The sequence below is a fragment of the Podarcis tiliguerta genome, assembly GCF_965153285.1.
Source record: "Podarcis tiliguerta genome assembly, chromosome: 6".
NCBI classification, from domain to species: domain Eukaryota; kingdom Metazoa; phylum Chordata; class Lepidosauria; order Squamata; family Lacertidae; genus Podarcis; species Podarcis tiliguerta.
Genome location: NC_139539.1, coordinates 17,906,392 through 18,194,749, shown reverse-complemented (window position 1 = coordinate 18,194,749; position 288,358 = coordinate 17,906,392). Strand labels below are relative to the sequence as shown.

General features: G+C 44.3%; 1 protein-coding gene across 7 annotated transcripts; it reads right to left on the bottom strand.

The window, feature by feature from the left end:
• Positions 1 to 111,925: 111,925 nt before the first annotated feature.
• On the bottom strand, positions 111,926 to 251,538 carry NFATC2 (nuclear factor of activated T cells 2; the record flags this gene model as incomplete). Of its 7 annotated transcripts, XM_083446828.1 has the most annotated exons (11): positions 233,869 to 234,349; positions 221,648 to 222,683; positions 219,946 to 220,114; positions 204,252 to 204,454; positions 202,845 to 203,017; positions 185,767 to 185,907; positions 167,161 to 167,216; positions 166,109 to 166,235; positions 163,852 to 164,535; positions 132,119 to 132,207; positions 111,926 to 119,740 (listed from the first exon to the last, which is right to left on the bottom strand). In XM_083446828.1, exons 1-10 carry the CDS (start codon positions 233,999 to 234,001, stop codon positions 132,164 to 132,166), a joined length of 2,766 nt encoding a protein of 921 aa, XP_083302954.1. In that variant the 5' UTR covers positions 234,002 to 234,349. The 7 variants fall into 7 exon arrangements, with proteins under 7 accessions (XP_083302954.1, XP_083302955.1, XP_083302956.1 ...); XM_083446829.1 differs by lacking the exons at positions 132,119 to 132,207; positions 233,869 to 234,349 and adding an exon at positions 251,240 to 251,538; XM_083446830.1 differs by lacking the exons at positions 132,119 to 132,207; positions 233,869 to 234,349 and adding an exon at positions 251,240 to 251,536 and having other exon boundaries at positions 221,648 to 222,680.
• Between the last annotated feature and the right edge of the window lie 36,820 nt (positions 251,539 to 288,358).

Below are 288,358 nucleotides of genomic sequence, written 5' to 3'. Positions count from 1 at the left end.
GTTCACCAGAAGTGGCTTAGTCATGCTGGCCACATGACCCGGAAGCTGTACGCCGGCTCCCTCGGCCAATAAAGCGAGATGAGCGCCGCAACCCCAGAGTCGTCCACGACTGGACCTAATGGTCAGGGTTCCCTTTAGCTTTACCTTTAAGAACACTTGTTGCTGTTTTAAGTACTTTAGTTCAGGATTCCAGCTAGTCAGGAATTCTGGCTTGAGTATAATATATTGTTCTGTTCTAATGGTACAAAGGCAGCTGGTGAAAAGGAGCAAGACAAATTCATAAAACTGGAACACCTCTGTTTGGCCAACTCAACATTTATGTTGGGCAACATAATAATAATAATAATAATAATAATAATAATAATAATAATCTAGACGAACATCCTTCCAGGAGAAAACTGAAGAACACCAGCAGGACAATTATCTACCTTCCATTTCCCCCTAAGAACTTCTACCTCCGCCCTTGGAATGCCCCCAAAGGAAAGCATTTACTCCCATTCATCTTCCTTGCCATAAAACTATAGAGAGCAGCGCCATCCTAGGGGGGGTATGTTCTACATTCATATTACAGAATGATTTATGCAGACCAATTAAAATGCTTCGGTGCCACCGCTGTTGGGAAGTGTGTTTGTACTGGTATCTGGAGGAGGCCACTATAAGTGAGCATCTTATTCCTTTTGATAATCTGCTTGATAGTTCAGTTAGCTACTTGGTGAACTGTGGATAGCTTTATTGCTGTGATTCATGCTGCTCTTCAATGCCGCTTAATCTGTTTTCAGCCACTTATGATTGAGCGTCTATCTGCAGGAGTGTATAAATCAGCCGTACAAATTTCCAGCAATTTAAAACTGCCAAAAGGCCTTCTTGTTCTTCACGCTGGGCCTCACCACAGTCCTGGCATTTGTTTCCCAGCCAGGTTTTTCTGTTCTCTTTTTCATTGTCTAACTGTGCCCCTGCTTTTTTTTTTTTGGGGGGGGGAGGGATGGTCTGGCCAGGACCAGACCATTTTTGGACCTATACAAAGACGTAAGCCCTGTTCAGAGCTAATAGGAAAGTACAGTTTGGTGCTATGTGAATGAGTCTGGAATGAGCCTTGGGCTGACACATTCCTTCTTCCGATTCCCTCTGTCCCTTCCAGGTTTGTGACAAACTCATCTGCCATTACTGCCAACCCAGAAAACTGACTTGTTCTTGCTCAGGAAATTAGGACCCCCCCACTTTGCCTAAGGGAGTGGCTGTAGTTCATTGACAGAGCCATGTCTTTCATGCAGAGAGTCCACGGTATCCCTTGATAAAGGTAAAGGTACCCCTGCCCGTACGGGCCAGTCTTGACAGACTCTAGGGTTGTGCGCCCATCTCACTCAAGAGGCCGGGGGCCAGCGCTGTCCGGAGACACTTCCGGGTCACGTGGCCAGTGTGACATTGCTGCTCTGGGGAGCCAGAGCCGCACACGGAAATGCCGTTTACCTTCCCGCTAGTAAGCGGTCCCTATTTATCTACTTGCACCCGGGAGTGCTTTCGAACTGCTAGGTTGGCAGGCGCTGGGACCGAGCAACGGGAGCGCACCCCGCCGCGGGGATTCGAACCGCCGACCTTTCGATCGGCAAGCCCTAGGCGCTGAGGCTCTTACCCACAGCGCCACCCGCGTCCCATCCCTTGGTATCTCCAGATAAAAAGGACCCAATAGGAACTTGGCAAGTTGCCTTATACTGGACCATTGGTCCATCTAGCTCAGTATTGTTTACACTGAGTCAGGAGTTCCCAACTCTGTCTGGATATGCTGTGTATTTCTTGCATGCAAGAAAGTTGCTTTACCACTAAACCATCCCATAAACGGCTCAGGACCACAATACCTCAAGGACTGCCTCTTTCCATATGAACCTACCCGGATCCTGAGATCATCCTCTGAGGCCCTCCTTCGTGTGCCTCCTCCTCGAGAGGTCAGGAGGGTGGCAAAACGAGAACAGGCTTTCTGTGCAGTGACTCCCAGTCAATGGAATGCTCTCTCCAGGGAAGTTTGCCTGGCGCCTTCCTTGTACAGTTGTACCTCGGGTTACAGACGCTTCAGGTTACAGATACTTCAGGTTACAGACTCCGCTAACCCAGAAATAGTACCTTGGGTTAAGAACTTTGCTTCAGGATGAGAACAGAAATTGTGCGGGGGCGGCAGCAGTGGGAGGCCCCATTAGCTAAAGTGGTATCTCAGGTTAAGAACAGTTTCAGGTTAAGAACAGACCTCCAGAACGAATTAAGTTCTTAACCCGAGGTACCACTGTACACCTTTAGGCGCCAGGCAAAAATGTTCTTTTTTTAACCAGACCTTTGGTTGACTTGATTGACAACCTATACCCTTTTAAAATGTGGCTCTTTTTGTGGGGTGTTATTAGCTTATTATTCTTATTTTGATTTTATATATTGTGATCTTTTCTGTGAACCACCCTGAGACCTCTGGGTATAGGGCGGTATATAAATTCAATTAATAATAATAATAATAACCCTGCAAATAACAGCCCTATGAGTTTAATTAGGCCCAGAATCACCTCCATGGCTGAGCCGCTGGTTGGACCCAAGTTTCCTGAGCCTGATTACAGTGCTTTAGTCCCTACACCACACTGGTTGAACTCATTTGCCGAGCTCAATGCTCCATTCAGTTTGGGTCAGAATGCTTTCATCTCACCTTGGTTTCTCATTGCTGGTGTTTAAAGCACTTGTGGTCCCAATGATTGATTCCACGGTCAGTGTTGTGGTTTAAATTAGAAGTAAGCTGCAGGCAGCTGTATGCTTTGCATTTAATATAATTTCCATAGTGTTTGCTTGTCTGTAATTCCATAGTGTTTGCTTGTCTGTAGTGGGTGTTGGTTCAAAATGGGAAGAAATTCTATACCTGCTTGATATTGCTTATTCAGTTTCTGTTGACTGGAAGTGGCCGGTCTTTAGGATGCTTTTGTGGTATCCATGAATAAACACTTGCAAACCAGTTGCCATACCATTATTCAGATGCAGATAACCGAGGCAAAGTACGTGGAGGCAAGTTTGCAAAGCAATGGAATGATTTTTTAATAATGTAAAATCCCTTCCAGCCATTGTTCAACCCCAGACAGGGACCCAGGATGAAGAGCAGGATAGTCACTGTTTATTTTACCTGAGACGCACTGTTAAAGGGAGTAGGCCTGCAGGGGCCAGCAAACTTTTTCAGCAGGGGGCCGGTCCACTGTCCCTCAGACATTGTGGGGGGCCGGACTATATTTTGAAAAATAATAATAATGAACGAATTCCTATGCCCCACAGATAACCCAGAGATGCATTTTAAATAAAAACACACATTCTACTCATGTAAAAACACGCTGATTCCTGGAACATCCGTGGGCTGGATTAAGAAGGCGATTGGGCCGGATCCAGCCCCCGGGCTTTGGTTTGCCTACCCATGGAGTAAGGAGACTTTCCTGATTCACCCACTCCCGAAGCCCCTGAACTCTGGTTGGGTGAGGTAGGTTAGCCTCAAAGATGCATTGTGTCTAACTCACAGGTCCCACAGCCTTGAGCAGCTGGCCTCTGGAGACACAGCTCACTCGCAAACATGGCATGGGCACTTAATCACACTCTGCCCATTCACTTCCCCGCACCTTCCTGAGGTTTCCCACTCAAAATCCCCCCATGCCACTTTTCTCTTGCAGAATCTATTTATTTACATATGCTCTACATTTATTCAGTGCCCAGTTACAGTCACTCTCTGGGTGTCACACAGAACAGGAGAACGTTAAAAGAAAGCAAAATAAAATGTCAACTAACAGACATTAAAACATGAAAGTAGCATCAGACCATTATAAAAGGGGGCGAAGAGAATTGTATCGGGCAACAAACCGCAAGTTAAAAATGCTGAAGAGTGAGGCCCCCTCCTATCTTTTTTTGTAGATTCAATCAACAAAATTGATGTTAGAGCAACAGTGGCAGAGTAATACTTGGCTCGCTTGCTTTGAGAATTGTGGTGCAAAATTGAGAGAAGTCAAAGTTTTGAAGGATGGCTGTGGCTTGGTTCAGATATTGTTTGGGAAAGTGAGGTGGAGTAGGTTCACCTTTAAAGGCAGATTGAACCAGATTTCTCCCTGACCCCTACCCAGGATACATTGCTCCTTATAATACCATGTTCCCCTCGCAGTATCCCAGGCCTTGCTCCACTGTTTGAGAATCTCTGTTGAATGATGTCTGATATTCCATTGGAATTGGGCGAGACAGGAAATAAGTGAGTTGTATTAGCCCTTCTGGTATGAAAACCCTCCTGCCTTTCACAACTGCATCGGGCACATTGTGACAAACTGTATTGTAAACTTGCTCTATTTATGGGTCACCCTTTTGGTTGTTATAGCAACAAGATGCCATTCACCCAGGGTTGGGGTTTTTTGGGGGGAGGGCCTTTGAAATGAACAGCAGGTTTAAGTGCTCCACCTGGTGACTTTTCGTGCCGCTGACGACGTCAAGTCCTCAAGTCTATGACAGTGGCAGGAAGGACATTTGAACACGATGTTCCAACATATCAGTGCGCTGAGTGGAGAGAAGGAATTGCCAAGGCTCTTTCTGAACACTTGGCATCTTCCATATTGAATGGCATGTCCTTCATTTTCTCTCCCCACCCCCGTTTTTTAAAAAATTAAAATGCAAAATCAGACCTAGAACAAAATAACCACAGAAAACAGGTATGAAATACTGAAGCAGAGACTAAAAGGAGTAGGCAGAAGGGACATCAGTAGGACTTTTGATAGAATATTAGAAATTATTACAAATCTATAAAAATAAAAACACTATTAATATGGATATCCCTTATTTTCCAGGGGGTGAGCTGCATTTCTAGTGAACTTTAGTTTGTAAAGCTTTTCATGTATTTCTATTTTATTGTATTATCCACAGTCATTTCTAGTTATGTTCCACATTATTAACATAAACAATAAATTCATACTAAACAGAAACGATTTGTCCTTATTTTCTGACCTCTAGTGGTTCTCAGTTTATAAGAAAATGTTTCTAGTAGGGCTGGTTCCCAATTAGCAAGGAAAAGTTGGGAAAATGGAATGAGCTGATGTGTGAATGTATAAAAGACAACAAAACTATGAAACATTTTCTAAGCCGTGTAAGACAAGTACAGCGGTTGGTGTACATGATTTGTGTTTTCTGACACAGCAAGAAATAAGTTTGTTCGTACTATTCCTTCTTCTTTTTCTTTTTTGGTCATGCACTTATTATAACTGTGTTCCACTTCATTTTTCTTGCTAATAGCTATCACATTATGGCTAGTCAGAAACCTAGGCTTCTAGCAGACTTGGATTTTAATATTAGCTGACTGCAGAGTCGGCCCTAGCCATTTTTCTTGCATGACTTTGAAAAAGTAACATTTGATTCCTGTGATAATGAGGAAGAAAATTCTCTGGATTTAAGCGATCCAAACTTCTTCCTCCGAATACACTCCTTGGATTTTCCGTGTCATTTCCCAGAGCTCTGTTGCTTCTCATTGCACCCAATTGCTGCTACATAGGAACCACCTTTCTTTTCTTTTTTTATAGAGGTTGTGGAGGAAATGCTACTTGTGTTTCTTTGGTCAAAGCGGACATGCTCAGTTTTTCGTTTCTGTTTATCTTGACAGAATGAAAAATGAAGAAATATCAGTTCTCATTGGGTCCATCTTTCGTTAGCAAGCAGGTTAAAGCATCATGAAGCAGCTCAATTTATTACCAAGAAGGATGTATTGGGACCAGTGTGGAAAACTTACCTTGCCTGTTTTCCAGCGCAATGTGGAAATCTCTGAATTCTAAGAATGTTTTATTTAGCTTTTACCAGGGCTGGTGCCAGACTTCAGGTTGTACTTGGCACATGTTCAGAGGAGCCACAACCACAAAGCATTTTTTCTACTATTGCTGTTTTGTAGTTGTCAGGGAACTGCCATCGGAGCCAGAAGGAGAGGGAGGACTCCAGAGGGATTCCTGAGAGCGTCCCGGGAGGGAGAGAAGCAGCACATCTTCTGGGGAAGGAAATCAGCGTAGCACCAGTGGAGAAGGGGGGCAGATGGGGGAATCGGCGAGGTGGCTCCAAGACTCCTCGCCGGGGACCAGCAGGGAGAGCATGGGTCCTCAGATGCCCGCACCCTCCCTGCACAGAAGGCTTCCGCGCAGGGAGAGTAGGCGGAGACTAGGCGTCAAAGAACTTTTATGCTGGAAGAAGTTCAAGAAATGCCCACTGACGGATTCTGCCAGCGATTGAGACAGCCACGGGCGAGTGGCTGTCCAGACAGAAAGGGTTCACTCAGGCAACCCACCCAGGTGTGGCACCGATTTACGCACGAGCAACCCCTAGAACCATTACAGCAGTAAATCAGCATGTTATATTGCATGAATTGGTGGTATATGCATATATTATGAACAAACCAACAATGTCTATTTTCCCCATCCAGTAGTCAGCTAATAAACTTCAGGCTTCTCTTACAATAGTGCTATCTAGCACTGCACTTTTTGTAGCTCAAGATTTTCAGCACCTAGTGTTAGAACAGCCTTCAGGTCAGCAGAGGTTCAGACAATGTTGGCTCCAGGTTTTGGAGGCGCCTTGGAAATACCCACTCCATGGCCCTCCCTCCATCAGTGGAAGTCTGCCTCCGCCCCGTCATTAGCTTTTTCATTGCTGCCACATGTTACTTTCCAGGCAGGGCAAACAGGAAGTGAGCAAACAGGAAGTGGCATTTGTTGCTCCTCTTCTCAGCATCACTGTTGTCTGGGCCACAGCAAGAGGCAGGTGACCAAGTAGGATGCAATCACCAACAGCAGGACCAGGTCCAGGGGGCTCTTATGTCAGTGGGACCCTTGCTTAGGTAGTAGATAAGGATGGTCAAAGCTTTCAGTTTCTATTTTTTTCCAGTCTTAAGTCCAGTTCTCTACATTGCCACATCAGCTTACTTTTTTAATAATAAAAAAATCCTCAAGAAAATTCATCAGTGTTTTTGTGCGAATTTCTCCCAATAGACACATTTTTGCAAGCAATTTCCCACAATTTAACATATGTTTGTATGTTAGTTTTCTCAAATATGTGGATTTTTATGCACGATTTTTATCCCTGTATATGGAATTTTTGTACACATCACTTGGCTGGAAAACTGAATTACAAAATTCAACGAAGTGCAATTTTCAAACGATGGCTGTGTTTTGGTTCGTGTATTGTGTAAATTAGGGAGCTCTGCCTTTAAATGGAAACTGATTGACATTCTCCCCCATCCCTAGTTGTTGTCCCTTGACAGACGTGTGACCATGCTGATTCTCGATGCCAGCTCCAATTCCAAAAACTTTACAGGCAGAATCTTGGGCCAACTCATATGCCAGAAGCATTGAGGTAATGCAATGGCCTCTACACATTGAAGTTACTGACCCTCCCTTCCCATCACCAGATAATATATACATATTTTTCTGTCAGCTGCCCAAGACTGAACTACAGTGGTACCTTGGGTTACATTCGCTTCGGTTACAGACTCTGCTAACCCAGAAATAGTGCTTCAGGTTAAGAACTTTGCTTCAGGATGAGAACAGAAATTGTGCTCCGGCAGCGCGGCAGCAGCAGGAGGCCCCATTAGCTAAAGTGGTGCTTCAAGTTAAGAACAGTTTCAGGTTAAGTACGGACCTCCGGAACAAATTAAATACTTAACCCGAGGTACCACTGTATCATGAAATCAGTGGTATACCACACCGTACAATTTCGTGTATGACTTAAAGGAAGGCTGGCCCAAAGCATTTTGCTGCCTGAGGTTAAAGTCAAGATGTCCCCTTTTATTCCATGTAGAAAAACACTTCAACACCGAGGATGATGAGGATGATTTTTTATTTATACCCCACCCTCCTCAGCCAGAGCAGGGCTCAGGGCGGCTAACACCAGTAAAATTGCAATAAAAACATAATGGGGGGGGGGGAACCAATTTATTAAAATATGGGTTAAAATACAATTTAAAATGCAGCCTCATTTTAATAGTAGCCCATAGATCAAAACTATAAGGTGAGGGAAGCATAAAGGTCAGGCTGAGTCCACCAAAGGCCAGACAGAACAGCTCTGTCTTGCAGGCCCTGCGGAAAGATGTCAAGTCCCGCAGGGTCCTAGTCTCTTGTGACAGAGCATTCCACCAAGTCGGTGCCAGCACTGAAAAGGCCCTGGCCCTAGTTGAGACCAATCTAACCACCTTGCAACTTGGGACCTTCTTGCACCAGAGGGCTCCAAGCTAGCTTGGGGGGGGGGGGGTAGAGACTAAGCCATACGTCACAGACAGTTCTCTAATGTCTTGCAGCTCTTCACCCACTCACAACATCTGTGGCCTAAGATGGACACCGCACTCTCCCTAACAGTAGAGCTGGGTCTGCCTTAAAGTTTAGAACTTCCCCTTGGGCCTTACCCCTATAATATAAACACCTGTCCTAAACTTCTTCCCACAGTGCTCCACTAATAGAATCCCCCGCAGACAGTAGGGAGAGGGAAATTACAGAGGAGGAGGACATAGCCAGGAAGCCGGGGAGTGGGGCAGAAGTGGAAAAGCAGCAAGGAACATACTCAACATATGTTATGTAAACAAACTGGCTTCAGATGAGCTTGCTAAGTGAAATCCAACTTTCAAATGTTACGGCCTTGCATTTTCACCTTCAAGGTTGATTTTTTTTGCTATGCTTCACTTCCCATGCTGCTTCGCTCCCTTATCTCTCTTCCCCTGAGAACCAGCACACTGAAGAGAACACTGTTAAATGCTAGGATGATATCAGTGAGGTGATGGCCAGCCCTGATAGGCTGTTCGAAAGCAGCCAAGCCACGTGGTCTTATAACCCCGCTCCTTTCTTTTCGCACCCAGTAGAGATGTGCTTTGTGTAACTAAGTGTTTGGCTTGTCATCTTCCATTCGGCTGGTGCGGAGAAACATCAATAGCCAGTCAGAGCATACACCCACCGTACACTTCTGAAGAGGCCAAGAGACAAGAGAAGAAATCAAACGAAGGCTCTGGAATTTTATTCAAACAGCATTCTTCTGCATAGGCTCCATGTTGTATAGGCTTTGTCCACTTCATATTTAACCTCCAGTCCTGTGAATCACAGAACTGGCACCTTCCATCTGCCTTTCTTCATATCATGATTTTTCTCCCATTGACCTTGGACTTTGCCAGCGATGTTCGAACAGGTGGAAGCGTTTGTCTTATGCAACTATGGTGATGAAGTGCACTGTTGGCAGGGCTAGCATCAGCACCCAGCATGGCTGCCAAGGTCCTGAGTGCCAGTGCTCTGGCAGAACACACTGCTGATAGCAGCCCTTGGACATCTGTGTGATGGCAGGGGTCTTGACCGCCTACATTTTTAATTGCCTACAAGACTGTTTTAATTAGATGTTTTAGTTGTTATGTCTTGTTTTTAGCTAGTTTTAATAGTGGTTTTAAAAGTTTTTTTAATGGTTAGTGGAGCAGAATGATCTGCCTGTTTATCTCTGAAACAGCAGTGCTGCCTAAGGTTAAAATGAACTTTAACACACTCTCTGCCTGCAATTCCATGCACATTTATTCGGGAGTAAGCTCCATTGCGTACAGTCTGATATACTTCTGAATAGGGAAGGAAGGATCTGTCAATGTTGGCTTTCTCAGTTTTCCCAATCTTCAGTTTTCCACATTTTTCAGAACTATGAATTTTTTAAACCCTCATGGAAATCCACCAGCATCTCAGTGAGAATTCCTCCTAACACATCTTATATGCAGTTTTGTCTAATGTACATTTTTTTGTAAGCAATTTTCTCTGGTATAATGTATTTGCATTCCTCCCCGCTAATATGTTATTTTTTCTGCACCCCCCCAAATAATATGCATTTTTGTAAACACTGGAGAACTGTATTGAAAAATTCAGATAACTGTGAATTTTGAAGGACAGCTGTTTTAGTTTGCATATTGGTTTTGAAAGTATGAATTTTATAGATTTGGCTTTAAATGCATATGGAATTGAATTTCTTCTATGTCTCTAGTCAGGGGTTAATGGGAGCTGTCGTTCAACAACATCTGGAGGGCCAATGGTTCCCCACATCTGAAGTAGACCAGGAATTGCCAGACTTTTTGAGCTCATGGGCTCATTTGCACACCAGAGAAACTGTGATGGACATGGCGACCAAGCACAGCCCAGCCAGTTCTATCAGCTACACTAGAATGTGTCTTTGAGCCTAATTTCAGTGTGGGGAGGCAGCCCTATGCATGCCAGAAAAGACCTCTGTGCGCAGATATGTTTCTGCAGGTGCCAACATTGGCTACCCCAGTTAGAGTTGCCATATTTTGAAGAGCAAAAAAGACAAAACATTCGCTGAATTCTATTTTTAACTAGGGACCGCTATAATGACTCTCATTTTACATAGCCATGAAAAAGAGGACGTGACCTTGAAAAAGAGGACTTACGCAACATTACCTGATGTAAACAAACATATAACATCAATCTTTCCCTTCCTCGTGCTGCTGCCCAACTAAAATCAAAGCAATAAGTGTTGCCAGATAATAATTTTCACAACAGAGTTCATTGCCTTTTAATAGCACTACAGACTTCTAAAACACAAATGTAGCAGCTTTTTTAAAAATGACATGAACTCATTGTTAATTAAAATCATCATTAGAAGCCATTTGTACATTGAAAAAGCTTGGTGTTCTGTTTTGCGGTGTCATTGCTGATCATGAAAACACTGCAGATCATTCATCTGCTTAAAAAGTGATAGGAATGCACCCCATTATCCATATGGAGCTGTGCAAACAGTACTCCAGTGGTATAAACTCACTTCTTTGAATTCGTGGAGGCAGTCAGGTTCCTTTTGCCCTTTAAGACAATTTTGCAGCCACCATCCACTTGAGAGCCCTTTTGTTGTTGATGGGATGTGTCAGAGACGTATGAGAAATCATTTGCAGCACTGCCTTGTGTTCTTTTCCTGTTGTAATCACTGCTTACTGTTAAAGCCTCAAGATGGTTCCTATTCATCAAGCATAGAAATAATTAACAAACAAACAAACCTGGCATTTGCTTATCTTTGTCAACTCCACCAACAAAAAGGCAGCTTGTGTGGGTGTACCATGGACTGCCGTTTCAGACAGTGCTCTCTGACATAGAAGCTAAGCTTAGCTGTTCCTTCTGCTGCAGGGTGGTTGTGGAGAAACTAAGCTACAAGCCACCTGGGAAAATATGTGCCATCTGTCCCATATGGAGCCTCTGATCCTACATCTAAAGGGACAGAGTCTCTTAGTACTTAGGTTTCCAAGGTCTTTTGCAAACTGGGCATCAGATGAATAGATCTTCTTTAAAAGATTCATAGCTGATATATTGGATGCTGAATCCAAAGGAATGAGAAAAGTAGATTTAAATGGCAGCCAATGAAATTGGATTGGTTATGGAAACTGTTCAGGGCAAAAATTGAACCAGCAATCAGTTTTTGAGTCCAATCAGTTTTTATTAATACCAATAATAGTAAGAAGAGTTTGGATTTGATATTCCGCTTTATCACTACCCGAAGGAGTCTCAAAGCGGCTAACATTCTCCTTTCCCTTCCTCCCCCACAACAAACACTCTGTGAGGTGAGTGGGGCTGAGAGACTTCAGAGAAGTGTGACTACCCAAGGTCTGCTGCATGTGGAGGAACGGGGATGCAAACCCGGGTCCCCAGATTACGAATCTACCGCTCTTAACCACTACACCACACTGGCTCCCCCTACTGAATCAATAAAGATTTAAGGCACTGGCACTGAGACCATTCATCCACCTACCACAGGATTGGTTGCCGATGTCCAAGTTATCAAGCAAGGGTCTTTGCCAGCAGTGCTTTTTGGGATCCTTTGGATCTTTACGCAACCAAAGAATATGCTCTTCCACAGAGCTGCGGTCTTTCTATAGAAAGACACAGGCAGTATTGGTTTCTCCTGCCCAGTACAGCAGCAACAACAGGCCTATTTGTTTTACTGGAGTAGAAAATCCAGATCTACTCTGAAAGCAACTCTAGTCACCATCCCAGAGGCAGACAGTGCAAGACATGCTGGAGAGAGTGCCTCTAGGGATGGGCAAAATGCTTGACGTCAAGCTGTGAAGAGCAAGGGCTTTGCCACAGCTGTAGATAGTTTCCAGGGAGGGAGCCTATTTATTTGGAGGCTGCCACTGGTAGTGGGTTGCTATTGATGGGCCAGAAACAGAGGAGTGACACCAAAGGGAAGTTACCCTTTTGGATCACTCCTTTGGGGGTGTGACAAGAGAGTTGTGGAGAGTTGTTTATGGAGCAGCTGGGGAGGCTGCATGAGTTAATCTTACTTGGATTGGAGCAGCTGGGGAGGCTGTGTGTGTTAATCTGACTTCTAAGTCAGAGTGGTAATGCTGGGCAGTTGTGTCAAGTAAGCCAAAGGAATGGAGAAGGCAGAAGTACTCCATCATGCATGGGGTGAGTTTGTAGATAAAAAGGATTCCTTCATACTGTGGATTGGAATATTTCCCCTTACACACACAAATAAAAGTATCTTGGAATGTGGGTGTCCCTCATGCGACATTCCCAAGAAATAATCCCTCTTCTGCAAGCTGAGTTGCACCAAAATGTCCAAAAATTATCAAAACCCTCACCATGGATTGGCTTTCTTAATTTGTTCTCAACCTTTTATCATTTATATTTAATTGATACCTGTGTGCGTGTCTTCCTATGTTCCTTTTCTTCTGGTTGAATCACACATGACTGAACATTTCCACCTTCCTTCTCCACCCCTTCGATGGTGGTCTAACACAACTAAGGCCCCTTAGACTGCAGTGGTTTGCTCTGCCCCACTGTACAAATGCAATCTCATCTAAAGGCATTCAAAGCACCCATGCAAGCTTTCAGAAAGAACTCTATTTTAGTCTAAAACAAGAAACAAACTAAGGCTTTAGGACGCCTCTCTCTGTGAAGTCATGGCAAACTTTTCTTTCAGCCTTAGTGAGGTCAGGAATCTAATAAAAAAAATAATGAAATCTTCCAGGAGCCTCGTTCGCTGTTGCTTTTGAGGCGTGCCCTTCTTGCTTAGCCTTTCCAAGCTGGCATATTTACAGCAAATATCACTGCACAGGCGTGATTACAGCAAACCATTTGTATTCCCTTTGTGCCCAAGGCTGGCTCTTTTCATTTCAGACCTTGCTTCTGACTTGCTGCAGCATTTCTGCAGCACAGTGGCAGAGCAAACACACCCAATCACTTCGAGAGAGAAGAAAGGGAAAGCTTTAGATGTTTCAATTTCGGATGCTAGGTACATGTCCTTGCTTTTCCTCACGAAAGCTCCGCCGCCTGCCAAGTAATTTTCCTGTCTCTTCTTCCATCCTGAACCAAAGCGGGCATTGTTGTTTTTCCTGTGACTTGAAGTTTTATTTTGAGATTACCTGGCACATCATTCCATTTATTGTACTTGAGGGGAATGGATGAGAGTGTGGGGTTGCAGATTCCTAGGCACATCTCGTGCCTACGAATTAAGTCTGGTACCTGGGCTGCTGAAGTGCGGCAGCCACTCACTAGCGAAAAAGCTCCAAGGTTCCACGGTGTCTCTGTGATGGACAGAACATTGGACCAACCTCCTGGAGACTCTTAACCAATCATGGCTGGGATGGGAAACAAGAAGGCGGGAGTATGGAAAACTACTCCATTTCGAGAGTTGAACTGCCAGATAGGACCTGGCTGGGGAAGTAGCTAGGAGGCTTAGGGGTTTGTCTGGTAGGATAAACCTGGACAATTCCTCAGGTATAGAGAAAGACCCTAGAAAATGACTAGCTCAGCAGGGTAAAATGGATGGCCATTCTAGAGAGCAATAAACAGGATGTGAATTAAAGCCAATAATCTGCCTGAGCCCAGAGTTGAGGGTAGATGGGATTTTAAAGTTACGCACAGGTCTAGAAAATGAGACCTGTTTTACTGTGTAAAGAGAAGAGTGGAAAAAAGAAGTTCATACAGACGGACTAATTTCCATGCCACTTAATATATTTAAAAATGTCCATAAGCAGTGAACAAAAAGCTAAAGCAACAACAGGCAAAATATTACAAAAATACACAGTTACGTATAAAAACGTTGCATTATTACAAAGTGACTAATATATATATCTAAATCAAGATGGATTCGTTTTCCTTCTGACACACCCTCTGGGTTCTCGCGCAGGGTGCAAACAAACTCTTAGCTCACCCACAAAAGTCTCACAACAAGAAGAGTTGCTGGAAACAGCAGGCATCACTCCCAAGGGGGATGGTACTTCCTAACAGTGGCGTAGCGTGGGGGGTGCAGGGGGGGCCGGCCGCATTGGGCACAACATCTGGGGGGGGGCGCACGCACTCGCAGCTCTCTGCCCCTACCTGGCTCACTCACTCTCTCTCACTCCAGTGCTGGCTGTGCGAATCCGATCCGAGCCGCCGGGTCACCGCCCACTGTGGAGGGGAGGGTGCCAGGTGTGCGGTGCGGTGCGGAGAGAGAGCGAGGGACTACCTGGGGGAGGGACAGTGCAGCGGGGGGGGCGCAAATTACTTGCCTTGCCCCGAGTTAGGGGGCACAAATTACTTGCCTTGCCCCGGGTGCTGACAACCCACGCTACACCACTGCTTCCTCAGACTGCGCAGTTCCAGGTACAGCAGGTTTGTTGGGTTTCCCAGGGGGTGAGAGGATGGGGAAAGCACCCCCTCCACTCACAGCTATTCTTCACCCTCTGTCCTCTCCTCCTTCTCCAGCTGCTTACGTAATACTTCACCCATCAACAAACCTAGCCTTGACATTTGATTCTGTTCTCTCGTGAATAAAATCTGTTAAATTGTTAATCCTGTTCTGGAGGATTTGAACACCTACTTTCAAGCAAGGAATCCACAATTAGACCATGACAACAGGCCCACAAGTGTGTGGACAACAGTTAAGGCTGCAATGCTACATAGCTGGGTGTTTGAGAGTATGCCCCACTGATCTCAACAGGACTTACTTTTTGACAGCATCACTCAGGTGTTCAAAGTGCTTCACACAGATTATTGCAGTAATAATTATCAGTAATCTCGGAATAAGTGTTAAAAATGGCTCCTGAACTCTGGCAAATGTGTTGCATAATTAGTGGTGCTTCATTATGCTTTAATGAAGCCCCTCCAAAAAGCTGATTTGTGATGCCCGAAAGTTTCCCCCCCTTTTCTTCCCAGAGGCTTTTGCATCAGTGAGATAACCTACTTTGCAAGGAGCACCATAACATGAATAGCAATTTGTCATGAGAAGCAAATTCAGTTTGCCATTCAGACTTTTGCTCTTTTAAAGCATTGGTATCTAAAAACTTGAACTTGACACTACACATTCACACTCATTTAATTATCATTAATTGCAGGCTTGATGTCAGCAGACAACCAAAATGGGCACTGGGGAAGGGCCCCAGGAGCTCAGAAGGACCCCCACAGTCCTGACCAGCCACATTGCTGCCCACCAGACCCCTGGTCAGCTGTTTTAGCAGTGCCCTGGTGGCAATTTAGTAGTGGGACAACTCACTACCTTGCAGGACATCTTTGGGAGAAGATAAGGCTAAGGGACGTGGGTGGCGCTTGTCAGCATCGCCCTTGAGCCAGTGTCACCAACTGGACTCATCCACTTCAGCCCCGACTGGGCTAGGCGAGCGGGGTAGCACTTCCAGAAGACCACCTTTCTCTCAGGAACAGGTCTAAGTGCTGTGGACTCACAACTCAGAGCTGTGAGCACCGCAAATCACTCCAGCAAGAAGACAGTCGTTGTACAGCAGAGTACAGCAGAGCATAAATCACTCGGACGACAGCGCTGAAGAATATCTTCTTTTATTCACTAACAGCTACTGTACTATACAAACTATATACAAATGGAGATGCTGGAGTGCACTGAGTGTTTCAGCTGCTTTCTGCAGTGACCTTATCTACACAGAGATAACACTCAGTCTTTTCGACACACTGACTGACTCACTCCCTGATTCTCTCACTGACCGACTCTCTCTTTCACTGACTGACTCACTCACTGAGTGTGGTGCTGGAGCAGAATATGTAGATATCAGAAAACGCCTCCTCCTCTCTGCAGAATCAGCAGACTGCTCAGGAGATTCTTAGATATGGGAGGGGTGAAATCTCCTCAGCGCTATGGGTTAAAGCCTCAGCGCCTAGGACTTGCCGATCGAAAGGTCAGTGGTTCGAATCCCTGTGGCGGGGTGCGCTCCCGTCGTTCCGTCCCAGTGCCTGCCAACCTAGCAGTTCGAAAGCACCTTCGGGTGCAAGTAGATAAATAGGGACCGCTTACCAGCGGGAAGGTAAACAGCGTTCCGTGTGCTGTGCTGGCTCGCCAGATGCAGCTTGTCACGCTGGCCACGTGACCTGGAAGTGTCTGCGGACAGCGCTGGCTCCCGGCCTATAGAGTGAGATGAGCGCACAACCCTAGAGTCTGGCAAGACTGGCCCGTACGGGCAGGGGTACCTTTACCTTTACCTTTAAGGCTAAGGAACAAACCCCACACAAATCCAGGGTGGAGTTCCTAAGATGGTTGGATGGCATCTTGTATGCCTTCTTCCAGCAACTCCTGCCGCCAAGCTGGTGCCAAACATTTTGCTCTGCTTTCCTTTGGACCACATCAACACAGCTGAGAAGGGGGTGGGTCTTGTCATCTGGGCAGCCCAGAACCTCCCACACACTGCACAGACTTACGCCCCAAGTAAGTCACTTTGGTGCTGCTAACGCAGGAAAAACAACATGGGAGGCAGCAGTGAGGAGTTACCAGTCTTTGCAGCTGCTGCTATGCTCCTGTGATTTGACTTCACCCCTGGAGACAGACTCCCTTTTCTCCCAAGACAGACTGATGCCAATAACAACGGTGTCAATGCCCAGCTCCCATTTCCGTTTACCCAAAATGCTCGGCTCCCATTTGTGGAAGCTACCTGCCATCTTAATTTACCCAAGAGACAACATTGTGTGCTCTAGATCTATAGGTTGGGTAGGACTGCAGGCTATTGTAATTATCAACCTGCCAACGCCATTTATCTTCTTGCATGCACCCAATGCCATCATTACCATGTTGCATGCACTCTAAGTGGAAGGAGAAGAAGAAGAAGAAGAGGAAGAAGAAGAAGAAGAAGAAGAAGAAGAAGAAGAGGAAGAAGAGTTTGGATTTGATATCCCGCTTTAGCACTACCCTAAGGAGTCTCAAGGGATGCGGGTGGCGCTGTGGGTTAAACTACAGAGCCTAGGACTTGCTGATCAGAAGGTCGGCGGTTCGAATCCCCGTGATGGGGTGAGCTCCTGTTGCTCAGTCCCAGCTCCTGCCAACCTAGCAGTTTGAAAGCACGTCAAAGTGCAAGTAGATAAATAGGTACCGCTCGGGTGGGAAGGTAAACGGCTTTTCTGTGCGATGCTCTGGTTCGCCAGAAGCGGCTTAGTCATGCTGGCCACATGACCCGGAAGCTGTACGCCAGCTACCTCGGCCAGTAATGCGAGATGAGTGCCGCAACCCCAGAGTCGGCAACTACTGGACCTAATGGTCAGGGGTCCCTTTACCTTTACCTTTAAGGAGTCTCAAAGCGGCTAACTCCTTTCCCTTCCTGCCCCACAACAAACACTCTGTGAGGTGAGTAGGGCTGAGAGACTTCAGAGAAGTGTGAGTAGCCCAAGGTCACCTAGCAGCTGCATGTGGAGGAGCGGGGAATCGAACCCGGTTCACCAGATTACGAGTCTACTGCTCTTAACCACTACACCACACTGGCTCTCCCTAGCTCCATGGATCCATAGCTCCAGTGGTAGAGGGTTTGCTTGCATGTCCCAGGTTCAATCCCTGACATCTCCAGGTTTCTTTGTAAAAACACACACAACAGAAACACTTGTATTCCCCCCCGCCCCGCTCCTTCTCTGCCTGCCTTAACTTGCATCATAAACTCCTCTCCTCTGGTCTTGCTTCCTGCTGCTTTTCTCTACACAATGCCTTTGCTAAAATTATCTTTCTCAGCTCTTGTTTCTGCAAGGGCTTGTCCAGATGGGAGCTTCCCTCACAGCGGGATCAGTGCTGCAGCTCTTACATTGGAAAGGAATGAGCAATATGGAAATATATACAATTAATGGGTCTTTTGTTTCTGTCTTTGCCTAAGCGTACATGTGCGAAGCTTGCATGCTAATTATGAGTCTGGTATGCACCTGGAGAAAGATTTCTTTCACCCCTCATGGAACCCAAAAGCATTGGTTCTCATTCTCCTTACCTCAAGTCTTCCATAGCACTAGCAAGGTGGATGACTCTCCTAGCTTGAAACAGGGGTGGGAGGGAAATTTGCTTGATTTGCTTTTAATAATAATAATAATAATAATAATAATAATAATAATAATAATAATAAATTTATTTATCCCCTGCCCTCCCCAGCCATGGCCGGACTCAGGGCGGCTAACAAGCAAAAATAAAAACACGTTGAATGAATACAACTTAAAAACAAGATTAAAATACAACATTAAAATACTGAAGCATTAAAATGCATTGAAGCATTTAAATGCAAACACACCTACTTTGCACTTTCTGAACCAAGATGTGAAATGAATTGTGAACTGTCCTTGGAAATTCATGCTTCTCTGTTCTGCAGTGCAAAAAATAATAATAATGCATTCATAGAATCATAGCATTTTACAGTTGGAAGGGACCTCAAAAGTAATCTAGTCCAACCCCCTGCAATGAAGGAATCTCAGCTAAAGCATCCATGACAGATGGCCATCCAACCTCTGCTTAAAAACCTCCAAGGAAGGAGAGTCCGCAGCCGTCTGTGAATTAGGGGGAAAGGGGACATAAAAATGAATATATTGGTGAAAGATAATATACAAGATAACATACGTTTGGGGAAACTGCCTGCAAAAATATTCAGCAAAATGCCATACGAGAAGTAGTGGATTAGGAGAAATGCAGGTGAAAATGTATATGAATTTCAAAAATAAACCAATGACAAACTGAAGTAGAAATTAGACAAACTGGATTTAAGATTGGAGTCTTAAAGGTACCGCTAAAGGACATTAAATAAACTATTTATTTATTTTGTGTCTGAGTCGCTGCCTATAAAACAACCTGAACAGATTCAACAGTATAAATACCAACTATAAAAACATATGCCTGTTCTCTTTGTCCATGGAGTTTTCTTGGCAGGGATACTGGAGTGGCTTGCCGGTTCCTCCTCCAGGTGGATCACGTTTGGTCAAAACTCTCCACTATGACCTGTCCATCTTGGGTGGCCCTGCATGGCATAGTTCATAGCTTCTCTGAGTTATTCAAGCCCCTTCGCCACGGCAAGGCAGTGATCCATGAAGGGGAGAAAGAAAATAAAAAAATGCTTCAGTAACACCTCAGAGACCAACTAAGTTTGTTATTGATATGAGCTTTCGTGTGTCTGCACACTTCTTCAGATACGAAGAAGTGTGTAGCTGAAGAAGTGTACATGCACACGAAAGCTCATATCAATAACAAACTTAGTTGGTCTCTGAGGTGCTACTGGAAGGATTTTTTTTATTTTGTTTCGACTACGGCAGACCAACAAGGCTACCTACCTGTAATATTAAAATGTCATCTATCATCTATCTATCATCTATCTATCTATCTATCATCTATCTATCTATCTATCTATCTATCTATCTATCTATCTATCTATCTAATCTATCTATCTATCTATCTATCTATCTATCTATCTATCTATCTAATCTATCTGTCTGTCTGTCTGTCTATCTATCTATCATCTATCTATCTATCTATCTATCATCTATCTATCTATCTATCTATCTATCTATTTATCTATCTATCATCTATCTATAAAACATCTTCAGCAATTTTGCATATAAAACCAGTTTCAAACCTAGTACAAATACAGGTCAGGATTAAAAAAAAATCTCCACTTGAATGGCTTGTGGAACAAGGAGGGTTTTCAGCAGGTGTTTAAAAGGCAATGTAATGGGATTAATGGGAGTTTCAAATGCACATTAAAAGACGTGGTTATTTTTTGTAAGCAATGAACTGGATTAAAGATAGTAACTGTATGATGTTAGTTAGAAAATTGCTGTCTATTTTTATGCAACCTCCTCCTGCTCTTACTTGCTTTTCTTGACTCCTTTGATCAAAGGCTGACATTAGAACTCTGGAGTTGACAGAATATCACACTAATTCAGGATCTGTTTTGCCAACTGACCTAACGGTTCATCCCTGCATCAAGCTTTTAAGGAGAAATAAGAGGAAGGGATGAATTGGGTTCTTACCTGGCCAGACGTGAGGGCTGCTAAATGGACTATCTTTTGATCAATTTCTCAAGCCCTAAAGTGCTTCCTGGCTTGGGAACAAAAATGGGAGGTGATGGCAGCTGGTTAAGGAATTTAAGTCTGTCAGCTTTTTAAAACTCGTAATGGAGATATGGAAGTAAATGTTCCTTTGCCTTTAGGGATGGATGGACCTGTTAGTTTCATTTTCTCTCTGTTTCTCACTCTTACAGACTAAAGTTCAGGTCTCCAATTTCCACATCTGTTTGTGATTTTTAAAAAATCCTCCTAAAAATCCATCAATATTTTAGTGCAAATATACACATTTTTGCCTAATGTACACATTTTTTCCAAGCAATTCCCCCCCCCCCATATATAATGCTTTTTTGTATTCTATTTTCACAAATATATGCATTTATATGCACACTTTACCCTATTGTTTGGGGAGTCAGTCTGGATGATTCCTGCGGGTCCATTCGTGGAGTTTTTGTTGATGTCGGAAGCCGAAGAACAGAAACATGCCTGCTTTGTGCTGGATCCAAAGCTGTGACTTGGAGATCTCTTTTGGAACCTAACAGGGAAGCAGGATCTGCTGGAGCATTGATGCTGTGAGCCCTCCATCTTATGCTCAGGTTGTAGATATGTGTAAATATAAAATCATATATCCTAAAGATACCACAATCTACATTGGCCTTCATTCAAAGGAAATTAAACCCTGGGAAAGCACAGGCATCCCTGGAGTCTCTAGTGGTTTGGAGATTAGGGTGCATGCAACAGTATATTTTTGACCAAACTGCGGGAGGCAGTGGAAGACAGGAGTGCCTGGCGTGCTCTGGTCCATGGGGTCACGAAGAGTTGGACACGACTAAACGACTAAACAACAACAACAGTATATTTGTCCATATCTGAAGAACTGCATTGCAAAATTTGAAATACCTCAAGGACTGCCTCTTTCCATTTAAACCTACCCAGACCCTCCTTTGTGTGCCTCCTCCTCGAGAGGTCCGGAGGGCAATAACACAAGAACAGGGCCTTCTCTGCAGTGGCTCCCTGTCTGTGGAATGCTCTCCCCAGCGAAGTTCGCCTGGCACCTTCATTATACACCTTTAGGCGCCAGGCAAAAACGTTCCTTTTTAAGCAGGCCTTTGATTCACCTCCTATACCCTCCTATCGATATCCTATACCCTTTAAAAATGTGACTCTTTTTTGGAGGATGTTATTGGGCTATTGTTTTTATTTTAATTTTAAATATTGTGATCTTTTCTGTGAACCACCCTCCTGGTATAGGACGGTATATAAATTCAGTGAATGAATGAATGTGTTTTGAAGACTGCTGCATTTCATTTCACACAGTGTCTTGGGGTGGGCATATTAGATACAGTGGTGCCCCGCAAGACGAATACCTTGCAAGACGGAAAACCCGCTAGACGAAAGGGTTTTCCGTTTTGGAGGTGCTTTGCAAAACAAATTTCCTATGGGCTTGCTTCGCAAGACGAAAATGTCTTGCGAGTTCCTGTGGGTTTTTTTCCCTCCCCCCCTTTTTCCCAAGCCGCTAAGCCGCTTAACAGCTGATCCGCTAAGCCGCTTATCAGCTGATCTGCTAAGCCCGCTAAGCCGCTAATAGCGCTAAGCCGCTAAGCCGCTAATGGGCTTGCTTCGCAAGACGAAAAAAACCGCAAGACGAAGAGACTCGCGAAACTGATTCTTTTCGTCTTGCGAGGTACCACTGTATGTTTAAATGTGAATGGAATCAAATTTATCCCCCCATCCCTTGTTACAAACTGTGTTTTGGGGTTGTTATTTTCAAATCCAACTTCTCCAAATGATCCTCACTCAAATGTTTTCCCTGTTCATTTGATGGGGGAATGTGTTTAGGCAGCCTGCGCATCGAAGGAACAGAGAGAGAAAGCCAAGCAGCAGGTGGAAATCTTCAAACATCAAGTAGATAATGGACTTCTGGACAGAAGTGTGGCACAGTCTTGGGCGAGCCATTTCTCTTCCACAAAATGCTTCCCTGTGCCTGAATTTTATGTCTCGGTGATCAACGGAGTCAAAAAGTGCCGTGTGCTTCAAGCCAGCGGAGCAATAGAACAATGCCTTCTTCCTTCTAGCAAAGAAGGGAACAAAGCATGTAATCAAGCTAGGCCCAATACAAATGCAAATCTGGAGCATTAATTAACAGGAACCTGCACAGCAGTTTGTTAAGCACAGCAAGAACATGTACAAGATCCGTTAGGGTCCCCCGCAGCTCTGTCTTTTGATAATTAGAATTTCTCAAGAGAAAAGGGGAAAGGGGATTTCACGGTGGAAGCAAAAAACCGCTATGGATTGTGGTTGGGGGTGGGGAGGCCCTGGCACGCTCATCTAAGGTTGTAATACCCTGGCTGTAATCACTATGCAAAGCTGCCGCTGTCCTTTCTGACGTCTCTTGCCAGCCTCTCGCCATTATCAAGCTCTTTCGGCCCTGCAGGAACACAGCCTCTAAAATAACATGTGCTACACACAACAGTGGAAAGGCAGAGGTGTTATTAAAGTACATATAGATTTTTTTGTAAGAAAGGGTCTCCCACAGCTGTGTAATTGCAAGCTTTGGTGTAGGGGAGAGTAGTTCCATTCCTTTCTTGGTACCATTTTTTTAAAAGGGAGGGGCGGAAAGCTCGCTTAACAAGACAAGATCAACAACATCCAGACATGTAATTTTGGCAGTAGCAAAATCCCACCCCTCAAAATGGCCTGTCTATGCTTGCAGTTGTTTGATCTGCTTCTGCTGTTTAATAAGCGGGAGGAAGGGAGGGGAACGGCGGCAGCCTTGGTGGAGAGATCCTGTAAAACATGCTCCATCTACGGCAAAGCTTTCCGTACAAGTTCTTGGTGGTATCACCAAATGCTAATGGAGCATGAGAGACCAAATGGCAATTGGGGATTGATTTGATGGGTGGTTTCACTCCCAAAGAGAAAGAGACAGACAGAGGTGCTAAAGCAAGATGAATGCTGGATTTATGTTTCTGCTATTATAGATTTGGGAGACCTCCCTAAACCCTAGAAATTAATAAATGGTAGGATTTTGATTAATTGGGATATGGATGAAAATACAAGCTGCAGAGGGACGCGGGTGGCGCTGTGGGTTAAACCACAGAGCTTAGGACTTGCCAATCGGAAGGTCGGCGGTTCGAATCCTCGTGATGGGGTGAGCTCCCATTGCTAGGTCCCTGCTCCTGCCAACCTAGCAGTTTGAAAGCATGTCAAAGTGCAAGTAGATAAATAGGTACCACTCCAGCGGGAAGGTAAACGGCGTTTCTGTGTGCTGCTCTGGTTCACCTGAAGTGGCTTAGTCATGCTGGCCACATGACCCGGAAGCTATACGCTGGCTCCCTCGGCCAATAAAGCAAGATGAGCACTGCAACCCCAGAGTTGGCCACAACTGGACCATTAGGTCAGGGGTCACTTTACCTTTACTTTGCAAGCTGCAGAGCTGTGCCAGACAAGGAATCCCTGGGCTGACTTAATGCAAATCAGCCTGGCTGGCCTATCAAAGAGCAAATCTCTTAACAGGACAAAAGGTGTTGATGGGCCATCCAAAAGGAATCCTTTGGCCTTGGGAGCCATATGTTGCCAAAGTGATGGGGTGTGTGTTTGAGGTGACAGGAAAAGAGAGGTTTTGAGCAAGGGGTGCCGGGAAGAAGAAGGGAGAGAAAAGACTGGGATCCATCTTGGGCAGGCTGGCTGAAGGCTTGCTGGGAGAGATGCCTTGGACTCCATGGTAGCACTGCTGTGGGGAACAAGCCCCTCTCGAAATGAGCATGCTGTACGATCTGGACTCTTTCCATGCAGACTGAAGGTATAAACAGGTGAATAAAGCACATTTCTTAAAGCTACAACAGTCTCCACCATGCTTCAATTCTCCAAAGGAACACAGACCCTGGGCTCGGCTTTTGTCACACTATCATTAGTGTACAAGTGATGATGAGCTGCAAAAGATCTGCAGATGTGCTTTTTGTGTGTGATATCTTGTGAGCACCCATTATTCATTATTAGAAGCTCATCAAGGGCAACTGCTGCCAGCACCCCAAAACCTGATGCCATCTCTGGAAGTAGGTATGTAGGCAGCACATGGAGGTTCAGAAGCTGTCTTCTCTACTAGTTCGGACCAAAGACCAAACATTCTTAGGGTTTGGGAGTATTTAAGGTACCCTGTAAGCCCACATGGTCCTTCTTTCTTCCTTCATTTGATCTGCCTCCCCAAAAGTTGTGGAGATGTATATTCAGTGCATCCTTTCTATCTCTGCAAGCTACAAGGTGCCCTGGGCTAAGCTTATAGAGGTCCCTTCCTATGCAAGACAAATAGGGATGATAATAGGGTTAGTATGGATCAAGCTCACGTAGTGTTGCTACTCCATATACATTTAAAAGACATCATTTTTACTACTACTTCAGATTTGTGCATTTGGGTGTTTTTATACTGTAAACTGCCCTGTGATCCTCAGATGAAGGGCAGTACACGAATTTAATAAATAGGAATAAATAATTTTTCCCACATGCTCGTATAGGCACTATTGACACACCCACATGCCATTCTGTTGGTGCCCAATCCAACTGGTGTCACTCTGACAACAAAAGCCTATGGGAATATGAGGCTGAAAGGTTTTGAACAAGAACTGGTTAAAAATGGTGTTTGCTTGTTTTGTAGGGCGAGATCTTATTAGAGCTTGAGGACAGGTTTTTGCACTAAGGCTTGGGTATATGGGATTTTTGGGGGTTTGGTATCGCATTTTCAGGAGGGCAGGAATGCTGTTGTTGCAGATATCTTTTCTGACCATGGGTTGCATTCAATGATGTATGAGCCGTGTTCAGATTGTGCAGTGAGAATTCTGCTTCCCTCACCTCTCCACCCCACCCTACCCCCCGCAGTTTCAGTTTTGATTTTAGTTTTCATTGCCTGTTCAGGTCCTGGTCCTACTTCGTATGTTTCCTCTGTGTAGATCATGGTTAGGCAACCTTCTCAATCCGGCCCGCGGACAGTCCGGGAATCAGAGTGTTTTTACATGAGTAGAATGTGTCCTTTTATTTAAAATGCATCTCTGGGTTATATGTGGGGCATAGGAATTCGTTCTCCCCCCTCCCAATATAGTCCGCCCCCCCCCACAGGGTCTGAGGGACAGTGGACCGGCCCCCTGCTGAAAAAGTTTGCTGACCCCTGTTGTAGATGCTTCCTCTTCTTGGGACTAAAAACAAACAAAAAGGTTTATTTTTCCCAACTAGAATTTTGTGGAAGGACTCTTAATCTCAGGGTCCTAGGTTTGAGCCCCACATTGGGCAAATGATCCCTGCATTGCAGGGAGTTGGACTAGATGACTCTTGTGCCTATCCATACCCTCCAACATTTCTCCGATGAAAATAGGGACGTTCTATCGCATAATCATATTTTTACTACTTATACCCCACCCATCTGACTGGGCTGCCACTCTGGGCGGATTCTAACATATATAAAAACACAATAAAACATAAAAAAAACTTCGCTATACAGGCCTGCTCAGATGGCTCAGGCATTGGATAACTTCATACCCTCCAACACTTCTCCAATGAAAATGTTGTTGTTTAGTCATTCAGTCGTGTCCGACTCTTCGTGACCCCATGGACCAGAGCACGCCAGGCACTCCTGTCTTCCCAATGAAAATAGGGATGTCCTAAAGAAAAGTGGGACATTCGGGGATCAAATCAGAAACCTGGGTGTGGTGTAGTGGTTAAGAATGATAGACTCGTAATCTGGGGAACTGGGTTCGTGTCTTTGCTCCTTCACATGCAGCTGCTGGGTGACCTTGGGCCAGTCACACTTCTCTGAAGTCTCTCAGCCCCACTCACCTCACAGAGGGTTTGTTGTGGGGGAGGAAGGGAAAGGAGAGCGTTAGCCGCTTTGAGACTCCTTCGGGTAGTGATAAAGCGGGATATCAAATCAAAACTCCTCCTCCTCCTCTTCTTCTTCTGTAAATCCAGGACATCGCTGGAAAATAGGGACACTTGTAGGGTCTTCCTAGCCAACTCTACAGTTCTCTGATTATGCTCATGGTGGTATCAGGACTCATCTATGCAGCCCAGGGCAGCAGATTCTTGCCATAAATCTGGAGTCCCAGGATATGCAGAACCCAGGGCCATACAACCATGAGTAGGAGGAATTTGGGGCGTAAGTAGGTACTTTGAGGGCTCTGCGCCAGCACAGCCAATGATCTCCTGACTTACGATTTCCCTGCTGACTGCTTTGCAAAGCGGGGAGTCAGAAAACATTTTGCAAAAGTTATTGGGAACATTGCCCAGCTGGCAAGCTAGAAAAGGGTTGGAGAAGGAGGGTAGAAATGAGCTCCATATGCAAACCCAGAACCGGAACTTAAAATGACATTGTGGAGGCTGAGTTGGATCCTTTAGCAGCCATTATTCATCATAGCAGGGAATAATAGCACTGATTAATTAGGAAGATCTGCCCACCATCTCCCTATGTGTGCCTTTTGCAAGGCCTATGCAAATTTCTTGACGGAAGTTTCGTTTGCTCAGTATTAACAACGTTCTCAAAATGTTTTTGTGCCAAAATGACTCCATCCTCGGGCTAAGGAGTTAAACACTCACAGATGGAGTTTTCTTAAGAGAGCGTGCGCACGCTTAGAGGGCAGAAAGCGGAGCCAGAGTCTCATACTAATTGGACACATCCAGTTTTGGAAAGGAAAAAAATATTGGTGAGTAGCACTAATTTTTTGACGAGACGATCTGGCACACCACCTTCAGAAGCATTCTGTTCCATGTGAAGATTTTTGCCTAGCAGGATATTAAGAGATATGCAGAGTGCACTGGGGCTTTCTGATCCCCTGTGTGATTGCTTGAAGGATTGCTTGAAATTGCTTGAAGGAGAGCAGGAACAAGCTGTACTTGCTACCCATTCACTATCACTGCCAGTTAGGAACGTGGTTCCCCAGAGCGCAGGGGAAGAGTTAGACTCAGAAATCGAACTAAGTGAATGAGGGAACTACTCTGCAGATGAGACCTGGCTGACAGAGTTGAGAAAGAGTAGTTTGATACCCCCTTTCCTGGGGAAGACTCTGTTAGCTCTCAAGAATGAATGATTTTAAAGTGTTGTTTGTACTGTTTTATTGTTGTTAGCCGCCCTGAGCCCGGCTTCGGCTGGGGAGGGCGGGACATAAATAAAATTTATTATTATTATTATTATTAAGAAGAGGAAGAGTTGGAAGACAGCCAGAGCATTGCTAGGCCATCAGCAGATAAACAGAGGTCTGAGTCTGTGTCAGGTGGCAGTGGGGAGGGGGCAGGCCAACCTCTCAGTCCCTGTTCTAGGCATCTGGATAAAATCAGAGGGCAATGGAAGGGCAAGAGGGGAAAGGCAGGAGTTTGACGTCCTTCCTGCTGTGGGAGGGGTGAAAATTCAGACTGACCAACTATCGTAAATGCAAGCAGGCGAGAAGCTGTGCTCTGGATGTGTCTTTTTGCAAATAAACATACATAAAACTGCCGGAGAGTCATTACTTCTTATTGGGGCTTGCTTGCCTGCCAGAGATCATTACACTGCCTTCATAACCATTCACAAGCCGGAGGTAAAACATCTGCAGTGGGGTGGTCTATTCTACTCAAGATTTAGAACCTGGGAAGATCAGCAATCTCGATCCCATGGGGAGACTCCATGGGAAGAAAAGGCTCCCTACCAAAGTCTACCCTTCCAACTTGGGGAGGGCAAAGGTGGCAGTAAAGGGAGAAAATGTAGCACAATTATTCCCACAGTGTTTCAGCATGAGAAGGATTCCAACCCTGAAGAGTTCCAAAAAGAAAGAATGTATTAGATCTCAGGCTGGTATATTCTAACATTCATATACAGGCGGTGATCATTTTGTGTGGGGGTTCTGTTCCTGGCCCTCATTTGCGCCAGTGGAGTGTCCTGTTCTGCCTCCTTCCAAAAGGACCAGTGTGTCTGTGATCATACATCAATTGGACACGCATAAAATGTCCGCTGCCTGTATACTAAGGCCCCATCTGCCCTACACATTTTGAGCAGTATCATACCACTTTAAGCTGTCATGGTTTCTGAAATTTAGGTGGGTTTCCATGAAGCAAGACACAGTGACAGCAGCAAGAACCTTTATTGAACCAACAGAACTGGGCAACGGGGCAAAGCGGCTGCTTATATACATTTCTGGTGGCCTGGGCCACTCGAACCCCCAACGTGATTGGCTGTCTAGACTTCCAAGCTGTGAATCGTAGCTCAGAGTTTGAGGGCCAATGACAGTGGCCCAAATCCTGAAATGTTCTGTGATTGGATATCATGTATCGAATCAGAACACAGAGGCTCAGAATCCTTAGTCCAGACTCAAGCTCAGGCAAACACAGACCACTGAATACATAACATTTCCCCAGAAAGTATCCTGGGAACTACAGTTTGTTAAGAGGGCTGAGAGTTATTAAGAGACATCTATTCCCCCCACAGAGCTCCAGGGTTCATTGAGAAGCAAGGTTGATCTTTAACTTACTCTTATATAATAAGCTGGACCCTTGGTCAATCTAGCAGTGTCTATGCTGCTACAACAGCTCTTCAGACTTCCACACAGGGGACTCTTCCAGACCACCTGGAGAATGTCTGGAATTGAACCGGGGACCTTTGCTGTGCCACTGAGCTACAACCCTTATTATAAAATGAAAAGGCATTTTATGCCTTTTATAGTGGGCAGAGCTGTCATTCCAGCTGCAAGGGCAAGAGGAAACTTGCACCTCCTTAATGCTGAGAGGCAAGCTGTGAGCTCTCTTTTTCTGCTACATCTGCCATCACCCTAGGATTCTTCGGTCGATGCATGAACTCCTTTATCAGGTGTTGGCGTTGTTTAGCTGTATTGGAGAGTAAAGTGGCAAAGACCCTGAGAGAGCTGGGTCTCTTGGTGAGAAGCATTTCCAGTCGGAATCCCCGTGCCATGTGCCTCTCTCGCAGCACAAGCCTATGCATCTCTATTCGGAAGTCAGTATGTAGCTGTCAACCTTCCCTTTTTTTGCGGGAAATGCCCTTCTTCCAGCGCCGTTTCCCGCTGCTTCCCGCTGCTATCCCAGATTGTTAGATATCCCGTAGACTGTCCCTGGGACAGGTGAGGCTGCTGGCCCCTTATTTTCGAGGCTGCTGATCCCTTATTTTCAAATCTGAAAGTTGACAGCTATGAGTCAGTACTGTTGACTTCAGCAAGACTTCCTCCCTGGTAATTGTGTGCAAGGTTGTAGCCTCAATCATTACCTTCTGGGCTTCATCCCTTGTTTTAAAAACTCTCCTGGGTAGGATAAATCACATTCCCATTCCTGAACTATATACACTTTTGTTTCTTGCTAGGAATGAAATATTTGGTTTCAGCTTCTCCTCTGCAGAGGATAAATGAACCTGGAGAGTAATTCTGGGGTTTCGCTTGTTATTGATTAGCTGCATTGTTTCTTCTGGTCTTTCTGTTATGGCTGTCAGAAAATTGCTACTGCTTTTCAGTGAGGGAACCTGTGGCTGTTGCAATGCTGTTGGACTCCAGTTCTGATCAGTCTCAGCCACATAGTCAATGGCCAGGGATGATGGGAGTTGCAGTTCAATGACATCTGGACAAGTGAAGCATTTGGTCAAACAGACACGTAAGTAGGAGGGGGACCTTTGTAAGCAACAGACAAACTACCTCCTCCCATTGCTGCATTGTTCTGCAATTTACTGTTTTAAAGATATTCTAGACAGCGCAAGCTCTTTTCAAAGTTGGACTGCGGATGCACTCTTAAAACAAAAAAGGAAGAGAAATGAAGAGAGTTCTCTCTGTCTGTTTGTTTGTTTGTTTGTCTGTCTGTCTGTCTGTCTGTCTGTCTGTCTGTCTGTCTGTCTCTCTCTCTCTCACACACACACACCTGTCTATTTTTCCTTACAGCAAGTCTCCCATCAATCCATCATGGAGCAAACTCTTAGGGCAACTCCGTCTAACCTTTGGGCTGTGAGATCTCTGTATGTGTGGTCTGCAGAGGTCCTTAATTAGAATGACTAGGGGCTGCTATCACACCTGCATGAAGATGTTCAGCAGCACACATTTACACATTGGAAAACTGCACTGACCTTAGCCCGTCACAGCTGCTTTACGTTACTTGGCTGATCCTGAATGCTGGGGCAAGATTGCGGATAGCTGCCTCTGTTGCACAAATCCTCTGACTAATATGTTCCTTGAATCAATAGCTTTATACTGGCTCCAGAAGCTCCTCTGACTAGGCTAATCTGGAGCTGCCTTTACTACAAGGTGTGCTAAGAATGTATTAGTAGGAAAAATACTTGCAAGAAGTCTGTTGCACTATATTATACAGGGGAAATAGTTACATCTAATGGAACTGATGGATCTTTTTCTCATTTTAGATTGCAAAGAAAGATCTGTTGTTGAGTTTTGATTTATGAAACCAATAAAACGCTACACCAGGGACACTTTATCACTCTGCATCTCAGATCTAATGCATCAGTGCCAGGACAGAATCAATGTGTCATAACACTGCATGGTGTATGGAATCGGAAGGCATATGAGCTGCTTCCAGATGTTACATATGAAGATCCAGATAGGGGAAGGATAAAGCGTAAAGGACGAGGAGAGGTCATGCATTCTTCTGCATATCATTTCCCCTCTTGTGTTTGAAAAGGCACTGGCTCATGCTGAACCACTGTTTGATGCAGTATGAACAGGCAGTCAAGAAGCTTTGCTCCATACCCCCTGCTCCCATCTCTCTTCCTTCCTGCATCTAAGGCCTGCTTGCCTGAACCAGTACGTTTCCGAGCACAATTCAAAGTGTTGGTGCTGACCTTTAAAGCCCTAAACAGCCTTGGTCCTGTATACCTGAAGGAGCGTCTCCACCCCCATCATTTAGCCCGGACACTGAAGTCCAGCGCTGAGGGCCTTCTGGCAGTTCCCTCATTGCAAGAAGTGAGGTTACAAGGAACCAGACAGAGAGCCTTCTCAGTAGTGGCGCCCACCCTGTGGAACGCCCTTCCTTCAGATGTGAAGGAAATAAGCAGCTATCTTATTTTCAAAAGACATCTGAAAGCAGCCCTGTTTAGGGAAGTTTTTAAAATTTAATGCTGTGTTGTTTTTAACACTCGATTGGGAGCCGGCCAGAGTGGCTGGGGAAACTCAGCCAGATGGGCGGGGTATAAATAAATTATTATTATTATTATTACTAGCAAACAATGTTTTTTCGCTAACTAGAAAAGGAGGGAGGGAATGGATGTATGCTGGGGTGTGCATGTGACAGAATGAAGAGGAAAAGCACCAATCTGAGTCTTGTTGCTTGTTTATGTACCACTGAACCATGGTTTGGCCTTGCATCTGAACTGCTCCACAGTCTATGGGTTGGGAATCTGGTGCCCTCTAGATATTGTTGAATTGCTGGAGAGGGCTGGAGTCCAACAACATCTGAAAGGCCACAGGTTCCCAGGTTCTTTTCTGTATTAAACCCATTAAGTGTTTTTAATTCATATTAAATATACCCAACACACTCATTCCTTGGGAACCCTAAATATGATGCCTTGCCGCAGTGCTGGTGCATGCAATCTTTCTGCTCATGCATTGCCCAGGTAACATGTCTTGCTTGGACTAGAGATCTATTCCCAGTGAGCATCAGTCTTGTCCAATCAGAAGCCACACACACAATGAGCCATGCTTCTAACGCCTCTCTTGGGGATGTTGGAGATTCTGCCAAAATGGGAAATGGTACCAGAAATTGTGTCAAGTTTGCACGTTCATCTACAAGCAGGAACAGGAACCAGGCAGGCAAATACTACTTTCATTATTTCTCTCCCTGCTCCTCCGTTCCACAGTTTGCTGCTGTTATTTTTGTCAGAATGATGATGTGCTCCCCCCTCCCTCCCCGGCCCAACTGAAAAGAATGGTGAGGAAACATGTAACAATAACACAATCAATTACCAGTATGTTATTAGATTTGGTCACAATGAACAATGAGCGAGCCAATTAACTTTGTTTTTGTGGAACCCACTCTGCAGAAAAACAGAAACAGTGCTGCGTGCGGCATATGGGATGGAAAGAAAAACGATGCCTTTTTACATCTCTAGCCTCATGGGCTTTTGCTACTCAACCATGAATTGGGAGAATGCCTGGAGCTCATGTAGCACTCTGGTTTCATCCTGATCACCAAACTAGTCTTGAACCCTACAAACCATTTTTCAAAAACATACATCCAGGTGCAGTGATTTAGAAGCCTCAGGATCCCCAAGCCCTATTCATGCTCAGGATCCTGCCACCACCATGATGGTACCCTGAACGTGAAACAGAACAAACGAGGACATGGAAAATTGATATATATATATATAATATAATTCGTTTGCTGTAATGGAGATACTACAATTCTACCACCTTATGTCTATTTGTCTGCCCGACTCTAGTCTAGACAAGCTTTTTAAAAATATGCATTCTCTTGGTGGAACTTGATGTCTTATGTAGCATTGCTTTCCATTTTGACAGCCTTAAAAAATGCTTCAACCTCACAGTCAAAATGAATAAAATCATTAGATGGAGAGAGGTGACGTGATTTACAGCTCTTGGTGTAATTAGAATGAAGCCAGGAATTACCCATTGCTCTCCATAATGCATCACCACTTAATGCTCTTGAGGTCCTTTTTCAAGGATCTGTTCATGAAAGATTTTTTTCCCCAAGACTGATGAAGGATTGCGCCTGACAAGAGCAAGAGCTCTTTGAGATAGTATATCAGGGTGGTACAAAAGGAAACGAGCCCCTGTGCAGACCTACACACTCCATGACATCGTTTTCCCGCAGGCACCTGGTGGGCCACTGTGGAAACAGGATGCTAGACCAGATGGGCCTCTGCATGATCCAGAGGGGCTCTTCTTCTGTTCTGAAGCCACATTCCAAGCCTATCACACGATTATAATAGGTAGGTAGTATCATAGGTGGGACGCTGGTGGCACTGTGGGTTAAACCACAGAGCCTAGGGCTTGCTGATCAGAAGGTCGGCGGTTCGAATCCCCGCAATGGGGTGAGCTCCCGTTGCTTGGTCCCTGCTCCTGCCAACCTAGCAGTTCAAAAGCACATCAAAAGTTCCGGTGGGAAGGTAAACGGCGTTTCCGTGCGCTGCTCTGGCTCGCCAGAAGCGGCTTAGTCATGCTGGCCACATGACCCAGAAGCTGTACACCGGCTCCCTCGGTCAATAAAGCGAGATGAGCACTGCAACCCCAGAGTCGGTCATGACTGGACCTAATGGTCAGGGGTCCCTTTACCTTTAGTATCATAGGTTAAAACCCATATTTTATATATTGTAAAACATGTGTGTGTAGATAGGTAGATATGTCAGTTTGCATTTTTTAGTGCAGAAAGTTTTGATCTGATGTGTAGAGATTTTTCCTATTCTACTTAATTCAAGAGGGTTCTGGAAGCTTCTCTGTGTGAAAGAAGCAAGCAGAAGGTTCATGATGTTTGGGTTATTCCTTCAGAGAAGCTGAGTACAGCTGGATTAAACTGGTTCTGTTATTTCTTTCAGTCAAGCTCATGCTGACTATAATAATAAGGCCAGAAGAAGCCTGAGTTTAGCACTTTCTGTCTTTCTTCTTTCTGGGGTGGTGTTTTGTACGTAGTACGCTTAGTGTTAAGGTTTAGACTTATTATAAGTTATTGTAAGTTTAAGTTAAGTCTGTTGCAACTGGATTTCTCATGGACAGTGCCAATCCTGAATGTATTGGATTTGTGGCCATTATGCTCATTTGCCTTCAGTAGCAGTAAAGCTCTGCTGGATGAAATATAATTGCCTCTGGTCTATTTTGGGGGAAATCCTGCAACGTGCTTAAGTTTTCACTCTGCTAACTATACATTGGAATCTACTCTGGATCAATATTGCGTAGAATTTCATCAACAAGATACACACACACACACACACACACACACGAGAGAGAGAGAGAGAGACAGACAGACAGAGAGAGAGAGAATATTTAAAAACCTGCCATTTAAAGAGGATATAGAGGATATAGAGGGACTTCCACTGCATGTGAAGACAGGTTCCAGTGGATTGAGTGGACTAGACCATTAGTGGGTCGAACAATCAAGAAGGAGATTTCTGTATGTGCAGTAGAGGGAATCAAGGGGTGGATGGGGCTCATCAACCCAAGAAGGTAATCCATCTAGGAGAAGGGTAATAATGATAATAATGATAATGATAATAATAATAATAATAATAATAATAATAATAATAATAATAATAATTTATTTATACCCCGCCCATCTGGCTGAGTTTCCCCAGACACTCTGTGCGGCTCCCCATCGAGGGTTAAAAGCAATACAGCATTAAATATTAAAAACTCCTCTAAACAGGGCTGCCTTCAAATGTCTTTTAAAAATAAGATAGCTGCTTATTTCATTGACATCTGATGGGAGGGTGTTCCACAGGGCGGGCACCACTACCGAGAAGGCCCTCTGCCTGGTTCCCTGTAACCTCACTTCTCGCAGTGAAGGGAACTGCCAGAAGGCCCTTGGCGCTGGATCTCAGTGTCCGGGCTGAACAATGGGGGTGGAAACCTTCCTTCAGGTATACTGGGCCGAGGCCATTTAGGACTTTAAAGGTCAGCACCAACACTTTGAATTGTGCTCAGAAATGTACTGGGAGCCAATGCAGATCTCTCAGGACCGGGAAAACTCTCTGACCGCACTGCCTTTGGGAAAAGAAATGGTTATGGAGTAAACCCTGTACAAATCCAGAGTAAATCCCTATACGAATCCATAAGATGGTGCCTTGTACGCCTCCTTCTGGCAACTCCTGCAGCCAAGTATATTGCTCTGCTTTCCTTTGGACCACATCAGCGAGACTGAACCAGGGACAGAGGAAGGTCTAGGTAACCCAGGCCCTCCACACATATTGCCAAGGCTTGTGCCCTGGAGAGGTCATGTCAGTGCTGCTAATACAGCTGCTTACTTCACCCCCTGGAGACACACTCCATTTTCTCTTGAGACAGAAGGATGTCTACAATAGAAGATCAAATTCAAGATGGGCCAGAGCACTCTACAGATGGCATTGAGAGAATATGGAAGCAGCCATCTCTTTGTTTTGTTGGAGGCTGGCATAATTGCTAGACATAAATCTAAGGTAAGAACAGCCCATCTGTTTCCACCGCTTTCGTGATCATAGGGGAGAAGAGAGTATCTTAGGCAACACATGTTATATTATAAAGAGAGCTCACTGTCTCATCAGTGAATCAAATGCTGATATGTGATTTTTTGTTGTTGTTCTCTTACTCACTTGGCTGACTAATGGGCACTTTCCCTTTTCTGGCTAGGAAACAGAGCTTCCTGCTGCCAGTCCATCTTAGACACCTTGTAGGCGGGCACTTTCATCTTCCAGGTGATGGAAGGAGGAAGCAGCAGAAGTGACCAGATAGTGAACGAGCTGCTGGGAGTTCTGGCATGATGCCACTGCCCTTAAAAATGGGCAGAAACGTGGAACGAAGGGAACACTTTGCATTGCCTTCACAATAAACCAGCAGTCGTGATGACTGAACAATATTAACAATGTGTGAAGTGCTAATGGGTGACGCTTTACGCCAATTGTTATAAAATGTAATGGGAGCCTTGCTCAGCGGCTGATTAACAGCTATAAGGGACTCTGAACATGCTGTTCTGGAATAATAATGATTCCGTCTCAATTTACAAGGGGATGGGGAGAAAGAGCACAAGTTATGGCAGAAACTCATCATCCAACTTCCACAGAAGCAATTATTTTGGTCCTTTTCAGGTTCCCCATCTGTAGAATGAATATTCATACATTTATGGAAGAGCCATAGCTCAGTGGTTGACTTTCTGCTTTGGATGAAGAAGGTTCAATCCCCAGGATCGCCGGGTTGGGCTGGGAGAGACCCCTATCTCAAGATCTGGAGAGCTGCTCCTAGGCAGTAGACAATGCTGTTAGAGGGACCAAAGGCTTGGCTCAGAATAAGGCAGCTTTCCATGGTGGGCGGGGGACAAGAAGTGGCGGGCTGCACCTGCACCCAGCCTTACATGAGTGGACACCTGAAGAGGGTGTGTATGTCCCTCTGCGGTAAACAAAAGTTATTATACTGAACGCAACACTACAGATAAGAGCAAAGGCAGTGAAGAGCCTGGTGGTACTGAATCTTGCAGACAGGTGTGTTCACATTACTACTTGCTCTGCATCCAGCACACTCCCACAGGCAATTTTTGAAACTGCATGCATGCAATGTTTGCCTCAGTCCATATTGATCCTGTAGCCAAATACTGCTGTTTGACGCATTTTCCCTTCAAATCAGCTTCAGACATCTGAAGGCAGCTCTGTTTAGGGAAGCTTTAAATGTTTGATTCTATTTTTAATACTCTGTTGGAAGCTGCCCAGAGTGGCTGGGGAAACCTAGCCAGATGGGCGGGGTATTATTATTGTTATTATTAAATTATTAAATTATTATTATTATTATTATTATTATTAGTTGGACTAGAAATCTGGATGCAGAGTAAGCAGTAATGTGAACATACCCTAACATATATTATGCAGGTGCAGATGAAAGTGTAAGCACAGGTGACAGCTGAATGAACAGGTGTTGAGTGCGGGGCGGTGTTGTAGAGGCCAGGAAACCAGGAAAGTCATGTGTACTGAGTGGAGACATCCACACACCCTCTCCGATGCAAACAACTCGATGCAAATTAGGCTTGAAGGGCCGGGGATGATTTTGCTGCGATTCAAGCCACTGGTGTGAACATGCACTGAGTCCAGAGAGGGAGAGAAGGAGGGAGGGAAGGAAAGAGAGAGAGAAACTGGCACGGCTGCCAACTAAGGTTGTCAACTCTTGAAATAAATTTTGGTATTGGGTCTGGGAACAGACGCTTCTGGGTCAAGTGGCAGAATCCAGAGCATGTTCAACAGGAGAGCCAAGGCAGAGGCCAATTTATTTTAGTGGGCCTCAGGATGGAGCCAAGTCCTCTTTTTTTGAGTACGAAGATAGAGCCCTGCACTGTACAGTACAATGTTCTTTACTTTAATATGCTAAAGAATGTTTACCATGTTTCTGTTTTTATGCAATGTGGTTTGGATTTTTTTTGGTATTTACTGATGTTATGAAAATAGGGATGTCTGCTGAGCCTCGGGCTTGCCGATCAGAAGGTCGGTGGTTTGAATCCCTGCAACAGGGTGAGCTCCGGTTGTTCAGTCCCAGCTCCTGCCCAACTAGCAGTTCAAAAGCACGTCAGGAAGGGAAATGGTGTTTCCGTGTGCTGCTCTGGTTCGCCAGAAGTGGCTTAGTCATGCTGGCCACATGACCCGGAAGCTGTCTGCGGACAAACGCCAGCTCCATCAGCCTATAGAGAGAGATGAGCGCTGCAACCCCAGAGTCGTCCGCGAATGTACCTAACGGTCAGGGGTACCTTTACCTTTAAGGAAAAGCAGGACCTTCTGGGGTCAAATCAGAAACCTGGATGGCTTCTCTAAATCAGGGACATCCCTGGAAAATAGGGACACTTGGAGAGTCTGTAGTAATGACTTCTGGCAAAGAATCATGGGAACTGTAGTTTTTTAGGGATGCTGAAAGTTGTTCAGAGATTCCTTTTGCGGGATTGTTTTTTTTTTGTCTCTTCCTTTTTTTTTTTTAAAAAAATGTAAGTTTGTTGCTGTGAAATGCATTCTGCACAGTTAGTAGTGGGAAAGTCAATGCCAAAGTGTTTGGGGGACTTGTGGATCTGTACTGTGTTGCAATTGAAATGCAGAATGAGGACATAAGATAAGCTGCACAAGCCAAATAATCGCCTGAGGGAGTGGAGGGGGGAAACCTGCATTGTGTGACAATACTCCACAAATGTCGTTATTTTTCCTGAAACTTTCCCAACATAATAAAAGCCAGAGGGGACTTTAAATCCTGTGTGCGTGTGTCTGGGAAACATAAATTTTGCTTTCTTTCTTTTTTGCAGAACCCCCAAAAGGTGGCTTCGTTGTAAAGAATGACTGAGCAGTTGAAATCTGTTACTTGTTTAAGATTATCAGGCCCAATGTTACCACATGGCAAATGCTGGGGCCTTTGGGGAAGGGAGAGTAGGATTTGCGGGCTCCTTGGTTTGCTGAGCTGCAGCTTGCTGCCCTGTGCCATTGCAAAACTCGTGTATGAATAGGGTCTGGGACCAGAACTCATCTGTGTGCCTCCTGGGCACATGGGATGGAGCACATGGGAGACCTCTGTACCTTGAACATTGCAAGACCTCACTACAGGGCATAGCTGTCAACGTTCCCCCCTTTTTAAGGGAAATTCCCTTATTCCAAATAGGATTCCTCACAAGAAAAGCGAAAAATTGACAGCTATGCTACAGGGCTGGACAGATGACTAGCGGGTTAGGTCTGTTACCCTTAGCAGGGGCGGAGGAAGGGGGGCGGTGGGGGCGGGCAGCTCCAGGTGTCACCACTGAGGTGGGTGACAAAAATGCCGGGCGGCACTCACCGTGGAGCCTGCAGTGCGCCCGAGCCATGCGTCTCTCCTGGGAGTGACGTGGTGGCTTGGGCGTCCGCAGGCTTCCCTCTGCCCCAGACCGTCTGCCTGCCACCTCCCCCTCAGCTATAGGGTGGCTGAGTGGGAGGAGGAAGGTGGACTCCTCGGAGGCCCAGCAGAGCCCTGCCCCTGGGCACAGGGCACACGCGCCACCCCAGGCACCCGATCAGCTTGCTGACCCTTAGAACAATGAGACGAGAGTAGACAACAAATTGACAATAAATTAGATTACTTTGGCCCCACTGTAATGTGGAAAGAGGCAGAGACTCCTAGCAAACATTCATATTATGCAGGTGAGATTCCTCAAACTGGCAGCCCTGCTTATCAAGGATTTAATATTCCCTGACTGCGTATTCTCATTAGCAGTCTATAGCAGCAAGCATTGGAAAGTACACTTTGGATTGTGGTTGTGCTCCTCATTATTAAACTCGGCCTGCAGTTGATTGGTGGCTGCACTGCAATCAGCTGACACCCAATTACCACTGCAGTGTTTGAAGCTCATGGTGGGAGCTCCCTGAATGCCAGGAAGAAATACTGCTGCATTCCTCGGCTGTTACACTCCCTCCAGTGACTAACGTTACTTGGCATTTGTTTGCAGAGGTTTTGCGTTTGCAAAACTTTTTCTCCCCAGCTAAAATACATCATTGACATTCAAGCAGGTCCTGCATTAGCCTTTGCAGCTGAGCTGTCAAACACAACGTCAGCAGCTGCTCCACATCATTAGTTTGTCATTGATCAGTGCAGCTGGAAGTTTGAGGCATGTCGATAGAGCTAATAAAATGCTTGCATTCTTCTAGTCTGCATTATCTCTCTATGCTTACCTGGGGAAATGTCCCATTGAACTCAGGTAAGCCTTAGTTCTGAATTGACATGCATAGGATTGCACGGTAACATACTCGAGATAAATATTAACCCCTCATGATGTTCTCAAGCATTAATATGGACTGCAGTTGCCATTCTGCAGTACAAAGCACTTGACTAGCGGGGCTTAGTCTCTGCTTGAGAGCCAATGTTGGGCTAGGACCCAGGAGACCAAATCTCTACTCAGTCATGAAGCATACTGGGTGCCTCTCAGCCTAACCTACTTCCCAGGGTTGCTGTATGAATTAAATCAGCATTTCTCAACCTGTGGATCCCCGGATGTTGAACTACAACTCCCATCACCCCTAGCTAGCAAGGCCAGTGCTCAGGGATGATGGGAGATGTAGTCCAACAACATCTGGGGACCCACAGGTTGAGAACCGCTGAATTAAATGATGAGAGGAAGAACCATAAGCTCCTTGGGGGGAAAAGGGACACAAATGCAATTAATAATAACAATAATACTAATCAGTATTTTCACTATGGTTTGTAAACAAAAAATCCCCAAAACAAAACATGATTTAAATCCCAGAATCAGGTTTATCAGTGTTTCCCAAACTTGGGCCTCCAGCTGCTTTTGGACTACAACTCCCATCATCCCTAGCTACCAAGACCAGTGGCCAGGGATAATGGGAACTGTAGTCCGAAAACAGATTGGAGACCCAGGTTTGGGAAACACTTAGGTCATTTTATTCTTCTGTATTTCTACACCTCATTACTGTGGTCTCAAATTAGTCGTGTGCCAAATATCGTAAGTAGGGAAGCGCTGCTGTGTTCAGGGCCTGCTTGTGGGCTTCCTATAGGCATGTGGTTGGCCACTGTGAGAAGAGGGTGCTTTGTTAGACGGTCCTGTGGCCTGATCCAGTGGGCTCATATGATGTTCTGCTTTCAGTTTTCAGAATTGTGCGTGTGTGGTGGTTGACTGTGCCTGGGTTCCCTTCCCACAACCATCACCAGTGTACACATATTCACATTTCAATCCTGTACAGAACCACTAGCTAGAAGCTCTTATTTCTTTGCTATTTCCCCCACCTCCTGTTACTGCTCCTTTTTTTCTGGATTTGTTTACACTGATGGTCCCAGGCAATCAGGGATCACGTAGTGTATGGTATGTCAACACTATGCTGTGTAGCAAATCAGTCTCACTATGCAGATCAGACAATCAAAGAAGCAGATGGAGATCACGGCAATACAGGATTGCATTAATCTCTCTCTCTCTCCTCTCTCTCTCTCTCTCTCTCTCTCTCTCTCACACACACACACACACACTTCTCACTTCCTGTGCCAGTCATCCCATCCCTTTTCTCTATGCCATCCATCTCCCTGATCTCGCCTTCTCTTTCAGTTGCCTCCTCTCCATTAATACAGGTCAGAAATAATTACTTGCAGGGGGCTTCCCATAACATCATCTGCTTCAGCTGTATCCAGTTGTGTTTCTTTCTCTCTTTCAATTCCACTTCTTTCCCTTTGGGCTCCTTGCACCCCACAGCTCATGGCAAGGCTTTCCCCACTCCAAACCTTACTGTGTCTTCATCTCTCCCTCTCTTCCCTCCCCTTTCTCAAAAGCTGTGTGGAAGACGAACAAACTCTTAAGAGGGTCAGTCAGGAGAGCAAGAGTGGACCTGCTGTGTCTGTCCAGAGGGGCACATATGCCCCCTAGACTGCCAATTCCACACCACTGTGCTAATTCATTCATTCATTGAATTTATATACCTCCCTATACCCAGAGGTCTCAGGGCAGTTCTAATTAAACATAGTAATTAATTATATAATTAATTAATAATTAAACATTATTTCCAAGATATTTCAGAGCATCTCAAGGATTAAGATACATCAAAGCTAACATTCACTACAAATTATGGCCATACCCAGTTTGAGTTTTACATACGCAGATAGTGTGTTAGAAACTGAGATATCAAAGCTAGGAGACAAATAGCACCTTAAACCTAGTTATGGGCACAACAACAGAATGTCTAGGTGCGCTTTTTTATAACAAGAATACAAAGATGAGAATGAATGAACTGCAGCTAAAATATTATGTTCCTTTTTCACATGGTCTAGTCCTTCCCCTGCCCACCCCCCTAATATTCTTAAAAGGGTCTCTTCTTCAGAGAGTAGCTGAAAGTGGGGAGGCTGAAAAAGGTCCGCCTTTCCTTCCACTCTGCAATTTAATCTGAAATCTTAGGCGCAGTACTGTGCCCAGAGCTCAGAAACTGCTCGTGCTAATGAAATTCCCTGTCGCAAAATGCAGAGTTTCAAACACTGCCCGGATATCTTCATTTTTTCAGGCTGTTTCTCAAGGCAGTTGGAATATACTTATATTTTGTTAAAAAAGCAATACAGTGTTCATAATGACATCTATAAAACTTAGAGCAGCTTACAGCAAAAATCATAAAGGTGCCAACAAAAAATACGGATTGAAGTTGTCTTGATGTTTGTCATTCCAATGCATAATAAAAATACTCATTTCCTCCCTAATAATGTCTCATTGCCTTATCTTATTTCCTGAACACAAACTGGATTTGTAAGCTTTATCATGACATCAATATCCTAGATTCTAAGAATCTCTTCATTCGATAAAGCTCTTGCATCACTGCTATTATTTCTCCCATTTATAAATGTACAATTAACTCCAACTACCAATTTAGGTAACCAGGTGAAACTACCAAAGAGTTTAATGGTATGTTTCCTGTCAATTGTTCTATCTTACCTAGAATAAATTATCAATTTGTGGATGTAAGGACAGGGCAAAATATGCACCTTCAACAATGTTCCCAATCTAGTTCATATCTTGTAATTTATAGAGAGTCTGATACTACTGATTTTGCTTCTTGAAGAAAATTCTCCTTGCAGTGTTCACATATAGTTGTTCTTGTACAGTGGTCTGAGACCTGTGATCCTCCAGATGTTGGTGAATTACAACACCTGACCACTGGCCATTCTGGCTGGGGCTGATGGGAATTTCAATCCAGCAACATTTGGAGGGCCACAGACTCCCTACCACTGCCCTAGGATTTTTTAAATCCATACCCATTATCCATTTCCATTTGCTGTAACAAAATCCTCCTCCTATTTCACTTGTAACAAATCACTATCAGTGTTTAAGTTCCAGAGCACTGATAGAGCTTTCCAAGAATTCTTTATAAGAAGTTGAAGGTTTCATTTTTTTCTCATGAATGGTTATTATTCCTTCAGCATACAGTATTTCCTTAACAATGTGAGACGAGGATGTCTAATCCGAAAAAAAGCACTCTGGTACCAAGAAGGTCTGTAATTATCTATTTTCATTACAACAGTTTGATAAGTTTATGCAATGCTATACAAGATACTTTAATTCAACAAGATTACTTTGCAGCTACTGTCTGGTATTCCTCCAGTATATTTTTTGAACTACTTGTTCATTCATTATGATAGAATACAGGAAAAGGAGATAATTCTGAAATCAATTTGCTTTTCACATATTTTCCTGTGAAAATGGCTCAGGCACACAGATTTGTGTCAGATACAATCATGTTCTTTTTTAAAAAAAGTGATTGCGCTTGAAATTTAATGGTATGTCATGTTTGGGGGGAGACAACACTCCAAGCATCCCTATCAGCTAGTCTAGTTCCTTGATGATATGTTGTAAGATCGGGGAGCCCCACACAACTCTTGCACCTAGGTTTTGTACAGTGTTGTAGCTGCCTTTCTGTTATACTGGCAGAGCAATCCAGAGTTGTTCCTTAGTCAGCTGACCTCCCTCTGACTGCTAAATGTATGGGTGGTTAGGAGACCCACTGGCAGGGGCCAGTGGAAACCCCCAAAATGGGGTATTCTGAGAGTGGGAAGAGGTGGAACCAGTCTCACAGCTCTCATGTGACAACTACATATCGAATTCAGGCCCAGTCACCTTCACTCCTTGATTTTCCACTGTGGCTGACGTGAGCAACAGGGCTGTGTATGCGGCAATAGCTCTGCCACTTCACAAAGCCCTGCTGCCGGAAGCGGTAGGAGTTAGGATTGCACTATTAGGGGTGTTAGGAGAGAGGTAACACCTCTGGTAAGCGACACATCATGCTTCTTCTGGCATACTTCGTCCACCTTTGATCCCCACCCTGCACTCAGCTCTCACCTGTGGCTCCTAGAAGCTGTCAGCATGCGACAGCGGCCGCAACCCAGGAAACGGCTTTGACTGACCGGCAAAACCAGGGGAGGGTAGCTGATGGATCTGAAACCTTCGGTGAGTTAGGGGCTTCCCCTGCGTGTGAAGACAGGCTTTGGTGGATTGAGCGGACAAGACCAATATTGGGTCCAACAGTCAAGAAGGAGGTTACTTCACATACTGCAAAGGAAAGTGAGGGGCAGATGGAGCACATCAACCTAGGAAGGTAGCCCCTCTAGGAGAAGATCCTAAACCTCCACTGCCTTGTGGGACATCTTTGGGAGAAGAAAAGTCCAAGGAGGAAATCCTACACAAATCCAGAGTGGAGTCCCTAAGATGGTTGGGAGGTGTCTTGTAAGCCGCCTCCTGGCAACTCCTGGTTCCAAATGTATTGCTCTTCTTTCTTTTGGACCACATCAGCAAGGCCAAGAGGGTTTTGTCTTGTTGTTGGGGCAGCTCAGGACCTCCATACACTCTGCTCAGGCTTGCGCCCTTGGGAGAACATTTGACTTCACCCCCCAGAGGCGTACTCCATTGCCCCTTGAGGCAGACAGATGCCAACAACAAATTAGGTTGCACTCCTAACCCCACATACCCGAGAGTAAGCCCCGTTGATGTCAATGAAACTTCCTTCTGAGTAGACCTAGTTAGGACAGCAATCTTATCCATAAATCTAACCCTCACTAGCTTAGGGACAGAGTGAGAGCAGGCCAAACTATATAATTTATTGGCTCACATGCAATGGGAAAGGCGAAGACGAAAACAACAGTTTTGGAATAGCATTCCTTTTTTACTGAGCTAATTCTACCTCTCCACAGGAAAGGAAAAAAAGGCTTCCTCCTCATGCTCTGCAAGTTCAGTATCTGCTCATCCCCAAAGGCCACTCTATAACAGTAACTAAATAAATTATGTAGTTGTCTTTCTATACTGGGGTGGAACCTTTTTCAGGAGCAACACTGCCAGACAGGGTGTTGATTCACCTTGGATGAAAAGCTAGCAAGCTGCGAGAAATAAATAATGGGTACATCTCCTACATCACGCAGGAGGGAGCTGTCTACTCTTTCTCTTGTTAATTCCACATTAGGAAATAAAATTAGAGTCTACACCAGGGGGTCCCAAACTGGTGGTCCATGGATTTTTAATTGATTTTTATTGCTTCTTCTATTTCTTACATTGTATTTTATTTCATCGCAGTCTGAATTATATGGAATGCAAATTGTAATATGATAAAATACAATGCAGGAAATAGAGGAAGCCATAAAATACAATTAAAAATCATGCAGTATCTAGCCTACTCATTACAATTGCTACAAAAGACAGAAAAATCATTAAGCGGTCTGCCAAGACCAGCAACAAGTGGGATGTGGGGTGGGGTGGGGTGGGGGAGTTTGGCAGCCACTGGTCTATACTTTAGTACTGCTTCTGAGGCATTTCTGCAAACAGTTTAAATGATAGTTCTATGTTGTTGTTGTTGTTGTTGTTGTTGTTGTTGTTAAGTTGTTTAGTCATATCCGACTCTTCGTGACCCCATGGACCAGAGCACACCAGGCACTCCTGCCTTCCACTGCCTCCCGCAGTTTGGTCAGACTCATGTTTGTAGCTTCGAGGACACTGTCCAACCATCTCGCCCTCTGTTGTCCCCTTCTCCTTGTGTCCTCCATCTTTCCCAACATCAGGGTTTTCTCTTCTCATGAGGTGGCCAAAGTATTAGAGCCTCAGCTTCACGATTTGTCCTTGTCCAGAAACACCTGTTCCTATAGCCAAGATCCTTAAATAATACTTACTCAACAGGAAGTCTCATTCACCTAAGATCCTCTGCCATGTTAATTAACAACTTCCTCCTTGGAGCTTCTGCCCATGTTTTTGGCCAGAATTACTGGTGATGGTGAATTAATTACTGGCGATGGTGATTAATTGTCCCTTAATTGCCCTGTTTTCAGTCAGGGAGGGGATCTTTAATTACTAGTTTCCCCTATTTGTTTTATTTCTTATGTTTCTTTTTTTTACTCAAATAGCATGGCAATTAACAGGTAACCAGTTATTCACAAAGCGTGGTACTTGCACCAAACAGAAACCAGTAGAAACTGCAAAGAGGAACCCATGAAAGGCACATCAGTCTTGAAAACTTCCATTGGCATTTTGCTAATTCATCTGGCTGGCACTGCAACTGTGCTTCATATGAGGGAAAAACACCACAGATTTGATGGTGGTGGTGGTGGAGATAGAGGACAACGCAGAAAGCACCGGGATGCAACCGGGTGGCAGGAACCATCTGGATTCTCCAAAAAATGATTGACTGAAGAACAGTGATCACAGATGAAAGAACTAGTTCAGAAGAAACCTCTGTGTGATTCATTTCACTGGCCTTGTTTCCCCGGTGGTAGGTAATCTGTCAAGTCATTTAATCATCTGTCATTGGACGGCTCAATCAGTCTTGATGCAGAGATGCAGCAGAACCACTTACTTTTTGTCTGTGTTCTGTCTCTGACTGATTTGCAGCTGTACTCTTGATTCCTTCCATTCCAGACGTATGCTATGAACAGTCATTAGTTCATGAAGAAATATGGAGTGGGCTCCTCTGAGGCAGGTAATTCGTGTTCTTTCAAACTTTAAAAATAATTTTGTGGGTTGTGTGAAAGAGGAAAATTGTGGTTCCAACCTTACTTTATGGGAAAAGGTGTGCACAGATAGCAATAGTTATCAGAGCCGGTGTAGTATGGTGGTCAGAGTGTTTGATCCGGAGCAGGAGGACAAGTGCAAATCCTTACAAAACTCACTGGGTGACTTTGAGTCTCTACCTTAGAATGGGTATATGTCCTAAATTAGAGGCCCATCCTTTTTTGTGCAGTCTTCTCTTTGATGGTATCTGTTAAGTTGTGGGAGAACATATCAGACTACACAGCGATTCTTCAAACAGCTCTTGTTTATTCAAAGGCCAGAACTGAACTGAAGAGTTCAGCCAGCCTGCTTATATAGAGCTCCAGTACAACGCAACTATAACAACTTTCTGTAACTATCTGATCACTTTCACTTTCCCTTATTTGCATATGTGGACCTGAGTGAAAACTATCTACAGTATCCCCCTGCTGGCCCAGGGTGAGAACTTCAGTACATAACAGTATCCTCTATTTGAATGGCTGTCGGGGCCAAGTATGAGTTAAAGATAATAACCCTAAGAAGAGAGAGTAGGAGGGACCTTGAAGTTGCCCATCAACAGTGAGCACCTAGATAGCAGACCGACCAGGTATACAGCACATCTGGTCACAGTCTTCCTCACTATGGTGAGATGTAATCTTTTACATTTTTAAAATTCTAGAAATTATCTCTAAACCTCTACATATACAGACCTTCCAAGTGTCCCTATTTTCCAGGGACGTCCCAGATTTACAGAAGCTGTCCCAGTTTCTGATTTGATCCCAGAACGTTCCGCTTTTCCTTAGGACGTCCCTATTTTCATTGGAGAAATGTTAGAGGATATGGAGTTATGTGACCCCTGAGCCAAGATAAGTAATTCTACAACCTTTAGAAGACATCTGAAGGCAGCCCTGTATAGGGAAGTTTGGGTTTTTTTAAAAAATTGTTTAATGCTTTATTAGGTTTTTATATATGTTGCAAGCAGCCCAGAGTGGCTGGGGCAACCCAGTCCGATGGGTGGGGTATAAATAACACTATTATTATTATTATTATTATTATTATTATTATTATTATTATTATTTATTAAATAGGAAAATTCCATCAAAAAAATGTTGGAGGGTATGCATATAAATTCACAATGCACATCTTATGCCAATCTGTATCCTCTTTTTTTGTGGGGCATGCATAAATGACCACTTTATCTCTCAGTCTCAGCCTATGCAACCTCACAGGACTGTTGTAAGGATAAAAGGGAGGGTGTACACTGCACAGATAAAAATAAAGTTTTGGGACTGCTGGTGGGAGAGAGTTGGTTTTTTTTAACTAAGAGCTACAGCAAAAAAAGAGAGAAGAAAAGGAGGAGGCTGCAGCCTCACAAAACTTTGTTCCTTACCATATCACTTGTGGCAGCCTGGCAATATATTTTTGACAGAAATCTGTTATCTAAGTGTCCACCTACTGCATTTTTTTCCTGGAGGCAGCTCATAATCATGACCCTGTTTTGTGAGATACCAATATTCAGGCCTTCCTTGAGGAGGAAGGAAGGGATATTTATGGACTCAACCCAGCTCTGCACGCTGCATTTGGAAGCTTGAAGAAGGTGTGGAAAGAGACACGCAGAAGCACAACTGGGTACGTTCTGTTCTTTGGAGGCTTTCTCGAAGACCCAGTCTCCATTGGCAATACATCATCAAAACATTCTCCCTGCAGCAATAAACAGCAACAGTGATGCTGTTTTTAAATAGGTAGGAGGAATATGCCATTGTTGTGTTTATAGGGGATCTAGGATGTGCAACCCCCGTCCCCAATAACCCCAAAAGAATGCATTTTAAATGAATTAGAATGAAAACTACACAAGGAATCTACCAACCTGAAACCGAGTGAATATTTTGTTTTATAGCTCAGTGTTAGATGTGAGGCCAGGAAGTGAAAAATAACCAGGCTACAAATGTGAAGAACACAGATACCTGGCTTGCTCTCCCTTGCATTGTTTTTGGGAACTATTATTATTGGCTGTGGCTGATTTTTCAGGTCCAGGCATATAACATAAAATTGAGACACCTTGTGCAAGAACAGGGATTTTTTTTTTTTTACTAAAACCCTTAAATTGCAGGATTTAGTTTTGCAGTGCATACTGAGATGATGCACTAAATAATGTTAATAGCAACAGTAGAAATCTCTGTTTTGGATTTATCAGAACCTAGAGGATAATCCTGTGTTACGGATATACATAATGTTATTTGTATGCCAGCTTTCTGTAGTTCAAACCATGCTCAAGGCAGCTTAGAATATGAAAAAAAAATCATAGTTACAACTTAACAAAAGTAGTCATAAACAATAAATAATAAATGTTCCCTACCAGGACAGACTTTGCTCGTGTGCTCAAGACATCGATTCCATAAAACATATTTTGTTGCACTGTGCAAAATATGAGCAAGCCAGGGCTGAACTGATACTACCCTTGCTGGTACTTTTCCCGGGAAAATCAGAGGCTCACTATGTCAGATTCCTATTGAAAGACTGGACAAATGCTAGAACATTAGCAGCGGCAAAGTTTTTGTCGGTGGTTGCAAGAACCAATTATCCCTATATTCTGAACAAAATGCTTGTTTAACCTGGAGGTGGGCTGTGTGAATTGTGTATTGCTTTGCAATGATTTGTTGGGTCTCTGGACCGTAATAAAGATTGTTGTTGTTGTAAATAAAACATTAAAAACCCCACAATCAAATTGAACAATTTCCACATAAATGATAAGAAGTTGTTTTTTTTTAAGATACTGTACATAAAAAATATCAACAGATGGCTGTGTTCCAGTTTGCATATTGTTTCAGAAAATGTGTCTTTGGTAAGGTTGCCTTTGTATGCCAAATGAGTAAATTTCTCTCCCATCATTAGTGGTGACAGTGGAGTAGAATGGCCTCTGGGTAGCAAAGCATTCTGCAAGATACTTTGGAAAGTAAGACGGACTTTGGATAGTGAGACACCGCAGAATGTACATAGCATTCCTGCATTAAGCTCTGGCTGCAATCCTCATATCTCATTCTGCAAATTACATCCAAATATATGCAAACTTGCTGCTGCCTAAAGCAGAATGACAAAGCTGTGATTAAAATTTAGAGTGGGGAAATTGTAGCACTGTAAATATACGTAATGAGTGTTATAAATTTCGTTGCTGTTATTTTGCTCATGCTACATGCTGCATACGTTTTAAGATTGCTAGTCATGCCAAATTGGCTTGGGATTTATGCAGAAGAGAAGGTAATGAGGGTTGTCATGTGGCAGGGTAATAAAATCTATCGGTTAGGGAAGGAAGAAATATTACACATGGGAAAGGAAGGTTCTTCCTTCTATAGTTCAAAAAAGGGGTATTTACTCTCACCAGCAAGTACGCGCAACTTTTTTTTGCAAATTCCAAAACGAAAAGTACCTTCTCAATACTAGGATGAGTGTCTGTATCTAATGAATTTATCCAAGGTGGATATTCTCCTGTTAGTAAAACAGATAGCATATGAACAGATATTCTATAAAAGGATATTATTTGGTGGAAAGGTGGGGTACAAATTTAACAAAAATACCAAATATATTGTGTGCTCCTATTTGAATTTCTGCTGTTGTAAAAGTCAGGGGATCCATTTAGAAATCGTGGAAGTGGCCAATGGTAGGCTACATTATCTGCTAGTGTTAAGTTGTGGGTGAACATATCAGGCGACACAGCGATTCTTCAAACAGCTCTTGTTTATTCACAAGCAAGAACAGAATTGAGCTGAAGGGTTCAGCCAGCCTGCTTATATAAAGCTCCGCTAGAACGCAACAGTAACCATTTTCTGTAACTATCCAATCACTGAACGTCACTTTCATTCCCTTATTTGCATATGTGGACCTGAGTGAAAACTATCTACAGTATCCCCCTGCTGGCCCAGGGTGAGAACTTCAGTACATAACAGCTAGAGACATTTTCGTTTCATTGCAATATGTGATTGGTATGCACTCTTCAGTGTGCTAAAACGGGCTTTTGAATGAGCTGCTGCACATTGCTAGTGAGCTGTGATTTATTAATATAATATAATAGTACTGTGCATAGTGTCTTATCGCAAAATTCCCTTTGAATTGGAGATTGCAGGACTGTGTTGCAGAGGGGCAAAAAAGCCAGGGGCATGGTGCATAAACTGATGGTCAGGCTAAACTTTAAATGACATAGGAACACAAAGCCTGCAAGTGCAGATGGATTGATGGGTTTGTAAGTCTGCACATTTGGCAGTACATATTTCTGATTAGTGCTGCTAGCAAATAGTTGCATAGGTCTTAATGGGCCCGGAGTCAACTGCAACTGGGTATGAAATGATCCTTTCAGAAACATAACACAGAAATTTCAAGTATCAAACCAATGCATTGATGAAAACCAGTGCTTTTTTCAGGGGGTACTCAAGGATACGTAATACTGGCACCTCTTTCTCCCCTCTTTTGATTGAAAAGTTTGGTACTTACTGTAACAACTTCATGGCAAGTGCTGGCACCTATTTTTCTAGGGGGGGGGAGAAGCACTGATGAAAACCATAATTTAAAAATAAAGTTTATATTCTATGCTTTGGTGACCTCATACATGACAGTAGCTATAAAAGAAATTTAAAGTTCTGGGAAATCAGGGACATAAATAGAAATGTTGAGCTTAAGCAGACATGAAGTTTGGCTTATACTTTACACCAGGCAACCAGGACTTGTCTAATGTGCCTTTGCACAGTCTCTTTGTCATGTATATTTGCTTCTGGAATTACAAACTGTGCCACTTGATTTATCTTTGTTATGACTGATTATATAAACTTCCCAGGCAGTCCCTCTCGCACCTCTGCATTGCACCGAGAATATGAGAGAACACACAAGCCCCGGTTATTCTCATCAGAGAGACAGTATTAAGTGTAGCGGTGGCAGTTAGCCTTCAACACTAATGATATTTCACTCTGAGATGTGCAAGGCATTCCACCTCTATCAATCACATCTGAATCCTGCCCTTCCTCCGAGCAGCTCAGGGTGACACACAGAGCCAACTTCCTACAGCATTGGGAAGAAGTTCTCCAGGATTTCTTCTACTCCACCATCAGAGAGAATTGGGTGACACAATTTCAGCTCACAGAAGTAGGCAGCAACTCTGGAAATGGCATGAGAACTGGTGCACCTTAAATATTGCTTTCAATGGTCAGGATCAGCCTGAATTGTGCTATCCCAGGCATATGCCTGGTTTTCATCCTCAGCTCTCAACAGTGTGAAGGAAGAAGGTATCCTGGGTCCAAACCACATAGGTTTTCAGAGGTGAACACACACACAATTTTAATTTTGTCCGGAAATAAATCAATACTCAATAAAGCTCATGAAGAACCTTTTCCCCATGTGAAAATGATGCTCTGTGTGATCAGCCAACCAATCTGAGGGAAATCTGGGTTGGTTACACTTAGCATAGGGAAGGAGAATTATAGTCTATTTTAGGGGGGGTGCTAAAAGTTAGTGACAAAACACAAGTTTTGCACACAAAAGGTCCCAGGTTCAGTCTTCAGGTGTCATAGAATCATAGAGCTGGAAGGCACCTCCAAAAGTAATCTAGTCTAACTCCCTGCAATGCAAGTGAGATTTACTTGGAGTTGTGTAGTGATTCCATGCTCTTTATTGCAGCTCATAAAACAGTGGAATGAATTTCCCCCCAAAGCTCAGGCTTTATAGACGTTATTTACACAATGAGTCCCGTCTGATTGGCTGATTATGCTTACCTCCTGGAGCCTGATTGGGCTGCTCCTGCAGGCCAATCAGTTGTTGCATTCCAAGGTCCTACTGGCCTAATAGGTTGATTAACTTCCTCCTGGGGTCTGATTGGGCTGCTCCTGCATTCTAGGATCCTACCTGCCTATTGTTCTAGGATCCAAGTTTAGTACATAACAGCAGGAATCTCAGCTAAAGCACCCATGACAGATGGCCATCCAACCTCTTCTTAAAAACCTCCAATGAAGGAGAGTCCACAACCTCCCGTGGGAGATAGTTCCACTGTTATACAGCTCTTATTGTCAGAAAGTGATTCCTGATGTTTAGTTGGAATCTACTTTCTTGTGACTTGAATCCATCAGTTCGTGTCCTAACCTCCAGAGCCTGCTCCCTCCTCCATGTGACAGCTCTTCAGATATTTGAAGATGGCTATCACATCTCCTCTCAGTTTCTTCTTTTCCAGGCTAAACATATCCAACTCCCTCAACCATTCCTCATAAGGTTTGGTTTCCAGACCCTGGAAAATCTAGGTTGCCCTCCTCTGCACACGTTCCAGCTTGTCAACATCATTCTTAAATTGTGGTACCTGGAACTGGACATAGTACTCCAGCTGTGGCACTGGGGAAAAAACAGTACTGGAAACCTGGAAGACCCAATCAGTGCAGACAATAATGAACTAGAAGGGCTAGTGTTTGGGCATAGTATAAGGCAGCTTCCTAAGACCAAACACAAATGTTCTTTTCAGGAGTCGACCATTCTCCAATATAATTTCTGGATTAGACTGCTTGCCATTCAATTCACAGTCTAATTGTGCACGCCACACTGCTCTTTGTTCTGGGCACCATGAAGAGCCTTGTGGCATCTCAAAGACTTACAGATTTATTGTGGCCTTAGCTTCCATGGACTAGCAGCTGCTTGATTCGACAGTTCTGTGTAACTTGGAACCTTGTGAGCATGAGTTGAACCAAGGAAAGTTCTGCTCCGTGATACCTGCTTTAAATCTGAAGACTCACAACAACTTGCATGTTAAAAAGAGGATGAAAAATTGCCCTACTTCCTATGGGAACATCAACAAGTAATAGTTTCGCACTGCCTCCAGGAAAGAGATAATAATTTTAAGCTTTCATGAACTGCAAAGGCTTCGCTTTTGATGGAAGTGCCTGTTAATTGTCTAGGTGTTTGGCAGTGATTAAGTGGAGATCACATCTTTGACATCACTCAGGTAGGAGCGACTGAGCAGAACCTTACAGGTTGCAGTTGGGTGGATGGTAAATAGGATGAGTAGGGCCCTGCAGAAGGAGGAGAGCAGAAAGGTTAATTTATTAAAAGAGGGATTACGATACATTGATTTATCAGGGAGGTTCAGTCACCTGGTTGAAGAGATTAACTGGATTAGCTACTTTTCAATTAGGTTCTCTTCATACTTTGCTGCCTTTTCAAAGAACTCGCTCGCTGTTCAATCAGTCGCTGCAGACTTGATTAAAATGAGAGGGAAAGATGGGAGCAGATGGTTTAAGTAGTAAAGAGCAATACAAGGAGGGTTTATAAGGATAGGCAGTATTTGTTGCAAAGGCAGAAACAGCCATGTCAGTCCATGGGTGGGGGAGGAATCCAAACAGCAACAGTAGCATAATAATTTTCATTCATAGAGTTGTTGAGTTGGAAGGGACCCTGAGGATCATCTAGTCTAACCCCGTGCAATGCAGCAAAATTGCAACCTTGGTGTTATTAGCACCATGCTGTAACCAACTGAGCTATCCAGGCCCAACAAAAAATACCCACCAAATAGTGAGCAAGCTAGACCCAACTCCCAACTTTATTTATTTAAGGAATGCAGATACAGTCATACCTTGTGTTACGTTTGCTTGATGTTGCAGCTTTTCAGTTACGAACGCTGTTCAGGTTCACTTCCGGGTTCAGCACACAGGCAAAAGCGATCTGCGCGCTTCGTGCAAGCACAGTAGTGACACTCTACTTGCAGAATTTTCAGGGTGCGAACAGCACCCCAAAACGGATCGCGTTCGTAAGTAGAGGTACCACTGTAAATGGCAGCGTGCTTATCTGCCACTCTTCCTGGTCTATTGCCTTTTCTAATGAGAGGGCCAGCCCTGCTCTCTGCCTTTTAAAAGGTCCATGTGTTCTTATTAGTGTTAGAAGCGGAGTAAATATTTGGGGAAATGGCCTTTGCTTAGTACCCAGCATACCTTGCTGCAGTCAGAGTTCAGTTGTACCCAGCGTGAAGGTCCAACCTACTTTAACAGGCAAATGCTATGTGCATGTTCATAGGTAAGGCCCGCTATGTTTAATGAGCTAACTCCCAAGTAACTCCATTGTACTCTATGGCCACATCCACACCAATCACTTTAAAGAGCCATGGCTTCCCCTAAAGAATTATGGGAGCTGCAGTTTGTTATGGGTGCTAAGAGTTGTTAGAGGAGCCCAATCTCCTTCTTTCCAGAGAACTCTGGGAATTGTAGCTTTGACAGCTCCCAGAATTCTTTGGGCGGGGGGAAGCCATGACTGTTTAACGTGATACCGTAGGGTATGAATGTGGCCTAAGTTTGCACAACACCTGCACCAATCAATTTTAAAACTATAACAATCTGCAAAACTCTCTCTCTCTCTCTGTGTAGATGATAGATAGATAGATGATAGATAGATAGATAGATAGATAGATAGATAGATAGATAGCTTAACATCCTGTCTGAAGAAGCAGTTTCTTTGTTCCTTTCTCTTTTTGTTGGTCTTACTGTTGCTGTGGATATTTGTGGGAGAGGATGAGCTCGGAAGCAGAGGTGTATCCCAACTGACTTGAAATACCTACAAGCAATGCCTCAAAAATGCTCTTTGTGTGTGCATTCCTCGCTCCCATTCTCTCTATTGATTCAGCAAATAACTGCTTTTCTCGAGGAGAGATAACTGTGAGGGTGAGGGCTGTATCTCATCCCATCCATTCATACAGCAGTTTGAGAAGAGGTGTGTCAGCTTTGTACACTAGGCTACATTTTAGCCATACAGAAGTCAGAAGTTTCTGTGCACATATGCACACACACCTGTCCTCCATTCAGACAAGCAAGAGGCAATCTCAAGAGTTCAAGGGCACATACCAACCAGGAAAAAACCACTCAAGCAAGGTGCACAGCAGGGGCAGTGAGGGTTTGGCCTGGGGAGAGAGGGAGTGGCCTGATGAGCATTGGGAGAGTTTGAAGGGCTAGGTAGAGAAGTTTTGGGTGCCACATCTGGTACCACCATCTGGGTTTGATGTTCTCCACCTTTGAAATAGGGATTCAATCCCGCGTATTTTGTACAGCAGGGATGCGGGTGGCGCTGTGGGTTAAACCACAGAGCCTAGGACTTGCCGATCAGAAGGTCGGCGGTTCGAATCCCAGTGACGGCATGAGCTCCCGTTGCTCGGTCCCTGCTCCTGCCAACCTAGCAGTTTGAAAGCATGTCAAAGTGCAAGTAGATAAATAGGAACCGCTCCAGCGGGAAGGTAAACGGCGTTCCTGTGTGATGCTCTGGTTTGCCAGAAGCGGCTTAGTCATGCTGGCCACATGACCCGGAAGCTGTACACCGGCTCCCTCGGCCAATAAAGCGAGATGAGCGCAGCAACCCCAGAGTCGGTCACGACTGGACCTAATGGTCAGGGGTCCCTTTATCTTTACCTATTTTGTACAGCAGAGGTACACTGTACCCCCGTACAAAACCTGCTTAACAAAGCTAACATTTGCAAAGCTAACCCACATCCTATTTACAATAAAGCTCACCCACATCCTCCTCTAGTGCTTCTCACATAGTTTTCCAACTGTGTGCCTGAAAAGCGAGATGTGTGTTGCACCCCATAGTCACCTTTGACTGGACTTAACCATCCAGGGGTCCCTTACCTTCCCCCCCAAAAAAACCTTTTTATAAAGCATGCATGCAGAGGAAACTGCAGTTGGTGGTCCCACTTCTGGCATCGATGCATTGACTCTGCCTATAAGACACACATGTTAAAGGGGGCTTCTGCCTTCCTTCCCTTGAGCTTCCTTGATCCTCAACTTGATCTCTCAACTCAGCTTCTCAGCCATCAGCCTCTTGTGCTGTTTGCCCGGCGTTCCTGACACGAGTGTCAGAGCCTATTGCAATGAGGCTCTGATTCAGTTTCTCCATCCACCACTTTGGCTCCTCCTTCCTTTTTCTTCTGCATCTCCCCATCTCTTCTGACCTTTTCTTCAAGCCTTCATCTCCATCTGTCCTTCCCTACTGACAGCTTCAGAAGTGCAGCCAGCCTGATGGGCAGCCACTTAAGTCTTTATAAAATCCTCGCTGTGTACTCTTGCCATGTTTTTCTGGCAGGTGTTAACAACTACTCAAGTAGCAGATATTCAATACTTTCTCCATCACAGGTTCTTTGCAATAATTGGCTGTTGAAGATGCAAGAACAATAGGTGGGATTTTTTTTTTTGTCCTTTGGTGGATAGCCCAGTTCTGCTGCTTTCACACCAGCAGTTTAGCATGAAATTACCACCTATTCTTTACTTGACTTTTTGTGGAAAAACTAATGGTGATGTTGCTAAATCATTTCTGTGCTTTCCTTCGATTTTATTTCCTCAGGTCTGATTTTTGATGGCTTAAAAAAGTTTAAGCACAATTGCATGTCCGGAATGGATAAGCTAGGTTTTATTGAGGCTCCTCAAGACCACTGTATCTTGAATTAGAAGCTTTCTCCTTTTCTGCAGGTTTTTCTATTTCACTATACAGTGGAACCTCGGGTTGCGGACGTAATCTGTGACAGAGGCATGCCTGCAACCTGCAGCGTTTGTAACCTGCAGCGTGCACGCAGCACACACGCCTGTGACGTGATTTGGTGCTTTTGCACATGCGCAAGCAGCGTAACCTGGAAGTAACCCTTTCCTGTACTTCCGGGTTTCCCGTGGTCCGTAACCTGAAAATGCATAACCTGAAACGTCTGTAACCCAAGGTACTACTGTGAAGGAGCAAATGAAGGGAGAGGCTATTCAAGGAGCAATTAACATGTCATTTATAAGCAGTCCTGATGCTCAACACAAAGCAATAACAATGGTGGAGCCGTCAAGAACTTTTTAATTCATGTTGTAAGGGACACCAAGCAACCAAAAGTGTGGAACTTCCCAGCAGGGAGCTTAATGTGGAAAGGAAAAGGGAAGGTCATAATTTAGTATCCCCATGAAGTGTTGTGTGGAACCTTTTTTTAAATGTCATTTGCAGCTGATTACAGAAATATGTTCTAGTGTGGTTCTTCTGCCAGACTGATTGAGTTTAACCTACTTCCTTGTACAGGTTCTGAGAACATTCACCCAGTCTAAGAAAGAAAGAAAAGGATAGGGATTGTTTCCAAAACCTCTTAACTAAGGCAAGGATTCAGTTAATATGCCCTGCCAGCAGAAGATGGCATAATTGAAATTTTCCCTCTACTCCCCCACCATGCCCCGAACTTTTTTTCTGTGGTGGGTGGATTGGGCGAACCCCTGAAAATCACACAGGGCGGGGGGAGAGGGCAAATCATTCCATCAGGCTAACAGAAATCCATTGATGGAGTGATCTGCTTAGCATTATGTTGAATTCCCCCCATGAAATTTAAAACTGAGCCAGAAAATTCAAATGCTTCACCAATTAGATCTATACTATGAAGAGTTTTACTCCCTATTTAAAATGCTTCTACCCCTCTCAATCTTTGCTTCTATTTTAACCTTAAAATATTTTCAGTAATGCACACTGCCTGTTTTATTATAAGCACCAAACACTGCTGAAAATGCCTTTAGATTTTTGCCTCTTTGCATGCTGACATTAACAATTTTAATCCTTTAACATTTTGCTCTGCTAATTTTTGGCTACACTTGCTATTGTGGGCGGAAATTAAAAATCACAGTTCTTCTCTTCCCCCATCAGTGGCTGATACAGCAAGTTGCACTTATTTGTCACACAGTATGTGATTGCCATATGGTTACATCTGACCCCCTCAGTGCTAAACCTCAGGAGACTGAACTTGGAATAAGTGTAGAGTTTTAAGGAGAGAAACACATCAGGCTTGATTTTTTTTTTACCAGACTTGTTTTCTTAGCATGAATGTGCTTGTGTGTGCTTCAATATATAGGTTAACCTACCTAACTAATTTGCACATTAAAAAGTAAACTGAAACACAGCTATCCTTAAAAATTCGTACTTCTCTGAATTTTTCAATGCAATTGTCTAGCCAAGTAAGTTGCAACTTAACACACATTTAACTTACACGAATGATGCTTCGTGCCGGTGGGTGGGGAAATAAACAAACAGAGAGTGGAGGAATCCCACTTTCCATTTAATGCCCCACCCTATTGCAGGCTTACCCAGTAGCGTGAGGCCTGTGGCAGCATCCTAGAGATCTTCTACCTCCTTCCCAAAGTGAAGCAAGCACTTGCAGCACTCTGAGAAGGAGGCAGGAGGACTCCAGGGCCCTGTCAGAGCCTTGTGCCTCTTTCCCAAAGCTGGGCAATCGCTTACTGGGCTTTGGGAAGGTGGCTGGCATGCTCTGAGACACTGCCAGGGCCCTTGCGCTGCTCAATTTCCACACCGTCCATCTTTCAGGAGGGATGCAGGGAAAGACGGCTGATTCTAGGCTGATTGAGTCCTACAGCACTTACGTGCCAATATTAGTGAATAGGGCAGGTTTAGAACGTTGGAGCAACCATTCATTGCTGGTTTAAACTGACTGCAATCCCACATTCTGTACATTTTGTTAATTAGTTTTGTTTAAAGAGCAGTTGGGATGGTTTGATCCAATGGGATTCTGAGTAACCTCTTGCCTTGGGCCTTTTAGCCAAGCTATGGTAGGGTCCTACTGCTCTACATGTCATGGAGGTGTCAGTTAACAATCTATTGAGCTATTAAAACCAGTTTCAATCTCATTATCAAAGGTGGGGCATTTAGATGCCCAGGGAAATTCATCTTACTAGACTTCCATGGGGTGCCAGGGTACAGAGAGGAGTAAGGATTGGTGGTGACCCAGAGATGCAATCCTAAACACACTTTTAAAGGCATAAGCTCCATTGAACAAAATTGGACTTACTTCCGAGTAAACACACATAGCATTGTGCTGTAAGAATATGTACATGTAATTATATCGTTATGTTTCATAGACCACGCACATTTTGTTAAATGGTATGCATCTAGTTGCATACTAAGGCTGCAGTCCTACACAATCTTACTTTGGAATAAATTCAATTTAAGTGGAACTTTTAAATAATTGTGGATAGGATGAGGCAATTAACTGGCTAAATTGTGCCCAATGGCTCAGACATTCATCCATTTCTCTACCATCTAACTATATTTCATTGAACTAAGCCTCAGTAAAATAAAATAGCCCTATTCTAAGATTTTATGTCAGCGATGTATGTCCATTTATTTCCATTCTTCTCTCGTTGACATTTAAAATGATTGTACATTTCGTTTGTCATTTGTTTGATGCATAGCTTATCTTGGTTCAGTCTTTTCCATGAATCATTTTAGGAGACGGGGCCAGGTTTTCTTATTCCTTTATTTAGGCATGCTACTCACCGCTTTCAAAGTTTTCAGGATGGGTTTCTGTTCCAGATATATTTCTTTGTGAATTAGAAGAAGCATACATTTTCACCTGGTTTTTACAGTATGTCACCGCTTCTAGCAAAAAATGGGAATTAGGATGCAGTGCTAATTTACAGGCAAGTACAAATTATTCTGATATATTTTTGCTGTCTGTATTTGAGGGCAGAAATTTTGGCTCCTTAAGTGTGTAGTCCAATGTCCTGATTTTGAATTTGGTCACATGTGTTCAGATCCAGGAGTTCAAGGGCTGTGCTTTTGGGTTTAGATGAAAGACGAGCAAGAGGTGGGGGACATGACAGAGGCATATAAAATTATACAATGTGTTGAAAAAGTGGATAGGGATGTGCTTTTTTCTCCTCTCGCAGTATTAGAACCTGGGACTATCTAGTGCAGCTGAATGATGAGAAATTCAGGCCAGACAAAAGGATACCGTTGTCAGGTGGCAGAGGATCCAACCCTGACAGCAGGTTGCCAAGTACAGATAAAACAAGGAAAAGTTCTTACCGGCTGCTTTTTATTCAATATTCACAGAGAGAGGCTTAGAAATGCAGCCTCTGTTAGAATATTCCGTTCCACCTTAAGAGGAACAGGCATGACTGTTGTGTGTCACATGCCTGTTTACACTCCAGCACAGCACAGCTTGCTGGGAACTTCCGTTTTGTATATACCGTATTTTTCGCTCTATAGGACGCACTTTTTCCCCTTCAAAAATGAAGGGGAAATGTGTGTGCGTCCTATGGAGTGAAGACGCTATAGTCCCGCGACCCTCTCCCGGCTGGAGAGGTGACGCACGGCTATGGCAGGAGTCTCTATAGCCGCGCGCCACCTCTCCAGCCGGGAGAGCGCGCGCGGGGCTAAAGCAGCCCCCCGCGACCCTCTCCCGGCTGGAGAGGTGACGCGCGCCTATAGCATGAGCCTCTATAGGCGCGCGTCACCTCTCCAGCCGGGAGAGCGCGCGCGGGGCTAAAGCAGCCCCCCACGACCCTCTCCCGGCTGGAGAGGTGACGCGCGCCTATAGCATGAGCCTCTATAGGCGCGCGTCACCTCTCCAGCCGGGAGAGCGCGCGCGGGGCTAAAGCAGCCCCCCGCGACCCTCTCCCGGCTGGAGAGGTGACGCGCGCCTATAGCAGGAGTCTCTATAGCCGCGCGTCACCTCTCCAGCCGGGAGAGCGCGCGCGGGGCTAAAGCAGCCCCCCGCGACCCTCTCCCAGCTGGAGAGGTGATGCGCGCCTATAGCATGAGCCTCTATAGGCGCGCGTCACCTCTCCAGCCGGGAGAGCGCGCGCGGGGCTAAAGCAGCCCCCCGCGACCCTCTTCCGGCTGGAGAGGGGACGCGCGCCTATAGCAGGAGTCTCTATAGCCGCGCGTCACCTCTCCAGCCGGGAGAGCGTGCGCGGGGCTAAAGCAGCCCCCCGCGACCCTCTCCCGGCTGGAGAGGTGACGCGCGCCTATAGCATGAGCCTCTATAGGCGCGCGTCACCTCTCCAGCCGGGAGAGCGCGCGCGGGGCTAAAGCAGCCCCCCGCGACCCTCTCCCGGCTGGAGAGGTGACGCGCGCCTATAGCAGGAGTCTCTATAGCCGCGCGTCACCTCTCCAGCAGGGAGAGCGCGCGCGGGGCTAAAGCGGGCTTTGCGAGAGGTGAGGGAATTCCCCCACCTCCCAGGAAAGCCAAGAGAAGCCGTGCAGCCCTTTTAAAGTGCGCTCGGCTTCTGCCGGTTTTGCGGGAGGTGGGGGAATTCCCCCACCTCCCAGGAAAGCCAAGAGAAGCCGTGCAGCCCTTTTAAAGTGCTCACGGCTTCTGCCGGTTTTGCGGGAGGTGGGGGAATTCCCCCACTTCCCAGGAAAGCCAGGAGAAGCCACGATCTCTTTAAGGGGGTTGCGTGGCTTCTGCGGGCATTTGGGAGAGGTGAGGGAATCCCCCCACCTCCCAGTAAAGCCAGGAAAGCCCTGCGCAGCGTCTCCCGGCAAGGAGAGGCTGCACGGGGCTAAAGGGGAAGCCATCCCGCTCTCTGCCTTGGCTTCCTCCATAGCTGCGCGCAACCCCTCCGGCAAGCAGAGGCTGCACGGGGCTATGGATTCTTTAGCCCCACGCAGCCTCTCCCGGGAGGGAGAAGCTGCACAGGGCTAAATGGGAAGGCAAAACAGCCTTGGCTTCCTCCATAGCTGCGCGCAACCCCTCCGGCAAGGAGAGGCTGCACGGGGCTATGGATTCTTTAGCCCTGCGCAGCGTCTCCTGGCAAGGAGAGGTTGCGCTGGGCTAAAGAGGAAGCCAAAACACCGAGCGGTATCCATCCTGCTCTCTGCCTTGGCTTCCTCCATAGCCGCGCGCAACGCCTCCGGCAGGGAGAGGTTGTGCGCAGCCTGTACGCTGCTCTTTGGTGCTGGGGGGGGGGAATAATTTTTTTCTTGATTTCCCCCCCTAAAAACTGGGTGCGCCCTATGGTCCGGTGCGCCCTATGGTGCGAAAAATACGGTAGCTTTTGCTTATGCTTTCTTGCTTGGACACGAAGGGGAGAAGACATGTTTCCCCTTTGTCCTGATGCTGAATAAACTGCCTGCAAATATGCTTTACACAGCCTCTATCTGCCCTTCTGTTGCGAAGAGTTTTTTGCTGGCTTGCGTGCTCAGCTTCTGAAGGCTTCTGAAGCTTGAATCACTGTTACATGCTGATCCAAGGACCGGAGTTTGCCTGGCTACTGGCCGGTGGGCTGGAGCCAACTGGGGGCCTGCCAATTGCCCCCATTTCCTTGGACACATCCCAACAGCCTCTTGGAATAATGGCATTGATCTGAGTGAGTCTCCACCCCTCCCTCTCTCCCGTCATGTGTCATTACTATGGGTGCTAAGAAGTGTCCTCTGCCTTTTAGCTCTTTGCTCTCCTACTTTCAATGCTCGCTGGTTTCTGGGAGGCGGGGTCTGGAATGCATTCTAAAAACTCTGTGTCCATCAGCAATCGCCCCTCGGGTGCTTCTTCTTCCTCCTCTCCCATTATTTCCCAGCTTTCCCCCTCATCCGCCTGTGAGCTGTGATCTCCCTCAAAACCTTGTTGTAATTCTGAACTGTCTTCTTCTTCTCAGGCTGGGGAGACGGTCTCCACCATTCCTCTTCTGCCCAGTCCCTGACAACCATTGATTTCTGGGATGCACTTCTACAAGATGTGGTGACAGCCACTTAAACTTCCCTAAACAGAATTGCCTTCAGATGTCTTCTAAAAGTCAGATAGTTATTTCATTTCATTGACCTCTGATGGGAGGGCGTTCCACAGGGTGAGCGCCGCTGCCGAGAAGGCCCTGTGCCTGGTTCCCTGCAACCTCGCTTCTCACAGTGAGGAAACTGCCAGAAGGCCCTCAGAGCTGGACCTCAGTGGTGGTGGGGTAGACAATGGGGGTGGAGACGCTCCTTCAGGTATACTAGGCCGAGGCCATTGTGGGCTTTAAAGGTCAGCACCAACACTTTGAATTGTGCTTGGAAACATACTGGGAACCAATGTAGGTCTTTCAGGACCAGTGTTATATGGTCTCGGCGGCCACTCCCAGTCACCAGTCAATGTGCCTGACCTGAATCGTCCAACATTCAGCTTCTTTGGATGGCTCTAGGTTCTAGTATGATGAGAGAGATCCCTGTCATCTTTCTTCACATCCTCCAAAAGTTATACACCTCTGTTATGTCACCACTGTGCTGATCTACAGTGTGATATGTATATTCATAAGGAAATTGCAACAACCCACTTCTTGTTACTGAATGAATCTGTATCTCTGTTTTCCTACTCAACGAAGTGCATAGAGAAAAACTGTGTTGCCACTAATAAAAACCTTTGGGTCCCTCCTGGTTCCTGGTTTGGGTACTTCTGACTCACCCAAGCAGAAAGCAATCTTGATACCGGATCCCCCTCTCTCTTTCACAGCAACATGATTCAGTCGGCAGCTACAATGACTGACATTTTCAAACCATTGAGGAAACCTTGTCTCTTATTTCTACAGGGCTAGTATTTAGAAAGTGCTGGCGGGGCTGGGAAATGGCATTTGCATTGCAAATCACTTGATTTGTTAAGCTTTTGTAGCAAATTAATTTGAGCGCCATGTGGTGTTTGTTTTAATTGTGCAGCAGAATAATGAATTTCCTTTGGGGGCCTTTCGGGGAATGGGAATGCATTCATAAACAAGGCCTGATGACTTAAAACTTTCAGAGACCAAGCAGTTCACTGAACGACCTTTCTGGCATTTATCTTGATTTTGTAGCAATTTTCAAAACACACTCAGACTTTTCCTGAAACATTTAAGGAACTGAAATGCAGTTGTTGTCAATGTCCCCACGTAAATAATCTATGCAAAGTGATACATGACCACTATTTGAATATTTTACCTTCAAATGGAATATTTAATCTATCAGCTGCAGACCCATGAATCTGACGAAGTAGGTTCTTGCCTATGAAAGCTTACAGCACAAAAAATAGTCACAAGACCATTGAGATCAGCCTGCGTGCTGTCAATTTCAGTGGGTTAAGTGCAGGAACTAGGGATTGTGTGAATCTTATCAACTTTGGTTTCTCTCAGTTTCTCAGTTTTTCTAAATTCAGCTTATGAATATGTTGTTGTTTTTAAAAGTCCTCATGAAAATTCATCAGCATTTTAGTTCTGTTTTCTATTAATATACACATTTTAATATAATTTTGCCTAATATACCCAATTTTTCAAAACAATTGCCCCTAACACAAGCAATTTCTGTATACAGTGGTACCTCGGGTTAAGTACTTAATTCGTTCCGGAGGTCCGTACTTAAAGTGAAACAGTTCTTAACCTGAAGCACCACTTTAGCTAATGGGGCTTCCTGCTGCCGCAGCGCCGCTGGAGCACGATTTCTGTTCTCATCCTGAAGCAAATTTCTTAACCTGAAGCACTATTTCTGGGTTAGCGGAGTGTAACCTGAAGTGTATGTAACCTGAAGCGTATGTAACCCGAGGTACCACTGTACTATTTTCATGATATATATGCATTTTTATGCATACTTAGAATAAGAGAATCATAGACTTGTGGAGTTGGAAGGGACCATGAGGGTCATCTAGTCCAACCCCCTGCAATGCAAAAATCCTTTTGCTCAACGTGGGGCTCAAACCCACAACCCCATGATTAAGAGTCTCATGCTCAACCAACTAAGCTATCCCAGAGCTTTACGTTAATGTATGCATTTTTGTACAGATCACTTAGCTGAAGGCCTGCATTCAAGGAAGTGAGAATTTTGAAAGATGGCTATGCTTTGGTTCTCATATTGTTTTGGAATGTGCAAATTAGGTAGGTTCATCTTTAAATGTTATCTGAATTTCTCACTCATCCCCGGCAGGCAAAGCTCCAGTACCACCAAGTTCAATGGAATTTATCAATGCAATCTGCACCATGTCTACTGAAAATCTATGGAATCCTATGGGTCTTACTCCGACATAAATGGGATTAGGATTGCAGCCTTGGTGTGCATAGGATTGCATGCTAAGGCTGCAGCACTAGCTAATTTTAAATTATTGTAACCCACCCTAAGGCCTGCTGAAATAAAGAAACTTAATAATGATTATAATTGATTGACTGATTGATTGATTGATTGATTGTTTAAAAGATGCAGAGAAGAAAACAATTTTAAGCATCATAAAACCAAACCCAAATATAAGATCAAGAACACTTTGGAAACAGATCTAAGTAGCTAAATTATATGTCTGGGTTATCAATCCAGAAAAGACCCAAATGCAAATCCAACGGGTTAGCCTGGAGTCAGATGGGCTGGCTGGTCTCCTCAGCTGCAGTTCCAAAATATGTCTGGCTGCTCCTCTACAACATGGACTACAGCCTAAGCAAATACTATGAATTCTCAGCCATTTTAGCAAAGACAACTATTTTAGCCATTTCTTTCTCCCGCCCTAGTTCTCTTAGGAAAGAAATGTCTTCAGAAATCATTTTGCAGTTGGACATTTCTATATAAGGAAAACCGAGAATGCTTTCTTCCTCTGGACGCTGCTTTTTGATCTAATCACAAAGCCGAGAAATATATTCTCTTATGGAATTGCTGTGAGCCGGAATAATGTGCAAATGACTGTTCTGGACGTCCCGCTTAGCTTCAGAATTGCATTCTCCTGCCTGTGTGGACACGGCAAGGGGCTTTGGAATTGGGAAATGTACAATCATAGGCACATACTCCATCTTGCGATCGGGCAACCCTTGCCAAAAAAGAACAGTGCACTCTTTAGTAAATAACCACAAGACGTTTCATTGCAAAGAAACCCTGCATATATATGCCTCAGGTTTTCTAATCTGGTGAAGCGTGTGTGGGCAGATAAAATGCAAAGAAAGTTACACAAATAAGGACACGGGCAGAAAGCTTGTGCGGTTTCATCCCGAAAAGTTTCTAATGGGGTATGCGTCTTGCTATGGGTGTCAGTCAAACGGCAATAGTTTATGGGTGAACTGAATTTCAAGGAAGTGCTATGGCAGAAAATAAATGACAAAGGAGAGGTGTTCTGCTGCCTGAGGCTGAAGGCAAATCCACAAGTTCAGCAACAGAGGAAATGAACTCAGCACCTGAAAACTCAGCATGCAATAATGTCAAGTCAAATTTTTGTCTGAATTGCCATTACACGACAGGTCCAATGCCAGCAGCTGATCAGGCCAGGTACTGGTCAAGGGCCCAGGGGCTTGGAAGGGCCATTTATTGTCCACACCCGGTCGCATCACCCTTCATTGCCATCTTCTCCAGTTCCTTCAGTGGCAGTTGGAGATGTTGCTTTTGAACATCATCACTACCATCCTCTGCCTATTTGTATGCCACTTTCCCTCACAAATTGTGCCCAAAGTGGCTCACAACATATCAAGTAAACAAGTATGATAATACAATATATGTATATTGCAAACAATTAGAAATAATATAACCAATAAAAATATATTAAAAATCAATACATGCAAGTTTGTAATAGCAATAAAGCACAAACACAAACACAAGAAAAACAAAAACAAACAAACTTAATTCAACAGCTTAAAACTAAACAGGAGAGAGAATAATGCCTAACACAGAAACAAAAGTAGCATACAAAATTGCTTTTCTCCAACAACTTGTTACGAGTAATATGACAGACTGCTGTTTTAGAAAGCACCCCCATGTCATCCATAATGCTTAGATCTGCCCAGTTATCTTTCATGGTGGGGGGGGGGAAATTGTGGCATAAATTTAAGAAAATTATAATACAAATGAACACACAGGGTTTATTATGTGTGTTTATTAAAGAAGGAAATTAAAGATGTTGAAAGAGGGTGCATTTGAATAAAATATGCATATGGTAATTTATATGTATAGATGCATAATGCCTAGACTTTAAATAAAAACACAGTACATTTCATGATAATGGGGAAGAGTCCTCAGTCTCTTCTTCAGATACTAATCCTTGATGGACCACTTATGGGCACTTCCGGCCCTCCCTTCAACTAGTTCATTATCTTTAATCTGGATGTGGACCAGACAATCCTTCAAATAGAGTGTTCAAATATTTAAATACTACCTGAAGTTTGAAGTAACAGGAGCCCATAATACTATATATTATTGGTCCTCTGCATTTGGCACACTGGGTCACAAGCTGCCCAGGCCTGGCCTAAAGACAGAGAGACAAAATGTCATCAAAAACGTTCCTCACTGGTTTCAGAGGTCCCCAAGTGCTGCTTGGGAATGTCAGGCTGGGTGATGACGACCTTTGCTCTCAAAGAGAGAATAATTATCCATTATTATTATTATTATTTACCTGCCCAAAGCATCTCAAGGCACTGAGCTATTGAAAACCAGTTCCATGGTCTAACTGTATGACAAATCTCATTCTTATTCTACAACAGGCTCCTTGTGAGGGGGAAAAGCAAGAAATTCTCTTCCTGACATGAAAAGCACCAAGTTCTGTTTCAACGTCAATTCCCCACTGGTAGCTGTTGGCACTCAATAGTTCTCAAGCCTTCGGAAGAGTGAACCTTACAATCTAACCAGGAGTGAGAACAAAGCACCCGGGCTCCATCTATCTCATTAAGCAGACTTGACAACACGTTTGGTGGAATTCTAACCAGGCATAGGTTCCTGATACTGCTCTCTGCTTCTGCTGCCTTTGGCTTGTATTTCTGCCACTCAGCTTAGCCTGGAGCAGTGGGGAGAATGAAGGTGGCACCATGCTGTCAGCTTGCGCCACAAGAGGTGCAGAGTGGATTCCACTGGCTTAACAGAAGCCTTAGGCAGTGCCGGATTTATGTATAAGCTAAACAAGCTATAGCTTAGGGCCCCACTCTCTTGGAGAAATGTTGGAGGTTATGAGACCCATGTTGGGCAAAAGATTCCTGCATTGCAGGGGGCTTGACCTTCGTGGTCCCTTCTAACTCTATGATTCTACGTCCCTGCATGCATCCTGAGAAATGCCATATTTCTCAATGGTAGAATTGAATGCAAAAGATCCCAGGTTCAGTCCCCAGCGCCTCTAGGGCCTGAAACCCTGGAAATCCACTGCCAATCAGTGTGGCCAATACTGAGTTCGGTATCCTGACTTGATTCAGTGTGGCTTTCTATATTTCTAAGAGGAGAAAGATGATTGACAGAATAGGGCTGCTGATTAGCTCACCTGCCTGGGTGCAGGCCCAGAAGCCGACGAGATCAGCAAGATTTACACATGACATCTGTGGAGTATTGAAACAGATGAGGAAGGCACTGTCATATGGAAGACAGGGGTTACCGAATCATGATTTGAAGAGGGGAGGTGATTTGAAAGACAATATGAAATTAAGATGTGGGACGACAGGAAAAGAGGATCTCATCTTAGCTCCACAAATCAAAATGTGGCTACAGAATCTGGAATCTGCGGTGAAAGATTGGTGGGAAAGCCTTCTTCACTTTCTTGTCTCTGGTGGTTTTTCTGCCAAAATGTGTGTTATGGGGAGCAGCTTGGGGGAGACCTTGAAACAGAGGGGAGAAATGACTGAAGGATTAAAACAAGCTTCCTTCTTCCAATCTTTCCCTGCTGATTCCAGCCTCTGCAGCTGCATTTCTGTAGAGAGATATTTGGTCCTTAAATGCATAGAGTATACAGTATTTTAAGTGCAGGAGCGGGCTGGAGATAGAAAGTGGGCATGCAGATTGGTTGCGCAGAATTAGCAAGCGATTGCTGGACTGTTTCGGAACATTGCCTTCCACCATGGCAATCTCGCAGCAAGCTGGGAAATATTAATAGGAGTTGCGTGCTTCAAATTACAAATGCAAATGGGCTTTGTGCGGTATCAGATGTAGGTGGCTGTTTTTAAGCAAGAGTAATAAATTAGTTGTTGTAAAGGGAGGAACATTTTTACCAAGGCAGCAGGCATAGTTTTCAATTAAATTATGCCTGCTTCTTTAACAGCTCCTCCTCCAGCCATGGTCTCCTGCCCATCCAACCAGTCCCAGTGAAACTTTTACCTACCTTGAGACAGAAGTTATATGGGGGGTGGCAGGGAACAGCTTCATCATATTTGCGTGTTGAGGTCCCCAATCCACCCCCCAAATAACTCACAACAGACACGTAATTTTTGTTTAAGATTTTTGGCATGATTTTAGCCACAACTTTATTCAAATACAAACCGTGAGTGGTTGTTTAGGCATTGGTTAAGACTATCTGTCCCCCCGCCTGGGGACAGAACTGACTTCCGGGCACCACCGAAAGACAGTGCGGGGGAAAGCAAGTCGGGGAGGAATTGGAGCCGAGACACAGACCTTCAACTCTCACCTGCCTGCTCCCCGAAGGCTTGCCGGCCCTAGTCCCATTCCAGGGATTGGACGAAAAGATGGCAAGCCCCAGGATTCCTTTAACGGAATTCCCTTTCCGCAGCAACCATGGAGGGGCAGGCACAGCCTATCCTAACCCCTCCTCCACCAATTTATAACCAATGCCTAACCACAACCTTACAAGTTGTGATGATTTGCTACGCAGTAGGCAAAAACCACCCAGCCAGCCAATTTGCCAGGTGGAAAAATTCCTACCAGGCCCCTGCTCAAAGGCAGACGACCCCATGACAGGCAATAGCAAGGTCAACGCAACAACCCCTTACTCTAGGGCGGGTGGGCGGGTGATCCGTTGCACGCAGCAAAAGAGAAAGTACAAGGCTGCGTGCAGAGTATTTAAACCTTTTACCCCTCCCACCAAAATTGCAACACAACTTTTACCCCAGCAACCCAGTGAACCAATCACTGCCCCAGGCCATCTTTAGAGACCCTGCCTGGTAACAGAGGGGTGGCTCAGTAGACCCCACCGCAACACGTGCTCTCCCTGAAGGAGAACACGCTTTCCCTGATAACTGATTCTCCTTCACTGGAGGTTTTTAAGCAGCGGTTGGATGGCCATTTGTAATGGATGCAGTAGCTGAGATTCCTGCATTGCAGGGGGTGAGACTAGACAGCCCCCAGGGGTGCCTTCCAACTCTGCAGCTTTGTGGTTCTATGAATCGCCACTTGGTTTCAATAGGACTCGTGTTGGGAACAATAAATCAATAAACAACCACTAGAGGAGTATGATCATGCCAAAAACACCGCAATGTTTCTATGGCTATGGACACATTAGCAGCTTAAAATGCAAGGTTGTCCCCCCCCCAATGCATTTCAAATCTCATTTGTACATTGCTGCACATACCAGATGTCTTTGCCCAGTGCTCATTACCTGTTTGGTTTCCCCACATGTGCAACCCCTCAAACTCCTATTCACCAAGCTGTCGTATGCCCAAGCTTGGTGAATGTCGTCTGCACATGTGCAAAAGCTGTCTCAGATGCACACACCTCGGCATAACTGAAGTGAATGCACCTTGTGTTTTCAAGCAGACAGAAGGTGGTTTGAGGGAAAACGCATCAGACAGGAGGATTTCTTGAGAAACGACAGGCTACATAGGGCTCATGGCTAATGTCATGTGTACACAGCTTTGAGCACCAGCAATGGGAGCTCACGGGAGCCAGACTAAATGGGAATGTGTACACAGCCTATATCGCATTTGTTCAGTTTTCATGAGTCAAAACAAGACTTTCAGGGAGATTTACGACTTCTGCCTCCTCTTGTGGCCTGCAAATCCAGCTGCTTGCACTTTGCATCTTTATCTTCATTGTTTTGGTTCATGTGCAAATTAGGCAGCCTATCCTATAAATGTGAAGTGCATCGTCAAATCAGTATATAGATGGCAATAGTTGTGGCATACCAGTCAAGCTGCAGCTTCAGGAGTCAGGTTCATTCATTGCTGATGGAGTTCCTGTTAATCCCTGAGATGTAAGCATGATTGTGATGCTTTGCAATTATCCTTTAGTTGTTTAATAAAACCTTTCTCCTTCACCCCATCTGTGTGTTCATTTGTGTTCCAAATCCCAAAATAACCTCTGACCCTTGGCAGAACACAAACTGAATCATTTTTCCTTCCCCATCCGTAGTTATAGCACACAGACATTTCTCTAGCAACTTCACTTTGGTCCATCTCTTCTCTCTAGGAATCAACCCAGCCATGCAAACCCAAATAGCACTGCCTTGATGCCAGTTTCCTTTCTATCTCCCCTCCCCTCAAATTGCACTGGGGGGGGGTACGATCTGAAGTTTGTAATGGCGTATTTATTTCTCTTTCCTTACATACCATGGTCTCAATGAAACTCTCCCTGCATCAACATTTGGGGCTGGGGAAAGGGGGTTTGCCCCACTTGGCTACAGAATAGGGTTGCTGTCCCACTTCTCTCTTAAAGCAGAACAGCAATGATTGGGTGGTGCTAATCACCCACATCTGACAGCATCCAGTGTATCTGTGGATTTGTGGATGAAGGCAGGAGGCAACACAGCCATGGTATTCAATATTTGTTTTGATTTTTAATCGTAGTTTTACTGCTTCGTTTATTTCTTTTATATTGTGTTCTGTGGAAATCAAGCTGCAATACAATATGTAAGAAATGAAAGAAGCAGCAAAACTACAATCCAAAACCATGCAGCACTTACAATTGCTGGGATAGGCAAAAAGATAATTAAGTGAGCCACAATTTTCCAGTGGTCTATTGTGGAAAAAGTTGAGGAGCAACACTTTTCTATACTTTGCAAACCACTTAGAAGTTTATTTTGGCATTAAGGGGGTATCATTGTCACGGTTGCCATAATCACAAAGCCCTCCCAAAACCTGGAGCTAGTCCAGAAACGACATCCAATCTATGCAATGGAGGGAATATCTGAAATGAGCCATCGATATATTGATAAGAAGGAAAGTGTTATTTCAATTGCTACATTTATATGCTATCATTCTTCTGGAACTCGAGCCAGAGGAGATAAGGTTCCCAAGGGCTCTCCAGCACCTATACACTGAGTAGACCCTGACTGTCTTAACTTCAAGAAGGCTTCAGTGAGTGCCATGGGGCGTAGAATCTGCTGCCTGAAGGAATCTGCTGCAGTCAACAGCAGAGGAAGTCACCCAGGTGCCTGGGGCAGTGCTCCCAGGGGCGGGGCGGGCCGCCCATAGGGGTGGGGTACACCGTGGGGCCTCTGGAGTCTGTGTGCCTCCTCCCACTCGGATGCCCTACAGCGGGGGGGGGGGAGGCAGTGGGTGGACCATTTGGGCAGCACGGAGCCTGCGTGCACCCAAGCCACAGCATCTCTCCCACTGGTGACACCCAGGGCTGCCCACCCCCACCACACCCCCTTCCTCTGCCCCTATCAGTAGGAGTGGGAATGCTGTATTTCCCACAAAGTGCTTTTTTTTTAAAAAAAAAAATTTGCCATCATTGATCTTCTTGAGGAACATCTGATAGGCTTTGAAGACACTTGAGGAACAAAACATTCCATTTGGAAACTTCTGTGGCTCAGGCTTACTGGCTGGAACTAAGGCAGTTTGCAACAAAATTAGTACAAGCTATTGATTTCTTCAGGAGTTCAAAACAAACCCTTTGATCTTATGAAACACAGGGTTTGCAAAAATGCACAATGTGGCCTTTTTTCATGCTGCTGAAGACCCTGTGAGAACCAATTCCCACACTAGAGGCTTGTCCAGAAATCCCATAGCATGCAGTGTCTGTATGGGCCCATTTCTTCACATACAAGAGGCTGGAGAAGATCTGGAGGCAAACAGAATTCTAGTCTTCCTTCTCAGCCTCTGTTGTCTATGAAAACTCCTTCACATTGCACTTCAAGCAATTAATTACTCGGAAGCTGTCTTATTTCACAGATTTCCTTTCTGTTTGATATAGAAGATCAGGGCACGTACATATCCATATGGAATGCTGAAATAAAGCTACAGTATTTTTAGAAGTCCTTAACTTCTGAACAGAGATCTCTGTACAAAAAAAAGAAGTAACACTAAGAAAATGTGAAACACTCTGCACTGTATTAGAAGCTTTATCACTAGCTAACAACAGGCTCCCCTTTGGGAATGTGCTTTCTTCATAGAGGGTTGGGGCTGGCATTCAAAATAGTTCAGATGTGATGAGATGGATTGCGAAGAAAAGCAAATGTTCAAATTTCTTTCTTTCTTTCTTTCTTTCTTTCTTTCTTTCTTTCTTTCTTTCTTTCTTTCTTTCTTTCTTTCTTTCTCTCCCCCCCCCCCCCCCGATTTCATACCCCACAAGGAACTGCACATTCAAATGCCCAATTCACAATCTCACTGAAGACAGCTGGACCTACCTAGATTCTTAGATCATGTTTGGAGAACCAATGTCCCTCCAGATGGATTGCAAATCTCTTTACCTGTGACCACTGGCCATGTTGGCTGGAGCTGATGGGAGTTGGAGTTCAACAACATCTAGAGGGTCAGGAGTTCCCTACCCTTCCTTAGATAATCTTTGGAGTGTCTTATTCAGGTCCTCCTACCATCGAGGGTAGTGGCCACAATTGGAGTTTCCTCTGAGGTGCTGCCTCATCTTTCGATTTCTCTCTCCAGAGAGACTTCACTTCCCACTGACTTTTCTATCTTTTCAGGGCCAGGTGAGGATATTTCAATCTGCCCAAGTTTTTATTCACGATGATGATGATGTATTTTTTACTCCTCTGATAGTCCCGGGTTTATGGCTTTAAAAAAAGTACCTCTATTTTTAATGTTCTGCTATTTATACGTTAATATTAGTGACTGTTGTTCTAGTCAGTTGTTTGACTTGTTAGCCACCTAGAGAAGCCCATATGGTGGAAGGGCAAGATATAAATCTATTCAACAAACAAACAAAAGAAACCATAGAAGCATGGGCATTCATGGTGATGAGCAATGGGGACCCTCCAATTAAAAATCTCCACATCAGCAGCTTTCATTATACAAAAGACTAAGTTTCTAGCATTTGTAGAATCTGAGATATGAAGCAAAATGTACAGGAACATTCTTAATTTTGTGTGTGGGGAACTGGACTGCTTCCACTTTCAGTGTTTCACAAACACACACACACACACACGGAAATTCCTGAAGATGCCCATGCGTGTAGGTCCAGATGTTTGGACTTCAACTTCCTTTAGCCAGGAAGCTGGCTAAAGAAGATGGGAGTTGTCATCTACAGCTTCTGGAAGACACCAGGTTGGTGAAGGTGATAATGAATGAGCCATGCTCATGTGCTCCTGTTCTCTCCTCCCTTCTCCATCTGTTTGTATAAGAGAAGGCAACTGAAAGCTTCCTATTCCATTTCAGAAAGAAGTGCAGTTCTGCTTTACATACAGACACAGGGGACTGTGGCTTATACTAACCAAACCAGCAGAACATCAAATGATGGTTTGACCCTGATTTGTTTAAATTAACTTTGGTTAGAGAAAACCACAGAACTGCTGTTCATTTTCACACATGAGGAGGAGGAAAGAGAGGGAAGAAGAAGAAGAAGAAGAAGAAGAAGAAGAAGAAGAAGAAGAAGAAGAGGAGGAGGAGGAGGAGGAGGAGGAGGAGTTTGGATTTGATATCCCGTTTGATCACTGCCCGAAGGAGTCTCAAAGCTGCAAACATTCTCCTTTCCCTTCCTCCCCCACAAGAAACACTCTGTGAGGTGAGTGGGGCTGAGAGACTTCAGAGAAGTGTGACTGGCCCAAGGTCACCCAGCAGCTGCATGTGGAGGAGCGAGGAAGCGAACCCGGTTCACCAGATTATGAGTCTACCGCTCCGTACGCCACACTGGCTCTCAGAGATTAGAAGCCAAAGGCTTGTCATAGTTTATTGGTTGTTACCTAAAATATAATTTAGTACAGTGTGTTGAACATCTGAACTTGGCCATAGTTTGAATTTCTATCAAGCCCTCTGTTGGCAGCCAAAATGTGTATGTACTGAGCAGCAATTCAAATTCAGGTACTCTCACTCTAACCCAGTGTTTCCCAAACTTGGGTTTCCAGCTGTTTTTGGACTACAGTTCCCATCATCCCTGACCACTGATCCTGCTAGCTAGGGCTGGTAGGAGTTGTAGTCCAAAACAAGTTTGGGAAACACTGCTCTACTCTAAGCAAGCCAGCCACAAGTACACTATATGCAGCTGGCCAGGAGATGATAATTGCTATAAAAGTGAGACAATATATCATGTGTCCCTTGATTTGTATTTATATCTGGCGTCTAAGTTACCTTCAGATTTGTGTTTTCAAATCCTTCTCTTCTTCTTTTTGGCACAATATAATATATTGATTTGTTTCAGTACACATGATCGATTTCTTTCCTTTCCAGTTCTCTTTAACAGCCATATGGATTCCATCAAATTAAATAAATCCTTTACTTAATGACTTGATTTAGAATGGTGTACAAGTGAGCACATCCAGCCAATTCAATTATATCAAGAACTGGAGAAGATCAATAGCCCCAAACTCCACATCCTACTACAGCAGCCCAAATGACTTCTTTCCTCCTGCAAAGCACCGTCAGGAGGGGATGAACTGCACCAGGAAGGGACAAAAATGCTTATCTAATCCTTTGCCACCCCCATTAGGTTTCCAGACAAATATTTCCATGGTACACACAAGTCTGAACCTTAGGCAAGCAGATAATTAAGCCTTGTCAGTCTACCATGAAGTTCATCCCTGTCTCTTGCTGCTATCATCCCCAAGTTTCCTTTTGCTTTGGCATTGGAATAAACCAACAAGCCACAGCAAGCCAGCTGTAATTAGATACAGGCAACTCCCTGTTCACATGGGGGTTGCATTCTGGGTCATTGTGCACTTGCGTGAAACTGGAAACCCATTAAAGAAGCCTGCAAATACCCCATTTCCCCCTACCCCTCTCTACCCTTTTAGTGATGTTTCAGTGTATTCTTTATAACGTTTCCAGGTCGCTTCCAGGTTCGGCACTGTGCGTGATTGCGCACATATTGGCCACGCCTAAAACAGGAGTTGCCTGTACTGGCTGTGGTTTTTATTTCATGCTCCTGAGCTGCCTTGCAGGATGCTACAGTAGGAAAAGAATCCTTAAGATGGTGTTGAGGCCCTAATACAGCTATCCTCAAGCTTCACGTCTGATGATGCCGTCAGTGGAAACCTTTGCCCAGGGTGGATCTCAGCACATAGTGGGTGCAAGTTTTCCAGGTTCCGCTATTCACTCTCAAGGCTAAACTAAACAATCAAGTTCTTGCAAATGCAGAATGGCACCTGTAGCAGTGCCAATTCTGCCGATCGAAGCGGTCAAGTGGGCACGTGTGGTATAAAGTGATATTGCAGGTAAACTGGTCCCGAGTTCTCAAGGGCTTTATATGCTAATAGTAACACCTTGAAATTGGCCTGGTAGCAAATTTTTAAAAGTAAGCACCATTTTAAACTCCTGTTGCAAATGTTTGTGTTTGTGTGCAGCGGGGAGAAGACAGTTCACTCCAAAGTCCTCAGGTTTTGCCTCTGCAAGTTAGACTGTGAGTTTGCCCCCTAATCTCTCGGCTCTGGGCTGCACAGAATTCCCATTGACACTGTCTTGGGTTTTGTTTCTCAGTATTTACAGGAAACACGGCAAGTTAAGCAACCAGCAACAGAAAACGGCTCAGGGAAGATAATAGTTATGCCTGATCCCTGCTATGCTAGCAAAACATTACAATCTGTAGGGCAGCCGAGGCACTATTTTCCTCTCTTCACAGTTGTAAAGTACATCTCAGATGCTTTTCTTCCACGGCCCTCGCAGCAAGCAAGCAGCTACTCCCGTCTGTGTCTCGCCCACCTTCCCACCAAGCCAAAAATTCAGATGTCACTGCTCCCAGTATTTTCACATAGGGGGACAGAATGCGATTTCATACTCTATGAATATTGTACCACGAATTTACCTAGTGTTTTACAACGTTAAATAAAGTGGCTGCCTTGATGATTTTAGAAATCCATCGTTATTGTTCTTAAGGAAGAAGGTGAAATGGACGGTTTGGCCTTACCTCAAAGCAAACTGCAGCCGGGGGTGGAGAAAGGGGGGTGCGGTCTGCCTTGGGTGTCACCATTGAGGGGGTGACAAAATGGTGGGCGGCACTCAGTGCAGGTCCTGCAGCGTGGTGGAGCCACACGTCTCTCCTGGGAGAGACACAATGGCTTGAGCACGTGCAGCCTCTGTGATGCCCAAACAGTCCGCCCGCTGCCTCCCCCTCAGCTGTAGGGTGGCTGAGTGGGAGGAGGCAGGCAGACTCCTTAGAGGTTCCACCCCCTGTGGGCAGCTGGCCCCACTCTTGGGTGCAGGGCACGCGTGCCACCCAGGCACCCAATCGGCTTGCTCCGCCGCTGACCCCACTACCGGTCTGCTTCCTGGGGGGGAAGCCTCCCCTGACCTGTCAAAAAGAAGAGGGAAGAAGAAGAAGAAGAAGAAGAAGAAGAAGAAGAAGAAGAAGAAGAAGAAGAGGAAGAGGAGGAGGAGGATTTGATATCCCTCTTTATCACTACCCGAAGGAGTCTCAAAGTGGCAAACAATCTCCTTTCCCTTCCTCCCCCACAACAAACACTCTGTGAGGTGAGTGAGGCTGAGAGACTTCAAGAAAGTGTGACTGGCCCAAGGTCACCCAGCAGCTGCATGTGGAGGAGCGGAGATGCGAACCCGGTTCCCCAGATTACGAGTCTACCGCTCTTAACCACTACACGACCTCATTGGAAGAGAGGAAGGCTGCTGGCAAAGCAGTGCAGCTGCCCCCTGCCCAGGAAGCAGCCCGCCATGGGCAGCTTGCTCCACCCCCCCATGGACGGCTCGCTTTGTCCCCATGGGTGTCTTGCCCTCTGGGATACTCACCACGACACCCCCTTGGGATGCTCGCCACGGGCGGCGCCCCTCTTGGATGCTCGCTTCGCCCCCATGGCCTCGCCCACGGGTGCACAGCATATGCGCCACTCCGGGTGCCAGAGCAACTAACTCTGCCTCTGCCTCCTGATCATCTCCTGCAATACACAACCAGAGGGAGCTGTTGGGTGTGTTCCTGTCAGGTCCAGGCTGAATGTGGCCTTCTAATCCTCTGTATCTGGCTTTGAGACTCTCCATGGGCCACCGTGACCCTAACCTCTGCACGCTCCTTGAATGGTGAGAAGGTGTCCTTGCACTGTTGGTGCCCCTTGCTTGCTGGGATGGGAAAAGAGAAGAGAGAAAGTGGAAGCCTCTGAACTTCACGTGGCTGAAATGTGAGAGTGGGTATCCCTCGATTCACTCATCTTCTGCCCATCATGAGGGAATGTGGCCCCTCGGCTGAACAAATGTCCCCACCCATCTATCTAGGGAGCGTTCTTTCTGCTCACACAGGGCAACACAAGCCCAAGAAAGCTGGCAGTGCCCAGTATAAACTGTGTGCACCCACAAATATTCCCCAGAACCCTCTGAAATGCACAGGTTTCCTTAAAAAAGGTAAAGGACCCCTGACAGTTAAGTCCAGTCGCTGACGACTCTGGGGTTGCAGCACTCATCTCGCTTTACAGGCTGAGAGAGCTGACGTTTGTCTGCAGACAATTTTTCCGGGTCATGTGGCCAGCATGACTAAGCTGCTTCTGGTGAAACCAGAGCAGCTCACGGGAATGCTGTTTACCTTCCCGCCGGAGTGGTACCTATTTACCTACTTGCACTGGCGTGCTTTCGAACTGCTAGGTTGGCAGGAGCTGGGACTGAGCAACGGGAGCTCACCCCATCGCGGGGATTCGAACCGCTGACCTTCTGATCGGCAAGCCCAAGAGGCTCAGTGGTTTAGACCACAGCGCCACCCATGTCCTACAGGTGTCCTAGGCATCTTCAAAAGAATGGGGTTTTCTAAATGTAATTTAAAGACAAAACAAGCCTACTGCCTAGACCAATGTGTTCCAAGCTTTTAAACAGCTGAGACGTTTTGGCTGTCATAATTTTATCGAGCGGAACCTTTTGCCCTTTGTGGGTAAAACACTAATTGTCCCATGTAACAGCTGGACATTACAATGCTTTTGCAATTTTTCCTGACTTCTTAACTCAATCAAAGGGTCATAGAGCTTCTGCGACGAGCCACCATTTGAGGCCTCCTTCTCGCTGCAGGAACAGAGAGGCTTCTGAAGAGAGATCAAAACCATTTACTGTGAAGCTGAAAGTGAGACAAGAGAGGGGTGAGTGGATCCATTTAATTAAAAGCTCAAATGTCACACCTGCTATTAAAGTGGTCTAAGCAGCTAACTGTGTGCCTCACTCTTGCACTGAATTAAGCAAGTTAATAATTCAGAAAGCTAGACTTTCTCTTTATTGATGGAGAGCACTGGGTTCATGGGAGCTGTTGTGGCTGGAATATTAATGATGAGCATAGGCTAGACCTGAAATCCAACTAGGAATCAAAAGGCGGTGGGGGGGGGGGAACCAGCATTGGGACTTGAATGGTACATAGACAACATATGTTTTATGTAATTAATACCAGGAGAACTATTTTTGTGACATTAGGAGAAAGTCCATAAAAACATAAGAAGAACCTTCTGAATCAGGCCAATGGCCCATCTAGTCCAGCATCCTGTTCTCACATTGGCCAACCAGATGATTGTGGGGAACCCAAAAGCCAGACCCAAGCACAAGAGCACTATCCCCTCCTGCACTTTCCAGCAGGTAAAAAAAGGTAAAGGTAAAGGTCCCCTGGATGGTTCAATCAAAGGCGACTATGGGGTGTGACACTCATCTCGCTTTTCAGGCTGAGGGCGCCGGCGTTTGTCCACAGACAGCTTTCCGGGTCATGTGGCCAGCAGGACTAAAGCACTTCTGGCTCACAGAGGACCATGATGGAAGCCAGAGAGCACGGAAACGCCATTTACCTTCCCACCGCAGTGGTACCAATTTATCTACTTGCACTGGCGTGCTTTAGAACTACTGGGCTGGCAGGAGCTGGGAGAGGGCAACAGGAGCTCACCCTGTCGAGCAGATTCGAACCGCTGACCTTCTGATCAGCAAGCCCAAGAGGCTCAGTGGTTTGTTTATTTTTATTTTTTGTCTTCTCTCCCTCGATAATTTTTATTAAATTTTACAATTTAAAATACTCATTTAAACATCCTAAAATATCAATGACTTGCCTTATTCTCTTTCCATGGTTCGTTTTGCATTTTCTGTTGTGCTGGTACTATTGGCTCTCCCATCTAATACCCAGTTTCACACTACCGTAATCAGCTTCTGATTAGCTCAACACAAAGCTATCCCTAGGAAGTGTTTCAGACTTCATTTGGCAGTTCTGCTTGTTAGTTTGGAGACATTACTGTGCTCCCCAAAGCACTTGGAAGTCTTGGAAATCCAGGGACATGCCAGCAGACATGGCAATGACCATAGAACCCCCATGATACATTTTTAAGCATAACACACGTCTTATCATCATTGGTTTCAAACCCTGTTTCTCATTTCCTTTCTTCCTGGTGAATGCAAATAATTTCCCAGAAGCACAGATAAGGTCACACTAAATTTTGCAGTGCATTATGGGAAGAAAAAGCCAGGAGCTAATGCATGTCCTGATTTACCAGACTGAAAACAGCCTGATCAGTTACCTTATACAGGGGTCATTGTCGCACGATGGTTGCTCATCTGTTTTCTGCAACACTTTCCCTTTTATATGAAATCCCCTTCCTCTAGTAGCTGCAAGGTAACACTCAAGTCTGGCAGCCAGCTTAAGATTCCTGGTGGTATCTCAAAGGAGGCTGAGTTTTCATAGCTGCAGGGTTATTACTGCTGATCTATGCTAGAAAGAAATAAGACTAAGTAATAAGTAGAAATAAGATTCCTGCCCAGGATAAAAAGCAGCTTAGAGCAATTTCACTGACAGAGAGAGACAAAGCTTTTGGTTTAGAAATCTGAGTGGGTCCAATGGACATGAGCAGTTTCCAAAGTGCAGGAAAAGTCACAAATGGTTCTGAGCTGTAATTCACTAGACAGTTTTCAATAATTCATTCGAGAGACAATAACATTGCTGTAAGAGGCCTTCAAGCAATATCAGGCAAAGATGGATTTACAGACCTGTTTCCCCATTGTACAGGGATTTTTAGCTGTCTCACAGCGAGGAACCGCACGGGTTGTGAGAAAGGGCCATGGGCACTTTGGAATCAAAGGACTGAAGCTCGATTGGACACCCGCCCACCCCAGTTGTTCATGATCCCAGAACATCTATTGATCAGTTCTCATGATTCCTCTCCACATGAAAATGTGCAGGAAGAGTTCTGAAAAGTGACAGCTTATGGCCCTCCACATGCTGCTGGACTACAGCTCCCACTGTCTCCAATCATTGGCCATGCTGGCTGGGGATGATGGGAGTTGAGTCCAACAACATCTGGAGGACCATAAAGTCTCCATGCCTGTTGTAGATCAGTCTTCCCCAGCCTGGTCCCCTCCAGATGTTGTAGACCAGGGTTTCCCAAAATTGGGTCTCCAGCTGTTTTTTGACTACAGTTCCCATCATTCCTGACCCCTGGTCCTGATAGCTAGGGATGATGGTAGTCCAAAAGCAGCAGGTGCCCCAAGAAGAAGAAGAGGAGGAGGAGGAGGAGGAGGAGGAGGAGGAGGAGGAAGAAGAAGAAGAAAAGGAAGAAGAAGAAGAAGAAGAAGAAGAAGAAGAAGAAGAGGAGGAGGAGTAGTAGTTTGGATTTGATATCCCGCCTTTCACTCCCCTTCAGGAGTCTCAAAGTGGCTAACATTCTCCTTTCCCTTCCTTCCTCACAACAAACACTCTGTGAGGTGAGTGGGGCTGAGAGACTTCAGAGAAGTGTGACTAGCCGAAGGTCACCCAGCAGCTGCATGTGGAGGAGCGGAGACGTGAACCCGGTTCCCCAGATTATGAGTCTACCGCTCTTAACCACTACACCACACTGGCTCTCTGTGTGAGCCACAGGAAACCCTGTTTTAGTCTAAAACTCCCATCAGCCCCAGCCAGCATGGCCAGTAGACATTAATGACGGAATTTGAAGTTGTATGAAACTAGGCTGGGGAAGACAAACCAGACAAACCTTACTGCAAGACTATTGTCCTCTAGCAAAATTTGCAGGTGACAACATGCCCAACGTCTCATGCCCAAGTGTCTCAGCTCTTCCCAACTGCTAGACTGCTCCATACATTTAAAGCACATGATTTCCTCCAAAGAAGTATAATTTACCCTTAGCTGTGATTCTCAGCACCCTTAGTTCCCAGGATTTTTTTAAGGGGAAGTCATGTGCTTTTAAATATATGGTGTGGATCTGCATCAGAACATAAGAATATAAGGTGTTGCCCATAACTTGCCTTCTCGCTAAGGTAAAGGTAAAGGGACCCCTGACCATTAGGTCCAGTTGTGGCCGACTCTGGGGTTGCGGCGCTCATCTCGCTTTATTGGCCGAGGGAGCCAGGGTACAGCTTCCGGGTCATGTGGCCAGCATGACTAAGCCACTTCTGGTGAACCAGAGCAGCACACGGAAACGCTGTTTACCTACCCGCCAGAGCGGTACCTATTTATCTACTTGCACTTTGACGTGCTTTCAAACTGCTAGGTTGGCAGGAGCAGGGACCAAGCAACGGGAGCTCACCCCATCACGGGGATTCGAACTGCTGACCTTCTGATCGGCAAGTCCTAGGCTCTGTGGTTTAACCGACAGCGCCACCCGTGTCCCTAAACTGAGCCCCAAATGCTGCATTCCTCCTCCTCATCTAATGCGATGGGGCATATTGTGAGTGTTTGCTGAAGGAGCCTGTGCAGACGTTTGACGTGCACTGAAAGAATCATGTGATTGCTGTTTCACATGCCCAGTTTGGAACTTAACTTGCAATTACCGTAAGTAATAACATAATTACTCCCTTAGCGCCAGAGGAGCATGTTCCATGCAGAGATGAGAGCAAAGAGCTGGGCAACCTCTCCCCCTTGTGGCTGAAACTAAACTAGATGCCACTGTGCATCAGTTGCATCATGATGTTCTTAAGCCACTTTTGACTTCAACTTTGCTTATGGGAAAGTAGCATCCAAATATTAAATGAAATCAAATCATTCTCATTCTCCATCAGGGACAAAAGGATAACTTCTCCCCACTCCAGCAAAGGTCTCATTTCAAATAGCTCCCCCATACATACAGTTATGAATTGCATAAATAAGGCATCTTAAAAAGCAGAGACATCACCTTGCCAACAAAGGTCTGTATAGTTAAAGCTATGGTTTTCCCAGTAGAGATGTATGGAAGTGAGAGCTGGACCATAAAGAAGGCTGATTGCCTAAGAATTGATGCTTTTGAATTTGGTGCTGGAGGAGACTCTTGAGAGTCCCATGGACTGCAAGAAGAACAAACCTATCCATTCTGAAGCAAATCAGCCCTGAGTGCTCACTGGAAGGACAGATCGTGAAGCTGAGGCTCCGATACTTTCGCCACCTCATGAGAAGAGAAGACTCCCTGGAAAAGACTCTGATGTTGGGAAAGATTGAGGGTACAAGGAGAAGGGGACGACAGAGAACAAGATGATTGGACAGTGTTCTCAAAGCTACCAGCATGAGTTTGACCAAGCTGCTGGAGGCAGTGGAAGACAGGAATGCCTGGCATGCTCTGGTCCATGGGTCACAAAGAGTCAGACACGACTGAATGACTAAACAACAACAACAGCAATGAATGGGGGAGACATAGACTGGGGAATGTTGCAATGTGAATATTATTGTTATTGTTATTTTTTATTAAATTTATATACCACCCTATACCCGGTGGGGTCTCAGGGTAGTTCACAGAATAAAATCAAGATATAAAACCAGATGCTAGGAGAGGATATATTTATTAGATATTATCCTTCATTCCTAGCCATTGTACACCTTAATATGGAATCTTAGATAGGCTAGTTTTGACCTTTTAATTTAAGTAATCCAGGATGCTTTAAGGCAGACTGGATTTTCCTGCCATTTCCCCCTTTTCTCCTCCTTAAAATCACACAGTCTTGTAAAAGGTAAAAATATCATTTATTCAGTATACTGGTGCCCTTTTAAAATGTGTTGTAGAAGGGGGCGAGGTTATTGCATTGTCTTTGTTTTTATTATGTATTTTCTGGATTTTTTTTTAATATTGTGATTTTATATTGTGACCCGCCCTGAGACCTATGGGTATAGGGTAGTGTACAAATTTAATTAATTCAAGTAAATAAAATAAACAAAAATTGTTGAAGAGTAAGAAAATACAGCAGCTTTGTTCAGGCAGGCTTAAAATGGTGATTCACCATTCACAAAGACATACCTAAGCCTAGCTTAAAATGGTGTCTGAACACTGGAGCTCAGACACAACAGATGTTCTTCACATTGCTGGTTTGGTGATGATAGAAGAGGAGAGGGGGCAAGGCAAGTAGGGGAATATATAGCCATGCCCTCCCCCTGCCAGGGCACCGTGGGAGTGTCTCTCACAGAGTTCTCTCTAGCACGTTTACAGGAAAACTCTGTGAGCATCAGCTCCTGTCATGTGCCTATCTAGCAAAACATTAATTTTTGGTTTGACTACATTTTAAATATTCCACGGGGAAAGTGGTAGTGCAGCTTCCTTCCATGTGAAAGGCGCCCAGTTGAATCTCTGGCATCTCCAGGTAGGACTGGGAGAGACCAGTCTGAAACTCTAGATAGGTGCTGCCAGTCAGTGGAGTTTATATTGAGTTAGATGGACCCATGGTCTGACTCTGTACAAGACAGCTTCCTACGCCATGCTCAAGTTTTGCCCTACGTTCCTTTAAGGCTTAAGATTGCACTGTTACCTTATTTCCTTCCAGATTACGTGCCCATTCTCATGTTTTTAATCTTTGCTTTTCCTGGCAGGAAAGGATCCCTTGGCATGGAGAAGAAGTCATTGCAGGGGACAGCCTCACCTGTTGAAATGTTGCCTGTCATCATGCAACACCTAGAGACTGTTGTATCTTGCCAACAAAAGTGGCAATTCTAATTAGCAGTTGGAGTGCAGAGAAACAGATACTGTACAAGAGAGTAATTTCAGATTGAAAACATGGGGCACACTCATTTGCTTCAGCTTGTAGTTCTGCTCCAAAAGTAGCTTTTCTTCAGCTAGGAGTTCACCCCCGGGGGCAAGAATATAAAAGGAAATATCAGAAAATAGCAGCATTTCTTTTACATACGGTGTGGGCAGCTGTTTTCCCATTATGTTACAAAACGACCTCAAGTTTTGCTTCCTGGCTTGGGGTGTTTTTTTGCTTAGCGTTTTTTGTGTGATGATCTTCGCTCCTCGGATACTATTTTTCTCTCACCTAACACGCTGTCCTACTTTCTCGTTATCAATCGCAGTTGCTTTCTATGTGTTTGAAAACAATGCCTTGCTCAGAATGTAGTCGCACATTGTTTTGTTCAAAAAATAATAATCCTGAGTTGGGTTTCTGCAGGATTTATCAACTACTCTACAGAGCTGCGAAAGTTTTTGCTTTACAGCAATGGTGGAAATAGTGAGAAGCGAGAAAATTTACCCGAGCATTTGTTGGGAATATTTTTAGCAGTGTTGAAAAATGTAGCAATTGTTTGGTGGTCTTTGGCGCTGCTTGTGAAAATCCACTTCATTTAAATTGCCCTCCCAGCTGCATCTGATTGATTACTGTGATGTCTACACACAACCGTATATTGACAATGTTGCATAATTGCATTGTCTTGTTCTGATCCCTGGTCTGCTGAGATCTCCCATGCAACTAATCCAGGTATTGCCCTAATTTTCAATTTATTTGAAATGCCATTGATTCCATCTTGCCCAAAGTTGTTTCTGGCACATAGCCAAATCCGATTGCCTTTGTGGCATCATGACATTCTCCTGTTTACTTCATGGTTAACGATATTGCTGCAGATCTAGAGTTAGTGAATGTTAGAAATCAGAAACATTGTAGGATTTAGATAATATTTGGGTCACTGAAGAGAAAACGTAGGCTGCAGAAATTCGCCTGAATTGTGCCAAACACAAAAATTCCTGGATTTAGCCTGGGCAGACTAGCCTAGCCCGGCTAGTTGAGTGCAAGCCATTATGGAACAATGGTCAGTCATCAACACGTCAAAGAAACATCATTGAGCCTGATTAGAACAGAGTCACCATAGTTACTATGGCTGGATAAAGGTTTAAGATTGAAAACATGGGAGTGTGCCCACAGGGGGGAAAGTGTCATTTTACACAGAGGCTTGGAGCAAGGTGTTCTGGGAACAAGAAGGAAGAGATAAGTAGAACTCCATGTGGAAGCTGAGGACCAGAATCATATTGATGGGCTGACTGAGGACAGGCAGGGACAGAGGCATGGAGATGTCTTGGAACCAGTGCCGGATTTATGTATAAGCTAAACAAGCTATAGCTTAGGGCCCCACTCTCTTGGGGGCCCCCAAAAAAATCTAAAGGAAAATAACCTGGATGTACATTTACAAAATATAAGATAAAAAACAAGTAAAATAAAACCTACATACAGCAACAGTGTTTTGTGTTGTGTAGGCTCCTATGATGTAAGTAGTGGGCCCCACCTGATAGCCTGCTCCCTAAAATATCACTGTTTTGCTCATTTCTATATATAGGGTGCCTACATTCTTCATGGACTGGTTGCATGGCAACATGTGCAAATGGCTTTAGGTCCATAAATTACCATATAGCATATATTCAGCACAAAAACAGTGACAATTTGTTGCTGACAAAGGACAGCTGGACCCCATTACCTTCAGTAGCTTAGGATCTCATAAAACCTAAATCCAGCCCTGCTTGGAACCCAATGCTGAATTGCTGTGGGGAAGAAGCCCCTCTTGAGATCTGTATGCTGTAAACTCCGTCCTACACCAGGCTTCCTCAAACTCGGCCCTCCAGATGTTTTGAGACTACAATTCCCATCATCCCTGACCACTGCTCCTGCTAGCTAGGGATCATGGGAGTTGTAGGCCCAAAACATCTGGAGGGCTGAGTCTGAGGAAGCCTGGTCTACACCCAGGTGTAAACATGGGTAAAAAAAAAACCATATTTCTTGAAGACATGGCAGTCTCTGCCATGTCTTGACTCCCAACAGTGAGCACCTAGAACCCCCTGGACTTTTGTTACTGCTTGGCAGAGATTGGGGGTGGTGCACAACCTTCGTAACACTATCGTATGCATGCAGCTAATTCAGGAAATAAAAATAAACCGTAACTGGGTGGGTGAGGATGACACTGAATGAGGATTGAGAAAAGATGACTGTTTGCACAAACGTTTCCCAGGAAATATTTCTATTTCCCATCACTATTTTCAGCTGAACAATTGAGGGACTTTTTGGTGCATCCTGATGTCAGTTTGACCAAATAATCTGCTTGCATAACTAACCATACTCCCTACACCCCCTCCTTTCTTGTTATTCCATCATTAGGTGCTGTTCCTGTGCTAACCCTAACAGCTTATATATCAGAAAGCAGCAAATCAGGAACTCTCCATGCTGATACTTTAAGAAATAATCTCACGGTATATTTCTGTGCACTGTCTCATTAACTATAATGGGCACTGAATGAATTCTAGGCACTACCAGGAAATATATTAAGGATAATAATTCTGGAAAGGGGGTGAATGGCTACTAAAGGAGGCATAATAGGAATGATTTCAAAGTGAACCTACCCTAAATCTCCCGAGCAGAATGATCCTTATAACACAATTCTGTAATTCCGCCTTCGCCAAACTGGCAAGATGTTTTGGACTTCAACTTCCACCAGCCCCAGCCAGCCCAACTGTCTGGGGGATGCAGAATGGCGAAGATTGCTGTCATTCAACATCTAATGAGCCCCACCATCAGTCCTAACTGAGGACTTTCTGCAGTTAAACTGCCGCTGCGTGTGAGTTATAAAGATGGTTAGAGGTCAGCTGAAAGCTATTTTGAGGTTTTTCTTGGATTGGAAAAGTGGGGAGGGGGAGAATCCACCAAACTCAGCTCCACCAACCCCTATTTTTCCTCAGATGCTGTTGCCTATTTGTGTGGCACCATCATGAAGGAAAACTCAAGGGAGGGGCAGGACCAGGAAGTTAGGCTTTCTGCCCGCACTCTGCGTAGGAAACATGGAGGAAATGGTTCTGCTGCACCAGACAACAGAAAGGGGTGTGCACACTGCGGGCAGAGATGTAAATTTTGCCCCTGTTCACACCCCCAGTCAGAAGCAACTGCTCAGGTAGGGTGAAGCTGTCTGTCTCAGGAGACAATGAAGGAGTGCACCTTTGGGGGTGAAGCCAAACTGTTGGGGAATTACAGCGCCTGCTGTGGCTGTAGAGGCTAAGAGGCCACATGGGTGGGTCTTGGGCTATTTACTGCCTCTCAGCCTAACTTACCTCACAGGGTTGTTGTGGAGATTACATGAGGAGGAGGGAAGGGAACCATGCACGCCACCTTGAGCTCTTTGGAGAGGGAAAGAAAGGTGGGATTATAATAAATAAACATACCTATTTGAAGATGGACTCTGAAAGTACTTCTTGAGGACTAAAGATTTGCAAGCAACGCCTTGAGGCAATGGTGTGACCGTCTGCCTGCACTCATGAATGTACATATGGTGCAAAACCTCTTGAGACCTCCGTCCCCATTTCTCCCTGTTTGGCCAACTTTCTCATTCTGCAGCCCAGCCAATTCCCACTCCCTGTGTGTAATACGAACACTGGTGGTGATATTAATATCAGCGCAATTACTAAGACTATTTATACCTCCATGAGACAGCCTAATTAAGGCAGAGAACTGATGTCCAACTACAGATTAACTTCATCTCAGGAGGCAACCACTTGGGTACTTGTTCGCACCCCAGGAATACACTGAAAGCTATGCAGAGACATATTGCTGTGGCTGGTTTGTGTGTTTGTGCAGAGGAGAGGCACACACACAGAGAGATACAAATAAGCTTTTATTATATCTTGATTTATTTGATTTGTATCCTGCCCTTTCTCCCAAAGAAGCCCAGGGCAGCAGACTGGTACTTTACCAAGTACCCACGTGGGCACAGCTGGCAAGGTCCCCCCCCCATTGCCTGTCACCATCTAATCCATGAGATCAAATCATGGGTGAGTTGTTTTATTGTGGGATGACTTAGCATTAATTAGCAGCAGCACCAGATGGGAGGTCAGGTCAGCAGGGATGCCCAAGTCACTACTGGGGGTGGCTGAGCAGGGGTGACAGATGTCTATTGCCAACTCTCCTTTGATAATATTGCCTACATCTCCATTCCATACTTCCCTCTGTCCAGGATCCTGGTAATAGCAGCTCCCTGAACCTTTCCAGATCTCCCCTCTTTTTTTGGGTTGTGTGTGTATGAGATATAAAATAGCAGTTATCCCACTTGGCATGATTATGCTGTGTTCAGAGTACAACTCCCCTGTGCAGCAGGCAAAGGATTTTAACCCACTCCAAACCAGACTTGGCCTGCAAAGCCCTTCACACAGGGGCCCCTTTCAGGGCTGCAAAGCAAACATGTGGCCTCTGCAACCTTCTCCATGCAAGTTCTTCCTAGGTGAGGCACAAATGACCTCATCCATTCAGGTTTTTCAACGGGCTTTGAAAACCTGCTTATTTCAGATAGCTGTTTTTCCCCCCTTGACAGTTCTATGGTAAAGCTTTTTTTCAGCTGACTTTTACATAGTTCTGGCTGAGTTCTAATGACATGTTGCAATCTGCTGTGGATTTATTGTTTTAAGTAGGTGTTCCTGGTACTCAGACCATACCCTGGGACTAAATGAAGTCATGTTACAGTGTTACCATGTTTGAATTACCATTTTTTCTTCTGACAGTTCCTAGAGTGGAACTATAGTAATTGTAGCTCTGTGAGGGGCAGTGCCCTCACAGAACTACAATGTTTAGGGGTACTCTCATTTTCCTCCTCATATTGAAATACTGCCCCTCAGTGAGGCCAAACTTAGATTCACAAAATGTTTAGGGTTATGTGTATCCCTGTGTTCCCCCAGGAAAAAAAGCACTGGTGAGGGGAATAGGGGTTCTCAGGACCCTTAACAACAGCCCTCAGGACCCTTAACAAGCGACAGTACCCAGAATTCTCTGGGGGAAGCCATGACTGTTTAAAGTGGTATCCTAGCACCTTATTTAAATGTATGTGCCCTCTTTCTCAATATGAATTTTGCACACTAGTTTGGATTAGTTTCTGTTTGGTGCATCAGATCTCAGTTTAGAAGTCACAGCAGCATATCCCATTTCACTGCTGGAAGCAAAGGGGAAGGTGCCACCCCCCCCCCGCTGCCATGGCCCTGCCCTGCTCCCTCCAAAGCTTCCGTTCCCTTAGTTGTGTGGAAGTGCCTGCAAAGCGGTAGCTGATCCGATTTTTGGAAATGCAGGCTGTGCACACAGAATATCTTTAAAGCACATTTGGAACAAATCATTTCCCTCAAAGAACTCTGGGCACCGAATTTGACACCTCACCTAGTTCCAGCTCCAGCAACCCTGAACCAACTACAGTGCCCGGAATTCTTTGAGGGAAACATGTCCAGTAGTAGCCTTTCTTCAGCAGATGCTTTGGGCTTACAGTTTGACTGGCAATGAGGCGAAGAAAGGAAAATGCTTCCCTCTTGTGGTCATAGAATTAAATTCACCTGCAAAGCGTAAGAGCCCGTGAAAGAAGGGTGGGATACCTGTACGAAATTTGAGTGTGATTATATTTTGAGACTATTTTGTAAGCTGCTTTGAGAGTCTCTTGGGGCTATGAAGCAGCATACAAATCAGTCATGGAGAACCTCTGGCTTGCAGACCTAATTTGGCCTAGCTCGTTCCTTTTTGAGTAGTCCATTTGCAGGTGCAGTTTGGATTCAATTGAAGCGGTCCATTTGAAGGTGCTGACATTTCGCCTTTGCAGACAGCTTTACAAGTCAGTTGCTGTAGCATTTTGCATTTTTCTTTTCTTTTAAAAAATCATCATTTATTGCAAATTTACCCCGATAAACACATTTTCTATGCAGTTTTGACTTATGTACACATTTTTGCAAGCGATTGCTCCTAACTGAATGCGTATTTGTATGATATTTTCGGTAATACTTTTATTTCTATAAAATATTCGGCTTTAAATACAAACTGAATCATATTTCCCTCCCCAGTCCCTAGAGGAGATGAAGGAGAAGCCCCATTCTGCCAATTTTTGCCAAGTTGAAACTCACCCAAATATAGTTTGCTCCTTAATATTAATAATACTCTGATTACAAAGACCAATTGCAATGTCTTTAAGATTTGTTTTGCTTCAAATACTTGAGCTTATGAACAGCACATTTGTAATTGAGTGACTTTTAGTGAGTTAAGTTCTCAGTTTTATTTGCATTTCAAATCACTCTGTTGATGCTATACACTGGGGAGTGCATTTGCTAAAGGTTAATTTAAATGCATGCCATCACCACAACAAGCCGTGATTTGCAGCTATTTGAGTAAGATTGATATTGTCACATATCTGCCCTTTGGGGGGGCGGGTCCTATTCTGGATTGGAAGAAAAATGAAGGAGACCTCCAGATGCACAGGAAAAGGTTTATTAGGTCCAACTCATTTTGAAATAAATCCTTCTTTAGGGGCACTGTAGATATATGATGTAAAATAAGAATGTGAATTTAACAGTAAATCTTTACACTGTCTCATAATATCGACAACAATCAGGAACAGGACAATCTCGTTGTTGTTGTTATTATTATTTGTTAAATTTGTATACCACCCATCATCCAAAGTTCACAGGGCAGTTCACAACACAAAAATAGAAAATGGGAACACAAAAATAAATTAAAAAATAAGAAAGAAATAAAAATTTATACACCAACACTAGATTCCTACATAAAGAGACGTAGAGATGACCACCAACTTGCATGACTTTAAAAGAGAATTAGACAAATTCATGGAGGATAATGCTATCGGTGCCTACAAGCAGGGGCATACGAAGGGGGGGATAGTCTGCCCCGGTTGCCACCTTGACAGGGGGTGACAAAATGGCGGGTGGCACTCGTCACCGCGGGGCCTGCAGCATGCACGAGCCAGGTGCCTTGGTGTCTGCAGGCTCCGCGCTGTCCACCCGCCTCCCCCCCAGCTGTAGGGTGGCTGAGGCCCCACTGCATGCCGCGTCCCATATGGGTGCCGCGCCCCCTGTCCCTATGGGTGCCATGCACCCCGTATCGTCCCTAGGGGCACGGTCTTGTCCCTATGGGAGCCGCTTGCCCTGTGGCGTGCAGCACCCATAGGGATGACTCAGGGCGAGCTGCGGTGCCCATAGGGATGCGGCACGCGGCACCGCCCATAGGGACGGCATGGGATGCCGAGCGCCCCGTTCCGTCCCTACGAGCGCCGACAGCCCCACCCCATGGGCGGTTCACTCCATTCCAGGTGCCTGAAAGGCTTCCTCCAATGCTGCCTACAAGCCATGATGGCTAGGATTTACCTCCACGATTACACACTCTCCAATATTTTTCCGATGAAAATAGGGAACTCCCATTCCATAATGATAATTTTACTATTTATACCCCACACATCTTACTGGGTTGCCCAGCCACTCTGGGCAGCTTCCAACATTTAATAATAATTAAACATTAAAGAAAACGCTTCCCTGTACAGGATTGTCTTCAGACGGCTCAGGGATTGGATAACTCCATACCTCCAATGTTTCTCCAATGAAAATAGGGACATCCTAAGGAAAAGTGGGACATTCCAGGATCAAATCAGAAGCTGGGACAGTTTCTCTAAATCAGAACGTCCCTGGAAAATAGGGACACTTGGAGGGTCTGCTATCGGAGGCAGTGCTGGGAACTGCCGGTGGGAAAACTACTGTTGTGCTAGAAGACTTTCCACAGGCATCTGGTTGGCCACTATGAGAACAGGATTGCTGGACTCGATAATCCACAGGCTATTCCTAAGTTCTTATGCTTTCTAGGACCAGCTCCTTTAGCTCCAGTACAATGAACACTATTCATCACCTGAATAAATGGAACAAGATGTGATATCTTGCCATTAATGGTAGTTGGCTTTTCTTTGGCAGAAACACACAGACATTGTACCTGAATGCTTAAAAGAGCTTAAAGGAGGCAGTTTTGCCATTGATGGATGTAGCTGAACCAGGATCACAAAGCGACCACAATTTATGAATGGTTTTCTTGGTCTTCTACCAAGCATTTTCTCTTTATTATACAACCACCTGGAGATTCACCAAGTCCATAATATGCAAGCCAGCCTTTATAAGTATGCTGAGAAATTATAGTCAGTTTAACTTTTGGTGGGTTGTTTACTTCAAACTCACCTTTGCCATAATCCTCAACATTTTTGAGGGCCAGTTGCTCCATTTCCCCCCTGCTCTTTTCTCCTCAGCTGTAATTCCATAAAACCAAAATTTTGTCCTGAGAGAGAATTTTTTACCACAGAATCACAAAATTCTCGGAAGGTGGAATTCCTAATTGAACCACGGATGAGCCTTTTAAAACAAAAAAACATGCACACAAGATCAGTATTACAAGAAAATTACTGCTGTGATAGGAAATGGCTCACTGGGCAGACAATGGTAACCAAATACTGTGAAATGTTCTTAGAACGTTCCAGAAACATCAGCCTGAGGTTGTAATAAGGAAATATTTACGTAATAACAGATAATTCGTAGACCCTTACGCTAACTGCATTTTATTACTCTTTTGTGGGTTTTATTTTTACATTGTTTGATTTTGTATTATCAATCAATCTAAAACAGGCTTCCTCAACCTCAGCCCTCCAGATGTTTTTGGCCTACAACTCCCATGATCTCTAGGGCCAATGTTGAGGAAGCCTGATCTAAAACATACTAAGGGTGCATTCTGATGGCCCTTAGGAGAATATCACAGGGGTCACATGATATTAAGGACCACCCTTTCTGCAAGTGGTCCACCTACCTACAGAGAATGAGGTCTGCTGTTAGTCCATGGAGATTTCAGCTTCCGTGGCTGCCATGCCGGGCTGCTCCATGGGTGTTGGGTCTGAAAACAGGGAGGTTTGCTGATGTCCAAGGGAGTTTTGTGGGTAAAGGAACTTAAGACTCCCTCATTCACCCAACATGCACCCAGACACTACAGCACCCCAGCCTGCCTGGAAATAGTGACAGTCTAGAAGCATCTGGAGTTAATCCCCTCCCACTGAAAGGGAGGGATCCAAAGCAAATAATGCAAGGGAATGAAAAAAGAAAAAATGGAGGAGCAAGACTCTTTCTCACCACCAAGGCTGGCTTAGAAAAGGTGGTAGCTGCACCACAGATCTCCCCCTGCCTGGTAACCTAGCAGGTTGAAAGCACGCCAGCGCAAGTGGATAAATAGGTCCTGCTGCGGCGGGAAGGTAAACAGCGTTTCCGTATGCTCTGGTTTCCATCACAGTGTCCCGTTGTGCCAGAAGTGGGTTAGTCATGCTGGCCACATGACCCAGAAAGCAGTCTGAGGACATACACCGGCTCCCTTGGTCTGAAAGTGAGATGTGCGCCGCAACCCCACAGTCGCCTTTGACTGGACCTAGGGGTCCTTGACCTTTTTTTTACCTTTTTACTCTGGAAGAGTTAGAGCTGGGTGATTTTTAACCCATAGAAAATGATGCGAGCTTGGGTGGAATATGAGCCTGATCAATACTACATTCTCTCCAAATAGACAGAAAGTTTTCTGCTCGGTATATTTGTTAAAACGTAAGTAGCGACTAATCTGTTGCGAGAAAATCATTTTGCTTCTGTACTGCCATGGAGGTCTCCAGCCACAGGCTAATTTGGCTGCTCGAGAAATGAACATGCTGCGTATTTCCTGAAAAACCCAGCCATCAAGTAAAACATAAACCAATGAAAAATGTGGTACTTGCAACTGAGAAAGCCTCAGCTCTCAATTGCCTGGGCTCATTTGCATCAATCCACCGAGCTCATTGTTGGTTTTCCACAGGAGGTTTTCGACTGATGAGCGTGTATGTCTTTGGAAATACTGTGCATGAGCAATTAGTGGCAACGACATCTATAGCTGGACAGACCTGGCATTGTAAAAAATATATATATATTACAGATGCTTTTAGGTTTCTGCTGACCGTGGACAATAATTTGGAGCAATCAGCTATGGTGACGTCAGTGTAGGTTGGGTTGCTCCATGAGGGCTGTTGTGCCTCCCTTCTGCTTCCTGGAGCTGAAGTTTGCATTCATTTGAATGAGAATAAAGAACAGATGCACGTTTACTCAACTCAGTAAGGGAAGCCTTGGAGGGGGCCGGTCAGGGCGACAGGACTGCACCTTCCCCCTTTTGCTTCCTTGGCAAACTGCATGCTTGCAGTATTCAACTGATTGCATTATGCCTGATTAGAGTGTATGATGGGCTTCCAAAATGTGTTTTCACCAGGCTTTGTAGGCCTCAGAGGAAGCAAACGTTTGTACCGAGGGCGAGACCTCTATGAATATAGATGAAGGCAAACTTCAGATCAAAGGAGAAGTCTCTGCGGGTTCTACTGAACCCTTGAATCAGAGAATGGTTTGGCCAAGGGGTCCCGTTATCAATGCAAATCGTACGGCTGTATGCACAACTTATTTAGTGATCAAATGCATGGGAAGAGAGCAAAAAACGTGCCCTTTGGTCACACCCCTGAATGCTATTGCATCTGCTGGCCACACTACCCATTGACCACACGTTCAGTCGATCAGAAAGGTCAGCATGAACCTAGGGCTCTCCTTTGTTATAGGACACCTTGATTGGCCCAGAATTCCTGGCTGAGAGAGTCCTATATACAGTGGTACCTCTGGTTACAGACGCTTCAGGTTATAGACGCTTCAGGTTACAGACTCCGCTAACCCAGAAATAGTACCTCAGGTTAAGAACTTTGCTTCAGGATGAGAACAGAAATTGTGCCACGGTGGCACGGCGACAGCGGGAGGCCCCATTAGCTAAAGTGGTACCTCAGGTTAAGAACAGTTTTAGGTTAAGAACGGACCTCCGGAACGAATTAAGTTCTTAACCCAAGGTACCACTGTACATACAAAGGGCTCTTTTTCATCAGTGCTATATGCATGGCTGCCAGGTGGTGTCGCCTTCTTCTTTGGCGATCACTTGTAGCCGAGTACAGTGGTACCTCTGGATGTGAATGGGATCCGTTCCGGAGCCCCGTTCGCATCCTGAAGAGAACGCAACCTGCGTGTGCGTGGGTCGTGATTCGCCACTTCTGCGCATGCGCGTGATGTCATTTTTGAGCATCTGCGTATGCGCGAGCGGTGAAACCCGGAAGTAATGTGTTCCATTACTTCTGGGTCGCCGCAGAGCGCAACCCGAAAACGCTCAGCCTGAAGCAACTTTAACCCGAGGTGTGACTGTAAGATTGTCTTCCATAAACACGGTTTTGACAATGGGTCCGTAAGTGACTGTGGAGGCCAATTCTGGATCCGCACGTCCTTCCACTGAGGGATGGGTTTTTGGAAGACCCCTGTGTGTGAATTTGTTTCATGTGTGTAGATCAGTGCATGCTGACCAATGCACAGTCTTTGCAGTAAGGCTCTCTTCCAATGGCATGAGTATCACGACAACCGGTAGATTCTTATCTGCTGCAGCCTTCACAGCCGTTGCAACATACCGCTTGTTATCTTCTGCCTGTTCTGTCGTTGAGGACTTTTTGGATCATTCTATGTAACTTCAAATATAACATTTTAAGTGTGTTTTAAGTGCATCATACAAATGTGACACTAGGTGGCGATGGTGAGTTTAATGGCAAATTCAATATATATTTAAAACGTGTTGTTTTTTTAAAAAAACATTTTTTTATAAGTGTCTAGATTCCACCCTGCTCTCAGATGCCATGCCAAATGTGCAGACGTTGACAGTGGGATGTGCAATATTGGAGAAGGTGAGGGCTGACAGGAATGTTTTTCCTCCACGCAGACACATGAAAACAAACTTCTGTGTGGCTCCTACTCCATAGGAATTAAATCCCATTGAATGGTGTGGGATTTATTTCTGAGTAAACTTTCCTAGAGTGACTCTGTAAAAGAAGGTCTACTTCTGTAAGTGTCAGTGTGGTGGCTGCAGAACATTAAAAATAAGCAAGTATGGCATACACAGAACCACATTTGTGATGTGGGGTCAAGAGCCAGGTTTCATTACCTCCCAAAGCCACCAATCTCTTGAAACAGGTGCTTGCTGAGGGGACATGTGGCCAGTTGGAGCTCTCTAAAATGTACACACCTCTCAAAAATGTGTGGTACACAGAAGGAAACTTTCAAAAATATGTTGATTCATTCATTCAAGCATTTGTTTTTCTGCTAATGACCCCATGAATGACTTTCACATATTAAATACCCCTTTATCCTGCCTCCCAGCAAGGAACTCTCTGCAGACTTTTCTTTAAATACATGAGCATAATTAAGCCCTCAGTGCTTGTAAAAAGTTCATGACTAATCTGAAAATGGGATCAAACAGAATTGAAAGCATTCTTTCTTCTTTTTAAAATCCAGTCTACTGTTGTTGTTGTTTTGGAAAGCTGTTTGTTTGCTATTCATTTGAGCACCTCTTAAAACTATAACCAAATTTTCTGAGATCAAGGATGTCTGCATACAGTTGGGTGCCATTTTGAATCAAGATGATTGACTGAACCTTTCAAAACTGTACTGATATTTCCTGCTGGTTTCAAAACTGCACGGATTCCCCCCCCCCGCGCGCCCGAATTTCCAAGTAACACTGGGTATGAGGCTGCTAATAAGATGTATTTGACAATCGTTTAATGCACAAGAAAATAGTTAGATGATTGACTGGCTTATTAGGGCACATGCTGTGTAGGATGGGCATTTGAGCTATGCCAAGAGCACTGCATCCCCTTAATCTGCACTGTAAGATTGGGGGAAACCCAAAACAAGTTTAGTAGGTACATAGGAGATGCGTGCAGAGGAGGAAGCCAGGGGGGCAAGTTCACCTACTGAGCTCTAACAAAAACCAAATAATAATAATAATAATAATAATAATAATAATAATAATTTTATTTATATCCCGCCCTCCCCAGCCGAAGCCGGGCTCAGGGCGGCTAACAACACTAAAATAGTGCAACATTATAAAAACATTATAAAAATTAATTAAAATCAAAATTGATGGCAACCATAAACTAAAGTTTTGTAAAGATTGCCAAAGGAGGGAGTCAGACTGCACCCTGACCAAAGGCCTGGTGGAACAGCTCTGTCTTGCAGGCCCTGCGGAAAGATGTCAAGTCCTGCAGGGCCCTTGTCTCTTGTGACAGAGCGTTCCACCAGGTTGGAGCCGCAGCCGAGAAAGCCCTGGCTCTAGTTGAGGCCAGCCTAACCTCTCTGTGGCCTGGGACCTTCAAGATGTTTTAATTAGAAGCAACGTTTTAATTAGAAATGCAAAACAACATAGAAATGTTACCATTCAAATTGCTAGCATGAAGCGGGGACCCTACTAAAGGAAAGGAAAGGAGTACCTAGTCCTTGCTTGATAATTTCCCCTAATTTTTGGACTCTCTTTATGCTGATCTGACACAAACAGACTGGAGACCTTTGTTATCACCTCATTCGCTTGCCAGATCAAGGAGGGAACATCAATTGCCCCCATGCTCCAGCTGTTATCATTTCTGCTCTGAAAAAGTCCCAAATATTTTTTACCCCAGCATTCCTCTGTCCACTGCTTCTCAGTGTTCACAGCTGTTGGGATAACAGATTGCATTCTTTCTCCTTTCTTTTTGAAGATTCTTGGCTCTGAAGAGCTGAAGATGGTTTAAGTGAATGTTCACCACACTATTTCTGGTTTTTATTGTCAAAAGCCACTTTTCATTAAGAGAGCCAAGCCAGTGTTACATTGTGTGTGTGTGTATCCATCATGAATTAGGTTTCATTTGGAAGCTCAAGCATTCTGTGGCCCTTGCTAGTTTGGAAACTTTAGTTCTTGTTCTGAAAATGTCTAAAAATGTGTGCTTGGAAATATTCTAATAAAGTTGCCAAGTGACTGGGAAAAACATACACACGCTTCTGACTTGTACAAAAAAAATCAGCAGGTGACACTTTTAACTATGCTGTGGTTCAAAGCATAGTTACAGCGGCTAGCACACAAGTTGCTAAGCCTTTCAACAGTGAGATTCGGTTTAAGAGGGGACAACAACTCAGTGGGAGCCCAGCGGTAACATCCAAATCAACTCCACTCTGAGATTTCCCACTGTATATTTTGAACCATCTCCAAGACTTTAAATGACATTTTGCATCCAGCCATTTTAGTCAGTCTTGTAATTCTAATCCCTGGGAAGATGTTTTGCAAACAGCAACATCTGAAAGGGTTTGCAGAAAGCCCATTATGGGCATCTTGATTTTAGCTTACTCCACAAAAGCACATGCTTCCAACCCACTGGCAGACATGGCACCAGGCCTGGTACCAGAAATCAGTAGCATTGGGCAGCTGCCAAGACCCACAGACACTGGAAAGAGACCCACCACTAACCCAAGAGCCTAGAACTGACCAAAAATGTTTGGCTTGCCAAGGTGAAAGAATGAGCTTTAACATGAGTTGGTTATGCCAGGAGCAGCAAGCAGGTGCCGCTGCTGAACAGGCTCAGATGAACAGTTGCTCCTTGATCTTCCTTTTTGACTGTCTCGGGCCACCAGAGACCTCAGACCTGGACAAGGTTCTTCAAACCAGCATGATAAAGTTCTCAGGCTGCTGTAAAACAGATCCCAACCACATTAGCATGCAGCTAGTACAGTGGTACCTCGGGTTAAATATTTAATTCGTTCCGGAGGTCCGTTCTTAACCTGAAAATGTTCTTAACCTGAAGCACCACCTTAGCTAATGGGGCCTCCCACTGCTGCCGCACCGCCAGAGCATGATTTCTGTTCTCATCCTGAAGCAAAGTTCTTAACCCGAGGTACTATTTCTGGGTTAGCGGAGTCTGTAAGCTGAAGCGTATGTAACCTGAGGTATAACTGTATTTTCATTGCAGGGGTGGGAATCTGGTGGTCCTTCAGATGTACTTTGACTCCAATTCCCACTGTCCCTGATCATTGACTCGGCTGGCTGCAGCTGTTCTTGGAGTCCAAGAATGTCTGGAGACAGTTGTGGATGGTGGGGTGAAGTGGAGCCACTCAGATGATTTTGGTTTTATTGCTTTTAGAGCCAGTGTGGTATAGTGGTTAAGAGCAGTAGTCTTGTAATCTGGGGAACCGGGTTCGCGTCTCCGCTCCTCCACATGCAGCTGCTAGGTGACCTTTGAAGTCTCTCAGCCCCACTCACCTCACAGAGTGCTTGTTGTGGGGGAGGAAGGGAAAGGAGAATGTTAGCTGCTTTGAGACTACAGTGGTGCCTCGCAAGACGAAAAGAATCCGTTCCGCGGGTCTTTTCGTCTTGCGGTTTTTTCGTCTTGCGAAGCAAGCCCATTGACGGAGTAGCGCTATTAGCGCTATTGGCTAAAAAAGGGCTAAAAACGGCTTTTTAACACTTGGGAGATTAGCGGTTTTGCTGCTAAAATGCTTTTAGCAGCTTAGCGATTCAAAATAAGGGGTTTTGGAGTGAAAAAAAAATTCAAATTTTTTCGTCAATTTTCGTCTTGCGAAGCAAGCCCATAGGGAAATTCATCTTGCGAAGCGCCTCTGCAGATGGAAAACCCTTTCGTCTTGCGGGTTTTCCGTCTTGTGAGGCATTCGTCTTGCGGGGCACCACTGTACTTAGGGCAGTGATAAAGTGGGTTATCAAATCCAAACTTTTCTTCTTCTTTTGCTTTCAGGTGTAAAGGTTCAGCGAATCCTATCCCTCCCCCGGTGGCAGCTAAAAAAAGCAGGTAAACAAGAAGAGTTCTTACCATTGTAATTTATTCATTATTCACACAGAGAGACAAAGGAATGTAGTCCCTATTAAATAATGGTGTTGCTCTGAGTAATTTCCTCCCCCCCCCTTTTACTCTCAGTCGTCAGCAGCTCCACCCCTTATACGGTGGCTGCGTTAGGCCCTTTGTCTGTTCACTTTCTGCTCTCCCACTTTCACAGCCCTCCTGGTTCTAGGAGAAGGGGGGTCAGGAATGCTTTCTAATGATAACATGTCAGCCACCTGTTCTGGGTCTGCTGCTCCCCCTTCCTCCCCTTCCATTATCTCTCAGCCCTGTCCTTCTTCTGTCTCAGAGTCATGATCTTCTACAATCCGCCGTTGTGAATCTATACTGTCCTCTTCTTCTTGGGAAGGTTCAGGAGGAGGAGGGGCAGCCCCACCATCCCTCTTCAGTCCAGTCCCTGACATCAGGGTGTCAGAATTCCTGAGCTATGATTGCAGTCATAGGATTTTTGTCTAGCACATGACGATATATGTTTTGACTCCACAGAGTGGGATGTGACAGAGACAGGATGTTTGTGTTACTGTGTTCCGTGAAGTGGGACTATTGTCCTTTGTTCTTTCTCTTTGCTGTCTGATGCTAGAGAGAGAGGGAGCCATATTGCAGTGCTCCATATGTGTCTATATGTAAATAAAGTAGATTATGTTGGGATACTGCCAGGGAGACAAAGTCCATCATGACTCCACGTCGTCTCCGTTGCGATCCATCGATCTCCCGTAGATACAGTATCAGCAATTAGCGACACAAGCTCCAGAAATAGCTTGCCACATTCCAGAGCTGATGCATGCTCCATCAGCAGAATTCACACAGCGAAAGATGCACGCAGGAGAGCATTATTTACAAGTTTATTCAGCGTTGGTCAGAACAAAGAAAACATGACTGCCTGCTTCAGTGTCTCAGGCACAGAGAGAGAAACGAAAGCAATAGACACAACAGAAACATCCCGTGAACAGGAAATACGCAGACTCTGTGACTCACAAAGCCTGCTCCCTTTTAAGGTGGAATGGAAATATCCTAACAGATTAGCCAAAATGCTGAGTTGCTGAGGTCTGTCACGCAAAATGCGCAAACTCTGCGGATCTCTAAGTGTGCTGGTGTCGGTTGGCACCGGTCGCTGCGATGTTCAGGCAGAAGAAAGCTTTTGAAGCTCCCGAACAATCAACCAGGAGGGAGAGAACATGCCAGAGAGGCATGTTTCTCTGCCAGGGTCCTACTCGAGTGTAGGCTCAACTCCTGACACAGGGATGGTATAGGGAGCAGGGAGCGGGGAGGTGGCCGGGAAATTGGTGCAGCGCAAACATACTGGGAGGAGCACCTGATTGGCTCCTCTGATGTGTTCACCCCACACCAACCTCCCCACTCATTCGTCCCTCCCCCCTTCTACCTCCTGGTAAGCAACAGCAATGTCCAGAGGTCAGGCGAGTGGTGGTGTCCCCCTTTCCCCATGCTATCCTCTGCTGTCTGGAAGGCCAGAGCTTCCCCACTCTTGTATTAATGGAAAAGGAAAAGTTAGGAGATTAGAAATATCATTAAATTGCACATTTTCCACCTTAATTAAAATACTGAAGTTAAGGGAATGGTGGGTATTACATCAGTTCTCCTTTGGTGTCTGTACAATGTACATGCAAAGTCTTTGAAACCCTAAATCTGGAACCCTGATTGTTTAAGGCACAACTGTAAACACACAGGTCCCCTCTGTTCAGATGTTTGTTTATAAGAACACATGAAAAGCCTTTGCTGGATCTGACCAAAGATCCATCTATTCTAGCATCATGTTCTTACAGGGTTCTCCTGACATTTATATGGGATGCTCGCAAGCAGGAACTGAATGTAGCAGCAGCAGCTCCCTATTTCTGATTCCCAGCAAGTGGTATTCAGAAGAATCTTCCAACAGTGGAGGCAGAGTATAGTCATCATGGCTGGTAGCCAGCGAGAGCCCTCTCCCCTGTGAATTTGACTAATCCTCTTTGAAAGCCGTCCAAGTGGGTGGCCTTCGTGCAGGAATGGATTCCGTAATTTAACTATGCGCTGTATGAAGGACTTCCTTCCAGTCTGCCGTTAATCAGCTCCATTGGATGGTCCCAGGTTCTAATATTATAAGAGAGGGAGATGTTGTTAGAGGAAGCCTCCTCAGCACAACTCTGGTCCTTGGCCCTGTGCACATAACACCCACATAAGAATTGGGATGAGTCAACGTGGGAGACCTGGGATTTTCAAAAGAGGTCCCCTACGTAAATGTGCAGCAGACTTTTAAAGGAAGAGTTTAATAAAAATAATTATAAAAATCACCAAAGGCAGTTGCCCCCGGAAGAGACAACACTCCTTTCCCCTCACAGTCAAGAATGATTGTTTTATTCATATGGAAAGACAGGCAGATGTAATTAATGAATCAATTAAAATCCATACCATTAATCAACTCAGGCTGCAGTCCTTAGAGTTTGCACATTTGCTCAGAAGTCCATGGGGCTTACTGAAGACAGTGGGGCTTGCTTCTGCATAAGCGTGCATAGGATTGCACTGTAAGGCCACAATACCCAGGAATACAAGTGGTTGGATTAGATTGCCCTTGGAGTTCCTTCCAACGCAATGATTCTATGATTCTATGGTCATCCTTTGATCATATGAATCATATATATATATATATATATATATATATATATATATGGCATATATATATATATATATATATATGCCATGTAAAAATTCAAAATCATAGATAATCAGCTAACCATTACCAAAGATGTTTTCATACCCATCTGCATAGACCTGGTGGCAAAGAAAAGTTTTCAGTTACTTTTTCAAGGTTAAAGCAGAAGGTGCCATTCCACAGGACTGGGAAGATAGACTCGGTATTGTGTAGATGTCCAATGAACCTTCTCAACTTGAGGGATGACCAACGACATCCCTGCAGATGTTCTCAGTGCTTGACCTCGAATATAGGGATATAAGGATACACTGAACCTAAGTTGTTCAAGGCTTCATAAATTAATTCACAGACCTTCAACCCGGCTTAGTAGTAAATGGGCAGCCAGTGTAGATGTTTGAACAATGGTCTTGCATGTTGTGAACCATGTTCCACAGTCAGCAGCTAGGCCACTGCATTCACAAAAGGGAGCCCCCAAAGGAGCAAAAATTTCATGAGGAAAGAGAAAGTTGCTCCGTTGCTCCCCCTCTAATTACTGAAACTTATGGAGGAACACCTAGCGTAGGTTGTTCAGCTGAAGATTTGAGGTGGGTGGTATGTGAGTCAGCAAGTCATTTCCACACTCAATACGGCCACACACAAAAATGTGTGTGTGGATTGTCTCTAATATCTTGTCCATCCCATATGGAGAACTATGAGGCTTGATGGAAGAAACCTGACAAAGCACTCATGAAACATATAGCATCTGGAAGAAATTGTTGGATACTCATTGTTTTATTAAAGAAGGGTATTCATTTCATGGTCCAGAGACATACAGAATTTCTGGAATGTAACCCATCAGAGAGTCAATTAATAGGAAGAATCTCTGTGGCCTTTGTTCATATTATGATCATTCAATAGTGTTTTCTACTTTTCATGGGTGGCTTGTTCCTCAATGTGCCATTCGAACCATATGTCCCATCTGAAAGTGCTATAGATGGTTGGAGCTCTGTGGTACTGAAGTGAAATGTTAGGTATTGGGATCTGTTCTGCATTTTGCTTATTGTTCAACATTATTTTTTTCCATTGTGACTTGGATCCTGTTATCTCAGGCTAGGAAGGCCTAACTACACATTTCACACCAATGCAAGGTCTAGTTTCTGTAGATAGGGCAGGTGAAGCTGCCACAGTCTGGGAGAAAATCAAATCACTTCTGGCCACTGAGACCACCTTTGCTGATATGTTTTTGTGGAGGCTGCCCCCCCCCCGTTAGTTTTGATGCTAAATTTTGGTGGCCTTTGTTTTGTCCTCGAAGACTGTCTGGAGCTGAGAAGACACCACTTGCTCTGAGAACTTGACATTGTGCAAAAATTTCTTTAATGTGGCTTTCTCAGCAGTGGTTTTTACCACCTGTTCCTTCAGGGTGGCAAGAAGAAGAAGAGTTTGAATTTGATATCCTGCTTTATCACTACGCTAAGGAGTCTCAAAGCAGCTAACATTCTCCTTTCCCTTCCTCCCCTCTGTGAGGTGAGTGGGGCTGAGAGACTTCAGAGAAGTGTGACTAGCCCAAGGTCACCCAGCAGCTGCATGTGGAGGAGCAGGAACGCGAACCCAGTTCACCAAATTACAAGTCTACTGCTCTTAACCACTACACCACACTGGCAAGAGCTGCTCCATTTCTTAGTGCAGCATAAATGACCTCTGAGGTCCATATACAAATCCCATCCCTGGCAGATGTCACTAGCTAGGAAAAGAAAGGTTCCAAAGAGCAAGTGGTAGGTCTCAACTCTCCAAATAACTTGTTAATGTCATTGGGCACAATAGGACCAGATGTCATTCTGAACTTCATTCTTCCACATCCCTTGTAAGTGCAGAGGAACCTCTACAATCAAAGGAACTTTACTCAGTGTTGTGACCTAGACTACTGGCAGTGATTTGGACATTGATTCAAATGGGATGGCATTAGTAGCATCACCCACAGAAGTACTAGATTTGGATGCTGAGTCCAGGGAGCACCAGTACCTAAAATCTTGAAACCTGAGACCTCTGAGCTAGGACCTTCAAAGACTACAGTCTATGAGCTGAACCTCACCAGGAGCTTCAGGTGGTGAATCTGCTCAGTGTCACAGGTACTGTGTGCAGGAAGAGATGATGGAAAGATGATGGAGTGCTTGGCTTCAAGCCAGGAGGCTGACCCTTTAAGGATAGCCATTCTACACCAAAGGGACAGAACCTAAGAGAGGTCATCAGGCTTGTCAAAACAAGTTGACAGTTACCTGGAGCCTCTCCAGTCCTTGCCTTCCACGTCTGATACCAGGACTTTGTGTGGATACACACTCACTGCCTTTTACAGTGGTACCTCGGATTACGAACTTAATTTGTTCCGGAGGTCCATTCTTAACACGAAACTGTTCTTAACCTGAGGCACACTTTTGCTAATGGGGCCTCCCGCTGCTGCTGGGCCACCGGCACTCAATTTCCGTTCTCATCCTGGGGCAATGTTTGCAACCCGGAGCAACTACTTTTGGGTTAGAGGAGTTTGTAACCTGAAGCGTTTGTAACCCGAGGTACCACTATAGTCTCCTTGCTCTGCCCATTTGCTCCAGATCACTGTCTAAAGGGCTTCCTTACTCCAGACTCAACTGTGGGCTCATCCTTCCCAGGACTGGGCATTCAGAACCACAGGGCCTTCTTTAACTGGTTCAAGAAGCACTTTGGTGTTTTTCACATCTGTGTTAAATACAAAGACAGTGGTTTCTTGGTAAGAAGCCAATGAATCTGCAGAGCGGAGATATGTTTTTAATTCCGAAGGCATAATCTGCTCCAAATTTAGCACCATAGAATTTAATATTGAGTATGTTGCTGTTTAAAGACTGAGGACTGTTGAACACCATACTTGGCAGATTTATGATCAATTACCAGTGAAAATACAGCTTTTGTAAGTAGGGCTGGCACAGGGTTCCAATACTTTCCTCTGACACCAGTGCACACTCCTGTAGGGGAAATGTCACGCATCTGTATTAGTGGATCTGTATTACTTTAGGGACTGTTGTTCTGTGCGTCTATGCTCTACTTCCATACATATATTTATTAATTACCCTGTACAAAGTGACATCATTTGCTGCAGTGACCAGAAAGATTTGGAGTAAACGTTTTCAGATTATAGCTATAGATTGCAAAATCACGAATTAATGTAAGAGCATAAATGAATACCCTCGGTTTCCCTGGAGGGACTTTTTATTGGCTTTTATGCATTGCTACGCAAGATGGTTTACATATTGTCTGTGTGCTTTGTGTCTAGTTAAAACTACATTGTGGTGTCCAGTAAGAATTAAGGGGCGGAAAGATTAAGTAAAAATAAACTAAACATCTAATCAAAGGGGTGGTTGATTGTGTAGTCTTGGAAAAAATGCATTAACTCCAGAGGCTTCATCTAATACATGGGTAGGCAAACTAAGGCCCGGGGGCCGGATCTGGCCCAATCGCCTTGTAAATCCAGCCAGCGAATGGTCTGGGAACCAGCGTGTTTTTACATGAGTAGAATGTGTCCTTTTATTTAAAATGCATCTCTGGGTTATTTGTGGGGCATAGGAATTTGTTCATTACCCCCCCCCCAAATATAGTCCGCCCCCCCCCCCAAGGTCTGAGGGACAGTGGACTGGCCCTCTGCTGAAAAAGTTTGCTGACCTCTGATCTAATATATCTCAGAGCAAAGGAAATATATGAAACTCCCATGCTCTCCTAAGTCATAGCCATAGAGGAGTGCTGGAATGCTGGACAAGGACTTGGGAGACCAGGGGGCAAATCCCAAATCAGCTCTGAAGCCTAACCTACCTCACAGGGTTGTTGTGAAGAGAAAATGGAAGGGGAGAAAATGTGCACTCCACCTTGAGCTCTTTGGAAGAATGGTAGAATGCAACGTTGTTGTTGTTGTTGTTGTTGTTGTTGTTGTTGTTGTTGTTGTTTTCCTTTCTAGGATTGGTGGGAGACTTTTCCCATGGGTCCATAGCTGTCAACGAGCTGTCAATGATCCAGGTCATCCACAGGGCAGGCTAATAATAATAATAATAATAATAATTTTATTATTTATACCCTGCTCATCTGGCAGGTGTGATGGGCAGCATGTGGCCTGCTCCATTCTAAGAGCAGGTGAGGTAATAAAACTGTTTTGAAAAAACCCTGCAGCTCGGGAATGGGGAACTTGTGGCTCTTCATTTGTTGTTGGACTACAACTCCCATCATCCATTGGCCATGCTGGCTGGGGGCTGATAGGAGCTGGAGTCCAACAATGTCTAGAGGACCACAAGAGCCCCATCCCTCCATGACTGAAAGCTTTATCTCGATTTCATGGCCTCTCAGGCTCCCACATGGCAATTTGTTTCTCTTAATCTAGTCAGCGCCCCTGATGCTTATAAATTGGCATCTAATCGTGACCCCCAAAGCAGTAATTCACATTTAGGCAGCTCTCCAATTTGCCTTCATTAAGGGTTTTGCTTGAATGACTGAGGGCTGCAGTGTTTGCCATGGTGGGGGCGATGTCAGCTGAAGCGAGCTCACTATAGAACTCATTCACAAACCCTCCACTTTCCCATGGAGACTGTTGCTATAACAGTCAGTTGCTAGGCAGCAGAGAAGCGTTTGTGCTTTTTTTGAGTCCCGTCTTTTTTTCCCCCTTTCCAAGAGGAGATATTGCATCTCTTGTTGGCTTAGGTGCATGCGAGAGAGTTCGTTTGGGTTGCTGAGGCATTTCTGTCCGCTGAGTCTCTTCCAGCTGCAGCAATCCCTTTCAGGGGTCACGCTGACTCATGCTTTTTGCCATCACAATGACTTTGTGTTTTGTAAACAACATTGATTCTCCCACATGTTCCAGCCATGTGCATCAAAGTGGGATGTTTCTAGGCAACCAACAATTACATTGGAAGAGATATCGACCAGTTACACACTTACACACACACACACACACACACACACACACACACGGTGGTGGCAAAAAGGTGCAATCTATTAGCACACTCTCTTGCAGAAGTCCACTGGAATAAATGGGCTGTGCACAGGAGAACTTCTTAATATATTTAGGAATCTATTTTAGATTCCTAACATAGATACTTCAGGAACTTGCCCATTTTGCTAGTTCCTAAAATACTGAACAATGCCATTAACGAATGGCTGGGTGTTGCTATTGAACAGGGATTCAAGGAATATTTCTTTTTTATTTGTTTTTAGATTCTCACACCCTACTGAGTGAGACTTGGTATATGCTGCACTCTTTATCTCCCAAATCAACTTTCCACTTCACTCTTGATAGCCCAGACAGTTGCACAGTCCCACCCACTTCCTGGATAAAGCTTTTCAGCTTTGGGGAACTTGCAAGCTACAGACTTGCATTATCCATGATACCCATGGATAATGTTGGATTTAATAAGGGCCTTGAGCTTGAAACAGCCTTCTGGCAGGAGCGCTTTAGCTGCAGTGTTGTGCCTGTTGTTGTTGTTGTTTAGTCGTTCAGTCGTGTTCGACTCTTCGTGACCCCATGGAGCAGAGCACGCCAGGCACTCCTGTCTTCCACTGCCACCCGCAGTTTGGTCAGATTCATGTTTGTAGCTTCGAGAACACTGTCTAACCATCTCGTCCTCTGTCGTCCCCTTCTCCTTGTGCCCTCCATTTTTCCCAACATCAGGGTCTTTTCCAGGGAGTCTTCTCTTCTCATGAGGTGGCCAAAGTACTGGAGCCTCAGCTTCAGGATCTGTCCTTCCAGTGAGCACTCAGGGCTGATTTCCTTAAGAATGGATGCGTTTGATCTTCTTGCAGTCCATGGGACTCTCAAGAGTCTCCTCCAGCACCATAATTCAAAAGCGTCAATTCTTCGGCGATCAGCCTTCTTTATGGTCCAGCTCTCACTTCCATACATCACTAGTGTTGTGCCTACTTACCTGGAAATAATTGCCACTGAACACCATGACCAGTAGGGTAAGGCATTGTGAGGTTGGGCCACTCACCTAACCTCCTTTCGACTGCTGCATAGCTGGACAAGGAGCTGGAGGGGCTAGGTATTGGTGTAGTCAGCCCAGTTCAAACGCTTTGGCAGGAGTACCAGATTGGCTCTGCCAATGCCTTTGCACTACACCAACCTTGCCTCTGCCTCAACTATCCTCATCTCTGTCCTGGTGTAGTGACTCAGCTGGAGGGAGGTCAGGTGAGCGATGGAGGCCCACCACCACACCTGCTACTTGCCATGACATTTACTTTTGAGTAAATAGGTTTAGGATTGCACAGCTTTCGTGCTTTTATTCCTCACCCCCCACCATCCCATCAGTCTCTTGGCATGCTCCAGCCACATGCCATCTTCCCCTTGGTCAAGGTTGCTAGGGCAGTGCCCCATTCGCCATCCTCCACCGCTCGTAGATGCACTATCTAAATGCAAGACTAGCAACAACATGGAGGAGCATTCGACAGACAGAGCTATATGGGCTTATTAGCAGCATATCCTCCAAAGGAATGCATTGCTAATTCGGTCATGTTGTTAAGCCGGATGCGTGGATGTGACTTTACAACTCACTGCCGCACTCTGCTTGGGACTTTGCCAGATCCTGGGGTTTCTTCCTCCTTCTTTCTCATTAGCTCCATGCATCTCTTGACAGGAAATATAACTGGCTCTGCGTTGTCAACAAAGCAGGAGCACTTTGCTCACAGTGTGTGGTATGTTAACATGAATGTCTCTGCGGTGCCAGAATTATGGGGGGGGGGGGTAGGCTGATGCTTTCCTCAAGGGGGCAGTGATGTGCTTTGCAGAAACGACTCTTCTGGTGGTTCCGTTTTTTTAAAGTTGTGATGGGTGTGTTCAAGGTGTTTCCTTTTTCATCGGGAAGGAATGTCATTCATTTAAAGCTCAGCTCTTCAGTCACTGGAGAGGAGACACGGAAAGTGTTTGCCAGGGTTGTGTATGGCAGTTATAAGCATCATGGAATGGCAGAGTTGGAAGGGGTTGGGGGGTCATCTAGTCCAGCCCCCTACAATGCAGGAACCACAGCTAATTATAAATGCCTCAAAATGCTGTAAATCAAATTCTTGTGATGTGGGGATCAACAAACAGACAACGGAAGTGGATCCTGGGAGCCCTTATGACTGACTGCAAAGGGACTTCAAGGCCTGGACCAAGTACAGTGGTACCTCAGGTTAAGAACTTAATTCGTTCTGGAGGTCTGTTCTTAACCTGAAACTGTTCTTAACCTGAAGCACCACTTTAGCTAATGGGGCCTCCCGCTGCCGCCGTGCCGCTGCCGCACAATTCCTGTTCTCATCCTGAAGCAAAGTTCTTAACCCGAGGTACTATTTCTGGGTTAGCAGAGTCTGTAACCTGAAGCGTCTGTAACCTGAGGTACCACTGTACTCCTCGGTGGTCCAAAGAGTTGACTATCCTTTCTACATTTTAATATCCAAATGTGATTGACAGCTATAGTTTCCAACCAGGGAAAGATTTTGCCCTGGTTCTCCTTTTTATTTTCAGTCCATACGGACACGGATGTGTTTTTGCATTTGTTTGCTATTTTAAACCCAGTGCTCCCCCCACTTTCTTCTATATGCATCATGCATTATCTCCCAACCGAGGATAACATTTTAAATAGAGTCTAGCCCACAAATGCTTTTGTCATAATCAACGTCTTAGCCTAACAAGTGTTGCAGGGATCTTTTATTGGTTTGGCTAAAAGACACTCATACTGCCACCTCTCTCAGATCCCCCAGCGGGCCAACAACACAAACTGAAAGCAAAGAATAAAGAGTAGAGAATGTAGTGTTTGTTGGCCAACAGTTCACTTTAGGAGGTATGGTTGGTTGTTTAGGTCTACCACCTCTCATACCCTACTGTCATTCTGCAAAATTACCTGCTGACTAGGGAAGGTCCTAGGGACGTGGGTGGTGCTGTGGGTTAAACCACAGAGCCTAGAACTTGCCGATCCGAAGGTTGGCGGTTCGAATCCCCGCGACGGGGTGAGCTCCCGTTGCTCGGTCCCTGCTCCTGCCAACCTAGCAGTTCAAAAGCACACCAGTGCAAGTAGATAAATAGGTTTAACCTCCAGCGGGAAGGTTAAAGGCATTTCCGTGCGCTGCTCTGGTTCACCAGAAGCGGCTTAGTCATTCTGGCCACATGACCTGGAAGCTGTACGCCGGCTCCCTCGGCCAATAAAGCAAGATGAGCGCTGCAACCCCAGAGTCGGTCACAACTGGACCTAATGGTCAGTGGTCCCTTTACCTTTGCCTTTAGGGAAGGTCCTAAACATGTCCCATTGGCTCCTTCTTCACAGGACATGTGTGGCTTGCATTTGCCAACCTGATGCCCTCTAGATGTCTTGGACATCAGTTCCAGCCAGCCAGAACACTTTAATTGGATCAGGCTGATGGTCGTGTAAGCAGCAATTTGATCCTTGGATAACCCAGCTGCAGCATTCTTGTTGAGGCTTCTCAGGAGCCTTTCATGTCACCCTTCTGATTACACAAAAAGTACAAGCACATAAGAAGAACACACATACAGTAGTTGTTGCCCTTTGATTTATTGCTATACTATAATAATACAAGCTGTATAAAAATATTTTACAAAAAGCAAAATCACAATTAAATTGGAGATTAAAACATTACATGGGGGATATATCAAGATACAACCTCAGTTGTTGTTGTTTTAAAAAAGTTAAAACATTTTGAACAAGCAATTTTAGTTTAAAATATATATATATATATATCTGAGCAATTTAAAAGCTGCTTTCCCTTTAGGCGTCTTTTTGTTTTGCAGTAAATAATGTACAATGCTAGCTGCAAATATAGGCTGGATATTTTCTTTAGAGCACCTGGAAACACCCCAAAATGCATGTTATGCTTGATTTCCATGAGAACGAAAGGGTCTTTTTTGCCCATGCTGAATTGCACCTTAAGAGTGTTTTCACCAGGTTTTTTTTTTTGCTTAAACATGTATTTTAGTTTTTCAGTTTCTTGCGTGCAAATGTTGTTGACAACCAGCAAAAAAATGGAAGAGAGCCGTCTTTTAACCAAATGTGCAATCTGATCGGCACAGTTCTTTCATTTGGTTTACAGATGTGGGAAATCGAAATCTTTGGTGTCGCTTCGGAAAAGCCCTGCCGGATCCCACCAAAGGGCTATCTAGTCTAGCATCCTGTTTCCCACAGTGGCCAACCAGATGTTCCTGGGAAGCCAAGGACCAGGACACAAAGGCAAAAGCTCTCTCCCATTGTTGCTCCCTGCAGCTGGCATTCACTGGTATGTTGCCTCTCAACCTGATGGTCCCATAATCAATAATGGTCAATAGGCTGGTGCCCCATTACAGGACGGTCTCAACATTTCTGCTTCCGAGAACATCCCTTATACATACGAGTAAGATTAACTGTGTTGTATTTTACTACTGAACGAAAGGAAGACTGATGCACTTTATATCTTGGTGCTCAATGAAGTTACACCTGATTTTCCAAATGGCAGGAGATGGTCGGCAATTAAGTGAAGTTTTCCAGCTTTGCTGGATCGGTTTTGGGACAAGCTGAGATGAACACACACAAATTAGTGCAAATAATAATAAAAAAATCAGTTAAATTCCATATCCATAGACTTCAGTCTGATGTAGCTTGGACCCAAACTCCTTCCCAACATTTGATAGCAACATTGTATGAGGGATGGCCAACTACTTCAGGAAAAGAACTGGAAGGCCGCTGCTAATTAGTATATCATTAGTTAATTGCAGAAAACAATTTGCATATCGTTTTTCTGGAACGTTAAAGGTGCCAAGTACTGTTGTTGCATATAATGTGCACAACCCAGAGATTGAAATACCTAAATTCAATTGAAAACAGGAGAACTTAAGTGTGGGTTGCACCCCACTGTGCTTATTATTTTACAATGTATTTCTTCCGATAGCCTTTATCCTCACATGTTAAGAACCTGAGTTAATACTCTGAAACTCGTGGAAAATGTAGACTTTAAAAACAAATGAATCTGTGCATCCTGTTGCTCTCTTCCTGTTTTCTGATCATTTAAGCTTTTCGCTGTTAGATTTATAGACATTCATCTCTGTAAGCGTGAGGACTAGAAACTAACGTTTACAAATAAAAGCTAAGATTATCAAGACTCTCAGTCTCTTGCAGACTGCACAAAAGAGCCTTGCCAGACATATTTGCCATATCAACAATATACCCGATCCACTTTGGCCTATATGAGATTGTACAATTGCTACAGCACATTCATTTGACTTTGTGCAATGCCCTGGAAACGCGAGAGATGCTGTTATTTAATTGTTACATTCATTATGCACAAGCAAGTAGAAATGGATAAATAAACCTTATAAACTGGCTATGACATTATTTAGTTGTCAACGAAACAGATAACTGTTCTTTGCATCTCTTATTCAGCAGTACTTATGTGAGGAAACTTTCAACCGAAACGTTCAATGGACAAATTGTTCCCAAGGTTGTATTTAAAATGTCAATAGCCATACAAAATGGCAGGATCATAAACATACACGGACTTACACATCACACCAAAGAGTCACTGAGGCAGCCTCCCCCAACCTGGTGCCATCCAAATTTTTCGGACTACCCCTCCCATCACAGCAACTGCATTCAACAATACCAACCGTGCTTGCAGAGCACTTATTTAAAGCTGCAGCTGAAGGAATGCAAACTGGAGATTTATAAATACCAGCATGGAGGAGTTGCATTATTTGTGGCAGTTAAGAAGCATAGTAGACATTTTTCTTCTTCTTTAAAAGGATCGTATAGTACAAAATATATATATTTTCAAAAAATAATAATAATTGTGCTATCTAATTTCAAGAACTTTGAGATATAACATCAAAAAGCAGCATGTTTTTAATATAGTAACCTAGTGCTATCTTTGAAAATATTCTACATTTTAGAACGTGCTGTATTTTAACAAGAAGATGAAAAAGACACATCTTTACATGAGACACACAGTCAAGGCAGGTGTAAGCATGAAGCCCCAATGATTTTGACTGATGGGTTAAGCATGCACTTAACTCTCTCTCTCTCTCTCTCTGAAATCAGTGGGTTTGTGTTGTCTATATGACGTGCATCTTACGTGAATCTACTATCTAGCAAAAAGAAGAGAGAGAAAAAGTGCTTCAATTTGGCTGCATTGTACCCACAGACAGTATTAACTGAGTGCAAACCATAACTATTCAACATTCTTTCTACCACTGTCATCACATCCAGCAGACACTTTAACCTCAAAGCCACTAAAATTCAGGTGATCTCAAATTTTGTTCAATCTCACACATTAAAAATAGAAGAGAAGCCCCCGCCCCCACACACAAATAAAAAAAAGAGGGAGATAATTTGTAACCAAATTGTGAGCACTTAATGACAAATTATCTTCCTCTGCAATTTCTCCTCTGGCAATCTTTACTTCCAAAATGCATTCAACAATGACAAAAGGCCCTTCCTAACATCTGCCGTCTCTGTAAATACCCGCCGACTGTTTAGATGTTAAGATGGATGGCTTCATTTTCTCTGTATTGTCTAATTTGGTGCAAAAGTTTACAGGAGCTCATCCTGTAATTTGCAGGCAAAGATGTGATAGGAAAGTGAGTTTAAAAAAAACCAACACAACCCAAACACAGTGAGATGATCTTTGGAGTCGCAATATTTTGCTTATACTGTAGCACAGTATAACATTGATGGAAAATGCATTACAGTTGTCAGCCTACAGACAATGCCTTGGGAGGACTTTTGGTACAATAGCAGGAAGGCACTGTAGTGAAACATTCAGATAACTGAGGAAAGAGAGAATTTCCTCATATGCAACTATGGCTGTCTTCCAGAGAAACTGAGAACAAATTACTCACACAAGGCAATTCACTTGCCCCAGGTGAACCTGATGTTACTTTGAGCATACACACACTCCACTGCCCCCAAAGCTTGCGTCAACATTGCAATCAATAATGCTGCAAAACTATTGCAAAAGGAAAAGAAATAATTTAGTACATGGAAGCTTCCAACATTATTTATGCTACCTTAATGTATCCACTTATTTTATTAGAAAGAGAGATCTATACAGCGGCTTTGAAAAGGCCTCCCTTGCTTCAGAAATACATATATACCTGGTTAAGGCTTTATTATTAGCAAGCAGGTGCTTGCAAAAATGTTCAAAAGCTGATACAGTAGGATAGCTTGCCTTCATATAGCCATAACAAAAAATGTAGTCTATATACTACAGATATATGAAACTGTAACCCAGCGGGTAAGGGGGATATTAGAGGATTTAGCAGTACACCTCTCATTTATTTCATTGCAACTTGCAAGGAAGAACTGAACAAAGCATATGGATCATTCTGAAATAATCTGTTGTGAGTTCATCCCCATGGAACTTGGAGAAAAGAGAGCATAATTAATGTGTCTGTGCTTTTTAAAGCTTGTGATGAAACCTGATGGTTGCCTCAGCGTGTGTTAAAGCTCTGTATCTGTCACCTACCCTAGATTGATCCCTTAGCAAGAAAGCAGATACACCTCAGGATTGATCAGAGGTACCACAATGTGATTGATAACATGATGTATTGCTGTCTTCTTGGGAGGAAGGGGAAAAGCAGGAATGCAGCACAGCATTCCAAAATAGCCTATACTGCAAGCTTCAGCACCTGCACAAACTTACATTGCCCTGCTCTTGAACAGAAATGCAAGTTCAGGGCATCATTCTCAACGAGCAATTTTAATTCAAATAGCTTGTCAGAGCCTGTGATCAACACACCAGAAGTCCTGTTCACCTATGTAATATGTGATGGGAATTGTGTTGAAATTAGTTTGTTTCACTTTACTGCTAGTCTTTCTATTTTAAAAAAATGCACTTTAGTCCCTTTATTGTGTAAGCCTCATCACAAGTCCACATAGGTCTCTTAGCTTATAAGAGTGTCCAAAAGCACTATAAATCTGTCAAATGTTTGGTTTTCGTTTACTGCTGTTTTGATGTTTAAAGCCTTGCCCAATTTGCACCACATTTTTTTTAAAAAATGCATTTTATATTGGCTTGTCTGTACTGAGCCAAGGTAAGCATTATATTTTAAAAGGCACTTCTTTTTAGGACAAATAACAGCAACCAAAGAATGGACAAAACAATTGGATGTTTTGTCTGGTACTTCACTTGGCATGAGAATAACCCCAAGGTATGATCTGAAATCCAGATATCCTGACAGGCATCTGTGGATTCGTTGTTGAAATGAGTATGAATTGTGATTGAGGACTGGCTTTAAAAGATAGTCAGGTGAAACTGAAAACCAGTTCACATGCCAGAAACATCTGCCCTGCCCTCCAGTTGCAACCTTGGAGATTCTCCTTTTACTGGCACAATATGCTGCATAGCTTGTAACTACTCAGAACAGACCTGCTGAAATTAATGGGACTAAGTTAGTCCTGCCCATTAATTTTAATGGGCTTACTCTGAGTAGGACTAGCACTGATGACAACCTATTTTAATCATGTTATTATGCTTAGTGGATGTAAACAGTTGACAGGCATTTGGGTCCCACTGAGTTGTTAGTGTGGGATTTTTAAATAAGTGAAGTACTTTACTTTGGGGGGCCCTTTTTTGAGGGGAGGGGATGCTTCTTTTTCTCCCTTCTTCCTCAAAATAACAGACTCTTTATAACAGGCTTCCTCAACCTCAGCCCTCCAGATGTTTTTGGCCCACAACTCCCATGATCCCTAGCTAGCAGGACCAGTGGTCAGGGATGATGGGAATTGTAGTCTCAAAACATCTGGAGGGCCGAGGTTGAGGAAGCCTGGTTTAGAAAAATTTCCCTTAGCTACTTTCAGTGTTATAATGTGCCTTGCTAAACAAGATCAGCTTTAATGTCATTATGGCATCCTAATGGAAACAGTGACATCCCCCAAAGGCAGAAAAAAAACAAGAGTTTCTGTGGCCTTGTTTTTAAAAAAGAAATAGGATGGAATGCAAAACTCTCATCTAACTTTGTGTGGACTTGGTAACTTTTGACTTGATCATCTGGTAGGGAGCTCTGCCAGCACAACAGAACTTCTGGAATGTAGCATGCTTTGCCAACATTGCACAAACTTTAAAGACGCCCATGGCAGATGAACTGGTCCCACTTTCTTTGCTTGGTAGTGCAGACATCCCAAGAGGGAATCAGATCAACAGAAAGGAGAGCAGGGAGCAAATACTGCTACAAATTCACTATCATTAATAAAGAGCTGGTACAATGGGAAGGACTTGTTACAGCTCTGGCTCTGTAGGAACTCTTCCTGTGGCTACTAATTATTTTGGAGTGCCCAGCTGACACAGGGCGTTAGGACTTGTTTCCCTTCTGCCCAACATGTGTTGTGGGGCCAGGGCAGGGGACCCAAACTGTGAGCCAGTACTTTAGCAATAAGAGTACTAACTGTTTCACTATACTATTTGAAAGACTATGCTTGAGTCAGTTTACACATCTGGGTACAGAGCTCCCGGGATTGAAGATAGGGAACTACATGTTTGAAGCCACCACACACACACACACACTTGTGACAAGCTAGCATGTCAGGTAGAAGTATCTGCTGTCTGACCCTGACATGATACTTTTCCACAGGCAGGAAAATGTTCTGGAGCAACATGCCGACATGCAACAACTTCCCGCTTCCCCATCTTCAGTCTTAAATGGTGCAGTTTCAGGAATCTGTACCATGTGCTCTACCCAGATGTGTAGACTGACTCTTGAGTCCCCAATTCTGCAATACGGCAAGGTGGCCAAGAAGAGAGGCTGTTCCTCATTGCAACACAATCGTTAGAGAAAACAAGATCTCCACATTGAGAACATGTTAATCATTCTTGCTAGGAAATTTTAATATTCTTCACTAAGGGGAAAACCACTTCTGTTGCAACATAGTTAAGAAGGATCCCTGAGTTTTCTGGGTGTTTTGAGAACTATCGCAATGAGCACCAAGAAACTGCACTTGATTTCAATAATTGGCAGCACAATACTATATGTAGCTACTCAGAAGTAAGTCCCAATTGAATGCAATGGGGCTTACTCCCAGGTAACTCCCAAGATGGCAGCCTCAATTATTCAGTATCATATGTTTTCTGTAAATAAAAACTTGAAAGTGTAAGATCTTTTAGGGTTGCCTGCTCTTATGATTCTTATGAGAAAGCTTGAGATCTGATGAACTTGAAAAGCCCGAGAAACAAAACATAATAGCACTTTCCAGTTTAAGTTGAGATGACTTTAAAAACATTCTGCTCTTTGTAGGGCTTAGAGGGAACCTAAAAACAACAACCCCTGTTTCAATTTTGCAGGGCCATCCATATAGTCAAATGCAGGACCTGATAAATTAATAGGAAACTGGAAGCACCACCAAGTCAAAGTTAACCACTGTAAGTTCCACCGATTTCAAAAATGAGTTTTAAGCAGATGCTGAAAACTCTTCTGTGAAATCTGCAGGCCTTACCAAAAAACACACACAAAAAAACCCACAACTGAATTTTTGGCTGTACTATGCCTTGAGTTCGTCTCTTTTCTAGTCCAAAGCAGTGAAAATGTGGCTTCAGTGCATCCCATGATCTGAGCAACAATGTGGTAAAGCCATAATCTAGAGAACTGCTTTACAGCATCACAAAGCATTATGCCCACACTGCATGGTTTTCTTCCCCCTTCCCATTACAGCAGCCCTCCTGAATTACACCGAAGCTCCTACGATACCGTGCAGAGTGATGCCTCGGTTTAAAAAAGAATAAAAATACATGATGCAAGCAGAGATCTGTCCCTTTATGTTTTTCTGCCTCGCACTGCCTATGCGTTATCTCATAATTAGTTCTGGCCATTAATTTCCTCCCTCCCCAAATCTGATAATTTTCTAGAAACATCGCACTCTGTATTTTGCTGAGCAGGCGACTTTGCAATTCCTCTGTTGTTCCCAGCACACGTAGAATTCTACTTTGCTTCAACACAGGCTTCTAGATTGATGTTCTCTTTTCGTTGCTGCTGGAGTTCTCTTTCCTCTCTCTCTCTCTGTGTAGTCATATTAATAGGTTGTGCCAGGCACATGCATTGCTACATGAGAACGACATGATCTTTGGACAAAAGGAAGAGTGTTCTTTTTGATGTTTACAGTGAGAGGTGCCGAGCTGCTTAGTCAAAGCTGTCAGTTTGAAGCCAGTGCATTGTTCCTGGTGTTGAACCGGTGCCTTGAGATGATCAGTTAAGGAAGCAGGAGGCTGACGGGGGCAGGAGAAGAATCTAAGAGGTCAGGTACGGAAGCATTCAGTAAAAGTTGTCGCGCAAATCTCTTCTTCTATGTTTGACTTCTGGCAGGGAGTCCAGAAAACTCTTTCCTGATAATTTCGTTAACTGTGAAGGAAAAGAGGAAGGGGGGAAAAAAGGTGTTACAATTAAAGGGAACAGTAAATGAAGTCACTAGTGTGATTTGCCATCAAAAGCAATGCAGAGACCCAGCATGGATGAGTGATTAAAGACCTGAGTTCGAATCATCACAGAGTTGTGAACCTCACCGGGACAGTCACTATTTCTCAGCCTAATCTACCATCTCAGGGTTGTTGTGAAGATAAAATGTAAATGTGTGTGTGTACACGCCGGCAGAAGTGGTTTGGTTTCTTTTGAGCGGCAATAATAGCTTTGTAACACAGAGAGTAGGCCTCTATGTACTGGCTTAAAGAAAACCACCCCACAAAAAAAATGAGATAAAATCGCTATAAATTGTTGTGGTGATTCAGAGGTTTAATCTGAAATCAAGCTGGATTTGAGTTAGTTGCTACATCTGGTAACTTCTCTCTCTTACATCATGGATGTTGGCGATTTGGATTTTAAAAGGGCAAAACAATACTCGAATTAGAGCTGTCAAGAGATGCACAAGGGAAATTGTGCTTTAATGCTAATAAACATGGCTAAATCGTTGCAGATTTTTATATTACAGATGTATGTTTTGTATTACTTTATTAATAATATTGCTTAATGCAAATTTGTCATGACCTTTGGCTAGAACAATAAACTAATGAACTGGAAAAAGTAGTGTGTGTGTGTGTGTGTGTGTGTGTGTCAGGCCAAACTCTTATTAGCCTTGCTCTGTGTCCTTCGTGGCTGCTTTTGCCTAGCTGGAATACCTCTTTAGCATCACCCACTTTTTGCTAAAAAAGCCAATGCAATTCTGGGCTGCATCAATAGGAGTATAGCATCTAGATCAAGGGAAGTTATAGTGCCACTGTATTCTGCTCTGGTCAGACCTCACCTGGAGTACTGTGTCCAGTTCTGGGCACCACAGTTCAAGAAGGACACTGACAAACTAGAACGTGTCCAGAGGAGGGCAACCAAAATGGTCAAAGGCCTGGAAACAATGCCTTATGAGGATCGGCTAAGGGAGCTGGGCATGTTTAGCCTGGAGAAGAGGAGGTTAAGGGGTGATATGATAGCCATGTTCAAATATATAAAAGGATGTCACATAGAGGAGGGAGAAAGGTTGTTTTCTGCTGCTCCAGAGAAGCGGACACGGAGCAATGGATCCAAACTACAAGAAAGAAGATTCCACCTAAACATTAGGAAGAACTTCCTGACAGTAAGAGCTGTTCGACAGTGGAATTTGCTGCCAAGGAGTGTGGTGGAGTCTCCTTCTTTGGAGGTCTTTAAGCAGAGGCTTGACAACCATATGTCAGGAGTGCTCTGATGGTGTTTCCTGCTTGGCAGGGGGTTGGACTCGATGACCCTTGTGGTGTCTTCCAACTCTATGATTCTATGATTCTATGATTCTATGCTCTGCCCCCAATCCTACAATGGGCATCATACCCTTGCCGTACATTATTCTGAGCTCTTTGGAGGGAGGGAAGAATACAAAATGGCAATGCAATGTAATAATGCATCTAAAACTATTTGCAGCATAATGCTATAGCTTCTCATTTTTACCCCCCGTTTTCTAACCTATACTCTGATCTAAGAACAGGCAAAATTGACAGCTGTATATGTAGGAGTTCTACCCAGCAGTGAAGTCTGTGCATCCTCAGACTTCCTCATCCTGAAAATTGTGCCGGGCTCCTTTCTGGCTTGAGAAATTCCACTAGATACCTCTCACAGAATGGTGAGCCTCTCTCTGCAGCCTTAAGAACTTTTTAAAAAAACCTTTTTGCAAGAAGAAGATGAGAACTAACATATTTTCTGGATAACAGGATTCTGAGACAATGATTGAAATCTGTGCTTTTTCTAAAGTTTCACAGCCCCATGACTCCATGGCCAAAGGTATAAAAATACTATCCACAATTTCAATATTAAAAAATCCATCTCAACTAGTGTTTACAGAGTTCCACTGTCAAACCTGGCACTAGCCGTTTCATTTCAAAGAGGAGAATTAAAGGATGTTTCCTGTTCCAAAACATTTATTTCCACAAACTGAGAACACAAACAAGGGATTTTGCACGTTTAGCTGGGCAATGTTTAGCTGGTGTCCAGGTGATGTTAGTAAATATGCACAAGTAACAATATTGGGTAATTGATCCACAATTCATGTGGGGAATCATGCATATTGCCCAGGCAAAAGCATCTCTGATCAATTCACATTCTTGGGCATATTACGATGATTTCTCATAATGAATGGGAAATGTACCCAATCCCCTGTTGGTTTTGTCAGCCAGTCAGTATTCTCCATGCCTCCATGTGCTTAAGCCCATGCTCCATAAAGCTTGCAGGAATAACCCCTCATCAAGGTCAAAATGATAGAACAAACCAAAAAATATCAAAGCAAGTACATATCCAACTAAAAACAAAAGATTTTAAAAATGGCAGCTCTAGGGAAAGGATTTTCGGGGTAAAAGATAGAAGGAAAGGGTTAATCCCCACACCGTGTGTGGCCCTGATCCAGAACACCTGCTGCTAATTCTTTTTAAAGAATGTTGGCATCCCAAACACGGTATTTAAAGATGTGTTTAGCATCACATATTTTGTTGTTGTTGTTTAGTCGTTTAGTCGTGTCTGACTCTTCATTAACCCAAAATCAATGACCACTTAAAGCCAGCCTAAACAAAGAATGTCCAGTATCTGAAGAGCACAGTGATGCTAGAATCAAAAAGGTCCCAAGGCAGGTTCAAGAGTGACTCCTCCTAAATCCTTAAACTCCATGCATGGATAACATGGCTAGGACAGCATCCCCTCTGGATCTCAGCGACCATGGGAAAGTATGTCTGAAGAGGCAATCTTTCAGATAATGCAGTTCCTTTTAAAAAATAATTCTGCTGCTCCACTATTACCCAGGGTCCCCATTTCCCTTCCTTTTGGGCAATGCTGAAGTACTAACTCTGGGCATCTGTACAACATTGGCTGACTGCTGTTCGGGCTCAGCTACTTAAACATAGCACAGGTGGCACTGTGGTCTAAACCACTGAGCCTCTTGGGCTTGCTGATCGGAAGGTTGGTGGTTTGAATCCCCGTGACGGGGTGAGCTCCCGATGCTCTGTCCCAGCTTCTGCCAACCTAGCAGTTTGAAAGCACGCCAGTGCAAGTAGATAAATAGGTACCGCTGCGGTGGGAAGGTAAATGGCATTTTAACAGTTTAGTCATGCTGGCCACATGACTCACAAAGCTGTCTGTGGACAAACGCCGGCTCCCTCGGCCTGAAAACGAGATAAGCGCCGCAACGCCATAGTCACCTATGACTGGACTTAACCGTCCAGGGCTCCTTTACCTTTTACCTTTTACTGAAATATGCAGCATGATGCAACTGGCCAGGGTTCATGCGGAAAAACTTAATCAATCTAATTCTGAGACTTCTTTAACAATTGTCCAGTGTTCTTGACTACCATTCCAATTTATAGCGATTTTATTACAATTTTGGTACAAACATTGGCTTTTGAATTTTGAAATTGTTAGATAAATAATTATCATGTTTTGTTTTATATCTTTCTTGGGGGGGGGGCAGTGAGAGGGGGCTGGGATATTCCACAGGATATCACGTTAGAGAGAGTCCTCAACTACAACCACAGGATTGCAAAAATTACAGCGAAAAGATCCGTGAAGTCCAAGACACTGAGAGATTTTATCTTATGAACATAAGATATGTGTCTAAGATGGTTGCAGTCTTCTACACGCTTGCTCCTGATAAAATGTCCTGCAACATAAAATTGTGCTGCAAATGTGCTCCAAACCTTTGGGGTGCAGTTCAATGCACATGCATGGAATCAGGCAGTACTTATTTTTATATTTGGACTTTCGGGAGCTGCTTGGTTTTTTTGTAAATAACGAAGCCTGAAGGCACACTTGCTTCCCAGATCAGCTGCCCTTCTGGAGTGTTGCAATGTAAGGGAGCAGCCAGCGGGAGGTGAAATTGATCTAGTTTCACACGACCCAAAGGCTGACACTTTTAAAAAAAAGAAATTAAAAAATTAAAAAAGCCTTCCTGTTTTCTCTACCCAGGAAATGAGAAGAGCAGATCTTCAATGGAAATTTTTCAGCCTCTTGAGCGCTAAAAATAGCAGTTAGGTAAAAAGAGGTGGGCATCAGCACTAATGAGGGAGCGGAGCTTCATTTCCTTTCAGTAAACAAGCAAGACTGAGCTGCGGGCTGGTTTATTTATCAACACATTTGTTCACATAGTTAGGTATAGGAGAAGGAGGGGAGGAAAGCTCTCCATTGTAGAGACATTTCCTTTTATTTAATGAAATCAACCTGTTTGGAAATGTGACATTTTTCCTGTTAGAAAGCACCAAGGCAGCCAAATAAGAAAAAGAAAGGTGTGTGTGTGTGTGTGTGTGTGTGTGTGTGTGTGTGTGCAGGGCGGAATGGTTGAATAGTGTTAACATTTTAAATGTGAGCAAGGAAAATCCCTGATGGATTAAAGAGCAAAATGACGTTAACCTTTTTTAAGCGTACTGAGGCAAGTGCTTCTAGGGATAGATAAAGCCCAGTTCAGAGCTGTGCTGAACACATCTCATGGAAGAACCAGGTCTCATTTCTTTCACAGGTTTGCTGCCACACCTACTTTCCTCTGGATTATGCCCACAAAATGCAAGTCAGTGCATAAGGTACGCATACCTCAACCCTCACCTGTGTCTGGTCTGTACCTCTTCAGATGGAAATTTATAGAACTGAATGTTCCTCCCATCCACCCCCTGCCAAAAAATAAAATAAACATTCACAGAAAACTAGATGCCAGGGAGTATAGGGTTCTAGTCTGGCCTCCTTCCTGACATGGGAGTTCCCTGCAGGGTGATCTCTTTTTTTCCATCAAGGAACATTCTGCCACATGACAGAGGAAGCCTCCAACAATACTCTGAAGTGGTACAGGCCAGATACAGGTTTACTGCCTCGGGGAGAAGGAGCCCTGAGTTCCCAATTAACAGCATTCAGTACTGAATTCAGCATTTCACTTGGTGGGTGTGGGAGCTATGGAAACTGCCACCAGCAGTCCTGCACATGGATTGCTGAAACTGGGGGACGCAAGTGTAGAACAGAGTGTGCCCCTACCTGCATAACCTTTCGCGTGTGACGGCATTGCAGGACGGAGAAGGCTTTATTGGGGCCCCGATGGAGGAATTCAACCTGGCTGGGCCCTTCCTGATGGGCGGAGGGGGCTTTGGCAAATGGGGGTGCAGGATGGGACTTGGGCTGTGCGGGGGGGGGGGCGCAGAGCCAATGGTGGACCCACCCCTTGGATCCAACCCTTGCTCATTTAAGCAGCCAGCACCCTGGGCTTGGCTGGTTTCTTCCTGCACCAGGCTTTCGGATCTCACTTTGGATTTCTCTTGCGCCGATTTGTGTCCCCATTTTCACAGGACATTCCCGGAATTACACAGAACCCATACCAGCTTCTGATGTGATCCTGGAATGTCCTGTTTCTCCCCCTGCCCCCACTCCACTGCCAGCTGGTGCTTGCAGTGGTGCCACTGTCTTGCGCAGCCAGCGGGCGGCCACAAGACCAAGGCACCAAAGGATACACGTCCCAATTTTCGTCAGAGGGGTGTTGGAGGGTTAAGTGAAGTGCTGCACAAATGAATTGTAAATTAAACACAACTGAAGTCATGTGGAGCACCACTAATGATCTTTGGCATGTGAGACATCAAAGCTCTTGCAGCTAAGACCAGAACTGAAGTCGTACCCCCTACTTCGATTTCAGCCATTTTTCATTTGTGCCCATTTATACATGGGTCTTTCTGCCCATAATGAGATCCCCCCTCACATCAATGGAGAGGAGAGCTCCGTGCACCCTCTTTTGACATGAATGGTGAAGATGACTTGTGCATTATGTGATTGCGTAAAGAGCTGACTGCACCAGGAGCAGCGCTGTGGACAACAAATATTCAAAAAGGATGGCAGCATCCTCTTTCCTGCACAAATGCAAATGCCATCGTACTGCGTGCCAAATAAAGTGAAGCTGTTAAAAAGCAGGAATGCTTCCTAGCAAAGATGTGGAGGAAAGTCCTGCTGAATTCAATGGGTCTTACAGTGGTGCCACGCAAGACGAATGCCTCGCAAGACGGAAAACCAGCAAGATGAAAGGGTTTTCCATTTGCAGAGGCGCTTCGCAGGATGAATTTCCCTATGGGCTTGCTTCGCAAGACGAAAAATGACGAAAAAATTTGAATTATTTTTTTTTGCTCCAAAACCCCTTATTTTGAATCGCTAAGCTGCTAAAAGCATTTTAGCAGCAAAACCGCTAATCCCCCACCCCTTAAAAAGCCGTTTTTAGCCCTTAAATCGCCAATAGCGCTAATAGCGCTACTCCGTCAATGGGCTTGCTTCGCAAGACGAAAAAACCACAAGACGAAAAGACCCGCGGAACAGATTCTTTTCGTCTTGCGAGGCACCACTGTATTTGCTAATAAGTGTGCTTAGGATTGCAGCCTGAAGCTGTCATCGCCTGCACTCCAGCACTGAGGGTGCCTGCTGAAATAGCCCATGCCTTGACAGTCAAACAACCCGCTTCTGCATATTGTGTCACTTTTGAGATTTTTTTTTGCACTTCTCTTTGCAACAGTAATGCTCTCCAGTAACATGCAAAGTTAGTTAGTGAACATTTCCAAGTTGTCCTCCATGGCAACTCTTAGCCCCACAAAATGCGGTTTTTGGGTAGCATGACTGTTGCGTTTGCAATGGGTGCCATGCCACAGAGGTCACAAAACAGTGTGTGAGAGGTGGGGGGGGGGAGGTGTCACTGAATTTTAGCGTCACATGGGGCACCGCTGAGATTTGAGAGCCCAAAGTCCGCCACTGAAGCTCGGTGCTGCCCAGATACATGGAAACATCATTAAAGAAGCCACACTGATTTGACCTGCAACTTTGACAAGGGTATCTCCAGAGTATAGATGATTGGGTACAAACGGTTAATACTGTGTAGCATCACTCTAAATCAGGGTAATTTCTAGGCTCATTTCCCCAGAGCTATCCAAAAAATGTCAAGACCTGATAAGCCACACCAATCTTTTGAAGGTTTAAGCAACATCCTAAGCTTTGGCAATTGATCAGCAGCACACTTATCTTAAACTGCATGCCCAGATGCTTTTGAGTGGATGGTTGACCTTCCAACTGCATGCCAGTGAGCAAAAGACTAATAGGCTGTGCCCTGATGTAACAGAGCCTATACTGCACAATGTGCAATTGCTGGTTCATGATTAATGCTATGGAGCCAGCAAAAAATCCAAAGCTAGATTGGCAATGGGCTGAGCAATGCCGTACGGATTCCAGGGTTTTTCAAATAAAAAAATAATACAATGTAACTCATGCCACAAGCTTAGATTAATTTAATCAGTAGATCAATCAACTAAAGTTTGCTTGATTAATTGGTAGGAGCTGATTTTAATAGGCAACAACACATTTACAATTTGGTGGAGCTGCAAGTGAAGTCATTTTGAGGGCTGTTTTTCACGCCTTATCATACGAAAACCGATAGAGAATGTCAGCGAGAGTGTTAATTGTGCCAATGAGTGGAATATTTTGCTAAAGTATATAAGTAACCTTCTAGTTCTTCCAGTATTTCGCACACAGGATCTACGGCGGCCATTTGGCAATCCAATGATTAAATTAGCAACACAAGCAGTTGTTTAATTAACGAAACATCCTCTACTTGGTTGAAAGTCTCCAAAGTCACATTTCCTTACACTTTCAAGTGCAATGGAGTGGGCAGCATTGAGCATGCTGGAGAAACACCTTAAATTAATTGTCAGTAATTTCATCTAGGTCCTTTTTGAACTAATTTTGAATGCATCCGGCATGTCAAATATATGCTATTCATAGCGGGGGTGTGGAGCACATTGCTTTTAAAACCTGCCACAAGTTCATGTCATCACCCCTCCTGCCCGGTCCCCATATCACATGAAAGGGTAAACAACTGTTCCATATTCACTTTTTCCAATCCACTCATATTTTTTTATGTACTTTTGATGATTGTACAGCAGATATCTCAGGCTTATTATGACTCACTCTGCCTTTGCAGTGGAGGGGGAAAGGGGGAGATGATGGTAAAGAGTCCAAAAATTCCAGAGGCCTGAATACTGCGCTTTGATTCTCGTAAATATCTAATAAAAATGTGCCCTCATTTAGTCAAATGGTTGGGACGGCATCCAAAAGATTAAGATAATCAGAGGTTTAGATAAAGGGGAGTGCTGTGTACACAGGATTACACTGTTGTGGACAACAGATTTTGAAAGAGTGCGCACCCAAGAACAGCCTGTATTGCAGAGCAGAAGCATCGGCACACATCCCAGCTGGTGTGTTGTGCATGTGGCATGAGCCGATCCATGTAAACATGCGCCATGCTCAGCAGCGTTTATGCATTTGCTTTGGCATCCTTATAAGAACTTGCATGAAAGTGGCCCCCCAACCTTTCTCACAAGCTCATATAAGATCAGTATAAACAGTTAGGCCTGGTGAGCATTTAAGGTCCTCATTCCTACGTTGAGGGTTGCCATCTGATTGGATTTCACTTTGATTCTGACTTGATTTTAAGATGTATTTTAATTGACTGCTTGATTTTATGGTGATGTGTTATATATTTGATGTTAGCCGCCCTTAGCTCAGTTTTGGCTGGGGAGGACGGGGTATAAATAATAATCATCATCATCATCATCTTCTAAACTAGCAATTTAACCATTGTTTGGTTAAACTATAACTAGTGATGGGCAAATGTCTCCGTTTGATTTCTCTCCATTTCTCAATGTTCCGTTTTCAATTTTCCGTAAGGTAAAGTTAAAGGACCCTTGAGAGTTAATTTTAGTCGCAGATGACTCTGGGGTTGAGGCGCTCATCTCACTTTACAGGCCGAGGGAGCCGGCATTTGTCCGCAGACAGTTTTTCCTGGTCATGTGGCCAGCATGACTAAGCTGCTTCTGGCAAAACCAGAGCAGTGCACGGAAACTCCGTTTACCTTCCCGCTGGAGCAGTACCTATTTAACTATTTGCACTGCGTGCTTTCGAACTGCTAGGTTGGCAGGAGCTGGGGCCGAGCAACGGGAGCTCACTCCGTCGCAGGGATTCGAACCGCCAACCTTCCGACTGGCAAGCCCAAGAGGCTCAGTGGTTTAGACACAGCGCCACCCGTGTTGCGTTCAATTTTCCATACATAAATCTTTGTATATATTTAAACTGCTCATGAAAATTCATCACGATTTTAGCATGAGTTTCTCCTAATATACGTATTTTTGTATGCAATTTCCCATAATACAATGCATTTTTGTTTGTTATTTTCACCAATGTAGGCATACTTTATCATATGCATTTTTGAAACGCGTTACTATATTAGTGAGCTGCAGATTTCAAACGGTGGCTATTTGTTCAGTTCATGTGTTATTTCAGAAAGCGCTTATTAGCCAGGTTCACCTTTAAATGTGAGCTGATTTCTAACCCATCTCCAGCAACAGCTCTATCCATTTCAGCACCTCCCAAAAGAACCATAAATGTGGCTTGTATTGCAATCAGCCAGCATGCCCTGAGGCTCTTGTGGCCTCTTCATCATGTATTGAAAGCAGAACAGGTTCATTAATACCACACCAATTTAGTTGTGTGAATTTTGCTTAAAGACAGCATGGCAAATTTTAAATCTGTCGATTAAATTTGTCCCCTTCCCATTTTATCATTGAGGCTGAGATAAAAATGTAAGAAAACTCCTCTTGAATCAGACCAGTGGCCACTTAATCAAGTATCCTGGTTTCCCACAGTGGCAAGCAGATGCCTCCAGGAAGCCCAAAACTAGGGCTTTCCTGCCTGTTCCCCTAGAGAATGTTCAAATTCCAAAAATGAGGGGTGCCAAAAAGTTGTAACATGTCTTGGGAATTCAAAAGATATTTTGGTTTAATTCATGTAATTGAGTTTTGCTTGGCAAAATTGAACAGAGATCATTAACAAGGATTGCGAAGTACCTGCAGTTATATTAATAATATATTTAATTATTTTGATTACCATTTAGAATTACCTGGCATTTTCAGAAGGTAAAATTAAAATTCTTTGGTTTTTCACAAGCAGTTTATGTGCTTCTTTCGTCACACGTAGACTTAGGAAGCTAATTGTTGTCCAGTCACAAAAATAATAGCAAATTTGAATTGCTCACACCCAAACACGTATTTTTGAGACCTCTCACTGGAGAAATTTGCAAAAATTACGTTTCACCCCTTAAAATGACATGTCCTATTCCCCCACCCCCACCCCACCAGAAACCAGTACAGTGGTACCTCGGGTTACATACGCTTGAGGTTACAGACTCCGCTAACCCAGAAATAGTACCTCGGGTTAAGAACTTTGCTTCAGGATGAGAACAGAAATCGTGCGGCGGCGGCACAGCAGCAGCGGGAGGCCCCATTAGCTAAAGTGGTACCTCAGGTTAAGAACAGTTTCAGGTTAAGAACAGACCTCCAGAACGAATTAAGTTCTTAACCCGAGGTACCACTGTATTCATTGAAATGCATACACTATAAAGGGCATCTAGACTCACTGGCTTCCTATTCTCTCTACTAAATTTGGTGAAAAATAAATAAATTTGAAGATGGCTTAAAGATATTTACAAATGAGATCCATTTTTGGAAATGTCCTCTCTTGCCCCTTACCCTTTCTCTCCCCACCCCTGCCATTTTCCTCCCCTTTCCTGGTGCTAAACATGGTTTGATATTTAATGCATTGCTTAAGCAGCCATGGTTAACCCAAGCCATAGTTCCATTGTAAACCGAAGGTTGAGAGTCGCAATAGAAGTGATGGCAGCAGCTATGCAATGCATCCACCCAGTTCATGCATAAAGGAAGAGCGAGGTGTAGACTTTATATAACTCAAAAAGGGATTTGCAGGTGAAGGGAATGGAATCTTCCCTCATCCCTCACCTTACTTCCAGTGCCTGAATTATAGGAGACTCCGAGGAGAATGCTCTTACCAGAGCCAGATTTAGGTTTGACGAGGCCCTAAGCTACTGAAGATAATGGGGCCCTTTACATGTCCAGCTGTCCTTTGTCAACAACAAATTCTCGCTTTTTTGTGTTGACTATATATGGTAATTTATGGACCTAACAGGTATAATAAACCCCACATCCCAGCACATCTGTATATAAAGGTAAAAGGTACAGGAACCCTGGACAGTTAAGTCCAGTCAAAGGCAACTATGGGGTTGTGGCACTCATTTTGCTTTCAGGCCGAGGGAGCCAGCATTTATCCACAGACAGCTTTTCAGGTCATGTGGCCAGCAGGAATAATCCGCTTCTGGCGCAACGGAACATCATGACAGAAACCAGAGTGCCGGAAATGCCGTTTACTTTCCCGCCACAGCGGTACCTATTTATCTACTTGCGCTGGTGTGCTTTTGAACTACTAGGTAGGCTGGGACAGAGCAATGGGAGCTCACCCCGTTGTACGGATTCGAACCACCAACCTTCTGATTGGCAAGCCTAAGAGGCTCAGTGGTTTAGACCACAGTGCCACCTGCATCCCTACAGTTGCATATAAGCCAGAGTTAATGGCCTTCATTGCAGCTCAGCTGCAGTTAAGCCCTGAAAAATGGGTGTTCCACCAAAGTGGCAGGAGAAGGACCAGGCAGGGGGATGTACAGTGGATCCTAACTCCATTCAGTATGGCAACATGTGGAACTTGCACTGATAAAAAGGGGGTTTTCCATCTGCCAGCCTAGCCCTGAATGAATTATGGAATTGGTGTAATTTACGATGGATTCCTATATTTAGGATTGTTCTGTAATTTATCAGCAGCTGGATCAAGCCCCTAGTGTTTGGCAAAAGAACCTGAAGTTAATCTGCTATATAGCTTGCATTCTCGTCTCTGAACTATGCTGCAGATAAGATACACACCATACGGCATGGCTTGCTCCAAGCAAATTATTCCTTCTGAAATCAACCAGATTTTTTTATTTTATTTTTGTACACAAAATGAGTACAGCCACAGAATTAAGGAACCAATTGCACAGAAAAGTCCCCACAGGAAAATGATGCTGGAGATGGGGTGGTCTGAGGAGCAGGGGCCACATTCATTTTTGGAACAGGGAAATGCGTTTGAAAATACCTGGAAAACTCCAATGCTTTAAAAACAAGAACAGCTAGTGTTGGGAAATGTCAATGATTTTTAAAACACAGCATGCGACATGTCACAGCCCCGCCGCCCAACCACTTCCCTACCCACCAAATACTGTATATTTCTACAATTAACTTTCAACCAAAAACAAACCAAAATGACATTGACAGAAGAAACCCAGCGAAATCAAACAAAATTTAAGAATATCTGCAGCTAGACAAAAGTCAGGAAAATATCAATTACCTTGGACTTTGATTGCTTGGTTCAAAAAAGCACAGTCATTCTGCCTCATATAATGTTTTGTATCCAGCTAAGGTGTGTGTCTATCAGCTCTGAAAAAGATTTGCAAAACCATTTTTGAGAAAGAAATGTAACCTTTGACCCTGTTGAAAGGTCAAATGTTACAATGCTTGCTTTCTGTTGCACATTAAATGCTATCACATGAATTGCTTCCCTACACACCCCTGGACCAACTAACCAGCATTCACACGAAATGCTTCACTTGCAACAGCTGGAGGTACATTTGAAGAAACTTTCTCATGTTTTCATGTTTGATGTACAGTACTCTAACCAGGATGCCAATTCCATGAGAGCTCAGTATTAATAGGCAGTCTACAACAGGCGTATCCTTTACGTTCTAGAAAAGATTGCAATGTAATTTTCCCAACAGGTTCATGGAAATAGTTCATTTATATGTGTGTGTGTGTGTGTGTGCGCGCGCACGCATGCACGCATGCCTTAAAGGTGAAAACTTACTGGGCAATATTCAAGATGTTCCATGCGAATACAAGTAGGTAGCTATGTTGGTCTGCCGTAGTCGAAACAAAATAAAATAAATAAAATAAAATTTTAAAAATCCTTCCAGTAGCACCTTAGCTTTCGTGTGCACGCATGTAAATATACCATGTAAATACAGTCCACTAAAGCATAATCTGCAAAAAGCTCTGTTTTTACAAACTATATATGCTGCCTTGAAGACTAGCACCTTGGTTTATTAGCTGGATGTTAGGCACACAGGGTAGAATCTAAGTCATATTCAGAGTAGACCCCCTGCCCCCGAAATCAATGGACTTAAGTTAGTTATAACTACTCCCTCAGTTTCACCTGCTGTACACAATCATTCTCCATCATGAGTATAGTGCCTAACCTTAGTCACACTGCAAGTGGCACAAATCATATATGGAAGGGGGCGGGGGAATATTTCTGCTCCGGACATTCATTTCTACATTTTATAACCAACCAAGAAAGAACTGGGGGGGGGGGGGGGGATCTGAAACGTACAAGTCTTTATGAAAGTTCTCATCACATGGCCTCAATTCAATATTGTTTCACTTTTCCAGTCAGACCTCATTAAAGTCCCACCGCACAGTATTTGCTTTGACAGAAACATTAAATGACGTATTAGTATAATAACGCACTGCCATCCATAAATGCTCTTTGCTACTGCAGTAGAATTTTCTTCAGTGTTTCCCTTTCCAGACATCTTTGTACAGTCAATAAATGCAACTGCCACTTTTCAAAAGGGCTGCCTGGTCCCATTGCCTAAAAATGACACCTGCTGTTTTGCTTTTTTTAAAGAATGGCCCACAGCTTCTCCGCCGACCCTTTCACTTTAGGACCTTTTAAAAGCAGGGACTACCCCAGGCACAGACAAACTCAGCCCTCCAGGTGTTTTGGGACTACAACTCCCATCATCTCTAGCTAACAGGACCAGTGGTCAGGGATGATGGGAACTGTAGTCTCAAAACATCTGGAGGACCAAGTTTGCCTATGCCTGGACTACCCCCAAGCCACTGGCCATTCTTGCTGCTTTTAGAGGCAGAATGGGAATCCTTAGACCTGGGACCAAACTGTGACCCTTTCTGCCTCTCCATCTGACTCTCAGAACCCTTCCAGAACACCCCTTCCTCAGCCACACACCCTCTTCCCAGGTAACCACTCTCAGCGCCCCTGCTTCTCGCCCTCCGCAAATAAATTGTCCCTGCCTGGAATGCGTCCTTGGTCTCAGATAATGCTTCCTTGTTGAATGAATGGATGATAGAGGGGTGTGTGAACAAACTAGCCTACTGTAAATAATACAACAAGAAGAACAACAACAATTTTATTATTTATATGCAGCCCATATGACTGGGTTACCCCAGCCACTCTGGGTGGCTTCCAGCAAGATATAAAAACACCAAAAGTCGTGTAGTTATCTATCTCCTTAACATGTGATGGGTGGATGCTCCACAGGGCGGTTGCCACTACCAAGAAGGCCCTCTGCCTGGTTTCCTGTAACTTCGCTTCTTACAGTGAGGGAACTGCCAGAAGGTCATTGGAGGTAGACCTCAGTGTCTGGGTTGATTCTTCTTCAAGTATTCAGGGTTGAAGCTGTCCAGGGCTTTAAAGGTCAGCACCTTTAAATTTACATTGGCTGCCCCACTCCCTTTTGCTTCTGGTCCCACCTACCATTGCCACATGGACCCCAGAAGGTGGCCCAGAAAGGAATATGGCCCTCAGTGTCACAAACTTCCTCTAAATGAAGTTTAGCCACAGAGGGAGAGGGCTCTTCCACTTGTGTCTTGCTGGTGAGCTTCCCCAGTATTATTTCTCTAGAAAAGAGGTGCCAGAACTGAGTTCCAGCAAGTTCCAGCTGCAAAAAAGCCATGAACTTCCCAGGTGCATCTAACTGGCCAGGTACTGTACTACCAGAAGGCTGAGTTTCATGCCCTTCTTTTGTTAAAAGCAAAAGGGCTGGATAAAAATACTTTAACATAAAAACAAACACCTGTTCTTCGCCCGAGGAATCTAGGTCTCAAGCAGAGGTCTTTCACATCACCTGCAATCTAATCCTCTTATTGGGAGATGCCAGGAATTCAGCTCTTCATGTGCTCTACCGATGAACTACCACCCGTTCCCCAATGTCCCCAGGCAACTGGGAGTGAAGCAGAGGCAGAGAGGTTCGTTCCCAGCAAAGGGCCTCCTTATCCACACACACTGGTCTGCAAAGCCCCACTCTAGCTTGCTGCGCAAACGGCCAAGGCCCTGTCAATCATTAATGCCACACCTGAGCCTGCAGAGTGATTAGCTGAAAAGTCATTACATTTCTGATGGCCAGAGGACTTTCACACAGTTAATCAGTTAATGGGGGGTACTGTGTGCATGCAGGCTGCCTAATTCCCTGGAGATCAAGTTACAGGGATAATGCTGTAAAGTAAATGTAGATTATAAGACAAAACAACAAATGGTGAGCAGGGACAAGGTTTATATTAAAAAAAACAACCCAGTTACAACCCAGTCCTGCTTATGTTGACAGAGAAGTAAGTCCTATTGAGTTCAATGGGATTTCAAAGTTGTTGGCATCTGTCTGTTTCGGGAGACAATGGAAGAGTGTGCCTTTGTGAGTGAAGTCAAACATTTGGAAGGTTACAGCGCCTACTGTGGCTGTAGAAACCGATATGGAAGAGACATGTTTTGTTGCAGCTGGGAAAGGGGACTTGCCTCTATGTAACTGTGCATCAGAGTGAAGGTTTGGAATCAGAGGATAGAAGGAGCAGAGGTCCCCCACCCTTGCTGTAATTCACCAATTGACAACCTCAGCTGACTTTAACAAATGACAGCCAGACTATCAGCACATGACAAGCAGAGAAGCAGCTGCTAAAAAGCTTACTACCTAACGCATTAATAGTTTGTCCCATAGTAGGTAGAATCTGAATAACTATAGGTTCATGGTGCCTTTTTGAATAAACATAGGAACCTTGAGTGCTGTGGAATTCTAGTGTGTGGCTTATACTATTTATTTAGCTTCAAACAACGAAGCGATCATAAAGTACAATTTTGCAAAAATAATAAAAATAAAAAATAATATGTAGCCAGATGGTTTTGGTTGATGGGGGTGGTGAAAGGAAAACCATGTGTGTCTGAGTCAAGCATTTGGCTCTCCTAGCTAGTAAATTGCAGAGAACATAATAAATGGGTGCTTAATTTTAGTTTACACATGATTGAAGTCAGTGTGTACTCATTCACACGTTAGAATTTCTCAGGGAGCAGACACAAGCTTTCTAACTTGGGGAATCTGGTTAGCCTGAGAAAAGAAAAAAGAAAAAAAGAAAACCTACGGTTTTTGTTTGTGCTCAGAAACTTCACTCGGCTTCCGAGACGCTTCTTACAGTCTTGCTTCTGAAAAGGTTTCAGTTGATGCAAACATGAAAAGAGAGCTTTTTGAATTGTGGTACCCAGATTATGAAACGGCCTCCCAGGAGAGGTACGTTTGCTTCTTCCACCTCCTGGTCTATTCCCTGCTTTTTAATAGGCATGAAAGGCAATGGGCTTTTTTCCCCCCAGTCAACATCGTCGTGATTTTATTGCCTCTCTCTGATTCATATTGTTTTAATTATCTGTTCTTTTATTATGCTGTAATTTTTATTGCTATATTGTCTTATCTGGTTTTGCTGTTAGCTGCCTTGTTCCAGCTTGTGCAGAAAGAAGCATTATTAAAAATAAATAACTGGTGGGGCACTCAGTGAATAGGGTTGAATCCAATGCTACTTCTACTCAAAAGCAGATTCACTAAAATTAATGAACATAACTAACCTACTTTTCTTCTATTCTTATTTTCTTTTTTCTTCTTTTTGAACACTGTTTTACAGATGTGTGAATAATTATATGCATGAGAATAGGTAAAACATTTGTATTCTTTATTTTTCCCCCTTCTTTTCTTTTGGTTACATGTATCTTTTTTTATTTGGTTACTTGTATATTTTTTCTTTTTTGTATCTAATAAAATTTAATTAAAAAACAAACAAAAAACTAACCTATGCTCATTCATTTCTAAGTGCCAAACCAAGTAAAAATTAGTCTCGTTTATTACTTGTATGAAGCTGGGTGATCAATGAAAGACATGGTTCTATGTGGGGAAAGCTCAATTGGGTTGGAAATGCAAAGTTTTGTGTATAAGTCCATTTAAAATGGATTCCACCTTCATCGCTATCCCATCCTTCTTAACAGAGGCGAAAGCACAATTTCAACAGCTCTTAAGATTGCAGCTCTCCCAACAACCGTTGCAACACTGTTCACTCTCATAAACCTGAAAGCTAGTCCAATCGATACTACTGGTCTGCAACATATTGCAGATTAAGTGTGCACAATGGATGTGGTGCTTTACAGAGCAATTATAAGCAAAAAGACAAGTCCTTGCTCTGAGGAGCTTAAAATCTACATGCCAACAGTAGAGTATACAACAGGAGAAAAAAGGAAATGAAGCACAAGGGGAATTTATATAAAGGTGGTGCTAATGCATGTTAGGGACGCGGGTGGCACTATGGGTTAAACCACAGAGCCTAGGGCTTGCCGATCAGAAGGTCGGCGGTTCGAATCCCCACGACGGGGTGAGCTCCCGTTGCTCGGTCCCTGCTCCTGCCAACCTAGCAGTTCGAAAGCACGTAAAAGTGCAAGTAGATAAATAGGTACTGCTCTAGATAAATAGGTAAATGGCGTTTCCGTGCACTGCTCTGGTTCACCAGAAGCGGCTTAGTCATGCTGGCCACATGACCCGGAAGCTGTACGCCGGCTCCCTCGGCCAATAAAGCAAGATGAGTGCCACAACCCCAGAGTCGGCCACGACTGGACCTAACGATCAGGGGTCCCTTTACCTTTTAATGCATGTTAGGGATGAGGGAGAAATTAGTTTGGCTCACATTTTAATGGAAACTTCCCCAAATTTGCACTTTTCTGGATCAATACACAAACCAAAACACAGCTAGCGTTGAGCTATGGAAAGGCAGCATACAAGTAAAATGATGTACAGTATGCATTACAGTATTTTTTTATTGCTCTCTTTCACATGACTAGCTAAGTCAAACTACAGTTTTAGTATGGATGAGCTATGAGCTTCCAGGAAGGAGATCATGGTTGCTTTCCTCTTCTGCGGTTGTCATCTGCAGCACTGCACCCACAGGGTACAAAATGTTAGTACAGAAGGAGTGGGGCAATCCAGAGCAGAAAAAGACCAGAATGGAAAGAGGTTCAGCAGACCCTGCTCACTACCATTCTCATACTGAAACTTGCAGCCTCCCAAACTGCATTTTTTTTTTAAGTCAGCTGTAAGAATCATGTGGTTCAGGCCTTATTTAAGTAGCCTCTCTTTCACTCAGGCCAGGTTTCAGCTAAGTCACAATATCGCACCTGCACTCCATGACTGAGCTTTGGCACTGAAAACAGCATCAAAGACTCATGCCCAGGGCAATTTAAGCTCTGGTAGAAAGAAGTATATTTTTAGGTACAGAGGTGGTAAGACAACAACAACATAAAACCCTGTCAAAATCCCCCAAGGCTACCTTGCAATTAGAAGGGAACATGAAACTGGTACTGCAGCACGCCTCACTGTCTCATAAACAAGGCCCGCAACATATTGCGAAGAACGACACTGTGTTTAAGAGAAGAAGAGGAAGAAATGCTCAGTGTCAGAAACTTTCAGTATGAGCAAGTGACACTGACGGTAATGCCCTAGGTTTGGAGGTGAAAAGGGTGCCGATTAAAAGCAATCCACTAGGCACATTTCTGATTTTACAGTGGCTGGTGTGAAAAACCCATAGCTTTGTAAGGGTTAAGAGGATCAATGAAAATTGAGGTTGGAAACCAAAGAGCCTGCTGGGAATGCCAAAGGAAAAGTTGTTTCTCCAGCACTCTGTTCCATCTCTTTCCCCTGCACTTTTTCTTCATTTGGAGTAAAATTGAGGATTCCTGCTTGCAGTGGCATACCGTGGGTTGCTGGTGCCCCGGGGCAAGTGTTGCACCCCCTGGTGGACTGGGCAGCTGGGGGGAGTTGTGTTCCCCCCAGAAGCTCCAGAAGGCAGCAGGAGTTCAGCCATGCAACCTCAATGAGGGAGCCTGAAATGGGGACTCCACTGCCTGCTTGACTTCACTGAATGAAGAGCTGTCCGCTGGTCATACAATCACAGCTGATTTAAAACAGGACTCATTAATACCTATCCAAGAATGGGATCTTCTTAAACTTGATTATTTAGTGAAGAACAAAGCCGGCTTGGGAAAGTATAAGAGGTATAGTAGGTTTTCTTTAGGGAGTGAAAGGTGTTTTGTTTGAAGAATCACTATTTTGGGTGTGCAAACCCATCCCACATTTGCCTTTGGACTCAACTAGCTTCTCAGAAACATTTAACAACATCTGACTGGTCAGAGGCAATAGCACATCAAAAGAAAAGCATGAGCGAAAGCAATGACCCTTTCAAGGCATTTTCAGCTGTCTCAAAAACATTTATCGATCGTTCTAGTGTGCATGCTAAAAGTGTTGTTTTCTGAACAGCATTCTTCCCCCCATTTATAACCCCCTCTTTGAGCTATAATTAGGGAACAGCTGGACATCAAAAATCTGGAGTGCAAATGCACTTGTTGCAAGCATACTTCACAAAGTATCCATTCTTAGGAATGTTTTTACTGAGGTGATCTGTGGAGGATTGCTTGGTTGAAAAGGAGAAACGGAGGATTTCCATACAAATTTTGATGGGAAAGAACAGCAAACCAGCTGTAAATTCAAACTAACATTCCCCTGTAACTCATAGTTCTGCAGAGACTTGGCTGTAGAAATCTGTACACACTAGGAATCTGTTAACAGCTGGATGCAGGCTGCAATGGTATGTCCCAGTGCAATGCACTCTGCAGTCACCTATTTGCAGCCAACAGTAGTCAACTATCTTCCAGACTTGGAATTACCTTCCCTGATTGCCTGCTTGCCAAGCCAAAAATGAAAAAGGAACGTCCAAAACACAGTTGAAAAATGCTTGGCAACCAAGCAAATCCATTTAGGGTGACATAAAACCTTAGTTTATGAGACGTGGACAGGGACCTCATATATTCTGTGTTTTAAAATCAAAACTATGGGTCAACAAAAGTTGAATTCCGCAACCTGTATAAATTAGGCAAAGTTAGTTGATCTACAGATCCAGCTGTTGTGCATGATTTATTCTGCTTCAGCAGTTCATAAGGAGAGTCACAGAGCTACACATGGGGCTGACTGCCCATTATTCCTGCTTGCAGATCAGTCTGGATTCTGAGATTCTACTAGACAATGCCCACACATAAGAACTAAAACCTGCAAGCTTCCAAAGAAAAATGGTAAACACTGGGATCCCAAATTTTTAGTGGATGGAGAACAGGTGCTGATTTGATTTGAGGATTCCCCCACCTCTCTAAAGGACCCATTTATTTATCAGAACAGCTAATTTCTCCCCACACACCTTTTGTTTGGGCTGCAGTCTATGCCATGGAGTAGTGCCTTCAATTTGCATTGATCTCTTTGACTCTGGATTGATAATAAAAGAATCACCTGCCTTCATACTAACTTTTCCAAAGACTCTGTTCTTCCTCTGTTTTGAGCCTCTCTACCCTTAGAAGAATGACAAGCGTGTACCCAGGACAGAAACTCTTTAGCTATGGTGCCTAATATATTCTCTAGAGAGGCCTCTCTGATCCCACTGCTGCCCTGTTTAGACAGGGAGCTTTGACACATTTACTTCAGGGAACTTTTGCAGATTATTGCTCTTGGTCCTACACTTCTGCTGCCTTTTTAGCTCTTTTTATTCTGCTATATTTGATCACTGCAAACTGATATTTTCTTCATGTATTTTCATTGCTCTATTGCTGCCTTGAATATTCTTTAGAAAGGAAGTTGTAAGTTTCGAAGAGAAAGAAAATTACATAATAATTAATGTGTCCTGTCCAACACAAACTGTTTAGCTAATTGCCTTATGGCTCAGTCACACATTCACATCCTGGAATTGGCAGACCTATGATCAGAAGAAGCTGCTGAAATGGATAAGCTTGACATCGCTCTTTCAGAAAATTCCATTCCTAGCTAGAAAAGAGCAGAACAGGGCAAGGCTGGCAACCAAGAAGCCCATTGGAAGCCAGTGGTGTCAATCACCATTTCTCCTTCATGCTGGTTGGCCACTAAGTATAATGGTTCCTGGTGGTAATTCCTGACCCAGCTTTGAACTGGTGATATAGATGATGATGTTTCACAATTATTCTCATGAGAACTGTTGGGGGGGGAGGAAATCACCCCAATTCTCCATCAAGTAATGAGAAGATATATTGCATCAGAAAATTATCAAAAGGGACAGAAAAGTTCAGAGAAATTCTGTGGAGTGCAGGTGGGGTTGGGGGTCCCCCCTCCCCGTGCCTTACCTGACTTTCAAATTGGCCAGTGATCATTGGTGAGTGAATTTCTACAGAAATTCTACAGAACATCTCTGGTCTGCACTGCGCAGCCTTCCTGGTTGCTTTTGCTTCCTGAAAACATTGGCTGGAATTTCCTGTAAGCACAGGAAGGTGGGGAGACTGCGTACTTTCCACCTGCCAACAGCGCCATAGCTAGGTGATCTTGCACCCCTGGCAGAACCATCCAGATTGCGCCCCCTAGCCACAGACAAATTTGTTCTTCTTTCTGCCTCTCCTCAAACCCCCCCCATTCAATTCACCCTCTATTGAAAACCATTTCTTATGAGGCAATAATCAATATTTATATTTATGGATATATTTAAGCTGATTTTTTGCCCCCCCCTGCGCCCCTGGTGGGGGCCCACCTCGCCACCCCCTAGCTATGGCCCTGCCTGTCAACTGTTCATTTGTTCATATTTTATTTTATTTGAAGTGATGCTCTGTCTCATTTTAAGGCATTTAGTGTGGATTTGTTTTTTTAAGGTAAAAGGAAGAACTTCCCTTAACATCAAAATCTGTGAGCACGCTGCACTCAAGTGCTCAGTAGGCCAGTCTTCCCAATTTCCGCATTGAAATTCAAGCTCAGGTGAATACATCGTTCCTTTCTTGAGTTTTCTTCCAGATCAGGCATTGGGGAAGAAAGCAGAGGACTGCAGAAATATTTCATAGCAAGAAAAGAAGAAAACCACCCATGACCACCTTGCATTTATATGGTAAGCTCAACTCTGCAGCCACCAGAATTCTAAAGAAATTCTTAAGTGCCCTGTAAAAAAGGTAGAAAAATTGAAAGCTCTTTCTCAGAGGAAGAAAACTTCCAAGAAACTGGAGGACAGTTTTCAGCACAGAACTAATTCTCAGAACTCAACTCCCCCAACTCTACCACTGACTTGGGTTGGTCTGTCACTGCACAAAATAGTTGTTTGAGTCTGTATACTTTTCATAACATCAAAATATTATGTTGTAGTTTTTCCTGGTTGCTTTCTGAACCACCCACTACGATTTGGTATGTTGCTGTGTGAGGGCAGCACAGAAACAAACCCCCTGCCCCAAAGCAGCAGGGCTAAGGATTGTATTTTTCTTTCCTTCCTTCCTCATTTCTTTCATTTTTGAAAATGTCATCTGCAGCCAGCTGTTGAGAATTTGGAGCTCATCAGGGCTTTGTTTGCTTCCTGCGGTTCAGAATTGTGACGGCTGCTTCCATTCCTCGGCAGACCAAATACCCCTCATGAAGCAAAGAGTGTCCAGAATGTCGACGCTGGGGCTGCTAAGTTGTGCACATCACAGAACAGCTGGGGCCATTTGTCAGAAGGTTGTGCACAATGTAAGTCAATACCCAAGATTCACAAGCAGGAAAAGTGATTGCTACAGATTCACTTTGACTGACTATATGATGCAAATGACTTTATGCATATGTCGTTAGATTAGCTGATGAAATAAATCAGTCATGCCCATACTGTAGCCTAGCTGACAACAAGCCAAAGCAGGCCTGTGTGAGTGATCTGCAGTGGATTCACCACTCACCTGTGTAGCTTCCAGCACTCTGGCCAGGAATTAAGTTTTTAACAGGGGTTGATACCTTGCAACAGCGTTTCAGCACCCTGGCCATCATTTTGCATTGGGGTATTGCATTGCAATAATAGGGCATTGTGGTAGTTCAGGGATGGTACTTGGGGGGTGGGGGGGTGGGGGTGGGACAACTTACAAGGCAGCTTTTTTTTTCTAGGGAGAGGAGGAAAAGAAATTTTCTGAGAAAAATGCTAAAGCACTTTAACGCTTAGAAACGTGAAAGCAATTTTCAGCACTGTGCATTTCATAGAAATCTCAATCCCACCCCATATTAATTATTTTTAAGTTATGTTGCTCTCCTGCCCAATAAAGAGATCTGGTATAACTTTAAAGCCTATGTATTCTTCTGCCAATATAAGCTTCTGCTTCCACTAAAAAGAATCAGTACCCTTTCCTTAAAAAAACAACAACCACGTGCTAAGATACCCAGAAGTGGAATGCACTCTGAGTGCAATGCTTTAAGGAAATTGGTGAAAGGGAACTTTATAAAAAATAAAAATCATGCCATAGGCTAATGATGAAAGTGGAAACTTTATTTTTCCTTTCACCTGGAAATAAAAATATTCTTTCTTTTCCCCCCGAAAAGCCTACTCCTGTGCTCTTTAAAAAGTAAAATAGAGCCCCCTCTGAAAGCAGAACTGGGTAATTTATTTATTTTATATATATATAACATGCCACATTGATTTCATGCTATTTTCCACGCTCAGAAATAGGGTTTTGCAATGTGCCTTCTGCAGCACAGCTTGAACTTCAGGCAGGCCTATCAGGAAGGAGGAGGAGGAGGGATCTGAAATGTGTAGCCCAGTCCAAAAGATGAAAACACTACTGCTGTTTATAGAGGGAAGCCCAAGTCATCAGTCCAAATGAATTCCTGCGCTAATCCATGCAGACTTCATGTTTTCCACCAGGCCTGGCCACTGTAAAGACTATCTTTAGGAGGCGGCACACACTGTGTTTGGAAAGAAGCCCCTGGAAAGTTGAGGGCGTTTATGCCAGCTTGGCAGGGCTTCACTTTGGGTATGGAAAAAAAGAAGAAGAAAAAGAATGCTCTCTCCTGGGTTCCCCCCACAGAATTCGAGGATCTCAATCCAGATCAAGATGATGCCAAAAACATCAACAACACAAGGCTTTCCCCAGCTGTCCCAGGCCAGCCTTCACAATGGTTTCCATAGAATTTGTTTTGCCATCATAACAGATCTAGCAAGACGCTACAGTGTGCTTCGCAATCTCGAGGCAAGAAATTTTAACTTCCTGGACTGTGGAAGTGATGGCTAACACAGCAATATGAAGGGCATCTTGGGGAGTGACAAACAAGGTCCCTGCCCCAAGAATCTTACAGTTCAAAATCTGACATACGAATAGGGTACAGTGAGAGAGGAAAGGATAGAAGCAACAGCATCCTTTCAAAGGATGGTTCATGCATTTCCAATGTTTTACAGGGAGGAGAATTGTGAGCCAGTGAGCAAAAGGAAAAGGAGGATTCGGGGTAGATAAATGAGGCATTGTCAGTGGAAGACCAGGAGGAGAGGAAATTTAATGTATCTGTGAAAAGTACATACACGAATTATATTGAGAGGAAATGCTCTACAGAAATTGTGTATATTAGGCAAGAATTGCTTACAAAAGTGTGTGTTAGAAGAAATTCGCACTAAGAGGCAGATGAGGACTTTAAAAAAAAAAAAAAAAGCCAACTGGTGTGGAAACTGAAGTTAAGATTGGCAAAATGAAAAACGGAGAGAAATCGATACTGACAGATTTGCCTATACCCAATTTCAGCACACAATGGCTGCTGACGTCAGGCTCTTTCCCTCAACAACAGCCTGAGCAAAGCAACACAAAACAGGTCCAAAATGGGGGCCAAAGGGAGAGGCTGCGTTTCCTCCTAAACCTTCTCTCTCTCTCCTTCATTTGCTTCAAATCATCCCAATTAAACCTAGCTGGGTTCTGTGCGCAGCTGAGCATCTGTGTGTAGCAACATGAGTTTCCTGCCATAAACCAGACGTGCACTGCATGTATCGCTCACTGCATGCAAAAGAGGAAATGAATGTCTTGATCTGTTCGCCACAATATTGCTGAAATGCTAGTAAATATTATGGTCTAGCTGTGATTAAAGGCTTGAGTTATTTGCACTGCCAGGTTGGGTGGGGGGAGAAACCGTCTCTACATACAAACAAGGAGGAGAGAGGGTGGTTTTAATGACTTGTGGAACACAGGGAACATTTTTACTTAGAAGGTCAAGCTCTGGAGAAGCCTTTCCAATAGCAATAATACTTTCCTGATGGACTAGATGCAGGGGTCAGCAAACTTTTTCAGCAGGGGGCCGGTCTACTGTCCCTCAGACCTTGTGGGGGGCCATATTATACTGGTATTTTGAAAAAAAAAATGAATGAATTCCTATGCCCCACAAATAACCCAGAGATGCATTTTAAATAAAAGCACACATTCTACTCATGTAAAAACACCAGGCAGGCACCACAAATAACCCAGAGATGTGTTTTAAATAAAAGGACACATTCTACTCATGTAAAAACACACTGATTCCCAGACCATCCGCAGGCCAGATTTAGAAGGCGATTGGGCCAGATCCAGCCCCCGGGCCTTAGTTTGCCTACCCATGGACTAGAAAGACCACTATTGCTGGGTCTGCCCCCAGTGATAGCACTGAGCACAAGAGGAGCCCTGGTAGATGAAGCTATAACCTAGTAAAATTCAGAGTACTCATTCCCATACTGGCCAGCCACTTTAGAAAGCAAAAATCCTCTCCCACTGTAATCAGTGGCATACTGATTCTAAACATGGATGCTACATTTGGCTACTATGACTCATACCCACTGACAGACTTATCCTCCATTAATTAATTTAACCTCCCTTTAAAGCCAGCTAAAGCCAATGGCTATTGCCACATCTAGTGGGGAGGAAATGCACATATTAATTTTGCATCATGTGAAAAAAATACTTTCTTTTGTCTCTCAGTTGGTTTAAATTAAGTGGCCCCAAGTCCTAGGATTATGGGACAGGGAGAATAAAGTTCTCTTTATCCAAAGTTATTGTTAATTAAGGTTTTATAAGTATTACAGAATTCAAAACACATGCAATGTTTAATAGACGTCTATTATTTCTATGGAAGAAGGAATCTGTCAATTTCAATTTCTCTCAGTTACTTATTTTCCCAACCTGGTGTTCACACCTTGCCCATATTAGTTTGCAATTTTTTGTTTTTTTTTTAAAAAGCCTGCATGGAATTTTGCATGCATGATTGTGCAAATTTCTCTTAGCACATATGTATCTGCATAAAATTTTGTGCAATAAAGTGGTTTTTCCAGTGGTTTTCTCCTACACAATGCATTTATATATGCTAATTTCACTAATATGAATTGTGAACTTTTCTATGAATTTTTGGGTCACAGAATTGTATCACAACACTTTGAAAAGTGGAAATTTTGAAGGGTGGTCTCTCGATTTGCATTATCGTTGGCGCAAAATTGGTGGGTTTACATTAAAATGCGAACCGAACGACTTTCTTCCCCATCGTTAATTATCTCTCCCTTTTAGCATTGTTCTGCAAACTAAAAAATCACAAGATAAGGTACACTTTCCTAACACAGAAGGCGTTCAAAGCCCTTGATCGTTCTGGTTGCCCTGTTCAATATGGCCTCTTATGCATAATCATCAACCAACACTTTTCACTGGTTTCCCAAGTGCCAAAAGACTGGTTACAGCAGAGGGGATCAGAGACCATGCAAGGCCCACGGCGTAGCCTTACAGTTGTACGCCTTCCTTTCAAACATCTCTGGGCCTAGGGCATTGTGCAAGCTACGGTAGATAAGAACAGCCTAGTCCAGTGTCTGTGAGCTGCAACAGCTAAAGACCAAGGATGGGAAATCTTTTTTTCCTGCTGAGCTGCAGTCTATCGAGTCAGATACCTCAGTCCATCTAGCTAAGTACTGTCTACACTGACTATCATCAGTTGTCCATGGTTTCAGGCAGGACTCTTCCAGTCCTACCTGGAAATGCCAGAAGGTTAACCTGGGACCTTCTCCCTCAGAGGTAATATGTGAAGGAGGGTGGTATGCTGCTGGTGGTAGGCAGAGACTGGTCCCTCAGAGCTGGTGGTAGGCAGAGAGTGGTGCCAAAAGCAGTCTCAGTCTCTATCTGTCAGAGGCTGGGCAGAGGAGGAATGGTGGAGACCACCTACCCCTCCTGAACCTTCCAGGGAGCAGGAAGAGGAAGACAGTATGGATTTACAACAGTGTTTTGCGAGAGGTCACAGCTCAGATGTAGATGAAGGGGAAAGTTGGGAAATAATGCGAGAGAGGAGGAGGAGGCGGCACCAGGTGTGTGTGTGACATGGTGTCTTCCAGACCCCCCCCCCCAAAAAAAAACCCCAGGCAAGTCTTGAAAGTAGGAGAGCAAAGAGCTCAAAGACAGAGGGCACTTAGCAGCTCCCATAGAAGTGACGAATGAGGAAGTGGGAGAGATGGAGAGGGTGGAGATTCACTCGGGACAATGCCATTATCCAAGAGGTTCAGTTCTATAGCCTGTAAATACTGAATAGAAAAGGATGGTAAGAAGCCTTCCCTTATCTTTATACTTTCCTGGGCAACCAGATGCTACCAGCATCCTGACTCTCTCTCTCTCTCTCTCTCTCTCTCTCTCTCTCTCTCTCTCTCTCTCTCTCCCTCTCCCTCCCTCCCTCCCTCCCTCCCTCCCTCCTCCTCCTCCTTCTTCTTCTAACCCACAAAGGGCTGTTCTAGAGATTTATCCTTTCCCCAGGCCTGCTTCTTAGACCACCGCCTGACCCGTCCTTGTTCTAGGCTTCATGTCTATGTCCACGCTTGCACAAATGCTGCTTCAGAAAAGCTGCCTTTGCAAAGCCTCCTCATGATGCCTTCTCTGCCTCCCATGCCAAACATCATGAATCACTCCGCTGCCTTAATCTTTTTTTACACACTTCATTGAAGGCATACGTGTCCACACCATAGAGGGGTTCACCCCGAACCTCAAATCCAGCCAATACATATGCAAATCCCACTGGAGCTAAAAAGGCTGTGTGCTTGCACACATAAGTGAGCAGAGGACCATGGGCTTAAATCCTGAGGGGAATAAGCATATAGTAACCAGGTTCATTCCCCCCCTTCATTCAACAACTACCTATATAGGAACATACCATTGTACCAGGTCAAACGAGTTGTCCCTCTCAATCAGTACTCCCAGCTGCTGGTACCTGCTCTCCAGGGTCTCAGGTAAATGTCTTTCCCATCACCTCTTAAGGTAAAGGTAAAGGTACCCCTGCCCGTACGGGCCAGTCTTGACAGACTCTAGGGTTGTGCGCCCATCTCACTCAAAGAGGCCAAGGGCCAGCGCTGTCCGAAGACACTTCCGGGTCACGTGGCCAGCGTGACATCGCTGCTCTGGCGAGCCAGAGCTGCACACGGAAACGCTGTTTACCTTCCCGCTAGTAAGCGGTCCCTATTTATCTACTTGCACCCAGGGGTGCTTTCGAACTGCTAGGTTGGCAGGCACTGGGACCGAACAGCGGGAGCGCATCCCGCTGCGGGGATTCGAACCGCCGACCTTTCGATCGGCAAGCCGTAGGCGCTGAGGCTTTAACCCACAGCGCCACCCGCGTCCCTCCCATCACCTCTTACCAGGTGCTTTTAACTGGAAGGGCCAGGAACTGAACCTGGGAGCTCCTGCATGCCACCAAGCTGCCAAGTCAGATCTGTCTTCACTTGCATGCATTCAGATTCCTACAGCCACGGAAATCCGTGCATTCAATCTGCACTGGCTTGTGACGTTGGGTAGCGATCTTATGCAAAAACCCAACAATATATTACATATACAGACTGTACTTTTAGTCCGATGAGGTTAATATTGCACCTGGATAGCCCTCATCCGCTTGAGGCCAAAAGTAGCACTTTTTCATTTACTCACACGAGATATAACATGCTGCTGTGTGAGCTTGCTGTGGATGATTCCCTTAATCAAAAGTAGCTGTGGGAGATTAAGCAGAGGATTGGCTGTGGCAGGCAGTTTCACCCTTTCCCCATGTTTTTCGTGCTCATAACCAACCATCTCTACACATGGAGGAAAATATACAGGCTCCCATATCTTTTCCCTCGGTTTGGAAAAAGTAGCTGGAAGATGGTTTTGGAGGGTAGAATGACTGGAAGGGAAAGGGTTAATCAGCAGCTCCCCACTCCTGTTCATCTGCTTAAACCTTTAGCCTCCTGGGGATGCTTCTGGTGATTTTTTTTTTAAAGGAGGAGGAAAGATACACACAACTGTGTGTCACTGCTAGCCTTAAGTCATCCTCACTCTTTCCATTGAGGTTTAAAACCATCCAAATAAACCAGCCCCAAATGAGACACTGCAAATGTCAGAGGAGTCATTCATACATCTCTCTCTCTCTCCTCGGTCCTATATTTGACTTTATTCATTCATAGATGATGAAGTAATTTTTTATAAAAAATACACATACACCAAAACCAACTTCAGCCATCTCACATTTAGGGAATGCTCAACCAGCCCTGTATAGAAAATCAAGAAAACAAATTCAAACTCCGTGTATTTGATTGCATTTCTTAGTCTAGTTCAAATTACCTTGCATTTCTGCATGCAAGGTTTGGCTGCCTCCCTGGTTAATGTACAGATAGTATGTGTCTGTTATATTATGGAATGTCTCTTAGCCTTATTTCAAAGGGTTTTCCCACACTCCAGAACGCCATGAAATATAGAAGATGCTGCTTAGTTCAGAACATGCAACACAACTGAGACCAGGTTAAAATATTGTTGGCTTGAAGATTACTAAAGGCACTTCCGAGACTGCATATTTTCAAATGGGTTCAATCACATACTGGCAAACTCAGGTCACGCCATTAAAGCTGATACGGTGCTCCGGCGCAACACATCTGCTAACCAAAAAAGCAGACTTTTTGCAATAAGTAAAGTGACAGGAAAATAAATGCACTGGAAAGTGAGGATAACGATTGTTGCGCCTTATGTAACCTCCCAGTGAAGAAATCAGAACACTCAATAAACAACCAAGCTTGTATAACGTCCCTGCAAAATTTCTGCAAACAAATCTGGATTAATTATCTATAAACAGGTTGTCTTGCACCTACAATTTTTATTGGGATTGTAGATTTATTTGCTTCAGAATGCTATCGTTTCAGAGGGGTATGAAATAAAACTATCTCCACCATTCTATTGATATCTCGTCCCCCTATAGAATCCCTAAATGTTTACTCCCAGTTTATTCCCTGAAACACTAGTGTATAGCATGCACAGATATGCATATTTTTAATTGAGGGGGAGAAATCAATTTTTTCCCATATTCAGAGCCCCCCCCCCCAGCTATCCCTTTCAAACCTGTTACTGAATAGCCTTTGTCAGATCTCTCATCGTCCATGAATTTGTCTAGTGCCCCTGTAAAGCCCTCTAAGCCCGTGGCCACAGCCACATCTTGCAGCAATGAATTCCACAAGTTAATCATGCACCGTATAATGGAGAACTTTGGTTATGACCCCTTATGGCAGTGTTAACATTCTTGAGGCACCTTTTCTGTGAACTGGAATGCAACTGTCCGTATAGCTGAAAGGGTGGAACAGCCTCCCTTTCCCCCAACGGGCCATTGCTAACTCCGACTGAAACAAAGACTTCAGACAAAACTCACAGAGCAAAAACCTAGTCTCCTGCAGTATTCTTTTACGGCTGCCTCCATCAGCAGGCACTGGTGCTTCAGGGTCCAGGGTTTTGGAGGCAAGAGGACATCTGCTGTGGTTACTTTGCACTCCTGGGACAAGCAGCCCAGCCATAGCTATGACAAGTGCAAAGGGGAGAAATACTTGCAAAAAGATGGGCAAGACAGTCAAGGTTCTGGAAAGCATGGAGAAGAAACGAAGAGTATGTAGAATCAAAGTTCTACAAGAAGAAAGTTCTACAAGAAGAAATGCACATGTGTGCTCCATTCTGATGACCCTACTAGATACATCTGGCAGAGCATATAACCCAAGGCTATACTCCTGAGAAGGTCCTGCATTTCTGTAGCACAGAAAGAAATGTTCCATGAAGTCTGAACTCTCTCTTGTAATGTCACAAAATGAGGAAAGCCATGCACGGTAAAGTTCTGACATTTTTGCAACTCTTAAATACACAGGATCCCTTTTGGAGACTGCATATGGAAATCCTAACCATGTAGGATTTAAAAGCAGACATATCTTGAAGGATATCTGCCAACCCTAGCAATCAATGTAAGAAATATATTGCTTAAATCAGGGATAGCAACAGCACACTGCCACCAACTGTGTTCTACCCAGGGTGGACCCATTGAAATCAATGGGGCTAAGTTTGTCATGTCCATCAATATCAATGGGTCTGCTAATGTTGACTACAACTCTGTGTAAGCATGGGCCTCATATGAACAAGAACAGCCCAAGGTGCTTTGTTACCTAGGTCAAAACAACAAAGGGCACCCCGATACCCAGGTTGAAGTGTATAATACAAAAGGCCCCTCTAGCAGTAAAAAAATACAGCAAAAATGATTTAAATAGTGAACAAACTGCTCTCCTTTCATGCCACACAAAATCAACTTCCCAAGACAACTTGCTTCACTCTCCCCAATGGATCTCAAGCTCTAAGGATTTCTCTCCAACCTGCGCAAATGGGTTCTCCATACCCTCCACCTTCTGAACTTAAGAAGGCCAGAAAAGGAAGGAGCGAGATTTAAACCCACCAGATGTTTCCTCTGTGCAAATGCTGCAAAAGTACATGCTGTAATTTTGTGTTCATCGTTGTTCTTGCAGATGACTCAGTCCCTGGGTTGGTTCTAGACATACTCTTGGGTTTATTTGTTTGTTTGTTTCTCGTCTAATTGCAGATGGTAGATCAATCTGGTCTTATAGCCCATCCAAACACTAGTTTCCTCGCTGCTGTATTTCTTTCTAGCCTAGTTCCTGTCTGGTTTAAACATTTCTCCAGAAATCTGCAGCATCCAACTTAAGAGAGTTGTCCTAGATTTGGTGAATAAACTTAGTCATGCTTTCATGCCAAATACAGCTGTGGGTAGATTGGAGGTTCCCCCTAACACACAACTATTCTTTAGAAAAGGGATTGGCAAAACGGGTGGAAAATTGGCGTGATTCACCACCAGGTAATTTCTTTCTCATTGCTTGCCAAGGCAGGGTGGGGGAAGCACCGGATGTTTTGGCAAAACATGCAGAGGTGGTAAAGTTCAGACTTTAAAATCTTTATATTCAGAAAATCAAGAATAGAATCCATCACCAAACTCTTGCCTCTGCTGCACAGCAATAAAAGAGGGTCGTCTGTAATACGTGTAAGAAAAGGTGCATCCAGGCTGTCACTCTTTTGAGAGGGACTCAACTTTAAATTTGCATAGCTAAAGTAGATTAAAAGGCTCTGTTGCCCAAGCACAGTAAATGCACTTTTAAAAAAGAAGCATATTTTCGTGGTTTGGAAAGTGACAGGGAAATGCATAGTGAATGGCGGGATGAACAAATGACTAATGGGGAGATCTATAAACAGCATGAAAGTAAATCAGGATAAATGCAGGATGGATGTCCATTGTTGGATAACCGCCCCACAAACAAATAAGAGAAAATACTCAATATAATCTAACTTCCACATAAGTTTTGTGCAGGATGAATGCCAAATAAACAGGTCATGTGAATAGGCATGGAAACCATTTCACTTGTGCGTCACATTTTATTGGCCACAGTTACGTCATCGTGCAGAGATATGGAGCGCCCACTGTTGCCTTGTCTCAAACTCTTACAGAGCAAAACTCTAATCTGTACATAAGGAACCCCCAACCAGGTGTTCACTCTGTTTGTTTAAGCACAGGAATTGGACATTTACCAGTTGAAATTAAGCTGCATTTGTACCCTTTCAACTACTGGATTAGATTACCATCCATGCCGGATGATAAAACTGCCAAAAATGTGCTTCTTGGAGAAAGGTCCTATTACATTTAGTCAACCTAACTTTCAACTGGTCCCAAAAATTTGTCTCAGTGATTCAGACATCTGGCTTTTTGGTCAATTGCTTTATGGGTATCAGACCACTTGCAGCCAAAAACATTGTACACGATGTGTTTATTCGATGTGGCTTAGCTATTTTGGCCAAGGCTAAGCCAGCACCATAGTACGTTACGCTTAAATAACAAAACAGGTTTTAAAACTATTTAGTTGACATAGACCAATTCTTAGACATGCTTTCACCCTTCTTAGATTCCAGCTAATGCCTTCCATATTGCAATAAAAGACAGTTGGAAGAACACGAGACTCTTAATCTCAGGGTTGTGGGTTCGAGCCCCATGTTGGGCAAAAGATTCCTGCATTGCAGGGGGTTGGACTAGATGGCCCTTGGTGTCCCCCCCCCAACTCTACAATTCTATGATTCTAAGTGCTATGCGGGACGCGGGTGGCGCTGTGTGTAAAACCTCAGCGCCTAGGACTTGCCGATCGCATGGTCGGCGGTTCGAATCCCCGCGGTGGGGTGCGCTCCCGTCGTTTGGTCCCAGCGCCTGCCAACCTAGCAGTTCGAAAGCACCCCCGGGTGCAAGTAGATAAATAGGGACCGCTTTATAGCGGGAAGGTAAACGGCGTTCTGTGTGCTGCGCTGGCTCGCCAGATGCAGCTTGTCACGCTGGCCACGTGACCCGGAAGTGTCTGCGGACAGCGCTGGCTCCCGGCCTATAGAGTGAGATGAGCGCACAACGCTAGAGTCTGGCAAGACTGGCCCGTACGGGCAGGGGTACCTTTACCTTTACCTTTAAGTGCTATGCTTCAAAATCCTATACACACATCCAGTGCTTTTTTCCCTGGGGGGGGGGGGGAGGGGTACGCAGGGGTACGCATACCTCTAAACATTTTGTGAATCTAAGTTTGGCCTCACTGAGGGGAAGTATTTCAATATGAGTAGGAAAATGAGAGTACCCCTAAACATATTTTTTTAAGGAAAGAAAAAGCACTGCACACATCTGGGAGAAAGTTCCACTGAAGTCAATGGGTATTACTTCTGAGTAGACATGTAGCCATTTGCACTGCACATATCTGTGAATTTCAACTGAAATTGGCAACAGTGCAATTGCATTTTGCAAATTCCTATGCTCTTTACTCTATATGGATCAATGTGAGATTACCGGGAGATTTTTGATGTGGACAGCTGTTCTGTATTGATGCTGGATGTTTTTATTCAATCAAAACATTTATACTTGCTTACTACTGAACAAGTCGAAATACCTATGGCTACCTAATCAACGCGGTTACCTACCTGAATCTAATACTGAACAAGTGTGAGAGTACCTGTTGTTTTACAGTGTGTGGGTGTTTCATGCTATTCAAATTTTGTTCCAAGTGCTAACGAGTGGTTCTTAAGTCTTGTGGCTGCAACAAATAAATCAAACTGACATTTATTTATAAATGATTACATGGTCTGTTTTGTCCAGGAGTTAAATTTTTGTAATGAGATTCTAAGCGGCTGCTGAATATGAATATGAGATTCAGTGGAAATGTGAGCATAATTTTTATGATGGTGGAATCTAGAAAAAAAAAGCTTTCAATTTTATTTCTTCTCCTAATATTTATTTTGAAAAGGCAGACTCTCTTCCTGACCAATATCTGTGTTAAAATTAATAGTGGTATTCAGGAGTTTGCCTGAACATGCAAGGACTAAAGGCAGGGGCAAGTCTCATGCGCTTCATGCTCCTCGCCCCTGGTACCCAAAGCAAAGCCTGCAGGGAGCTTCTGGTTCCGTTCATTTGACATGAGCAGAACTCCCTGTGCAACTGGGGATCCCAATAAAACAGGGTCTCTGGCCACACAGAGGAATCTACTCGAATTCAAGTGAATATGAGCAGAAACTCCATGCAGACGTTTCCATGCAACACAGGGAAGGTCAGTGGCTGATGGCCTTTTGCAACATATGCAAGGATGTTGGAAGAGGGGCGTGTGGGCGCACCCCTGTCCCTATGTTTAACCCCTTGGGTTCAGGAGAATGTTTGATTGCAGCTAACAGTAAGAAATTGTGATGTGGTCTAGGTTAGCAATTCCTTGTTTAAGAACTCAAGTCCATGCAACGTATCAGGATTACTTTGAAAACAAGTTAGGTAAGGTGAAAGCTAGTGTCAGGGATGGGGTGAGAGATAGTAATAATAATAATTAAAAGAGGAGTCAGAAATTCTTTATTTGTTGTTCTATGGAAGTGGTAGGGGTTTTTGTTCTGTCTCCCCTTTCTTAAATAACATAGGAGGCTGACTTATACTGAGTGAGATCACTGGTCCCATGCAGCTCAGTGGATGGGACTGGTATACCCCTCAACTCTCCCTATTTAATCGGGACATCCCATTTTTGGGTGCCATGCTTGCAAGATCGAGGCCCCGAAAGACACAAATTTTGGGGCGCCATGTTCTTGTAGGAGTCACCTGGTTCCCATGAGATTGTGCCCTGAAAGATGCACATTTGGGGGGGGGCATGCTCTCACATGGGTCAAATGACTTGTGCGGGAGCAAGGCCCCGAAAGACCCGCATCCTGGTTTTCCTCTGGGACATGTTGAAGGATATGGACTTGCACTGGCACGCCATAATTTTAGACAGGCGCCATTCCCAGCCCTACCTAGAGATGCCAGAGATTTAACCTGGGACCTTCCTCACATACAGCAGATACTCTACCACTGAGCTCTGGCTGTTCTCCTAAACTGGGAGAAAGTAGGGGGGGGGGGAGGAATATGCTACCACATGAAATAGCAGCAGAACACCAGTCACAGACACTGCTCCAATTTGCTGCAGAATGGCCGAATAGGAACAAGGTGACATCATCATTCCCTGGGCATTCTTAGAGGGGAAAAGATGGCTGCTCACATTGGCCAGCTGCATGAAGGCCCAATGAAGTGAGGGAGATACTTGGCACTGTTCTGGGCCATTTCCTATCGAACTCCTGAGTCTTTTCTATCTGTTAGGCACAGAAATTTAGCAGATGTACTCCCCCCCCAGCTCCGTGTCAGGAAAACCTTCAATTGCTGAACATCTGGAGGTGTTTAAGAGAGTCCTTTGAGAAAAATAACACCGGCAACCCTTGGGTAAAGTCTCAGTCATGAGCCAGTACAACCCAGGCTCATATCCCCATTCATTCACAAAGTTCACTGAGTGATGCAGGGCTAGTGAATTTCTCTCACCCTAACATGCCTCTGCAGGGTTGTTATGAAGATAAAATGGGGACAAGGAATTTTGAGATCCTTGGAGGAAGAGTAGCATGAAAATGAATGCTAGAGTAGGAATCAGGGAGAGTGTGGAAGGATTTAGTTAGGAGCTGGAAGCAGAGATGGGCAGCAGGAGAACAACGGTCAAGAGACCTCCAGTCAGTAAATGGACAGAGAGAATGGGGATAAAGGAAAATGGAGCTGAAGGAGCTAAACCACAGCAGTTGAAAAAGTTCGTGAGTCAAATCATAGCGCAGCCTGGTTAGAGACCAACTGCTCTTGAGCGCAATTAGAAATATTTATGCTTCAGTTCCATAGACTTGATGCTACATGCAGAGTTTGTTAACATCTGTTTTAACAGTTTTTAAAAAATTAATTACTGTAGGTAAAAAAATGCAAAACAAAATGCCGGTTTTGAGCTATTTTTTAATGCAAAAATGGCAAAAATGGCACTGCCAACATGGGCTGCCACACGTCTGGATTTTTCCGGACATTTTTGCCAATTTCTGCCCAGACACGGCTGCTGACTGCAGTATTCTGGATATGTCTGGACGTGTGGCAACCCTAAATTACTGTGACATTACATCTTGTTTCGGTCAATGACTTTGGTATTTCTATAGCCTCCTTTACAGGAGCAAGGGAGTAGCTCGTGATTTACATTGTGGTGCAATCATGTCCACAGCTTGTCTGGGAATGAGTTTTATTGTGGTTGAGTTCCCAGCCACATTACTCTTGGGCAACTCTTACCGTATTTCAAAATCATCACTGAAAGTGGTTGTGTGTCATCTAGAAACTGATTTCTCAGTGCTGGTAACTGTTGGCGGCTTTAGAGCCAATGTGGTCCAATGAAGAGAGAGCTGGACTTGGCTCTGGGATGAAATCACTTCAAGGCCTTGGGGAACGTCTCTTGGCCTCAGTACTCTCGTCTGTGGAATGGGAGTGACAGGAAGCTATCTGACGAAATTATCGTGAGGACAGACACCCCGACTGCTTTGCAAATTTTAAAAAGTGCTGTATAAAAGTTGAGTGAGGGGTTACAACGTTTGATGAACAGCCTGCAGGATATTCTGGAATAGTAAATGTATCTAAAGGGTAGCCAGATGTAAAAGAACAATTAGATGCATAGAAGGAAGAATTCAACCAGAAGCAGCTCTTCATACCTGCAGGGTGTACCTCCCTGGATTTCTCTCTGTTCTCCTGTTCCCCTTTGCATCTAGTTGCCCTGTGAATTTTGCACACATCTCACCTGTGGCATTTGCAGAAAGAAAACTGGGGAGATGATGAAATCTGAATGGGGGCAAACTGATGCAGCTGTGAACTGGTGCACTTCCTAGAACAGGCATGGCCAAACTTGGCCCTCCAGATGTTTTGGGACTAAAACTCCCATCATCCCCAGCTAAAAGGACCAGTGGTCAGGGATGATGGGAATTGGAGAGCCAAGTCTGGCCATGCCTGCCCTAGAATCTCACTACAGAAAAGAAAAACAGCCCAATATTGAAAGGGTGCGTATTAAAAACTTGCAGGGCAAGGAGGAAGGGTTAGGGAAACCTGGCAGCTTCTTTCTTCTGCCCAAGGCAGTTCCTTGCCCATGGGGAATGTTTTGTCAAGCTCAGTTCCATGGTCAAATGCTGCATTTAACATGCCTGATCCACATGGAAATGTTTTGCACTAACATGCACAGCTACAGCTTTTGCCTGTGAGAAAACGCAAGAACAGAGACGGGAAGATACTTCTAATCTAAACCAGTCCATCAAACGGAAGGGAACGAGAGCATCCTTGCCAAACACCACTATGTGCCAGCCCTGATTACACTGCCTGATTACAGCCTATGCACATAAAATCCGATGCACAATGGCCACTATTGAATGGTTAATCCCTCAGAAGGGGGGGGGGGGAGACTGGTGGAAGGCAGTATGAATGCCAGTTGCTGGGAATCACAAAGTAAGGAGACCACTGTTGTGCTCAGGTCTTGCTCGCAGGCTTCCCCCGGGCATCTGGTTGGCCACACTGAGAACAGGATGCTGCACTTGGGCTCTTACTGTGTCCTTGGCTGAACCCTCCATGCATAGGGATGGTTTGGATGAGAGATATCATCCAATGCAGCTCAGGGTAATCAATTTGCCTACTGCCAGGAACTACCATTGGTCAAGGTAACTGGGGTGCTATTGCCCTTATTTATTTGGAACTACGTGGGTGGAGCTGTGGTGTAAACCACTGAGCCTTGGGCTTGCCGATCAGAAGGTCGGGTGAGCTCCCGTTGTTCAGTCCCAGCTCCTGCCATCCTAGCAGTTCGAAAGCATGTCAAGGTGCAAGTAGATAAATAGGTACCGCTCCGGTGTGAAGGTAAACGACATTTCTGTGCGCTGCTCTGGTTTTGCCAGAAGCGGCTTAGTCATGCTGGCCACATGACCTGGAAAAACTGTCTGCTGACAAAGGTCAGCTCCCTTGGCCAGTAAAGCGAGATGAGCGCCACACCCCCAGATTCGTTCACGACCGGACTTAACTGTCAGGGGTCCTTTACCTTGCCTCCAGAGGATGCTGAAGTTCAGTATTTGCCAGAGCTCCAAGACAGGCAAATTCTCACTATTTATACACGAAGCACCAAAACAATTCACAGGAAGAATGCTCAGTTTGCAAGGCAAGTGAAGGTATCTTCCCCAAGGACCACCCAATCCTTTGATTTAACAATATTCATTTCCCAAATAGATGAGGGTTTTTTGTCCCCCTCTTGGCTTTCCTGTCGCCTGAGAGACCCTTTGCGTGATGGGTGCAAACACAAATTGCGAATATGTACTCTGAGCAAGGCTCTCAAGTTCCGTTCTGTGGTGATCTCGCTCTCTTAATAGATTTTGTATGTTCTTCTGAACAGGAAACGCTTTATAGCAAAACTTGCCTGCGGGCATTGTACTGTACCAATTAAAGGATTCCTGAATTCAAGAACAAAGAAGTGCCAGTAGAACAACTTTTTTTTTTTTTAATCATTCAATTCATTTTCTTCCTTCCTCCGGTGCTGAGTTTGGATTTATCGTTTTTTATTTGTAGCTCGCATGTTGTCAGATGGTCAGGCAAGCCACTTGAGAATACTACTGGAGGAAGAGTTCTGAAAAGGAATTGGGCTTGTCCTCCCCTCCTTTCCCCCTTATAATGGACATACCTGGGCAGCGAGCCAAGTATGTGGCACCTTATATCCAAAGATCTTTGTGCATTTTACAAACAGCTATTCAAGCCTCTCCATGACTTCTGTGGAACAACGGTTCTTTGGAGATAAGAGTCAGGCCCTATCGTAAGAGAAGTTATAAAATCCTGTAACAGAAACGAGGATGGAGGACACATCTTATCGCATCACGGGTCGAGAAGTCACACTGGCTAGCAGAAAACTGCAAATTCATATAGGTTACTCTAGAGCAGACACCTTTCTAAGTCATTAGAGAAACAAGTGCCTCGTTTGCAGCAAAGGCATGAGAAAACTGGAGCCATTGCTGTTTTAGAGGCAAGCTACAAGGCAAACAGCCATGGCTTCTCCTATGGAAATCTGGCACGAACAGAAAGAAAGAGGTGAGGCACAACTCCATGCCAGAACATGTTTTGCACCCAAACGATCCCAAGTTTAACCCCTAGCATCATCAGTTAGAAATATATCAGACTATCTGATACAAAGGAAAGTAATAGAATTGGAATGGGAAGGGGTCCTGGGGGTCATCTAGTCCAACGTTCTGCAATGCAGGAATCTCAGCTAAAGCATCCATGACAGATGGCCTTCCAACATCTGCTTAAAAACCTCCAATGAAGGAGAGTCCACCACCTCCTGAGGGAATTGTTTCCACTGTCAAACAGCCCTTACTACCAGAAAATTCTTCCTGATATTTAGTTGGAATCTCCTTTCTTGTAACTTGAATCCATTGGTTTGGGTCCCACCCACCGGAGCAGGAGAAAACAAGCTTGCTCCATCTTCCATGTGACAGCCCTTTAGATATCTGAAGATGGCTATCATATCTCCTCTCAGTCTCCTCTTTTCCAGGCTAAACATACACAACTCCCTCATCCTTCCCCCATAAGGCTTGGTTTCCAGACCCTTGAACATCTAGGTAGCCCTCCTCTGCACACATTCCAGCTTGTCAATATCCTCCTTAAATTGTGGCACCCAGAACTGGACACAGTATTCCAGGTCTGGCCTGTCCAAGAAAGAATACAGCAGTGCTATTACTTCCCTTGATCTGAACACTATACTTCTGTTACTGCAGCCTAGCACAGCATTAGCTTTTTTTTTTGCTGCTGCATCACACCACTGACTCGTGTTAAGCTTGTGGTCTACTAAGACCGCTAGATTCTTTTCACATGTCCTACTGGCAAGCCCTGTGTCCTCCATCTTATATTTGTGCAGCTGGTCCAAGCAGATAATACTGGGCTAGAAAGGCCTGACACTGTATAGAATATTTCACATATTTTATACACACATGCATATGTTCAGAAGACCCCATAGAATCAATAAAGATAACACACAACTGATACCTAATCTTGTAGTTCAGCTACATGCAAAATTATTCAAACAAATCCTCTACACCCCAGGATAAATGCAAGTAAAATGGTCATGCCTGCTACAAAAAGTTGTTCTAATTATAACTTATCATTTCTCTAATCAAACCACAGGCTTCAAAAACATACAAACTTGCTCACCCTAAAAGCTCGAGGGAAAGCAGAAGAAAAACTTTGCATTTCCTGTCCTTTCATCAAAGCTCAGTGCGTCTGAGGCAGAAAAGAGTAGCTACATTAAAATATCACAGTGAAAGTATGAATGGATGTTTTCCAGGCAATGGGAAATTAGAAAATGCAAGAGACTTTCTACATCACTTTAGGCATGTTTTCCTAATTCATGGCAAGGATGTGGTGTAGCTGATGACTTTGTCTGGAGACAGATGAGAGGTGTATCCCATCCTCCATCCCCTAAGTTGAAGGTGGCTTGAAATAAACACCATTTATGATGAATAACCTCATCTCACTTTCTGGTGGTTTTCAAAATTTCTACCTTAAGGGGACACTTTCCACATAACCCCATTCAGACACCATGGACAAACCATGGTTTTGTAACCATGAATGTGCCATGGCCTTGACTTTCCCTTCTCTCATATGTGGATTCCCACCTCATTTTCGTGGTTCCTTAAATCATAGTTTGCTGTGAAGTACACATTAGGCAAAGCAGCATGTTCAAATCAGGCAAACTATGCCAACCAAGGATGCAAGTCATGGTATGAAGCAAGTGTGCAAATGGTTTGGAGGCAATTCTTGGCGAGTCAAACCAAAGACAGAATCCATGCACAACAGAGGATAGTTGAGTGGGGGAAATGAAGCATACAAGCCTTTGGGGTGCCAAGCCAAGATTTTTGCCTTGACCTCCCAAGTGGAGCACAGCCTTGCCTACCCCAAAGTAGTTGCTATTAAATGACATGGGGGAAGTCAGCCTAGAGCAGCCTTTCTCAACTTTGGGTCCCCAGATGTTGTTGGCTACAACCCCCATCATCCCTAACTAGAAGGACCAGTGGTCAGGGATGATGGGACTTGTAGTGCAACAACATCTGGGGACCCAGGGTTGAGAAAGGCTGGTCTAGTGTCTATGAATGAAGCTTATAGTGGCCTTTACTGTCCTAGGACAACCTTCAGTTCACCCTGGGTGCTTTCATTGCCTTCCAAGAGCCAGCTTTGAGCAACTTCATTTCCACTTTCTAAGAATAAAAAAGGAGAAGTAACAATATGCAATGCAAGGACAACTTGCAGAAAAATGGAGAGCCCAGGAGGAGAGAACAGGGGTCTTGCACTGTTGCAGCTTAACCAACATATTGAATCCTTAAATTAATTTGTGCAATTAGTGGCCCTGGACTAAATCAAATGCAGGATTAGGCGGACAGCACCCTAAGTGCTGGAATGTTCTGTAAGCTGAATCAGGATCCTTGGGTGCAAAGCAGCCTATGCATTATTTTAATAAATGAATACAGATTTAAATAAATTCAAAATTGTAGCAGCACAACGAGGGACAACGCTTCAATAAGAGGGGGTGGTGGAAAAAACAAAACAAGCAAATGAAAAATCTCTCAAGGAGAATGAGATATGAAAGGAATCCTGGCTGTTAGAAAACTGGACACAGAACAAAGTAAGATGAGGACCCAAAGTTCATTGTGGGGATGAGAGGGGGAAAGAGTGGACAGCGGCTCAGAAAAAATAAATAGGATTATGGCTTGCAGTGCTAATTTTTCATTGGAAAGATTAGATAGGACGGCTATTGGTACTTCACTCCCTAGTCGGTATCTCTGGTATGCGTTTCATTAGTTGTGCTTTTCCTTTTCCCTATGGGAGGAAAAACATTTCATACTAACATGACTGCCAGTATCCCAAACTATATGCAGTTCAGGATGTATCCGCAGCAGTGGCAAACTTTGAGCTTTAAAATTCCAGCGGCACTCTGTGCATTGCCAAAATTTGGTGGTCCCCCACCTCCATTGTTCATCATTGTTGTGGTGCTCCCAGTGCTGGCGAACCGTTCACAAATCCGACTCTGTTCACAGCAACTGAAGTAAGGGCTAGTCCACACTTCTGCTTGTCTCATGCCTAGGAAAACCGAAGTATGGATAAACCCTAAAATGTTCAGAAGTGCCAAGCCTTCTGAATGGCTTTGAGCTATGAGTGGCCCTCTTCTTTTCAGTGAAATAGTCACAGGCCCCTATGTGTGGTACAGTAGCAAGTTACCTTGCCCAGTTCCTAGCCACTAGAACGAGACTGATAAATGACCACGATAGCTAGGGCTGATGGGAGTTGTAGTTCTACGACATCCAGAGGGCCTCGGGTTCACCAGCCTCTCAGCAGAAGCTCACATAGGAAGGAAAATCAAAAACAACAGCAATGAAATTTCCAAGTTATTTGGGAAATACCTGCTAAGGTAGAATTTTAAAACTGGGAGCAGTGAGTTGGGTCTTGAATGGCTCTCATTAAATTCTATGGAAGTTAACAGTTTGCGAGATATGGGGCATGTTTAGTCCAATGAGGTTGCTCCTCACATCACTGCTTCCTCTTGCATAAACGAATGGTTTTCAATGTCATTCACTGATATTGGAGAAAGTAAAACACTGAGTTGTGAACACTGTTGTGTGGCAGAAGGCAGAGCCTTGTTTTCCACCCATCACACTGGGTGAATCGTCTCTATTTAAATGTGGATCCCATAGTGAGGTGCTCCCATTATAATGAAAGACACTAGTATATTTTAAATTAAGAGCCTGGCTGTTGTCTTGCAAAATAGCCGAGAGTTCTGAAATGGAAATGAACAGGGGTGGAATTCTAAGCAATTTTCCCCATCCCAGCTTTGTACAACACGACAGGAAAGAGTGTTACACCTTAAAACAATTAATTGACCTACTGATGAAGCAAACAATATGGGATGCAGTCAAACTAAAACTTGCTACAACTTTTCATATCGGTTGCAACAGCAGGAACCTCTGAATTCACAAGAAGAAAGCAACATTTTCGGTAATCTACATACTCAGGTACCTCTATAAAATGTCCAGAACATAAAACCTGCAGGCCTGCTGCAAACTTCATAGAATTATATAAAACATTTTGGGTGCAGCACACTACAAAAGAATTTTAGAGAAGCAGCATCTGCATGAATTCAAGTGTTAAGTGTACATTTCTGAATTTCAACTCAAATTTTTGTTTGTGAAACTGCAAAAAATATGCCTCATAAATTTAAAGCATCTGATGCTAATGCATTTTTTTTCTAGAGATAATTAAACAAATTTCCAGACCTTAAAGAACACTGCCAGCTTTTAAAATTCAATAAATGAAAGATTTTGTATTGAAACACACACACACACACACACACACACACACACACACTTTCCCAACCATAGAGTTGAACCCTACAAAAATGGTCATCACACCACTTTCATACAGAGGTGCAGATTGGATAAACAGGGTATTTTTAAATTGGCGTACTTACCATCATCCAAATACGCTTGGTCAAGATTCTGTTCCTGTTTAACCGTGACTCCAGCTGGCACTGCTTCCTTCTGATCGCTTACTGGCGGTCCATTTTTGGCTGTTCTCTGCTGCTGAATCACGGTAGGGTACGAAATTGGGCTTAACCTTTGTGCTTGGCTGACCTGAGGTTGGCTGGATCTCACTCCGCTAGATGTGAAATTTTCACTACACATGATGTGCTGGAATTCTTGATGGCTTTCGCACCTCAGCTGCTGATTGGTGGTGGGAGAGCAGTGAATCACGGGGGAAGACTGCTGATTGGCTGGAGAATGGTGGAGCACCGCTGCACTTTGGCTGGGAGAGCCTGTGTGCACCAGCACAGACCTGTGCACATCTGGAATGGAAACTTGTGCAGCCATCAAGCTGGATTGCTGGTAGCCCAGGTGGCTAGGACTGAGACTCTTGCTTCTTTGGTATATTACAGCCCCTGGGGTTTGTTGAGGATATCGAGATTCAGGAGAAGACAGGCTGGAACGCAACTGCTGGCAAGAAGCCATCGTGGCCACAAGACAGGAAGGAGACTCAGAGACCATTGTATGGTGGGAATAATAAGGCTGTGTTACTGTTCCTAGGCCACTGTGTACTGTGTTGCAGATTAAAGCTGGATCATAGTCATCAATGGGCTCTGTTTTTATGGAAGGCACTGGAACAAAGGGCACAAAGGACATAGCTCTAAACAAACGTCTAGGAAACGGTTAAGAGGAGAGAGAAGAATGAGCACTAACAACCGACACACTGCACATTTTCTCCCAGTCTTAGCTCTGGTTCACATATTCGTGTTAGCATTTGTCTGCTGCAACACCAAGAGATGGCTTGAATGTGTGAATGGGCCATCACAGACCCATAGCATGGAAAGTTCATTTTAAAAAGGAAGTATATCTATTTCATGGACTCGCAGGTTCATAGAATAATAGAATTGTAGCATTAGAGGGCATCAACAAAGGTCCTTTAGTTCAAGCCCCTGGAATGCAGGTATCCTTTGCCTAACATGGGGCTCAAACCCACAACCCTCAGATTAAGATTCCCATGCTCTACTGACTGAGCTATCCCAGCATCCAACATTTCCAGTTCACATTTGTCTCTTTATACAGTTCACAGTTCAATTCAAGTTCACCAAAGGATCCTTGGCAGAAAATATTCAGTATTCAGCATGTTACAAGTTGCTGTGCAGAAGTATACAATATATTTAAGAAGGCTAAGAAAACTGTAGATTTACGATTTTGAAGCTTAAAGACACAAAGAGACAAAGAGTCAAAAACACAGGTAGGAGAATGAACCTGAACTAGAAGTTGCTCAACGTTCCACCGCAAAATGGACTTAATTTGTGTTAAATTCCCCTGACAATTGTGGGAACTACTTCATGGTGTAGTTCAGAGACTTCTCCACAGACCTGAGCCCCATAGTGTTCTTGGACAAGCCACCATCTTGGTGACAGTTCCCTAGCTGTAAAATTGGAGAATTTGTTATATTTCACTTCCGCAGCCATCTATATACCGAGCCTAGAGAAAGTGGAATTCTGAAAAATTATCCTTGGGCAACAGAATGTTTTCCCTCTTTTCTCCCCCCAGATGCGCCCTAAATCTGTTCTGAGGTTCCCCCAACCCTCCAGAACAGGTTCGGAGACAGATGTGGGGGCATGTGCAGGGGGGGAAGAAGAGGGAAAGTTCCCTTGTGCGAGATATAGGGCAGCATTCAACAAAATATATTTAATTCTGAATCTCTTCTTCTGTACGCTACTTAAAAGATAACCATGATTAAGCGGTATACAAACTTTTGAAATAATAAAATTAAGTAATATGCCTGTTTTTAAATAAATTGGTGCTGGCCATGAAAACTGCTGTGTTAAAATGTGTAAATTTAGAACCATGTAGGCGTGAAGAATTAAGCTGTAAGGATTTATTGTACAGCTTTATTTGTAGCCTGGGATGTTGCATTTAGAATTCATTGATTCAGAGATGGTTAATTGCATTGCTGGCTAAAAGATAGAATCTCAGAATGCTTGATAATTCTGGTTCAGCAGAATAAATAGATAGATGGATAGATGATAAATGATTGATAGATAGATGATAGATAGATAGATAGATAGATGATAGATAGATAGATAGATAGATAGATAGATAGATAGACAGATAGATATAGATAGATAAATGATAGATAAATATAGTGTTTCTTGCCAAATATTGTGCCATATTCCATTCCTTTTCATAAATAATTACCTGGGTGATAGGTAAAATGTTGTGGCTGGCTTTTTTTCCGTTTTCCATTGATCACATAGAAATTCACCTTGATGGGAGAACGAATGTGCTTATTCCGATATTCTGGTATCTCCACGAAAAGCATATTCTGAAAGTAATTTTTAAAATGGGTGTGGGGAAGATACAGTAATATGATATTAGAAGGCACTCTGTTTATATCAGTACCCTTTGTTAATACATTTGTCATGGGTGTACTAGGAGTATTGCTTTTCCAGTTACGATGCAGCCGAACTTGCAGAAAATCTGAAGCACGCTTCCTTCCTTACTGTATCCATAATCTAACCTTAAGAGAACCATCCTGCCCTGACAAATTATCCAGTTTCCCCTGTTTCTATTAACTTGCCTTGTATATTTTGCCTGCCATTTTTTCCTTTACATGCTGGTGGCAAATAAGTTCTACCTTTGGGAAGTTCTGTTTTCATGTAGACGGCACCTACTCTTGGGTAAATTCTCACCGACCTCTAACTCTTGCTTAGGGATTCTAGCTACCTAGAAGTATGGAAGAGTTGCCAGGAGACAGCACTGCAGAAACCCAGGAGAATGTGAAGTTCCATTACTAGTTACTGGGCAAGAATGTTTGGATAACACAGTAGAGAGGTGCTGGATTTATGTGGCCAGCAGTAGGGAAACTGCACACATCTCTGTTTTGCTAGATCACAGCCTATACGAGTCTGACCAGTGTTTTGTGAATATGCTTAATAGCAAACCCAACCATGAGGAAACACACTGAGGACACAACATGTGTGCTTAGGCTACAATCCAAAACAGAGTGCCTAAGCTTTATCGAAACATGCTTTTGTTAACCGCTTTGAGAACCGTTTGTTAAAAGGCAGCCTGTGCAAGTACTCTAATGAGTAAACAAAATTACCCCACTGATACCAATGTGTGCAACAATGCACCCAGTTCAAACTGGATTGAAGCCTTTGTGTGTTCAGAGGCATTTCTGCTACTATAGAACGAAACCTGGTACCTGAAAGAGAAGTGGGAGAATGTGCTGAGTGCCCACTACTTACAGGTTGGCTCTTATCTTTGTCCACGGTGGCTTCCATCTCCCAAATCTGTTGCCCATCTGAAAGAAATATTAAGTCAAGCATGAAAAAAGGGGGTCATGCTCTTCCTCACCACTACAGCACCATAACATGTCCAAAGTACTGTGGTACCTCAGGTTACATACGCTTCAGGTTACAGACTCCGCTAACCCAGAAATAGTACCTCGGGTTAAGAACTTTGCTTCAGGATGAGAACAGAAATCGTGCTCCGGCGACATGGCAGCAGCGGGAGGACCCATTAGCTAAAGTGATGCTTCAGGTTAAGAACAGTTTCAGGTTAAGAACGGACCTCCGGAATGAATTAAGTTCTTAACCCGAGGTACTCCTGTACTTTGTATGCGTTCTCTTGCTGTCATTCTTACAACAACTTTGCAAAATGAGATCTCCCTACATTACAAGTGGAAGGCTAAGCCTGAGAGCATAGCAGCTTGCCTAGTGACTTCCTGGCAAAGGTAGGATTCAAACGCTGCAGCACATCAAGATTCAGGTTGCAGTCCTATGCTCATTTACCTGAAAGTAAGCCCCACGAAATACAACGGACAAACATACATAAGGTTGGCCACCCTACCAACTCACCAACACTGGCCAAGGCTTTGGGTCAGCTGTGAAAATATAAACCTTTGACTACTTGGAGTGGTAGCAAAGTTTTCATAAATAAATGATTGCAAATACGTTTAATGGCCACCCACCCTAAGCATTTCCATAACAACAGTAGAGATTAATAACAACAAAAATGTGCTTGCTGGAATTTTGCTGCTTCTGCCAAGCTTTTTCAAAGGCTTCTAGTAACAAGTGTTTCCTGGAGGATCTGCTACCCAAGTCACAGATTTTCCCACCAGTTTTTCAGTTATTCATATCTTGGTCCACTCTCAGCGGAGTGTCAAAGAAAGAAAGAAAACCCACGATCAGCATCCTGCTTTGAGCAGCCCTTTTACAAATATTCAAATTGCTATTATGTTCCCACACGCTCTGGTCTTTTCCTTGAGCTAAAATTTTCCTAGTTCCTCCAGCCCTTTCCTTGTTACTCTTAAGACCCTACACCAGGTTCTTTCCTTCCTCTCTACTTCGTCAGCATATTAGGTGCAGTCTTCACAACTTACACAGCTATTTCACTGGCACTTAAAACATGCTTAAACTTCCCTGGATTGCACCCAGGTACATTCATGCAAAGAGTTGGCTTAGTGCTAAACGGAATGGAAAATCACCTCCTACCTACCCAATTCTACTAATGCTCCCAAGAAAACCATTTGCCTTTTAAAAAACAATTCATCTTCTTAGTGTGTGGCTCATTCAAAGCCTTTGTTCCTTCTCAACGATACTGCCACCTGGTCAATTATTTCCCATTTTGCATATGTCAAATGACTGTCCAAAGGCAAAAAAATAAAACTGCAAAACCAGTCCTGGTTTGCTTGGCTTTCTGTTTCCTTTGGTTTTTACCGTTGTGTCCAGTGATCACAAGGTAAAGCCCAACCAGACGAAATATTCAACGTATAAGTGATGCATGATTGCATATGTAGGTTGCTTAATAATGGAGGGGGGAAAACCATAAAATGCAACAATGCTTAAAGGTAGCAGGCGTCAGGCATTGAACAGTGAACTGTAAGACTGTGTGCTGTTGGAAATAATTTACATTTCAAGTTAAAGCAAATGGACAAATTGGTATTAAACAGCACAATTAAACTGCACAGTGCTGGATTTAGGATAAGTCTATGGCTAAACAATGATTTCAGCTGGCAACCTCTAGGTCCAAGTCTAGCATTTTCTGTCAGGCTGTGCTGATTCTCAAATTCTGGAAATTATATGTTTATACAAGAGACTAAGGGCCAAACGAGATGGGATGCTAATCATGTCTCCTGATGTGCCACGGTTGTGTGTGTTTTTTTAAAAATAAACTATGAATAGCTACCACAGGGACAGGCTGGTATTTGCCAGGACTGCAGCGCATGATATTTCCACCTCTGCCGCTGTTCCAATGAAGACTGTCTTTTCTGTGGTGACTGTTCAAGCTGAAAGGTAGGCCTCCATCAGTGGCTATGGGAGATTGCCTTCTAGGCCTAATGAGTGCTGGGAGAGGAGGTTGTTAGGACCATAGTGGGTAGAGAAAGCACTGTTCTTCCTCCTTCAGGGCATCAGATTGAGAACTCAGAAGCAGAAGTGCATGAAGGATCAACTCCAGAAATACATCAGTCAGAAGAGCCTGTGGCACCAGCGTCCCTCCGGCCTGAGGATGTCACATTGATGTCCTCTGGCTTGGAGGACCCCGTCACAGAAGCCCCTGTACAACCAGAGCACTTCCTGCTCCATCAGAGTAAAAGACTTGCTGAGTGGCCTGCCTCGCCTCTGATGAGGTCAGTGCTTGCATCACAGCACTAGTAAATTTATCTTTATCTGGTGAAGCGGAACTTCAGTATCTGAGATGGAATCTGGCAGAGGTGGATCTATAAGCATCCATAGTTATGCATGCTTAATTCTCAACCACGACAACGAGGAGCTAGTTCTCAGAAAGAGATTTCTATTCCCAGATTAGAAACTTGCTTCAAACCAGGCTGTGCCAGAAACAATTAATTTGTTTCTGCACTGTATCGCTTCAGGCTGCAGATGGGACATTGCCTGACCATACGAGACAAAATTCCCTATTTTTTTAAAAAAGGCACCTAGGAGGAAAGGTTCAGCCTGGCTGCCTGGCCACCTCCCTATTTACGCTAATTTTCTATGGGCAAATAATTATTTGTGTGCGGGAGCATTCATGCAGACATTCGCCTGCAGTTCTGAAGTGGTGCAGCCCAGATACAAATTTACTACCACCTCTGCTGTTTCTAAGAATTTGGAGAAAGAAAATAGTGAGGCAGGGGTTTGCCCTGGAGAAGGGAGAGGCAAGAGAGCCACAGGGAGACTGTGTTGCACTCCACCGCTTTGGGGGGTGGGAATGGCTTTGACAGGATGGACTCATTAGCTGATACTACTGTTCCTTTAATTGTTGCTCTGTGGGATGACGTCAAGTACCTGCAATTTCTCCAGCCGCTGGAGGATAGCTTAGGAGGCAAGCGGCACCTGACAGGTGTCACAAAGGTATTTATGGTACTGAGGGGATCTGAGTCAAGCTGGCAAAAGGTTTCAGGGCTGACTCTGGATAACATGAAATAAGTATGGGTGTTTTCTAGAGAGTGGTAAGGAAAAAGGGTCGTTTGATGAGCCGGAACGACCAATTCAAAAGAAGAAACATGCAAGTCATTTCAGTATTGTTGAAAGCCTGGAGTATAATCATTGCCCCTTGGGATTGGTGGAGAAGGGAGGGAAGGGGGAGGCAGAAGAAGAGTGATGACTCAGATATGTCTGAGTCAGAAGGACCTCTGGGACTACCCCCGTTGTGACTGCAGTTTACACCCCGGCCCTTCCTAACAGGGGGTTCCCCACAGGCACAAAGTACTCCATTGTTTCTGAAGTCAGCTAATGTGTAAGGTTTCCAAATTGTAATAATGTTTTGCTGCATCGCTACCAAACCACCCAGGGCAAGCACAGCAGCTGCTCATCCCAAGTGAACAGTTAGCTTTTGAAACAGGTTAATTACAGTGTTGCCGCACACATTCAGCTAAGTCAAGGTGACCTAGACAGCAGCACAACAGACTAAACATTGGGCAGACATTTAAACCCAGGATGATGATGGCGACGATAGCATAACTCTGTGCCGACATTACCGGTAGCTGAATTCTGCAACCCATGTGCTGAAAATTCTGCAACGTTTGCTTGCACTTACTTGCTTTGCATAATTTACAGTGGTACTTCACAAGACGAATGCCTCGCAAGATGAAAAACTCGCAAGATGAAAAAGTTTTTTGTTTTTTGAGTTGCTTCGCAAGATGAATTTCCCTATGGGCTTGCTTTGCAAGATGAAAACGTCTTGCGCCTTTTTCTTAAAACCGTCAATGCATTCCTATGGGAAACCATCAATGCATTTCCCATTAATTTCGTCTTGCGAGGCACCACTGTATTCTTCTTCTGCATGGGACAATTACTATTGCTTTAAAATGCACCTGTGGACCAGGTTTCACATAGTAAACATGAATGGGTGTGTCTGTGTATTGGACAGGTCTCTACCCCCAAGGAGCTTGCATTCTACATTTCAACAGTGCCCAAGATAGCCGAAGCAAGGGTAAAAAAAAAAAGGAACGACAACCAAATGCTGCTGCATTTTAATTGGAGATGGGGAACTAAGAGGTGATTATCCCACATGCTTTACAGAAAAGCATGAGGAGTAGTTGGAAGGAAGAGCGAGAAGTGGTATTCTGGGAAGGATTTGTCCTGAATGACACATGCCCTAGAATAACGTGATATAATCCTGAAATGAGACTGGATGGAACCACTTCAGGCTACAGGCAGAAGATTCAGTTTTTAAATACTACTCCCTCTGTGTGTTTTAAACCTTGCAAATAAATTTACCACCTCGCTGCAACTTTAGTCTGCAGAATGTGAACACTCAGCCTTACAAACGTAGTCACAAGCACAGATCTAACACCAACCAGGCACCGCCTGCGAAATCAGATTCAGTACTCAAGAGACCAGTGAATCATTCTAAAGCCACAGAAACATTTGATTTCATTTAGTGACCAAGCCCCTGGGATGGCACTAATGAAACCTTGTGAATCAAAAATGTTGAGCATAACCAGATGACGTTTAGATTAACCCCAAAGTCCACAGGAGGTGTATGATCAAGATAGGTGAAATGACACCCCCCCCCACACACAGACACAATGAATGAGGTTTTCATTGGTTTATGGAATGACACACACAGCCCTTAATTGATGACATTTTCATTGATTTATGGTACAAGCTTCTAATGATAATGGCAGATAATTCTACACGGATGCATCAATGGGCACAGCCTGCAAATGTTTCCCTAGCAAATTTGTTGCCTGGGACAAATCTGCTTCTTCAAATATGGTACCCTCATATAAAAAGTAAACACCTCGCAGCAATTGTACTGACCTTTCTGCTTAAATACAATGTTCCATCTAGCTTGCTGCTTTGCTTTTATAATCTTGAGTGTACAAGTCCTAATTTTAGATAGTCAATATTTGCTTTTCCCTTAACATCTCTGAATATTAGCACTGCTGTGAGTTTATGGCAAAATAGACGAGGCTAGAATAAATTTAAGAAACCAGTGTTGTTTTGCTGGGAGAGAGAGAAAAATGGCCACCCTGTCACCTATTGTTTGTTGTGAAGCAGCATCTGCCAGGCAGGGAAAAGTGAAATAGGTGTGAATTTAGTGCTTAATATTTCAGATATTGTTTATTACATTTTTTTAAAAAAATGTGTCTTATGCTATTTATTCAATTAACTTCCAGGCCCCATTTAACCTTTTGACATTTAAAGGATTTTATGAATTGGGACCTATGAATTTAAGAAACAAATTCTGTTTCTGTTGTTGCTAAAATGTGGTGTTACATTTTTTTTCTTCTGGCTACTACTAAACTGCTGCTTGGAAGGAAATGGGGTGATTTTTTTAAAGAACAGTTTTATGCAGTGGTTTAAAATTCTGGCATTGCTGATAGCCAGCTGCCTGTTTCAGATTATTCAGATTATTATATTGTCATGTGAGCCACTTAGCAACCTCTGTTTAAGGTGGGATACAAATTTGCTGAACACAAAGTTTCTCTGGGCAATGGGATGAGGCTTTGCACCCTACTACAAACTCATCCACCTTTGCAATCTGTGTGCAAGGAGCCTAAAGAGTTATCCTTTGTGTGTCACTGATCAGGACTTTCCTACATTCCCCAGCTTGGTTTCTTCTGTTTCCTTTTCTGCAAAACTGTCAGCTTTACTTGTAGTTTTTGCAGCTATAACCGAAGTACTCAGTGCCACAGTCTGTGATTGTGCTGTGGAATCAGTTTCTGCAGCCTGATGATGTGGACAAGGGGCTTGTGGCTATACACCCAACCATGTGCTCCCTTGATGCCTGTCACTCTTGGCTTATCAACAGAGGGGGTCTGACTGGTTGGTTCTAGAGCACGGGCAATGCTTCACTGCATAAGTAGGTGGCCCCGTCCCCTTGGAAGAGGCGGTGATATGGTCACTCCTAAAGAAACTGGCCCTGGGCCCTTTTGTTTGGACTAAGTACTGACCAATTGCAGACATCTCCTTCCTAAGGAAGGTGGTAGAGAGGGTCACAGTGAAATAGCTGTAGGCATTCTTGAATGACATGGTTTACTTAGACCGGTGTTTCCAAAATGTGGGTCTCCAGCTGGGGACTACAACTCCCATCATCCCTAGCTAGCAGGACCAGTGGTCACGGATGATGGGAATAGTAGTTCAAAAACAGCTGGAGACCCAAGTGTGGGAAAAACTGATCTAGACCCATTCCAAGGCTCCACACTTACCAATCAGTTTGTGGAATTATTTTTTAAGAAAGTCCTGGAGAAAATTCATCAGCATTTGGGTCTCAATTTCTCCTAATACACACGCTTTTGTAAGCAATTCTCCCTAACGTACATATTCTTGCAAAGCAATTTTTGCTGATATAATGCATCATCGACAAAGTAGCTAGGATTTATCTGTTACAAAACCTAAGGCTGACTTGCACATAATAGACAAATTGGTTTAAAAGCCGTTCCTTCTTCCCAGGGAACTGTAACTCTATAAGGACAGAGGCAAGTAACCTCTAACAGAATTCTCAGCACTCTCATCACAATGCAATTGCTAGGATTCTTGGGGATGGGGAGTAGCTATGAGAACACCAATTGTTAATACAAAGGAGAAGAGGCTCCTTTCCATGGAGACGCAGATTGCAGCTATAACAAAGGCGGCATTTTTCATCTCCGTCAAACTAAGCAGTTGGCTCCTTACTTCTCTCGCCCTGACCTAGCCACTGTGATCCACGCAACAGTCACCTCCAGACTGGATTATTGTAACTCGCTCTACGTGGGGCTGCCCTTGAGGCTGACCCAGAAACTCCAGCGGGTGCAGAATGCCGCGGCGAGACTCCTTACGGGGTCCTCGCTGAGAGATCACATTCACCCGGTGCTATACCAGCTGCACTGGCTTCCGGTGGAGTACGGGATCAGGTTTAAGGTGCTGGTTTTAACCTTTAAAGCCCTATACGGCCTAGGACCCTTGCACCTACGGGACCGCCTCACCTGGTATGCCCCACAGAGGACCTTACGGTCTTCAAACAAAAACATCTTGGAGGTCCTGGGCCACCGAGAGGTTAGGCTGTCCTCAACCAGAGCCAGGGCTTTTTCGGCTGTGGCCCCGATCTGGTGGAACGCTCTGTCACAAGAGACTAGGGCCCTGCGGGACTTGACATCTTTCCGCAGGGCCTACAAGACAGAGCTGTCCCACCAGGCCTTTGGCCAGGGCACAGCCTGACCCTCTCCTTTGGCAATCCTCACAGAACTCTAGCCCAATGGTTGCCATTAATCTGATTTGAATTGATTTTATAATGAAATGATTTTAGAATGTTGTATCATTTTAATGTTAGCCGCTCTGAGCCCGGCTTCGGCTGGGGAGGGCGGGATATAAATAAAATTTTATTATTCTTATTCTTATTCTTATTCTTATTCTTATTCTTATTCTTAAGGACCCCTTTCTGTAGTTCCCCTTTGGGGAAGGGCCACAGCTCAGTGGTACAGCATCTGTTTTGCATGCAGAAGGTGCTGGGTTCAATCCCAAGCATTTCCAGGAAAGATTCCACCTCTGAAATCCCAGAGAACTACTGTCAGTACAAACAGTACTGAGCTGGGCAGATCAGTGGCCTGACTTGGTATAAGGCAATTCCTTGTGTCCTTTCCTCCAAAGAGGTTTGTCTAGAAACTCCTGTTCTTTGGTTCTTATTTTGCTGCCGTTCAGATTTTTCTTTCAAGGTATATGGCTGACTAATTAGTTTGCTTGGTTCTACTGCATGTACAAAGTGAGATGTTGTAACTGTTGTAAATTTAAGCGGTGATGTGAGCCACCCCGAGGGACTGGGGGAAATTTGGGTACAAAAAGTTGAAATAAACAAATGACATCAGACTGGTATAAAATAAGCGGATGGGATGCTTGTGTGGGCTGGGACCTTTCGTTCCACGTATAACCTGCTTTTCTTTCCCAAAAGGAAACCCAAATTAGCTAACAGGAAAATCAGTACCACAATATGACAGCCAATATAACAATGATATATTCATCTTAGCTATAAATCCTAGTAGAACTTCTCCCTGCCTTGCAGGCCTTTTCCACCTGGCAGGACCCGGACTGACTCCAACTACAAAAGCTGAAGCTGCTGAACAGACTCTTGGGCTTGGGTATTGTTTAGAGGGTTACCATTGTTGATTTTTTGTATCTTTATTTTGGATCTTATGAATTATGTAGAAATGTTTTGATTGTGTCCTTTGTGTGGATTTTAATTGCAAGCCACTCTAAGAACCAATCTTAGCTAAAAAGTAGACTATAGCTATAACTGGTGGACGAATGTGTTCTAAACCCATTGTAGGTTTGTGGTATGGATATGCCCTATAAGCCCCTGGGTTTTGGTATGCATGGGGCTCATGTCTGTCTTTCAGATGAGCATTACTGGAATATATACTTGGAACACACAAGGTACACTTGTAAGTGTGGTGAGAACCATTATGCCTACCCAAAAAATCAGACTGTGGCACGCTAAGTACACGTCAAGCCAGCCTTTGTTGGGCAACACTTCTAACTCCATACTACAGTATAGCAACGTATTTTGGCACCGGGAGACTTAATATGAAATTAAGCTCCAGCACCAGATCTGATGGTGTCAGCAACTCTCTACAGAAAGAAAGGAGTTTTTAAGAAAAAGTGTAATTCTATCCCATCTATCCCGAGCTGTGATCGGACCACAAGTTTTGTGCCAAACTCTGGGGGAAGTCAAAATGTCAGTCTGCATTAGGTAAATCCTGCTTGATCTGCTACAGTACCCTCAGAGTTGTTTGGCTTAATTAGCCAATTAAAGGGTCCGCCGAGCCTGTACACATTGCTCACGGTCCCTTACTCATTACTATGGGTTTGTGAAATGGCAGTAAAAACGTAGGTTCTGCCGCAGCTTAGCTGAGCTGGCATGAGAGATGGACTGGGAGGTTTGGGAAATTCTCGTTGCATTTCTCGCAAGCTCACTCTGAGGTTTTCACAGCAGAGACTTGACAGGCTGTCAAATGAAATGTCCAAAGTAAGTAACGTTTACTGAACGCATTGTGGAGGAGCTGTCTGCTTGCAGCTTCCAATAGCACATCTGCTCCAAACAATACAAATCGGAGCCTCAATGAGGGAGACCAATCTGGGTCCAAGTCCCACCTCTGCTAGAGTCTTCCTCTATGGCCCTGGACCAAAATTTGCTATGGGTGCAATCCACTTCTCACAGAAGCCACTGGCAAGGCTCCCAACTGGTGCTAAATTAAACTGGTTTGCGGCCCATCTTCTTGGCCTCAGTTCCTCATCTATGAAATGGGAGTAATGGTGAACATAGCTGTTGCAAAGGTAACAGTAACAGACTATGAAGTATTTTGCAGAGCGGTAGTAGAGATGGGGAATGGCGGACCAGCTGTTTTGTCACCAGATTTCAGAGCTGGCCTTAACTCACCTAGAAACATACCTTAGCTACTCTCCAAATGCATCAGTACTTTTGCTCCACAACTTGAAAGCATTTCTATCTTCCCACAGTGAAGCCTGGGTAATTTTGTGCACACAATTCCACACACACAAATACCTGTGAAACTATATGGGGGTTTAGGATGAGGGCGACAGCTTGGTACCACAAAGTGTGAGCAAGACTTCGGTCATCTTTGAGGGAGAAATGTCAACTGCAGCTGATGAAATTCCTCTGAGTCACATCAGCAGGAATTACAGAATTTGGTCTGACCTAATGGTCTGACTCAGCGCAAGGCAACTTTCTTATGAGCCTTATACAAAATCAGTCCCTTGGGTGCACAGTTGATTCTGACGTTCACCTTCATTGCAAGCCTTATCCAGGCCCCACTGAACTGGCTGGATAATAATAATAATAATAATAATTTTTTATTTCTACCCCACCCATCTGGCTGGGTTTCCCCAGCCACTCTGGATGGCTCACAACACCACCACCACCACCACCACCATCATCATCATCAAGCAATAAAACATCAAACATTAAAAACTTCCCTAAACAGTGCTGCCTTCAGATATCTTCTAAAAGTCAGATAGTTGTTTATTTCCTTGACATCTGATGGGAGGGCGTTCCACATGGTGGGCACCACTACTGAGAAGGTGGTTGCATCTTTCAGTTCATATAGAGAAGTGAATCTCTACCCAGAGTCACCAGTTAGGTGCAATTAGTCGTCCATGATGTATGAACAGAGTTGTTCATATCCATCATGCTCTGATTCTCACATTTCCGAGAGTGGTGGCTGTGGAAGACAGGAGTTCCGGACTGCACAGAATTTTGATTTGATCCAGCATAGCTGTTCTTATGTCCCCCTTCTTCCTTGCCCTACAAGAAGTAACTCTGTAACTTTAGAGAAGCTACCGCAGCTTAAAAGAATTTGATGTTGGTGAGCCAACAGACTGTTTTATTTCTTCAGAAGGACTGGGTCCTGAGGTGGGCTTGTTTGATTCATGTAGGTCAAGAGACTGGCCCATTATAGCCAATTAAGCTGGTCTGATGTTGAGCTGCGGCCAATGCTTTAATTTCGCCGAGAGAGAAGTCAAAGATGATTCATGGAGGCCAAAGATGTATGTCAAGATCTGGTTGGGAAAGGGCCAGGGGCGTTAGTCATCCAAGTTGTAGCCCAGCCCCAAAACTGACATTTTGCACCAAGAGAACAAGTTTAAAGGCGCTTCCTCCCTCCGCCGGTTGTTTGAAAAATTCAGCTAAAGCCACCACGAAACATAACAACAGTAGCTGAGTAGTGAAACAGCAGGGGCCAATGAAGTTCCAGCATTACTTTGGACTAATGTCTTTTTGCCAATTCATGGAAATATACTTAGCGAAAATCTAAAGAATAAAATGCACCAACACTTCACGAAACAAAAGCTCCACTCAAAATAAAACCACTGGGAACCTCCGTGTAATAAAATGAGTCACACCAGGATGGGATGACTAAGTGGGAGAAGAGGGAATTCCAATCCTTGTGCCAGGTTTTTTAATGTGATCAATTAGCTTTCAACAGGTGATAGAAGATGGTCCCTCTCCCTGCCTCTGCCTTTTGTCCGTTCCAAGACAAATGAATTAAAAAGCAATCATTGTCTTTAAACAAACACGTTGCAAAGCTGGGTAATCACAGACAGGCTTGTTTCTAGGCGCCCCCATAGTGGAAAGCTAGCCAGGGAATCTAGGCCAGTAGTAGCTGCCTTTGTTAATGAGGGCTTGCTTACCAGCTGCAAAATTCCAAAACCATGTGTCATGCGGGGAGACCTTCCAAAACACTGGATTCCACCCTGTCTCAGTGATTCTCTTTCAGCTATGGCAACACAGTTTCCACGGCCACTCTTTTTTTAAAAAAAAAATATGTTTGTCTTCATAATAAGACCCCCCTCCCCCAAAGTTTTGCAATATTTTTCTGGGATTCCCCCGTTCTCCTTCTGACACTTGCTGGCTGCATTACAGGAAAGCTTTTCCTTGCTGCCAAGTACACTAGAGGCCACAACGAAAAGGTAAAAAATAAATAAATCTCACGCTGCCTAGTGTCACGGCATTGCATATCTATCCACAGTGATGATAGCATTATATGTCTGGCCTTGGAAAGGGAGTCTACGTGTTCCTCCATTGCCTTATTATTCTCCTCGCCCCCACATACCAGAGCTCCATCGTTCTGCCATGCCCTGGAATATAGTGGATCTGGGAGCAGATCCAGACAGCCATAAATATAAGGACCAGAAATGCTGTTTTAGCACTTCTAATCCCTGTGGTCCAGAACATGCAGAGCATTTCATTAAACCTGGCACTGGTCCATGTTGTTGACAGAGATGAGTGAAGATTGTGCATAGTGATCAATTATTATTATTGAAATAATTACCCACCCTTTCCCACCCTCCACAATGAGATCTCAAAGCGGGTCGCAACAGTTTACAAATACAAAGTCAAAATCAGTTAAAACAAATTAAAGTGTCAAAAGAATAGGGCAGATATGAAAATATTAGTTGAGGAAAGCTGTTGTAAGAACCTAAGTAGAGCCCTGCATGAAAAAGAAATAATGATATTTGGAATTGAGGTTTGAAGGTAATGCTTGTTCACAGAAAGTGGCTTTGTTGGGTGTTATATTGGATTGGACTAAGTGAATATTGTTTATATATAGAAGAAGAAGAGTTGGGATTTAATATCCCACTTTATCACTACCTGAAGGAGTCTCAAAGTGGCTAACATTCTCCTTTCCCTTCCTCCCCCACAACAAACACTTTGTGAGGTGAGTGGGGCTGAGAGACTTCAGATAAGTGTGACTAGCCCAAGCTCACCCAGCAGCTGCACAGAATCCACAGTTCTTTACTTTCTGAATTCCTTCCAAATCTGCAATTCTATGATTCTATGACTATGTTTCAGCTTGCCAGGCCACTCATTGTGGCAGGTACTGTTCCTGTGCATCTGTGTGTGTGGTTGCGTGTGTGTGCGTGCATTCAGAACAGAACCTTGCACCACACTGATGGTCATGCAGCTTGTTCACATGGAAAGAGGACAGGCATAGAGGGCAGTCTCTTTAAATGCAGCCCTCTACTCTTCCATAGAAAAGTGAATGGCCAGCATTCACATATTTGAGTGCACCAGGGGGTGCCATTGGTGTGAAAGCCATACTATCCTATTTATTATACAGGCCTATCCTGGGTTTTCTTTCTTGGTCAAGCAGGAGTGTGACTGAACAATGGAAACTGGCTTCTATATAAATAGACTCAGTAGTTAACTAAAGAATCACCGGTTAGCGAAAATGCCAAATGACTCCACAGCACACAGTATTTGAGAGCTGATGCAGTAACTTAGGAATCCAGACATGGCCAAAAGGGTAACACTTCCCCAGAAGCAATTGTCACTCCCATCCACCCACCTGGAGGAGCGGGTAAGCAGCTAAATCATTGCAACATTTGTTTAAGTGTGCAATGTGCAACTCAACACACTATGCATCATTTGCAGATGGGCATAAATAAACATGCTACATGTGCAGTGCACACACAGGTCTCCTGAAAACAATTGCTTTATTCAGTTGCTGCTAGCTCTCAAACTTGCAAACTCCCAGTCCCCCAGAGTTCACTTCCTTCCATCATTTCCTGTGCCAGGCTTAGAATGACTGTGTCTTTTTATAAGCTGCTTGCTGATCTCATTAATATGTAGTGTGGTCAAGTCAACACAGCAAGGGTCAGTTATTTTCAAGGCGCAAGATTGATATATGGCAAACTGAGAACCTACAGCACTTTCAGGTTTGAGGTCCCTATGATGTGGAAGGATAACCTAACTTTTTTTCTCTCTCTCTAAGGCACTCAGAGCTTAGAAATGATACTTTTCTGATTAAATTTAGAAGTGACCTAGGAGAAACTGCCAGAGGTTCCATATAAAGGTAAAAGGTAAAGGTACCCCTGCCCGTACGGGCCAGTCTTGACAGACTCTAGGGTTGTGCGCCCATCTCACTTAAGAGGCCAAGGGCCAGCGTTGTCCGGAGACACTTCCGGGTCACGTGGCCAGTGTGACAAAGCTGCATCTGGCGAGCCAGCGCAGCACACGGAAACGCCGTTTACCTTCCCGCCAGTAAGCGGTCCCTATTTATCTACTTGCACCCAAGGGTGCTTTCGAACTGCTAGGTTGGCAGGTGCTGGGACCGAACGACGGGAGCGCACCCCGCCGCAGGGATTCGAACCACCGACCTTTCGATCGGCAAGCCCTAGGCGCTGAGGCTTTTACCCACAGCGCCACCTGGGTTCCATATACTGAAGACTTATGGACACATATCTGTGCCTTCAAAGGCATTCACTGCTTGTTTCCCCCTCCTTTTTCAGGGCTTGGGGGCTGTGTCCGGTATAAGGGAACAGGGGCTGAGTTTGGAAGCAATGACCTCAATGACAGATTCGAGGGTGTAGAGGGGGAGAGGCAAGGAGATGAGGAAAAACTCTCCATCCCATGTTCAAAACACTGCACATGCATCCACTCCATAACCCTTACAAGCACCCTATAAGACAGACAGATAGACAATATTATCCCCCATTACAGAAGACAAGGAAGAGGGTTGATATTGAACGATAATGGACTGCCTGTGGTCACCCAGTAAATTTAAGGCTGAGCTGAGATTCTGACTATGGACTTGCAAAGCTCACCCTCTTAGCTGGGGCACTGCATCAACTCTCAACATCAGCGTGGTGTGGAATGAAGATTGAATTCATTTGAGATTTTCACTACCCACATGACTTTTCCGTAACTAAGCTATCCACTTACACAGAAGCCTGTTCTGTCACTTTCCTGTGAGTCCAAGTAACAAAACCCAGGATAGAGCTGTGCAGATAGGAGAAGCCGCAGTTCTCAAGGCTGGCTCCAGGTTTGAGACCCATGCCAGCACAGGGTTCTCTGCTGTGTCTACACTGGTGGGCCTTTTGGTTGGCCAACCTGCTTGCAATAGAGGATCAGTGCTGTGAGATGTGCCAAGTACAGTGGTACCTCTGTTTTCAAACATAATCCGTTCCGGAAGACCGTTCAAGTTCTGAAACTTTCGAAAACCGAAAACTCAATAGCTGACAGCTAGGCCTCGGGATCTTGCACTCAGCAGAAGCCACGTGGCATGTTCGACTTCCGAGGCATGTTTGAAAACTGAAGCATTTACTTCCAGGTTTATGGCGATCGAAAACCAAAATGTTCGTCAAAAGAGACGTTCAAAAACTGAGGTACTTCTGTAGCTGCAAACTGCCTACCATTGTGACTGCCCATCATCAGGGCCGGATTTAGGTTTGATGAGGCCCTAAGCTACTGAAGGTAATGAGGCCCTTTATGTGTCCAGCTGTCCTTTGTCAACAACAAATTTTCACTGTTTTGTGTGTGTTGAATATATATGTTAATTTATGGACCTAATAGGTATCTAAAACCATTTGCACATAGCAAATAGGAGCCTACATGCACCTCTTTACTTCCTCCCACATAAATTAACAGACAATCCTATAAGGGGCTATAACCCGAATTCACAATCAAGGGTAAATTCTGCAGCCTAGCTCTGGTAATAGTGGCCTGACCCTTGGAGGAGGGAGGCTGCAAGGCATGCAATGTACTTCATTCAAAAATATGCAGCATCCCCCAGAGGACTTTGCAGTATATAAGACCACTGCCCACATTATAATCACTGCTTTTTTCCTTTTTGCTTAGTGTTAACTAAGCAGCGTGGCTGGTCTGGTCTTGTGATGAGTGAAAGTACAGCTAGGGTGTACATGTCCCCATGAGTCATCAAAGTGAAATGGAGAGATAAGCAAGCATGCTTTCCCCTCCAAGTGCTGGCATACTTTCTTCTTTCTTTCATAAAAATGTGGGCCTTTTCTTAGCCTCAGCCATCTGAAAGAGGAAATTAGCAGTGACAGTGTCACCAAGAAGGAGGATGCACAATCCACTCACAGTGGGTTTATTGTGGCTTTGCTTGCCCTCAGAGCTGCTCATCAGCATTCTGGTAGGAAACATGCAAGCTAAGTCAAACTGTGCTGCTAAGAAAAGTTGCCATGGACAGCTCTAAATCTGCCTGTATTTGAATGAACTAGCATTAAGTGCTCTACCTGTGCAGAAGCTCCAATTGTAAGACTTTTGAAAATGGTGCTTCCAAGTATAAAGGACATCCTTCTGCTGCCGGGGTTTGCAAACAAGACACACCTCATATTATGCATCTAGTCTGGTGAAGGAGAAGGGTGGTGGGTAGATCATCTTAGAGCATGACACATTCTTTTCTGAACACAAAGATACAGAAGTGCCTAAAGGACTGGCTGCTTCTTAAGGATGGTCACTCTGGATGATGTGAAGGACACCACTTGAGAAGGCACCCCTAAGAGCATAAGAAGAGCCCTGCTAGATCATCAGTCAGAAGCCTTCAGGAAGCACACAAGAAGGGCTTGAAGGCAACTGCCATATCTTGCTGCTGCTCTCCAAAAACTGGTGTTGACTGCAGGAGGCGATCATTATGGGTGCATCCAATTGATGTGTGAATGCTGACGTGCAGGTCCTTTTGGACCTGGAAGAGGGAGGAATGGAGATGGAATGGAGTGGAACACGTTCTGCTGATGCACATGGGGGCTAGGCATGGAACCCCCCGTGTGAAATGGTTGATGCCTGTAGTATATTGCTTCTGCAGCAGCAGCAGCAGCACATCTTTCTGTTTCTGTGATGCAGGATTTTGAGAGAGCTAAAGAACTAACACTCCAAAGGCTGAGAGATACCAAGAGGCAATCATGGACTGCTGAGATCAAGACTTATCAATCTAATACATTGTATGCTTCCTTCATTTCATTGTACAGTGGTACCTTGGGTTAAGTACTTGATTCGTTCCGGAGTTCTGTTCTTAACCTGAAACTGTTCTTAACCTGAAGCACCACTTTAGCTAATGGGGCCTCCTGCTGCCGCTGCGCCGCTGGAGCACGATTTCTGTTCTCATCCTGAAGCAAAGTTCTTAACCCGAGGTACTATTTCTGGGTTAGTGGAGTCTGTAACCTGAAGTGTATGTAACCTGAAGCGTATGTAACCCGAGGTACCACTGTATTAATCCCTGCCAAGCTATCTGGTAGATGTTAAAAGGAGGGTAGCCTATACGCCGGCAAGACTAAACATCCTTCCATGAGAAGATTGGATGGGCTGACATAAAGGAGATTCTAAGGAGGACAGAGTTTGTGGCTGCAACTCTATGTCAATAGAAGTCGCAACTCATGTACTCCTTGAATGTCCTCTTTATCTTAGAAACAACTACATCCACCCACTGTTAAGATCGCAGAAGGGAAGGCCATCTCCTGCAAAGCCCTGCTTTCTGTTGTCTGATGCAGAGACGTATATATCCTTTAGAACATCCAAATTTCTTGCTAAGGCTCTACAAATTCATGTAACGAAACTTAAAAGGGGTATAGGAAATGATTTATCCTCTAAAGGTCAGGGAGTAGAAATGTAAACCACAATTAGTAGCAGTATTGTGGTTGTTATTATTTTTATGTGTGTAATGGCTGTTTTCCCCAGTAGTGATGTATGGAAGTGAGAGCTGGACCGTAAAGAGGGCTGATCACCGAAGAATTGATGCTTTTGAATTATGGTGCTGGAGGAGACTCTTGAGAGTCCCATGGACTGCAAGAAGACCAAACCTATCCATTCTGAAGAAAATCAGCCCTGAGTGCTCACTGGAAGGACAGATCGTGAAGCTGAGTCTCCAATACTTTGGCCACCTCATGAGAAGAGAAGACTCCCTGGAAAAGACCCTGATGTTGGGAAAGATTGAGGGCACAAGGAGAAGGGGATGACAGAGGACAAGATGGTTAGACAGTGTTGTTGAAGCTACCAGCATGAGTTTGACCAAACTGCGGGAGGCAGTGGAAGACAGGAGTGCCTGGCGTCCATGGGGTCATGAAGAATCAGACACGACTAAACGACTAAACAACAACAACAATGGCTGTTTGCTAAAACACAATAAACTGAACCGAACAGAACTTTCTGTAATGCTTTAATAGTGTGGCGTTCCATAAAGGACCAGGGCATTGCAGCATATTGAGCGGCAAGGCTTAGGCTTAGCTCTGCCTTGTAGCTCAATTAATTCATGTTTGCAAACTGCTGGTCACTTGTGGTGAGTAAAAATCAACTCCAAGGCACCAAACAGAGGGAAGCAGATGAGAGATGTTTCTTCCTCACTTCTCCCTCCCTGACCCTCAGTATTCCACAAATGGCTAAGATGAGTATGCATGGGCTACTTTACTGTGGGCTAACAGACTTTGTGGACCTTTGCAAAGCCACCTTAAGCAAACACTATAAGGGACCTCCTAATTCAGGCAAGAAAGCCAGCAGCCTTCATTATGTGTGCACTTCTGTGCATGCACACTGGCCAACACAGGCACAATGAGGCTTTCAACTCCCACCACCACCATCAAATAGCAGCTCCTGTGCAGCCCCAGAGGCTTCTTCTTGTAAGTTTCAGAACCAGCTTACAATGTAGCAAACCGGGGCTGGCTGGCTGCTGCTTTAAACAATAATGACAAAAGAAGGTTCAAAGCGCCAATTGCATGAGGTGCTTGTGGCACGTCTCTGAAGGGGAAGCCGGTCCCTGAGAGATTGCAAAGCGGGTGGCAGCTATTACTAACTAGCTCCAAAATGAGTCAGAGCTTTAAGGGTCAGCCTTAACTGCTTTATAATTGCATGTGAATGAAATGTGCTGTATTCTTATTAGTCATCACCATTGTTTGAACCTGTGTGATGTTTGGCTAGGGAAAACAATGAGTCCACGCTAAAGATTTTTGTTTTGTTTTTTGAGGTCAGGTATGATTCAGGTCAGAAATCAAAGCGTTGCTGTGTTCCAATAAAGTAATTCATTTCTGGTTATGCTGGCCCTGTTTGAATGACCGTTTGACCAGTCCTGTAAGACATGGTTCTCCTTCATCAGCCTAATTAGAAAAATAATACAACGAACAGCATACCTGGTGTCTTCTCTGTGAATATAACCTTAGATTCTGCAGTAAAATTCTGGCCCGTCAGGATCATCTGTTGTCCACCATATACTAAGCAACTGTCAACATCTTGAGTCTCGACCATCGGAAGTTCATGAGCAGAGCGTTGGGCTGTGGACAAAACAGAGACATGAATGAAACCAGATCTTTCTTTTCTTTCTTTTTTGCTAGGAACTTTCAAAACTACCAACAAGGTCTATTTTGTCACGGTTGCCATCCCCTCCCTGCCAAAGGAACTTCTCCACGAGTCTAAATTTAGGGCTGACAAGAAAAAAGAGAGGAGGAAAAATAAATTTATACTCAAAGCATTTTTATATGGAAATAATCAGGAGCTGGCTCCAGTGCCTCAGCTGCACTGGCCTTAATCCTTGTCCCTGACAAAGGAGAACTCGGCTGAATGAGCTGGAGTCAGCCCATGTCTATTTCCAAGCCAATGGCCAAATATTCAAGTGCAAGTACTCTACAACCCTGGAACTTTCAATATACCACCTGCAGATTGGATTCCAGTGGATACCCCTGAATTCCTTTAAAAAGAACTGAAGCGTAACTTGTTCCAAGCTGAAATATGAAGGCCTTGGAGCCATCTAGGCAGCAGGGAAGTGTCCATTGCTCATTACTTTGCCCTCCAGCTTATGTACACATACGTGTGTGTGTGTGTGCGCGCGCACCATTCCCTCTAATACTGGAACCATGATGGTGCCATGCCAATCATTTTGGAAGCAAAACACGTCTGCGCACAACAATCCAAATGATTAGGTATACCCATGAGAACCATGACCTTCCAAATTACAATCCCGTCCTATTCTCACCGCTCAGTAATTAAGAATTGCACATTATTATTATTATTGTCTGTGCCTCCCTTCATGCAAAGATCACAGGCCACAAAAATATACACCACAATAACAATAACAATAACAATAACAATAACAATAAGACCTCCAACCTTCTCCTCATCCTACCTCCCGATTCAGTATAGAGTTGGAGGGGTGGTGGGGAGGCACATACCGTTCCCTTAGCAACTGCCCTGCTTTCTTGGGGAGACCAAGCTCAGCACTGGGAACCACAGTTTCACAAGAATGTGTTAAATCAATGCACAAGACTCAGCAGAAGCACACAGCATCTGTCCACATAACCAAGCTCTCTTGTCATCAGAAGCAGAATAATGCAAGAGAGCTGCCATCTGAGAAATCTCCCCCCACAACTGCAACAGCTGGAAAGGATCAAGTACTCCCGTCTTTGACTGGTCCAGATGCATCTCTAGGGTAACTAAGTGACCCAGGAGTTCAGGACCTGAATTCAAACTCCTCCACATCTGTCCCATCCTACACTGAAGGTCTCTGGAGGGTTTTGTTCTGCAGTGTAACATCTCTTCATGCTAACTGCTTGTGCTTTTGGGGGTGGGTGGAGGTGGGGGGTGGAGAGAAAAGATTTATTCTGAAGGGTGATTAACCTTTACCTGACAGCCAATTCACACAGTCTCTCTGCTTGTGGGTGGATCTTTTATTTCCTCCTGCTTGTATCAAACAATTATCTGTCCATGGCCTCTCCAGTAGCCAACATGATGCCATCCAGCTGTTATGGGTTCCACTCCCGTCATCCCTGACCACTGGCCATGTGTTGGCTGGGACTCAAGGGAGATGGAGTCCAACACATCTGGCTACCTTTGGCATGAGGAGTCTTCCCACCAACACTCAGTCCACATTTCACAGATTCATAGTGGTGTGTAAAAAATGTGGCTTGCCTTTGCGGTTAACAAGTCATGTGACCTACCTTTTCATAAAGAGCTTTTTTTAAAAAAAGAAGCAGCAAGCAAGCCAAACCATAGGCAGGAAATGAAGACTAGGCTGTATGCAGAGCGGTGGAGTTGATGGGTTTCAAGCTACTTTCAGTGGCTAATGAAAAAACTACAATAGGCTATACCTTTTGAGGGTTGACCCCACATATTCATGGTGCATATTCTGTTTGGAAGCTGATACGACTGGTCCACCTACAGATGGGGAGGGGAACTGGTGGCCCTCTGAACATTGCTGGAGAAGAAGTCCCATCATTCCTGACCATTCTGGATAGAGCTGATGGGATTTGGAGTTCAACAACATCTTGAAGGGCACAGGTTCCCTACTCCTGGTCTAGACCATGGCTGTCTCATCTGAACGGCATCACCTTTCCAAAGATCGCAGGTAGAGGTCCTCCAACCCAGCTGCCTGAGATATTTTTAACAGGGAAAACCAGGGATCAAGCCTTCCTCATGCAAGGCACCTGTACAACCACTGAGCTACCCTACTCATCTGTGTCTGCTGAAACAATCTTGCTGCAATTCTATAAGCTTGAACACGAAGAAGCCTTCCAAAGACTAGACCTTAAGAGATAAAATTCTACCAACAATAATGTAGAGGTGAACTTTGAAGAGTGGAGGTTCATCATGGCAGCCCCAAGGAGAGACCAAAAATACTGGCAGCTATTATGACGGTGATGATGTATACAGTGGTACCTCAGGTTAAGTACTTAATTCATTCTGGAAATCCGTTCTTAACCTGAAACTGTTCTTAACCTGAAGCACCACTTTAGCTAATGGGGTCTGCTGCTGCCGCCGCACAGCTGGAGCACGATTTCTGTTCTCATCCTGAAGCAAAGTTCTTAACCTGAAGCACTTTTTCTGGGTTAGTGGAGTCTGTAACCTGAAGCATATGTAACCTGAAGCATATGTAACCCGAGGTACCACTGTACTGTCCTTTGTCTGTAGATCACAGGGAGATTCACAGCATAAATTTTCAATATAAAATATCCATCCCCTCTATAGATTAGATTCACATGGAGAACAAACAGCAGCAATACAAAGCATAACAAATGGCTAGCATGAAGTAGTAACTCTATCAAAGGAAAGGAAAGAAGTATGCAGTTCTGGGCTGCATCAATAGGAGTATAGCATCTAGATCAAGGGAAGTAATAGTGCCACTGTATTCTGCTCTGGTCAGACCTCACCTGGAGTACTGTGTCCAGTTCTGGCCACCACAGTTCAAGAAGGACACTGACAAACTGGAACGTGTCCAGAGGAGGGCAACCAAAATGGTCAAAGGCCTGGAAACGATGCCTTTTGAGGAACGGCTAAGGGAGCTGGGCATGTTTAGCCTGGAGAAGAGGAGGTTAAGGGGTGATATGATAGCCATGTTCAAATATATAAAAGGATGTCACATAGAGGAGGGAGAAAGGTTGTTTTCTGCTGCTCCAGAGAAGCGGACACGGAGCAATGGATCCAAACTACAAGAAAGAAGATTCCACCTAAACATTAGGAAGAACTTCCTGACAGTAAGAGCTGTTCGACAGTGGAATTTGCTGCCAAGGAGTGTGGTGGAGTCTCCTTCTTTGGAGGTCTTTAAGCAGAGGCTTGACAACCATATGTCAGGAGTGCTCTGATGGTGTTTCCTGCTTGGCAGGGGGTTGGACTCGATGGCCCTTGTGGTCTATTCCAACTCTATGATTCTATTCTATGATTCTATGCGGCCTCTGCTTGATTATTTTTCACATTCTCCGACTTCCTCTGTGCTAAACTGTCACAAAGAAACTTGAAAGCCTTGTTATTGCCTCTGTCACTTGCCAGAGACTATGCGTCCATCAGTTACCCCGAAGATCTGGCCAATTATGTCATTGCTTCTGATCTGAAAAAAAATAATTATGGATCTCTGCTCCCCTGTAAACTGACTTTCAGAAAACTAGCAGAATGTCTATTAATTCTCAGTGGGTTGTGGATTTCTAAGAGCCATTCACTGGATCATTAAAAAATTACTTCCAACAGTACTTTTCAAAGCAGAGTTCTGCACTTATCACAATTAATCATTCATGCAATTTTAGGTGTGTTTTTTTAAAATAAAATAAATTAAAAATCGAGGAGCTCACAGTTTATTATTCACCCAGCTGGCTCACAAGGCTGCCAGTTAAGAGCATACATTGAGATTACTTTCACAGAAGTTGCTTATTTCTTCCACATGGCTTATATGATTAATCACTCTTTGTAAACAGTCAAGATCCTGATGAGTTCATAATTGGATTTACCACTAACAGGAGATTTATGGTTCTGAAAACTCAAGAGTAAATGATATCTAGCAATAAATAAATAAACCCAACTACAGCATTCAAAAGAAAACAAGCTTAAAGGTTGTCTTTGAGAGCATTTCAGCTGTATTGGTCCTGAGAGTGGACATTTCCAAAGGGAGTTTCAATGTAGCTTGACAAATGTGCTTTGAATATATACATTCTGATACAAAGCCTTCAGTTTAGCTAATAGAATAGTTCCCAGATTCCAGCTTACAGTTTATCCAGAATTCCTTCCATTCAAGGAGATGGTGTTCAACCTATTTTGGATGGAGTTACGCTCCCCAGTAGGATCAGCTTTGCACCTGGGAATATTCCTGGATTCAGCTTTGTCCCTAGAGAGCCAAGTATCTTCACCTTGGGCTAGTATGTCAGTTACAATCTCTCTTGGATGGGGACCACAGCTATCATGAAGTAGTGACCTCCCATCCAGAATCCTGCAGTACATTATACGGTGGTACCTTGGCTCTCGAACGGCTTAGTTGACGAACAAATTGGCCCCCGAACATCGAAAACCCAGAAGTAAGTGTTCCGGTTTTTGAACATTTTTCGGAAGTGAACATCCAACATGGCTTCCGCTTGAGTGCAGGAAGCTCCTGCAGCCAATCGGAAGTCACGCCTTGGTTTTCGAACGTTTCAGAAGTCAAACGGTACTTTCGGAAAGGATTACATTTCAGAACTGTATGTGGAACTGCCCTTGAAGACAGCTAGTTAATAATGAATCACCCCACCTTTGAAAGAGCTCCACAGCTCTCTGCTACCAAGCTTAATTTAAGGTGCTGGTATTTATCTGTGAAGGGACGCAAGTGGCGCTGTGGGTTAAACCACAGAGCCTAGGGCTTGCCGATCAGAAAGTTGGCGGTGCGAATCCCCGTGATGGGGTGAGCTCCCATTGTTTGGTCCCTGCTCCTGACAACCTAGCAGTTCGAAAGCACGTCAAAGTGCAAGTAGAAAGTAAACGGCTTTTCCGTGCGCTGCTCTGGTTTGCCAGAAGCAGCTTAGTCATGCTGGCCACATGACCCGGAAGCTGTTCGCTGGCTCCCTCAGCCAATAAAGCGAGATGAGTGCTGCAACCCCAGAGTTGGCCATGACTGGACCTAATGGTCAGGGGTCCATTTACCTTTATCTTTAAAGCCCTAAATGGCTTGACACCCAGGTACTCAAACAAAAATCTGCCTGGGGTTCTAAAGAGTTCCTTTTATGCAGAAAAGATAGCAGCATGGGCAATTGTGGGCCACCTTATGCAGAGAGAGTTCCAAAATGGAGGACCACATCCAAAAGTTTGAATATTTTAGGCTGCAATCCAACACACACTTATCTGAGAGTAAGCTTCCATTGAACTCACTGAGACTTGCTTCTTAGTAGACACACAAAGGACTGCACCCTTATTCAGGTATTCCTTTGTATTATTATGATTTTTGCATTATAGTTTTATTAATGTTAAGTATTTTAGTGTCTTATGAAGAATGGCATTACAGTGGTACCTCGGGTTAAGAACTTAATTAGTTCCGGAGGTCCATTCTTAACCTGAACCTGTTCTTTACCTGAAGCACTACTTTAGCTAATGGGGCCTCCAGCTGCTGCTGCGCCGCCGGAGAACAATTTTTGTTCTCATCCTGAAGCAAAGTTCTTAACCTGAGGTACTATTTCTGGGTTAGCGGAGTTTGTAACCTGAAGCGTCTGTAACCTGAAGCGTCTGTAATCCCAATTACCACTGTATAGGAAACACATATATTCCAAAAGTATGCCGAATAGATCATTCCAAGAACAGCAACATACAAAAATATGATCAATAGCAGCATATAAACATGTGCTTAATAAAGTAAAATATGTGTGGAGCCTGCGAGCTACAACAAAAAGCAGGTGACCAAGTGAATATGCCTTATGGCACAACATATCATTGTTTACCATGAAGTAAATATTATTACTTCTTCAATATTACAGCCTAATCTGAGATTGCCTCCACTGACCAAGTCAGACTATTGGTTGACTGGCCCAATATTGGCTATGTTGACCAGCAACATCCCCGATGGATTAAATTAGAGGTGGTTCTACCTGAAACCTCTTTGAGCATGAGATGCAAGAGACTGGACCTGGGGTCTTTTCTAGGCAAAGTACATCTCTACCACTGAGTCACAGCCTCTTTGAGAATATAAAATAAACTTAAGAGGTCCAACCAAGGCAAATGATTTATTCAACTTCTCTGAAATCTTCAAAATAGAAACACATTTGTTTTTTTAAAATATCTAGTAAAAAAGGGACAAACAACATTATGGGCATTTCTAAACTGCCTTAGTCCAAGGAAGGCATAGGGAAACTCGGCCCTCCAGAAGTTTTGAGACTACAACTCCCATCATCCCTGACCACTGGTCCTGTTAGATAGGGATGATAGGAGTTGTAGTCCCAAAACATCTGGAGGGCCGAGTTTGCCTATGCCTGGTCTAAGGTGCTGTTCTCACTTCTTGTATTATTATCATCCTTATTATTAAATTTAATGTGTATGCTGTCCTTTATCCAAAGATCCCAGGGCAGATCACAACAGAAAAATACAAAATGAGAATACAGAATACCAAGGGCTGGGTTTCTGCACTCTCCCCTAAAGCCAATTAGTCAGCCAGTCTCATTTATTTGCTTGGGCCCATCATTCATTGTCAAACAAGGGAACAAATCTCAGCCTTGCAATACTGCAAACAATGTATAATCTACAAACGAAAGCATAAAACCAGCTATAAATGTTTACAGTGTGTAAAACAAGCAAATAAAAAAATATAATGAAAGGTGATGAGCTGTAATACCTAACCACATTTTGTGCAACCAATTTATTTCTACTCTTTTTGCACTGCCAACACAAAGAGAGCTACTTCATGAGTCACATGTGTCCCTAGCCATAAGAAGGGAATACTCTTCCACTACCTTTTCCAGTGTTAGGAATTCCTGTCTGGAAATTCTGCTTAAAAACCTTGTGTGGGAAAGTGCAACAGATTGTGAACAAAATCCTTTACTTCCTGAAGGCCACAAATCCTAAGGCTGTGTACACACCAGAGTGTTACTGTGCACGTGGCTCGCACAAATCTGATTTTTCCATGTGTGCCTTTGTACTCATTCATCCACACATAAGCACTTTCAATTGAACTCAATCTCAGTGCTTCCCATCCACAATGGTGGACAATAAAAATAAAAATAAAATAAAATTTGGATTTGATATCCCGCCTTTCACTCCCCTTCAGGAGTCTCAAAGCGGCTAACATTCTCCTTTCCCTTCCTCCCCCACAACAAACACTCTGAGGCTGGGGCTGAGAGACTTCAAAGAAGTGTGACTGGCCCAAGGTCACCCAGCAGCTGCATGTAGAGGAGCGGAGACGCGAACCCGGTTCCCCAGATTATGAGACTACCGCTCTTAACCACTACACCACAGGTATTTGTGCTATGTTCCTTCCCCTCAGTTACTAGTTCTAGGGTTGCCAAATTTCAAAAAGTTGTTTTTTTTAGCAAATTTGATGAGTTTTTTATCTCTCAAAATCTCTTTTTTTTAATGAAGTTTTTGAGCTATTGTTGAGGGAAATCGGCAAAAAACCAACACTTCCGACTTGGGTTGCTATACGCCCAGGTTTCCCTGGACATTTTTACTGAATTTTGGAAATTCCGCCTGGACATTATTTTCGACCGATAAATCCCAGATGTATGGCAGCCCTGCTAGTTCTCTACCACCTGAGTTACAGAAACATGAGCTCTATTGTGGGCATGTGTACAGGCATCTGTTTACCTGTTTAAAAAGAAAGCCGAGTCACACAACAGAACATCCATTCAAGTAATTTGAGATTTTATCATGGACATTCCACCCCCTCCCTTACTCCAGTATCAGTGGATCAGGAAAATATTAGTTACAGGTAGGTAGCCGTGTTGGTCTGCCATAGTCGAAATAAAAATAAAAAAAATTCCTTCCAGTAGCACCTTAGAGACCAACTAGGTTTGTTATTGGTATCTGAAGAAGTGTGCATACCAATAGCAAACTTAGTTGGTCTCTAAGGTGCTACTGGAAGGAAAATGTTAGTTAAATGAGAGGAAATGCGGGCTGCCACTTGGGTTAGGACAATGTGTGGATGTCGCAAAGAACATTTACCCATCAGATGCATCAAATCCACTTTAAACTACCATGAGTACCAGCCCAAAGTAGCTGGAAGCTCCATGAACGCAGGAGGAACATGTCCATTTTGTTGCCACTGTTACCTTGTAACCATTATGTCTTAATCTGCTATCACAGGGAGTGTCTAACTGTGGTTGTTGGAGCAGGTATGTGTGTGTTATGTGTTTGTTGAATCTTATCTGTTGACAATGTGATGTGGAAATTGCCTTCTGATTGTTGGTGTGTATTTAAATTTGGTTTTATGTGTCTTGTTTGGAAAAAAAATGAGGGCCACCCACCCTGAAGCTTCTATTTTAAACTGTATTTTTAGATTCCAAATTTGGACGGACGGAAAGATATGAAAAGGAATGAGAGTCTGTCGTTAGCCTCCTTGGCGTTCTCGTGTACGGAAGGGAGTAACGCAAACATATACCTTGGTATCATTCGGACCAAGCTTGTTTTCTTTTGTATGCTCTATTAAATTAATCCCCAGTAAATTCACCGTTTCTAAAGCCCAGGATAGGTGAAATGTAGGCAGTAATTTCACACTGCTCCTTCTCTTCCCCTCAGGGGCTGGCACTCCATAAAGCAGACCAACAGCTACTGTAGTTTATGAGCTCTGTATAAACATAACACTGTTGACTTATCCCGTTGGGGTGTTTACTTTCAATAGCAACAGCCACTGACATAATGCAGGAAAGAAAATGCTAGGCGAAACACTCACTCTTGCCTTGAAACAGCATGTCAACTCTGCTAATGGCACTGGGGGTGTGGGGGGGGGGTTCTTTCTGTATTTTATTTGACCGCCTGCAAATCAAGATGTTACGGGTTGTCCGTGCCAAAAATTACATTATGGCCAGCAGTGGAAGAGAAACAAAAAAGGGAACTGCGGTTATCAGGATCTCCACTGAGTTTTGTTTCCTGAGCCTCAGAACTGCAAGAGAAAGGGGCCAAAATAGGGAAGCAAAATAATTTGGCTTAATGGGGGGAGAACCAGGAAGGCTAGGACACATAAGCCAGTCAACCTGCTAGGTTGCTTCAAGAGCAAGTTCACCAGCAATATTTTTGACTCAGTGTCAAGGAAATGCCATAGGGAAGTTCACATGCTTGGTGTGATGGCAGTGTCCAGGGCTTGGTGTAACTGCAGCAACAAGTAGACTGTATACATTTATGCAGCCTGTGTACATTTATACAAATTTACACGATCCCTCCTTTTTTCTATGCTTCTCACAGAAACAGGGAAAGAGCTATGTGTCCCAAGCAGGGATGGAGGAAAAATGCAATTCAATTCACATTTAAGGTTGAATTTATTGAGCCTGCTGTTTCCAAAGCAACATGAGAACCAAAGCTCAACCAACTTTCAGAAGTCACACTTATTTCTATTTTGTGATGCAGTTCTTCAATCAACATTTACAAAAACGCATATATAACAGGGAAATGTGTATAGAAATGAATGTTATGAGAAAGCGCTTACAAAAATGAGTAGATTAGTCAAAACTGAAGACAAAAATGTATTATTAGGAGAAACTTGCATTAAAAATGCCAGTAGAAACCTGAATTTAAGATTGGGAAAATGAGAAACTGAGATAGCCGAAATGGACCGATCTTTACATTCCTATCCCTGGCTACCCTTATGGGTACCGTTCTGGATTTTGAGATTTCATCAGGCATTGTCCACATACTTTAAAGCACATCCTTACCCTTAAAGATTAGAAATGTGCTTTAAAAACAAACAGGTAAAGATTTAGATTCTCAGGGAAGTAGTTTCTGTAGCCAATGTTGCATATTTTGCATTCTCATAGCATGCCCAAAGCCCTGGCAATACCCATCTGATGCTGCTAAAGTCAGTAGTCGCAAAATCTAATAGGGAATGGCAGCAATCACGAAGGCTGCATTTCTGGATATTATTACTAGTAGCAGCTCTCAATGATCCTGAGGCTTGATGGAGTAGGAGAAATTCTTAACATGAAGGTAGGCTGCCACAAAGCTCCTGAATCTAGCATTGAATTTGGCTTATGGAAGCAGAGTCTCTCCAGTTTGTAAATGGAACATCTAGCCCACATCTAGAAGTGAAGAGAGTGTTTGTCAACATTAGTTGGTGAAGGACTAGAAATTAATCATGGAGGTGTGTACTAAGAAGAGAATGAGAACCCTATTGGATCAGACCGAAGGTCATCTCATTCAACACCCTATTTTCAGCAGTGGCTACTCAGATGCTTCCAAGAAATGGCAAGAACATGAAGGCAAGAAGAGCCTCCTGGGGTTGTCATCAGCCGCACGCCCTTCCAACTCCTGACATTCAGAAGCAGCAGACACACGGAGCTTCCATTTAAGCTACTGCACCGCCAGCTGCAAAAAAATCTGGTTGCTATTTCCTGCTCTTGGCACTTTAGAGAAACTGGCCGCTGGTGATATTATTTATTCATACCTGACTGCAGTGGACTGGAAATTTTTATGGCAATCCGACTCTGGCTTCTGTATTGCAACGATTGATAAAACCTATCAATTTGTATTGCGTTTTAATAACGTATATCGCAATACATTTAAAATGTTACAACGTTACCACTACTGAAATCAATTCTTATATTTGGAGCATTATTATTTGCTTTGAAATGAACTGGTGTTAGACTGTTGATTGTCATAATGCATCAATATATAGTCTTGTTCTTGTATTGCGAGCTGCTTTAGGTCAACAAAGATGTCCCTAGCATAACACACTAACCAGTGATCTACCAGGATTTAGATTATGCATGGATTTAGGGATGGCTACAGCTGCAGTCTCAGTCTGTATCAGCGCCCCCCCCCCTTTGCTTGGTTTTATTATTATTATTTTAATCCCAGCCTTACCCTATGCAACATGTTCAGTGACAGGTATGGTTAGACTGAGATTGTGTGAGTCATTGCCACATTTTGTGGCTGTGAATTCCATATTGCCAAGGGCAGTTGCTCTATCCTAGGTGTCAGGGAACTGCCATCAGAGCGGGAGGCGGAGAGGAGGCTCCAGGACGATGGTGGAGAGGGTCCCAGTAGGGGGAGAGGTAGCCCATCCGCTGGGGAAGGAAATCAGCGTAACACCAGTGGAGAAGGGGGGCAGATGGGGGAATCGGAGAGGTGGCTCCAGGACTCTTCGCAGGAAACCAGCGAAGAGGGCGCGAGTACTCCGTTGCCCACACCCACTTTGCGCAGAAAACTTCCGCGCAGGCAAAGGGGGAGGAGACTGGGCGTCAAACAGCTTCTATGCTGGAAGAGGTTTAAGAAACGCCCACTGACGGATTCTGCCAGCGACTGAGGCAGCCACGGAACTTGAGGCTGTCCAGACAGAAAGGGTTCAACCAGGCAACCTAGCCAGGAGTAACGGCAACTTACGCACGAGCAACCCCTAGAACCATTACACTAGGGTTGCCATATTTCAAAAAGTTGTTGAGCTTTTTGGACAAAGTCTCCAAAAATATTCGGACATTTTCTCAGACATTTTGCCCGCTTTACGAAAAATCCACCCGGACACCACTTTCTCACCAATTGGAAACCTTTCTTTCCTTCTTTTGGTTTCTGCAAGAGCCCAAATATTGCAACTGTAATAAATTATGCAAATAATAAAATGGGTAGGCATTTGCTTCACTTATTCCAAGCAGAATTTGGGTGCACTTCATGAAGATATTGCTGACACCCTAACTGTAACATCACAAACATCTAAAACCAGTATCTCTTTTCAGCCTTTCTCAGGAAGACATGTAAGTAGCAGTAAAGATAGATAAGAAGGGATCACTAAACCTGGTATCATTATTATTATTTAACAATAATGCTTGCAGAACACCAATGCTACCAAGAAGGAGATTAATAGCAGGCAGGGTTAACTATCAGAATGTCTTAGTGGACTCAATAAAGTACTTCCTCTTAAACCTTCATGGAAGTGATCTCTTGAGATTAAAACCCACTGTGTTATAACCATGCACCACCTTGGGTTTTTAAGTTTTATTCTGCTTGAATTCCTTGGCGATAGCAGTTACTGGAAGAGACAGAACCCCGGCAACTCCTCAAACAGGATGACCAGCAAGCAAAATGCAGCCTTGTATTTCACTATGTGCCGTACCCAACCCTTGATTCCTGTGTAGGCAATCACACCAGAATAAACCCAGAATAACTTTGTAGTTCATGTCAGACTTTTTTTTTATCCCTCCCACTTCCTGCTCATTCTAAACTCAAAGGGGGAAAGAAGCCCAACGAGACCCAAAGGCCTTTGTATCTTCTGTTAGCCAGATGACTGTCCAACTATTTAAAATGCATAAATGAAAACTATTATCGTTTCTAGTTCTAGTAAGATGCATTTTTAGAAGAAGGCAGCGTGCAAAGCTTTGGAAAGACTAGTGAAAGGCTTAACCAATATCTACTTTTATTTCTGAATCTTTAGGAAATGCCACTTCTAAACTCCACCTCACTCTGGCCACCACTGGTACCAGACAAGCTAGAAATATTCATTTTAATAGTAAAAGCAAAGTTCCTGAAGAAGCTTTTCCTAGAATATTACTCAGTTTTCCTAGAATATTACTCAGTTATTTTACTTACTTACTTACCGGTACTTACTTACTTACTTATTGCTATTGCTATTGTTACTGTCATCGTTATTATTATACTAGAAGAAGAGTTTGGATTTGATATCCGGCCTTTCACTCCCTTTAAGGAGTCTCAAAGCGGCTAACATTCTCCTTTCCCTTCCTCCCCCACAACAAACACTCTGTGAGGTGAGTGGGGCTGAGAGACTTCAGAGAAGTGTGACTGGCCCAAGGTCACCCAGCAGCTGCATGTGGAGGAGCGGGGAATCGAACCCGGTTCACCAGATTACGAGACTACCGCTCTTAACCACTACACCACACTGGCTAATTCATACCCTGCCTTTTTCCCTGATGGGACTCAGACTATACTACTCTTCCTGCCACTATGCCAGTCTTTACAACTCTCCCTATCACAAGAGATTAAAGATTGAGTTCAGAAAGAACCATGAAAACAAAATGTGTTTGTGAAAAGTAAGCCTATTTGCATTTATTCCACTGATCTGCATCATTCGTTTTCAGCATAGGTTCCTAGATACAAAGTCTTTATGAGCGTAGCCATAACAAAGGTTTTATTAGAGCAGCTGTAATATTAAAATAATGCATTTTTTAAAAGCGAGAGGTACGCTTTTCAGAGTTCACTGGAGAAGCTACTGAAAATGCAGAGTGTTCATAGCATGCTGCCTGAAAACGGCAGGCAGATTTATCTCCTGGGAGTCACAAGTATGGTTCTTTGCTACGCTTAAACTAGCCGCTAGCCTACTGTTGATAATCTATCCGCTAGCAAGAAAGCCATAGAAAGCCTGCCAAGATGAATGCATTCTTTAAACTGACTATTTCTTTCCACTGAATTTACAACTGCGCCACATATCGTTAATGCGGAATATCTAATTTTATGGGGAAACTGAGTTGGAGAGGAGGAACGAAACAAACAAACAAAAAAAGGAAACTTCCAAGGCAGCTAATTAAAAGGAAACAAAATATTTGACCAAAATTCATTGGCATAAACCAACTTTCTGAAGACTGGAGAAACGTCTAAATCACTCAAATGGACACTTTTCGGAAGTAAATATAATTTTGCCAAAATAATATTTATAATGAGAACAGGTTTACAGGAGAGAATAAAGCAACAACAGCTGGTTTATTGCCTTAAGGGGCTTCTACTTCTGCAACAGGGCTTTTCTCCTCTCTTCTACCTCCATGTGTCCTCATGCTCCCTAAAACTTGCTTGGGGAAGATGTCAGGAGAACCCCCACAACAGCGCATGGCAAGATGGGTGGGAGGTTTGCTCTGTCTGCCAATCTGACACACTTGCGCTGATGGAAACATCCAATATAGCACCATATCGAATTCTGCTCATATACAGTGGTACCTCTGGATAAGCACACCTCTGGTTGCATATCCTTCAGGTTACACACGCGGCAAACCCGGAAGTATTTTTCTGGGTTTTGCTGCACGCGCATGTGCAGAAGCGCTCTACCGCGCCACATGCATGCGCAGAACAGGCACCTCCAGTTGTGAATTCCTCAGGATCTGACCACAGCTCCGGAACGGATCCTGTGCACAACTGGAGGTACCACTGTAGTCGCATCGGACCAAGCCATGCTCAGAACAGACCCACTGAAACAAATGACGTTAAGTTAGTCATGAGTCTGAGTATGACTTAATTGGATGCAACCCTAAATTTTCTTAATTTTCTCCAATTAATATTAGTATTTTGTGTCCCTTAAGCATGCACAGACCCCATTAAGCTGCTTTGGGTCCCCCCCCCAAAAAAAAGATTTTTATTCTTTCACAAACCTTGGAGCTTCCTCTTCTAAGTGAGTGGTGCCATTAAGAGAAATGGTATATCTCAGCGATAGAGCATCTGCCAGAGGTGCCGAATTGTGCCAGTGGTTGGGGGGGGGCATCTTGCGTGCATGACGTCACATGTGCCATGCCCCTCCAACCCAGCCAGGTTGACTTGGTCTGCCATCTCTCCACACACCGCCAGCCGCCTTACCTTTGTGAAAGGGATGTGGCAGGGCAAAGACATTTGGCCCTGTTGTGTCTCTTGCAGAGGATGCACCAGGGCGAAGATGCTTCGCCCTGCTGTGTTCCTGGCAGAGATCGCCAAAACGCCTTCCAGGAAGGCACCCTGGCAATCATCAAAGGGTGCACAGGGCAAAGACATTTCGCCCTGCCATGTCACTGGGGATCCTCAAAAGGACAGGTTTTTCAGAGATTCAGATTGCAGCTTCAACAACATGTTGAAACAGGGAGCATCTCCAGTGCAGATGTGTCTCAGGGCAGGGATGGGGAGCCTGTGGCCATAAAATGTTGCTGGACTCCAGCTCTCATTAGTCCTAGCCAAGAAGGCCAGTCGTGGAAAACGATAAGAGTTACAGCCTAGTTACATTGAGAGGCTGCAGGTTCCCCACTTCTCCCTTAGGGGAAGGATTACATTACAATCAAAAGCCACAGAGTGGGTCTTTTAAGTAAACTTTCTCAGGCAGTTTATTGCTGCAGCATGGTTTTGTACACTACTGTGAGTCACACAATAAAAGAAGTGAAAATGGTTCGTTATGATTCTGTGAAATCCCCAAACCACTGAGAAAGCTCAGGTTGCTAACAATAAAGCATCACCGGATGAGCAAAGAGACTCAGAAGCGCAAGCCCTCCAAAAATGACTAAGAATCTCTGGATGTGCCAGAATGGAGGCCCTTCCACAGGTCCTATCCTGCGAAGACACCGAGCACCCTTCGTTCCTGATGCAAACCTCCTACACTGAAAGGATGATAGCTGGAAATGAGATCTCCGGTGGGATGAACATATGCTAGAGGGCCAAGAACATTTTCTCCATGGGAGATCTGCTGAGAGAGTATAGCCCACATTCGGCAGTCACTGAGACATCCAGTGGAAATCCCCTCTTCTCCAATGTGGGGCTTATCGAAGAGTGCAAAAGGGAAACTCCCACACCCCTCTCGTCGATCTCATGCGCTGCTTGTCCTGCTGTCTCTTGGAGTACTGCCCAAAAACAATCTGAATATGATGTGTTCAGAGTGAGAGTCATAACTATTGTCTCATTTTCAGACTTTCCAGATAATCAGGAGATCTTTGACAACTTGTATACCAAATCTCAGATTTCTATCTGTTCTGGAAGTACCTCCATAATTTCAATTGTACTCTAATAAGTCATGGGATTAGCAGCATCTTTCTGTTATTAATTTGTATAAAAGCTGCACCGCCTAATTCTAAACAGTAGGACATGTGAAAATAATCTAATGATCTTAGTGGACCCACAAGGTCAATGTGAATCAGCAGCGTGATGCAGCAGTAAAAAAAGTTAATGCTATTCTAGATTGCATCAACAGAAGTATAGTGTCGCGGTCAAGGGAAGTAACTCAATTCTGCATTGGTCACACCACATTTGGAGTACGGTGTCCAGTTCTGGGTGCCACAATTTAAGAAGGCTATTGAGAAGTTGGAAAGTGTGTAGGAGGGCAACCAAGATGATCAAAGGTCTGGAACCAAGACCTATGAGGAACAGTTGAGGGAGCTGGGTACGTTTAGCCTGGAAAAGAGGAGACTGAAAGGAGATACGATAGCCATCTTCAAATATCTTAAGGGCAAGCTTGTTTTCTCCTGCTCCAGAGGATAGAACCCAAACCAATGGCTTCAAGTTACAAGAAATGAGATTCCGACTAAACATCAGGAAGAACTTTGTGACAGTAAGAGCAACAGTGGAACACACTCCCTCAGAAGGTGGTGGACTCACCTTCATTGGAGGATTTTAAGCTAGATGGCCATCTGTTATGGATGCTTGAGATTCCTGCATTACAAGGTGTTGGGAGTAGATGACTCTCAGGGTCCCTTCCAACTCTGTGATTCTATTATTTTTTATTCCATGTCTACTGAAAAGTAAGGGCCAAACTACAAATCCCATTCTACTAGTGTCAATTCATGTGCTAGTGCAACTATTTAGTTGAATACTACCTCAAGACTACAGTGGGTAGAGGTGGTAAGTTGTTTCACCACCATGCTAAGATTCCAGAATCACTAGCATTTATATACATATATTAAAAAAAACCCTTGCACTTAACAGCACATCTGAACAGCTAACATAATGTGTAATTTGACCGTGAGTCATCCTGATTTCAATGGGACTTACCCCCAGGTAATTATGCACAGGTTTCGAGACATGCTTTCTTCAGCTAATTAAGGATCGACACACAGGATACAGAGAGGTTGCAGCATGGAAAATATCACCGCTGATCAGAAAATAGTGAAGTTACAGAGAAAATGCAACTTACAGCATTCAATGGGGTTGGATGCCACTTGCAAGGAAACAATCCTGCCACTGGATTCGGGGATGTGTACACGGAAAACCAGTCGCACGCGGGTATTCTTCCGGCCGATGTCCGTCTCCCCTTTCCGCAGTTCAATGTCTGCATTTCTCAGCTTGAGGATCCCTGCACAGTCAATGCTGCAGAACAAGCCAAAACCTTAGTTAATACCCGACCACAGAATTAACAACCCAATGATTCCTGAACACATTTGCAAGGTGGGAAAGATATGGTTCACGCAGAATTTTGTTTTTACCTCACTGATTACAACGATGGATTTAAAGGTCACTTTTCATCAGAAAATAAAACATAAAATCAGGAACTGTCTAAGTACAAAAAAAACAACAACAACCTCACTGCACTTAAAAAAAAACATGATTAAAAACAGACTACACCGACCTACTTATTTAAAAGGCCTGGGAGAACAGGGCTTTTTGACTCCCAAAACATCGTCCCAATGGTGCCATGTTCTAAAAGATACATTTAAAATTAAAGAATCCGTGTGGTGTAGTCGTTAGAGTAGGACTGAAATTCTAATGCGCACTGAGACATGAACATAGCAACGAAAGAAGAGCCTGGCGGAGCAGGCTACTGGCCCATGTAGCTTAGCATCCTGTTCTCACAGTGGCCAACCAGACGGCTGTGGGAAACCTAAAAGCAGGATTCAAGCCCAAGAGCACTCTCCCCTCCTGTGGTTTCTGGCAACTAGTATTCAGAAGCATTTCTGCCTCCAACAGGTATTAAAGAGCCAGTGTGGTGTAGTGGTTGAGAGTGGTAGTCTTGTAATCTGGGGAACCGGGTTCGCGTCTCCGCTCCTCCACATGCAGCTGCTGGGTGACCTTGGGCTAGTCACACTTCTTTGAAGTCTCTCAGCCCCACTCACCCCACAGAGTGTTTGTTGTGGGGGAGGAAGGGAAAGGAGAATGTTAGCCGCTTTGAGACTTCTTAAAGGGAGTGAAAGGCGGGATATCAAATCCAAACTCTTCTTAAATCACTCCCAGGACCCAGTATCATCACCCACAATGATTCTGCAGAAGTCTGGCCCCTTTGGAAAAGGCTCAGAAGGAAGCTGCCTCATAAACAGGTGAGATCAATGGTTCATCTACCTTGCCACTTGTGTCTACTCTAAATGACAGGAGACCTCCAGAGTATCAGGCCTGATCCTTTTAAGCAGAGATGGAAGGGATGGAACCGGGCAGCTTTTTCATACAGATCACATATACTGTGAATCAAGCCTGGGTCACTGTAAGTCTTTCGCCCTTGAGTATTTTATTGTTCAAGCTAAATGCAGGTGCCTTCTACAGTAACATTAAGTCTCCAGTTTTGTTCCATTAATATCTTGTAACAAGACACTTTTCATAATAGCACTCTTACGTTGCTTTCATGTTGTTTTTTGGCTCCAGGGGAATCTCCAGCACTTTGGTGTTGCCAATTATTTTCTCATAGCTGGTGGTGGTGACGGTTTTCCCTGTGATGCGATGGACTTGGTAGAAAGCATGTGGTTTAAGAATCCGCTCGTCTGCTGTCCCAATGAAGATCTGAAGACCGAGGGGCTTGTTGTCCATGTATCCATGAAGCTGGCAAAAGACCAAATCATTACATCATCATTTCAACGACAAATGGAATAGACAAATCAAAATATAAATAGTATCAGAAAGATATATATATATAAGTACAGTAGTAACTTGTTTGATCACCTTGAGCAAGTAAGGATCACCTCTAGATGACTAGACATGAAGCTTTTATAATAACGTGTGTGTGTGTGTGTGTGTGTTTCTTTCAGTTTATTGATGAGCTACCAATGACCAAGAGCATGCTGGCTAGTGAAAAATATTTAGAAGTTATTAACTTTTGTGGTCTAACTTTGCAAGGCTAGAATAAATTGAGGTTCAGAAAGTTGCATCTGTTGTTGTTGTTATTATTGTTATTATTGTTGTTGTTGTTGTTGTTATGCTCATCATCCAAAGATCACAGGGTGGTGTACAATGTAAAACACAAAATACATAACGTAAGTACAACAAAAGCACAAACACCTAACACATTTAAAAAGCCATCATTTAAACAGCCCAAGGCTCCCTTGTGAAATCCCCAGCTGTTTTCTAGAAACCTCTGACACTTCTCATGGGTGGTTAACAGTGCAGGCATTGGGAGTAGTTTATTTTGGAAATCCATGTTCTAATCTTTCCTCAAGTATGACATTCCTTGGGTAGCTTTTGGCAAGTCACTCATTCTTATCCTAACCTTCTTCACAGGACTGTTACCTGTTGCTCTTGTGCAAAACAAATCTAAAGCGACTTTTGTAGAAGCAAATCCTCAAATTACATAATTAGGAGATGGCACAGGGGGAGTTGTTTGAACCTTTCATCATACAGTCTGCATCTGCATTGGAATCGTTTTCAGGATGTTTTTATTGTTTCATTACTTATTGTTTGCCTGCCTATGTTTCTTTGGGAGGAAGGGAAAGATATAAATATAATGAAAACAATAAAAGCTTTAAAATAAGCAGCTCAGATTAGCTCTTCCTAATCAAAGCAAATTGCATTTGCATGAATTAACAGATACGAGTGGATCTGGGCTATTTCTGGTGCATTCCAAAGACATAGTCAATGAGTTAGTTTAATCATTAAAAACATTTTTGACTGACTAAAGAGGTGACACTGATTAATAAGGCAGCAAATTTTATATTTTAAAATTTGGTTGTTTTGGGGGGTTTTTAAGTAAGTTTTTAAACGTTTTTTTAAGTGTCAGTAGCATGCACCATAATAAAAGAGGAATGCAAGAGATGGGAGAATGAATACCTCTTCCCATATGATGATTGTTTCAGCACATATGTGTAAAATAAAGCATGTTCTTTATTTTACTTTAGAACTATTTTCCTCATATGCAAATTTACCCAGATTTAATTGGTTAATTGGCTATAACTCGTACAATTACTCGGCAAACATTTTCTCTACCGGGTAACAATCCTAGCAAAAAAAAAAAAAAAAGTGGAAGGAACAGGGTAGGGAGCCTGTACATCTTTAGGAAAGTTGCTTTTTATTTTTATACACAACAGGACTAGATATTTGTGGTACTCCTCACTAGAGAAGGCTTGACGGGTGCTCTGTTATAGCAGCCTCATAAGTCTGCATGACACAATTCTCCTATGACTCCCAACAAATCCCAACCTTCAGTCCCTTTGAAAAGAGAGTGCCCACAGAAAAACATCAGCAATCTGTGACTTAGTTTTGAGAATTGAATATTTGGGGAACTCTGTCTCTTGGCTCTTTTGGGTTCATGGATATTCTAACCAAGGATAAACTTCAAAGCTAAACCCAAGGGATTAATTTCAATAGGTGAGGCATCAAGTCAAAAGTTTAGCCAAAGTCTTTGGTGGTTTAGATTGCCAGCTGACAAAGCATTTCCTGCTTCTGAATAGCTGGAAATAATCTAGCAGTAGAAGAAATAATCTGCAGTCATGATTATACTAAATCCAAGGAAGTGTGTGTGTGCTGTACACACACACACACAATCTCCAGAGACAGAGAAGAAAATAACAAAACAGAATATATATTTTTCCACAAAGAAGGCTCCTTTGCCGCTTTGCGATTCCATGGAGGCAGCAAAATGAAATGCACAAGCGGCTCACTACTTTCTCTCCCTCTGCACCCCACATATTGAGAAAAGACTGGATATGCTCACAACCTTCTTTTGCACAAGGCTCAGATGCAGCGGAAGAGGAAAACTATGCCACAACATTTGTGAGTGATGTTCTCCAGCAACTATCATACATGACCACATGCTGGGAAGGAGTGGTTTGCCCCAAGCTCTCTGGCTTTGGGCAATGTTGTGCGGGCAGATTGGCAATGGCTTGGGCAAGCCCACCTAGCAGAAGGCAGATGCCCAGCAAGAGTCTCATATTTCTGATGTCATCTCTTTAGCTGAGACAGTTTGCAAGACCCACAAGCAATAAAACCCATTGCTACTGTAAAGGTAAAGGTAAAGGTAAAGGGACCCAGACCATTAGGTCCAGTCATGACCAACTCTGGGGTTGCAGCGCTCATCTCGCTTTATTGGCCGAGGGAGCCGGCGTACAGCTTCCGGGTCATGTGGCCAGCATGACTAAGCCACTTCTGGCGAACCAGAGCAGTGCAAGGAAATGCCACTTACCTTCCCGCCAGAGTGGTACCTATTTATCTACTTGCACTTTGAAGTGCTTTCAAACTGCTAGGTTGGCAGGAGAAGGGACCGAGCAACGGGAGCTCACCCCGTCGCGGGGATTCAAACCTCCAACCTTCTGATCAGCAAGTCCTGGGCTCTGTGGTTTAACCCACAGCGCCACCCACATCCCCATTTGCTACTGTAGGGAATGCATTAAAATAAAAACTGAAGGCTTCCAGTTAGGAAACAGCATATGAGGTTCATAATTAGAAGAGTTAAACTAGAGCTATGAACATATGAAGTTGCCTTATGCTGAAATTCACTGGTCCATAAAGCTTAGAAGTAGCTAACTAGCCTTCACTAACTAACTAGTGTCCTCCAGGTGGTTTGGACCAGTACAGCTTCCATCATCTCTGAGAGTTGTAGTCCAGAAATATCTGGAGGGAGGTAGATTGGGAAAAGCTGTTCTATAGGGACAAGCAGCAGCTCTTCTTGATCCCCAAGTGTACCTGGAAACCTGGGACCTTCTTATCTCAAACATGTGAAATTCCACATTCCCATCCCTCTTCATGGATCCATCCATCTATCTTGCCCTTCTTCCAAGGAGCTCAAGAGTGAACCCCACAAACCCTGCTTTTATTACATAATATTATCATCTCATCATGGCTGTCACCCAAAAGCACGACGTTTCCTTTTGACTACTCTTTAAAACTTTGTCTGCTTTTTAACCTGGATACTAGAAGGAAACACACACACACACACACACACACACACACACACAAACAAACCACCCTTGGGAGGTCCCTGGCCTTAGCAACACATATGTTATTACGCAAACCCCTAGTTTGTCTAGCTAAGTAGAGAGGAGCTCTGGGGCTCCTATGTTATTGTTAACAGCCATGCCTAAAGATTAGCTCAAGTCAGTTTGATGAACAATTCCCTTGCTCTCTTGGCTTGGGAGCCCACAGTTGCCAAAAAGCTTTAAAGACTTGATATTTGGGGTTGCTTGCACACAACTGCCAAAGCAGAGAAATGCTTTCAGGTTTCATGTAATTCAACATATGGTACTCGCTTCTCAAATATTTGCATATTGTTGAATTACATGAAACCTGAAAGCATTTCTTTGCTTTCAAGGTGAAAACCAAACACTCACAAATGAAAGGAGAACACTGTGCAAAATGGAAGTTTGTGTTATAAACCAGATTTCTGCCATCTTCTTCTGTGGACAGGTTTTGACAGAGGTAGTGACACACAGGTCAAAAAAAAATTATCATTGCCAGCTAAAATATGAATTTATTTAAACAAGCAGGTTTTGACATTTTCATGGTAATCTTTCTCTGCACAAATATTTGTGTGCTCTATGTACAACACATGTTTTCATGAAATAAATTGGGCACTTCGAGAGCAAAAAAACAACCCAACCACATAGCAGAGAATGAAAATGTTCAGTAAAGAATAGCAGCGGAGTTTTGAATTGGGGTTTGTTATATGAAGCATAACGGAGACAGAATTTCTATGTAGGCTTGAGACCAGGGGATATCTCTTTCATTATTAACATTCACAATTACAAATCAAGCCATTCATTCTATGTTTCTCACATCACTGAAAATTGAAAGCAGACATGTCTACCGCGAAGCCAGCAATCCAACTGAAAGGGAACTTGATGGTCTGAGACATGCTAAATTTGTTTTCAATTACTTGGTCCACATTATATACAAAAAAACCAAAAAACTTGATTAAGCCGTACAAAGCAAACAGGACAGGAAGATCAGAGAACAGAAACATTAAGCTAATAGCATCCATGGTCAAAAGAGTTCCTCTTTGTTTGTTCTCCCTTTCAAAAGTCAGCAGGAGGTATCCTTGCATAGTAAGAATTAATCCGTCCCCCCATGAGACCACATGCAACATCTATGCATCGCTGGCAACCTTCCCACAATGTGGTAAATGAAGAGGAACCCACGAGACACACAGTCTTCAGATCCATCTTGCTTTCACCCGTACAGCACTAAATATATGGCACTATGTGAAGCAGAAAGGCCAAAAACTGCTCCCTATTATTCACATGTTTATACAGACAGTGGTGGAGGAGGAAGAACACCCATCATTTTTTACTCATTAGTTAACAACAGTTCGTGCATCTGATGAGATGGGATCCAGGCTCCCGCAGCTTGTCCCATGATGCACCTATTAAGCTTGCTTCCAATTAAGTTATACTCAAAGTAAACCCACTGAAAACAACAGACTAAAGTCATGTACATGAATTTTGTTATTAAGGTGCCAAAAGACTCTTTGTTGCTTCTGGTTCATAAATGTCATTTCTGTGTCTATCGAGCACTCAGGTTTGCTTCAAATGGCCTCTTCCGTTCTCAAGAAAAAGCAGTTGCAGAACCCCAATCTGGAACATAGTCCTCTCCCCCTTCCCCCTGCTAAAAATACTTTGGCCCCTACCCTTAGCTACTATCTGCCTTCTAAAGGTGCTGTTAACTCCAAATACTGCCTGCCTTCTGGGGCAAATAACCACTGGAAGGGGGCAATTTTCAGACAGAAATTGACATGGAGCCAGTGTGGTGTAGTGGTTAAGAATGGAAGTCTCGTAATCTGGTGAACTGGGTTCACGTCTCTGCTCCTCCACATGCAGCTGCTGGGTGACCTTGGGCCAGTCACACTTCTCTGAAGTCTCTCAGCCCCACTCACCTCACAGAGTGTTTGTTGTGGGGGAGGAAGGGAAAGGAGACTGTTAGCCGCTTTGAGACTCCTTCAGGTAGTGATAAAGCGGGATATCAAATCCAAACTCTTACATGGGTCTCCAGACTAGAATGAAAGCATGTTCTAGATCAGAACACTTATTGATCTGTGGCCATTGGGGTTTTTTTTGGGGGGGGGAGGGAAGTTTTTTTGTCATTATATTGCAATTGTATATTGCATCTTATTTTTGTAAGTCACCCAGAGGGGAGATTAAAAGTTTTTAGAAAATAAAAAATCAGATAAATACTGAAATATTTGGCTGGGGGGCAGTTTAGCCTGTTCTGCCACCTTATGGCTCTACCATCCTATCCCCACCTTATTCTGCTGCATGAATAGACCAGACCCCAGGAAAAATGTCTTCCAGAGTTGAAGACCAGTCACCAGGGTCTTCTGTGTCCCCCACACCCAAGCATCTCAATGTGGTGTCACCATTGCTAAGAAAGTGTTCTGAGTCACACACAAAAATGTTTAGTTTTTGCACAGAGGTCAAGTTTTTGCACCTGACCACTTTGGCAGTGTTAATATAGACACACACCTTTAGGAATAAAGATCACTGCTGAACATCAAGCCACTGACCTTTATTTTTTATAACTTTATTTTTGCATTTTGATAAGTATTTTTAATATCCCATAGTTTCCATTTTCAGAGAAAATGAAAAATCTAGAAGGAAAGGTGGGATATTTTTATTTTTTTTTAGAAATTGTAACCCTGAAAAAAACCCTAAGGTAAACTATTCACAATAAGCCTCCCCACCCTCTGCACAAAGTATAATATATATAGACTAGACTGAAGAAAAATCAACTCATTTGAGTCACATTTACCAAAAAAGGGAAAGAGAAGCCAGACATGATGTGTACCTTTCCATATTCTATTTTGGGATTTTATTTCTTTCTTTTGGTAGAAATGGACTACTGTATTTTTTTCCCCATTTTTTGCATAACACTTATAATATTAACACAGCTAGACTTGGATTGGTCTGTAATTGGTCTTTGGCAGATGAATAAATAACATCATTCAGAAAAACAAGGAGAGGCTTTTCTTGTTGATTGCAAAGATTGATTATGCAAATGTGTGTGTGTGTGTGTGTGTGTGTGCATGATTAAATTTATCCTCCCACCATTTTTTAAAATGAGCTTCATTCCCTCATTTGTTCATCAGGATGTGCAAAAATGAGGTCACTTTCAGAACTATAGTTATGTTGATAAATGTATGCATACATAAGAACGTTTATTTTGCACAAACACCTAGCACAATATGTGCAGGCAGAAATGGCTATGTTGTATAAAAAAGCCTAGGTAAAATTCCCAGCTCAGTATACATAGCATAGCTATGCATGCAGCTCAAACTACACAGTTCACAACACATGCCAACAAACTTTGTTCATGCCTTTCTGTTTTTTGAGATTACAACTCAGATTCCCAACACCCACAGGTCCTTATACCCCCATAGAAAGGAGTTAAAAAATGCAAACTTGACCAGATGTAGCTTGAGAAGAAAAATCAAGCCAAAAACTTCTCTATCACATGTGTGAAAGGGTAAAAAAAAGAAAAGAAAATGAAAGCAAGCAGTGGATGAACTGGAATAGTGACTGAGATAAAGTGATATCCTGCAATGAAGAAACATATATCAGAATGGCCACTTATGTATCACCTATAAAGAGGGTTTGCATCGCCCAAAAAACAGAACAAAATGTAACACAAATTTACATAACATTTCCATACACTAATTGATTTGTGTAGATGCAAAATTTAGCAACAGTTACAATAATTTACCCCTTCATGTCGTGGCGAAGGGGCTTGAATAACAGAGAGAAGCTATGAGCTATGCGGTGCAGGGCCACCTAGGACGGACAGGTCATAGCCAAGAGTTTAGACCAAATGTGATCCGCCTGGTGAAGGAACTGGCAAGCCACTCCAGTATTTTGCCAAGAAAACTCCATGGACATAAAAAAGGAGCAGCTTTGAGAAGAAAATGAGAGTTTCCAAGGCATGCTCTGGTTCATGGGGTCACGGAGAGTCAAACACTACTAAGACGACTAAACAACTACAACAACATTTTAAAGAGAAATACAATGAGGAGACAACAGGTGAGGAGACAACAGGTGATAATTAATAGTTCAGGCTGCTGTTAACTGTTGATGGGCAACTTCAGGGCTCCTGCTCTCCTTTCTTAGGGTTCCTTACTTTTAAACCAGAATTGAGACTAGACAGCCCTCAAATAAAAGTCACCTTAAAATAGAGGACTGCCAGCCCTTCAAAACAGGTGGCTGACCTCTGCAGAGTAGGACTCATGGCCACCCTAGCATATGTGAAGTTGGATTTGAGGATAGGTTCTGATGGATTTAAGATGGGAAGTACAGCTTAAACCACACTTTGTGAAAGCAGAAGTGGTCTGCATCATAGTGAAGGAGCTAGGAAGGGATGGCCTGTTTCCTCCTTCCAGAGAACTTGCTTTTCTAGGGAGTGGTACGCTTTTTCTCATAAATCAGGATCTTCAATGACGATCACACTCATCTTCCTGTCTAGACAACACAGACCACTCTTCCAGAAGGAAAAATGGAATGTGTATGAATGAATTCACAGGAGCCAGTGATTTACTCGGCCTTCAGTTGATAAATTAAGTTGACAGTGGCTCATAAATCCCTGACAACAATATGATGTTTGGGGTGGCTGGAGTGGAAGAGGATACCATGGCAGATGATGTATGTACACCAAATGCTTCAGTCTTATAACATATTTACTTGCAATACGTCACACTGAAATGAATGGGATGCCCAAATTCAATTCTTGGTGTCTCTGGCTAAGAGGATTCTAGGCAGGACCGGGAAAGACCTTCTCTGCCTGTTGGACAGCCACTCAGGGGAGACATTGAGAAGCTAAATGGATAAACAGTCTGGTTCTGTACATGACAATTTCATATATTTATAGCACCCAGCCGTGTGATAAGAAGACTAAACCTCACCATTTCTCTGCAAGTCTCTGATCAGAAACCAAACCCTTCACAGGTCAATAAGGAACCACCTTACCAAGCACCACATGCACACTGCAGTTCTGTATGTTTATTACTTGGCAAATGGCCGCCTTAATTCATCTGGTGTGTGCATATACCAATTTTCAATGCAATACTCTTGGGGGCATTTCCTATTGCATTTGACCAACTCCATTCAAGACTGGCAGTTCACCTGTTCACTTCTGCTTAGAACTGGGCATATTTCTAGTGGAAGTCTTTAAAATACAACGTCGCTCCAAATGGGGCACACACACCGTGTGGCCAGATTTTCCCAATAAGCCAGTGGTAGTTCAGAGACCCGTTTCCCGACCTCTGTGTCAAATAAATAAATAAATTGGAACACGGAATCCCCACTGCCTACAATTAATTAAAAGCAAATACAAAGCTAAGTGAGAAGTCTCTTCCTCCCATCTCTTCCCTTTTCCTGCTGCACGGAAGTAGATAAGAAAGCACTTGAGACATTTTCTCCCTCTGGTGTCAAAGGAACAGGTAAAGCTTAAAGCAGAAGACTGCCACTGGCTCCTATTAGCACTAAGTTTTCACCAGCGCTCTTTTTAACATACGAAGCCCTTGGTCATTTTTATTTCACGTTTCCTTTGGAAAGACTGGCCCATTTTGCTTTATAAAACAGGGATATAAATTTCTTCTACATCTGGGGCAAGCAGGGCAGTCCAGTCAAATCCACTTTATTTATTTTTTGACTAGGGTATGTTTTGCCAACCTGAGCCAGGTGCAAAGAACATATGCTTAGAATTTAAGAACAGGGTGCCTCTGGGTATATTCTACGTTTAGGAATTCGTTTTCAGCACCAGAAGAGCTCCTAGTCCTATCACACAATGAAAGTCTTTCAGTAACCTAATTTAGGTGGGAAACAATTTTGTTTTGTTGCTATTGTTAAACCTTTGATGGTCTTCTGCAAATTATCCTGAGATCCCGTAGTATAGCCCAATCCACCTTCTGCTCATCCCTGTTCTAAATCCAAACCCAAACCTGTTGTTGAACTACGAGGCCATAATACATTTCCCCCCAGAAAATGGCATGACCCTTCTGGTATGCAGCTGTATAGTGAGCCAGAACAGCCTCAGCAGAAAAAAAAGAAGATGCATTCTGCTTCAAGCTTCAGCTTTTCAGAGAATATGGATTTTTGAGAAGGAGTAGGACTGTCTGTTCTGGAGACAAAAGGCCAAACTTCACAAGATTATAATGCATTTAAACATGTCTTTTCTTGTTACCTGTCAAAGTAATAATGATGGAGACAAGATCAGGATTCTGCTGCATGGGGAGAGGAGGTGTTTAATCTATCCTACATAGTGCTGTCTCAGTGAAAAGCACCCCTCCCAGCTGCTATTTTATGTAGGAGGAAAGTTGGTTTTGGCACCTGTTTGCAGCTTCCAAGGGTGGAATCACAGCTTGGGCAAAAAGGGTTAATCTACCTCCCCATGTGCTGCAGTCTCAATCCTGAAACCAGCTCCTCCCATGCAGCTTTTATTTTTTAAGTTCAAAAGCAAATGCTTCTGAATGCATTCACAAATTTAAGGTCATGCTTAGTCCGGCCCTAGGGTACCACTAGCTGTCTGACAGCAGTAGGGAATTGTACAGGATACTGAAAGGCCATCCTTGAACACAAAGGCTGTGTGTTCTTCCCATCCCCACACTTCTCATAAAGAGGCAGCAAGACACATTTCGAAACTTTTCTCCAGATTAAGTGTTCATGTCCTCTTCTATAGTCATTTGATGGGCTGTCAGAAGATAGTCGCCTATCTAAAGAAGCCCTTTATTTGACGATCTGTCCAACTTTAAGATAAAGAACCCTAAGAACAGAAGGTGCCTTGAAGTCGCCCATCAGCAGTTAGCATCTGGGTAGCAAAGTGATACAGGTCACCTGTCTCAGTACATTTTACCATAGTGGGGAAGACTACATCTTTCTATTTAAATCACAGTAATGGATTTCTATAATTGCATCTAAATTACCATATACATACGTTTCATGAATTCGTGTCCTCTTTTGTCCTTTTTTGAGCCAAGGCATTAGTGGCCCCTGGAACCATGTGGACTAGAACTTTACTTTTTCAAGTACTGGGGGGGCGGGGTAAAGGATCAGGGTATTACATTCCACACTAGGCTTTAGTCACACAGAGAGAACCAAGAAATGTGGATTTCACACAGTCCAGAGTTCATTGCGTTCCTGTGAGTAAACATTTCTGCATAATACCCACTGTCCAGCCTCTAATTTGCACCAAAAGTTCTGGTCTACTGCAGTAATTCAGGGCTCAGCAAGACACATGACTAATACAGTTACAGGGGGAAGGAAGCCTGTAGTAATAAACACTGGGACTTACACGGGAGCTGCAAGATGTGTTACTAGTTCTAAGCAAGAATCAAGGCCGTGTTGGCTGTGAAATGTTTTGTGAAGTGTGTGTGTGCATGGAGGGAGGGGATTAGCCTTTTCTAATTGTTGTGACTTCCTTCCTCTTGTTCTTTTAATACACAAGCACCGATGCACATCACTCTGCAACCGAGTGCTGATGCTTGCATGGGTAATGCAACATACAGTATGCAATCTGCAGTGGCTGGTGTTTTGCAGTCACTGTGACTAGAGTCCTCTACTCTAGCTGGTTACATGGGAACATATGGAACAAATCCCCAATGGTGACTCATGTAAGAGGAAAGCACTTCTGGAAGGGATGGCGCTGGGGGGGGGGAGCAGCTGTGTGCGTGCTTAATATGCACACATAATTTTATTTGTATGCCGCCTTTCCACAGTTCAAATCATGCCCGAGGCAGTAAATGAAACATCAGAAAACACACAGCCAAACTGAACCACTTCCACGTAAATCACAAGGTCTACAATAAAGATACCAACAACAAAAAATCCCCAGCAACAACCCCTCATCCCCTTAACAACCCCCCCCCCCAAACAAAATTCCCCCAGCCTACCACTTTCCAGGGGCAACTCTTGTCCAGCAGAATTCTAGATACGTGGTTATAAGGCTAAATATGCACCCAGAACCCCAAGGGATGGAAAAGTCACTGAACAAGGGGGTATTTTTTGTTGCTAGGCAGAAAGCAATTTGAATTATACTTCACTGGTCCCAAAAGAGCTTCATTGGCTGTCTATTTGCTTCCAGGCCAAATTCAATGTGGCACTGCATGCTTTAAAAGCCCTGCAAAGTATGGGACTCAGGAGAGTGCCTTTCCCCCTGTCACCCTGCCCATGCTGTTTAAGATCATCTGATGAGGTCCTCTTCTGGGTCCCTCTCCTATCAGAAGCAATACTAATGCAGCAACGAAAGAGAGTAGCTTGGCTGCTGCCCCTTCTCAGCAGCGGCCCCCACCTGTGACTTGCCTGTCACCAGCATTATTAGTTTTCAGGTCCCAGGCCAAAGCATTTCATGTAGTATTTAAGTAGTGTTATGCGATCTGTTCTGCCTTATTAATGTTTTGTATTTTTGTCTGGTTGTTACAGCCTGATGCTTAGAAACTGCACTTGAATCTGTCCTGGGGGAGACTGGCGTATAAAAGTTTTAAATCAATTGCAGCAGAAAAGGGCTGGTTTGGGGAAACGGTTAAGCACCCGCCCCTCTCCTCTCTACCCGTGTCTAGGATTATTTTCATAAATAGCTTGCTACGGATGCAGAATTCGAGGCACAGTAGAAAAAATTAAGGGTGCTCTTTATTTTCCTCTGCATCTTTCTAGGCTTTAATTTGAGCCAGGCCTTAACCTCAGGACCCAGGTCTTTTAAAAGTGCATGAAGACCAGCCCCGGCACATCTGAATTCGTTGAGACAAAAACAGGTGCCTCTGAGCATGTGCCGAGTGCATCTATCACAGCTGAGCATTCATAGTTCACTTCTACTTTCCTGTGCTTATAGCAGCTTGCTGCCCGGGGCTACCCTTTGTACAAACGTCTAAACAACTGCTGGTAAACGGGAGTTTACCGAGAGGCAAAGGATGTGTCTGCGTGCCACATCCTCTCCAAATTGGGTGACTGTGCCAACCTGGGTGGGGGGAGGGGAGGGGAAGCGACATGTCAACACCAGCCTTTGTCCTCAACACAGAGCCAGTTGTTGCTATTCTGGGCCCTCGAACAAGATGTTAAACACACAAAAGCCCATGTCCTCGCTGAATGCATCTTGTCCTGCCAGAGGCTCTCACTTTAACAGGCGGACAATTGTTCTGGTGTTCTAGGAGCACCCTGCGAGCACATACTCCTCAGCGGCATGTGCCAAACTCCCGAGACCAAGCCTGCAAAGAAGAAGTGGCCTCAGAGAGCAAAACCACAAGATAGAGCTGGGGAGGATATGAGATCCACTGCTGCGCAGCTTCCCTTCCCTGACCAAAGTCAGCTCCCACAAAAATAAAGACGTCTTTAAAAAAAAGTAAGAAAAAAGTAAGCAGAGTCATATTTCAGAGATTCATTCAACAGAACGAGCACCTCCTCCCTCAAACTCTTAAGTAATGTCAGGAACAGGGAAACACAAACAAGCACACAATGAAATCGCTGGCTTGGAATTTATTAATCTTTGATTATATTCATTCATGCCCACAAGGTTCTCTGTCCAAGTACAGTTGTCAAAGAAGCAAAGCAGAGCTAGAGAGAATGTGTAGCCGTCTTTAACCTTTTGTGTTATTTCCAGCATTGTATATTAGTCTTTTGATGTGTTTATGCCATATGGAAAACATACGTTTTTGGGTGGCCATGCAAATTGACTTAATAGGTAAATAACCTATATCCTGTGTATACTTTACATCTGTCCTTTTCATGCATCGTGTACATGTGTAGAGCTATCTTGTGCACATGTTCAGCATGGATATCTGCAAGGGGGAGCCTATGCATGAGTTGACAACTTCCCCTTAAGTGTCCCATGCAATCAGGGACCCCAATTGTGCACATGGAAGATGGAGCGAGCTTGCTGTCTCCTGCTCTGGAGCGTAGGACTTGAACCAATGGATTAAAGTTACAAGAAAGGAGATTCCGACTAAACATCAGGAAGAACTTTCTGACAGATGACCCTTCTAGTATCCTGCCATCCCACACACTACAGTGTTAAATCATTTGCAACAAATATATAGCCTTAAATATTAAAAAAAGGATGCATCCAGCCATCCTTTTCCATGGGGATTCAATGTGCCCCTTTCAGTACATCTGATTAGGGACAGCTTCAAAACCATGCTAGACTATCAGCAGAATAAGCATGTTTCAGCTCTTGGTGTGCTGTGCTGCAGATGGGAGATTGAGGTACCTAAATACTCTCCCACCCAAAAAAATCTCCCTGCACTTGGAAACTTAGACTACTTTGGGGGATAAAAACATCTGTTGGCCATGTGTGAGCAGGACAGAAGAAACACAGAACCGGGCTTGTTGGTTTTACCATTCAACAACTTGCAATGCTAAGGAGACAAGTCACAGATTGGTTTTTAATGCACTAGGAGCTGCTGTGGCAAGAAAGTACAGTCAAGGGCAATTCTAGACTGTCACTATTTTCGGATGGGATTCAACTACATACTGGCAAATTCAGATTGTGCAATTCATGGAATAGTAGATTTGGAAGAGACCAGGAGGGTCATCTAGTGGAACCTCCTGCAATACAGGAGTCTTTTGCCCAATGTGGGGCTCAATCCCAATACCCTGAGATTAAGAGTCTCATGCTCTGCCGAATGAGCTATGCAACAAGCTTTTATGCAACAAATCTGCTTCTTCCCCAAAAGATCAGACTCTTTGGCAATAAGGAAATTGGTGGGAAATGCAAAGTGTGGGATAACTCCAGCTTTGACACAACATCATCTAACCTCCTTGCAAAGAAATCAGGAAGAACGCTCAATAAACAGGTTATCCGGAAGCAGCTATAAGAGTCCAGCTGAACACACAGCTGTTCATGCCTCTTCTTTAGATCCCTGTCATAGCAACACATGTCATATTTAGTACTAAGGGGTCCTATTTTAATTCCTCCATAAACTTAGACTAGCCAAGCTGGAATTCTCCCATTAAAAGTAGCCTGGATTTGCACACTTGCAATGAAACTCAAGAGAGTTCACCTGATCCTTCACTATCCCCATGATATCCCATCTCTACTTCTGCAACCTCAATCCACCTTGCAAAAAAGTTAATAAAAAAAGTCTTACTCTGAACTCAGTGACTTTTCTTCTACGAATGCATGAACTCAATTAACCCATGGCCCTATCACTTTACAACTACATAAACTTTACAGTAGGCCGTCAAATGCCTCATTGAACTAAGTGCCAGCTCTGTGAAGTGCTTCGCCTCTTATCACACTCTAACCCTGGCCAATGAAACAATCTCCTCCTGGCGTAAAGAAGATATTGCAAAAGGAGGAGAGATAAGTGACTCCAAACCACCCATATGCCAGCTTGATTTATATTGCCAAGCCCTACAAAGGGCAACATATATACGCAGGTTGACTTCACTACCAACTGCCTTTCTGAATTCCAACTCTACAGAATGATTCTATGCCACTGCGAAGTTCAGCAAAGGCTGAAGCAGCAGAGTTGGGCCTCCTCCATTGTATCTCGATACAGCTCCATCTTAAAACATCAGTCAAGACCTGTTATTTTCAAGGCAATCATACTGAGTTGTTTGTGAAACTTAAAATGCTTTTTTCACACCTTGTTATAGCATCTCAATCCCTGAGAAGCACCCATTTCGTGTTCTCAATAATAACTTTTTTATTGTTGAAAAAATAAACCATAGAACAACCTTACTTATGCCTGAATGTGAAGTCAGGGATTTAAAATGACTTACAGGTGTCTCTAGACCAGGGCTGTTTTATAGGGAAGAGGTAGGTACTGTACCTTGGGTCCTGGAAGGGCCAAGAGTACAACTTTATTTCATATATATCACATAATATAAAAGCAGTCTCCAAGCAGTTTATAAAAACTGAAATGCTATACACACACATGCAAACGATGAAATGAAAAAAAAAGAGTCAGGAAAATGACTCCTTGGCCTGGTCTCCAAGTATTTGTAAAGTGGATAGAAGAACTCTATCTTCCCAGACCAATAGGAGACTACTGTCTGCTATCTATAAACACCTTTTATAATTATGTTGCACTAGCCTTGTTTTCCCAAACAATGTGGTGCTATGGCAGGTTGCCAAGAGGCGCAGAGCTATCAAGAAGCCATCACAGTTCATCTTCTCCAAGAAAAAGATCTTACCTGGACCACGGGGTGCCCCCCTGTTGGTGCTTTGACCGCCCCTCGGCTCCCTTCCGTCTCATAGTGGGCACGGTGGTGGGGTTTGGGCTGCACTTCAATCCGCAGCTCGTAAGAGCCCGAATGACTGGAGAGGGGCCATTCAAGTGGTGGGAGGGAGTGCACAGGAATGCTGGGCAGAGAAGAGGGACATTAAGTTGGAGAACGTCATTATGGAACGCAGGTTGGCTTTTCTCTTTCTTTCAAAAGAGGTCAGGGTGCACAGCCTCCATTAAGATAAATGGAGGGGTTCGCCTTCCCTCAGAGAATTAGCCCAGGGTCTGTCAATGACTATGGATCACAATTACTTTATGGAGCCTCCAGATTTTGAGGCAGTAGGAAAAGGACTGTTGACTTCATGCCCTGTGTTATGGGTTCCTGGGGGCATCTGGTTGGCTGCTGTGGAAAACAGGATGCTGGATGAAGTAAATAGGCTTTTGATCTGATCCGGAAAGGCCTCTCTTATGTTTGACTACACTAATGCAGGGAGGGGGAAGAGACAACACTGAATGGAGAAATTAGTGGGCAAGCAGAGATGCTTTAGCCTTGCTCCTCGCAAATGCTTCCGCTGGACATGCGTAAACGATTTTTTTCCTCTGAAAACAATTAAGTCCAGCTCAGTGAATGCTAGCTGGGGGAAACACTTGAAAGGGAGAATTAGTGGGTACAGAAAGAGTTACAAACTCCTCTCTTATGTCTGCCTAAGTGCTCTGTCCCCACATTCTCAGTATCTCATTAAAATCATATGTTTGCTAAAATCTCCACCCTTTGAAACAGGTCCCTGGTAAAAATTTACCTCTAGCAAATTATTTCTACTGTTTGGAGGTGGGCTTGTACATGCACAGAGACAAACAAGAGCAGCAAACAAATCTAATGTGTACAAACTGTACACTTATTGTCACTTTAGAGAGATATGAGACCAAGTTAGATGATTGATGCATCAAGTACTGTCATACCTCATGTTACGTTTGCTTCATGTTACGTTCTTTCATGTCCCGCAGTGACCCGGAAGTACCGGAAAGGGTTACTTCTGGGTTTCGCCGCTTGTGCATGCACAGAAGCGCTAAATCATACTTCACGCATGCGCACAAGCGCCAAATTGCACCGCGCAGATACGGTGCTTCAGGTTGCGCTCTTTTCATGTTGCAAACAGGCCTCCGGAACGGATCCTGTTCGCAACCAGAGGTACGACTGTATTCCTACTTGGGAATAGCCCAGCATCTGTTTTGCATACAGAAGATCCCTGGTTCAATTTTCAGCATCCACAAATGAAACTAGGCATGTCTCCTGATTTGGAGATTTCAGTCTGTATGGAGCTAGATGGACCAATGATTTCAATGGGTCTACTCCCGGAGTGATTTAGCTGGATATCATCCCATGTTTGGTGGACATGACATCTCCCAGTGACTTGCTACATATCAGAATGCATTTTTCTGGATGAATCCATAACATACGGTAATAACTGGCTGGCAACCCAAACAACAGGTCCTGTATTGCAAGAGCCTTTTATTTTAAAAAATTCCTTGCGTATCACGGTGGTAGCTATTGTTTAGAAAGTAGGCAAAGGAAGACCATAGCACACACACGCATAATGGAGGTTTGGGCTATCAGGAACAAATTCTATCAGACCTGTTAGAAAGAGTGACCACAAGACATGCAAGCTTACCTGCAGATAGGTATTGCAGGCATCAGCTGCTTTGGCCAAGATGGCGGCACTAATAAGATAGACTCAGGTGGTGGGTTTCTCCGATCATCCTGCTCGCAAGGCCCAATGTATTCAATAGGCTGAAGAACGTGACACGGCATGCTGGCTTTGTGGGAAGACATCGGCGAAGGTTCCGGGCTGGTTCTCCATATTTTTGTGGGGACTCCGCAAGAGGGATCGGTAGTGAGGTTGCTCATTGCATCCATGAGGCTAGAAGAGGTGGATAACTGGGTGTAAGTGATCGAAGAACCGTCTTCTCTCAAGGGGATCTGGGGAGAGGCTTGCGGAGAGGGGGTCCTCGATTGCCGTGGAGAAGTGCAAGGTTGCTGACTCCCGTAGAGCTCGGGACAAGGGTACTTCCGCTTTGCTCCTGGCGATGACGACCTTGAGTTGGGACGTGGAGATGTTGAACGTGGCCCCAAGCAGGTATCCTCCACGATGGTTGCTTGTGGGGACATTATTGGCGAGGTTCTAGGGGAATAATGAGCATGGGTGTTTTGAAACTGTGGACAAAGGTCATCACTAGGGCCATTATTTGGTGAAACGCATGGTGAGGTATAAGGAGAGAAATTTGTCTCTGAAATGAAGCTTGCAGAGGAGCCGCTGCTAGGAGGGCTCAGGCACAGCGGTTCTCGGTAGCTCTCAAAGCCAGGGACAGGCAGGGTAAACCTTGGGCTAGCAGTAGCTGAGTTGGACTGATGCTCTACCAATAGATCTGTGTCTCTGCTGCTGAAGGGACCCCCCGAGTGAATCAGTTCATAAGATGGTGTTATCTCAATCCTAGGGCTCAAAGTAGGGGGACCGGCAGCCTTGCCCGGGTCCAAGTAGCATTTTGACCCTAGGCTATCTGGCTGTCCGTATCTGCCCATGTGATCTGCCGAAAGGCTAGACAAAGCGAAGGGGGTGTATGGCTTGAGGCCATAATCCGAGACATCATCATGAGGGTAAGTAACTCCAGAGGGTGGGCTGATGATTTTATGTGAAGGAGTCGGTTCTTCTGGAAAAAGAAGGGTGGCTTTTAAGACTAGACATACCACGGCACAAGCTGAGCAATCACGGGTTAACAAGAAGGCATTAGCAACAGTGTGTTAGGAAAAGGTTGTAAAGATATTGCATATTTATATCGATCGCACATGGAAGGCTGCAATCAGCTGCTTCAAAGTTGGTCATTCTCAGAATAGAAGCAGCAGCGGCACCATCCTGAGATCACCCACACCCTGTAAGGCACCAGCAGAGTCAAACCAGGGCAACTAAGCCCACACACCTGACTCCCGGTACCACTTGGATAATTCTCAGAATGAGGCCCTACTCTGTTAAACATTCCCATATAGTGGCCAGATCCAGAACACTCCTGCTTTATAACTGGCATATATTTGTGTTAGCACATTTTGGTGCCAACATAAGTTTTTTAAATGCCTTCCGGTGTTGCCTTATCTAGGACATGGGCATATAACTCATTTTGTTTTGTATTATAAATAAAATATGAAATGCATAGAAGCCTTGGGCCCTCAGTCTGCCTAGCTGAACTGAGCTGAAGATTTTAAAATTGTGTTTCCCGATATTTCCAAGAACTTGCTAGCTTTTAAATATGCAGAACTTTTTAAAAATAACAAACACAAAACAATGCTGAAAACTGCAGTCTAGCTGAAACAGAAGCAGGTTATTTTATAGCCTGCCTGTAAAAACTCAGTGACAGAAGGATATGTGCATCTACTTGCATGCACCAGTACTTTCAGGATCACTGATTGTTATCCAAACCTGAATTCTGACATTCAAAACAGATGGTAGAACTGAACCCTAGTGAACAATCACACTAAATGAAGCACTGCGTAAATCAAAGATGGCAAACTGGTTGCTTTTGAGGAGCTTCTGGACTGCAACTCACTGTTGGACTGGTGGGAGTTGGGATTCCAAAAACAGCTGGTTTCCCAGCCCTGGAACACAGACCTGTACCCAATTACTCTACTCCCTTGAACTATGGGACATGGCAGCTAATTTCCTGTCTATCCATCACAGGTGTGTTTCATGCATGCAGGCATGTTTGCAGTTATCCTTATTCTTTAAAATGGGAATGATAGGCTTTCAAATTGAAAATCTGCAAAATCCATGGTTTTACTTTCTAAAGATCATATGTTGTAAATGTTTCCAACAAGAAATGGGGGACAGAGGGAATCCTCCTCCTCTGATTTATTTTGTGAGGTGTGTGGAGGACCCCTTTTGGAATTGACAAAATATGCCTCTTTTCCCCTAGTCTCATATTTTACTTCAAATATTTTACAGACTCAGAAATGTTCCACTCAACACAATCTTGGCAGATACATTCTAGCCCCTCCACCCCACCCCCAAGGCTGGAGAGAGTTACGGTAATGAGAACAAGTATTACACAGTTCCATATTTAATCTCAGACACAGCTTTATTTTATTCCAATAGATAAGAGTTGAAAGTTTTATCTAGGCAGACATTGACAATATAAAAGTGCATTCTTGGAAGTGTTCAGATCTCATCTAAGTTAAAAATCTTATCGCCTTCCTCAATTTGACAGGAAAACTCTCCTTCATATGGACAGGGATAATATTGAGAAAGACTACAATAAAGTTCTAGAAAGCATTTTTAATACTCCCTTTCATTTCTAGGGAATACAAATTTGGGTAGGCCAAACTAAGGGGCAGAAACCAATTCATTTTGCACTGACTAACTTCAAACAAATGCATTTAATGCAAATCATGATTCTGTTTACACTGGAGGGTTTTGTTGTTTGTTTGTTCGTCAGATTTACTTCAGTCCCTATATATCATTGGACTACAGATTCCAGTATCCCTGACCATTGGCCCTGCTGGTTGGGTCTGAAGAGAGAAGGAGTTCAACAAAATCCGGAGGACTATGGCTTAGCCATTCATGCTTTACCATCTATCTGCCACTCCCATCAAGGGCCACCTACTGTGTGACTATCTGCACACAGCTTTTATTCATTTTCCTAAACAGGAGTGAGTCCTTTTGTACAGGAAAAGTAACTGCGACATTTAAAACAGCCTGGGGTTGGAGCATCGCTTAGAGTGAAACATCACATCCAATTTTTTTTTTACACTACCCAGAAGGAAATTGTTCAAATTGCTACAGTAATGGTTATAACCCAAATGAAATTTTGCATGAAGTGGCTTCTCTAGTTGATTGCAGACCAGCCATGAATGCCTCCTTTTGACATGCTGAATGTAGAATACAGTATTGGCGGTGATACAACAAACTCCCTGGCAAAACTCATCTACCCAGCTCCAGTTCTGACTTGGAGGAAGGGCGTCAGCTGGCCTTTTTGCTGCTGCTCTTAGATGTGTATTGGAGGTACATCACCTCTCCAAATCCCACAAGTGTAGAATAAATTATGAAATCGTTGTACAAGTTGTTATGGCCATAATGCATCTGTTTGTGACATCATAGTCTGCAGCCATGGGAACAGCTATGATGGTACAAGCTCAGCTTTGTTACTCTGCTGTGGAGTGGGAAGAAAAGGAGGCTGATTAGAACACAGCAGTTCCTGTCCTTAAGATTAAATCCCCTGATGTGGTTGCAATTTAATTACCGGTAGCTAGTCCATACTTCATTGCCACCAAGACTGGGCACGTAATTAGCAAACACTCAGCTGTCGGTCATGCCAACCTGACTTGGCTCTGTAGGAGCTACTGCTGTTGTATTTTTAAATGCAATTCTGGAAAGCACTACATAACCAGCCAGCAGCCCAACCTAATTCAAGGCAGAAGGTGGCTTTCTAGAAGGCTTTTCCTGCGAGTAACATGGCAATTGCAGATTCTGCTAAGAGCACCTCTGCCAGTTAGCATGAAACAATTTAGGATGAAATTGGAGACACAACCACTCCCATGATGGGATCTCTGTAATCCATAATCTAGCTGTAATCACAAACTAAAGATAGCACTCTTGGGAACAAAGGCAACTAAAAGAAGACATACAGTAGCTGTTGGCGTTATACTACAGTTAAAACAATCCAGCACTCTTCATTTTAGACCCTAAAATTAGAGTGCCTACTTAAGTGTGCTCTGCTTTTCTTAAAATTAATAGTTTAACTTGCAATCAATTAACCAAATTGACATTGGGGGTGGGTATGGGAGGAAGCAACTTTTTGAGAAAAGTTTGTGTGAAAATAGTATTCTCACTTTACCCACAAGTGCCTGCAGCCTTTGTATTCCCTCACTGCCCTTAATTTTGTTGAATAAAACATTCTGTTTAGGCCTTAGCATTTCCACTGCATTTATTACCGTACTTAAAAGTAGAACCTCATGTCACACATTTTGTCTATCTGGAGGGAGGAGCGTGAACAAAACCAAGGACATAAACCAAGAAGTCTTAGATGCTCTTGTTTGATTGAACAAATGCTTACTCTTATCTGTAATTTTCTTTTTAAAACCCCCCCACAAAATGCAATTTCAGCAGAAAGCGACACTTCCCTGAAATAACCACTGCTACCAATCACAAGCTAGATCTCAGCTAGAACTAGCTAGGTGTCCACATCTTCAAAACGCTACTTGAAATTAACATCTAGCAAACCCAGCCTTCTGCCTCCCAGCTCCTGATTTTGCCTTTTGAATGATCTGTCCTGATCTTCACATCCTAGAACAAACAGTAAACCATGGGAAGACAGAAAGTGCCCAGCAGGCATCATTCTGCCTTGTCGTTTATTCTGACAAGGTTGTTTGATACAAGACGTCGCCTGCATCCATTCTATAGGCTAGTGATTATCACATGCCCATTCTGAAGAATTACAATTTAGAAGCAATAATAGCCCCCTACCCTGAGACTCTGAAGAAAAAACAGGGGGTGGGATTGCACAAACTGTTGGGCGAGTCTGATTACTGAGGGAAAGGTCTAAGTTTGAATTAAGGGTGTGGCATTTCTTAAGAGATCTAGATTATGAATTGGTTTTGGTAGCTTTGTCACATCAACGTCAAAACACTAGGGCTGGATTGCCAAACTTAATATATATCATTCTTACATTTCTGGGGACCCTACCAACTTCTCTATCCTTCTTTCCCCCCTCTGCTTTCCCCACCCAGGGCATCCTGGGAAGTGTAATCATAAGCACCAGACTACAGAAACTCCAACGGGAACTTTTTAAGACTAATAAGGAAAGAAGCTGCAGTTATCATCATCCATTTGAAGTATTCAACATCCCTCATGTACAGTTTCAAGGTAATCCTTACAACAGCACTGCAAGGCAGATCAGCATTATTCCACATGTTGCATATGGAGGTGAGGGGGTCAGGCTTGGAGACCTGCCTAATTGAGTTTGTGGCAGCTGTGAGGTTTGGTGTGCAGATTTCCAGCTCAATGCTTTTTGCTATCATGCTATTCCATCTCTTATCATGTTGCCACAGTTGGCTGCATGAGATGGCCAGCACTAACAAAACGTCGCGGACAGTTGGTTGCATGAGATGGCTAGCACTGATCAGCTATTGTGGAGAACAGTTTCTTATGATAGGAACAAAAATTATCAGTGGAGATAAATGTATCAAAGGAAACCTTATCACTTGGGCCACACGATGGCTGGGCCCTACCACTTCAGGCGGCAAGTGAGGGCTTGAATTGCTGGCTGTTCCTTTATACAAAATACCCTGCATAGAACTAGATGTGGAGAAGATGCATTCGTTTTCTCCCTGACACGCTGGATACCTTATGTGGAATTATTTATTTATTGCCACAGAGGACCATTCGGTTATGACAGCCTTCACCTGAAATGGTACAGTCCACTGCCAAGTGAGAACTAGGCTTGGAGAAACTACAGCCCCATCTTAAAAAATCCCGTTCTTACAACTCACCGGCCTGAGCATTCTAGACCAGAGGTCTGAACTTTCCTCAAAGTAAAGGTTATAGGAACATAAGGATTGTCCTACTGAACTATGTCATAGGTTCATCTAGTCCACCCTTCTCCAATATGGCACCTCTGAACATTGTTGGACAACCATTCCCATCAGCCCTAGAGAGCACAGCCAACAGAAAAGGATGATGGGAGCTGTAATACAAAACATCTGGAAGATATCAGGTTGGGGAAGGCTGATCTTCCCAACAGTAGTCCACCAGATGCCTTTGCGTGCTCACGAACAGGATACGATTTATAGCCTGCTGCTTGTTCCCAGCATGTAGTAGTCCTGAATGATCCTGAACATCCAAAGAAATCCTCCCATAGAAAGCACAGGTAGGAGATAAGTGCTCCCTTAACTACTTTATGGCACTGCAGCTTGTCTTAATCACATGAGAATATCTGTACAGGAGCTTGTAAAAGATTAAGGGACCCCTGACCATTAGGTCCAGTCATGACCGACTCTGGGGTTGCAGCGCTCATCTTGCTTTACTGGGCGAGGGAGCCGGCGTACAGCATGACTAAGCCGCTTCTGGTGAACCAGAGCAGCGCACGGAAACGCCGTTTACCTTCCCACCGGTACCTATTTATCTACTTGCACTTTGACGTGCTTTCGAACTGCTAGGTTGGCAGGAGCAGGGACCGAGCAATGGGAGCTCACCCCATTGCGGGGATTTGAACCGCCAACCTTCTGATCGGCAAGTCCTAGGCTCTGTGGTTTAACCCACAGCGCCACCCGCATCCCATGCAGTATTCACTAAAGCATACGTGCAAATGGGATTCCCCACCAATTCCTCCCAATGCAGATTCCTGTGCCCTCCCAAAAGACTTTTGAAAAGATTGGAGGGCTCTAAGGAAAGACCTGGAATGTGGAGTGCAGTAGTGGGGGAGGGATAAGGCTACAATCTGCCTCTGCCCAATTCTACCCACCCACCCCCAACTCCTTATCACAGTCCTTTTTGGGAGTCTCCCAACCCTCAGGAGAGTCTTCTGAGGGGGCTACAAAGGGATGAAATGGGAAGGGTGAGGGACAAGGAATTTCTCACACACAACCAACTTTGCACTCTAACCCAGTGTTTCCCAAACTTGGGACTCCAGCCGTTTTTGGACAACTCCCATAATCCCTAGTGAGCAAGGCCAGTGGTCATGGATGATGGGAATTGTACTCTGAAAACAGCTGGAGACCCAAGTTTGGGAAACACTGGTCCAACCAAATGGGATGCAATTTAATACGTTTATTCCCTGGCCTCAAGACAAGGTGGGAGTTGCAGGCTAAATTGTCTTTTCTTAGGGCTTTCCCCATCCCTGCATATATCACTGGATGTCTCAAGTTCCTGGCCAGCTGCTGAACGTGAGAACTGACTCTACCGAGAAGCAGTGAATTCAAGGAGACTTCAGACAACATGACCTTCTGTCTGTAGTGTCTGATATGCAGAGACCCATTCACACATGCAAGTCATTTGCTGCTGTTGCAGGCTTCAACAGACGAACACACGCATGTGAACCAACCTTAAGTTGCATTCAAAGAGGCTTAAATGATTCCACTCCATCCAAGTTGGAAAATATCATTTGGATGCAGTATGAGAACTTTCAGAGGAAGAAGAAAAGGCCTGAGCTCATGACCCTCTGCTATGGTTACGTTTCTGGCGAACATCCCAAAACTGCAAGTAAGCAGCTTCAGTTCAGATGCAACTAACATCAGTTAGGAAACAGTCAACTTCCAGAACTGCCAGGCACACTTAGACATGTGGACTGAAGCTTCTTCTTCTTCTTTTAATTTCCATCTCTTTGTAAACATGCTTTAATCTTAGTACATTAAAGATCACTGATGTACAAAGGATTACTTACAGACTCATAATGGTGTCTTTTGAAAGACAAGAAATGTCCTCCAGATTATAAGTTTCGTTGTGATCTCCCTTACACTAATTATTTCCATCTTGAAAATATACAAAATTAATAATAATCACGGTATCCAGGCATTCAGCACAAGTAAAACTGTCTCTGGAGGGCTCTTCCTACTCTCTACAACGGCATATTCTTCTCAACATCAAGTGTGGGCAAGAAGTTGCACACAATCATTGCAATATTGCAATGGTGTGTAACTGTTAATTCCTTCCTCCAAGAAACTTTGGGAGTGACACAAATGGTCCCCACTCCATTTTATCCTCAGAACAACCCCTTAATGCAGGTTAAGCTGGTCACTCATACCGCTTATTGTGACTAAAGCAGGGATTTGAATCCAAGCCTCCCTGGTCAAACTCCAACACATTGGCCCCAATACCACAGGTGTGGGTGTGATTGAAGTGCCGTATGTTGGATGTATGCAAGGACACTGCAGTGCAAAGGTGTGAATCACCATGAACAAATGCATTCTGTGCATCTGGGAGAAATGACCGATTTGTGCTTTTAAAACTCCTATGTGTTCAAATAACAGACCTACCCATCAACTACTCTTTGCTTTGCACTTATTCTAAGGGCTTAGTGTGCTTGACTCAGTAATTCCAACCCTAAGCATGTTTTCTCAGAAGTAAGTCCCATTGAGGTCAGTAGGGTTTACTCCTAAGTAAATGCTCCTAAGATTAAAGCCTGACTTAGTCCTGGAGGACAGTGGATTTGTGGTTGAGGTGAGATTTGAACAGGGGACTTTTCAGCTCATAGCTCAGTCTCTTACCTATTTGATTGATTGATTGATTGATTGATTGATTAGTACATCACCCTTCACCTGAAGATTACAGGGTGGTTCATAACATATACAAAATGAGAACCCATAGTAAATAAAAAGCAAACCACCATACCTGGTACATTACGCAAGCACTGTGCTATTAAAGATGCACACACACACACACACACACACACACACACACATATTTCCAGTTCAACTAAAATTCACTACAACACATTAAAAATATCTCAGATGTACTGTATAAAGCTAGCAAGGTAGAAGGGATTTGCAACAGAATCCTGCGCAGATTTACCCAGTACGAAGTTTCAGGCTCCCTAATAAGTGCGTTTCAGACTTTAACCTTGGTTTTGCTTTTGCTTTTAAAAAAGTCACAGTTGAGTTTTGTTTTGTTTTTGTTTTTACTTTTTCTTACAACAAACATAAAAGGAATTTGCACACACAAGCTTCACAGGCTTCTGCAAAAAAAAAAAAAATTAAATGTGCTAATTTCTCTTGGCCCATCACTGAAAATGTAAATTAGCAGCTACGGTTGCTTTTATTGCACTGGAAAAGATATTCTCAGTCACGGTTTTGGCACTGTAAGAGTACATGATTTTAGAGTATTCTTAGCCACGTTCATTGCCTTCACTCATTCAAAAGGCACCCTTCACTACACTCACTAAAGCAGCGTGTTCAAAAGCCACAAGGCACCTTTAACAGTCTTAGATTGAAATCCCAATACTACTTATTGTATTTTAAATTACTGTAAAGCACATTCAGCTGTGCTACCTCCTGTTTCCATACAAAAGAAAATAGTAAAAGTTCACTTATCCTATCGATGTCACTACGTACTCAAAAGATACAGTCAAAGCTATGTTGAACTGCACTTGTTACAGTGATAAATCCAGATCTCCCACCGGCTGTGTCATAGAATCATAGAATTGTAGGAAGAGACCCTGATCAAACACCCTGAAATGCAGGAATCCTTTGCCCAATGTGGGGCTCAAACCCACAACCCTGAGATTAGGAGTCTCTTGCTCTACTGACTGAGCCACAAGCTGGGATCCAATGAAGATCGGCATAGGATGTCCTCAACTTCTGCTACGAGCATACATTCAAGCTATACATTCAAGCAGGCCATCAAATGTTGTAATATCATGTTCCATTCTAAGGTAAGTGGAGAAATAATAATGAAATCACAGAAAGCCACACCAAATATCAGATCCAGACATTGGCTTGGAGGAAGTTCAAGTTTTAATTTAATTGTTTATGGAAAGGATAATGGGGCTACAGTAAAGAATATCTCCTTACATGTTCTTGCTTGTCTGAGTTTGGTGGTCTGTATTTGAATCACAATTGAGGTGCTATATTTCAGGTTCAAGGTCTTAGGGCCCAAGTCATAAAAGTCCTCCTTTATGAACACACACACCTCTTTTGGGGAAGGGTGATAGCTCAGTATGTCTGCCTTGTAAGCAGATGTCCCAAGTTCAATCCCCCAGCATCTCAATAGGGTTGGGAGAGACTCCTGCCTGAAATCCTGGAGGGCCGCTGCCAGTCAGTGTAGACCATACAGAGCTAGGTGGACCAAAGGTCTGACATGGTACAAGGCAGCTTCCAATGTTCCTAGATGGGCACTCTTCCCCATCCCCATTGTTTGGAAGGCAAGATTGGTTAGGGTACCAGTTGGTAGGACTGGGTCACAAATTCACCTGTGGCAAGTTGGATCAGCAGCACTAAGCGGCATAGACTCCACTGTAAGGTGGAGCTGCACTGTTTCAGGGAAAAAATGTCATTAAGGCTGCAATCCTATACCCATTTTCCTGGAAGTACGCCACACTGAACTCCATGGGACTTTTTTCAGATTGCAGTGTAATACCTATTCATGCAGTCTGATCCTTGAAAGAAAAGTGACTACTCAATGATGGGAAATAATGTTATCATTTCAGGTTGCTATAATACAGATGAGACCCAACGCAGAATGAAAAAATGACCACTTGTGTAAAGGGGCTGCTCCTTTTCCCCCTCCCCCATGCACCCACAAAAGATGCTCCAAAGGGTTGGTGGACCCTGTGGAGCAGATTTGGGAGGGGGGGTGCATGAGGGCTTAAGAAAAGAAACTGGAAGTCCCATTGTGCAAGCAGATTTCCATTTTGCAAACAGGTGGAAATAACTGGATGTTGCCCATAGTGCAACATGTTGTCTTTTTCATGTGTTCGGATCGGACTATCACGTTCCACTTTTGTTAACAAAATATGGTGCAGAACATATGCAGTCCTGGCTCAAGAAAGCTTAATAAAACTTCAGGGTATCAGCATGAAATGGTGACGTGTGGAGTCCCTGGTGACCACTATGTCGACCATGGGTTAACTGGTGACCACTCTGCATCAGCAGGCAAGCTCCATGCCAGATACTGGATTCTAACATTCTTTAAAAGTACCCACAGTACTATTTCACATAGGACATTTTTTCAAACATAGATGTACCATGAAGGAAGGAAACACATGGGCCATGCATGTTTAGCATGCTTTCACACTGGAGGCAGAATACAGTTCTCAGAGGACTGAAAAGTGTGTGGGCAATATTTACCTTGGATGACACAAAACGTGGGAATGATGTGGGCATTTTCTGACATCCAATTGTTTGGAGAACGTGTATGATTATTGTTGTTGTTCTATATTTATTTATTTATACCCTGCTTTGTTCCCTGATGGGACTCAAGGCAGCTTAGAGATAAAAAATAAGAACCGCCAAAAACATAAATAAATAACCCTAGCACAGACGTTATCTGAGTATCCATGACATCTTCTTACACGCATAACATGTTAAATTGCATGTGCTTTTGTACAAAGCAGTACAGCCCTGTCATTTAGCTACTCAATCCACACCATAAAGCAAGCTAAATTTAAATAACAACAACGGAAGCCATGGTCTAATAATAATGTATGCACTGTTGCCATTTCTACAGACTAATCAGCATCGCTCACTATGGGTCTGTACTTTATATTGTAACAGTCCTAATAACTACATTACAACTGACAGGTGCCATTAAACTATGATATCCACAAGCTGAAAGACAATCACATTATATACCAATACAGTTAAATACTTGGGCAGAGAACAGCCCTCTGATCTGCTGCAGTGCTGTGACAGTATATTTTATTGTTTATTTTCATAGTTACTTAAAACTTCTGCGGCACGCACACACCCCTAGCGCGTTGCTCATCCTTATAAGAACCTGCGCAATTAGAACTTCGAATCATTCATCCCTTTGGAGAAATGAAGAAAAATGTAGCCACAGAAGAAGGCTGGTGGCAGAAAGGTAAAACTTCCATTGCCACAAGTGATTCCCATCCGACTCCAGCCAACATCCTAACGCTTCCCTGTCGCCCTCTTTAGTGCTAACTGGAGAAAACAACTCTTTCCTGTGCGGCGCAGTACAGCTTTCCTCTCTCACAGATACAGACAGTTCCCTGACCAAGTGCCAAAAAAACATTGTTTTATTCCAGGCACCCGCCCATGATAGCAGGTAGCGCTATTCCTGCCCATTTGGAGCCATGAATTCACTAAGGTAGCATCCATCGCAGCCGCAAAAAGGTCTTTTGAGGGGAGGAGGACTTAATGAAATGAAATAAAGAACAGAGGCGAGAAGCCACAAACCTGCTATCGGGTTCGTGTAGTCATAATCAAATAAAATGGAGAAGTCCAGCTCTTCCTGAGGGCTGATGTTGGGATTCGGAGCGGGGTCTCCGGGCTGGGAGTTCGGCTCGGAACTTTTTGGACCGGAAGCCATCAGGAGATCTGTCGGTGGCCTCTTTATTGTGAAAAGGGGGCCAAAGGAAAGCGGGAAAGGAAACTCTCGCTTTCCCCTCTACAATAAAATGAAATGAAAAATCCCACGCGTCCCGCGCCTCCCTTCCCCAAATGCAAAGCCCTTTCTCAGTGGAGTCCGAGGTTCTCTTTACGCGTCTGGGATTTCCCACCCGCTCGGCCCGTTTGACTCTCTCAGGAGCGAGTTTCGAGCTTCCTGCCCCGGGTCTCGTGTGAGCGAAGATGCACTCGCAAGGCGAACGGGGAAGCCACCACCGGCCCGCCCTAGCTCGGCTCCTGGCCCCTGGCGCGCCGCGGCCGCTGCACACCGAGAGCGCAAAGGCGGCGAGATGCACAGTAGGGACTTCCTGCTCGCAGCGGCCACCTGCGCCCGGGAGGCGGGACCGGCCTCCAGCCGGCGAGGGGGCGGCGGCGGCGGGAGGAGCGCAGGCAGCCGCCGCCCCAGCCTCGAGCGGAGGTCGGCAGCTGTCCCCAACCTGGTGCCCTGAGGATGCTCGGCAGCGCAAGTTCCGCGGCCAGCCCCAGCCAGCCATCAGGCAAGGCCACGATGGCAGTTGTACAGTGGTACCTTGGGTTACATATGCTTCAGGTTACAGACGCTTCAGGTTACAGACTCCGCTAACCCAGAAATAGTGCTTCAGGTTAAGAACTTTGCTTCAGGATGAGAACAGAAATCGTGATCCGCCGGCGCAGCGGCAGCAGGAGGCCCCATTAGCTAAAGTGGTGCTTCAGATTAAGAACAGTTTCTGGTTAAGAACGGAGCTCCGGAACAAATTAAGTACTTAACCCGAGGTACCACTGTAGTCCGAAACATCTTCAGGGCAGCAGGTTGGAGAAGGATGGTCTGAGAAATGGGGGTGGAGGGTAGAGAACTGAATCAGAGGGAAAGAGGTTGCATTAATTGTTTTTGTTATTTTTTATTTGTACCCCACCCATATGACTTGGTTGCCCCAGCCACTCTGGGCGGCTTTCAACTTATATAGCAAAACATGAAACATTAAAAACTTCCCTATACATTCAGATGTCTTCTGAAGGTTGTATGCCACTTATCTCCTTGACATCTGATGGGAGCATGTTCCAAAGGGTTGGTGCCACCACCAAAAAGGCCCTCAGCCTGGTTCCCTGTAACCTCACTTCTCGCAGGGAGGGAACCGCCAGAAGACCCTTGGAGTTGGACCTCACGGTCCAGGCTGAACAACGGGCGTGGAGATGCTCCTTCAGGTATATAGAGGCGTTTGGGGCTTTAAAGGTCAGCACCAACACTTTGATTTGTGCTCCAAAATATACTTTAAAAAAGTGCAGAGCATGCAGTCGTTGGTGGCGTGCACTATTAAGGCTAGCATAGGGTGTTTAGACACAGAAGGCAGGGCTCAGACACTTTTGCAGGGCCAAGACTGGGCAACATCCCACCTTCTACACAACTATTAAAGCTGCAGGAGCCCTGTCTTTTCCTTTTCGTTTGGCCACCCACGTCTGTCGAATTGCCACCCACCTTGCCCTTTGGAGATGCATAAATCCATCAGGTGAAGTTTTTCCTTGTGTGGAGGTTGGTTCCTGCCATGCAGCTGCTAAATGGCACAGGAGCCATGTTTAGCCTGTGGCTGTATTTTTTCCTTAATTTCTTTGTATGTGCTGGTAGTGGGGACGACTGGTAAACATGGGAAGGAGACGTATAGCCGTGGGAATGGATTTTCGAGGGATGCGAGGCTGTATTTTAAAAAGTTGGCCTTAGTGTGACAGTGTGTTGTGCCAACACAATCAAATAATATCCTCAAATTGTCAAAAAATCAAATATCGACCATTATAGAACAGCCTTCAAACACCACCCCATGTCTTTACACAAACATGGGAGATGAGAGCATGCATATTAATGCATTTATTTATTTAAACTCTTTATAAGCTGCCTTTATGAGTAAATCAGGCTCAGTGTGCCTTACACATGCCTATCTGTATGTGAAATTAGGTACAGAAGTACTAGAAAGGCAGAATGAGTGATTCCAGATGTGCTCCCAGAATCCCTTGCAACATTACAAAGGATGCTGGGAAGACGTGGTGATCTGCTGTGCATGATCTAAGGCTTGGCATCTGGGCCCAATTCAAAGTGCTGGTTTTGACCTGTAAAGACTTGTGCAGCTGAGGACCCCAATACCTCAAGTACCTTAGGTTTTAACGGCCAAAACTGGTGTGGTTTGGGTTGGTTTTCCCCCTGATTTTACACTTGTTTATAACTTTTTTTCTAGGTCACTTCGAGTTTTTTTTTCCTGGAAAAAAGGGACTAATAACAATAACAACAACAACAACAATAAAATTATCCTCAGGAAAGAGTTCCTCAGAGTCCCTTCCAATTTTACAATTCTATGATCACAGACAAATGGCATGCCATTTCAGTTATTTCAAGTGTACTGTCACCAAATCCTAGAGTGGCCTGTACAGTCCAGTTGACCAGACGAGAGGAAATTATGACCAGAGGGCATCAGAGAACCAAGAGAGGACTTGATATTGGTATAAAAGAGACTGGAGAAAGCTGCTACATTTTTTTAAAAAGCCTTAGGGACCCCTGACCATTAGGTCCAGTCGTGACTGACTCTGGGGTTGCGGCACTCATCTCGCTTTATTGGCCGAGGGAGCCGGTGTACAGGTTCCGGGTCATGTGGCCAGCATGACTAAGCGCTTCTGGCGAACAAGGGCAGCGCATGGAAATGCCGTTTACCTTCCTGCTGGAGCGGTACCTATTTATCTACTTGCACTTTGACATGCTTTCGAACTGCTAGGTTGGCAGAATCAGGGACCGAGCAACGGGAGCTCACCCCATCGCGGGGATTCGGCAAGTCCTAGGCTCTGTGGTTTAACCCACAGCGCCACCTGTGTCCCTCTTAAAAGCCTTTGAATTGATTTAAGGGAAAGGGTTCCTTCCAGAATTTTATTTGACTATCGCATCAAACACTGAACCAGAAAACGTGGGCAAGGGCGGGGGCAGGAACCAGCCTAGGCCACAATTTGTCACAGCATGAGCTCTCTTGAAGGACAATATGACAAGGCTGCCCATCTTACAGTGACAATTCACACACTTAAATATCTTAAGTGTTTTTAAATCCCAGGGCTTTCAGTCAGCAATAATCTAGCCCTCTATAATTTGTATGACATTTGTGGATGGCCTCCCATAATCAGCATCGTAAAAATGAAATGGAACAAAGTACAGCAACAGAATGAGCCAACGTTTATAGTGCTTTCACACTTACTGTACTTCCATACACAATCATGTTTTGACTGCGGCTATAAAACTTTAGCGGTAGGACTTCTGAGCTTACTTGTGGCTTTTTTAAAAAAGACACATTCATTTTCACAGCAGTCTTAAAACGTATGCATGTATGGATGGTTAGATGCATGTCTATGGTTCCACCATGACAAGTGCATGGAGGAACCCTAGATGTCTTAGAGCCAAGCATGTACCACAGCAGCAAAACACTATAATCCTCAGCCAGCCCTTGTTCCTTTTCCTCCTGTTTGTCACTGCTCTCTATTGCTGCCCTCTGACCCACTGCCAATATTCAGATTGCAAGGTCTTTGGGTTCAAGGGCCTGTCCTTATTTTTGCTCTGTAAAGGGTGATGTGAATTGAGGAAGAAGATGCTGACAGCAAACAGACTAGACTTAAGTCATGTTTGCTGGCTTTTTCACAAGAGGCACTTAAACTAGCTCGTAAACATTCTCGTATCTTTATAATGATGAATCATACTGATTTTCATGCATATAATTTTTTTTTAATGTGCTTGTCTACTTAGCAAAACCACACCCAACGCTTCCTAGGATGTAGCCCCAAGCTAGAATATGATCTCAGGTGCTAAGATTCCCTACAGAAATGATAACTGAAGATAGGTAATATAGGTACACCTTTATGATGGAGAAAGATGGGCCCGCTGATATGATCAGGTTAAATATTCAAATATTTTAAAAGGCAGTTCCTTCATTTCATGCAGAATTAACCATGCACACAACTTTAAACACCCACAATGCTATTTTGAGCACTACGTCATGCATGAGTATCAAAAGAATCCCTTAGATGAGACAATACTGAGGTACAAGGAAAGCATTTTGATTACTAAGCAATAATTGCCTTTCATGTTCACCAATACACTTTTTGATGTGTGCAAAGCCAGTGGGTCAAAATTAGTGCTGGTTTTCTTCCACTATTACACACTAAGGATAGAGGATTGGTTATGAAGCATGTAAACATTTCCTTGAGACCCAGCATGGTGAAGAGGTCAGTGTCAGAGCATGACTGTGCACACACTAAACCGTTGAAGCTCATTCAAAGCACCTTCTTTCCTTCAAAGAATTCTGGGCACTGTAGTTTGTTAAGCAATGCTGGGAAATATAATTCTGTGAGAGGAGAACTACCTTGCCCAGAGTTCTTTGAGAGAAAGATTGTGCTCTGAATGTGCTTTAAAGGCATAGTGTCTACACAGCCCAGGAATGGGAAGATGCTGGTTCAAATCACTACCCAGTCATGAAGATGTGAGTGACCTTGAACCAGCGTCCATCACTCAGCCTAACGTGTCTCACAAGGTGGGTGAGAGTTATATAAACTGACATGAATTCCTTCAAAGAAGGCTGCGATATAACAAAGAAATAACAATAAATAATTGTTTATGTTCAGAATACTTTCAATATAATACTTAGCACTCCATCAATATTTCCATCACCAATGAAGAAAAAGACTCCAGTTTCTATTCACTGAATAGTTACACCCCAATAATAGCTCCTTAGGAGGTAAATTAATAAAAATTATGTTTGCACACTCATAATCATATATCTAATTATCACATTTTGAACTGATAATCATGTGATACAATAATTTTGAATATTTTGTTTGAATGTGCCCTCTAGTGGTGAGTTTTAGTTTTTTATCAAGTCTGGCAAATATTATTATTATTATTATTATTATTATTATTATTATTATTATTACCTCCCATCACACAAGAGAAACAAACTAAATACTCAGTGCACAAAATGGCTGAGTTGATTTCATCATACTAAAATGCAATCCATTAATTGAGGCTGACTGCCATACGAAGGATTACAATTAAGTTGACACCTATTGGCTAGTGACTCCGTGACACTTCCTTTGTGGTTTGGCTCACTTGCTTGAGTCACTCAGAATTACCTGCTCTCTGCATGGTGGTCTGGGTTAACTTTATATGAGGCATGCTGTGTGGAAAATAGTACCCTGGAGCAGTGGGGGTTGAACTTAATGGCCCTCTGACCCCAGTTCTCATTAATCAGATTTTAGGAGCTGGTTTTTCAGTGCCAGTTCCAGGTTTTAAGGGCCATTGGACAAGTGGTGCTGAGTGCCCCCCTCCCTGAGTGGCCGACATCCACCATTTTCCAGAGGGAGGAGACCAGGCATGCAAAACTTCCTGAGCCATCTGTTGCTCTCCTCACTGCTTGGCCACTTAGAGATGGCAGGTGAACCTGCAGCAACAAGGAAGAGGAGAAACTGCAAAAGTTGGCTCCAGAGATTAGCAGCAAGTCTATTGTAGGGACGCAGGTGGTGCTGTGAGTTAAACCACAGAGCCTAGGACTTGCCAATCAGAAGATCGGCGGTTCGAATCCCCGTGACGGGGTGAGCTCCCGTTGCTCGGTCCCAGCTCCTGCCCACCTAGCAGTCTGAAAGCACGTCAAAGTGCAAGTAGATAAATAGGTACTGCTCCAGCAGGAAGGTAAACGGCGTTTCCGCGTGCTGCTCTGATTCGCCAGAAGTGGCTTAGTCATGCTGGCCACATGACCCGGAAGCTGTACGTCGGCTCCCTTGGCCAGTAAAGCGAGATGAGTGCCGCAACCCCAGAGTCGGCCACAACTGGACCTAATGGTCAGGGGTCCCTTTAGCTTATTGTGGCTTGGGTGAGCCTTGGCAGGGGCCTGATAATGCCAACCTCTGATATTACCTTTCTTTATAGGTTGCAACATCCACCAGAGTGATTTCTGTCTGAAAATGGAAAGCAGGTAAGATAACATTGGCCTGACAGAGATGGCCAAACAACCAGACGACAACTTCCCATGAGGCATGACATCACTGTGGCACCATTTTCAGGCTGCAACCGTGCCACTCTTATCCTGTATGAATTATGCCAGGGACTGCAGCCCTTGAGATGATGTTGGACTCAACCCAGCCAGCATGGTCAATAGCCAGGGACAGAGGGCCAAAGGATACCAGGCCCTGAATGAGGCCTCGGATGGTCTTGGATTTGGAAGAATATACCTTGCAGAGCAGGGGTGCCAACTTGAATAAAATATTGAGCGGGGAGAGGCAGGTAAGCTCCACCCTTAAAAATCAATCACATAACACAGTGCACAAACATCATTTGAATGATAATACCCATTAACTGGGGGGGGGGCAGGCCCCTCACCTATTTTATTGTTGGCTCCTATAATGCAGAGAGTTTCCGCTGATACAGAAACCTGGCATAACTAAGAGTTTGGAGAGAATATGCGTACAATCAGATAATGGCACATCACGGTTTCCAGCCAAGAGGGAAGCCCATTATAATTATATACTGGTGAAAGCAAAACACACACATTGAAGGAACATAGACATATAGCAAAAGCATCTTATTTCAAGTCCATCTTTTTTTTTAAAAAATCAATTTGGGGGTCGGTCTGAGTCACAGATATTTCTCCCAATCTAAGGCACAGTGTGGTTTGGGTAAGAAAAGCCAATGGAAAAATTACTCATAATCTCCATGTTCCCATTAAAAATGCTGAAGGCAGCCTTGAAAACCAATGGAATGTACATATCATAATAAAAAGTATATATTAAGCCAAATAGTGGGGAAGACTTCCGAAGATATTATTATCCCAAGCCAGTTCTCCAAAGAGGCGAGTGACGAAATTATTTTAGTTGAGCAAGAAAGTTTGCTCAACTCCGTTTGTCTCTCGAATGTGATTTTTTTTGCTAAGACTTTGCCAACGAATTGCAGCTTGAGATATCCAACATTAAGCATTTTTAGGACAACAATTCACCCTCTTGGACGTGAGCCCCACTGACATGAACTGTAATGCTTTATTGATGTGCATTTATTTATCATTCTCTTTAAGTGTAGGCCTCCTTTGGGTATCTTTGAAAGAAAGAAAAAAGGCAGTGTTGTGACACATTAAAGACTAGCAGAGCAATGCAAATCTCCTTGGTGCTGGCCTGGGGGTTAGATTTCTCCCTTACCTATTTATGGTGACTAGAGTCAGTTCACCTTGCCAACAAAGGTCCGTATGGTTAAAGTTATGGTTTTTCCAGTAGTGATGTATGGAAGTGAGAGCTGGACCATAAAGAAGGCTGATCGCCAAAGAATTGATGCTTTTGAATTATGGTGCTGGAGGAGACTCTTGAGAGTCCCATGGACTGCAAGAAGATCAAACCTATCCATTCTGAAGGAAATCAGCCCTGAGTGCTCACTGGAAGGACAGATCCTGAAGCTGAGGCTCCAATACTTTGGCCACCTCATGAGAAGATAAGACTCCCTGGAAAAGACCCTGATGTTGGGAAAGATGGAGGGCACAAGGAGAAGGGGACGACAGAGGATGAGATGGTTGGACAGTGTTCTCGAAGCTACCAGCATGAGTTTGACCAAACTGCGGGAGGCAGTGGAAGACAGGAGTGCCTGGTGTGCTCTGGCCCATGGGGTCACGAAGAGTCGGACACAACTAAACAACAACAACAGAGCCAGTTCAACCACTAGGTGAACTAGGTGGTTACCTTGGATGGCAAAAAATAATAATTGGGTGGCAAAATTTTAAAGGCAGGAAGAATAGCAGCTCCAGCTTCAGAGATCTTGTCAGAGCCAAAGAGGCTGGTGCTGAGGAGGAGGTGTTCAGTGTTCCCCAAGATGGCACCATCCCAAAATGCTCTGGGGCTACAGCTTCCATCAGCCCCAAAGAGCAGAGGCAATGGGTGGGGATCCCTAGGGCTGACAGGAGTTGTGGTCCGAAATCTCTCGAGGGCAAGCCACTTGGAGAACTTGAGAAACTTCTCTGCTAACAGCAACAGACCTCCCGTTGTCAAGGCTTGGAATTGTGATGGGTGGGAAGCAGATTTCCTATTAAATCTTGCACCCCTTTCTTTGCTTTCCCTTCAGTGGAGAAAGTCTGGCACCATTGACTCTTATGAGAGACACATGACAGACTTGCGCTTGTCTATTCAGAAATAACTCCATTATTCCCTTGCCAATGGTCCTTTCCAGATAAAGGATACTTAGAGCTACAGCCTCCCAGAGGGCTAAGTGGAGGGGACAAATCCTGCCTTTTTACTGTTGATGTGAAACGGACAGATCACTAGAGTGATTGCACTGTGAAGCCTCTGGAACTCAGCAAGACTTGCTTTTGTCTGCTTAGGTGACCGCAGCTGATGGTCTCAGCCTGGCCAGCCCAGCAGTTTCTTTGAGGGGGGTTTGTGAGTCACCCCATAGGGAGGGAGACCATCCCTCATGCTGGCTTGCCTGAACCAGGACCAGCTCCAGCTCTTCTCTTCACTTCATTGTGGTGGGATGGGAGAGTTGAATGCACTGCACCCTGAGCTGTTGCCAGTCTGCATCCACTGGAAGTTGCCAGTCTGCATCCACTGCCACTATTACTCCAATGGAAGGTGAGAGGCAGGGCAGCACCGGATTTTGGCATTGCACAGGGAGCCACTGAAAACTGAGACACCAAGGTCCGCCACTAGGGACAGACTCAGCATCTGTCTCGCAGTGCCCCCTGCATGTGGATAACCAGCCTTTCATTGACAACCAACAATACAAACACACTACCCAATGCAGTCACACAGGACCAAATACCAGCACCTTGCACTGACTCCATCCCAAATACTGGGTGGTGCTGTGGTCTAAACCACTGAGCCTCTAGGGCTTCCCAATCAAAAGGTCAGTGGTTTGAATCACCATGACGGGGTGAGCTCCCGTTGCTCTGTCTCAGCTTCTGCCAACCTAGCAGTTTGAAAGCATGCCAGTGCAAGTAGATAAATAGGTACTGCTGTGGCGGGAAGGTAAACGGCATTTCCGTGCGTTCTGGTTTCCGTCACGGTGCTCTGCTGCACCAGTAGCAGTTTAGTCCTGCTGGCCACATGACCCAGAAAGCTGTCTGTGGATAAACACTGGCTCCCTCAGCCTGTAAAGTGAGCTGAGGGCTGCAACCCCATAGTCCCCTTTGACTGGACTTAACTGTCCAGGGGTCCTTTACCTTTACCTTTTTTTACTTCTGTGGGAAAGAGAAACAGGACAAAGTCTGAAGTGGCAGACCAGGGGTGTGTGTGTGTGTGTGTGTGTGTGTGTGTGTGTGTGTGTGTGTGTGTCCTCCCCTTCTCACTTTACTCCATTCCCATGTTCAAGGGGTTGTGGGCAAGGCAGCTAATGAGGCCCAGCCTAATTGTTCTGGAATGAACATAACAATTGTTCCAAACTGAAGAGGGAGATGGTCACTCAAGAGTTCACCCAGGGCACAAAATACCCTTAGAGTGGCCTGGCATCGATAGTGGCATAAGCGTCTGTGTCCCAGAGCCCACTTTCTCAGATGCCTTCTTTGTTATTTCTGCTGTGATGAACTAACAAGGATATCCCTTTTGGATTTTTTAAAAAAACTATACATATAAAAACATCCTCATATTTTCCCAGTCACCATTTGAGCTTGACCAACTCAGCTGTTCATCTCTAGTGAGGGGGAAATTACAAATTACTCTTGGGGAAGCTGGGCTGCAATCCTATGCACACTTATTTGGGAATTAGGAAGTACTCCTAAATCCGCTCCATCTCCTGGTTTCTCATGGCAGCAGCAACAGCAGCAGAAGTGCAGGCAGGATGATTGGACCTAATACCTGCACCAGCTCCAGGCTGGTGCAATGATCAAGCCTCGACAGGCCCTCTCCTTGCCCTTGGAACTCTGTTTTGGGGCTTTCTACTGGTGGGAATATTGCCAGTGGGTCTTCGGCTTGCCTGCATGCTTGGTGTGGGAAGGCAGAGGTTCCACACCCATGGAGTGACCTGGGAGGCCAGTTCAGCCATCAGAGCCAATAAGATGAGACACCTCAGATCAATCCAAACCCCACCTCACCCCCACACAGACTGGCATAAGGGGCGAGTAGGTTAGGTTGCTCTGGAAGTCTACTAAAAACCTGTGACATTTACTTCTGAGCAAACATGCATAAAATCTCACCAAGGAATGCATGAATCAGCCACAGACACACTCACATTGGCACAACTCATACGACTTGAACAGAATTCACAAATCAATTCGTTAAATTGTAAAAATGCAGGCGACAAATGTGGATTTATCACTTCTTCTCCCAGTCTGGTGCAATAATAGAGTACTGGGTGCCTTTGGGCCAGTTACCATCTGCAAGCTCACAGGGTTGTTGTGAGGATCAAATTGGAAGGAGAAGAACCACACACACTGCTGTGAGCTCCTTGAAGGAAATGTGGGGTATTAATGTAATAACTAATTAATAAAACCCAGCATTCAGCCATTATCCAATTTCACAGAGTCTAATTCAGCTGTGTCTCAGAATTACACTCTAAAGTATGTCACTAATTTGTTATTAGTGTGAGCCAAACCCCTTTTATATTTTCCCAGGCCTTTAAATTTGTTTCACGGAGTTAAATCTGTTTTAGCCCACTTCTTATTCTCCACTGTATTGCATTTCATTGCTTTTTAATTTTATTTTAATTTTTTAATTTATTTCAATTTTTTACTTTTTTTTAATTTAACCTATTTATTTTCTGTGCAGTAGGCTGCATGTTTTTTGTTAAAGGGAGCCCGAACTAGTAAGTAATAAATACGTAAAAGCTTGTGTGGCCCACAGATGCAGGAAGAAGCCCAACACTGCCCTAAGCTGCCTTCTTTAGCGTCCCTGCTAATCCTTCCTTGCTGCTAAGGGAACTTTAAAAAGTCTACTCCGGGAAAGCTCGGCGGACTTCCAGAGTTTCTCCCGCAGATGCTCCGGCGGGATCCCGCCCCTTCGAGTCACGCCACATACTTCCCTCTGCCAGCCGTTGGCCGCTCTCCGTGCTGGGGTGGAGACGACCAGCGGAGAGGTGGAATTTCGCCAAAAAGCACTGGATGGGTTTGAAATCTGCTTACTGAACAGAACCGAGGGGATTCGCTCGCCCAATTCATTGTGAATGAACCAGGCGCGCCGGGGCGTCGAGTGGGGGGCGGGGGAGAGAGATGCTTCATTCACTTTTACCTGTCCCGCGTGCCTGAAAGGGTTATAGCAATAGTTGAGAGGGCGGAGGGGATTTTTCTTTGGCTGCTTTCCCGTCTGCCGCGGTGAATCCAGACCTCTCCCCCCTTCTGTCAGTAAGGGATCCCGACTTGTCCTCAGGCGGCCGCGTTTTACGATTGGGCAACAACATTTGGGTGCAAGTTTAATCATCTGAACTGCGGAGCTAGTTTCGGCCGCCGAGGGCTGGGACGTTTATCCAAAGAGGTGAAAGTAGAAGAGAATGAAGCAGTTATTTTTAGCAGCCAGGGTGGGGCTGAGGTACTGTCTTTTTTTCTGCCTGCTGCAGAAAGCCTCTCTCTAGCTTATTTCATCTGATGAAACAAGCCACACGCCTCTCTGCAGCGTTACTGCAGCGATGCGTAAACCGCGCGCTAGGAAGAAAATATTAGTTCAGTACTCAGGGATCTTTTATCCTTTTCCATTTCAATATGACTTCTCATGAGCACAATATTCTAGGCTCCATATTAAAGGACTGCGTGCGTTCATTGGTGCAGTGCTTTTTTCCATAAAAATAATGCTTAGGGGTACTCTTTTTCCTACTCATATTGAAATACTGCTCCTCAATGAGACCAAACTTAGTGTCACAAAATGTTTAGGGGTATGCGTACACCTGCGTCCCCGTCCCCCCCCCCGAAAAAAGCACTGGGTGTATTTGAGGCATAGGAGCCAACTCCATGGGGCTGAGGTCACTCCGACCCTCCAATAAAATATTTGAGGGGGCTGTCCCCTCCCAAAGTTAATAGGCATTGCCGTTCAAAGAGTGTGCATTATGCAGGGCAAGGCTTACCTGCCCCCCCCCCCCAATATTTTATTCAAGTTGACACCCCTGATGTGAAGGATTTCCATGGGATTCGCCCATATGCAAAGGTTTTTAAGGTCACACAGAAATTATCATATACATATACTGCATGCTCCAGACTGTCTACCATTTCTCTATCCAGAATCAACAAAGCAGATTCTAATCCTCACTTCACAGAGCACATAATGACCTTCTAACCAGATCCACACCAAGCATTTATAGCACACCCAACACATGTTTAAAGCACATGGCTTCCCCCAAGGAATCCTGGGAACTGTAGTTTTCCCTTAACAGAGCTACAATTTGCAGTAGCCACAACAAACTGCAGCGCCCAGAATTCTTTGCAAATAGTCATTGGAAGTAAGCCCCAATAAACTCAGTGGAACTTCCTTACAAGTAGATAGAGCAGCCTTCCTGACCTGGTGTCTCCAACCCCCATCAGACCCAGCTGCTGTGGCCAATGGGCAGGGATGGGAGTTGTAGTTCAAACATCTGGAGGCACCAGGATGGAGAAGGTGGAGTTAGGGTACTTAACATAGAGTACTTAACATAACCTGAACTAGATAATACCACTTAATATGCTGATGGGGAACATTTGACCCTCCATTTGTTGATGAACTACAACTCCCCTCATCTTTGCCCATTGAGCATGTTGGTTGAGGCTGATGGGAGTTGGAGTCCAACATCTGGAAGGCCAGTCTTTTAACTGCTTCAACACTTCTGGATTGCCAGGGAAGAGTGGGAGCTGAGTATGAGCTACAAGCCAGGAAGACCTTGGTTCAGGTTTCACCACAGCCATAACCAACAGGCAAGGCATATTTCTCTCATCCTCTATTTGTCACCTGCAATACATCACCTGCAATAACAGTGATGACTAGTGAATTGCCGTTGTGCAGTGTGTGCATGAATGCCTTTTATCCAATTAGGCTAACACACCCAATTATGAACGATAACCTCTCATCTGATGACTGTGATGCATTATATCATAGAGCTGCAAGGACTGCAAGATTGCTGATATAGTCAAACCAAATGCCTGTAGGAAGACTGCAAGCAGGACATGGTTGCAGCAGCACTCTGTCCCCCTGCAGTTCCCAGCAGCTGGTATTCAGAGGCATGGTGTCTGACAGCATGGTGGAGCATAGCCATCGTGGCTAGAATTCTTGTCCTGCATGAATTTGTCCAACCCTTTTTGAAAGCTCCAGTCCTGGCATCAACTTTTAAAGCAGGGATGGAGAACATATGGTCCTCCAGATGTTGGTGGATTGCAGCTTCCACCATCCCTGGCCATGCTTGCTGAGGCTGCCACAACATCTGGAGGGCCATAGGTTCGCCATCCTTCCTTCAAAGCTCAAGACAGCTTGGGGCAGGTTACCTGTAGGATTATCTCTTCCCATGTATACTGGACTCTGAGATCATCTTCCAAGTATCCCTGCTGAATGAAATGGCTACTTGGAAGGCAGACCTTTTGAATTTTGGGTAGCTTAATTGTGGAACATCACATCCTCTTCAGAGATGCCTGTTTAGTGCCTACATTATTATTTTTTCTGTGCCAACCTAAGACCTTTTTATTTCCCCAGGCAATTCCATCTTAAATATTTTAGTACTTTTTAGATCTGTTGCACCAATGCTATTCTCTGTCCCCTGCCCCCTCTCCTGGTTTTAGATTTTATATTTAAGCTGTGTTTCTTGTACATTGTGTTTTTGATTTTTAACATATAGACTGACAGTACATTGAAACTAAATAAATAGCTTACTAGGGTGAGAAAACAGCAACTATATAAATGTAATTGTTGTGGTTAATAAAGGCGAAGTATTTTTGATTAGTCACACCTTTCATGCTCAAAAGCAGAATGGTTGAAAAGTGTAAGAGAAGAACATTTCCCCACCCTTTAAAAACTGGGCAAAAGTGAACATTCTGATCAGCATTGTGATAAATGGGAAAGTAGGTCCAGATCAATTTTGCCTAATAGGGAGCAGTTATTCTGCATTGCTTAATGTGGGAGAGGCACTGCTGTGCTGCTTAAGGGACAGGTTGTTTGTGCATACAAGGGAGACCTTGCCTGCCTGCTCTGCCCAGTCATAGGAGAACATAGGACATGGCAAGCTGCCTTAAAGTGAGCCAGACCCTTGATCTATTGCCCACAGTGACTGCCAGCAGCTCTTTCCAGGGTTTCAGGCAGTGTTCTCTCCCAGTCCTACCTCAAGATGCTGGACATTGAACCAGGGACTAAGCTAAGTATAGACCTTCCCCACAAATTCACAACTCTCCGTTTGCTTTTCTTCCAACCTTTTCCCCACACCAACTCTTCTTACCCAACTGTGAGTCTAGGGATGGTCTCTGTGGACAGGGGGAGAAACACAAGCACAGGCATTGAGGAGAGAGAATGAAAGCCCCTTTCGCGTCAATCACTCCCTCAAGATGCTGCTGGCAGTACCTCCACCAGCTTTTCATGCCACCTTGCGACTCCATGCTGGGGGGAAACTCCAGCTGATGCATTTGAACTGGAGCTGTTCCCACAAATCACGCTCTCTAACCTTGATGCAGCTGCAGCTGAGCTGCCGCGGACTTCCCTTAAACCCATCACTCCTTCATTCCTGATCTCTGCCTTGACTCCCAGCTTTGATCCCCGGCCAGATGGGGAAACTGTGGCCTTCCAAATGCCACCATTCCTGACCACTGGCCATGCTGGTTGGGTCCAACAACACCTGCAGGGCCACAGTTTGCCCACACCTATTCTAAGTATCTGAGAGACCCACTGGGCAGTGCCTGGCACACAGGGAAGCACACAAAGGAATAGTCATCCTGGGTGGCAACCAGAATGTTCAGAGTTTGCTGCTTCCCAACCACCTGCAGGAGCCAAGGATTCCTCATTGCCTGGACACCTCAAATGATACTTGGATTTCGGGATAAGTTTACAAAGTTCGGATCAGGCATTATTTTTTTCTTGAATTGCCTAACAGTATGGTCTAGTGCAGGCATAGGCAAACTCAGCCTTCCAGATGTTTTAGGACTACAATTCCCATCCTCCCTAGCTAACAGGACCAGTGGTGAGGGATGATGGGAGTTGTAGTCCCAAAACATCTGGAGGGCCGAGTTTGCCTATGCCTGGTCTAGTATTTAGAGTGTTGGACTAGGACCTGGGAAAGACCAGGGCTCAAATCCCCTATCCGACCATGGACCTCGCTGGGTGACCCTTGGGCCAGCCACCGTCTCCCAGCCCAACCTACCTCACAAGGTTGTTGTGCGGATTATATGAATCTGCAAGGGGAAAGAACCATGTACGCCACCTTCCAAGAAAAGGTGGGCTATACTGCACATGCAATAAATAAATGTTTCCAGCGCCGTCCTAAAACCCACCGCGCTCCAGCAGGGGGTTAGCTTTGATTGCAGACCTAATTTAATTTACAGTAGTTCTTTCTGGCCACGGGTGCCGTTCACGCGGAGCACGATCACGCCTACATCCAGCCTGCCTGCTGAATCTCCCCTGCCCTTAGGAACCCCTGAACTCTCGCTACGTGGAGGAGGCAATGTGAGCTAGCGCGAGCATAGGCTCCATACTCCCGGCACAAACTCCCAGACAGCCTGCCGGGGATCTCCTCCCGCCGCGGCCGGTTCCACTTCGCCCAATGGCTGCCTCTCTCGTGCGTCATGCGCCCCGGAGACCCAGACGCCCCGGCGAAGCCGCGCGGGACTGGACACCGTCTGGACACCAACTCTTTCCCCGGCTGACTGCGCGGCGCAGGGGCAGGAAACAGGGGAGAGGGTTGGTGGGATGCCATCTTCTCCTATAAAACGGGGAGGGTAATATGAAGGCCAAGAGAAGCCTTCGCGGTCGAAGGCCAGGATGTTTCGTCTGCCCGCTTCTCCGCCTAGCCTGGCTGGGTGTGGGACGAGCAAAACTGGAACAGGAAGAATAAAGGTGCGTTTGTGCATCCGGTAGGTACCGGTAGGTGCCCTCTAAGGCAAGCAAGGGGCACTGAGGGCAAGGAGTCGCAGGACTGCGAGCCGAAGCATGCTTACTTGGGAGGAAACGCCGCTGGAATGACTGGAATTTACTTCCGCGTAAAAATGCAAAGGTGCACTTACGTGAAAGCAACACCAATGAACGCGCGGGGGCTTTATTCTGAGTAAACACGGCCAAGAGCATCTGACATTGCCTGGTTTACAGGAGCCCTCTGGCTAATCTTAAAACATCCTCCTGTCGACATACACATATCACGCATTTATATTTTTTTAAAAAATGTACTGCTATATAATCAAAAATATCAAAGCGATGCGCAATATCTATATTTAATAAAAGCACGCGTATATTATGTAAGTAGATGTATATATATATTAACTATCCGTCTATATCTATACATATACATATACATATACATATACGATAGCTCCCCCACCCCCACCCTGAAATTGTGGACGATTTCAGATTATGTATAGATAAGGCCCCTGACCCTCTAAATACGGTGAATCAAGAGTTAAACCGGACCGGCTGTTTACAAACCCGAATTTCTCCGACTACGATGATGGGTTTGTAAGAGGCTGGATGGAGTTGAAAGGCTATTTCTTTCAGCGTAGATTGGAGAGAGCGAATTTCTTCCAAGGAGAAATGTGAAGCGGGGGGAGGAATATCGCTGCTGGCTCTCGCACAGCCCCCGCCATTAATCATCCCTTTACTAGAGTCACCATTCCCAGTCACAAAAAAGGGGCATGTCAGATGTTAGGTGGCGGTTCACCCTGACTTCCCCAAACCCCGGGAATGCCCTGTTTCCTATTTTCTCCCTCGAACATCACCATCTCCAGAAGTTCGGAAGCGGGTCCTGTTGGGATGTCCCGTGGAAACCAATGGCGCTTTTTGACAGCCCCTGTCCCGGCGGAATTCAGTTCCGCCGGTTGCAAGGGGACTTCGCTCCCTCGGGAAACGCTGCGCCCAAAGGAAGGTAGCCCGGAGAACAAGCAGGGAAGCGGCAACAGGAGCGAGCGAGCAGCTGGCCGCGCTCTGTCCCAGCGAAGCTTGCGCGAGAGATTCCTCAGCCGCGAGCGGCACAATCGAGGCCAGGGATAGAGAAGCGGAGGAAAGAGAAAGAAAAGAGTTTCAAACACCCCATTTAAAAATAAAAATAAAAAAAATGCAAGGACTCTACCTTGATCCACAGACCTCATGATGTGATGGTAGTGCACCAGCCGGCACGCCGTTTCTCTCTGCATTTGGATGGTTGTAAAGCTATTCTATGCAGAGAGAGAGAGAAAGAAGCAAAGATATATATATATATTTATATTTATGGATGTAGGTGCTCTTCTCTAGACCATAGGCGCGCAGCGGGCAGCCCTGCTGCTGCAGCTGGCCGGCCGCTTTCGCGTGGAGGGTCCGCGCGTGGGTCCTGGGAGCGCGCGGAGGGCGCTTCTTCTGCGTGCCCCGAGAGGAGGGTAAGTCGAGAGGGAAAGGCCACTTCCTTCCCTGCGCCGAGTGTTTATAGTCGTTGAATGCTGTAAAATAACGGGATTCCCTCACTGTTTCCTCCTGTTTATGCCCAGCGCCATGGAAACCCTTGGAGCGGCTCCATCTCCTAAACGGAGGGCTTTCCTGCAAACTTCCACACTCAGGAATCCATGACGTCTCCCTGTGCCGGAGCCAAAAGGCGGCCCTGTGGCTTTCCTCTCTTTCGCTCGCTCTCTCTCTCTCTCTGCACAAGCGCCCGATTGTTGAGCGGAGAGAAGAGGGGGGAAAGAAGAGGGGGGAAAGAGGGCGCACGAAGGGAGAGAGAGAAGATGATCGAGGAGTTTTCTTGCTCTCTCGGCACCTTTAACCCCCAGTCTCAAAAAATAAATAACTAAATAAATAATAATAATAATAATAATAATAATAATAATAACCACTGCAGGAAAACCTATCAACTTGTCAGCTTATTTTTTAAAAAACACCAATAAAATTCCAGTGGAATCTGATCCTGCCGAAGCTGAGCATTCATCTAAAGACAATTGTCACCACTACATTTACTGCATTCTGTTCATACCCCCACATTTTAACACCTTGAAAAAAGTTCAAGGCTGCCTACAGGGTCCTTCCCCTGCCCCATTTTCCCCCCTTACAACAACCCTGAGAGGGAGGCTGAAAGGGAGGAGCGGAGATGGTTTTAAAGGGGAAAGAGGCAAATTAATGGAAGATAAGGCTAAGCAGGGAGCGGGTGGCGCTGAGGTCTAAACCACTGAGCCTCTTGGGCTTTCTGATCAGAAGGTCGGTGGTTTGAATCCCTGCGATGGGGTGAGTTCCCGTTGCTCTGTCCCAGCTCCTGCCAACCTAGCAGTTTGAAAGCACACCAGTGCAAGTAGATAAATAGGTACCGCTGCGAGGGGAAGGTAGTTGGCGTTTCTGTGCACTCTGGCTTCCATCATGGTGTTCCGTGTGCCAGAAGCGGTTTAGTCATGCTGGCCACATGACCCGGAAAGCTGTCTGTGGACAAATGCCGGCTCCCTTGGCTTGAAAGCAAGATTGAGCACTGCAACCCCATAGTCACCTTTGACTGGACTTACATACAGAGGGTATTTACCTTTACCTTTTTACTATGCCTCTGAATCCTGGTTGCTGAGAATCACAAGTGAGGAGAGTTGCTGCTTCACTCAGTGCCTGCTGGCAAGTTGGCCGTGGCATCTGGTTGGCCAAGGTGAGAACAGGATGTTGGACCAGATGGCCTATTCTGATGTTCTTAAAGTCACCTAATGTGTGCGGATTTCAACCTTGGCCTCTCCAACCATTGCACCACAGGGCTCACCATTAAATTTGAGGCCTCTTGGAAAGCTGTGGGACACACAGTCTGGCCTTTGGAGGACTCCTTGAGTTCAACTGGACTTCCAGAAACCTACACACTGGTAGGATTCCAGTCATAAGTGCCAGTGAACCAGGTGCCTAAATCTCTATTGTTGATGAAATGAGATGCTTCAGTTGGACTGGATTCTGACCCAGCTGTAAATCAATCAGCTGCTACTTCTTCTCTGTTCCAGTCTAGCAATTTTCTGAAACGAAACACCATTCCTTCCATATTTGTAGTGACAGGATGGCAGATATTTACTGGGGGAAACTTAAATGAAGAGTGAGGTAGGTGAGAATCTATTGGTATTTGGAATCTTTTTTAAGTTTTGAAGGATCTGCCCAACCCTGAACATCAACCTATCTTCACCAAATATATCTAGAGAGCATAAACACCAGCTCCTAGAGGCTGAGGCACTTTCACCCCCCAGTGTTTTGTTTTTGAGGAGGCCAGGCCCCCCAGTCTTCAGAGGGCATTCAGCCCCGTTCCCTGACTCCTTGTGACATTGTGTGCATGATGTCAGGACAACCCACAATGTCACATGTGTGATGCCAGGGCATAGCATCGACCCCCCTCAATCATCTTGAGAAGATGACACCTCTGACTGCAGAATGTCCAACAGTTTTCACTAAGTGAGCTCCGATAAGGTAGAAAATGACCAAGCTTCATATTCTGAAGCAGTTTATCCAAGGACCAAGCTGGGGACAAATAGCAGAGGCTGTTGCCATTTTGTCCTGCTTGTATGCCTAATTAGAAATCTGGCTGGCCACTGAACAGACGAAGCACCTGCTGAATCAGACCAATGGGTCGTCTAATCTGACCGGCAACTGGTATTCTGAAGTATTGCTGTCTCCAACCATGGAGGCAGAGCAGACATTGTGGCTAGTAGCCACTGAGAGCCTTATCCTCCAAGAAGTTGTCTAATCCTCTTAAAGCCATCCAAGTTGGCAGCCACCCTGTGGAAGAAGCGAGTTCCATAGCTGAACTGTGTACCTGTAAAGAAGTAATTTCATAGCCCCAAGCTTGGTTTTTTATTCCATTGATACTGCATTTTTATCCTACACTTTCTCTGAGAAACTGAGGGGGTGTCTATGAGTCTTCCTCTTCTACTTTTGCCCTCACAACAACCCAGTGAGGAAGGCTAGGTGAAGAGATTGTGGATACTCAGGGACCTTCTTGACAGAGCAGGGACCTCTGAACCCAAAACTCCCCAGACCTAATCCAAGACTCTTAGCTATTATACCACACTAGTATGTATTATAGATTCTGTTATATTCAGACTATTCCTCTATCTATCTATCTATCTATCTATCTATCTATCTATCTATCTATCTATCTAATTTGCAGAATGTTTACATTACTGCACAAGAGAGCTTTTGCATGTCAGTTCATTTGTTGTAACACACATCATCTTATTCTGGATTTATTACTTTGCAATGGTCACAATCTCCCATTCCCATAAATACTGCATTAGGTTTTTTTTTTAAAAAAAATTAAATCTACAGTATATTGTTGCATGCTGCCCTGGAATCTGATTCAATGAAGGGCAGTACAGAAATGTTTTAAATCAATCCTTCAATAAGTAATAAATAGAGCCCATAAGCAAATCCTTCGAAAGCAGGCAGAAATCCATATTCTCTTTCTCAGGTTTCTATACCATTCTTTATCTGTTATGAATACATGGCCAAACACTTGAACTATTTAAATCCTAGGAGACACAACAACCTCTTGTTCTGTGCTTCCAATGCCTGTGGCTCACAAGAATCCCCGTTCAATCTTAAGCGAGCACTGAAGGACTGAACAATGGAAGCCACTTTATACAGTGGTACCTTGGGTGAGCTCCCGTTGCTCGGTCCCTGCTCCTGCCAACCTAGCAAATGCAAGTAGATAAATAGGTACCACTCTGGCGGGAAGGTAAATGGCGTTTCCGTGTGCTGCTCTGGTTCGCCAGAAGCAGCTTAGTCATGCTGGCCACATGACCTGGAAGCTGTAAGCTGGCTCCCTCGGCCAATAAAGCGAGATGAGCGCCACAACCCCCGAGTCAACCACGACTGGACCTAACGGTCAGGGGTCCCTTTACCTTTACCTCGGGTTAAGAACTTAATTCATTTCGGAGGTCCATTCTTAACCTGAAACTGTTCTTAACCTGAAGCACCACTTTAGCTAATGGGGCCTCCTGCTGCTGCCGCTGCGCCGCCGCTGCACGATTTCTATTCTCACCCTGAAGCAAAGTTCTTGATCCGAGGTACTATTTCTGGGTTAGCGGAGTCTGTAACCTGAAGCGTCTGTAACCTGAAGTGTTTGTAACCCGAGGTACCACTGTACAAGGTGAGACCACCTGCCCATCTACTAACCTGGTTCATGTCCATTACTATTGATTAATGATTCTCTGAGGTTACAGGCAGAAGAGATCTCTCCCCTTACTTGCTACCAGATCCCTTATGGTGCCAGAGATTGAACCAGTGGCACCCAATGCATGTGAGCAAGTGGGGCACTGCCCCACCAATCTCTGCCTGCCCCCAGCCAGCCTCCACTTGCCTGTCAGTTTCCTCTTCCTTAGGCCCAGTGTTGCCCTTATAGAACTCAGGAGAGGGACAAACCTGCCAATGAACTTGGATTCCAGCTGCACAAACTGTGGGCTGCTGGCTGGCACCAGATGCGACCATTTTCCATCCTTCCTCTCCTTGGTGCCCAAAATGCATTCTGTGGAGTTTCTGCTGCTGGTTTTGTTGTGGTGGGGTTTGTGTAGTAGCAACTGGATCGGAGGTGAGGGGGAACGTGGCGCCCCCTCCTCTGCTGTGTCACTTTTGGAAGCACTAAGGTGGAAATGCTCCGGTGCCCAGGGGGGGCTGAGTTATGTAACACAACCTCTGCTGAACTCTAAAAAAAGCTGCACAAGGCAGCCTGCATAAGCTCCGCTGAGGAGGAAGGGGGGAGACCTGGAATGTAATGGATGTGTAAGAAGGAAAGGAAGCGAAGGTTCTCAAAACTGAAAGGGGGGGGGCGGTTTAAATCTGTCCCATTTTAATGATTCTTATAGTTACTTCCTAAAGAAGGCATGTTGTGGGTTATATCTTTACATGCAGTAATTAATGTTGGATATCATTAGTTATTAAATTTCTCCCCCCCCCCCCCGGATAAAACTCCAACCTAATTATTAAATTTCTATACTGCCCTTCATTCAAGGATCGCATGGCACTCACTATACAATATAAAAGCACAAAATTACATAACATAGTAACAGACAATTATGATACCATCCTCTTATGGTTTAAAAGGCCTTTTTAATTAGCCAAAGGCTTGGAAGAAGAGAAATGTTTTTGCCTGCTGCTTAAAGATAATAATAATAATAATAATAATAATAATAATAATAATAATAATTTCTTTATTTATACCCTACCCATCTGACTGGGTTTCCGCAGTCACTCTGGGCGGCTCCCAATATTAAAAACACGATAAAACATCAACCATTAAAAACCTCTCTAAACAGGACTGCCTTCAGATGTCTTCTAAAAGTCAGATACAGTGGTACCTCGGGTTACAGACGCTTCAGGTTACAGCCTCCGCTAACCCAGAAATAGTACCTCAGGTTAAGAACTTTGCTTCAGGATGAGAACAGAAATTGTGCTCCGGCGGCATGGCGGCGGCAGGAGGCCCCATTAGATAAAGTTCTTAACCCGAGGTACCACTGTAGTTGTTTATTTCCTTGACATCTGATGGGAGGGCGTTCCACAGGGTGGGCGCCACTACCAATATGGAATGAAGGTGCCCGCTGAGCTTCCCTGGGGAGAGCATTCCACAAACAGGGAGCCACTGCAGAAAAGGCCTGTTCTTACGTTGCCACTCTTTGAACCTCTCGTGGAGGAGGCACACAAAGAAGGGCCTCAGCTGATGATTGGAGGGACTGGGTTGGTCCATATGGGGAGAGATGTCCCTTGAGGTATTGCGATCCTGTGCCTTTTAAGGCCTTATAGGTCAAAACCAGCACTTGGAATTCGGCCTGGAAACCACTGGGGAAGAGTCCAGCTAGGAAGAGTCTATTTCTTAAGGAGGTTTTGTATCCCTTTCCCCAGTCCTGGAAGGAGAAAACAATTCAGCTCTGAAAGGCGGTTAGCCCAGTGCTCTTATGACCTAAGTCTGAATTTCATTTGCATTGTGTTGCACCGGTTGTGAATGCTGTTTATGTGGAAGCAGAGGAGTAATTGACTGTACGTTCTAGCTAATGTAGGTTTTACATTCGAGACTTACTGAAGCACACACACACACACACACACACACACACACACACCTATTTAAAAGTCGCAACTGAAAACACCATTGTTTTGAATAAAGCTATGCACAAATAAATCAGTCAGCAGGTGACTCCAAAAACAATGGGTGCAAACCAGCCAAAACATGAGCACTTCTGTGATTTCAAACACAAGCTTAACTCTCTGCAGTTGAAATCAATGAGACTCCCTTACACCACTTGCCTGCCATTACTCGCACCCAATGCATTTTTCAAAACAGCAAAGCATTAGAAAACACCAGATAAATTTATTACTTGAGTGGGAGACAATGGAGGAAACAGTAAAACCGACAATGATAAGTTGGGCTAGAGACGTTGGAAACAATATTGATTTTATACTATTGATTTTATACTCTTTATGTATATACTTCCAATAAAGAGAGACTAGAATATATACATAAAGACATACATAAAGAGGACTGGATACTATTTGCAGGAAATATGTAAAAGTATTATAAGCCAACAATTTACCTAGCAGGATGGTAAAATTTTCAGCAGAGTAAGAAATAAAGTATATAAAAGTGTCTGCGATAGACAGAGTGAACTAAGAAAACACAAGGAAAAGGGGTTCAAAAGGAACCATGGAAAGGGAGGACTAGGAAGTCAGTGAATGTTTTCTGATCTTTTGTCTATTGTTCAAAATCTTTGAAAGGGGAGATTTTTCTTTGTTGTATCGTTTTTGTTTCTGCTTTGTTGATGTGGAATGTTATCAGAAAAGCAAAGAAATAAAATATATATTTTTTTAAAAACACCAGATAAAATTTACATTAGAAAGAGCACTTTGGAAACCTCTCTTTACAAGGGTATTTCTATAAGGCAGGGACTATTTACAATCTGCAGAAACTATCATGGGTACAACAAACACAAACAGCAGCCAAGCATACACCAGAGGCTATTCTATAGGCTACAATGGAATGCTTCTGTCAAGACTTGTGCCAGCAGCAGGAACTCAGCATCAGGAAAGGCCTCTGTAGGCGCATGTGCTCTCTGGGCACCATGTTGGTGACTGTGGCATTTGTCTGTTGTTTTGGAAATGTCTGTACAGGGGGAGAGGAGGAGTTAATAGGTAGACTAATAGACTGAGACTAAGGGGACTGAGACTAAGGGGAGAACCTGGTTGGTGGCAGCGGATTAGTGGTGTATGGGTCAATAGTCAATGAGATGACTGGGGGCTGCATACGAATGCCACAGTGACCCCTGAAGATTCCAGAATTCTAGTCAGCATTCCTCCATCCCCATTAAAGACAATTGTTTTTAAGAAGGGAGGACTTTACCATGAGCAGCAAGGCTAGAGATGGGGCGGCGGGGAGGGGGTGTAATAAGATGAAGGCAGGGGAGCTTAAATCTCATGGAAAGGAATAGGACACCCACATTTAAATAGGCATCATTGATTTCAATGCGATGGGGGACACACGATATTCTATTTACATGGATGTAGAAAAGATGTACAAACCAGTACATGCTACCATGTGAAAAGCAACACATGTATCAGTTTTACTGCATATTATATGTCCATTTGGAAGTCATAGCAAGAAATGCCCCTTGTTTGTTTGTTTGCATGTGCCCCAAGGTAAAGCACTCTGCACATTTCAAATTATCCTATGAGGATTTTCCACAACTATTTTTTTAAGATGCAGTGCTTCGGCACAGAAAGCATGCAAATGAAAGCAGTAGAGTGGTCCCTCAGGTTAAGTACTTAATTCGTTCCGGAGGTCCGTTCTGAACCTGAAACTGTTCTTAACCCGAAGCACCACTTTAGCTAATGGGGTCTCCCGCTGCTGCTGCTGCCGCACAATTTCTGTTCTCATCCTGAAGCAAAGTTCTTAACCCAAGGTAATATTTCTGGGTTAGCGGAGTCTGTAACCTGAAGCGTATGTAACCTGAAGCATATGTAACCCGAGGTTCCACTGTAGTAGAACCTGCTCCAGAAAACCCTGAAACAAGCTTGCATGCAAATAAAAGGCAAGCAGTAGTCTTGGAGCTGAACATGGCTGAGAGTGACATCATACAGTAACTCCACATTGTCCTTGGTGAAGAGTGACCACTTCATGGTGTGGCCACTTTGAGGAGATGATAGAGGTGCTTCCTACATGCATCCTTTCATCTCTGAGTTGGCAACTGAGCTATGTGGTATGTCATAAAGGCATATGACTATGTGAGACACCTTCAACTCTGAGGGTGTATTCAAAACAGCAGCAAGTTACAGTGGCGTAGCGTGGGGGGTGCAGGGGGGGCCAGCCGCACTGGCCGCAACATCTAGGGGGGGGGCGTGCTCACACTCACAGCACTCTGCCCCTACCTGGCTCACTCACTCTCTCTCACGGGTTAGGGGGCGCAAATTACTTACCTTGCCCCGGGTGCTGACAACCCACGCTATGCCACTGGCAGGTTGCTCCCATGCAATTGCCGGCATTCTGACCCAAAATTGTTTCAGGATTTCCTGAGGAAAGCACTTCTCCCTCCCGCATTCACCGGAGGGTTCATTCACTCACGTCTCAAGTACCCTCCGTAGCATTTTTTTAAAAAACGGTTGTGAAAAATCTTCATATAATAATTTAAAATGCACCAGGGAGTGCTTTGCTTCAGGACAAATGTGAACAAACGAGGGTCATTTCCTGCTGTGGCTTCCAGATGCAGAAATATGCAGTAAAATAGTTCAGGGTCCTTGCCCTGGTGCTGCCGGTTGATGATCCCTGCTTAAAAGCTTGCAAGAACAGCTTTCTGGGGCCATCTTTACCATTATCATAAACTGAATAGCCCTTCTAAGTGAAAAACACACACACACACACACACACACACACACACACGAACACTGGTGTTGCATTGCAATATTTCTTGCAAGAATTGTGTTTAAGCTAAGACAAAGACTGTATTAAGAGCAACACATACATGAGACAGTGGACATAATATATTTCAAAATATATCCAGAAAACTGAAAGGATTTAGAAACATTCAGGTTTCACTAAACAAAGAAAATGCATTCGGCCTACTAGAATGAGTAACACCACCGGGAAAAGAAGTAGCACAGAGGTAAATGTCAGTAAGCTCTATTGTACTGGCCAAAGGCCATGACGAAACCATACAAACACTATCAGGAAAAGAAGTATCTATGTAACTATATATAAAAAAGCAGAGCCACTACCTAAACCGTCAAAATCCTACAGTGCAGATGCATGCATAAACAGGGGCTCCACACATAATACAACATTTCCCCTATCTTTAGACCCCTGAATCTCCCTTATAGTTTACTGCAATTTTGTCCAGAATGAGAATAAGGTTCCTTCAGAGGTCGTGTGAATGTAAAAATATTGATGGCGGGGGTGTAACACCTTTTATGTTGAGAAGGGACATTTTTTATAAGATCAAGGGGAACTGAGCAGGTGTGTTATCCTGCATGAATGTGATATTGAACATCTGGAGGGTGATGCTGACCAGAAAGGAAAGACTAGGACTAGTATAGCAACTCCTGGCATTGCTCAGGGACAGGGGGGTCTCATAAACCAACATGTTTCCCATAGTGAATGGAGAATGCAGGCTGCCCAGGTGGAAAGATCTGCCCCCGCATTCCTGCATTACAACTGGGAGAATCCCCTTTCCGCGGTTAGGACACTTAGTTTGGCCTCCCTCGGCCAGGACAGATTTAAAAATACATTGTCTTTCTTTAAATAGCCCAAAACTCCATTTGCTCCTGGTGGTTCACATGACAGAGTTTTCTTAAAATATCCATTTTCCACCAGTGTCCTCTCTCTCTCTCTCTTTTTTTCCAAGTTTGAAAAATGCTGAATCCTGCTACTCCAATCCAGCTCCAGAGAGGAGGGTTGGCGAGAGAGATTGCCTTCCATAACACTAGCATTCCCCAACCAGCCCAGCATCTGACAACCTTCCAAGCGCTCCTGGAGAAAGCCAGCGAGAGAAATGTGGATCCTCCGCAGGCTTCTGCTCTGCCGCTGAGTTAAAACTTTCCGGATGGAACCTTTTGTTTCTGGCCTTGCTTCAGGAGACCTGAGAGTGACCATGGCCTGGCAAAAGAACTAGTTCAGATGTTGCATAACCCTCAGGAACTCCAAAGGAGTTTCCCTAGAAACCAGAAGAGTTTTCTATATAGTTATAGATTTCAATTCCTTCTCAATGGAAGGCCAGATGCCTCCCCCGCTTTTTTCCTTTCTTTTTTTAGTAACACAAAAATGGGTTTTATTTTTGTAGGCGACAGAAAAAAGAGGCTATTTATTCCTCCTTCCTTCAAATGTTCCCCCTGTCACCATTTCTCCCCAATATTGGATTAGTTGCTTTCCATCTGCACTGGGTCTCCTGTCCCCTTCTTAGAGGTGGGCTTGGGTCAAACGAGGACAAGTTGTTGCTTTGTTGCCCCAGATGTTCCTTCGCAGGGTCAGGCCTCTTCTGAGCTGTCTGCTACAGCAGAGACCCTCCTCACAAAGCCTAATTATTGCTGCTCTTATTCCATAGAAAAGAAAGCTGTGGTCAGAAGCCTGTTGCTTTGTTCTTTTCCTTGCACCGAGTTAGTTGAATAAATGGAATCTTAGATTTGCAAAGTTGGAAGGGACCACAAGGTTCATCTGGCTCAATCCCCTGCAATGCAGGAGTCTTTAGCTCAACGTGGGGCTCAAACCCACAACCCTGAGATTAAGCGTCTTGTGCTCTAAACAGTTCTGCAAATTATCTAGTTAGGAATTATCAGCATCTGCAGTCTCCAGGGTCATTTCAGTTGCCAAACAGTGTATTTTGCTGCAGAAACGGAACCCCGGCGGGCACCAGGTCTTGCTGTATAATAAAGTTGCTAGCATTGAGCAATGACAGCTTTGTGGTTATGGAGCATATATGCAACCTAGACAGCATCTTAAAAAGCAGAGACATCCCCTTGCCAACAAAGTATAGTTAAAGCTATGGTTTTCCCAGTAGTGATGTATGGAAGTGAGAGTTGGACCATAAAGAAGGCTGATCGCCGAAGAATTGATGTTTTTGAATTATGGTGCTGGAGGAGACTCTTGAGAATCCCATGGACTGCAAGAAGATCAAACCTATCCATTCCGAAGGAAATCAGCCCTGAGTGTTCACTGGAAGGGCAGATCCTGAAGCTGAGGCTCCAATACTTTGGCCACCTCATGAGAAGAGAAGACTCCCTGGAAAAGACCCTGATGTTGGGAAAGATTGAGGGCACAAGGAGAAGGGGACGACAGAGGACGAGATGGCTGGACAGTGTTCTCGAAGCTACCAGCATGAGTTTGACCAAACTGCGGAGGCAGTGGAAGACAGGAGTGCTTGGCGTGTTCTGGTCCATGGGGTCACAAAGAGTCGGACACGACTAAACGACTAAACAACAACAACATGCTCAATATTAGCTGTGGCACACAAGATCCCAAAGTGATTTAACACTGAAGTTTGTAATATGTCGACTTCCCTCAGCTGGCATTGTGGCTCAACTATGTCAGGCAGAGGTCTTTCCCATCAGTTCCCACCTGACTTTTAAAACTAGAAATGCTATAATTTGAACCAGGGACCTTTTCTGGATGCAAAGGATATACACCCTTGTGCAAATTAATTGAAACAAATCATGTTTTCTAGAAATCTTACTAGTAATCCTGTACTCAAAACAAACACGAAAAGTCAGTTGATCATTATGGTGTCGGAAGCCTGCAGCCAATAGAAGGAATGATGCGCTCACCACAATATATTGAGGTTCTACGAAAGAGAGTTATTCTAGAGCTGGAAAAGAGGTATCCTGATGGTACTGACATATTGCAGCAGGACCTAGCCCCCCCCCCCCCCCCGTCACACATTGAAAGTAGTGAAGAAATTCATGACAGAGAAGCAAATACAGGTACTTTATTGGCCAGGGAATTCCCCGGACTTAAATCCCATTGAGAATTTGTGGGCTATATTGTTCTCATCCACAATTTCCCCCACATTTCAAAATCAATATTGTGACCCAAATCTAGAGCCCATTTAATCATAATCGTCTTTACTTCTTCATCCTTTGTATGCCATTCCAGTAATAACTTATACATTCTCGACAATGTTTTCCTTTTACTATCTAACAGCTCAGTCTCTATTTTTGATTTAGTATTACAAAAACCATTCTTATTATTATCCTGCAATTGGTGGTACTGCAACCAATCTGATAGCTTTCCTCTTAATTCTTCTGCTGACTTAAGCTTTAATTTGTTATCCACTTCCATCAACAAATCTTTATATGTAGCCCAATCACTTTCCATATTTTTCTTTCTCACCGTGAAAGCTTCCAATGGCGAAAGCCACCACGGGGTTTTGTGTTCTAATAATGTTTTGTATCTATTCCAAACCTCAGATTGATTTTCTTACAATGTGGTTTAAATTAAATTAAATTTAGAGCATGTACAGGACTTAAGGAAAATTTAATGAAGATGTATAGGTGGTATTTGACACCGTCTAAACTTGCTAAAATGTATAGAAATCAAGACAAGGAATGTTGAAAATGTAAGGAAAAGAAGGGGAATTTCTTCCATATGTGGTGGACCTGTACTAAGGTTAAAGCCTACTGGGCTATGATATACAATGAACTGAAAAAGGTTTTTAAAAATACCAGAGGTGTTTTTGTTGGGTATAATTGGATAAGAAATTCCCAAAAAAGATATAAATTTATTTATGTATGCTACCGCAGCCACGAAGATACTTTTAGCCCAGAAATGGAAGCAGCAGGAACTTCCAACACTGGAAGAATGGCAGACTAAAATGATGGAATATGCAGAACTGGCGAAGCTGATGGGGAAGATCCGAAACCAGAGCAATGAGCTGTTTGAAAAGGACTGGAGTAAATTTATACAATATATGAGAGAACATTTGAAAATGTTTGCAGGTTTGAGTTAAAATATTTTGTAATGTGAATTTTTGGAACCTCTTTACAATTATCAAGGTAAATTTTATAAGCATGAAAGAAGGTAAATAGGTTGATATAGAAAGGCTAAGTTGTAAGTGAATATTTATGAAAGCCAAGGAGTGGGGCGGGGGAGTCGAGGCTTAGTTTGAGCAAGGCTATAGGTGATGTTATGATTTTAATGGATTGTGATTATGGTAAAAATAATGTAAACTCAATAAAAATTATTATATATATAAAAAGAGAATTTGTGGGCTATATACAAAAGTCGCCTCCGTGCTGTAGACTGTACGACTATGGAGAAGCTCATTCAGGCGCTGATTCAAGTGTGGTACAGGGATCCGAAAACTCAACAGTGGCTGTTCGAAACTAGTAGACTCCCTGCCAAACAATGTTCAAATGCTGCTTAAAAATAGCGGAGGTCATATCCATTACTAATGTACATACATATATGTGAGTTTTTTCCAGGTATATGTGAATTTTGTACAATAAACTACATTGTTTGTTTCAATTAATTTGCACAAGGGTGTAGGAGCACTCCCTGCTTTTACCCGGGGCAAAGGAAGAAAAATGCTTAAGGGGCTGGATTTAGCTCATGGCTGCCAACTGGCCATCCCTGCCCCACCTCACTCAGTGGGAAAAGGCTCTGCAGCAGGATGCAAAGACATGTTCAGGAAAGCAAAGCAATGACTCCGTATTGCCACATTATTTTTTTCTCAGGCTCTTTAGAAGATCAGCTCTCAAGGTTTCCTGAGGATGTGCTCCCAAAACCTTCATGGTAGCTCTTTGGGGCTTATCATAACAGCCAACTCTGTTTTCCATTTGCAAGAGCATTCCTGTTTTGCAGCAACAATAAGTAATTTTGACAAAAGACACTCACCCTTCCAAAGTAAATAACCCACAAAGACTCTGCCGTTGTGCGCTATTGAGGACAGATCATAAACCAAATCCACATGAGTGGAGAGTACCGAGCAAAGAATATATAGTAAGCGCAGCTCATAAAGGGAATATCCAGCCTTAACTAATGTGCACCCAGAAGTGTCCTACGAAGGACACAGAGGACTGTCTCCTACCTGAAAGGTTGCCTGGTCATAAGAACATAAAAAGCCTCGCTGCATCAGACCAAAGGCCTATTTAGTCCTTCATTCTGTTCTCACAGTGGCTGCCAAAGACCTGTGGTAAGGCCATAAGCAGGACTCATGAGCGCAACAGCTTTTGTCCACTCATCATCCCTAGCGATGGGTATTCTGAAGTATCTCGCCTCTGATACTGGAGATTCCGCAAGGCCCTGGCCTACCTGGGGCAAGTCAGTATGCCAAGTAAGTCCAAACTGAAGCACAGCCCCTTAGGGATCCTGGAGCATCCAAGCTGAGGTCCATCAGCACGGCAGTCGAGCAGACACAGCACCTCAGCTCTGCTTCCCTTTTTGTGCTTTGCATGCTTACTGTAGCATCTGGGCTTGAGGTGACCCTCACCTGCTGTTACGGTCTGGTTCATGGGCGATCGAAATCCCAGCAGGGGTGGGAGCAGGAACGGGGGTCCAGAAGCTAGGAAGCCAAGAGTCTGAGAGTCAGAGAGCCAGGAGTCAAGAAGCCAAGGGTCTGAGGATCAAGAAGCAAGAAGTCAAGGGTCCGAGGATCAAGAAGCAGGGAGTGAAGAAGCCGAGGTTCAAGGATCAGGAAGCAAGAAGCTGAACACAGCAAGGCAGGAAGTGTGTTGATGTGGCAAAGAACTGAAGGGAAAAGCTAACCTTATATCCCTTCCCAGCTCTTACCACCAGGTGCTGTGAGTTAACAATTGGCCTCTTCAGAACAAACTTAGGAAGGCCCCAGTCCTGCAAAGTCCTATTGGTCACAGGGCCTGGCTCCTGCACGCACATCTGACATCTGCGTCAAGCCTACTCCAGCTGAGGAATTGCATACCTCCTCCCAGTAGTGCCGACTAGAATAAAATATTGGGGGGTGGAGTGGGCCAGGTAAGCCCTGACCCGCATAATCGATCACATGGCATGATGCACCAACACCATTTGAATGGGAAACCCATCAACTTTGGAGGGGGCAGCCCCCCTCAAATATGTTATTGGAGGGTCCGTAGCCCCCTCAGCCCCTAGGTGTTGGCTCCTGTGCCTCCTCCCAGAACTAGCATGGGCAAAGCAGCTCAGGACACCACAGCAGCAACAGAACCAGAGGAACAAAGCAGTGCAATATCCTCTGAGAGCATATGCCTTTTTGCTAAGCCACGGTTTGGCTTAGGGTTTCATGCAAGCGGAGCCATTATGTGGGTGGTGGGAAAGCCATCTTGTCCCTCGCCTCAGGAAGCAAAATGTCTTGAGATGGCTTTGACAAGACTGAGAGATTCCCCTCCCCCCCCCAAAAAAGCATGATGTATAAAGGCAGCCCCTTGGGAACAGTTCAGGCCTTGAGTCTTTCTACTTTTTCCAGGAACCTCTTTAAACTTCCATAGATCCACTAGGGTTGTGGAAAACAGAAGCCCATCCCAGCCTTTAACCTAGCAGTAACCTGCTCTGGGGGGATTACCACTGTTGTGTTGTGATACTAGGGGGACACCCCACCCCCAGCCAACCCACCTGGTCGTAGGACAGTGGTCAATTCGCTATGGAGATGGAACAAGTTCAGAATGGAACATCTGAATCAGCTGCATTCAGCAGACAGCTTGTTCATAGGAAAGATTCAGTCCATTTTATGCAAAGCAAGAGGTTTACACCGAAGGATGATGGGTTGTTTTTTGTCTGCCTGGTGTTCTTTTCATGGGACGCTTGAGCCAACCAGAGTATCTGAATTGCAATCAATAATTAATTCTGATGACTTTCCTTCATGGGAGGCTTTTAAACAGTGGTTGGGTGGCCATCTGCCAGGGATTCTCTATTGCAGAGGGTTGGATTAGATGATCCTTCGGATTCCTTCCAACTCTATGATTCTATGACTCATGTTCTGCGTGCAGACATGGAGATTCCATTTTTTTTTTTTAAAGCAAAGATTCTGAAAGCAAAGCTTGTTTAGAAGGAAGGAGGGAAATCAGTATTCCAAATCAAGCCAAGGATTAAGAGGTTAGTTTTTAATCCAACATTATTTCATCCCGAGAGCTACAAAACCCCAAGCACTGTATTATTTCTACATATTGTAGATCAGTGAAGCAGGATAGCCAAACACCGGAATTGTCTGGACAGGATCATTATCAGGGACACAGTGGTGTCTCAGAGGAATCTACTTGGAATAAAACCCATGAAAATCTATAATCAGCAGGATTTCGGAGCAGAGGGGTGGGGCAGAGCTGATTTTAGAGCTGGGACAGACTTCTGCAGAAATGCGGCAAAAGTTCATGATGCAAATGGTGAGCATTTTCAAACTGTGCTTTCGAACTTCATATTTAAAGGGTGGCTGTAAATGACTTAAATCGTGTCAGCTGTGCATAGCAGAATGTGCAGTACTTTGAAGACCTGACAATCAGCTGATCTGCAGAACTTCAAAGAGCAGCACTCTGCCTGGGGCAAAAGCAGGTCATCTGATGTCATTGTGATGATTGAAAGGTGAATGGCCCCTCCTGCATGTCAGACTTGGCCTGTGGGAGAGTTCCCCACCCACCACCCCTGGTACAGGCATCTTGGTTGTAAAAGATAATTTTCTATAAAGTGAAGGGACTCTGTGGGTTAAACCACAGAGCCTAGGACTTACCAATCAGAAGGTTGGTGGTTCGAATCCCCGCGACGGGGTGAGACGGGGTGAGCTCCCCTGCTCCTGCCAACCTAGCAGTTTGAAACACCCCAAAAAGTGCAAGTAGAAGGTAAACGGTGTTTCCATGTGCTGCTCTGGTTCACCAGAAGTGGCTTAGTCATGCTGGCCACATGACCCGGAAGCTGTACGCTGGCTCCCTCAGCCAATAAAGCGAGATGAGCGCCGCAACCCCAGAGTCAATCATGACTGGACCTAATGGTCAGGGGTCCCTTTACCTTTACCTTTAAAAGATAATTTTCTATAAAGTGTTCTATAAACAAACCAGCTCTCCAGGCACTGAGGCAGGAACCTGTCTCAGTTCTGCTAACAGAGATGGCTTTAACTGGAAATCTGGGACGTTCTATATACAATGGGCCTAGAATCATGCCTGATATTTTAAAGTCAGACATCCATTTTTAAACAAGTTATAGGCATTGCTGCTTGAGGTCTTAAAGACAACTATGTTGTTGCTGGATATATGAATTGGAAATGTATGTAGCAAGTGAATTATTTGACCTGTGTGCCTTGTGAGAAGGCAGAAGTGAGGGAGTCCAGGCTAAGGAGAACCTATACCATGGCCCAAGAGGACTCTACATTTCATATAATTGTTTAGTGCATTACAATTGGGTACCTTGACCAAAAGGCAGTATATAAATCTAGTAAGTAAGTAAGTAAGTAAGTAAGTAAGTAAGCATATTATGATGCATATGCAATTTGCATAGATTCATATGGTAAGAATCATTTGGTAATGGATATTGCTTTGGGTTAGATACCATACTAAGAATCCATGACAGATGGCCATCTGACCTCTGCTTAAAAACTTCCAACAAAGGAGTCAGGCCTTGATATGTCTCACCTCAAGAACCAGGCTGAACCAACAACATTATTTGCCTAGGCAACCACAAGAAGTGTGCAGCCCAATCTGATACGCATTTACTCATAAGTAAGTCCCAGGATAGGGGACACGGGTGGCGCTGTGGGTAAAAGCCTCAGCGCCTAGGGCTTGCCGATCGAAAGGTTGGCAGTTCGAATCCCTGCGGCGGGGTGCGCTCCCGTTGCTCGGTCCCAGCGCCTGCCAACCTAGCAGTTCGAAAGCACCCCCCTGGGGCAAGTAGATAATTAGGGGCAGCTTACTAGCGGGAAGGTAAACGGCATTCCGTGTGTGGCTCTGGCTCGCCAGAGCAGCGATGCCACGCTGGCCACGTGACCCGGATGTGTCTCCGGACAGCGCTGGCCCCCGGCCTCTTGAGTGAGATGGGCGCACAACCCTAGAGTCTGTCAAGACTGGCCCGTATGGGCAGGGGTACCTTTACCTTTTTAAGTCCCAGGATATTCAGTGGTGACGAGCCACACAAGTGAGCAAGCATATGATCACTGGCTTACAACTTGATCTGAATTATGTTTGGTTAGAAGTAAACTGACCCGTATGTTCATAGGGTGCTCACAGACTGTTCAAAGGGTTGCCATATTTCAGAAAGTGAAAATCTGGACAAAAAAGTAGTTGAGCTTTTCTGCCCCTCCCCCATGAAGTTTTTGAGCATATTGATCAACATATAATCAAGAGGTCAATTTTGCTAAGCTTTAATAAAATACAGAAGAAAGAGCGGCGCCTCACAGTTGTTCATGGTCAAGGCCACTTAAGACCAAAAACATTAAACTGTGACCCCATGAGGCATGCTAAAGTGGCGTCCTCAGGCGGCAGAAGCATAAGAGACAGTGGCCTGCCTGCCCTACTACTGCTTCCAGTGTGTGGCGTTCCCTCTCCTCTTTTTAGTATTGCTGTTATTATTTGTTAAATTTGTATGCCGTCTTTCATCCGAAGGTCCCAGAGTGGTTCACAACATAAAAGCGCAAAACGAGTAGACAAAATACATAATAAAACAAAAGCAAACCTGTCAAGGTCTTGCGGAGCGCTCCACCTCTCACCAAGTTTTGACAAGAGGGGAGCAATCCAGCATTGGCAGAAGTGGGCGGCACAGCAGGGGCAGGGAACGGCACATTCTTGTTTTGCCTCAGGTGGCAAAATGGGATGGGCCGCCCCGACTGTGCCTACTGTAGAATGGCAGCTGCCACTGCTTCAAGTGACCTGCAAGCAGCGTGTCGTTCGTTTACTTTTTAAACATTTGAAAAATGTGCCATGGAAAATACAGGCAATATTTCCTTTAAATAATTCAGCCCATTGTTTTCATTCCTAAATAATTAAAGAGATTAAACATGAGTCAGGTGAGAGCTGAATCTTAGAGAAGTCAACTGGACAAGTTAGTTGCAATTATTATTTATTCTGGAGCAGTGCCACCTTCATATTCTAAACGGTTGGAAGTACAGCAATGAAATCATTAGATATACTGTACTGCATAAAAACTAAGCTGTGAATTAGGTTTTACAGAGGGGATCCATACGCAACATTGTCACTGAGCCACTGTCTCCATATGCATGTGTTTTCCCAATTAACCTTCCTTAGAAAGCCTTAGAAAACCCAGCTTTTTTGTGAATAAAGCAGTGTGGTTTCCCCCCTTCTTTTAAATGAAGGAGCTGTTATTTTAAAATCATGGCAAGAGGAGACAGAGTCTAACCTTAAATATGAGCACAATTTGCTATTCATTACCACAGCCACTGACCACACCCTCCAGCTAATGTTGAATTTCACACATTTAATGAGCTCCATATTTGAAAAAACACACACATGCACACGTGTGCCCTGTAAAATCTGATTTACACTGTTGTTAAAATACCTGGCATTATGAAAGAAATTGTTTGAAAGTATATATTTATGCAAAGAGGATTTTTTTTTAATGCAACAAAAAGAAATATATACGCAACAACCGAGACATTAATTGGCCTGAAAAAAATAACCCTTCCCCCATCAACGAAAACATTCTTTCTAGCGCTATATTTCTTTCAGCACTTCAAATTTAGCTGCTCCCTGCTTCAATGGGCCAACAGGCTAAGTTATTTAAGGACGGAAAAGCCTTCACAATGTAATTGTCGATACTTGGGATGCTAAGTTAACTTGACAAGTCAGTTCATGATGCAGTCCAGGTTCTATAATTAGTGCGTTTCTTGCAACCGTAATAAAAACACTCAGCATTAGGTCAGTTCTTGTCTGGGCTATTTAAGAGGTACCTTGCAATGCGCTTTGATTCAGGCATGTTCAGCTTTTATTGGATGTTAACACCTGATATTTCCTCCAGGCGTTGGTTTTACTGAATGCTTTGTTCTGTCCTCTCATTCTCCCTCCCCCCACCCACTGCCAGATCATCAACAGGAGCTGCCCTGAAACCAAGAAGATTGGTGATGAGCATAAATCACTTAGCTGACAGCACAAAGGGGTGAACACAGCTGTAGCCTACGCATAGCTACAGCTACGGTAGAGGGGAAAATTAAAAACTACACAAGGTCTTTATTTTTGGTCAGCTAGAAATTTGCCCATGTGTAGATACGAATGAACGTGGGGGCAAGACATTGCAAGGACCCGTGGCGAGTAGCAACGTACCCCAGTATGCTCTGCACCCAGAAACTCATTGCACCGGTGGTGGGGGCAGCCAGAGTTGTGGGTTCAGGGCAGGATTTGTACCCACTGCTACTGTGTCCTGAAATGGATCACTTTCCCAGTAGCAGTGAATGGGATTCTGTGATACATACATATATCAGGTCCTCCCTTAAAGACCTGGAAAACCGACTCCCTGTGTTGTGGGTGGGTACGATTGGTCAGCCACAACACCCGATTGGTAGGTCCCTCAAAGCTGGGTGCTATCTGGTCAATGGGACGCAGTCCAAACAGTTCAAGGGACCTATTTATGCCCACCCACGTGACCCAGAGCTTCCTCTTTTGGCGCGTGCATTTGGAACACCCGCCCACCTCTCCCTACTTTTAGGGCTTTGCGCTTGACCTTGCTATGCCGCCTTGTGTTGTTTGTTGTTGGTACTGGGGCACGGCAGGAATTTTCCCCACTTGGCTGATTGGCTGTTGCCATTTGGGTTTTGCCTGCCGCGTAGCAAATCATCACAACTTGTAAGGTTGCGGATGGGCTTCAGGTGATAGGGATGGGAGAATGCTCTCGCCATCCCTGTGTGAAGGGCATTCCATTAAAGGAATCTAGGGACTCGATAGTTTGGTCAACCCCTGAGAGGGGGTTGTGCCCGTGCCTGAGTCCAGGGGGGCATTTGGGTGGTGGAGATAGCCTGTTCCTGGCTTTCTGCTTATCCAGGTGTTCACCCTTGGCTGACCTATGTTGGAACCCTGGGTCAGCGCTACCTGCATGGCAGGGAGCTAGTCGAATCAGAGCCTATGCAACCAGTCACTTACTGTAATCAATAACGTTGTGGCCTAAATTCTGCCAAAATCCAAAACCAAAATTTGAGTCAAGTGTGAATTTATTTAGGGGGGAGGTTTCTGGGTCTGAACACACAAATACATATATGGAGTGTTAAGGGAGGGGTAGTATTTCTGGTGGGAGACACATGCTCCTTCTAGGGTACTTTACCCACCTTTGGTCCCCACCCTGCACTCAGCTCTCACCTGTGGCTCCTAGAAGCTGTCAGCATGTGACAGCGGCCACACCCCAGGAATGGCTTTGACTGGCTGGCTAAACCAGGTGAGGTTAGCCGATGGGTCTCAAACCCTCCGTGAGTTAGGGACTTCCACTACATGCGAAGACAACTCCTAGCAGTGCTTGATTCATAACACAGAACACAACTACTTTGTAATAAGTAGAACTTCGACTTACCACCGCCCCTACTTGCGAACAATTTGATTCGTGACCGCGGCAAACCCGGAAGTAAATACCGGGTTTGCCATGATTTGTGCACACTCAGAAGCGGCCTCTGACGTCTGCACATGCGCAGAACGGCGTTGCCACCGAATGTGCATGTGCAGAATGGTGATTCTACCAGCGACCCGGATCGACTCACGAACAGACCTCCGGAATGGATTCTGTGCGCGAGTAGAGGTTCCACTGTATGATCACGAGACATCCACAAAGTATAAAACAATGCAGCTACTTAAGAACATGACTCATTCCCAAAATATAATTATAAAAGTCCCTCTTACATATGTACCTTAAGTATGTATACAAACTCAGTGAAAGGTGTGAGCTTGCTTTTGCTGAGTAATCTCATTTATATTATGTCTAATTTCAGACAAACAAACTCTCATCTTCTCATCAACACAAAGAAGCCATTTTCCTTCCTGATGTTTCATCTTTGTAAGAGTTCAATCCACAACAATCTATCATGGAGAACTGTAGAAGAATAGCCAACACTCTTGAAGAGAGGCATGGATACTGTTCTGCTCGTATATCCTTATTTTATTTTATTTTGATACCACACCACATCAAAATGTTTAAATATTTCTTTGATTGTCCTTGAATCTTCCTGCCACAATCGGCATCCTCTCCTGACACACATTTTGAGAACCACTGCATAATCTCTGTTTCTATGGCTTCTAAAAGGGGATAAAGCACGTGTAGGCAAACTAAGGCCTGGGGGCCGGGGCCGGGGCCGGGGCTGGCTCAATCTCCTTCTAAATCCAGCCCATGGACGGTCCTGGAATCATGAGTAGAATGTGTGCTTTTATTTAAAATGCATCCCTGGGTTATTTGTGGGGCATAGGAATTCATTCATATATATTTTTTCAACATATAGTCCGGCCCCCACAAGGTCTGAGGGGCAGTGGACTGGCCTCCTGCTGAAAACGTTTGCTGACCCCTGGGTTAAAGAAATCCATGGAGGAGAGGCAGATCACTAGTTACTAGTTACTGTGCTAATGCGGAACCTCCAGGTCTAGAATGGGTACACCAATGGAAATGTCATGGGTGAAGATCAAAAGAAATCCCCACAAGTCAAGTTCATGTGGAACCCCAAAGAAAAGAAGAGACTGCGTGAGCAAGGGAAGGAGCAGAGAGGTATCAGAGGAGAAAATATCATTCAGTGTCTCATGGCACAGAAGTTCAAAACAGAGTGCAGATCACTATGGAAGTCACTGGGGGAAGAGAGACGATTGTACTTGTTTGGAAACAGAGACCTTGTTGCAGTAGAAGAATTTTTTCAGGGGGCAGGAGGAGCTCAACTTGGAAAAGGACACATGACATGGTTCTGACTCCCAGAAGGAGACTGAGCAAAATTCAGCCAGGGAGGAACACGTGCAGCTTGAGAAAGTACCAAAGTTTTGTATCGTTTGCTTCTGTTTGGCATTCCAGAATGTTCTAGCAGAACTTTTTTTAGATTTCTTACCTGCCGTTCACCACAAGGTTCCATAAAATCATAAAAAGATAATGGCTGCAGACTATATATGAGTTTGTGTGTGCATGTGTGAAAAAAGCAATTAAACAGTTCCTTATATAAAACACTTCCATATTTAAAAACAATGCAAACATTTAGAAACACTTCCATATATAAAAACACTTAAAAATAGCTCCAAAGCAGATGCAGACAGGGATAAAAATATCCACTTAAAAGGATAGGGAAGATCTTCAGAAGGTGACCAAAAGGCAACAGAGATAGTACCTGTCTAATATGTAACGGGGGGGGGGGGGATTCCAAAGGGAAGATGCCACAAAACTCAAGGCCCGATTCCTCTATATTGTGCAGAATGGACCTCATGATAAGATGCCCTCTCCTGCAAAGCACAGTGATCAGTTGGGCAAGATATTTTAGGTACCCTGGTCCCAAGCTGTAAAGAAGAAGAAGGAGGAGGAGGAGGAGGAGGAGGAGGAGGAGGAGGAGAAGAAGAAGAAGAGAGTAGTAGTAGTAGTTTGGATTTGATATCTGGCCTTTCACTCCCTTTAAGGAGTCTCAAAGTGGCTAACATTCTCCTTTCCCTTCCTCCCCCACAACAAGCACTCTGTGAGGTGAGTGGGGCTAGAGACTTCAGAGAAGTGTGACTGGCCCAAGGTCACCCAGCAGCTGCATGTGGAGGAGCGGGGAAGCGAACCCAGTTCCCCAGATTACGAGACTACCGCTCTTAACCACTACACCACACTGGCTTTGTAAACCTGTTCCTTGAACTTAGCTGGGTAGAGAATTTGCAACTCATTCCAATTCTACATCATTTCCCCACACCAAAGCATTTTCCACCCTTCAAAACTGATTTTTTTTACATAATTTTGCAAGTATCAATTAGAAAAAGCCCCCTCCTCCCCCAAAAGGAGCAGGCAACTATGTCAGCAAAAATACATTACAACACGTGTATCTGGCAGGGGCCAGATATCTTTGTTGGTGTTAGGAAAGGTTATGAATCTATACCATACTTTATAAAGTCATATGAGTCTCAAGCGCCATTTCATGCTTTATCATGCTGAGATAGTTTCTCCATTAGCGCTACTCCATCTTGACTTCAAGTGCTGAAAGCAGGGTGACCCAGAACCAAAGGAAGGCAGGACTTTGTTAGAAAATTTTGGCAGGTGCAACTTGTCACACGAGGGCAAGAAAATCTACACCTGCTGAAAATTACCTTTTTACGGCAGCTATTAAAGGTACAGGAATCCTGTTTGCCTTTTCCTTAGCCCTGGCCTTGCTTAATTTTATGACATGATTAATATCGTCATATTAATAAGGCCTAGTATCTCTGGTGACCCTTTAACATTTTAAAATCCAAATCAAACAGCAGAGAGCTGATTCATACGTGCTGCGTCAAGAATTCCATGGATGTCCCTGTTTGTAGAGAGATCCAAGAGTGTTAGTCATATACCAACAGCAGTTGCAGAATGCAGCAATTCTTTGGACTCCACTCTGTCAGAAAGGGAGCGTTGTTGAAGAGAACAGTGGCCCTTGTAAATGTGGCCTTTTCATCCAAAAACTCAGCTTCAAGTTTACAGATGATGTAAAGAAATTGTACTTCTCTGTGCGCGGAGTATTTTGCTTTATAATGGACCAAAGTTAGGTGACAGCATTTCAGTGACATCATTCGTTTTGAGAAAAAGCGGCATGCTTTTGGAGTGACATCAGTTTTCAAGATGGAAGATTTGCTTCAGCTTTTGGAATTTGGAAGATACAGCTCTAAGTGCTGTCCACAGTAGGCCACAATTTGATGTTAGTTTGGCTTTGAAAGTGGACTAAATGTTTAAAACTGGGATCACTAACAAGATGAATTTTAACAGGGAGAAATGTAAAGTATTGCACTTGGGCAAAAAAAATGAGAGGCACAAATACAAGATGGGTGACACCTGGCTTGAGAGCAGCACATGTGAAAAGGATCTAGGAGTCTTGGTTGACCACAAACTTGACATGAGCCAACAGTGTGACGCGGCAGCTAAAAAAGCCAATGCAATTCTGGGCTGCATCAATAGGAGTATAGCATCTAGATCAAGGGAAGTAATAGTGCCACTGTATTCTGCTCTGGTCAGACCTCACCTGGAGTACTGTGTCCAGTTCTGGGCACCACAGTTCAAGAAGGACACTGACAAACTGGAACGTGTCCAGAGGAGGGCAACCAAAATGGTCAAAGGCCTGGAAACGATACCTTATGAGGAATGGCTAAGGGAGCTGGGCATGTTTAGCCTGGAAGAGAGGAGGTTAAGGGGTGATATGATAGCCATGTTCAAATATATAAAAGGATGTCACATAGAGGAGGGAGAAAGGTTGTTTTCTGCTGCTCCAGAGAAGCGGACACGGAGCAATGGATCCAAACTACAAGAAAGAAGATTCCACCTAAACATTAGGAAGAACTTCCTGACAGTAAGAGCTGTTCGACAGTGGAATTTGCTGCCAAGGAGTGTGGTGGAGTCTCCTTCTTTGGAGGTCTTTAAGCAGAGGCAACCATATGTCAGGAGTGCTCTGATGGTGTTTCCTGCTTGGCAGGGGGTTGGACTCGATGGCCCTTGTGGTCTCTTCCAACTCTATGATTCTATGATTCTATGATTCTATGATTCACTACTTTTAACAGCTTTTCCCTTTTGATGCAGCCATAATTTTAACATGTACCTAAATATTACACACACAAACACACACACACAGTGTTATCTCGGTCTATGAACAGTCCGGTTAATGAACTATTTGGGCAACAAACTCTGCAAAATAGGAAGTAGGTGTTCCGGTAAGCAAACCTTGCCATGGAAGACGAACGGAAGGCGAATGATGGAAGGGCACTGGCGGCAGGAGGCCATGTGAGCCTCAGTTTAAGAATGTTTTGGTTTAAGAACAGACTTCCAGAATGAATTAAGTTTGAGGTACCACTGCATAAACATTGATATAAATATCCCTTATACTGAAGGAGACCAATTGCTTGATCTAGGCCAGTGTTGTTGATTTTGACAGAGAAAAGTCTTTGCCAACCCTGCTCTTTATCTAAGATATATGTGTGAGAACATGTACAGCTCACACATTGTGTGTGTGAGGTCATGTGCCCATCACACATCATGAGTGTGATGTCGCATCGTCAGGAGGAGGTTGAGTGTAGAGCCCACCATGGTGTGGCTTCCTCTCTTGCGCTCAGGAGAAGCCAGCCATTGAACTTCACTGTGCTCCGTCTCCGCTGCCCCCTCAATATTGAAGGGGTCAAGCCCTTCACCAGCAGATTTTTAAGGAAGCAAAGACACCTCCACCCCTAGGAGTTGGCATGCTTGCCACATCTGGTATCATCAACTGATCTACTTCTCTCAGTTGTGGAACAATGAGAAGGGCTTCTCTGCCAGGTCTAAGGCCCTGGGCATGCTGGGCAAAATCTCTCCCCCCCCCCTCCAATATATTGCCTGCCCCCAAATCTATAATCCTATTAGCAGCAGTCACATCTTTTTAAAAAGTAGGGTTGTTATCTCTGGTGAGCACATTCTACAGATGAGAATGACTCGAGGTTGTTCAGCTCAGTCATCTTGCAATACTTCTGATTATGTAGATAGTATAATAATAATAATAATAATAATAATATACATACATACATACATACATACATACATACCCCGCCCATCTGGCTGGTGTTCTGTCTGGCTGGGCAGCTTCCAACAAAAGATTAAAAATACATTAAAACATCAGTCATTAAAAACTGCCCTAAACAGGGCTGCCTTCAGATGTCTTCTCAACGTCAGATAGTTGTTTATTTCTTTGACATTATTATTATTATTATTACATTTTATTTATATCCCGCCCTCCCCAGCCGAAGCCGGGCTCAGGGCGGCTAACAACAATTAAATAATCAAACAATCAAACAATCAAATAATCCAACATTCTAAAAACATTCCATTATAAAAATTAATTAAAATCAAATTAATGGCAACCGTTAAGCAAAATTCTGTGCAGGTTGCCAGAGGAGGGAGTCAGGCTGGGCCCTGACCAAAGGCCTGGTGGAACAACTCTGTCTTGCAGGCTCTGCGGAAAGATGTCAGGTCCCGCAGGGCCCTACTCTCTTGTGACAGAGCGTTCCACCAGATTGGAGCCGCAGCCGAGAAAGCCCTGGCTCTAGTTGAGGCCAGCCTAACCTCTCTGAGGCCTGGGACCTTCAGGATGTTTTTATTTGAAGACCGTAGATTTCTCTGTGGGGCATACCAGGAGAGGCGGTCCCGTAGGTACGAGGGTCCTAGGCCGTATAGGGCTTTAAAGGTTAAAACCAGCACCTTAAACCTGATCCTGTACTCCACCAGGAGCCAGTGCAGCTGGTATAATACCGGGTGAATGTGATCTCGCAGCGAAGACCCCATAAGGAGTCTCGCTGCGGCATTCTGCACCCGCTGGAGTTTCTGGGTCAGTCTCAAGGGCAGCCCCACGTAGAGCGAGTTACAATAATCCAATCTGGAGGTGACCGTCACGTGGATCACAGTGGCTAGATCAGGGCGAGAGAGATAAGGGGCCAACTGCTTAGCTTGGCGGAGATGAAAAAATGCCGCCTTTGTTATAGCTGCAATCTGTGCCTCCATGGAGAGGGAGGTATCGAAGATTACACCCAAACTCTTAACGGACAGTGCTGGCACTAATTGCACCCCCGCAAGAGATGGGAGTTGCCCCCCCAATCCCATATCGTCCTGTCCCAGCCAGAGGACCTCTGTCTTCGAAGGATTTAACTTCAACCGGCTTCCATGTAACCATCCAGCCACAGCTTCCAAACATCTGGTCAGTGTGTCTGGGGCCGAGTCAGGATGGCCATCCATCAACAGATAGAGTTGGGTGTCATCGGCATACTGATGCCAACCCAGCCCAAAACTCCGGACAAGCTGGGCGAGGGGGCGCATAAAGATGTTAAAAAGCATCGGGGAGAGTATTGCACCCTGAGGCACTCCACACACCAAGGAGTGGCGCGATGACAATTCCCCCCCAAGCGCCACCCTCTGTCCCTGACCAGATAGAAACGAGCGCAGCCATTGAAGGACTGTGCCCTGGATCCCCACGTCGGCAAGGCGGTGGTCCAGGAGTTCATGATCGACCATGTCGAAGGCTGCCTACAGATCTAAAAGAATCAGCAGCCCCGACCCGCCTCGATCCAGCTCCCTGCGGAGATCATCTGTTAGGGCGACCAGAGCCGTCTCAGTCCCATGACCAGTGCGGAAGCCGGACTGGAATGGATCCAGGGCCGATGTTTCATCCAGAAACCTACCAAGCTGTTCAGCAACCGCTCTCTCAATCACCTTACCCAGGAATGGAAGGTTCGAAACCGGGCGGTAATTGGATAGATCTAAGGGATCTAATGATGTTTTCTTTAAGAGCGGGCGCACCACTGCCTCCTTCAATTCCCCTGGAAATATCCCGGTGCCAAGGGACAAATTGATGATATCCCCCAGGGGGGGCCGCACCTCGTCTGGGCACGCTCTAATCAGCCAAGACGGGCATGGGTCCAGAGGACAGGTGGTGGGCTTTCCAGCTCGGAGGAGTCTGTCCACATCGGCTGGGGATATCCGATGGGAGGGCGTTCCACAGGGTCTTGTTAGTTTCTTCAGATAAATAATAACCATCTAAATCAGGGATGGAGAACCTGGAGCACTCCAGATAGTGTTGAGTTACAACTCTCATCATCCCTGACCGTTGGCCATACTGACCTGAATTGGTGGGAGATGGAGCCCAACAACCTCTCTCCCATCCCTGCTCTTTAAATCTTGAATCGCACAAATAAACAAAAAAGACAGAGCACTTTTCATGCTTCCTTCTGCTCTCTCTTCCCCACTACATTGTGGCAGATCTTAGAATGACCGAGAAGAGAATTGTTGAGACTTGAAGTGAGAAGTGTCAACAGTGCAATCAGAGTTTTAAAGGTTGGGAACAGATGTGCAGTACTTAGCGGAATAAACTGCATGTGAATATTTATCACAGAAGGTTTAGTTCACGGGTCATCAGATTAATGATTTGGCCCGCATTTCTGAAAGGATGGGGTAGTGTTTTGTGGCGCAATCAGCTCATCTGTTCCCTCGTTCTAATACTGTGGATAATTCTGCTTTCCTCATGGCAAGCAAGTTTCTGGATATAGTTCAACCTACTCCAAGTGCATATTTAAACTAAAAATCTGTTTCACATAGAAGGACAAATGAGAATGGCTATTACCGTCATCTTTAATGCACTAAATTCTTTTGCACAGATTGTTCTTGTTACTACCACTTTGAACGGAACTGAACAGGACACCATCTTCTTTATGTACATATGTGCCATAAGCAAAGCTAAAAAGAAAAAGCAGAGGACTTGGGAACACCAGAATGTTTGATGTGTCGCTTAAGTCAGGGATTTGTGCTATTTTTGCTTTGTTTTTTCGACTGTGGGCCTGTGAAACCCTCTTGCCCATTGAAGTCTTTGTGGGAACCAGAGCACTCCATGCATTCCCCTATGACACAATTCCCCATAAACCCACTTCTCCAAAGTTGCATACACAAAAAGACACAAATAAGCAACCATTCTCTCATTCATGGATGGGGAACCTAGGGCCCACCAGATATTGTTGGACAACGAGTGCCATCACCCCTGAGCATTGGCCAGACTGGTTGGGGCCGATGGGAATTAAATCCAACAAGTGGTGTGGTCCACAGGTTCTCCATCCCAGGCCTAAGGTTTTGCATCCATCATTTAACCCCCTTTACATAACTAAAAGCATGCCTAAAGCATGAAAAAATACATAATATTTATGTAATAGTCTTAAACAATAAAACATTGAATTAATTTTATAATGAATGATTTTAGAGTGCTGTGTTGTGTTGTACTGTTGTACTGTTTTATTGTTGTTAGCCGCCCTGAGCCCGGCTTCAGCTGGGGAGGGCGGGATATAAATAAAATTTATTATTATTATTATTATTATTATTATTATTATTAACATCAAGCCTACACAACCAAATTAAACAATTTCCACATAAATCATAAGAGCTAAAATAAAGATTTAAAAAAATCAATATCAAAACTAGCAACAACCCCACCCAAAACAAAACAAAAAAAACCCTGCACAACACCCCAGCCCAAGAGTCTGTTCAGCAGCCTCAGCTTTTGTACCTGTAGTCAGTCAGGGCCTCACCATCCCAAGCCAGGTGGAAAAAGGGCTCACAGCCTGTTTTAATTTAAATAGCTACCTTTTAAAAAGCCACCATGGTTTTTGTAATTGCCTACTTATTGTCCATTGCTACAATCTGAAAGTTGTGCCGTTTTTAGTGTTACATATTGTATTTTTTGCATTTCTGTTATGGCCCTGGATCAATATGAAAATAACAGTGAACAGGTCTAGTTTTTGCTACATTTCTATACATAATTACTTGAGTTCCACTAAACTCAATGGTAGCAGCTTCTGAAAACACATGTATAGGATTGTACTGCCCAATAGCAACTGCTGCCTCATGCAGGAGTTTGCTTCTCTCTCCCATTGCAATGGCTGCCAGTTGCTGTTGTAGCCCCAGGAAACATTCATAAATATCCAAGATTTCCAGTATTGATTTCCAGTGTTTTCATCTTGCGTTTTGAATGTGAAATTTTACTTCCAAATTCAAGTGATATTGACTTGTTGGTAATCAACGGTTGCATTGATTTTGACTCGTGTCTGAAATGCTACACATTGCTAGGTCTGTCAAGTATGGAACACCATTACATGTCAACTATCAAATACTGTCAAATATTAAGTACTGAAATTGCACATTATGCATATCAAATATCTGGCAGATATTCAATTAGTCAAAATATGTGGGGAAAGAATTTTGAGCAGCAAAATTGTATCGTTATATAGTAAAATAACCTTTCCCACTTTTTCACTTGCTTCTTAATGTTTAATGGAGCAAACACTGAAAAACATACAAAGAGATCAGTCTGTTAGATATTGCTCTGTTTATATCACTTCCTTCACAATGCAATCAAGACGTTCAATCCTGCATATTCAGCAGCCTAAAACAAGGTCAGACTTTGTCCCTCTAGGTAAGCATTGTCTCCTCTGCCTGGCACTCATTCCCAAGAGTCTCAATCAGAGGTCTTTCCCATCACCGGCTATGATTAGCTAGAGATGGCAGGGGATCTCTGGCTCCTCCCCTAGATAGACATGCAACATATAGTAACAAAAATCCAAATTCCTAACCAGAAAATGTAAAAAAGGAGGGTGGGGGAGGTAAAGGACCCCTGACAGTTAAGTCCAGTCGCAGACGACTCTGGGGTTGCGGCACTCATCTCGCTTTACAGGCCAAGAGAGCCAGCATTTGTCTGCAGACAGTTTTTCCGGGTCATGTGGCCAGCATGACTAAGCCACTTTTGGTGCAACAGAACACCGAAACCAAAGCAGCACACAGAAACACAGTTTACCTTCCCGCTGGAGCGGTCAACTTGCCAGCAGGTACTAAGTGAAGCAGCAACTCTTCTCACTTGTGATTCTCAGCAACTAGGATTCAGAGGCATAGTAACAAGGTAAAGGTTAATAACCCCTGGATGGTTAAGTCCAGTCAAAGGCGACTATGGGGTTGCAGCGCTCAATCTCGCTTTCAGGCCAAGGGAGCTGGCGTTTGTCCACAGACAGCTTTCTGGGTCAGGTGGCCAGCATGACTAAACTGCTTCTGGCGCACGGAACACCATAATGGAAACCAGAGTGCACAGAAACGCCAATTACCTTCCCGTCGCAGTGGTACATATTTATGTACTTGCACTGGTGTGCTTTCAAACTGCTAGGTTGGCAGGAGCTGGGACAGAGCAACAGGAGCTCACCCCATAGTGTGGATTTGAACCGCCAACCTTCTGATTGGCAAGCCCAAGAGGCTCAGTGGTTTAGACCACAGCGCCACCCATGTCCCTTAAAAAAAGAGAGAGAAATTGTGGTTTTCAGCACTGATGTTGTTTACTGATGAATGGATAAGGTGATGCAGAAACCTGCAGGTAAGGACTGGACTCAGAATGAATGGCAAGGGCAGCAACAGCAACAGGCAGAAGGCACAGATCACAATTAGCTGCAAGGACGAGATTGAAAGCTTTTGTTTCAGTTTTCCGTTTACAGCAGTTTAGCATTAACCACAGTTTAGAGTTCAGGCTAATCTTGAAATATAGTGGCTAGCAACCATTCAGCTACAGGACTTATAGGATAGGTATAATTCTGTAATGTGGCTGGGGGTGGGGAAATAAGGCACAAGCACTCTTTGAGCAAGCTTAAACCTGGAAGCTTAACCAATCACGTGTGAGCTCCCAAAATTCTGCCAGCTGCTGCAATGGAAATCTGTGACATTTTTAGAATTGTGCAATGTGTGTGTGTGTGTGAAAAAGTATTGCAGAACTTCCCCTTGTCTCTCCAAAACTATTTCTAGCTTTTAATTACATTTCACCATTAATTCGGGACAGCTTTTTAGAATAACGGCCCACTACACAGAACTTATGTAACCCATTTTAGCATGGGAAATTGGGAACATGTGGAGGGAAAGCCTTTGCTGTAACAATGAAATCTGTTCCTTTTGTCTCGGAGGACTCAAAGATTATCTGCTTCGTCAATATTTACAATAGTTACAGGTTCCACAGGACAGAAATAGACAGCGAAAAGCTGGTTTTGGAAGTGCCCTTGCTCTGCAAATGCTGTTGGGATTTCAAGAGATTGTGAGCTATTTATTACGGCGATGGGATTGTGGCATCATATGGAACGCATAAATATGGTTTGATGTTTGATCCCTGGCATCTCACATCTGAAGAACTCAGACAAGAGCTTGCTAAGCAATTGTCAGAGCAAACAGCACTGGATTGATGCTCTGGCTCTGTTTATGGTTGGAAAGGGCTGCATTTTAGTGGTGGTACATCTGATTTGCATGTATCTCCAAGGTGGGATTGGCAGAGACCACGGAAAGCTGCTACCAGTCGGCAGCACTGAGATAAATGAACCATTGATGTTCTCACCAGGACCTCTTATCAGGGGTGCCAACTTGAATAAGATATTGGGGTGTGGCAGCTAAGCCTGCATGATCAAGCACATGACATGACACATGCACACTCTTTGAATGAGAATGGCTATCAACTGGGGGGGGGGCAGGCCCCTCAAATATTTTATTGGGGAGGCCAAAGGGACCTCTGCCCCTAGGAGGTGGCTCCTCTGCCGCTTATGATGCCCATGAAAGGTTTAGTAAATATTCCTTCCAGAACTCCTTCCTTAATTCAGGTAGGTAGCCGTGTTGGTCGATGCTGCCCAGGAGTACGGCAAGGCTGTATATTGTCTCCCTGCTTATTTAACTTATATGCAGAATTCATCATGCAAAAGGCTGGACTGGATGAATCCCAAGCCGGAATTAAGATCGCCGGAAGAAATATCAACAACCTCAGATATGCAGATGACACAACCTTGATGGCAGAAAGTGAGGAGGAATTAAAAAACCTTTTACTGAGGGTGAAAGAGGAGAGCGCAAAATATGGTCTGAAGCTCAACATCAAAAAAACGAAGATCATGGCCACTGGTCCCATCACCTCCTGGCAAATAGAAGGGGAAGAAATGGAGGCAGTGAGAGATTTTACTTTCTTGGGCTCCATGATCACTGCAGATGGTGACAGCAGCCACGAAATTAAAAGACGCCTGATCCTTGGGAGAAAGGCGATGGCAAACCTAGACAGCATCTTAAAAAGCAGAGACATCACCATGCCAACAAAGGTCCGTATAGTTAAAGCCATGGTTTTCCCAGTAGTGATGTATGGAAGTGAGAGCTGGACCATAAAGAAGGCTGATCACCGAAGAATTGATGCTTTTGAATTATGGTGCTGGAGGAGACTCTTGAGAGTCCCATGGACTGCAAGATCAAAAGCATCCATTCTTAAGGAAATTAGCCCTGAGTGCTCACTGGAAGGACAGGTCCTGAAGCAGAGGCTCCAATACTTTGGCCACCTCATGAGAAGAGAAGACTCCCTGGAAAAGACCCTGGTGTTGGGAAAGATGGAGGGCACAAGGAGAAGGGGACAACAGAGGACGAGATGGCTGGACAGTGCTCTCGAAGCTACAAACATAAGTCTGACCAAACTGCAGGAGGCAGTGGAAGACAGGAGTGCCTGGCATGCTCTGGTCCATGGGGTCACAAAGAGTCGGACACAACTAAACAACTCAACAACAACAACAACAGCCGTGTTGGTCTGACGAAGTGTGCATGCACACCAAAGCTTATACCAAGAACAAACATAGTTGGTCTCTAAGGTGCTACTGGACAATTTTTTTATTTATTTCTTCCTTAATGTTTGCTTGTCTTACTGCTCCATTTCTTTATAGGGCAGCCATTTTGAAACTGGCACCCACACGCTTCCACGCGCACCCACTAGCCCCAAACGATTGGCAAGTTCTGCCTTCATTGGAGGAAACATCTAAGACCAGACCTACTGGTTACCAGTTTGCTTCTAGGCCAAATCCAAGGTGCTGACGCTTATCTTTAAATTCCCTTTGTCATCTGGGGCCAGGATACTTGCAGGAGCATCTTCTCACAAATGTACTTTCCTGCTCTGTAAGATTTGCCACACATAAATCTTTCAGATTAGTGGCCACAACCAAGAGAGAGTTTTCCAGTTTGGGCCATTGTCTCCTTTAAATGGACTTTAATGGGCAGCTTAATAGAGTTTTTAAATATATAGTAGGTAGTCCTGCGTTGTTGTTTGTCATTGTTTGCTGTTTTCTTTGTCCCTCCTATTTTCAATAAATATTGAAAGATGACCTATCATTTTAAAAAACAACAACACACAAAGGATAAACATAGTAATGAGAAGGCTGCAATTACACGGGAGCCCCATTGAACTCAGTGAAATTTGCTTTTGAGTGACATGCACAGGATTGTGCTGCGGGGAAGCAGCTCAGGTCAGATCCTGCTTCAACCATAACCTCACAAGCCACACTCTTTCTCTGCTCTAGCTTCTTGCCTTCCTCAAAATTGCTAATAAAACTGGCTAGCCTTGGAGGGGCATTGTAAGAAAGCATGTTGAATGCTCCAAAATGCTGTGTAATTGCAATTATCATCTCTTTATACCAGAAAAAGGGTATCCTAAAGATATGTATTACATTTATAATCAATCTTTCCTACAAGAAGCTCACAGTGGCATATAGAGATGGCTCTCCCCTGCTGTTACACCTACAAATAATTCTGTGAGGTCTGTTAGGCTAAGAGATAGGCATTGGCCCAAGAGCAATCAGTGAGCTTCCAGGACTGAGAGGGGGTTTGAACAGGGGCGTAGGAAGGGGGGTGCGGAGTGTGTGGTCCACCCCAGTGTCATCCCTGAGGGGGTGACAAAATGCTACACCGCGGGGGGCGGCACTTACTGTGGGGCCTGGCCTGAGCCACGTGTCTCTCCTGGGAGTGACACGGTGGCTTGGGGCCCCGCGCTGCCTGAAACAGCAGCGTGGGGCTTGCGATCGCCAGGCGGACTCTGTGAGTGGATCGCCACAGGCCCCCCCCCCCCGGCATGGATCACCGCGCTGCCCCCATACGCAGATCGGCACCCCGCCCCCACTGCTCTGGATGCCGAAATAGCTAGCTATGCCCCTGGGTTTGAATTTGGGGTTTTCCAGTCCTAGTCAGATACTCTTAACCAAAAAGCCAAAATAAAATAAAATCCAAAAGCAAACAACAGGTCTGGGGCAAGAAGATAGTTAATAATCTTGTGGCTAGGATATGTGAGCGTGGAAGTTCCTCAGGTTCTATTTACCCAATTTTAATGTTAAGTTGTGATAGTTCTTTGATTGCCAGGCATTTATCCCATGGAGAACTCAGTGAGGCATACCTGTATGACCATATACTGGGAACTATGGTACATTAGTGCAGAAATTGGGTGGGTGGGGGGGGTGGAATCCAAAATTATGGTGGACAGACTGGATTTCTTCCAAGCAATGAATTCACAGAGGTCAGCTCAAGAATACGTGTTTCTGATGGCATAGTCCAGAGGTCATGAGTGAAATTACATGTCAAAGAATAAAAACTTAACTCAGAACCCAAGATTAAACATCGTTTTCACTTTTGCGAATGTTTTCAGGTTTGAGAATTTTCTGTTTTATCATATTTATATATTTTTTTAAATTCGTTTTGTGGCTGTCCCTTGCATTTGCTACCTAAATGCAATAACTTGCCCTATGACCTTATGTGGGATATTCATTTTTTTAAAAAATATACAAAATAAATCATTGGCAGTGCCCGGAATTGAATCTGTGAGCTCATTTGGGCAAACTATGTTTTCTATCGCCTAAGTTACAGCAGCCCTAGAAGCAAACAAAACTGACTTTTTAAGTTTCTACTGCTGGTCTGTAACTTTGGGACAGTTGGGTACTCTGGGACTAACTGGTTCTAGAAAACACATGTTTGAGAGAGCCTAAATCAATACTCAAGTTCCACCTAGTGGGCAAATGTAGAAGATCCATTTGCTCTACTATATTCTACAGCAAATTAACAGGGAATCTTGATTGCTCAAATTAATTAAGAAACAGGGATCAACATATACGTTTGAGGACCGGTTATGATAATATACGGAACTGACCTTTGTGATGTCAGTTCCAAACTCTGCAGCCTTCTGGGGGAATGGTTATGAGTAATAACTGCTGCTACATAGAGGCCTTTTTAAGAATTGGCAGGAAACCTGGATTTGGCACCAACTGTATGATCAAGAAGAGGTAGCCAGTCCTGAAGATTTGACCTGCAGGAAGGGCCATGTATCAGTCAGTTTCCATGCAAAAGGACGTGGGTTCAGTCCCCAACATCTCAAGGAAATGTCCCCGTTTTGGAGCTGCTAGTTGATGTGGATAATACTAAGTGAGATGGACTTGTGGTCTGACTAAGTAAAAGATTTCCACGCATGAAGTAGACATTATGGTTTACACCAATAAAGCAATCTGGCCATGAAACCAAACTACAGTGGTACCTCGGGTCAAGTACTTAATTTGTTCCGGAGGTCCATTCTTAACCTGAAACCGTTCTTAACCTGAAGCACCACTTTAGCTAATGGGGCCTCCGGCTGCTGCCGCACCGCCGGAGCATGATTTCTGTTCTCATCCTGAAGCAAAGTTCTTAACCTGAAGCACTATTTCTGGGTTAGCGGAGTCTGTAACCTGAAGCGTATGTAACCTGAGGTACCACTGTGCAAGGCTTTATTGCAAGTCACAATGTTAATTTTTAAAGGTGCTGGTTCATTCAATTTTTTTCTCTCAATGTGAGTCACAATCATGGCTATGGTGCATGCCGGAGAGGGACTATTTGCTGGTTTGTGAACCAAGCCTTACAACTGTC